Genomic DNA, 285,821 nt, shown 5'->3' with positions numbered 1-285,821 from the left:
ATAACACTTAGAGTATAAATCAAACAAGATTACATTTAAGCATCAAATCTTTGTTGGAGACATGTTTCATGTATGACGTCACCCACCATGATTTCACATGCAAATTTCCAGAATTTTTACCACTTTTAATTAACACAAATCGAACCTACTTAGGGCATGATTCGATTTGTTAATATGGTTGATGAATCTAGCACTCAAACACAATCTTAGGGAATGCATCCAAACACTAAATTCATATGCACATATCTGAAAATTATCTAAAAGTATGAGAAAGATGATTAGAACACAACAATAGAAATACAAACTCATTAATTATAGAAAACCATCAATTCGGCAAAGATCCAAAAATCCAATAAAACAATATGAAAATTTCGATTCTTAATACAAAACAATAATCCCACACAAACATCATACTACAATCTTTATAGACAAAGTATTGTAAAAAAAATCAAAAACGAACAAACCCGTGGAGATGAGTTGCGAGAATCACACGTTGTAGGAACCTTGGAGGTGTGTCTTCAATGGTGATTTCGGTGGAGATGGAATTTGTATATAGGGGAGAATGGCTTGTTGTTTTGGTGAAGGATGTTTGAGGTAGTATTTTGGTAGAGTTTTGGCTCTTGAATGCAAATGAGAAGTGATGATATTTGAGAGGTGAATCCATGTATATATAGAGGAAAGATGGAGGGTTTGAAATTGCTTCTTTCTTCATATAATAATGCCATGTTTTAATCCCTTAAATAATGGAAAGTTTTATTCCCTAAAACATGTCATGCTTTAATCCTTTAAACATGGAAAGTTTTATTCCCTAAAACATGCAATGCTTTAATCCCTAAAACATGCCATGTTTTATGCCTTTAATGACCATCTTCTATTTAATTGTTGCATGACTTGGCTCCATATTTTTTTCTTTAATTATCTCTTCAATGCAATCTGAAAATAAGAAAATAAAATCATAAGTAAGAGATAATTAGTTTCAAAACCTAACAAGGATTCCTAGTCAAACTAGGACTCTAAACCAATTATGCGTTTTAACTCATGTAAGCACAAAAATGCATCATATACCGCTCAAGACTCTTACTACGACTCAATAACTCAATTGAGTACAACAATAAGGGCTAAGAAAAGTAAAAATTGAGGTAAAAACATGTTAAGAACGTCGCAGAAAGTGCTCCTATCAACTACCCTACATTTGGCTTTTGCTAGTCCCTTAGCAAAACAAAACTAAATGAGACACTATTCCCCCTAAATGATTGTCTCAGAATCTCAAAACACATAGTTTTCAAGTTTAAGCATTTGAATGTAAGCACATAAATTCCAAGTTTCATAAACATGCTTCATAGTATGAATTAGTCAGATATGAGACAATAACCATTTAACATGTTTAGTCAATCCAATCCTTCTCACAAGGCATATTCTCTTCTTTTCACTCAAATTCATGGTTATCATTCACACATAAGTATATGTAAGAGAAAGGATATTAAGGCATCAAATAACTTGCATATTTCAACAAATGAAAGTACTTTGTGAATAACATAAGAAAACCTCATTTAACAACTAAGTGCACAAATGGACCAAAACCATATGCTCAACTCTTGTGATCATCTCCACAAACCAAGATTTGCTCATTTTAAGAATCATTAGGATCATTAGATAAGGTAAATGTTTAGGCATAGCTAAAGGCATGGAATATCAAGGAATCACAAAGGTAATCCTATAGACTTAGCAGAGTAAACATCATCCTTATGACACCACACACCATCAGGAGCCGAATATAACAAGTTGGGCACAGTCATCATTCTAACCACAAAGTGAACATGGACAAAGGTCAAGTAAAAATTTTTAGACCTTCAATTACAACTCAACTCCTAATCACAAATGAAAGACAACATAACATTTTTTTTTTGCCGAGTTCATCATTCTTTTTTTTTCTTTTTCTTGTTTTTTTTTCGGCAATGCTTGCTTAAAAGCTTGTTGATTTTTTTTTCAAATGTCTTCCACCCCACACTTATTTCATGTATCATCACAACATCATCTCAATAAGAATTCTGCCAAATCTATAGGACAAGGTAGAGGTAACTATACTAAGCATAGAGATAACATAGGTGATGAATAAAATGCTCAATGTAGGCTCAAATGTGGTTCAACTAAGGGGTCCCAAACAAGGCACATATATGGATACATGGTTGTTTGGCTAAAGTAGTCGTATTCCTAGAAATGATCCATAAATCATTTTCAAAATCAGAGCATTTTATGACTTAAATGTTTCAACAATCACAAAAGTGAGTTTTAGTAAATTCTAGAGTCCATTAAAAGCTATGACACATAGTTATTGAATATGCAAAGAATAGTGAGGTTCATGAATAATCACGAAATTTCAAATTACATCTCATGAAAAAAAGAGTACATATAGGCTCAAAAACTCACAGGTTGTTATGGACTTTAAACTGACCAAAACATGTATGTCATAATCAATCAATCCAAATCTCACATGTTCATACCAAATTCACATCATCAATGAAACTTACAATTCAATTCGTATGAAATGCAAAACCATCATCTATGTATTTTAGAGACATAATCATCCTAGACTTTAGGGGCATCCTAAGACTCAATAAAGCAATAATTTTTTTTTTGGATTTTTTTTATCATGACACAAATAATCAATGAACTTGCAACCCTACCCCACACTTAGAAAATTACATTGTCCTCAATGTAAGCTCAATAGTAAGAATTTAATTCACAAGCATAGAATAAGATCACATATCAACACATATACAAGTCAACCATAAGAGTGAAGGGATTAGAAAATTCAAACTCCCGTAGACGACTCCTCCACATATACGGTTGAAATGGGTTGCCTCCCATGCAGCGCTTGAGTTTTATAGTCTCTCAGCCTAGACTTTCTCATGTTCATTCTCCGTTAGGCGCATCTCTCACAATTGTCTCCTCATACGTGTGCTCCTCAAATGGATCATAGTAGGGCTTAAGTCGATGCCCATTCACCTTGAATGTCTTCCCTGTTGTATCACTTTTAATTTCAACTGCACCATGAGCAAACACGTTAGTAACAACAAATGGGCCAACCCAACGCGAACGAAGTTTCCCTGGAAACAACATAAGCCTCGAATGGAATAACAAAACTTTCTGGCCCACTTGGAACTTCCTTCCTCTAATCATTTTGGCATGGTAAGCACGAGTTTTCTCCTTGTAAATCCACGAAGCATCGTAAGCCTCATTCCTAATCTCCTCAAGCTCATTGAGCTGCAACTTTCGATGTAGACCTGCTTCATCCAAGCTCATGTTGAACTTCTTCACCGCCCACCATGCTCTGTGCTCTAACTCCACTGGAAGGTGACATGCCTTCCCATACACCAATCTGAATGGTGACATCCCAATAGGCGTCTTGTACGCGGTCCTGTAGGCCCATAATGCATCATCCAACCGATCACTCCAATCCTTCCTTGTTGGACCTACAATTTTCTCCAAAATTCCCTTGATTTCTCTGTTAGACACTTCTGCCATGCCACTTGTCTGAGGATGATATGGTGTCGAAACTTTGTGGGTTACTCCATACTTCTTGAGCAATACCTCAATTGTCCGGTTGCAGAAATGAGAACCTCCATCACTTATCAAAACACGTACTCCAAACCTGCAAAATATGTTAGTTCTCAAGAAACCTGCAACCACTTTTGAATCATTAGTCTTGGTGGCCTTTGCCTCCACCCACTTTGACACATAATCAACAGCCAATAAGATATACAAGAATCCTCTAGATGAAAGAAATGGACCCATGAAATCTATACCCCACACATCAAAAATTTCGACAGTAATAATAGGAGTAAGGGGCATTTGATCTCTTGGACCAATCTTACCTGTCCGTTGACACCTATCACAAGAAACACAAAACATGTATGCATCTTTGAAAATAGTAGGCCAATAAAATCCACATTCAAACACCTTCAAAGCTGTTCTACGAGGCCCAAAATGACCTCCACATGCCTCATTATGACAAAAGTTAAGAATTGATCTATGCTCATTTTCTGGGACACATCTCCTAATGACTTGATCACTACATTGTTTCCATAAATACGGTTCATCCCACATATAATGTCTAGCCATTTTCTTTAATTTAGCCTTATTAGCATGCGAAGTGTACTAGGAAAAGTCTTAGTAACTAAATAATTGACAATGTCTGCATACCAAGGCACACTTACCTCCATCCCAAAGAGTTGCTCATCTGGGAAAGTCTCACGTAGTGGCTCTCTTTCCTCATCTCGCACGATCCTACTCAAATGATCAGCCACCACATTCTCACTTCCCTTCTTATCTCAAATCTCAAGGTCAAATTATTGAATCAACAGTATCCACCGGATCAACCTAGGCTTAGCATCTTTTTTAGTCATCAAATATCTTAAGGCTGCATGGTCAGAATACACAATAACTTTAGAATGCAAAAGATATGATCGAAATTTTTCTAAAGCAAAGATTACAGCCAAAAGCTCATTTTCAGTAGTTGAATAATTTATCTGGGCCTCATTAAGAGTCCTAGACGCATAGTAAATCACTGCAGGCTTCTTTTCTCTTCTTTGGCCCAACACTGCCCCAATTGCATAGTCCGAAGCATCGCACATCAATTCGAAGGGCAGGTTCCAATCCGGAGGACAAATGATGGGTGCACTAGTCAACAACTCTTTCAATTTCACAAACGCTTTCTCACATGCATCATCCCATATGAACGACACCTCCTTTTGCAATAGGGTACACATAGGTCTCGCCACCATGGAAAAATCCTTGATGAATCTCTTATAAAATCCTGCATGACCAAGGAAAGAACGAACCTCTCTCACAGTTGTGGGAGAGGGTAAGTGATGCACAATATCAACCTTAGCCTTGTCTACCTCAATACCCTTAGCAGATATAATATGTCCCAAAACTATCCCTTGATTCACCATGAAATGACATTTTTCCCAATTAAGAACAAGGTTAGTTTCTACATACCTTTTCAAGATTAACTCTAAGTTCTCTAAACATGCATCAAAGTCTTTTCCATAAACACTAAAATCATCCATAAAGACCTCAATGATATTTTCGATAAAGTCAGAGAAAATAGCAAGCATACATCGTTGAAATGTACCTGGTGCGTTGCACAAACCAAAAGGCATGCGTTGATAGGCAAAAGTGCCAAATGGACATGTAAATGTCGTCTTCTCTTGATCCTCCGGATGAATGCATATCTGGTTGTACCCATTGAACCCATCTAGAAAACAATAGAACTCGTGTCCAGCTAATCTCTCCAACATCTGGTCCATGAACGACAAAGGCATGTGATCCTTGCGTGTTGTAGCATTCAACTTCCTATAATCAATGCACATCCTATGACCGGTCACCAACCTCTGGGGTACCAACTCATTCGCCTCATTTTTCACAAAAGTCACCCCACTCTTCTTAGGCACAATTTGCACTGGTGAAATCCACCGACTGTCCGAGATAGGATAGATCACTCCACAATCAAGCAGCTTAATCACCTCATCTTTCACGATTTTCATCATTGGTGGGTGTAATCTCCTCTGAGCATCACGTGTAGGCTTGTCGCCATCCTCCAAAAGTATCCTATGAACACAAGTTGTAGGGATGATCCCCTTGATATCCGCCAAAGTCCATCCAATAGCGGTCTTGTTCCTCTTAAGCACATCAATCAATCTAGCTTCTTGCTGCTTAGTCAGTGTTGATGACACAATAACTGGTAGAGTATCATTCTTTCCAAGGTACACATACTTCAAATGATCTAGAAGCTCCTTCAAATCTAACTTTGGGGCTTGCACCACAGATGGTAACAATTTATTAGTGGAAATGGGAATTGACAAGAAATAGGGATACCTTTTGTATGGTTGAGCTTCAAGCTCATTCACCATTTCAAAAAATTTGGGCTCAAAGTCAGCCCACTCCTCTCTTGGGACACGGTCCCCATGCTTGTCAAATCTGGCCCCTTGCTCCATAGCTAATTGCTATACTTCCAATGTCTCTGACATAACCTGTGCAATAGAATCATCCACAGAAAAACACGAGTTAATGTCAGAAACTGGGTACTTCATTACCTTAAAAATGTTGAAGCTGATAACATTTCCATCAAACTCCATCGTCAAACACCCATTTGCAACATCGATGCATGTCCTTGCACAGTCTCCCTAAAAGTAGTGGAGTTGTCTCCAAGGGTGATACCTCCATGTCTAGCACATAGAAATCTGCAGGAAAAATAAAGTGACTGACCTGCACAAGGACATCCTCAACATACCCCTCAGGGTACTTGTTAGATCAATCTGCTAATTGAATAATCACATTATCATTCTTCAAGGGTCCAAATCCTAGTGATTGATAAACATTATATGGCATGACATTTATCGAAGCACCTAGATCAAGCATAACATTATCAAATAATGTGTTACCAATTTTACATGGGACAGAGAAACTTCCCGGATCCTTCATCTTAGGGGGTAGCTTCCTTTGTATGACAGCTGAAACTGTCTCATTCATCTTCACTACCTTTTCTTCCCTAATTTGTCTTCTTGAAGTGCAAAGCTCCTTAAGAAATTTTGCATATTTAGGGATCTGCTTGATACACTCAAACAATGGAAGGTTAACTTGCACCTTCCTAAAGACCTCTAACACCTCCTTATCAGATTTATCTTTCTTGCTCTTTTCAAACCTAGAAGGGAAAGGTACATACGAAATAGGATTAGTTTTAACTAATTCATTTGAGTTAGCATTTGTACCTTTGTGTGTTTCATGGATCGGCACACTCTCTTTCTTTGAGGTAGCTGGATCTTTCTCCAAGACATTCATCTTAGCCATCTCGTCACCCTCCTCAAGAACATGGGCTGTTTGGGCCTTCCTAGCAATACTAGGCCGCTCCTTTAGCTCGAGCCCACTCCTTGTCATGATAGCTTGGGCTTGCTCATTCTTTGGGTTAGGTATGACACCACTTGGAAACTTTTCTTGCTCAGAAAAACGGCCCATGAAGTCTACTACCTGGCCCATATGCGATTTTAGCTCCGCAATGTCCTTGCTATTCGCTTGTTGACCCGCCACCAAAGTTTGAGTCACGGTATTCAATTGACTTTGTCCAGCAACTAAAGATTTCAACATCTCATCATAATTAGGAGTACTAGCCACGTTGGGAGGTGGAACATTGAGTAGTGGAGCTTGTGGTCTAAACAAACCAGCCGGACGAGGCCCAAATTGCATAGCATTCTGATGTGGCCTTAGTACATTCTCATTATTGGACCACCGAAAGTTTGGATGATCACGTAGGCCAGGATTGTAGGTATTTGAAAATGGATTGTACCTCTGACCTCCTTGATAACCAAGGGCATTGACTTCCTCATACCCTCCACTAGAAGCAACTTGAGGACACTGATCAGTAGGGTGCCCATCCGTACATATTCCACAAACTTGAGCTCCACTAGTCTTCATGAAATGACTCATCATCTTGGACAACTTATCAACCTTGTCCTCTAGAGCAGAGCTTGAACTCGAGTTGGTCTCATGTACCTGCCGTGTAGAACTAGCAGATGTTCCAAATTGTTGGTTGTTCATAGCTCTCTTCTCCAAAAGATCCTTTGCTACTACATTGCTCTTGTTCAAAAACGATCCACCAGCAGCTGAATCAAAGAACTCTCTTTCCATTTGTAGCAATCCTTCATAGAAATACTGAAGCAACATACCTTCTCTAATGCCATGGGCTGGGCATGATGCTACAAGAGATTTGAACCTCTCATAGTAGTTGTAGAATGACTCATCTGGTCCTTGCTTGATTCATGTTATCTGCTTCCTGATGTGTGTCACCCTTGATGAGGGAAAATACTTCGACAAAAACTCATTGACCATTGTTGTCCATGAAGTAATCCTACCAGCAGGTACCTCAAACAACCACTTTTGAGCACGATCATCCAATGAGTAAGGAAACGCTCTCATCTTCACTATCTGAATGTCTGCTCCTCTAAGGCACATAGTCTCACAGTTGAACTGGAACAGAGTGAGATGTTGATTGGGGTCATCTCCTGAGAGTCCATGGAACTTAGGCAAATGATGCGAGAACCCACTCTTGAACTCAAAATCACTCGTCTTGCCCTCCTCTGGAATAGGGTACGCTATGTTAGAGGATGATGTCCCCCCAACTGCTCCTTCTACTTGGCCATTCTGCTCTCTGATCGATGCCATTTCTGGTTTTGGAACTAGGTTTTCCTTTGTTCGGCTTTGAACTGTGGGCACTGGATCAGGTAAATCGAAATTCGATTAGCCCAAAGGACACGGACTTGTCAACAATTCTAACTCTGGATCCTCAAAGAACAATGGATTGAGCCTACCACAACTTGATGAACCTAGAAATGACGAAATGAACCCAAAGTCTATTTCTTCTTGAAATGAATCTGACTCAATGGAAACGTTATCAAACTGATCTTGAGGCTGAATTCTTTTCAGGCGTGCACTAAACTCTTCGGACCAACTACTAATCTTGGACATTCATGAGCCTGAAAAGAACAATTTTTAGTAATTTTACAAAGTATGAAATACAAGTATAAGTAAATACAAATTTTTTTTTTACTTTTTTTTTTCACTTTCATTTTCTTTTCTTTGTTTGTTACGGATTGATTGTTTTTTTTTTAACGAAATCTACAATTATAAAGTATTACTAACTCTAATTGATTTTATTCACACACAATCCTAACATTTAAGGTACGTGGAGCAGAGGAGGTAACTGTGCAATGGACTGAAATAGTCCCATGTAAGGGTCTTGCTTTATCCGATATACCTTAAAAGTTACAATATCATTTTCTTTTGAAACAATATACATCTATTTATACAAAGTTATTTTCTAAGTTATAAAGTGAGGTGGACGTGCGGCCTAAGTACGTCGTCTAGACACAAACTCATTCCTTTGTTTCAGAAGGCTGGATAGCTAGAATCAGAGATAGTCACAAGGCAGGACTCATTTGTTGGACACCATGGGGGCCACATCCTCGAAAGGATGCTTTCCCAATCGACTCCATCACGGAGATGTATGTCAGTCTATGGGCCTTTGAGATCCAATTTTGTAAACCTTGAACCAGGGTAATGAAAATAGCATGCCCCTTACTCAGCTCGGACTAACTTTGTGTGTTAGATTGACCCCAAAGTATTAATAAAAGCCGCCCTCAACCCCAAGTGACCTTAGCAAGGTACAAATGGAGGGTTAAGGCTAATATTAACAAAATTGACTTTACCTATTCCGTTCACTTTATAACTTACAATAAACTAAGTATAAATAAACATTTAGTTTCCTTAAAAATTATCTAAGTGTAACAAGTATCCTATATACATACTACAACAAAATTAAAACATTTATCACAAAAAATATATTTAAAAAAAGTTTAATTTTTTACTGTGCGTATTTTACTGTTACCTATTATTGTTCACAAACATTTATTTTTTAATTTTTTTCGATTTACTATTTACTGTACACAAAATTTATTTTTACAAAGATAAATTTTTTTTTTAATTTTTATAATTATAATTTATAAGTATTTTTACATTTTTACACTTTACAAAAAAAAGTAAAAAAAATTTACAAAGATTTACTTTTTTTTTAGATGTAAAAAAAAACTTATAATTGTTTTTACTGAATGTTACTGTTCATCGTACTATTCACAAGAATTTATTTTTACAAATATACAATATAGTACAAAATTAACACTTCAAAGAATTGAGATTTTCTCAATTCCCCGGCAACGGCGCCAAAATGATAGAGCGTTTTATTAAAACGTCTATAATAAACCCTGTAAAATATTATCGTTAGTATAGAATAAGCAGGGATCGTTCTTTCCGGAGAATTGAATGGAACTTTAAACTTTTAGTGTTAACAAATAATTGGGGGTTTGAGATTGATTATTAACTACTAAAATAAAACCTAAATTATTATTTACATGATCGACTTCTCTTTAACAAACTTAAACCAAATTTACCATTACACCACATAATTACAAGTTTGAACCTATCATGCATTCTAATTCGACCAATTACATACTTTTTAGACACCAATACAATTAGAGCCTTAGGGGATCATCTAATTGTGCAAGATTTCAATTAACATTTAGATTGACTTAGGACCTAATCTAAATTTGCATGCAATCGAATTCAATAACACTTAGAGTAGAAATCAAACAAGATTACATTTAAGCATCAAATCTTTGTTGGAGACATGTTTCATGTATGGCGTCACCCACCATGATTTCACATGCAAATTTCCAGAATTTTTACCACTTTTAATCAACACAAATCGAACCTACTTAGGGCATGATTCAATTTGTGTCAATATGGTTGATGAATCTAGCACTCAAACACAATCTTAGGGAATGCATCCAAGCACTAAATTCATATGCACATATCTGAAAATTATCTAAAAGTATAAGAAAGATGATTAGAATACAACAATAGAAATACAAACTCATTAATTATAGAAAACCATCAATTCGGCAAAGATCCAAAAATGCAATAAAACAATATGAAAATTTCGATTGTTAATACAACACAATAATTCCACACAAACATCATACTACAATCTTTATAGATAAAGTATTGTAAAAAAAATCAAAAACGAACAAACCCGTGGAGATGAGTTGCGAGAATCACACGTTGTAGGAACCTTGGAGGTGTGTCTTCAATGGTGATTTCGGTGGAGATGAAATTTGTATATAGGGGAGAATGGCTTGTTGTTTTGGTGAAGGATGTTTGAGGTAGTATTTTAGTAGAGTTTTGGCTCTTGAATGCAAATGAGAAGTGATGATATTTGAGAGGTGAAGCCATGTATATATAGAGAAAAGATGGAGGGTTTGAAATTGCTTCTTTCTTTATATAATAATGCCATGTTTTAATCCCTTAAATCATGGAAAGTTCTATTCCCTAAAATATGTCATGCTTTAATCCCTAAAACATGGAAAGTTTTATTCCCTAAAACATGTCATGCTTTAATCCCTAAAACATGCCATGTTTTATGCCTTTAATGATCATCTTCTATTTAATTGTTGCATGACTTGACTCCATATTTTTTTCTTTAATTATCTCTTCAATGCAATCTGAAAATAAGAAAATAAAATCATAAGTAAGAGATAATTAGTTTCAAAACCTAACAAGGATTCCTAGTCAAACTAGGACTCTAAACCAATTATGCGTTTTAACTCATGTAAGCACAAAAATGCATCAAATACCGCTCAAGACTCTTACTACGACTCAATAACTTAATAGTACAACAATAAGGGCTAAGCAAAGTAAAAATTGAGGTAAAAACATGTTAAGAACGTCGCACAAAGTGCTCCTATTACACGTCCGAAGACAAGTCCACAGACCACAAAAACGTTTTAACATAACTAAGTTAAAACTACGTACAAACAATCATCAAATGTTATTGTACAAATCCAAGAGACATGGTCAATTAAGTAAATATCAACACTATAGTGAACTCATTCGCAAATGGAAATTATGACAGTATATATTATAGAAAACCATATATATGTACCTATTTTACTAATTATACACATCATAGTTCGTTCTTTTTAATTAAGCGTAATTATGAATCTCCGCAAAGTTAGATTCATCACTGTGAGATTTTACTCACCTTATAATCCGGAGCGTAATTTCCACAATTCCGCAAGTGAATCTTTTACTTGTTGTGTCGATCACCTAGAATAGATAAGAAGTGAATTTAGAAGCGTTACGTAAAACCTTAAGTGCCAAAACAGTAATAATGTTTTACTATTCAGCAATTTCTGGTTTTTACGAAATTAATGTTCGCGTATTACTTTTCATATATGTACGGTTTATGTATTACTTTTCATATACATATTGTTTACGTATTAATGTACAACAATGTACTATACATAGTAAATACTGTCAGTAAATACAAATAACTGATTTACCCTTCTGAAATTACTTTTACAATTACTGTACGTAAATTATATTTATATTTACTGTACGTAATTTAATTTTTATATTTACTGTACGTAAAATAACTTTACATTCACCGTACGTAAAATAACCCACGCGCCACCTCCGGCAGCCGCGCATAGCGCTCACGCGCCTCCCCACAGTGGCAGCTCGTGGAGCTCACGTGCCGCTCGAACCGCCTAAAGCCACCTCCTGCCCCCTTCACGCCCTGCACGCGCCGCCTATTGCGGCGGTACCCTCCATTTCTCCTCCTCCTCCGATTCATCTCAAATCTCCACAAATCTGCAAACAAAGCATCTCAACAATCAAATCAATCTAATCCTTACCTAATTTGAGCCTTGGAACCACCGGAGTGTCGTCGGAGGAGCTAGAACAAGGCGGCACGATTTGGCTCTGATCGCCTCGTAGGTGGCACCAGGGACGAGGAGAGGTGGAGACGTGCTAGCCTCGGGCATTGGCATCGCCGGAGGAGCAGCTCGGACGGTGGAAGAAGTTGCGGCCTCAGGTTGTCGCGCGAGAGCTCACGGCGGCGAGGGGAGGCGTGTTGAGCTCGGGGTCTGATGTGGAGGGCCTTGCGAAGCTTTTAGGCGAGGCGGTGAGGGCCACGTTGGTCTGGTCTGCGAGATCGCCGGCGAATTTTTCTGAGGGAAAGAGAGATCGGGGAGAGAGAGCAAGAGAGAGAGAGAGAGAGAGAGAGAGAAGAGCGAGAAGAGAGAGGCGGGTGAGAGAGGTTTCTGAACATGAAAACCCTAATCTCTAAAATTCTCTTTTTATACTCACTTCAAAAATCGGAAACTAACTTCCGTCGTTAATAACTTCTCACACGACGTCCGATTAGGACGGGTGACGTGCCCACAAACTCGTATCGACGAGACCTACAACTTTCGTGAATGAAGTTTTCTGAAACGAGTGACGGAGTAAAAGTCGACTCCCGCGTCACGGAAACGTAACGTTTTTCTGATTTAGATTTCCGAAGACGGTTTCGTTTTCGATTTTACAACATCGCGAAGCGAAACAAATGCGGTTTAATAATTTTACAAACTTATTAATTTCTACAAAAAATTCAAATAATTGGTTTCCGAAAAATCGGGTCATTACATAAGAATTCATGGCAGCGACTTTATTGACAATCCTTAACGTTATAGATTTGGGTGCAAAGTGTAGATTTGGGTGTGAAAGATAACTGAGTTCTCAAAGAAAATTCAGTAGAAGGAGAAGGAGGGAAGAAGAATTTTTATAGAAGAGAAGAAAAGTGAGACTGGCCCTTTTTGTTTTCCTTTCAGTAAGTGATAGAGATGGATAAGAAAATAACACGTGTATAACCCAAAATTGTGGCTAGATGCTTGTATCTACCAAGACATGCAGATAAGTTTTTAGCTTAAACAAAAATTTTCCTTCATAACTGCAGAATCTATTAAATAAAATGAAATTAGTGCAATAACAAAATTATGCTAATCCTAATCAAGCAATAAAACACGTAAATAAGCAAACAAATCAATGACACATCCTAATTAAAGTCATGCTCGTCACATACATATCCAGGTGAAAGACTCATGTATACTTCCTTAGTTAACTCTTCATGAAGAAATGTGTTCTTGCATCAAATTTCCAAAGTAGCTGTTTGAACTTACAGCCAATGAGAGCAGGACCTGAATAGTATTCATTTTAGCAATGGGAGCAAAGGTCTCATCATAGTCTATTCCATATATTTGAGTAAACCCCTTTGTTTCAAGTCGTGCTTTATACCGATTCACTGATCCATCTGCATTATGTTTTAGTGTAAACACCCAGTGACAACCTACATCCTTCTTTTTATCATGTGGAGGAACAAGTTCCCATGTATTGTTCTTCTGCAAAGCTTCCATCTCTTCCTCCATTGCTTTTCTCCAATTTGGGTCATCTAATGCATCATGCACTTTATTAGGTACTGATACAACATATATTTGATTCACAAATGATTCATATGATTTTGATAATCTTCTAGTGGACATATAATTGGCTACTGGATACTTAGATTTGGCGTGTAGGTAGGTTCATATCTTTTGGCTGACTGACCACGAGCAGACCTATTTGGTAACACATATTGACCATTACTAGACTCACTACTACTGGTATCCGTAGATGGACTAACCTTTGGAGTATGATCTTCAGTACCAGGGAGATGTGAGTCAGGGGTAAGAGCGATGACAAGAGTGGCCAGTTCTGGTACATGGATGTTTGGAGGCTCGCTATCTGAATGTTCTTCGGGAGTTAATATTTTGATAATTTCACTCTCATGAATGACTTCTTCTAATATCTCCACATCTCTATTATACAGCTCTTCGAAATATGAATGCTCCCCTTGAAGAGCTGTATCAGAAGAGGTAAAATAGTTCACGTCCTCAAAGAAAGTAACATCCATAGTGACATAGTACTTTCTAGTAGGAGGATGATAACACTTGTACCATTTTTTATGTCCTCCATATCCAACAAACACACACTTGAGTGCCCGAGCATCCAACTTAGATATTTGATTTTTAGGTACATGAACAAAAGAAACATAACCAAAGACACATGCAGAAATATTGTGAAATGAAGGTAAGGAAACATGGAATGCAAGTACCTCAAAGGGGATTTTTCCTAACTAGACACTAGATGGAAGACGATTGATGAGGTGTGAAGATACTAAGACAACATTGCCCCAAAGATATTTAGGCATATGAGCACTAAAGAGAAGATAGCGAGCTATATCAAGCAAATGACAGTTTTTCCTCTCTGACACTTCGTTTTGTTCAGGTGTTTGCGGACATGTAGTTTGATGAACTATCCCATGTGATTTTAAAAACTTTTGGAAGCCATGATTAACATATTCTTCCCCGTTGTCCGAATGAACAACTTTAATGACACTATTATACTGTGTTAGAACAAGAGTACGGAAAGCAACAAAAGCTGAAAAAACTGCATCTTTGGTTTTAAGAAAGACAACCCATGATAATCTCGTACAATCATCAATAAACAACACAAAATATCTCATATCTAATACAGTAGGTTCTCTGGAAGGTCCCCAAACGTCAGAATGAATAAGCTCAAAAGGAATGACACGTTTATTGGAATTACTAGGAGAGCAAATGGTACGATGGCTTTTGGCCAAAACGCATGTTTCACAACGTAAAACTGACTCATCCACACCAATAATCAAAGTAGACATGGATTTTTTCATAAGACTAAAAGATGGATGCCCTAAATGACGATGACATAACCAAACTTCACTTAGCTTATCAGATGTCAAGGTCATGGCGGCACGAGATTGTGCTCTTGGCTTATCCCCTGCGTATGTTTGATCCAGATGGAACAACCTGCCCCTCAAATACTCCCGACTAATTAACTCTCTGGTGAGAAGAACTTAAAAGACCACATACATGGGATAAAAAGTCACAGAGCATTTAGACTTAGTATTCAACTGTGGAACATATATCAAATGATGAGACAAGTCTGGCACATATAACACATTATAAAGCTCTATTGTGGGAGTGATACAGACTGACCATTTTCCTAAAACTGGAAAGACCTCACCATTGGCATTAGTAACATAGGATACTGGTGGAGGATATAATTTAGCAAAATAAGATCTATCATAAGTCATATGGTCCGAAGCACCAGAATCAATAATCTATGTATCAGAACCAACAAAGTTAGAAATATTTAAAGTCATACCAATCTTACCACGATCAGCTATAGAGGCTTTAGAAGTAGCTCCACCTACTGCATGTTGATCTTGACCGGTTACACCATAAAAATCTGGTTCTTGGACCAATGAACAACTGCTTTTGCCTTAGGACGATAACCATGCTTCTTCGGTTTGAGATGTGGGTGCAGCTTCCAACAAGTCTCTCGAAAATGGCCTGAATCATCACAGTAAGAGCAATGAGGAAAGGGACGATTCCAAAATCCAGGTGGTGGTCCTTGCTGATGAATTGGAACAAAATTTGATTGTTGAAGAAGTGGTGTTGGAGGTCTCTTGAACAGTAAGGTTATAAACTTCAACTTGTGCTTGGTTGAGACTTTCCTGTTGAGACTCATCCTTACAGATATATGTAAAAGTTGTAGTCAGGCTATGGGGTTTTGTCATTCTGAGCAGCTCTTATTTAGCATTGTTATGCGCATCAAGACCTCTCAGGAAATGGTGAACTCGCTCAAGCTCCTTTTTCTTCTGGTACCAAACAATATCCTCATGATTCTTGATGTTGCAAGGACGTTTCATATCAATCTCAGCCCAAGTATTCTTCAGTTTGGTGAAATACTGCGCCACTGGCTGCCCATTTTGTTCCATTGCTGAAGCTGTGCACATTAACTCATGAACTTGTATGAAATCAAACTCATTAGTGTATAGGTCTTCCAATGTCTTCCAGATTGCCCGTGGAGTATCACATTGCTCCACAAGGTCTACTATCTCCTCATTCAAGGCTTTGTACAAGACCGACATTACAAGACCATCATCATCTTCCCACTTAGTGTAGGCATCAACATCATCTTGACTAGGCATCAACATGCCCCATTTTGTGCATTCCTCAGAGATGAGCTGTCATGGTTCTCTTCCATTTATGAAAATTTGTTCCATTGAGTTTGGCTCCCCCAAAGGAACTACTTCATAATTCTTGACAGATACTTCAAACTTCTGGACTTCATTGGCTTTAGAGCTTTCAATTCCATCGCCCATTGTAAAATAATCAGTAAATGAGTAGTTATGCAGCGGAAATAATCAGTAGCAATAAGAATCAGTCTCAGGTGTATTTGCAATGTTAGTGGATCTTCTCTGCCTTGGGTGAATCTTCACTGCTGGTGAATTTGCACCGTCAACATAGAGAAAAAACTTCTGGTACAACTACACTGGCAGTCGACTGTAGGTTGATTAAAGACCTGAGCGGGTTGGGCTGAACACCGGGTCGGACAAAATACTGGGCCGACAGCTCGGCTTGTAAAGAAGACTTCGACTTCGATATGCAGCACAGAGGGAGGCAACGCTGGAAGGGAGATGCGATCTGGCCAAGATAGATGTGACGTTAGACTGAGGATGACTAGCCAACACGGGTCGGGTTGTTGAAAATGACGCCGGACTGGAGATGTACAGAAGATGTCGGAATGGGAACATCGGACTAGAGATGCACAACGAACTGGATATGCTTCCTTGATCGGAGAGCACCGCCAGCAATAGATTGCCCCTGACGACGACGTTGATGACTTTGAGAAAGAGAGAGGACCATCATTCTAGTTACAGAATACAACATCGTTGATGGACTCTCCAACATGACGGTGGAGAACCTTGACAATGGCGTTTCTCAAACTCCATAATCTCTGAGAAATTTAGAAAGATAGGTAAGAGATAAAGTCCTTTCGGATCTTTGCTTTAATACCAAGTTAAACTATGAGATCAAGAGAGAATGAAACAAGAATGGTGTATGATACTCTCAAGAACATGCATATTCACTTATGATTTTTTCTCCGAATTGAAGGAAATTTATAGTAGTACAATTAACCTATAGCTAAGTGTGAAAGAGAAAAACAATAGTAGGGCTATGTATGAAACTTAGACTTTGTAAGTCATAGAAACCAACTACATAAATGTAGTAGAGATCTTGTTAGGTAGAGTCCATATTTGTTGCGTCTAATACTGTGTTGAATAAAACAATGTTGCGAGCTAACAGTGCAAACAATTCAAATTGTCACAAAACTCTTAGAGAATAGCTCCTCTGTTTTTACTTAACTCAATTTATGACAAGAAAATCAAATTTTCTAAGTCATTCGATAAGTTTGATCTGGGAGTGAAAATTGAACTGAAAGTTGGAAATCATTAGCTTATTCTCTGAAAAGAAGAAAAAAGAAAATAATATATGTGGTCATAGTTATAGATAATGGTTGGAGTCTTTAAAATAGAGAATCGGTTGGAAGTGACTTGGAACAGAAATGACTTATGTTCAATGTTTTCAGATGTGACGCCGAGGCGTCGCTGGTGCGCGCCTTCGGGCGGAGCGAAGGAGAAAAGTCCCGCAAGTTCAAACCCAGGCGAGGCAATGGAAAGGCGACCACCGGAGCGGAGGAGAAGCGGAGCGACGCGAAGAAGACGATGCAAAAAAAAAATATGGGGGTCAAAACGACGTCGTTTTGGCATCCTCTGATTTAACCAAAACATCAACAAGAAATTTCTACAATTCCGACTGTAGAGTATCCAAATCAGTTTGACTATATCAGAAGGGCTGGAGTTTATTGACTTATTCATAGCTCCAGAGTAGCAAAGCACTTGATAGCTGCATCCGAAAAATTAGTGGAACTAGTCAATGGAGTACATAAGAACGCGATGGTGGTGAATGTGGGAGCTGATGGCAAGATAATTAAGAAGCTTTCAGGATCCTAACGGAAGTGTAATGTCGTTTGTGACATCGGCTGTAGAATTTGAGGATCATCTTTACTTGGGGAGCCTGCATATTCACTTCATTGGCAAGTTGCTACTGAATAATGTTACCTAACACTAGTTTACTAGGATCAGTAGCACGAATAATCAAACTGATTTACTTCTCAACTCTCATATATAGTGACAAATAAAAGTTATTCACTGTAAAATGTTTACATGAAAGCAAAGCCACTAACCTTGTGTGCCCTAGCTTGTGACTGTGAGTGAATATGACGATGAAGATTGAACAAGAAGATTGAACGCATTTAAGTGTAGCTCTTACATTTAATTTAGTATGACTCTATATATTAATTCTATAATTCGATTAGAACCTTATTTTGGATGAATAATATGCTTATAATGACATATTCGTATATTTTGAAGGATATTCGTATTATTTGAAAATGTATTGTATTAAATTAATGTTTGTTGGAAAGACGATCGCCTTAAATCGCCTTTGCACGCCAATGCTCTCGCCTTATGAGGCTTGACCATGTCGCATTCGCATTCGCATTCGCATTCGCATTCGCATTCGCATTCGCATTCGCATTCGCTTTCGCATCTAAAAACATTGCTTATGTTTATTGAAAACATAGAGAGGAATTGCTCAAACTATCCTCATTTTAGAGTTAGTGAGGAAAGAAAAATGTTTCTAAGTTTCCAAGAGTAGGTCACTCTGACAATTGTAAAGCAAATTTGGAGATCATCAAGACATCAAACAAAACGACATGCTCTTGACTGGTGCAGTGAACCATGTAGGGGATGAAGTTCGGAAGATGTCAAAACCTTGCACAGAATATTTTGGCCCAATGTGTACATGTCATATGCAGTCAAAATAATCTCTTTAGAAGTTTCAACGATAACTCTTATGTCTGTCTTGTGTTAAAAAGGTCTTCTGTTCGTCTATTACTCAATAAGCTTCAGCTTTCCAACAGGTCATTGCAGTCCACAACCTGTTTTTGTTCCTAGACAACAAACATAAGAACAAAGCATTGGCTCCAAATTAATCTGCAATCCAACCAAAATGAATCTTTCCAATCCTTCCTTGTTATAATCTCTCTTTTTGATCGATCAATTATCATTAGCACTCTGTGTACCTGCATTCCAAAAGCTACCGTACCCCTTCTAAGTTCCCATGGAAACTAAATCCCATCAGCAGCTTCACATTTTCTTCTTCCCATTTATGGCTCCAGGACACAGCATACCTGCCATAGAGATAGCCAAACAATTTGCTTCTTACTCAGTAAAATCCACCATGATAACCACTCCACTCAATGCACCACAATTTTCCAAAGTAACCCAAAACAGTAAACAGTTGGGGTTTGATCATGAAATTGAACTTCTATTCCTGCAATTCCCTTCTGTTGAAGCTGGGTTGCCACAGGATTGTGAGCAGTATAGTTCGGCTACAACACAAGAGATGGAGTTAAAATTCTTCAAAGCGGTCACCTTGCTTGAACCACAACTCGAGAAGGTACTTAGCAAACACCGTCCTCATTGTCTTGTAGTTGATGCCTTGTTTCCTTGGGCTACAAATGCAGCTGCAAAGTTTGGCATTCCAAGTCTTCTCTTTCATGGAACTGGTTTTTTCTCATTGTGTGCTTCAAAGAGTATGTTAATACATCAACCTCACTTGAAGTTATCATCTGATTCAGAGTCAGTGGTCATTCCTGATTTCCCGGTTGAGATTACAATGAAAGGAAGCGACATACCAGCTTATTTAAAGCTAAATCTTGAAAATGAATTTACCAAGTTGTTCAAATCATCCAAGGACGCCGAGGAAAGGAGCTATGGGGTTATTGTCAACAGCTTCTATGAACTTGAACCAGATTATGCAGATCACTTTGGGAAGATATTTGGGAAGAAGAAATGGCATATAGGCCCAGTCTCGCTGTACAACAAGGCAGCAGAAGAGAAAGCAGGGAGGAGATGCATAGAACGTTCCGTCGAGGAAGTGCACGAGTGTTTACATTGGCTTAAATCTAAGAAACCCAAGACAGTTGTTTATGTGTGTTTTGGAAGCCTGACCAATTTCAGTGATTCTCAGCTTCTGGAAATTGCAGAGGGGCTAGAGGCTAGTGGGCAAGAGTTCATTTGGGTTGTCAACAAAGAAAAGAAGGACAAAGAAGAGTGGTTGCCTGAAGGGTTTGAGCAGAGAGTGGAAGGCAAGGGGCTCATTATACGAGGTTGGGCTCCCCAAGTGCTGATTCTTGAGCATCAAGCAGTTGGAGGTTTTCTAACTCATTGTGGGTGGAACTCGATTCTTGAAGGAGTGTCTTCTGGTGTGCCAATGATCACATGGCCAGTCTCGGCTGAACAGATTTTTAATGAAAAGTTGGTGTGTGAGATACTTAAAACTGGTGTTGCTATTGGTGGTCAACAATGGGGAACATTTGGAGATATAAATGTGGAGATAGAGGCCAGTGTAAAGAGGGTGGCAATACAAAAGTCTGTGAGTCTAATCATGGTGGACGAAAAAGCAGAGGCAATGAGAGACCGAGCTAAAGAGCTGGGAAAGATGGCAAGGAGGGCAGTTGAAGAAGGCGGTTCATCATTCAAGGACTTAAGTGTTCTAATTGATGAGTTGAGGTCCCTTTGATCTTAAAATATTTTGAAGCTTTGGAAAGTTTCAAGAGGATGTTCTCCCTCTACTAATATAAACTGGGAGCAGCTATAGGCAGAAAACTGTTGTAATAATTACTCAGCCAAAAGAATTGCATTGCAATGATGAAAAAATTAGTGGACGAACCGAGTTTTCATTTTTCTAAAGGAAAAAGGTGTTAGAAACATAAACTAGCCTCTAATTCTCTTGTTTCATTAAAAACATTATAGGCAGGAGTTCAGATTGAAGTAAGAAAATACCTGAAGACCCAACTTGTACCAGATGAAATTCTGCAGTAATTATGTAGCAAATCAAAGGGTGAAGAGCTTTTCAGCAACAGTGGCTTACTCTGTAAAGCCTGACAACAAATGTCAATGATATTAAAATCAAAGCATGAACCACACAGTCACACACAGACACACATCTTTAATTTGGAAGTCTTAATTTCCAAGAGTATATATTCAGTCCAATTCTGGATTTAATTCTGTTCACTTCCAATTGTACACGGGGGAAGAGAGTTTGCTAACTGTTTACATACTGAGAGTAATGATACTGCTATTGAAAGTCTAACTTGTAACGACCTCAAAATTTTAGAGCTTAAAAACTCAAAATTCTAAAGTCGTTAAACACAAAATAATCTCAATGAAATCGAAATCATTTAAGTGCACAGCGGATCATCACTGAGTTCTCAATACAACTCAGAAAACCAATTATTACAACCCAAATTTATAATTTAACATTACATAAGATGGAATGTAATAATCCTCACAATCTCTCACAAAACTCACAAATAAAATCACAATAATTCTCACACACAAATCTTTGCTCGAAAATCTCACCACAAGCAGGTTACGAACGACTTCAAGCCTCCGGAGTCGTCACTCAATCTCCACTAATCAGCACCTGCGGAATTATCCCCTACACCATCGAATTGGTGCACCGGGATTGTAAACACAAACCCGGTAAGCTTATAGCTCGTATGAGTAAAATCAAAATATAATTCGCATATCAAAATATACGAAAAAATCACAATCAACAAATATAAATGCCCTCATAAGTCACTGGACAGCCCATCTGGTTGTCCCAAAGGAATATGAAATGAAACGCTCATGAGAAAATTAAGTAACCCTTCTGGTTACCCAAATGCATTTATAATACGGGTACCAAGAACGCTGGTACACATTTGTTACCCCTCTCGTAATACACCGCCGATATTGGATAGCCACCCGCTACCTCACATGCAGTACTAAGGCAGACAGACTAGAGCTCTAACTGTATCGTAACTTTCGCCCGGCCAAAGGCTAGGTTCCGACTTGCCGCACACGTACAATAATCTCACATCATATTGTACCAAAAATCAGGTCCGAAGACAATTCACATTTAAACAATCTCAATGTTAAAAATCACGTACAATAATCTCACATCATATTGTACAAATCAACGTCACAATAAAATCATAACAGTATATTATATAGCAAACTATATATATATACGTATTTAATTACCATTTGTACGATATATATATATATACATAATTCATTATATCTTATACATGTCATAATTTATAACACGTCCGAAGACAAAACGTTTAACAATCTCCACATAAAACTCACATGCTTGTCATCGAAATGACCTATTTTAAATGAATTCATAACAGTATATAATATAGCAAATCATATATATATGTACTTATTACCATTTTTACAATATATATATATATATATATAATCCACTATATTGTATACTTGTCGTATTTTAATATTTAAAACTCTTGCAAATATTTTAGAATCACCGCAAGGGTAGATTCATAAATATGTGAGATTTTACTCACCTTATTGACTTGAGCGTAATTCCACAATTCCCGAAGATGATTCCTTTCCTTGATTTAACGATCACCTTGAAAAGATAAGAAAATAATTTAGAATCGTTTCGTAAACCTTTAAATGCCGAAACAGTAATAATCGGTTACTGTTCAGCAATTTTCGGTTTTACGAAGTTACTGTTCAGTGTTACTGTTCACGGTTACTATTCACGGTTACTGTACAATATACAATTAATACGTTTTTCTGTACGTATAAATACTATATACGTATTTCTGTACGTATAAATACTGCATACGTATTTCTGTACGTATAAATACTATATACGTATTTATGTACGTATACGTACTGTTTAAATGTAAATACAATCTCAGTAAATAAAATTTACTAAATTACCCTTTTACAAATTACTTTTACATTTACTGAAAGTAATTTATATTTACATTTACCGTAGGTAAAATTTAATTACATTTACCGTACGTAAATAAAATTTACATTTACATTTACCGTACTTAAGTAAATTACCAAAATACCCTTCTGTCAAAACTGTTCACACCGCCGCACGTGGCGGCGCGTGTGGCACACGCGCCGACACCCCCAACGGCGCGTTTCACGCCACCGCCACCCCAAAACTCTCCCTCATCTCCTCCTCCTCCTTCCTACGGTCTCAGACCACCTCTCACGCCTACCACGCTCCCCCACGCGCCGCCTAAGGCGGCGGCATCTTCCCAAATCCATTCTCCTCCAATCTCCTCCAAATCGAACCCAAACAACCACAAAACAACAACAAGGCATCACAACAACCTAATTAAGCTAACCCTCACCTCAATCGTGCTTTAAAACCACCGGAGATGGCTTGGATACGGCGGAGGAAAATTTGCAGAAGTCAACGTCGTTGGTGGAGCTCCGGCGTGGCGCGAGAGAGAGAGAGTCGACCTCGGGGTCGCCTGTGCGGGGTGGTGCGACGCCTCCTAGACCGGCGGTGAGGGCCACGTCTCCCTAAGGATGGAGATCGGTGGTGAAGCCGAGTGGAAGAGGGAGAGAGCTCGGGGAGGAAGAGAAAAAAGAGAGAGAGAAAAAGAGGGGGCGGAGAGAAGAGAGAGAAAAGGGTTTCCTGAAATGGAAACCCTAAACACACAATTATCCTATTTATACTAGTTTCCAAATCGGAAACTAACTTCCGACGTTAATAAGTTTTACGTACTACGTCCGATTAGAACGCGTCACATATCCACGAACTCGTATCGACGATCTCTACAACTTTCATGAAGAAAGTTTTTGAAACCGAGCGACGGAATAAAAGTCGATATAATCGTTCGGAAACGTAACGTTTTCTTATTAAACGTTGTCGGAACGTTTCCGTTTCCGTTTCGTAAAGTTTGCAAACAAACAATTTCATTTTAATTGAATTTCATAATCTTTATAGAATTCAATTCAATTCAAATATTGTTTTAAAAATCTAGGGTTATTACAATCTACCCCCCCTTAAAGAAATTTCTCCCCGAAATTCAAGCTCACTCAACAAACAACTGTGGATATCTAGTTATCATGTCTGACTCTAGCTCCCAAGATGCATTACCCTCATCATGGTGACTCCACAGCACCTTGACTAGCTCAACTTCTCTCCTCCGAAGCTTCTTTGTGGATCTATCCAGGATACGAACCGGCTCGACAACAAATGTGGCATTTTCCTTCACTTTAATGGTGCTATGATCGATCACATGTGACTCATCTGGTACATACTTCTTCAGCATGGAAATGTGGAAGACGTTGTGAACGCCCGACATGCTAGTAGGCAAGGCTAGTCGATATGCTAGTTCGCCCACCTTCTCAAGTATCTCAAAGGGCCCAACGTACCTCGGTGCCAACTTTCCCTTCTTTCCGAATCTTACTACACCCCTCATAGGTGAAACTTTCAAGAACACATGATCACCGACCACAAATTCCACATGTCTCCTCTTCAAGTCCGCATAACTCTTCTGTCTGCTCTGAGCGGTCCGGATTCTGTCCCGAATGATCGAGATCTTCTCCATGGTTTCCTGAACAACCTCTGGACCCATCAGTGCCTCATCACCAACCTCGGCCCAACAGATCGGTGAACGACATGGTCTACCATAAAGAGCCTCATAAGGTGTCATACCAATGCTAGAATGGTAGCTGTTGTTGTAAGCAAACTCAATCAATCTCAAATGGTCTTCCCAGCTACCCTTGAAATCCAACACACATGCTCTCAACATGTCTTCCATCACCTGATTCACCCTCTCTGTCTGTCCATCCGTCTGAGGGTGAAAAGCTGTACTCATATCCAAGGTAGTACCCATCGCCTTCTGCAAACCACCCCAGAACTTCGAAGTGAAACGTGCATCTCTATCGGAAACAATAGAAACTGGGGCACCATGAAGTCTCACTACCTCATCCACATATAGTTTCCCAAGCACGTCCACTGAGTACTTCATCGACACTGGGAGAAAATGAGCCGACTTCGTCAACCGATCGACAATCACCCATATGGCATCGTGACCCTTCTTCGATCTAGGCAATCCGGTCACAAAATCCATAGATATCTGCTCCCACTTCCAAAGAGGAATAGTCAGTGGTTTCAACATGCCAGCTGGTCGTTGATGTTCTGCTTTCACTTGCTGACATGTAAGGCACTTCGATACAAACTCTGCTACATCCTTCTTCATACCGTTCCACCAGAATTGCCTGCAAAGGTCCTTGTACATCTTGTTATTCCCTGGATGAACGGTATAACGTGAACGATGTGCCATACGAAGGACCTCCTCCCGGAGATCATCACAATCTGGGACACACAATCTTGCCCCAAACCTCAACCCTCCATCGGGTCCAACTCTCCACTCAGAAGGGCACTCATCAAGCGTATCAACTACAAGATCTGCCAACTTAGCTTGAGAGAGCCTATCCCGGGCCTGACCCTGTATGATCCTCGTGATCAATGTGGGTTGCACCGTGACACTACCAAGGAAGACCCTTGGTTCTCCTCCCGATGGTACTAAATCAAACTCCGATGCAGTTTCAAGCATGAACCATTCTTGGACCATAAGTGAGGCCACCACGCCTCTCGGTTTCCTGCTCAAGGCATCGGCCACCACATTTGCCTTCCCCGGGTGGTACTCTAATGTGAAGTCATAGTCCTTGAGGAGTTCCATCCATCTCCTCTGCCTCATATTCAGCTCCTTCTGAGAAAACAAGTACTTCAAACTCTTATGATCTGAAAAGAGTTGAAACTTCTCTCCATACAAGTAATGCCTCCAAATCTTCAAGGCAAACACAACCGCCGCAAGCTCTAGGTCGTGTGTCGGATAATTTTTCTCATGAATCTTTAACTGTCTCGAGCCATAAGCAACAACTCCTCCATGCTGCATCAACACACAACCCAAACCTTGGAGCGAAGCATCACTGTAAATGACATAGCCACCACCACTAGAAGGAATCGTCAAAACTGGAGCTGTGGTCAGTCTAGTCTTTAGTTTGCTGAATGCTTCCTCACATGCATCCGTCCACACGAACGGAGTATCTTTCTTTGTCAACTTGGTCAATGAAGATGCAATACTAGAAAACCCCTCGATAAACCTCCTGTAGTAACCTGCCAAACCGAGGAAACTACGTATCTCTGTAGGGTTCTTTGGACGACTCCAATTCTTTACTGCCTCTACCTTTGACGGGTCTACTAGTACTCCATCTTTTGAGACAACATGACCAAGGAATTTGACCTCTTCTTTCCAGAACTCACACTTCTCTAGCTTGGCATACAATCTCGCCTCCTTCAAGGTCTGCAACACTGTTCTCAGGTGCACCACATGTTCTTCTTGTGTCTTGGAGTATATCAGAATGTCATCCACAAACACCACCACAAACTCATCCAAGTACGGACTAAATACTTGGTTCATCAAACTCATGAAGACTGCTGGTGCATTCGTTAGACCAAATGACATGACAACAAACTCATAATGTCTATACCGGGTCCTGAAGGCTGTCTTCGATATATCTTCTTCTTTTACTCTGAGCTGATGATAACCGGATCTCAAATCAATCTTAGAGAACACCGTAGCACCTTTGAGCTGATCGAACAAGTCATCAATCCTAGGTAAGGGGTACCTATTCTTGATGGTCACCTTGTTCAGTTCTCTGTAGTCTACACATAACCGCAGAGAACCATCTTTCTTCTTCACGAACAAAACCGGTGCTCCCCAAGGTGAAACACTAGGTCTAATGAACCCTTGGTCTAATAGCTCATCGATCTGCACCTTCAACTCCTTAAGTTCATTCTGCCCCATTCTATAGGGCGCCTTTGATACAGGTGCCGTACCAGGTACCACATCAATGCAGAAATCTACCACCCTTCGAGGAGGTAGCCCTGGTATCTCTTGGAACACTTCACCAAACTCAGATACTACCACAATGTCTGCGATAGTTACTTTCTGATCCACTGACTCCACATGTGCCAAAACTCCTGATCTCATGGCGTTATCAGACTTGAGGCAACGATAACGAAACACTGGCTCTCCGGGTCTATGAAAGGACACCACCATGTCAAAACAATCAATCACAACATGATGTGGTCTCAACCAATCAATTCCCAAGATCACATCATAAGTGTGGTCCGGAATCACAATCAACGAAGCAGAGAACTCTCTACTTCCAATCAAAATAGGACAAGCGTTGCAGATTGTCTCTAACTCAAGTGACACTCCAAGGGGTGAAGTGACACATAAGGCGTCCCCAAGAGGTGTAGGAATCAATCCCAGCATCTCTACTACCGAACTAGCAATGAATGAATGCGATGCTCCCGTATCAAACAATACTCTAGCAAGATAGTCAAACAGTGATAATGTACCTTCCACTCCTGTGTCTCGCTGACCCACTGCGAACACTCTAGCTTGGCCCGCTGGTAGCTGTCTCTGCGGCCGTTCCTGCCTACCCTGCAGTGGTCGGGTACAATCTCGAGCTATGTGTCCCACTTGCCCGTACCGGTGGCAGCCTGCTCTCTTCGGTTTCGGGCATGCTGAGGCGTAATGTCCCATCTTGTTGCAGCCATAACACCTCACCGCTGCCAATGGTCTGAATGGTGCAACCCTGTTAGCTAGGGGTGCCGCCCTTGCCGGAACCTGATAGTGGGGTATTGGCCTCTTCCATGACCTACCCGTCGGTCCAGAGTGCTCGCTACCTGTACAGATCGCCTTGCCTTTTCCCTTTATGTCTCTGCTTCCCACATCTCCTGCTTGAGTCTTATTTGCTTGTTCCAAGTTCATGGCACTCTCAAATATCAACTCCCTAGTAGTCAGGCAAAGGACTGATATCATGGTTTTGTACTCCTGTTTCAGCCCTCGTAGATACTTCTGAGCTAAAGCAGTCGTACCCATAGGCCTGACATACCGATACAGCTGCGAGAATCGAGCATCATACTCTCTAATGGTCATGTCTCCCTGTACCAGTGCCAGAAACTCCAACTCTAAGTCCTCCTGTACTGAGGCTGGAAAATACTTCTCTCGAAATATGGTGGTGAAACCTCCCCATGTGAACGTAGACACGTCCACAGTCTGTCTCATGCTCTTCCACCAGTCTAGAGCATCACCCTTGAGAAAGAATGTAGCTATCTTTCTCTTCTCAATCTCTGTGCACTCTATCATCTCAAAATAACTCTCCATGCCTTCGATCCAATGGTCAGCTACCATATGATCCAGTCCTCCATGAAAGGTCGGTGCTGACAGTGCACTAATATCCTTGATCAGCTTCAACACTCGACCGTCATCTCTAACCGCAGGAGCTGGCTCACCCTGCTCCTCCTGTGGAGCAGCCTCCTCATACAGGTTCTCCACGTTGCGGACTCGGCCTGCGGCCCTACCCCGACCTCGGCCCTTATCAGCGTTCATCACCTTCAAACAATGAAACACTTAGTCAATACTTGTGAAGTCTCGAATTCAACTAAAACAGATACAATAGACATCAACATGAAATTCAGAATATGATGAATCATTGAAGTATCTTCACGATACTCCCTAGAGGACCAAACCGTATGGTATGGCTCCTAAAACACTCTCGCGTACCCGACAACATATCAATACCGAGGAGCATGTGATGGGTGCCCGCCTGCAGTCGGATCATCGCTCCTGGATGGTATAGATAATCGCCAAATACGCACTTAGGCTCTGATACCAACTGTAACGACCCCAAAATTTTAGAGATTAAAAACTCAAAATTCAAAAGTCGTTAAACACAAAATAATCTCAATGAAATCGAAATCATTTAAGTGCACAGCGGATCATCACTGAGTTCTCAATACAACTCAGAAAACCAATTATTACAACCCAAATTTATAATTTAACATTACATAAGATGGAATGTAATAATCCTCACAATCTCTCACAAAACTCACAAATAAAATCACGATAATTCTCACACACAAATCCTTGCTCGAAAATCTCACCACAAGCAGGTTACGAACGACTTCAAGCCTCCGGAGTCGTCACTCAATCTCCACTAATCAGCACCTGCGGAATTATCCCCTACACCATCGAATTGGTGCACCGGGATTGTAAACACAAACCCGGTAAGCTTATAGCTCGTATGAGTAAAATCAAAATATAATTCGCATATCAAAATATACGAAAAATCACAATCAACAAATATAAATACCCTCATGAGTCACTGGACAGCCCATCTGGTTGTCCCAAAGGAATATGAAATGAAACGCTCATGAGAAAATTAAGTAACCCTTCTGGTTACCCAAATGCATTTATAATACGGGTACCAAGAATGCTGGTACACATTTGTTACCCCTCTCGTAATACACCGCCGATATTGGATAGCCACCCGCTACTCAACATCCAAAATAATCTGAGTACCCATGAGCAGATAACCACCCGTTACCTCACATGCAGTACTAAGGCAGACAGACTAGAGCTCTAACTGTATCGTAACTTTCGCCCGGCTAAAGGCTAGGTTCCGACTTGCCGCACACGTACAATAATCTCACATCATATTGTACCAAAAATCAGGTCCGAAGACAATTCACATTTTAACAATCTCAATGTTAAAAATCACGTACAATAATCTCACATCATATTGTACAAATCAACGTCACAATAAAATCATAACAGTATATTATATAGCAAACTATATATATATATATATACGTATTTAATTACCATTTGTACGATATATATATATATATATATATACATAATTCATTATATCTTATACATGTCATAATTTATAAACACGTCCGAAGACAAAACGTTTAACAATCTCCACATAAAACTCACATGCTTGTCATCGAAATGACCTATTTTAAATGAATTCATAATAGTATATAATATAGCAAATCATATATATATGTACTTATTACCATTTTTACAATATATATATAATCCACTATATTGTATACTTGTCGTATTTCAATATTTAAAACTCTTGCAAATATCTTAGAATCACCGCAAGGGTAGATTCATAAATATGTGAGATTTTACTCACCTTATTGACTTGAGCGTAATTCCACAATTCCCGAAGATGATTCCTTTCCTTGATTTAACGATCACCTTGAAAAGATAAGAAAAGAATTTAGAATCGTTTCGTAAACCTTTAAATGCCGAAACAGTAATAATCGATTACTGTTCAGCAATTTTCGGTTTTACGAAGTTACTGTTCAGTGTTACTGTTCAGTATTACTATTCACGGTTACTGTACAATATACAATTAATACGTTTTTATGTACGTATAAATACTATATACGTATCTCTGTACGTATAAATACTACATACGTATTTCTGTACGTATAAATACTACATACGTATTTCTGTACATATAAATACTGCATACGTATTTCTGTACGTATAAATACTATATATGTATTTATGTACGTATACGTACTGTTTAAATGTAAATACAATCTCAGTATATAAAATTTACTAAATTACCCTTTTACAAATTACTTTTACATTTACTGAAAGTAATTTATATTTACATTTACCGTAGGTAAAATTTAATTACATTTACCGTACGTAAATAAAATTTACATTTACATTTACCGTACTTAAGTAAATTACCAAAATACCCTTCTGTCAAAACTGTTCACACCGCCGCACGTGGCGGCGCGTGTGGCACACGCGCCACCTCCGGCAGACCGCGCGTGGGGCCCACGCGCCGACACCCCCAACGGCGCGTTTCATTCCACCGCCACCCCAAAACCCTCCCTCATCTCCTCCTCCTCCTTCCTACGGTCTCAGACCACCTCTCACGCCTACGACGCTCCCCCACGCGCCGCCTAAGGCGGCGGCATCTTCCCAAATCCATTCTCCTCCAATCTCCTCCAAATCGAACCCAAACAACCACAAAACAACAACAAGGCATCACAACAACCTAATTAAGCTAACCCTCACCTCAATCGTGCTTTAAAACCACCGGAGATGGCTTGGATACGGCAGAGGAAAATTTGCAGAAGTCAACGTCGTTGGTGGAGCTTCGGCGTGGCGCGAGAGAGAGAGTCGACCTCGGGGTCGCCTGTGCGGGGTGGTGCGATGCCTCCTAGACCGGCGGTGAGGGCCACGTCTCCCTAAGGATGGAGATCGGTGGTGAAGCCGAGTGGAAGAGGGAGAGAGCTCGGGGAGGAAGAGAGAAAAGAGAGAGAGAAAAAGAGGGGGCGGAGAGAAGAGAGAGAAAAGGGTTTCCTGAAATGGAAACCCTAAACACACAATTATCCTATTTATACTAGTTTCCAAATCGGAAACTAATTTCCGTCATTAATAACTTTTACGTACTACGTCCGATTAGAACGCGTCACATATCCACGAACTCGTATCGACGAGCTCTACAACTTTCGTGAAGAAAGTTTTTGAAACCGAGCGACGGAATAAAAGTCGATATAATCGTTCGGAAACGTAACGTTTTCTTATTAAACGTTCTCGGAACGTTTCCGTTTCCGTTTCGTAAAGTTTGCAAACAAACAATTTCATTTTAATTGAATTTCATAATCTTTATAGAATTCAATTCAATTCAAATATTGTTTTAAAAATTTAGGGTTATTACATAACTTCTTACTGAAGGCTAGTTTGGGTTCTTTCATTTGTTTTTTGAATGACAAAGAGGTTTCCATCCCCTAGACTTAAAATCAAGTTCGACCATTGCCAACAGGCGAAGTAGTGATTGCTGTAATTTGCCAATTTCCTACCATAACAAGGCAATATAAGGACCGTTGGTTGTCGTTGAAAGTAAAAATCTAATGGTTGAAATTAATAGCAATATGGCCGAGTATCAAAACTCTGAGCATAAAAGAACTTTTACCATAACAATGTGCATCTTGCCAATTAATATCATGGACACAAAAAAAACAACAGAACTATGACAGTACGACTATAAACTATTCTAGTTTTCAACAATCTTCATTCAAAATAAACTTAACACAGACAAAGAGTTATGCAATCAAAGATAGAACCTGCCGATCATCATACCTTAAGATGCGATTATGCTGATCAATTACTCAACAATCTTCTTTTTGAAATACTTTATTGCAGTCCAACCTTGTTTCAGTTCGTACCAAACAACAAGTCTTGCCACCCAAGACTTTGTCTTGCAATTCTTTGTTTAAGCCAGCGAGGTCCTTACCTGATATTATTAATACCCAAACTTTCCATGTGTTATCTGTCATTCAACTTCTACTTGTTTACCTTCATCATTAGTGTGTTTTCGGTGTGCAGATCAGCTATTCTGTTGAAGTATCCATGGAATCTAAGACTGATCAGCAGCTTCACATTTTCTTCCTTCCATATATGGCTCCAGGGCACACTTTACCCCTCATGGACATAGCCAAACTATTTGCTTCACGTGGTCTGAAAGCCACATTAGTAACCACCACTGTCAATGCAAAAGTTCTCTCAAAAGCAATCCAAACAAGCAAAAACTTAGGTTTTGAAATTGAACTTCTTGTCTTCAAATTCCCATCTGTTGAAGCAGGATTACCAGACGGAATTGAAACCTCTAACTCAGCAACAACCCAAGAGATGAAGGAAAAGTTTTTGAAAGCAATGAGTCTGATCGAACCAAAGGTAGAACAGATGTTAGACCAACATCGCCCTCACTTCCTTGTTGCAGACTCTATGTTTCATTGGGCTACTGATATTGCCGCCAAGTTCGGGATTCCAAGGCTCATTTTTAATGGAACTGGTTTCTTCTCCATGTGTGCTTCAATGAGTGTCATGGAGTACCAGCCTCAGCTGAAGGTTTCATCAGATTCAGAACCTTTTGTCATTCCTAATCTCCCAGATGAGATCAAAACAACCAGAAATGAAGTGCCATCATTTCTTAAAACAGATGGCAAAACAGAGTTCATGAAGCTGGTCAAAGCATCCAGAGAGGCTGAAAACAAGAGCTATGGGGTTATTGTTAACAGCTTCTATGAACTCGAATCAAATTATGCAGATCACTACAGTAATGTGATTGGAAGGAAGGCATGGCATATTGGACCAGTATCCTTGTGCAACAAGGCAGAGAAAGAAAAAGCAGAGAGGGGAAGCGGAGGCTCTGTTGATGCAGTACACGAATGCTTAAATTGGCTTAATTCTAAGACACCAAAATCAGTTGTTTATATATGTTTTGGAAGCCTGACCAATTTCAGTGACTGTCAGCTACTAGAAATTGCCTTGGCTCTTGAGGCTTCTCACCAGCAATTCATTTGGGTTGTGAAGAAGAGAGATAAAGAACCCTGGTTGCCTGAAGACTTTGAGAAAAGAATGGAAGGTAAAGGATTGATTGTAAGAGGTTGGGCTCCCCAATTACTCATTCTTGAGCATGAAGCAGTTGGGGCGTTTTTGACTCATTGTGGGTGGAATTCTATCCTTGAAGGTGTCTGTGCTGGAGTGCCACTGATCACGTGGCCAGTGTCTGGAGAGCAGTTTTACAATGAGAAGCTGGTGAATCAGTTACTTGGGATTGGTGTTGCTGTTGGTGCTGAAAAGTGGGCTACAGTTGAGGATGACAATGTGAAGGGCGAAGCCAGTGTGAAAAGGGAGGCCATAGAGAAGGCTGTGACAGAAATCATGATGGGTGCAGAAGCAGAAAGAATGAGAAGCAAGTCTAAAGTGCTCCGAGAGATGGCCAAGAAGGCAGTCGTAGAAGGCGGTTCATCGTTCTCAGATTTAACAGCTCTAGTTGAAGAATTGAGCTCTTTTGGGTCTTGATTCACTTGATGCTTACCCAATATGCTGTATTTCCTGCAAAAGAATAGATGCAACAACTACATAAGCTGTTGGTAACTTGTACTCCCCTATATGTAATTTCTTAAAAGTTCATATCAATGGAAAATAAGAAAGCATTAAGCTACAACATGATATAACTATCATGATAGATACTGGATAGAAATTCCTGTCAGCATGATATCATCATTACATAAACGGATGCATGCAAGTGCCCAATAAACATCCATCAATAAAATCCACAAATATAATGAAAAAAGTACTATCTCCCACAACTCAAGTTTAAACTGATTAGTGATTACCTTACACAAACAAAAAATTTCACTACTTCAAAGTTTATGTACCAACTTTACTGATTAAACTATTGTTGTAATAACCCGAATTTTTAGAAACTAAATGTCGAGTATTTTCAAAGTGTTAAACTTGTGAAATTAATTCAAGACGACAATTGGAGGTTTGCGACATTTCGGAACGAAAACGGAAACGTTCTCGGATCGTTTAATTAGAAAACGTAACGTTACCGCAACGTATAGATCGACTTTTATTCCGTCGCTCGGTTGTGAAAACTTCCTTCACGAAAGTCGTAGAGCTCATCGATACGAATTCGTGGACATGTCATGCGTTCGAATCGGACGTCGGACGCGAAAGTTATTAACGTCGGAAGTTCGTTTCCGATTTTGGAAATAGTATAAAAGGAATGAGAGGAGATTAAAAATCAGAAAATCAGATTTTTTTTCTAAAAATCAGATCGGGGTACTGTTCACCCGACCCAAAAACCTTCTCCGGCCGATTTCTCCACCATCCGACGTCGCCTCGTGTCGTGCCACCCATCAAACTGACGGGCTCGACGAGCTCCATCTTTTGGGCTACGCCTTGCACTCCGGCGACAACCACACACGGTGTAGCAACCGCCGGAAGTTACTGCTGTGGCGGCGCCGCCTCCTCCGGCCACCATGGCTCAAGATTATTGGGAGGTACTGCTTGTCTCAGTCCCGGCAACATTCCCACAAAAGGAATCGAGCCAAATCGAAATGTATGTACCCGAATCAAAATTTCAATTTTCTAGGGTTTGTGAATAGTGCCGATTTCATGTTCTTCGTTGTTTAGACTATTTAGACTCGGATTTAGACCTTGGTGTCAACTAGGAAGTTGTTGGAAATGTTGTTTAGGTTGTGGTGGTGAAATTTGGTGATGATTGGTGACGGTCGGTGAACAGTAACGCTGAATGAACAGTAACTGTGAATAGTAACTCCGCATGAATAGTGATCTGTAACAATAACTGTGAATAGTAATCTGTACCAGTAAATGTGAACAGTGTCATGGTAAAACAGTAACTTTGAACAGTGTTTTGGTAAAACAGTAACTGTGAACAGTGTTTTAGTAAAAAACAGTGATTAGTTAACATGAACAGTGTTCCGTGAACAATGTTTTATGAACAACATTTAGCTGTGCTGAACTCGTCACATGATATTTTAAGTATCATTTTCTAAGCATTTATCGTGCTATTAGGTGACTGACGAAACGAGTGAGGAAATTACTTTCAGGGTCGTGGAAGTTGCACGCAGGAAAGAAGGTGAGTAAAATCTCACTTATTTACGAATCTACCCTTGCGGTGATTCCAAGAGTTTTGCAAGAGTTTTTAATATTGAATTACGACACGTATACAATATAGTGGATTACGTATATATCGTATAAATGGTAATAAGTACATATATATATAGTTTGCTATATTATATACTGTTATGAATTCATTGGAATTGGTCATTTCGAATGACGAGAATTAAATGTTGAGCATGTGATGTGATTTTTGTACAATATGAGGTGTGATTATTGTACGTGGTTTTAACATGAGTTTGTTAAAATGTTTTGTCTTCGGACGAGTTTTGTCTTCAGACGAGTTTTTGTCTTCGGACGTGTTTATGAAATATGACATGTATATGATATAATGGATTATATATATATTGTATAAATGGTAAATATGTACATATATATATAGTTTGCTATATAATATACTGTTATGATTTTATCGTGTTTTATGTCATTTTGATGACGAGATTTATATATCGAGCATGTGATTTTGATTTGTACAATATGATGTGAGATTATTGTACGTGATTTTAACATGGAGATTGTTAAAATGTTGATTTGTCTTCGGACTTGATTTTTGGTACAATATGATGTGAGATTATTGTACGTGATTTTAACATGGAGATTGTTAAAATGTTGATTTGTCTTCGGACTTGATTTTTGGTACAATATGATGTGAGATTATTGTACGTGATTTTAACATGGAGATTGTTAAAATGTTGATTTGTCTTCGGACGTGATTTGGTACAATATGATGTGAGATTATTGTACGTGTTTGGCAAGTCGGAACCTAGCCTTTGGCCGGGCGAAAGTTACGATACAGTTAGAGCTCTAGTCTGTCTGCCTTAGTACTGCATGTGAGGTAACGGGTGGTTATCTGCTCATGGGTACTCAGATTGTTTTGGATGTTGGGTAGCGGGTGGCTATCCAACGTCGGCGGTGTATTACGAGAGGGGTAACAGATGTGTACCAGCGTTCTTGGTACCCGTAATATAATTGCATTTGGGTAACCAGAAGGGTTACTTAATTTCTCATGAGCGTTTTATTTCATATTTCTTTGGGACAACCAGATGGGCCGTCCACTGACTCATGAGTGCATTTATATTTGTTTGATTTGTGAATTTTCGTATATATTGATATGCGAGTTATATATTTTCATTTTACTCATACGAGCTGTAAAGCTTACCGGGTTTGTGTTTACAATCCCGGTGCACCAATTCGATTGTGTAGTGGATAACTCCGCAGGTGTGGATTAGCGGGAATTGACGGACCACTCAGAGGACTTGAAGTTATTTATCTCCAGCTTATGTGAGGATTTTGTGTGACTATCTTGTGAGGTTGTTGTGAGGATTATATATTTCCATTTGTTATAATGTTGAATTATAATTTGGTTGTAATAATCGGTTTGACTGAGTTGTATTTTGAACTCAGAGATGATCCGCTGTGGCATTTTAAATGATTTCGATTTCATCGAGATTGTTTGGTGTTTAACGACTTTGAAATTTTGAGTTTTTATACTCGAAAATTTGGGGTCGTTACAATTGTATCCCATAGAAAGCAGCAAAGCCAACACATTATGCGGAGTCCTAATCGCCATACCTATCAATTTAAAAGCATACTTGTATATAATTGGATGTCCGTCAAGCCTCACCAGTTGAGAACGTTCCTTCTACAGCAATACAGCATCACTAGTCTTTGACAAAACAGTAAAGGTTTGACCTGGCCGCTTCTGGTGCTGAACCAAAGAGGGGAGGGCCACGCCAAGTAAAACCTAGCCGAAGGCAAAGAAACTAGTCAAACTACAATTCAAGGTAAAAACGTACTAATCCAAAGGAAAGAGAGAAAAAAAACATGAACAAGAATCAAAGCAAGAAGTTTCACTTTCAGCAATCGATCTATTAGTACTAGTAGATTTAAACTTACTGGACATGAGCCTGCATCTAATCATGGTTATAATATTTTTGAGAACCACAGATGGCACATGCTATAAAGATGTGATTATTCCTCTGTTTCCATGTGAAGTAAACGCCTCTTTACACAAACCATGATTTCAATGAGATTGAACGAAGGGGCAAAGGTTGAACATCAAATTGTTTGGGAGAAATAGATTAACATAACTCAGCATTTTCTCCATCTTTTCATGGACAACAAAACATGCAGGGGTTACAAGCACCAGGACGCCCAATAGACCTGAACCAGATGAATGTGACGGCAAAAATGAAGAGTTTCGGAACTTTATCACATCCCTGGCTCACACTTGAATTGCACAGATTATTGCTTGAATGATTCATTTACATATTACACTTCATTATATAGGCTAATTCTAGCACTATTTTACCTACTAATTTCCACTAATTCCCACCAACTATTCCACTAATTTCCACTAACTCCAACACTCCCCCTCAAGTTGGTGCATACATATCAACCATGCCCAACTTGCTAAGTGAATCATAAAAGGCCTTTTTAGACACTCCTTTTGTGAGCATATCGGCAAGTTGCTCTTATGTAGAAACAAAAGGAAAACTGATGATCTTTGCGTCTAGCTTCTCCTTTATAAAATGATGATCAACCTCCACATGTTTCGTACGATCATGTTGCACCGGATTATGGGAGATATCAATGGCTGCCTTGTTGTCACAGTACAACTGCATAGCACATTCAGGCTTAATACCCAAATCTTGTAGCAAACTTCTAAGCCATAACAATTCGCACACTCCCTGAGCCATATCTCTGTATTCTGCTTCAGCACTAGATCGAGCTACCACCTTTTGTTTCTTACTCTTTCATGTAACAAGATTACCCCCAACAAAGGTAAAGTACCCTGATGTGGATCTCCGATCTGTAATATTTCCAGCCCAATCTGCATCTGTGAAACCACAAACCTCAAAGATATTTTTGTGTTTAGAAAACATTACTCCTCTTCCTGGGGCTAACTTCAAGTACCTCAAAATCCTTACAACAACATCCATGTGGTCCACGCTGGGATTATGCATGAACTGACTCACTACACTTACTGCATATGTAACATCTGGTCTGGTATGTGATAAATAAATCAGGCGTCCAACTAGCCTCTGATAACGAGTTTTGTCAGTGGGCACTTGATCTGGGTACTCTGCTAACCGATGGTTTTGCTCAATAGGAGTATCAATTGGAGTACAATCTAACATACCTGTCTCTGTTAGTAGATCAAGGATGTACTTCCTCTGACACAGATATATACCATCACTTCCCCGGGCTACCTCAATTCCTAAGAAGTACTTGAGTGTACCTAGGTCCTTCATTTCAAACTCTGTGGCAAGCTGTCTTTGTAATCTGTCCACCTCAATAGTATCATTACCAGTAACTACCATATCGTCAACATATATGATTAAAGCTGTTACCTTCTCTTGTTGGTGTTTGAGAAACAATGTGTGGTCTGAATTACTCTGCATGTAGTCAATTTTCCTCATGAATTGTGAGAATCTTCTAAACCAAGCACGAGGTGACTGTTTAAGACCATACAAAGACTTTCTTAATTTGCATACGGAGTTACTTGGAGAAGTGGCCACATATCCAGGTGGAAGATCCATGTATACTTCTTCTGTTAGTTCTCCATGAAGGAATGCATTCTTAACATCAAACTGCCTAAGTGGCCAGTTCAAGTTAGCAGCGATAGAGAGCAATACCCGGATAGTGTTTATCTTTGCAACAGGTGCAAAAAAGTCTCATCATAGTCTATGCCATATGTCTGGGTGAACCCCTTTGCTACTAGGCGTGCTTTATACCGGCTTACTGACCCATCTGGATTGTGCTTCACTGTAAACACTCATCGACATCCTACAGTCTTCTTGCCATATGGTGGAGGTACAAGCTCCCAAGTATTGTTCTTTTGTAATGCTTCCATCTCTTCCTCCATTGCTTTCCTCCATTTTGGATCTCCCAATGCATCCTGCACTTTGTTAGGTACTGATACAGTAGATATTTGATTCACGAATGACTCATATGACTTAGATAATCTTTTGGTAGATATAAAATTGGCCACCGGATACTTGGCTTTAGTCTGAAGGGTAGGTTCATATTTTTTTGTGGGTTGACCTCGAGTAGACCTATTTGGCAAAACATATTGTCTACTATTAGCCTCAATAGAATGACTAACCTCAGATGAGTGATCTTCTGTACCAGGAGAGCTTTGGTCAGGGGTATAAACAGTAGTACGGGATAAATGTGGGGCAGTTGTGTTGTCAGCTTCTGGTGCCTGAATCTCTTGAGTGACGACCTCTGGTGGTGCCTGTGTGGCTGACACCTTGGTAATCTCAACGGAACTTGTTACCATATCGACTGGCTCATTTGTCTCCCCCTCTCCATGATACAACTCTTCAAAATAGGAATTCCCCCCTGAAGAGCAGTATCAGAAGAGGAAAAGTAACTCATGTCCTCAAAAAATGTAACATCCATAGTGACATAGTACTTCCGAGTAGGAGGATGATAGCACCGGTATCCTTTCTGATGGCCTCCGTACCCAACAAACACACATTTAACTACCCGGGCATCCAACTTAGAACGCTGATGTTGTGGAAGATGAACAAAAGCGACACAACCGAAAACACGGGCAGGAAGATTATGAAAAGAAGGTAATGAGACATGAGATGCAAGCACCTCATAGGGAACTTTCCCTTGAAGAACACGAGATGGAAGACGATTAATGAGGTGGGCGGAAGTAATGACAGCATCACCCCAAAGGTATTTAGGCATGTGGGCACTAAAAAGAATACATCGAGCCATATCAAGTAAATGACGATTTTTTCTTTCAGAAACCCCATTTTGCTCAGGTGTGTAAGGACACGTTGTTTGATGAACAATTCTGTGTGTGTTAAAGAACTCCTGAAAGACATGATTCACATATTCCCCCCCCCCATTATCAGAACGAAGAACTCGAATGGTGGCATTATATTGGGTTTGGACAGAGGCATGGAAGGTACGAAAAGCTGGAAAAACTTCATCTTTATTTTTAAGAAGAATAATCCATGAAAGACGTGTGCACTCATCAATGAATGACACAAAATAACGCATGCCTGAGACAGTAGATTCTTTAGAAGGTCCCCAAACATCAGAATGAATTAATTCAAAAGGAAGAAAACTTTTAGTTGAAATACTAGGGAAATAAGTTGATCGATGACTCTTGCCTAAAACACATGTCTCACAACATAAACACGACTCGTCCACATTAATAAACAAAGTGGGCATGGATTTTTTCATAACACTAAAAGATGGATGCGCTAAGCGACGATGCCATAACCAAATTTCACTTAGCTTGTCAGAAGTGGAGAGTAACGCGGTCCGAGACTGCCCCCCTGGTTTTTCCCCTGCGTACGTCAGATCCAGATGAAACAACCGGCCCCGCAAATACCCCCGACCAATTACTCGTCCGGTGAGAAGATCCTGAAATATCACATACATAGGAAAAAAGGTCACAGAGCACTGAGCGTCAGCGTTCAGTTGGGGAACAGATATCAAATGATGAGATAGAGCAGGTACATAGAGTACATTGTGAAGCTCTATGGTAGGAGTAATACGAACAGACCATGTCCCCACCACGGGAAATGGCTCACCATTAGCATTAGTAACATATGGTACGGGTGGAGGGGATAATATGGTAAAATAAGATTTGTCATAAGTCATATGATCAGATGCACCAGAATCAATAATCCATGTATCAGAACTACCAGAGTGAGAAATATTGAAAGCCATACCAATTTAAAAAAAATCTGTCTTTGGTGCACTTGCACTGACGGGGAGGATGCACAGATAAGGAAAAAGACGACTGATTCTTGCCAGACCGGGTCGGGTCGGGTGAACTGGGTCGGGTAAGATGAACCGGGTCGGGTCGGATGAACCGGGTCGGGTCGGGTCGGATCGACGAACCGGATCGGGTTACACGCAGTTTGGGCTGGGCTGTGCTGGGTTGGAACTGAGCTGGGCTGGGCCTGAGGTGGGCTACATGCAGAGTAATTCAGACCACATATTGTTTCTCAATGTTTGGAAGATTCTCACAATTCATGAGGAAAATTGGCTACATGCAGAGTAATTCAGACCACACATTGTTTCTCAAACACCAACAAGAGAAGGTAACAGCTTTAATCATATATGTTGACGATATGGTAGTTACTGGTAATGATACTATTGAGGTGGACAGATTACAAAGACAGCTTGCCACAGAGTTTGAAATGAAGGACCTAGGTACACAAGTACTTCTTAGGAATTGAGGTAGGCTGGGCCTGAGGTGGGCTGGGCCAGGTAGCACTAAGGTGGGCTGGGCCGGGTCGCAACGAACTGGGCTGGGCTAAAAGACGGGTCGGATACCCACATGCACGTCGGGGAAGAACAGAAGAATCCTCGGGGAGGATCGGCGAGCTGTGACGTCGGGCGTGGAGCGGCGACGTGCGGCGAGGAGCTGCGACGTCTGGCGTGGAGCGGCGACGTCTGTTGTGGAGCGGCGACGTCGGGCGGGGCAGCAGGAGCGAGACAGCAGCAGCGGCAGCACCTGGGGGGTAGCAGCGGTACCGGAGCAGCAGGCGGTCGGAGAGGGCCGGAGCAGCAGGCGGCGACGTCGGGAAGGCAGCGGCAATGTCAGAGAGGGCCGGAGGGCAGCGGTGAGGCAGTGACGCAGCGGAGGTGATAACCGGCCGGAAAAAAAGATAAAAACGGGAAGAAAAATCCCAGGAGAAAAACAGAGCACAAGAGGCTCTGATACCAACTTGAATTGAACAGATTATTGCTTGAATGATTCATTTACATATTACACTTCATTATATAGGCTAATTCTAGCACTATTTTACCTACTAATTTCCACTAATTCCCATCAACTATTCCACTAATTTCCACTAACTCCAACCACTAATTTCCACTAACTCCAACACTCACTCCCCATAGTTTGAGAATCTATTCATTTGAAATCGAAATATTCATTTGCAGATAGTGCATCACTCACACAAACCAATACAAAAACATACACATTTTTTTTAATTAATTTATTTATTTAACAAATGAGGGGGGGAAAAAAACCTGACCTCCTATAAATTCTAACAAAGAGTATAAATAAAAATATACACATCACTTTCAAGTTCTTAGTTTTTATGTGCTTTTGCTTTTGCTAATCTCCAAGAGGATCTTTGCAATCTTTACAATCTATTCAAATACAAAGAGCCTAAAGTTAGAAACTCCCCAGGCAAAAAACCTAACCTCCTATAAATTTCAACAAAAAGTATAAACAAAAACATACACATCACTTTCAAGTTCTTAGTTTTTATGTGCATTGCTTTTGCTAATCTCCAAGAGGATCTTTTTTGCAATCTTTACAATCTATTCAAATATAAGGAGCCTAAAGTTAGAAACTCCCCCAGTTTAACACATGCAACATGTGGATTGCAAATATCAAGTCAAAAACCAGTCAATGCTAAAATATTATATAGATCTATAAGGTGTGCATTTGCATGTGCAAGTCACTATTTAATCTTAGAAAAATCCTAAAAGATGCGATTTATGCTTATGAATCTCTCAATAATCTTCATCTTTGCCAAGAAACTATTGCAGCCAAATCTGAGTTAGTTCTAGCCAACAACAATCTACCAAACCAAAAGTTTCCAGTTTATAAAGCTCGCATTTTGTGTTACAACATCTTCACCATATTCTTTCTGTTTGCTGTGCAGAACAGCTACTATCTTACAATGGAAACCAAACCTTGCCGACAGCTTCACATTTTCTTCCTTCCATTTATGGTTTCAGGCCACACTTTACCCCTTATAGACCTAGCCAAACTATTTGCTTCACGCGGTGTAAAATGCACAATAGCAGCAACCCATGCCAATTCACCAATCATCTCCAAAGCAATCCAAACTAGCAAAGGTTTCGGTTTTGAAATTGATCTTGTTCTCATCAAATTCCCATCCAATGAAGTTGGTTTGCCTGAAGGAATTGATAGTACTAAATTTGTGAGAACCGAAGAGATGAGGGGAAAGTTCTTGAAAGCCATCACACTGCTTGAACAACAGGTAGAGCGGGTTTTACACCAACATCAACCTCATTGCCTTGTTGCAGACTTTTTATTTCACTGGGCTACAGATGTTGCTACAAAGTTTAAGATTCCCAGGCTTGTGTTTCATGGAACTGGTTTCTTCGCATTGTGTGCTATAAAGAGTACAATGATGTACCAACCTCACATGAAGGTATCATCAGATTCAGAATCTTTTGTGGTTCCTAGTCTCCCAGATGAGATCAAGATGACACAAAACCAGCTAGCACCTTTTCTTACTCTAAATGGTAAGACAGAACTGAATAAGTTGATTAAAAAATCTAGAGAGGCTGAGGAAAGGAGCTATGGTATTGTCGTAAACAGCTTCTATGAACTTGAACCAGAATATGCAGATCACTACAAGAACGTGTTGGGGAAGAAGTCATGGCATATTGGCCCAGTTTCTTTATGCAATATTGTAGAAGAAGATAAAGCAGAGAGGGGAAGGGAAGGCTCGGTTGATGAAGTGCAGGCGTGCTTGAACTGGCTAAATTCTAAGAGGCTCAATTCGGTTGTTTATATATGTTTTGGAAGCATGACCAAATTCAGTGATAGTCAGCTGGTAGAAATTGCCTACGGTCTTGAGGCTTCTCGGCAAAAATTTATTTGGGTTGTGAACAAAGAAAGGAATGACAAAGAAGAATGGTTTCCTGAAGGATTTGAGCAGAGAATTGAGGGGAAGGGACTAGTGATAAGAGGTTGGGCTCCCCAACTACCGATTCTTCAACATGAAGCTGTTGGGGCCTTTCTCACTCATTGTGGGTGGAACTCGATCCTTGAAGGTGTCTCTGCAGGGGTTCCAATGATCACCTGGCCGGTGTCTGCAGACCAGTTTTACAATGAGAAGTTGGTGACTCAGATACTTGGCATTGGGGTTGCCGTTGGTGCTCAAAAGTGGGAGGATGGTAGCTTGCTGAGCGAAGCCAGTGTCAAGAGGGAGGCCATAGAGAAGGCTGTGACTGGATTCATGGTGGGTGAAAAACAAGAAGACATGAGAACCAGAGTGCTTGCACTTGGAATGATGGCAAGGGGGGCGGTTGCTGAAGGTGGTTCATCGTTCTCCGATTTAACTGCTCTAATTGAAGAGTTGAGCTTCCTGGGGTGTTAATTCTCATGGAGCAGCTAAGAGGCCAACATATTCATTTTTGAAAAAGAATAGCTTACTCCACACAATCCATTTAACTTGCTACTGATTTAATTGTTCGCATACCTACATACAATTTGCAAAAGTTCTAATTAATGGCAAAAGGAAAACTATGGTGTCATAATATGCATGTTTTGATTTATAAGTCCACACAGTCCTAAACTAATGCTGATGAACATGAGACATCAATGCAATAGTTCTAAACTACCATACAAATGTCAAATGTATGCAAGTGCCAAATACACTTCCACCAAATGACCATGGCAATATGTTTCAGCTGCATAATGCCAACAATTGTACTAAAAACTCCCCCCTATAATCAAAGCTTTTATTTGAAAAGTTAACTGATGCCATCACCTTATTAAACAAAATCATGCCTGCTTCATAGTTATGAACATAGATTATTGACTAAACTAGTAGCCCACAGTAATCAGCTAGCACACACATTGTATATTTTACCAACCGTCAACTTTATCTTATCTGTTCAATTCCCTCACCACCATCATAAATTTTTCAGAACTCAGAAGCAATATGGAGAGCAAAACCAGATAGCTCATATTGTTTTCTTCCCACATATGATGCCAACTTATCGCTCCTGGAGATGTTACCTTCTCCAGAATAACTGAAAGAAGAAAACTTTCTGGCTCAAGTTGAAAATCCACATTCTCAATTTTAATATGTTCTTGATGAAACAATCTTAGCAAACAAAAACCAAGTCTACGTTCACAATTGACTGATTATAGTATTGTATCGATCCATAGAAAACAGCACGACATTGCTTCCTATACAAACTATCAACTAGTTTACTGGGTAAAGGCTTACCGTTCAGTTTCTGTTTGGGAAATCGAAGTTTATAGGCGGTCTGTTGCCGAAAAAAAAATAACTCAAGCAGTGTCTGCTGGAGTTCCGGTGGCCACGTGGCATTGGAGTTGGAGGAGTTGAGCTTGGAAGCTTGGACAACAACTATCAGAGGCGTTGGACGACGGTGCGGGCGGTGGTTTGAGTATTAATTATTTCTTTTGGTTTTGAGAAATCCCACATCACAGAATGCGTTAAAGTAATGGGGTTTATATATATGTTTGCTAATCAGGCAAATGGCCCTGCGGGGTACCCGGACTACCTGTGCGAAGGGATGAGCGGATGACTCATGCGCCTCCGATTGGACTATTGGGCATATGGCCTTGTGACCCGGACCATAATGGACTCGGATCCTCTCCTCATGCTAAAGTACCTCATAACTCATGCTTCAATCTTGGCTGTTTATTTCAATCTAGCGGTTTATATTCAATTCTCGTTTGTTTTTTTAAATTTGTTACTTGAGGAAATAGGGGTTTAGGCTAAGTAGCACGGACACATACTCATGGCACCGTATTACGTGTTCGACACGGACACGCGAACTGACTTTAGACATGGCCCGGACACGCGGACACGCACCAACTCATATTAAAAAGTGAAAGTGTTTATGGTGATAATCGAACCTTGGTCATCCAAGGTACTCAACAACTCCTCAACCATTCTAACAGATTCAGTTTTTGTTATATTTATGCACATTTTAATATATATAAGGAGAGAAACTCGTGATAAAAATAAAAGAGTTTTTTTCACCAACAGTCCCTCAACTCTGGTGTACCTACCAATGTGATACCTCAACTCTTAATCGTACCAATGTGATACCCAGACTCTAGTATTGCTATCATTGAAGTACTTCCGTTAGTTTTTTTTAACTTTTCCGTTATCTTGGTGACGTGGCAGGTACGTGAGGCCCACAAAGAGGGTTAAAAGACAAAATTAACCTCATCTGAGAGGAGCAATGTTTTTCCCGCCCTTTACCTTGAGAAAGACACCCAACAATTCCAATTTTGGCGCCAATTTTCCCTCTCTACTCCTTAATTTGTGTCTCTTATCTAAACTAAAGAACTACCGCCAACCAGTCGACCACAATCTGATAAAACCTAGATCAATCTCATTTTCTATTTTTACCCTAGCACTTGTTAAACTAACAAAATAAATATAGAAATTTATATGGAACATCTCATTTCCACAATCTCATAAGAATATAAAAACACATAACTTAACGAAATTCAAATACATGTTTAAGTACCATTAGTTGCCACCTTTTATGTTGATCTGTCATGATTTTTGCTTGTAAGAACTAATGGTACATGTAGTTGAATTTCGTTAAGTTATGTGTTTCTATATTCTTATGAGATTGTGGAAATGAGATGTTCCATATAAATTTCTATATTTATTCTGTTAGTTTAACAAGTGCTAGGGTAAAAATAGAAAATGAGATTGATCTAGGTTTTATCAGATTGTGGTCGACTGGTTGGCGGTAGTTCTTTAGTTTAGATAAGAGACACAAATTAAGGAGTATGGAGGGAAAATTGGCGCCAAAATTGGAATTGTTGGGTGTCTTTCTCAAGGTAAAGGGCGGGAAAAACATTGCTCCTCTCAGATAAGGTTAATTTTGTCTTTTAACCCTCTTTGTGGGCCTGACGTACCTGCCACGTCACTAAGATAACGGAAAAGTTAAAAAAAACTAACGGAAGTACTTCAATGATAGCAATACTAGAGTCTGGGTATCACATTGGTACGATTAAGAGTTGAGGTATCACATTGGTAGGTACACCAGAGTTGAGGGACTGTTGGTGAAAAAAACTCAAAATAAAAATGCTTGTAGTGGGATTCGAACTTTGGTTATCCAATGTACTTATCAAGTCTTTAGTCATTCTAACAAGTTATGTTTTCATCATTTTAATGCACACTTTGACATATATATACATCTAAAAATCTAAATACTTTCAAATTTATAAATAATTTTTTTAAATATATATATTAAAATAATATTTAATTAACGTGCCACGTGTCCGTATCCAAAAAAAATTATATATGCCGTGTCTACATATCGAATCGTGTCTGTATCCGTGCTACTTAGGGTTTAGATGTATTTTTCTCTTCGCAATTCTATCATCAACAAACTAGGATCTCAAGCTTCTTCCTCCCTCATCTCTTCACCGTGACGGAGAAGAGCGCATTGTCCTCAATAATCAATATAAATAGAAAATTGGTCAATGTTCTTTTAGAAAGAAATCGCCCAAACCCTCATCCCACAACTAACTACAACTCTACAGGTGCCCAATTGAAGGATATATTACTCGATCTCTCTTAAATTGGTGTCCACTGTCTAACTATACCAATGGAAGGATTATTCAATCTCTGATTAAATCTAGGGTTAAATCTAATAAACCCACTACCTTGATCAAATGCCACGTTTCTCTTTTTTGTTTTGTTTTTGGTGAACTTTCAATAAAAAATAAAAGAAGAATACAACTCAAAGTGAAGACCATGTTTCTCATATATGCAAAATTGCAATGGTTTCTGGGAATGTAGGGTTGAGTTCATACACATTCTCTCTTCTGAGTCGTGGAGGGAGACGCGAGATGCTTAGAGAACTGATCTCCTACATTTTCAAGTGACAAATTAATAACAGAGAAGTTAATCTCGCCCGCTAGATTGAAATAGACAGACATGATTGAAACATGAGGTAATATGAGATAGTTTCTCATGAGTAGAGGATCTGAGTCCGACCATAATGACCTAAAAGACACTTAACCGGATCCTCTACTCCCCTATGTCAATTAGCAGATTCCTATTCTACACTCCCCTATGTCAATTAGCAGATTGCACCCATTCGTTGGCAAGAACTCCCAAAGAGCATGAATTATATATGCTGGAATATAAAGAAACTGAAGGAAAAACTTCCAACTCTAAAATTTGACACTTTATAGTGCAGAAAATAACATCAATGAAGGTTGTCATTTCAATGTTCTCGTAAAGTGCATGTATCTGTCAACAGAGTGAAGTAATGATAGTTTAAAATCTGCAGTTTACAAAATACCAACAACAACAATCTACCACCATTATGCTCTGGACAAAATACGACTCCATATTTCCTCAAAACAAAATCTGCATAAAGCTTCCTGCAGATAAACCAAAAAAATGTAACCAAGAGATGGTTTAAAAAGCACAAGACTTATGGTTAGTGTAACGACCCCAAAATTTCGAGTTTAAAAATTCAAAATTCTAAAGTCGTTAAACACAAAATAATCTCAATAAAATCGAAATCATTTAAGTGCACAGCGGATCATCACTGAGTTATCAATACAACTCAGAAAACCAATTATTACAACCCAAATTTATAATTTACATTACGTAAGTTGGAATGTAATAATCCTCACAATCTCTCACAAAATAGTCACACAAAATCCTCACACAAGCTGGAGGTAAATCACTTCAAGTTCTCTGAGCGGTCCGTCAATTCCCGCTAATCTACACCTGCGGAGTCATCCACTACACCATCGAATTGGTGCACCGGGATTGTAAACACAAACCCGGTAAGCTTTACAGCTCGTATGAGTAAAATCAAAATATAATTCGCATATCAAAATATACGAAAGATCACAAAACAACAAATATAAATGCCCTCATGAGTCACTCGTCAGCCCATCTGGTTGACCCAAAGAAATATGAAATAAAACGTTCATGAGGAAATTAGGTAACCCTTCTGGTTACCCAATGCATTTATAATACGGGTACCAAGAACGCTGGTACACATCTGTTACCCCTCTCGTAATACACCGTTGATATTGGATAGCCACCCGCTACCCAACAACCAAAATACACCGAGTACCCATGAGCAGATAACCACCCGTTACCTCGCATGCAGTACTAAGGCAGACAGACTAGAGCTCTAATTGTATCGTAACTTTCGCCCGGCCAAAGGCTAGGTTCCGATTTGCCAAACACGTACAATAATCTCACATCATATTGTACCAAAAATCAGGTCCGAAGACAATTCACATTTTAACAATCTCAATGTTAAAAATCACGTACAATAATCACACATCATATTGTACCACACATCACGTCCGAAGACAAATCACAATTTTTTTAACATTCTCCGTGATAAAATCATGTACAATAATCACTCATCATATTGTACGTTTTAAAACTTTCACGATATCACCACAATAGAAATCATAACAGTATATTTTATAGAAAACTATATATATTCGTATTTATTACCATTTATACAATATATACATAGTCCACTATATCCTATACATGTCATATTTCATAAACCCCTGAAACATTACGTACAATATTCTCACGTCATATTGTACCATTTAAATCACATACTCATGCACAATTTTCCGTCACTGAAATGACTATTTTTAATGAATTAATAACAGTACGTAATTTAATGAACTATATATATAATATGTACTTATTACCATTATACTATATATATGTAGTCCACTAAATTATATACATGTTGTAATTCATTTGATACACACTTGCAAAAATGTTGAATCACCACGAGGGTAGATTCGTAATTCAGTGAGATTTTACTCACCTTAACGACTCGAGCGTAATTCCACAATTCCCGATGATAATTCCTTTCCTCGATTTAGCGATCACCTTGAAAAGATAAGACAAGCATTTAGAATCGTTTTGTAAACCTTTAAATGCCGAAACAGTAATAATCGGTTACTGTTCAGCAATTTTCGGTTTTACGAAATTACTGTTCACTGTTACTATTCACGGTTACTGTACAAATATACGATTTATACGTATTTCTGTACGTATAAATATTATATACGTATTTCTGTACGTATAAATACTATATTCGTATTTCTGTACGTATAAATATTATATACGTATTTCTGTACGTATAAATATTAATACGTATTTATGTACGTATAAATATTAATACGTATTTCTGTACGTGTACGTACGATTTAAATGTAAATACAACTCAGTAAATAAAATTTACTAAATTACCCTTTTACAAATTATTTTTTACATTTACTGAAAGTAATTTATAATTACATTTACCGAAGGTAAAAATTAATTACATTTACCGTAATAAATAAAATTTACATTTACATTTACCGTTACACAGTAAATTACCAAAATACCCTTTCAGTCAAAACTAATCGCGCCGCCGTGTGGCACACGCGCCACCTCCGGCCGGCCGCGCGTGGGGCCCACGCGCCGACGCCAACCACGGAGCGTGTGACGCCACCGCCGTGCCCAACCTCTCCCCCTCCTCCTCCTCTACCTTTCTACGGCCTCCGACCACCCCTAGGCCATTCGTAGCCTCCTCACGCGCCGCCTCTAGGCGGCGGTATCTCCTCCTTCTTCTCCTCCGCTCCCCCTCTCCGATCTACTTCAAAACTTCCCCAAAACATTCACAATTACATCAACAAGCAATCCAACAATCGAACTAACCTAAACCCTTACCTAAAACACGAATTGAAGTCGTTGAAGTTCCTTGGTTGGTTCGGACCGCCTGCGTTTGCATCCGAGAGTCACGGCGTCGCTGGTGACCGCGCCTTGCTCGTGGGGAGGTCGTGTCGTGGTGGTGAGGTCGGAGCTGCTGGCGGTGAGGAGCGACGCTCGGAGGAGAAGGGAGAGACTCGGAGGGAAGAGGGAACCGAGAGAGAGAGAGAGAGAGAGAGAGAGAGAGAGAGAGAGAGAGAGAGAAAGAGGGAGAGGGAGGCGGGGTGAGTGAGAGACGAAAGGGTTTCCAATTATGGGAACCCTAGCTAAAAAACTTCCTTTTATACCCCCTCCCAAAATCAGAAACTAACTTCCGTCGTTAATAACTTTTACGTACGTCGTCCGATTAGAACGCGTCACATGTCCACGCACTCGTATCGACGAGCTCTACAACTTTCGTGAAGGAAGTTTTCGTAACCGATCGACGGAATAAAAGTCGATATAAACGTTACGGAAATGTAACGTTTTTCAATTTAAACGTTCCGAGAACGTTTCCGTTTCTCGTTTACTAACGTCGCAACCAAATACGTTCATTCTAATAAAATTCGAAATTTTATAGAATTCCAAATCAAACTAACATTGTTTAAAATTTAGGGTTATTACAGTTAGTGACTGGTAAGTAGTGTATCAACTGATGTAAGCAAGTTCAACGTCAGATTCAATCAAAAGCCACCAGAAGAAGAATAAAGGACTAAACAGATTTCTCAGATTACAAAAACCTGCCGATTCATCTTGCCATAAGATACTTTTATTCTACCCAAATTACACTACATAATTTATTGCAGCCAAATGTTTTTCTCTTCGTACCCAACAACAATGTCTTGCCACCCAAGTCTCTATCTTGCAGCTACCTTACATTTTTATAACCCAATCTTTCTACCTTATAAGTTCTCATTTCCAGTTCTACTTCTTCACTTCTTCATTGCTTCATCATCATTATTGTGTTTCCTGTGATTGTAGCTACTCTTGCAAGCCCCCATGGAAATCAAAACCGATCAGCAGCTTCACATTTTCTTCCTTCCCTATATGGCTCAAGGTCACACTTTACCCCTCATAGACATAGCGAAACTGTTTGCTTCACGTGGTGTGAAGTCCACCTTAATAACCACCCCTGTCAATGCACCACTTTTCTCCAAAGCAATCCAAACCAGCAAAAGTTTAGGTTTCGATATTGAACTTCTTATCATCATATTCCCATCTACTGAAGTCGGGTTGCCTGAAGGTATTGAAAGAACTAACTTGCGTAGACACCAAGAGCAGACGGATAAGTACTTCAAAGCCATCAATCTCCTTAAGCAGCAAGTTGAGCCGATTTTAGAACAACATCGTCCGCACTGTCTTGTTGCAGATTCTTTGTTTCCTTGGGCTACAGAGGTTTCTGCCAAGTTTGGGATTCCAAGGATCATCTTTCATGGACCTGGTTTTTTCCCCTTGTGTGCCATAACTAGTGTGATGCGCCACCAACCTCAGAGGGAGGTTTCATCTGATTCTAAATCTTTTGTTGTTCCTGGTCTCCCAGATAAGATTAAGATGACAAAAAACAAGTTGGTTCCTTTTCTTGCTTTAGATGGTGAGTCAGAACTCATCAAAGTGGTGAAAGCATCCAGTGTGGCTGATGAAACAAGCTATGGGATTATAGTTAACAGCTTCTATGAACTTGAACCAAATTATGCAGATCACTATAGGAAGGTGCTTGGCAGGAAAGCATGGCATATTGGTCCAGCGTCTTTATGCGAGACAGAAAACGACAAACTAGAGAGGGGAAGAGAAGGCTCAGCAGTTGAAGTACATGAGTGCCTGAACTGGCTTGATTCCAAGGAGCCCAATTCAGTTGTTTATATATGTTTTGGAAGCCTGGCCAATTTCAGTGATTGTCAGCTCCTAGAGATTGCTTTGGCTCTCGAGGCATCTCGACAGCAATTCATTTGGGTTGTAAAGAAAGAAAAGAAAGATAAAGAAGAGTGGTTGCCTGAAGGATTTGAGCAAAAAATGGAGGGAAACGGACTGATTGTAAGAGGTTGGGCTCCCCAACTACTGATTCTTCAACACAAAGCAATTGGGGCCTTTCTCACTCACTGTGGATGGAACTCAACCCTTGAAGCAGTGTGTGCTGGGATGCCAATGATCACGTGGCCAATATCTGCAGATCAGTTTTACAATGAGAAGTTGGTCACTGAGATACTTGGGATTGGGGTTGCTGTTGGTGCCGAAAAATGGGAGGATGATAGTGTGAAAAGTGAAGCCAGTGTGAAGAAGGAGACCATAGAGAAGGCTGTGACTGAATTAATGGTTGGTCCTGAAAAAGAGGAAATGAGAAGCAAAGTTCTTGCACTCAAAGAGCTCGCAAGGAGAGCCGTTGCAGTAGGTGGTTCATCCTTCTCAGATTTAACTGCTCTAATTGAAGAGTTGAAGTCTCTCAGGCCTTGATAATCTTGAAATAGCGAAGATACCAACTTTTTCTCCTTTAAGTGGGAAAACTTCTATCTAGTAATTTGAATTGTTTGCACACCTATGCATAACTTGTAAAAATTCAAATTTATGATAATTATTGAGCTTCAAGACATGTGATAACTGATATGCCCGTAAAATCCATTTTTTGGACTTTCAGGTCAGTAAGGCACTAATATCTTAAGCAGAAACTGAACAGAAGTCATCAACCGAATGATGATATGTGCATCAAATATTTTAACTATATGCCAGATAAACCCTCCAAAAGACAACAAGTATAAGATACAGCAGCATACTGCCACTTAAGTAAGTATAAATCAGTTCTGCCAAAGTTATTTCTAAAAGTCGTTTTGTAATCCCCTCAGCAAACAAAAATTTCAGCTTCATTGAAGTATATGTTCATAATCAATGATCAATAATTTGTGCCCCGTAGAAAAGCAATTAACGAATTTTTATAAATCAGCTCTAGCTACTAGTCCTTTGAGCGGAGCCTTACCAATCAATTCCCTCTTCATCACCACAAGTCTTTCACAAGCAAATATATAAGTAGAGTTACTTCTCCATCATCACACTTTTTTCCAAAAAGGAATAAGAAACAACTTTGTTACAGATAGTGTGAAAGGATGTGGAATTGATCGATAGACTGGAAGAAAACAGGTAAACATAAACTGACCTCCTTCATGGAAACCTTGTATGCAGGTAAGACTGAGCTCATGTAATTACCTGAAGATACATTTGACCTGAACCATACCCAGATAACTGCAAAAGACGTGGCGAAGGGCTTCGGATGTTTATCTCCAGTGGTTTACTACACAAATCCTGAGGATAAATGTGGATTAAATCAAAATATGTAATAAATCTCCACATACAATAACTACAAGCTAGTTGATCACCTTCATACTCAAACTCTCTATAGAGAAATTTAAGTTTGCAATTTCATAAACATGCTCACATTGCTGTTGTTGAAACCTTTTTCATTTCCTGCTGAAACCTACGAATTTTTCCTGCTCTTTTCATTTACTATTCCAAACGACATGGAGGCATCACAACTATTGGACTTAATTTCATTTTCAATTACCAAAATTCCTTCAGCAACAAGTCAACAACATCATGGTTTGCCAATTTCCTGGACAAATGACATCCTAACAAAAATGCAGCTAAATAAACTCCACTTTATTTCTATTCCAGTTTATTCCAAGACTGAAATTTTATCATGTATCTACTGAAAAACAAACAAAATAGCCAATATAAAAGTGAAGCAACAGATAGAAATAGAATATATATATATATATATACTAAAAATAATAATTATATGCAGATAGCAGCATTCATGAGTTGTGCACTGGTATCAATAGAAAATTCAAATTATTTCAAAAAAAAAAATGTGCAAGGGAACTTCACAAGAGAAAAAAGATTTGAACATTAGCAAGGGGCTACTGTAACCAAACTGAGAGAGTTATTGCAGTGCAAACTTATACCAGTTGGTACCTAACAACAGTCTCTCATCCCAAGGCTAGATCTTGGAATTTTTTTCAGTTAGGAAAGTCAATACCTTACATAATTAATTCTCAATCTTTGCTTTTTCAAATTCTACACCATATCATTACCTTTTTTTTTAGAGGACAACATTTCTTTACTTTACTTTTGCAATAGCAGCAACACTCTTGCAAGTTCCCATGGACACCAAAACAGATCAGCAGCTCCAAATTTTCTTCCTTCCTTACATGGCTCATGGCCATACTTTACCCCTCATAGACACTGCCAAATTTTTCGCTTCACATGGTTCCAAATCCACCATCATAACCACCCCTTTCAATGCTCCACTCATCTCCAAATCAATCCAATCAAGCAAAAGTTTGGGTTTAGATATTGACCTTCTTGTCATCAATTTTCCATCTACTGAAGTTGGGTTGCCAGAAGGAATCGAAAATGCTAATTTGGCTACAAACCGAGAGATGAAGGAAAAGCTCTACAAAGCCAGCACTCTCTTTGCACCACAGGTAGAGCAGATCTTAGAACAATATCATCCTCACTGCCTTATTGCAGACAGTTTATATCATTGGTCAACAGATGCTGCAGCCAAGTTTGGGATTCCTAGGATCACCTTTCATGGAGTCGGTTATTTCCCCTTGTGTGCTTCATTGAGTGTGATACTCTACCAACCACACATAAAGGTTTCATCTGATACAGAACCTTTTGTTATTCCTAATCTCCCACATGAGATCAAGTCCACAAGAAACCAAGTACCAGCTTTCCTCAATCTAGATGGCAATACAGAACTAATCAAGTTGGTCAAAGCATCCGTAGAGGCTGAGACGAGGAGCTATGGAAACATCGTTAACAGCTTCTATGAACTTGAACCAGATTATGCACATCATTATAGGAATGTTTTGGGCAGAAAATCATGGCATATCGGCCCGGTTTCTCTATGCAACAAGGCAGAAGAAGATAAATCAGCAAGGGGAGGAAAAGAAGGCTCTGCTGATAGAGTACATGAGTGCATTGATTGGCTTAATAAAAAGGAAGTCAATTCAGTTGTTTATATATGTTTTGGAAGCCTCACCATTTTCAGTGATTGTCAGCTCATAGAGATTGCCTCGGCTCTTGAGGCTTCTCATCAGCAATTCATCTGGGTTGTGAGGAAGGAACACGATGATGAAGAAGAGTGGTTGCTTAAAGAGTTTGAACAGAGAATGGAAGGTGAAGGACTCATTATAAGTGGCTGGGCTCCCCAACTACTAATACTTGAGCATGAAGCAACTGGGGCCTTTGTCACGCATTGTGGGTGGAACTCAATACTTGAAGGAGTGTCTGCTGGGGTTCCAATGATCACATGGCCGGTGACCGGAGAGCAGTTCTACAATGAGAAGCTGGTGACCGAGTTACTTGGGATTGGAGTTGCTGTAGGGGCTGAAAAGTGGGCTACATTTGAGGAGGAAAGCGCGAGGAGCGAAGCCAATGTGAAGAGGGAGGCCATAGAGAAGGCTGTGACTGAAATCATGGTGGGTGATAAAGCAGAAGATATGAGAAGCAGAGCTAAAGCGCTTGGAGAAATGGCAAGCAGGGCTGTTGAAGAAGGTGGTTCTTCATTCTCCGATTTAACAGCTCTCATTGAAGAGTTGAAGTCCATAAGGTCCTGATTCTGTTGAACCAACTAAGATGCCAAGATTTATCTACTAATGGTTTAATCAGCTTTTATATGTGATCTGTAAAAGTCCAGATTAATGGTAAAAGATTAAGCATATATTGTTCTTCAACATGTGTTATATATATATATAACTTATAAGCCACAAAATTCTTACACATTGCTGAAGGGAGGAGCCGCCAATGTAATAAACTAATAACGACAAAATTCCATCACAAATTCACAATTACTAATTGAAATAGTAGCAAGTTCTTAATTTCTAGAAGCTTTTGGTTTTAGAAAATTCTATGAAGCAAGACGAGTAATCACCTCAGTAAACATGAAAAATATACCTTCTTCATAATTCACTGAAGCAATGCAGTTTGTAAGCCCTTTGCAAGTTTGATGATGCGCAGCTCATGGAAATTACTTGGGTCTTTAAGCTTCTAGGAAACAACTGATTTGGGTTGTTAAAACAGATGAACCGATCAAGAAAGTAAAGACAAATGATTGTCTGTAGAAATTGAGAAGAGTACAAGGCAAATGAATCGGTGTATGAATTTGGGTGGAACTCAAGGGTCGGTGTTACTTTTTGTGCAGAAAAATGGGCGACACTTTGGGGGAAAGAGTTGAGAAGACGCCCAGAAAATGAGGAAGCAGAGGCAACAAAGTCAAATAGCGTGGGAGGAAGGTGGATCGTTGGGCCATAAATATTATTAGGCCCAAACATAGACATAAACCCAGGCCCAAACCTCTCTTGGACGATACGCATGCAAGTACGGGCTGTACGGAGACGCACGTACGTACTCGAAGAGATCAGATACTGTATTTTTTGTCCCTGAGGATAATGCTAACCGAATCCCAGAATAAAGATCCTCCGGGAAGAAATGTATCCCGCCTTTACGTCCCTACGTACCTTAATTTATTTGTGTTCTTCGAGCATTTTCAAGATTCAAGAAGATATTATCAAGTCTCTACTTATTAATATTGAAAACGAATTAAGTTGATCGACCAATTATTATGAGAAGCTAGATTCAAAGACGAATGAAGCACGTAAGTAGAATTTAGCTAGCTAGCTTTCGAGGAGGAGTTAATCAGCTTATTGAATTCTGGATCTTATTCTTGAAGCTCTATATTCATGTATATATCCTTGTTCAGTTGATTGATTGGTACGTGCGCATGAGCCAGCAGTCAACCAGTAGCCTGGACATGCAGTTGGATGAGTTCACAGACTTTCGGATACGGGTTTCAATCACTTCAAGTTTCTTTTGTGCGACTTTCTATTAGGACACTTTGTGCTTGTCTATACTCTCATGCATGTTAATATCAATTGATTCAATTCAAACTTCTAGTCGTGTTCTATTCGGCTATGATTGCACCGGCCAGGGAAGCTTCAATTCCACTCTCTATTTGGAACATGTAACCTGTTGATTATCAAAAACCAAGCTAGATGCGTTTATGCTTGTCGATCAGTCAGTGATTCGTTTATCTACATATATCTTGTTCACTAATTTATTTTACCCAATTGTCTCAAGAACACAACAACGAAGTCTAGCCACCCGAGTCTTTATCTTGAAATTTGTCTTAGCTACGGCAGTTGCTGCAGCTTAGACTATAAATATTCAATCATTCTACGTTATAATGTCATATTTCCATTGTTGTGAACATAAGAGCTATATACTCGATCTCTTACAAATTGATTCATGGAGACCAAAACTCATGAGCAGCTTCACATTTTCTTCCTTCCATTCATGGGTCAAGGCCACACTTTACCCCTCATAGATATAGCAAAACTCTTTGCTTCACGTGGAGAAAAATCCACCATAATAACCACCCCAGCCAATGCACCAATCTTCACCAGAGCAATCCAAACAAGTAGAAGTTCGGGTTTAGATATTGAACTTCTTCTTATCAAATTCCCTTCTACTGAAGTTGGGTTGCCCGAAGGAATTGAAAGTTCTAACTGGAGTGAAACCGCAGAGATAGCGGAGAAGTTCTTCAAAGCTCTATCATTGCTTGAACAACAAATAGAAAAGCTTTTACACCAATATCATCCTCACTGCATTGTTTCAAGCTCTTTGTTTCATTGGACTACGGATCTTGCTGCCAAGTTCGGGATTCCGAGGCTCATCTTTCAAGGACCTGGTTTCTTCCCCTTGTGTGCTTCAATGAGTGTGACGCTCTACCAACCTCATATGAAGGTTGCATCTGATTCAGAAGCTTTTGTTCTCCCTAATCTCCCACACGAGATCATCATAACCAGAAACGAGTTACCATCTTATATTAAACAAGATGACGAGACAGAGATCTTGAAATTGCTCAAACAGTGTAGAGAGACTGAGAAAAGGAGTTTTGGGATTATCATTAACAGCTTTTATGAACTTGAACCAGATTATGCAGATCACTATAGGAAGGCGTTTGGTAGGAAATCATGGCATATTGGCCCGGTATCCTTATGCAACACGGCGGAAAATGATCAATCGGCAAGGGGAAGAGAAGGCTCAGATGATCAAGTACATGAGTGCTTGCATTGGCTTAATTCTAAGAAACCTAATTCGGTTGTTTATGTATGCTTTGGAAGTCTGAATAGTTTCAGTGATTGTGTGCTGACAGAAATTGCTTTAGGTCTTGAGGCTTCAGAACATCAATTCATCTGGGTTGCCAAGAAAGAAAAGGATGATAAAGAAGAGTGGTTACCTGAAGGATTTGAGCAGAGAATGGAGGGCAAGGGACTTATTATAAGAGGTTGGGCTCCCCAACTACTGATTCTCCAACATGAAGCAGTTGGGGCCTTTCTCACTCATTGTGGGTGGAACTCAATCCTAGAAGGAGTGACTGCTGGGGTGCCAATGATCACCTGGCCGTTGTTTGCAGACCAGTTTTACAATGAGAAGTTGGTGACTCAGATACTTGGGATTGGGGTTTCTGTGGGTTCTCGAAAGACGTCAGATGGTGCTGTGAAGAGCAAAGCCGGTGTGAAGTGGGAGGCTATTAAGAAGGCTGTGACTGAAATCATGGATGGTGATGAAGCTGAGAAAATAAGATGCAAAGCTGTTGCGTTAGGAGAGATCGCAAGGAGCGCGGTTGAAGAGGGTGGCTCATCGTACTCGGATCTAACTGCTCTCATTGAAGAGGTGAGGTCCTTCAAGTCTTGACTCTCTTGAAGCAGCCAATATGCCAACATTTTCTACTTTCTACTTTCAACAAGTGATATATCTGCTAGTAGTCTACATTGCTAGTACCAATATATGCGTCCGCACTTTTGATGATGCTATGCACCAACTTCATTTACCTCTCCAATATGCACCAAAATGAGTTTTCTTTACATCTTTCCAACTCAATGTCAATCTCCAAAAATTGTCACGTACATGTACGAAAGATCTCAAAACAAGAAGAATACAATATGCCATACGTTTCTTACATTTCGATTCATCAAATTTCTGTTAGCCAAAAATTTATGGCAACAATCCACGTTCCCAAAACTAGTTACATACAATGGACAAAAATCGATTAAACATGCACACCAAGTTCCCAAGAGGCCGGAGAATGTAAAGTTGAGACAAGAACATAGAACAAAAAATTTATAGAGAAGGATCTTACTAAGATTAAAAACTTTACAATATTGTACATTATGTAAAGGTCTCTACTTGAAGAGTTGAAGGTCGTTGAAAGGTGGATCATCCTTCTTGGATTTAACTGCTCTGATTGAAGAGTTGAAGTCTCTCAGGTCTTGATTATCTTGAAATAGTAAAGATACCAAACATTTTCTCCTTTTGAAAAGGAGAAGTTTCAATCAGTAATTTCAATTGTTGGCACACAACATATAATTTCGTAAAAGTTCAAATTAATGGACAACGAATAACTATTGTGCTTCAAGACGTGATAATTGATACGCCAAAACAATGCATTTTTCAGATTTTCAGAAACTAAACAGAAGTCATCAAGAGGATGATGATATCAATTATAGTTAACTATATATGCAAGTGCCAAATAAACCCGCCAAAGGACAACAACCATAAGATACAGAAGCACAAGTAAATATAAATCCACTAAGCTAAGGTTGTTCTTTCAAAAACCATTTTTTCCCTCATCAAACAAAAATGTCAGCATAAAAGTATATGTTCAGAATTGAATGATCAATATTATGTGTCCCACAAATCTTTCACAAGCAAACATAGAGAGAGTTATATGCAGTCCTCTCAGCCAGTGAGGTTTGGTTTATTTACTTCTCTATCATCACAATTCTCTCAGGAAGGAATAAAAAACAAATTTGGCACAGTGTGTGAAAGAATGAGGAATAGATAGATTGGAAGAAAACAGGTATTAAGCACAGAAATTACCTGCTTTTCTCTTAATCTTTTCATGGAAACATTGTATGCAGGTAAGATTGAGCTTTTGTAAATACCTGAAGATAAATTTGACCTGAACCACATGCAGATGACTGCATTCAAAGTTTGCAGACCCGTCCATGTGCTCTAGATCTTTATCACCAGTAGTTCACTACACAAATTAAATGTAATACCCCCAATTTTTGAGTTTAAGTTGGATAATTCTTGTAGATTATTAATCTTAGTCATTTAAGTAAAATTGTAATTTTACGCCTTCTCGTCGATATTTTGCGAAACGAAACTGATTTCGGAAATTTAAATTAAAAAAACGTTACGTTTTTTGTGGCTCAAGAGTCGACTTTTAATCTGTCACTCATCTCTGAACATTTCCTTTACGGAAGTTGTAGAGCTCGTCGATACGAGTTCGTGGACACAGGGCACACCTTAATCAGATATCGTATTTGAAAGTTATTATCAACGGAAGTTGGTTTCCGATTTTGGAAGGCTATAAAGTGACATTTTTGCAAACTTTCCAAAATCATAAAAATTTATCAGCTTTCTCTCTCTCCTCCCCCGACCCTCACTTCCTCCGCCAACTTCTCCACCGGCGATCTCCCACCTCCGGCCACTATGCACGACACCGCCGGTGTCGTTGGAATCACACGGTCGAGACACTTCGACCCATTGCAGCAGCGACCCACCCCGCGACATGTCACGTCGCCACCGAGGGAGCGTTGCTGCAGCACCGGCGAAATTGACGGCGCCAGCGACGCAGGGGCTCAAGGTTGTGACGGCGAGTCCTCCCTCCTCCTCCACGACACGATTCCACCGGCGGTGAAACTCTAATCGAGCCATTTCAGCTCCGATCTCCTCTCCCCGATCATGGATCTTGTGGCGGCGATTACGGCGGTTTCCGGACGACTTGGAGCGAATTGAAAGTATGATTACGATCTCCACTTTGTGATCTATGTTTTTGATGTTTGGGCGGGCATAAGCCCCACGCGCAGCTACTGTGAGCGGCGCGGTCGTCTGCGGCTGCGCGTGAACAGTGTTTCCTAAACAATAATTTATGAACAGTGTTTCTGCGGTAATGAATCGTCACCTGTGATTTTACGTATCGTTTTCTAAGCACTTTATCATGCTATTAGGTGACCGATAAAACGAGTGAGCGAATCGCTCTCGGTGTAGTGGAAGTTGCACGCAGGAAATAAGGTGAGTAAATCTCACAATGATAAGTCTACGCTTGGCGGTGACTCATATTCACAATTTCTTAAAAAGAGTGAAATGTCACATCTATATAATATAGTGGTTTGTGTATGTGTACAAAAATGGTAAATACGATACATTATATGGGTTACTATATTATATAATGTTACGATTTTTATTTCAAAATGAGATTATATTGTGGTGACTATATGTATATTGTTGTGCAAGAGTCACTTGGTTGTAGTACAATAACATGTGTGGATTGTTATATTGTACATGGTTTTAACATTGAGTCTTGTTAAAACATTTTCTAGTCCTTCGGACGTTGTTGGCAGTAATCGGAACCAAACCTTGGTCGGGTGTCGGTTACGATCAGTTAGAGCTCTAGTCTGTCTACCGGTGTACTGCATGAGGGGTAACATATGGGTTGCCTGGGTCTCATGAGTACCCATGTTTTGAGTGATATTAGGTAACAGATGGTTGCCCAGTGTCTGTCGGTATATTGCATGAGAGGTAACAGATAGGTACTTGGGTCTCATGAATACCCATGGTTTTAAATGATATTGGGTAATAGATAGGTTGCCCAATGTCTCATAAGTTGTCATAACCCCGAATTTCCAATGATAAAAATTCGAATTCGAAGCCATGAAAATTTTAAAACAATCTCAAATATATTAAAATCATCTTATCATAACAGTGTATCGAAACTGAGTCCACATCATGACTCAGTCGACTTGAATAATACACACACAATGGAAATGTATAATTCACTCAATCCCACCACAAACAGCAGAAAAGAAATCTCCGACAATCTTCAGCGAAACCCCTCTAATTCTGCTAATCCACACCTGCAGAACTATCCCCTACACCATCGAATAGGTGTATCGGGATTGTAAACACAAACATGGTAAGCTTTGTAGCTCGTATGAGTAACAACAATATAACTCACATATAAACACAAAAGAAAAATACTAAAAACATTTAATTATAAATGTACTCATGAGTCACAGGACGGCCCATCTGGTTATCCAATAATATCTGAAAATATAAGTGCTCATGAGAATCGGGCAACCCATCTGTTTACCCAAATACATTTATAATACGAGTACTCATGAGACTCAGGTACTCATCTGTTACTCTTCATGCTAGTACATCGCCAGACATTGGGCAACCATTTGTTACCAAATATCCAAAAATATGGGTACTCATAAGCCGGTAACTCATCTGTTACCTCTCATGCCGGTACACCGGCAGACAGACTTGAGCTCTAACTACATCGTAACTTTCGCCCGGCCAATGCTAGGTTCTGACATGCCAACACGTCCGAAGACTGGTTCGAAGACAGAAAAACACGTCCGAAGACATAACACACGTCCAAAGACAGAAAACGTTTTAATAAAATCAATGTTAAAACCACATACAATAACAATCCACTGTACTACAACAACCGACTCTTCCTCAAATAAAATAAATATAGTTGCCACAATATAATTTATTTGGAAATAAGAACGTAACCGTATATAATATAGCTACTCATATATTTGTATCGTATTTACCATTTTATACACATACACAACCCACTATATTATATACATGTCATAGTTCAATCTTTTTAAGAAAACATTAATATGAGTCACCACCAAGGGTAAGTTCGTCATAGTGAGATTTACTCACATTCATCATAGTCTATAATCACAAAAAAAAATTTAAAATAGCTTATTACAATAGCGTTTCACTTACCCATGAACCGTAGACGATCAAGTTCATGTAATTTAAACCAAAATATATTTTTAAAATAATTTGTATAAACTAGTGATGGAACGACTATGGTGATAACTCAAAGTAAATTCATAATTATAATACTACTTCAATCATGATGATCATTGTGAGGTTTACTCACCTTATTTCATGCGTGCAACTTCCACGACACTGAAAGTAATTTCCTCACTCGTTTCGTCAGTCACCTAATAGCATGATAAAATACTTAGAAAATGATACGTAAAATATCTAGGGCTGGGCGCGGGTTCAGCCCGGGCTATTTTTTTCAGGGCCCGGGCCCGGCCCGGTTGTAGTATGACGGGCCGGACTTTGTTCTTAAAAAATCAGGGCCCGGGTAAAACCCAGTCCGGGTCAGTTAATTGCAGGGCCCGGGTAAAACCCGGACCGGTATCACCCGGGCCGAGCCCGCCCGGTTTTTCGGGCCTAACTCTGTTTTTAGTTATGTTCCAGTGTCATTGTATCTATTCTATAAGTTTAGGATCACTTACCAAAGCCAATTACATAATCACACCTAATGTCCCGGGTTTCCGGGTTTTTTTTGTTTAAGGATTTGAAGGCCCGGGATCGGCCCGGACATAACAAAGCCCGACCCGTTTATCACATGACAACACATGAGCCCGGAAAAAAGCTCGTCCCGCCTACTTTTTGCCCAGCTCTAAAAATATCAGATGACGATTTTCAGTACAACTAAATGTTGTTCATAAAACATTGTTTTCATATAACACTGTTCACGCACTGTTTACTAAAACAATGTTCAAATGTACTGTTAAATGAACATTGTGCACGTACTGTTTACAGAACACTGTTCATATACAGAGTACTGTTTTATGACCGATGTTCGCAGTACTATTCATGAACACTGTTCATGCGGCGCCATTATTCACCAATGACCATCAAATTTCACCACCACAATCTAAATGACATTCCTAACAACTTTCTAGTTCACAATAAAGTCGAAATCAAAGCTTAAAACCTCCAATTTCGAAATTTCCGAAATATCTCAAATCAAGAACCCTAGAATTGAAATTTCTTGGTTCGAGTTCTTACCTTTCGATTTAGTTCAAAACCTTTGCAGGCATTGTTGACGACGTTGAGGCAAGGAGTTTGAGACCGGTGATGAAGCCTAAACTCGCCAGAGATCGCCGGAATATTGAAGAACACAACCGGGTCACCGACGGGTATGCGGGTCGACTTCTGGGCTTCGATGCATGGAAACAAGTGTACTTCTCCACGATCCACCACCACAGGGAGATGCACAAGGAGGAGACGAAACTATCTGGTTCGGCCCGGTCACCTGAAACCGCCGAAGTCGGCCGGAAAAGTCGGGTCAGAATAAAAGTTTCGCCTCTAAAGGCGCGGGTGTGGAGAAAGGGGGAGAAAATGGGGTTATGACATAAGTACACATATTTTTAAATAATATTGGACAACCAAATGGGTTGTGCAGTGTCTCATGAGTACACTTGTCTTTAAATGTTATCTGTTATATTTCATTTGTACACGATTTATTTTATAATGTTGATTTACTTATACGGGCTGAAAAGCGTACCAGGTTTGTATTTAGAATCCCGGTGCACTAATTCGATGGTGTATGAGATAATTCTGCAGGTGGGGATTAGCAGTTTCTGAGGGCTTACTCTGAAGATTTCTTTCTTCTGTTTGTGGTGAGGATTGAGTGAATTTTACATTTCCATTTGTTATAATACTTGAGGTATAAACTAATTATGTATTATCCAAGTCGACTGAGTCGTATTGTGAACTCAGTTTCGATACACTGTTGCTATAAGAAGATTTCAATATATTTGAGATTGTTTTACAGTTTTCATGACTTTGAATTTGAAGTTTTATCAATCGAAATTTCAGGGTTATGACATTAAATATGAATAAGAAAAAAAATGCAATAAACCTCTGGAAACAACAACAAGAAACTAGTTGATCACCTACAAATTCAAAGTTTTTACAGATAAAAGAATGTTTTCAGATTCGTCAACTTGCTGTCATTGCTGTTTTAACCTTTTAAAATTCCTGCTGAAACATATTATTTTCTCCTACTTCCAGCATAAAAAAGTTTTAATTAATTCAAAAGTTGTTAAATTAACAAGTCCATCCCATGCCATGACTTGATAAACTTTACAACTATTGACTTAATTCTTCTTTTGTTTTTCATTTCTTGAAATTCATTCTAAGAAAATATCTGGTTTTGCCAATTTCCTAGACAAATGATAACTACACAACAAAAATACAGCTAAACAAATGCCAAAACTACTTTGTAATCCAGCTATTCCGAGACTTTAGTTTTATAATGTTTCTGCTGAAAAACACTCTGAGTAGCCAACCAATGCAAAATTGAAATTGACAACGCATTAGAAAAATAATATTAAGCTACTGGTAAAACATCATAGCACCAGTTTACATGTCTAATCAACTGAAATAGTATAAACCTCTTGCAATCAATAGCAAACTGAAAGCACGAGATCTGAAAGCGTTAAGTTTTCGGCTATACTCATAACCATGCCCTTCTCGGTTAAGGTTGTACGTTAACAAAATAGAATCATATCCCTAAAACATCTACAGCAATGACAAAGCATGCCCAAAAAAACCCACCGTCAATCAAAGAAAGGAATCTGTAAGTGCTTTTCCATCAGCGTTCGTGCATGCTAGCTATCCCTAACCTATAATTACTAATGAGACATTGATATGAAAGAGCAACCAAAAAGTACTGCACCTATGACTTGAGAGAATATGGTCAGAAAGGAATGCAATTACACTAAAACTCACACGCGAAGTTGGTTTAAAGTTAAAGCCTCGGACATAATTTGGACCACAAGGTCACAGAATGAGTTCCAATTTTACATTTGTTATCAGATAATGAAGTATACATATTTTATAGAGGAAAATTCACCAACAGTTCCTGAACTCATGTGGTAAGGACAGTTTGATCCCTGACCTTTAAAAAGGATCAAAGAGATTCCTGAACTCTTATTCTGATATCAATAATGTACTTCTGTTAAAACTTTTAAAATATTCCGTTAAAATATTCTTTTATCTGTTAATTTTGTCATTTTGTTATTTGTTATTTGTTAGTTGGAAATTTCTTTCTTTGAGTTAGATCTAATCGAAGATTAAACCTTTCGAGTTGTTCTACAACTCTTTGTTATTGCCTTTTTCTCTATATAGATAATCTAAAAATTCAATCAGGCTAGGTCTTAACGGATCAATATCTGCTACTCCAATCTCTTTTTGGAGATGAATATGTTCGTCGTATAGGATATTTAATATTCTACAAACGTATTCTATGGAGTATTGGCTTTCTTGAATATGTTTTGAATGAAAGCACACTTGCCACTTATCAGTAACTTTTTCAGTACAAAAAGACTGGTAATTTTTAGGTTTGACTTCTTTTTTATTGGATAAAAGGAGTCAATTTTATGGCATAAGCCTGATCTTCACTTGTTTCTGAGCGAAACAAGCTCTGATACCAGCTAGGACGAATCTAACCGATGCTCAAAATGTGAAGAGGTTTCTGATCTTCTTCAAAAATTTCTTGAAGAACTTCGATATTTTCTTGGGATGCGTAGATTCTACGTTTTATTCTGTAGATAATATCCCAATAAATTTTTGTATTTCTTGGAAGGTTCTTTCTATTTCTTATTAGTTTTTTATATTTTTCTTTTTCTTGTTGCAGTTCTTTTAAAGACAGATTAACAAACGCTAAAAGCCTAAGTCTAGAAGCTATGATAATTGCTATGATGATAAAATAACTGTTTACCTTTGAGTATAGAGGGTAGATTTAAAGATTAGTAAACTACTTAGAAAAATAAATTTTAAGAATTAGGTCCACCATGCTCCGTCAAAATTTTAACAAAATGACAAAATTAACAGAAAAAAAATATTTTAACGGAATATTCCAAAAGTTTTAACAGAAGTACCTTATTGATATCAGAATAAGAGTTCAAGGATCTCTTTGATCCTTTTTAAAGGTCAGGGATCAAACTGTCCTTACCACATGAGTTCAGGAACTGTTGGTGAATTTTTCTCTATTTTATATGCAGGTTAGAAAAAGAATCGACACATTTAGAGGTCTTGGAGAAGGCCATCAGAAAAGACAATATTCTCAAAATTCTTACTGTTCTCAAACCAAAAAAGTTTAAACAATTTTCAAATTAGAAGCGTGCCTAAGCCATATTTTCTCTACGGATCGCATCTCCAAATCAAAAGGAATAAGGTCTATACTGCCTATACAGGAGAAAAATCAGAACCTTCAAATTCCTAGATAAGCCTTACCTTGTTTTCCACAGAACAAAGTGCAAATTTCCAACCATAACTTTCATAGAGATTTCCCAAGAGAGCATCAATCCACTCACTCTTGCCCGACTTGGGAACTCCTGTTACTATTGTCAACTTACCCGGGACAACCTTTAAATTACAAAAAACTTAGTTGAGATATAATTGTAACTATTGACAGACCACCATATATTCTTACCCATGAAGGAATAAGAATTAAGAAACAAATTTGGTACAGATAGTTTGAAAGAATGAGAAATACACAGATTGGAAGAATTAAAACAGGTCTTAAACACAAAATGACCTCCTGTTCTCTATAATTTTTTCATGGAAACATTGTATGCAGGTAAGATTGAGCTTTTGTAAATACCTGAAGATAAATTTGACCTGAACCACATGCAGATGACTGTATCATTCAAAGTTTGCAGACAAAGTCGAGGGCTCTGGATCATTATCACCAGTGGTACACTACACAAATCCTGAGGATAAATGTCAATGAGAAAAATAAAATATGCACTAAACCTCCGAAAATTACAACAACAAGGTACTTGATCACCAACAAATTCAATGTTTTTACAGACAAAAGGATTGCAGATTCATCAACATACCGCCATTGCTGTTTTAACCATTTTCAATTCCTGCTGAAACATATTAGTTTCTCCTGCTTCAAGCGTTAACAAAAAAAAAATTAATTCAATAGCTGTTAAGTTTTTTAAGTCCTTCCCATGTCATGACTTAATAAACTTTACAACTATTGACTTAATTTTTCTTTTCTTTTTTTTTTTTCAATTACAAAAATTCATTCAGTAACACCATCTGGTTTTGCCAATTTCCTAGACAAATGACAACTACACAACAAACTATATAGCTAAACAAATCCCAAAACTACTTTGTATTCCAGCTATTCCAAGACTGAAAGGTTTATAATGTTTCTGCCGAAAAACAATCTGAATAGCCAGTATAAAGGTGAAGCAACTGATCAAAACAGAAAAACGTACAGCGTAACCAAAAAAAAGAAATTTAATAAGGTACATATAGCAGCAGACATGAATTGTGTGCACTTGTAGTATCATTAGATAAATGCATAAAGGGAACTTCACAGGAAAAACAAAACTGAAGCAAGAGACTACTGTAACCAACTGATAGAGTTATCATAGTCCAAAAAAGTCCAAACTAATACAGTTGGTACCAAACTACAGTTTCACCCCAAGGGTAGATCTGAGATTAGTTTTTCAATTAGGAAAGTAATTACCTTACTGCAATGAGAAGGATCTTACTAAGATAAAAAAAAATTACAAAATTTTAACAGTAAAAGAATTCTGTACTTCCAGACTTCCTGGTCTTTTCTATTCATTCTCATGTTCATATAGTTGCCACTATTACGGGTCAGGTTCAGGTAGGTCAGCCAAGTTAAGAGTTGCTCATTGTTGGTGGTTAACTAATGGCAGGGAAAGTCTTTTTCAGGTTCCTTTTGCCATGTAAAATTTGAAGTATGAATCCATTGCGGATTCACCAAAAACTTTCCTGCACTAACTGCCCAATACGATTTCTGCGTTCGAGCATCTGCTGCAACTACATGTGTGACTGATGCATCGGCTTCTGTTGTACAAGTAGCACCCAATTGCTCCGCCATCTTCCACAAAGGATGAGTTTCAGCCTTGACTCCTAAGGGGATAACATGGCTGAATACAATTTTACAGCCCTTCAAGACTTCCTTCTTACGCGATTTCAACACAGACCTCACATCCCTATCAATAATATCACACCCCTGCAACTCAGCCTCATCAAAGAATCTGGTGTGGACATCCCTAAGAACTTGAAGCACATTTGCGAGATAAGAAGAATCGCGCGGTTCATCACTATTCAACTCAGCATACGACTTACCATCACCGAGGCCAAACTTCTGGCGACTAGCTCTAAAGAAATGGTACCTAGGCACTACTATAACATTCTCCTTGTCCTCACCAGTCCATACATTCTTCGTATCATCAAGGATAACAACAGCCGAATCGCGGGCGAGTAAGGCGTCTAGACTCTTCCTATCCGGCACCGTGCTCTCACTACGCGAAATGATCCTACCCCCGAAAAGAACATTGCCGGGGTCAAGCAGCTTAACCATTTCGAGAGCATACTCTCGAGCACCCATGGTGTATATGGACAGCTCAAACATCAGATCAGCTTGAACAAGGAAATTCCTAATGAAGGGCCTAATCTTGGTCACAATCTGCTGAGCGTCGACAATGTTAACATACTGCAAACCATGAGCAGACTGGGTTTGGGTCCTCAAATACTCCTCGTCGGGTGACAGATCATCAAAGGAAGCAGTATTGAGGAGGGTGTGATCTAGATCAAGAACAAGATGAAGTTTCTTACGATTCAATAGACGATTAGTGTTTTTATTACGTAATCGTTCGATTTCATCATCCTTAAGCGCTACTCCCTTGGGTACATACCCAAATCTAAAATCAGAAGGCATGGGTTTGACACCAAGATCGGTCTCTAAACCCTTAAACCTTTTAGGCCTCTGATCTAAAAACCCTAGGTCAAAGTAATCGAAATCAAACGCTCTAGCCCTCTTAAGATAAGACCCATGAAGATTATCAATATTATTCAAAATGGGAGAGACAACATCAACACTCATCATGACGATCAACAAATTGAGATTTTTCTTTTTATTTATATAGCAATTCTTCAGACTCAAATCAAGAACAATACAAGTAAACAAGAGAGAATTGAAGAGCGAAAATGGAATTAAATTACATACACAGTACAAAAAACAAGGAAAAGAGGAGGGCTCGCTTCTTCCTGGTTCGATTCTGGACCGGAGGAGATACGGCGAAATTTGGGGGATTTTAAGAATTGCAGAGCAAAGAGTAAGAATTGCAGAGAGAGCAAAGTTGGGGAAAGAGGAAAGAGAGTGGAGTTTATATAGATGCGACTGAGCAAGCAAGGGTGAGTAAATCCCAATCATACTGGGATATGGAAAACGCGTTAAACCCATTCGGAAAAGGAACAGGCGTTAAACTTCTTTTTTTTTTTTTAAACATAAGGGCTTGTAGTCTTGTACAGCTATCTTCAAGCCTTAATAAATGAAACTATCGAGTATAAGGGGGACGTAAAACATGTACCCATGATTATAAAAATATGAAATAATATCAGATATTCTTATAAATAAGTACTCAACAAGACACCAACTAGCAAAGAGTGCGCTGATAGCCACTCTATTTGCTTTAATGTAGCGGTGACATACCAAAAAGACAACTCGACTACTGCGAAGCATAATTATCAATTGAACAACTTTCCCACTATGTTGTCGCCGGAAAATAAATCTGACGACACTTAATTTCACACTGTCACTAGGCAACAACAACCATTTAACAAAGTAATGAACTCGCCGCCTACTTAGAGCAGACAAGGCACAATGAGTGCAAACATTGGCACGAAGCCCTACTAGTCCCACAAGAAACCTGCAAGGACTTATTACTTGCAAAATGTGATACAAAACAAAACAACATAAAATAAAACATAAGCCCAGGCTAGACCCAAAACCAGGGCCCAAACCCAAGCCGACACCCACGAGATGGGAGACACCACTGCTGCCGGCAAAGCCATGAACGTTGTCACGACCCCAAAATTTCGAGTATGAAACTCTAATTTCGAAGTCATGAAAAACTATAAAACAATCTCAATAAAATCGAAATCATTTTAATGTCACAGTGGATCATTTCTGAGTTTAAAATACAACTCAGACAAACCGATTATTACAAACCAAATTTATAATTCGACATTTTAACAAATGGAAATGTATAAATCCTCACAAAATTCTCACCACAAGATAGGATAAAAACAACTTCGAGTTTTTAGAGTTGTCATTCGATTTCCACTAATCGACACCTGCGGAATTATCTCTTACACCATCAAATAGGTGCACCGGGATTGTAAACACAAACCCGGTAAGCTTTACAGCTCGTATGAGTAAAAACAACAAATACAACTCGCATAAAAATATATACGAAAATCCACATAACATCAATTATAAATGCATTCATGACTCATTAGACGGCCCATCTGGTTGTCTAATAATGTGAAAATATATACGCTCATGAGAAGTTGGGCAATTCCTCTGTTTACCCAAATGCATTTATAATACGGGTACACATGAGCGCTGGTACACTTCTGTTACCCTTCATGAGGTACACCGCCGACATTGGACAACCATCTGTTACCCAATATCAAAAATATATGGGTACTCATAAGCTGATAACCCATCTGTTACCTCATATGCAGTACCCCGGCAGACAGACTAGAGCTCTAACTGTATCGTAACTTTCGCCCGGCCAAAAGCTAGGTTCTGACATGCCAACACGTCCGAAGACTGGTCTGAACACATAAACACGTCCGAAGACAAAAAAACACGTCCGAAGACAATAACAAGTCTGAAGACCTAAACATGTCTGAAGACAAAACACGTCCGAAGACAAAACACGTTTTAACAAAACTCAATGTTAAAACCACGTACAATAATCATCACGTTATATTGTACCAATCGAATCAACATGCTCAATACATAAACCTCATCACCACAATAACTTATTCGCAACGAAATCAGGACAGTATATTATATAGCAAACTATATATATGTAACTATTTACCATTTATACAAATACACATTCCACTATATCATATACTTGTCATATTTCATCCTTTAAAATTCAGCATAATCTCGAATCTCCGCAAGGGTAGATTCGTAAATGTGAGATTTTACTCATCTTATAATATCGAGTGTAATTCCACGATTTCGAAAGTAAATCTTTTACTTAAATTATCGATCACCTTGAAAAGATAAGAAAGAATTAGAATCGTTACGTAAATTTTAAATGCCGAAACAGTAATATTATTATACTGTTAAGCAAATTTTGGTTTTACAAAATTACTGTTCACGGAGTTACTATTCACGTATTTACTATTCAAGCATTATTGTACAAATACATATTATTACGTATTTTTGTATGAGTACATACTGTTTACGTATTTCTATACGTATGCATACTATTTAATCGTAAATACGGTCTCAGTAAATAATAATTACTCATTTACCCTTTCGAAATTACTTTTACATTTACATAACGTAATTTCATTTACATTTACCGTACGTAAAATAAATTTACATTTACAGTACATAAATCACTTTTTACATCCGCCGAACGTAAAAATAAATTTTTACAAAATTACTGTTTGAATTCACTATTCACGCGCCGCCGCACGTGGCGGCGCGTGTGGCGACCGCACGTAGCGCTCACGCGCCACTCACTGTGGCAGCGCGTGGGGCCCACGCGCCGATCCTAACACCGGCGCGTAGCACGCCACCGCCGCCCCTAATTTCTTTCTTTCTTCCTCCTCTTCCTCTTCACGGCCTCACGCCGTGCCTAGCCTCTTCCACGCTACCCCACGCGCCGCATAAGGTGGCGGTATCCTCCCTCCTCCATTCCTCCTCTGATCTCCACAAATTCAAACCCATTTCAACCAAAAATCGACAACCAAGCATCACAACTATCAAGATATGCAAACCCTCACCTCAATCGAACCTTTGGACCGTCGGATCGTAGCCGGAGAACTCGAGATGCCAACGGATTTGAAGTTGAGCAGCGGCTGTGCAGATCGCGATTTCGATCGTCAATCTCGTCACATGAGGCACCGAGGGCGAGGAGGGGTGGTGGTGGTGTGGTCTCCGCGCCCTGGTTTCGCCAGCGACGTGCTTGGACGGCGGAAGAAGTCGCGGTGCTTTGGGATGTCGCGTGGGAGCTCACGGCGGTGAGGCGAGGTGCGTCGTGCTCGAGGGTCGCTGGAGTGAGGCTTGCGAGGGTTGTGGGAGTGGCGGTGCAAGCCACGGAGGGCTGGACGGCGAGATCGCCGGTGGAGGGTTTTTCGGAGGGAGAGAGAGAAGGAGGGAGGCGCGGGGGTGAGGGAAGAAGTGGGTTTCCGAAAATGGAACCCCTACTTCAGAAAAGTTTCCTTTTATACCCACCTCCAAAATCGGAAACTAACTTCCGTCGTTAATAACTTTCACATACAAAGTCTGATTAGAACGCGTGATGTGTCCACGTACTCGTATCGACGAGCACTACAATTTCTGTGAATGAAGTTTTTACAAACGAGGGACGGAGCAAAAGTCGATTCTCACGTCGCAGAAACGTAACGTTTTTCTAAATAAAAGTTCCGATAACGTTTCCGTTTTTTCGATTTCCGACGTCGCAAAGCGAAACAAACACGTTTATTGAATTTCACAAACTTTATAAACTTAGAGTCAATCAAATAAATTGTTCCGAAAAGTCGAGTTATTACAAACGTTGTCACTCCACTTAGCCAGAAACACCTGACCGCTGCAACCCATGCAACGCCAACCACCTTGTATCGGATCGCGCCGTCACACCCTGCCTTAGGAGAAACTCCAAAACAACACCACCGACGCACAAGATCAAGTTTGTTCCAAGGCCAGATCGGATTAACCGAGCCCAGATCCACACCCATGAACGAATCAAACAGAGCATCCACCAGATTGGAGGAAACCCGGTTGTTGATCCACTTGTATCCATGTCGCGATGGTGTCGCCGCCGCACTTGAAAGCCGCAGTGATTTCTCCCACTTCGTACCTCACTCGCTGACGCCGCAATCAAACTTGATCAAGAGATCCGATGACATCACAGCCTTGCCCTTGGACAACAAGACCCGTCCGACGACAGCGAAAGGCTCGCCGTCGCACAGAGAGAGAAACTATTTTCTACCGCAGGCGCGTGACACGCGTTCTTACTAAACACTTCTTTTTTACTAAACGATATCATTTTGATCTACTTCTGATTTCTTTTGATGTTGTGTTTGGGGTGCAACTCATGTTTGTTTTTTAAACGTTCAAAGTATTAGCTTCCATTATCATTTTAACAAACTACTAATAACTGTCGGAGAATATTTTGGTTTACAAAAAACTCACTTCTTAATTGATTGAACAAATTAGGACCAAAAGTTACAAATAAGGACCACATAATGGCAAGCTGTCACATGTCATAATATTTTACTTTTTTACCCCTTTTAAGCAAATCACATTTAAGAGAATTTAAAATTCATTTTCACTACCACATATCACATCTACATGCGTATCTGCTACTATCAATTAAGAAGTAGCTAGTACTGTCAACTTTGAAAATAGCTGTTATTGTTGACTATGAAACTAACAGCTACCATCTAATTAAGTAACATGCTACTGTTGAGTATGAAACTAGATGTTATTGCTGACTTGAAAGGTGCTAGTATCGGCTAGGAATGTACTTACTAGTGTTGATTATGAATCTAATTGCTACTGTCAACTGGAAAACTAACTGCTAATGTGGTTTTTTGTAAGCAAAATTGGAAATTTCCAAGTTTCTCAAAAAAATATGTGATATGGTACTTAAATAAAAGCCTATGACGTAAGGAACAACTTTATATATTGGCTCACCTCCAAATTGCTAGTGGTTTGACAAAAAAAAATGAAATTGCCGGAAAAAAAACTAAAAAATAGGAGAGAGAAACTTGTTTGATAGCAGCTTGATAATTTTCACGAAAATAGTGGTAATTTGGACATTTCAGCATTATTTAATTAATTAAGTTTGAGTCCACTTATTTTTTTGCTTGGCCTTATGTCTTAATTTGTATAACAAATATGAAAAATGAGTTTTTAGTTAATTTAATGTTGTCTAGTACTACTAAATAATTTTCTATTATCATTTTCAATGTTCATGGATAATACATTTTCTATTCTCAAAAAAAAATTGGATAATACATTTTCTAGTTAGATTATGTTTCCTATTACCACCTGGTTTCTGTTTCCTAGCTGATTTGGTGGTGTTAATGAATAAATTACTCGTAAGATGCAAATCATAAAGACACATTCACTTAAGCTTGGTGTCCATTGGACCCAAAGTCAAGAGCACAATTGTATATACCAAGACTATTGACGGGTTCCTCCATTCAGGCCTTAACAGTTCAATGATAATATATGACCTCTGATTTGGATCTATCAGGTTTGTGTAATCATAGATGCTACCAAATCAAAACTAACTATTGAAAATTATTTGCAAATTTACTAAGGATGTGGTAGTTTAAAAGTTATAATCTAACATTGAAACCTAAAGAATCCAAATATGCTCTAAGCTATTGAAGTGATACATGTAAAGGATATGTTAGGGTTTCTGCGTGCAGTGTTGTTAGGTGGCCCTCTCTTCAACTTTCTCCATCTTCGATGGCGAAATTCAGCAATTTATGCCTCCATAGCGTCAGGCACCGGAGGCGTGGCGTTAGCCTTAGCTTCTTCTCCTTCGATTTATGCCTCCATATCGTCAATCGGCGCCCCTAGTCTGGCAACTGATGATGTTTTCCCTCCCTTCCCTCCCTTCCCTCCTATTCTTCTTTCTTAGATGTTGAGATCAGGGGTTTCGGGGAGGTTGGTAGGTATAAGAGGTCAACTACCCATTAGGGGAACATAGGATCTCTCTTGTCATCTACAGATCTAGGATCCTACATCTTGGGTTAAGGCGCGGCTCTCAAGGCATGGGTTTCAAAGGAGCGGATTGACTCAGGTTGTGATGCCAGTTCGAGGGCCACCATTGTTAGACCTTGGGGCTCGGATTCGACTATGGGATCCAGGTCCGTGTCGGGAGTTGTGGGCTACAATCTTGTTGCGTTGGCATGCCTTGTCCTTCCATCATAGATTGAGGTTTATTTGGATGGTGATGGGGTGTGGTGTTGTCGGCTGAGTGGGTGGAGGCGCCATCGTCAGTCGTCGTCGTGTTGTGTCTTGATGCGGTGGAGACCTCTAGTTCATGCGGTGGACCCGATTTTGTTTTTTTTCAGGCTCACGCACACGTGGACTCATATGGTATCCCGGTGGATGGTTCTCGGTGGATTTGGGTTTCAGGTTGGAAGTCAAAATCTACGGTTTTGGTTAGTGCTAACAGGGCATTATTTATGGTCACTTTGGCCGACTACAAAGATTCAACATTGAGATGTTAGTTTAGTTTTGCTAGTTGCTAGGAGTAAATCAACTCTTAATTATTGATACTTCTGATTAGGGAGTGGGAGTTTGTTTTGTTGTTCCGTATATTTTTTTTTTTTAATATATGACAGTCCGTCGTTCTTAAAATAAAAAAGGTGTGGTAGTTTGGAAGTATATTGTAGTTTTGGTTTATAATTTTTGTCAATGTTATGAAGTTGATTAGTTAACTGATCATAATATCTAACTACATGATCCTATTTATCAGAAAGCAAACAAATTTTCCCTAAGCGTTATGTAAATACCTCTTGAGCTCGCAATTTGTTGTTGGCAGTAGTTTCTGAATACCTATATGGAATTGAAGTTAGCATCTTACTTGATTTTAGTATAATCAAAAAAAATGCCAGTGGAAACTGAAATGGTTTATGATTGGAAATTTAATTAGCGAGGGAAGAAAAAGTCGCAAGACGTTGGAGAACAAGAAAAATTATTGTCAGATGGAGAAATTGAGAAAATATCTTATATTCCAGACAAGCTTTCCTGATAATATAAAGTTCATAGATGCAGATCACCTTAGCAGCAAATATTTAAACAGGCTCAAATTGACTGGTATTAAACAATCGTAACCTATAGAAGATAAAGAACAAACAGATTTATTTAAGCTATATGTACCTTGCACGCCAAGTCAAGACCACAGTTATATACCAAGACTCTCAACTTGTTCTTCCAGTCAAGCAGCAATAGCTTAACTCTGTCTCTAACCATCTCCTGCATAATCACATAGAAACATGGATACCAAAACCAGCCAGTCTCACATTTTCTTCTTCCCTTATATGAGTCACAGCCACATAATACCAGTCATAGACATGGCCAAACTATTTGCTTCCAAAGGTATCAAAACCACCATAGTCTCTACCCCTCATAACCTGTCCCTCTTCTCCAAAACAATCGAAAGAAGCAAACTTTCCGGTTTTGAAATCGGAGTCCTTTCTATCAAATTCCCTGCTGTGGAGGTTGGATTGCCAGAAGGGTGTGAGAGTGCTCACTTGGTCCAAGGGTATGAAGACCTCCAAAAGTTCTTGAAGGCCACAGCAATGCTAGAGCAACCACTTGAGAAGCTAATCAAAGAACACAGACCCAATTGTCTTGTCGCCGACATTTATTTCCCATGGACAACTGATCTTGCCGCAAGGTTTGGAATTCCAAGGCTTGTTTTCCATGGAACAAACTTCATCTCTCAGTCAGTTTCACACCATTTGATGAGAATGGACCTCAACGAAGTGTCTGATTCCGAACCACTAGTCATTCCCAATTTACCACACGAGTTCAAGATTCCAGGAAACCAAATACCTGACTTCATGAAACAAGAATCTGAGCTGAAACGTTTTGGCCAATCGGCTGCTGAATCGGAGACAAAAAGCTTTGGGGTTATTGTTAATAGCTTCTATGAGATTGAACCAGCCTATGCTGATCATTATAGAAACGTTCTGGGAATCAAGGCTTGGCATATAGGCCCAACATTTCTATGCCACAAGGAGATCGAAGACAAGGCACAAAGAGGACTAGAGAACTCCATAAATGGACATGAATGTCAGAAATGGCTAGATTTCAAGAAACCCAACTCTGTAATCTACGTGAGCTTTGGAAGCATTGTCAAGTTTGAAGATGCTCAGCTCATAGAAATCGCTTTGGGACTTGAAGCTTCGGGGCAGCACTTCATCTGGGTTGTCAAGAAAGATCAAAAGAGTGATCATGAAAGTAATGAGGGCTGGTTGCCTGAAGGATTTGAGAAGAGAATTGAAGGCAGAGGACTAGTTATAAGAGGTTGGGCACCTCAGTTGCAGATTCTGGAACATGTGGCGGTCGGGGGGTTCGTGACACACTGTGGGTGGAACTCGACGCTTGAAGCAGTGGCTGCTGGAGTTCCGATGGTTACGTGGCCAGCGTTTGCTGACCAGTTTTACAATGAGAAGCTGGTGACGCAAATACTTGGGATCGGAGTTGGTGTTGGGGTTTCAAGTTGGGGTAGATTTGGAGGGGAAAGAGTGAAGAATGGGGCTATAGAGAAGGTGGTGAAGCAGATAATGGTGGGTGAAGAAGCAGAGGGAATGAGAAGCAGAGCCAAGAAACTTGGGGAAGCGGCACGCAATAGTGTGAAGGAAGGTGGATCATCGTACAAGGATTTGAATCGCTTAATTGATGAATTGGGGATCCATACCAAAATTGCCACACTTGAGTGATCTTTGCCACACTTGATTTTAGTCTTGGGCCTTCCAGGTTGCCGTGTGTATGATTTTGGACCATCACTTCTGCCCCACATATCCATACTATTTGCAGGTTGAATGACATTGTTGCAGATCCTCATGTAAGTTTCCTTGAGATAGCATGGTGAGACATAGTCATCTGGTTCATATATGGCACAAATTGCATGTCAACCAAGTCCCATGTCTGAAACACTAACACACACAATTGCATTATATACTACCTATTATGAGCACTACCTATTAGGACCACCTCTTTTTCCTTGTAATAAAGCCATACCAATACAACAAACACAAATAAACTAGAAACTGCTTTTTAATCCAATTGCACTACGAGTCGACAACATTTACAAACTACAAAAACTCCGATTTTGAACCCTTAATTTGAAACCCACAATCAAAACTTTTATGAATGACGACTAGAAACCCAATGACAAGCATGAATATGAAAACTAAATAAACCCTCATACATTTTTAAACCCCAGTTCTCAAACTTGTTTATTGAAAACCGTAAAACTGGAAACCAATGACCATTGAAAATACGAGATGATCAAGTTCGAATAAGTGGATGTGATTTATCATAACCAAACGAAAACTCACCATGATTTTGGATGACGTTGGTGTTGCTGACTTTTTCTGAGGATCCATACATCTAGTTCGTCCCCAACCATGCCAACCACCAGTAGAGCTTTCTGAGATTAGAATTCGGGTTTTGATCGAGTTATATATATATATATATATTTAGGATGGAGGGAGTGAGTATTCAAGTTTGAGAGTATAAGTGTAATTCTATTCTGCTGCCCATGCACGTGTGTCAAAACCGTTAGCCACGTAAGCTAGATAATGGCCAAAAGTGACGGAATTGACAAAACTGTCATCGAAAGAAAGTTAAAGGACATTCCAATTAAATTTGAAAATCGAAAGATAAAACTATTTTTAAGGTAAAGTATTAAGTGTCATAAATATTTAATCCTTATTTTTTATTTATCTCACTTTCAGAAATAATACTTGTAACTTTTGCGCTAGATCATAGTACGTTGTATCAAGTTTGACTACAATCAACTAATAAATGAAGACAAAATCCAATTCCAATATATTCAAAAGAAATTTTCACATTAAATAAATTTGATGTGTCATAGAGGAGAATAAGGAGAAGACTAATCACAACAAGTTAAAACTTGATTTGTTGTGAATTTGGTGTTTGGGAGCAGAATTGTAATTTAGGTGACAAAATTGTAATTTTAGAATTTGGCATTTGGTGTATGTCATAATTAGGGTTTTAATTCCGACACGACTCAAATCCGCACAAAATAAAACAGGTCAGTGAAGGGTCAACCCACCATGACCCATTTAATAAACGGGTTAACGGCGGGTTAACCCGCTAACACGAAATAAACCCGCATAACACGTTTAATAAAAGAATCAAACTAAATTCTATATAAAATGCGTGAGTGCATGTATACAAGCTATTTAAAATGGTAACATTATATGTATATAAGGGTTTAGGAAGTCTTTTCTCATTTTGAACTAGAATTTTGGGTAATACATTGATTTTTTTGTTTGGTTCTTGCTTGAGTTGGTTATCTTATCTAAAACGACATGATATATTTATTAAATGGGTTAAACGGGTTGGAAACAGGTAACCCATTTAATAAATAGGTTGGGTTTGAGTTTAAATTTTTGACACGTTTATTAAATGGGTTAGCTTTGGATTTACATATTATGACACGCGAGACACTTTGATCTGATACGAACCCAACCTGATACGACCAATTGACATGTCTAGTCATAATGACTATTATAATACATTTTTGAGAAGAAAACAACGCCATGAGTTAAAATTTGACCACAATATATGTAATTTTTGGGCGTCTAGTTGAGAATTTTTTTCAATGCTATCATAGCACCACGTGATAATATCTAGTGGTCTACCATTCCGATCACATTTTGACACATAAGATTTAATCAGAAAAATTATATTTAAACTATTTTGTCAAATACTATTTTAGGCTTATTTTTTAAATCATATACCTTACACTCTAATACTCTAAACCTTACACCCTAAAACATATATCCTAAACTCTAAACCTTAAACACGAAATCATAGTTCAATATCATCAATACTCATAAAAGTCATTTCATAAATAATAAAAATATGTTAAATTATAATTTTAGTGTAATAAATCCACATGTCGAAATGTAACAGGTAATGAATATCACTAGGCATTGTCACGTGATACTATGGTAGCATATAAAAAATTCTCTCTAGTTTGTTTAGAGCCTCAAATCAACCGTTTTATGCATTTACAGCATTTTATATTTTTGAATTTATTTTAAATTTACGTTGTTATAATCTTTGTGTGTTTTAGGGCGGATGTTAGTTACCATATGTTTTATTGATATTTAAGCATCTTTATACATTTCAGACCATCTATCATATTACTATTCGATTAAATAATAATTTTTATTTTATTTTGTTGAGACGTATTTCATAGTTTATCCATAAGGTTCTTTACTTGAGTTCCCTTCACTTTATCACTTGTAAATCATTCATACTCCCGTCTGCGTCAAAAACTCAAAATATTAGTGATGTAAAATTTAGACATTGACAAATCTCCTCGAGGGAATTCAAATGCGGAGAAACTTCCACGAGGAAATATGCTAGTGAAGAGGCATTTCGGTTTTCATGTCTTGATCTCCTCGAAGTAGATTCAACTGAGGAGAAATCTCTTTGAGGAAATTCAGATGAGGAGATCCTCTCGAAGTAATTCAATTGAAGAAAAACTTCAATCGAAGGTGATTTACGTGGGATGAGCAATGTGTGCTCAAATCAATACTAGTGCAAGCCTACACGATAGACAAGTATATATAGACGTATAGAGATAAAATTCCGCAAAAATGTCACACCATGGATTGACTAGTTGGTACATGAGTGCAAGTGTTATAGACTTATAGTTGAACCCATATTTGTTGACTTTAGTATCTGATTTCTGACTTCAAGCTCCTCCAACTCTGCAGCTTCATCATACTCTCAAGACGAATTTTGAAACCACCACCATGGAAGCCCAAAACCACCAGCGTAACATTGCTTTCTTCCCCTTAATGGCTCAAGGCCATGTGATCCCAACCATTCACATGGCCAAGCTATTTGTTTCCAGAGGTCTCAAAGCCACCATCATCACAACCACTGTAGATGCACCTTTCATCCTCAAGAAGATCGAAACCTCAGGTACCCATATCAACATTTTCACGATCAAAGTGCCTGCTGTTGAGGTGGGTTTGCCAGAACACTGTGAGAACGTCCACTCTGTTACTTCACCGGAAATGCAAGAAAAGTTTTGCAAAGCCACAACCTTGCTTGGACCGCAGCTTGAGCTGTTCTTGAAGCAATGGAGACCCGATTGCCTTGTTGCTGACATGTTCTTCCCTTGGGCTACTGATGTGGCATCAAAGCAAGGGATTCCGACTCTCATTTTCCATGGAACTAGTTACTTTGCCTTGTGCGCTATGCTGTGTGTGTATCTGTATAAGCCTCACAATCAGGTTTCATCTGATTCAGAACCTTTTGTTATTCCTAACTTACCCCACAAGATTGAGCTGGATAGAAAGAAAATTCCTGATTTTTATAAGGATGGAGTTGAAAATGAATTTAAAAAGCTGTATGAAGAGTCTATGGAAGCACTGAAGAGGAGTTATGGGGTTCTTGTTAACAGCTTTTATGAGCTTGAACATAGTTATTCTGATCATTACATCAATGTTTTAGGGATAAAAGCTTGGCATATAGGCCCACTTTGGTTATGCAATGAAGACGAAGATCATAAACTCTCAACTGATGATCATGAATGCATGAAATGGCTCGACAAAAAGAAGTCTAATTCAGTTATTTATGTATGCTTTGGGAGTTTATCAAATTTTGGTGATGCTCAGCTGTTAGAGATCGCAATAGGTCTTGAGGCTTCAGGGCATCAGTTCATTTGGGTTGTCAATAAACAAAAGAACATTGAAGAAACCTGGCTGCCTAAAGGATTTGAAGAGAGGATTGAAGGGAAGGGAATGATCGTAAGAGGGTGGGCACCGCAGGTGATGATTCTTTCGCATGAAGCAGTGGGAGGGTTTGTGACTCATTGTGGGTGGAACTCGACACTTGAAGCAGTGTGCTGTGGTGTTCCCATGGTGACATGGCCTCTGCTTGCAGATCAGTTTTACAATGAGAAGCTGATAACGCAAGTGCTTGAGATCGGGATTGGCGTTGGTGCTCAAGAATGGACTAGTAGAGTGGATGGTGAGATAGTGAAGAGTGAGAACATAGAGAAGGCTGTGACAAAGGCAATGGGGGGTGAAGAAGCAGAGGAAATGAGAAGCAGAGCCGGGGGTTATGCAGAAATGGCGAGAAGGGCTATTGAAGAAGGGGGCTCCTCTTACTCTGATCTTGATAAATTGATTGAAGAATTAAGGTCACATGCCATTTCTAGAGGAACAAATTGAATTTAACATGTTTATGTGTAATGTGATTTCTTTAATCTTACTATATATTGATGCCAGCTAGATGAACTGATGCCTAGTTTTTTTTAGTGAGAAATGACTATTTCATTAATTAAGGGACAAACCAAATCAAATGCGAGGCCGAAAAAACAACAAAGAGCATGGGTCTCAAACTCGATCAATCTCGAAAGAGTGATAGAAGACCAATGACCCGCTAATCTATGAGCCAGAGGCTCTACAATCGAATACAACAGAGCAACAAATATAACTAAATCACCGCACCAACTACTCATGCTTGCAAGCAATGTCGTCACCGTTGCAGCAACAAGGTAATGAGAAGTACCAAGTCCGAACGAAGATGTCCAAAAAATGGATGCCAATTGTATCCCAATGCACAAATCATATAGAAACACATCACCGAGAGCAAAAACTCACTTGAATCAATATTGTACAATTCCTCAAAGAGCTGTATCTGACAAAGGAGAACCAAGAACCAGTACCAAAGAAAATTTGGGGGGTGTTAAACCCAAGCGTAAACACCCATAATCAAATAGGTGTGTGTCTAAAAATTGATAAACTGATTTGGTGTTGTGCGTCTAAAAATCTGGAAAAATATGAGTTTTGATGACACCATTGACACCCGTGTGAGGAACCAAGACCTCCCATTTTAGACAATGCCAGTATGATCCACATAGGGATAAAAGTACACCACAAGGGTGATATGTGCTCCAAAGGAAGCAACCCGCGGTAAATAAATACTGAAATCAACTTGAAGATAGATACCTCAAATGAGCCAATAAACCAAACCCAGGTCGTGACCCAGGACCAGGCCCAGGCCCAAATAGGCAAAAACACCGTGTCGGCTGTATCCCAAGTAGGCCCAAAAAGCCGAAGAAACAGTTCCCAAGCCGAAGAACTGATGCCTAGTTAGTTAATAAACTCACCACATTACCGAAACCCCAATATCGAACAAGAATAAAATACCCATTTGGCCATTTGCTTAAAACTCCGGATTCTTTCTCTGAAGAAGATTAGAAGATTGGAAGGTTTCCAACCCCAATATCCTTTCTTTTCAGGGCATTAGAAAGATTAGAAGATTCATCCGGAGGTTATTCCAACGAAGACCCACTACCCGACCCGACTCAGACACCACCGTCCGACTGCCAGCCATGCATCTCCGCCGTTGAAGTACTTCAAGTCTGTCGCTTTAACTTTGAGTTTCACCCTTTGCAAATCAACCATCTCTTCCATTTTTACTTGGTCATGGTTGGTGTACGTGCCAGAATCCGACACACAAAGTCCACTCTTTGGTTTCGGTGTTCAGAGACTTCTGTAACTCTCCATGTGACCATGTCCACCAGTAATCCAGCAGACCCTGACAAACCGCGAAACTCCAACACATTGTTGGAGCTCCTTGTAACTTTTCTGTTCTCAGAGAAACCCAACTTGTTAAATCAACATTCAAACGATCAAACAGATCAGACCAGCTAATCTGCTGAGGAGTTCAAGCTTCCCTGATCCAAGGTTGGTCAACAGATCACATGTTTATTTGTTCTTTTGTAATCTGCATGCAACATTCGATACATTTTTAGTAGCTATGTTGTTCTATGATTTTTTAGCTAAATTTGATCTAGGTTTCATTTTCACAGATGATCTGTATCATTTTTTTTTCTTTGTTGATGTATGTATCTACTGCTTGTGTTTTAGGATATATGCTAGATATATGCTAGATGGGGGAGATTGTTTTGGGAATTCTTGGTCCAGTAATGCAACTTGGTGAGTGGATATGGACTCCTGTAAAGTGTGGGATGAGTTACATGGTTCATTACAAGAGAAATTTACAGTCTCTTGAGGATCCAGCTCAGAAGCTTGAGACGATGCTGAGTAGTCATAGAGAATCTGTGGATATTGCTGAAATGAATGGAGACAGAATCAGGCCCGAGGTTCAAACATGGCTAATAGATGCTGCCAAGGCCATGACACATGTGGCAGAACTGAATGGTGAAGCTGAAAAAGGTGACAAGTGCTTCAAGGGATGGTGCCCGGATCTGAAATGGCGTTACAATTTGGGGAAGAAAGCATTGAAGCTGACAACAACCATTAACAAGCTGGTAAAAGAGGGAGAATTTCAAACTTTTACACTTGAGGTTCGGCGAGCTCCTTATATTCATTCCTCAATCTCCACTGAAGGATTTGAAGCATTTGAAGCAACTAGACAAGCCATGGATAGAGTCATGGATGCACTGAACAAAAATGAGGTCATAACCATCAGTGTATATGGCATGGGTGGCATTGGAAAAACCACTTTGGTGAAACAAGTTGGTGCACAAGTGTGTAGAGATGAGCTCTTTGATCGTATGATTATGGTTGTTTTCTCTCAGAATCCAGTGGTGATGCAAATTCAAGATCAACTTAAAGATATGCTGGCCTTGAATTTGCATGAAACAACAGAAATGGCAAGAGCAGCTAAACTGAGGGAGAGGATCATGAGAGAAAATAAGATCCTCATAATCTTGGATGATATTTGGGACTCAATTGATTTGTCTATCATAGGAATTCCTAGCCCTGACGAGCTTGGAAGATGTGGTTCCAAAGTCATTCTTACCACAAGAAGGTTTAATGTTTGCATTAACATGGGGAATCAAGTTATGATCCCTCTCAGCCGGTTATCAGAAGAAGATTCTTGGACCTTGTTTGCAAAGAATGTTAAAAGGTCTTTTGAGTCAGAAAATATTTGTGAAGTAGCAAAGCAAGTGACTAAAGAATGTGGTGGCCTCCCAGTTGCATTGATAGCAGTTGCACGGGCACTTGGTGATAAAGACCAGCTGGAAGAATGGCAACAAGCAGCGCAACAATTGGAGATTTCCCAACCTGCAACTCCTGATGATGACGGGCATGTGCTCAAATGTATAAGGTTAAGTTATGATTACTTAAAAAGTGAGGATGCAAAATCATGCTTCTTACTTTGTTGCCTTTTTCCAGAAGACTATGATATCCCAATAGAAGACTTAATCAAGTATGGACTTGGGAAAGGGTTGTTCCGGGATGCTGCCACATTGGAAGAGTCCAGAAGTAGAGCGTGCTCGGTGATCAATTATCTTAAATCCTCCAGCTTGCTTTTGGAAAGTAGATGGGATGAATTCGTAAGGATGCATGATGTCATTCGGGATGTGGCCATGTTAATTGCAGCATGTGAATATGGTGATAGATTTTTGGTCAAAGCTGGGACTGGAATAACAGTTTGGCCAAGTAATGCATATGATGGACACTCTGCAATCTCTTTAATGAAGAACGATCTTCGGAAGCTTCCTGAAGAGTTGGTATGTCCAAAACTCCAGATTTTATTACTGCAACATAATTACAATATAGAGGAGATCCCTGAAACAATTTTTGAAAGTTTTAGTGAGTTAAAGGTTTTAGATCTCAGTCACACTGGTATATCAATCTTACCACACTCTTTGATTCTACACACCAACATCCAGGCATTATATTTAGATGTGTGTCGATCAATAAGGAATGTATCTGTACTAGGACAACTAAAGAAACTTGAAATTCTTAGCATGAGGTGTTCCTACCTTGAGAAATTACCTGAAGAAATAGGAAATTTGGGTAAGTTAAGAATGCTGGATCTTACAGGGAGTTGGTACATTAAGAGAATTCCATCGAATTTGATATCAAGGTTGTCTAGGTTGGAAGAACTGTATATGCAAGGTAGCTTTAAGGAGTGGGGGAGTAAAATTGAGGCAGAAGGAGAAGAAACTAATGTTGGATTTGATGAGTTGATTGGTCTGTCATACTTGAACATATTGAACGTTGACATAATCGACAGAAAGTGCTTGCCTCACAATGCTAGCTTGGATCCCAATTGGAAAAAGTTTAAAATATATATCAGAGGAAATGAACGTGGGCGCCTGGATAGCTCTCTTTTGGAGGTTGGTTTAGAGAGTCAGAATAAGGTAAATTCAAGAGTATTGGTCCTTAACAGAACCATTAACAGTTTGCCCGGTTGGTTTAATAATGCTGTTACCCAGAGAGTCCAGAAACTTAAGTACACAGACTGCAAGGACTTGAATAACATATTAGTGGAAGTTTATAACTATATAAATCTACCCACACTTGAGTTTCTAGTTATCCGAAATTGCAATCAAGTTGTAACTTTGATTGACACTGGAAGAGGGTTTGCAATTGCAAACAAACCAGTGTTTGAGAATCTTGAACTCTTGTGTTTAGCTTGTTTGGATAATATGATAGAGTTGTGTTTGGGGGAATTACCACAAGGGTCTCTGGGAAAGCTGAAGCATTTGTCAGTGGGAAATTGTGGAAGCTTGTTGAATCCAGCTCCATCAAATTTGCTGCAAAGATTGCACAGTCTGGAAACATTTTATATGAGAGGTTTGACAAGTGCAAGATATGTGTTTCAATCAGAAGAACAAATTGAGTTGCAAAAATTTAGAGAGCTGAGATTGTTTGATCTGCCGCAAATGGAAAACATATGGATCGGTCCTGTTGGTTATGCAATTTTCCGTAATCTTCAATACATGGAAGTTGGTGGATGCAACAAATTGAAGTATGTCTTCACAACTGAGGTGTCACAAAGTCTCTTACAATTAAGGGTGCTTCTTGTACGTGACTGCAGTTGTTTGGAGATGATTATTGGAGCAGGCAAGAAAACTATAGTGGACAAAATAGTTTTGCCACACTTAAATCACTTGCATTTGATTAATCTTCCGCAGTTCACAAGCTTCTACACTGAAAACAATGAGATTGAATGTCCGTCATTGCAAGCCTTAAATGTGTATGATTGCCCGCAGTTTCGACATCTCAATTACAACTTCCATGGCAGGAATCCGGTCAAAATTGATACACGGTGAACAATCACATCTGAAATTGCTGTAAGGTGTGTCTCCCTGCTGCTTGTGTTATAAACTTCGTTTTTTTTTTGGCTTTCCTTTATACAACAGTTTCGCTTACCTTCTTATTTGCAGCCTGATAATAAGATAAGTAACATCTCCCATATTCTCCGCCATATACCACAAATTAGTTAATAAAAGTAGACTTTCCAAGAACAGAGACTGACTAACATGCTCCAAATAAGAAACAATCAAAGCTACTGCTGATAATATCACGCTATATAGAATGATAACAGTGTCTTTTGTTTGTATGTTTGTGCAAACAGTAAAGTCCCAAAGACATAATTGGTTATTTGTAAACTATAGTGCAATTTGATGAAACATAATTGGAACTTTGGAAGCATGAAGAAGTTATAATCCAATATTTAGCAACCCAACAGCTGTAAAATTTACCTCAAAACTAATGAAAGGTAGGTAGCGTAGAATCCTTATCAAACGAGTTGGTATATCAGAAAAATATCACATTCACCCACAATAGGATTACATTGCATGTATGGTGACTATATACTAGAAGAGCATGGATAAAGATCATAGAGTAGGAAATAGAAATTGATTCCTACATATCCTTGCAAACCTGATAGATATAGATATGAAACAGATCTCTTGGGACAGACAAGTAAGTAATCTACTATTTAATCACGGTAAGTTTTGTTCTTAACTTCTTATCAATACCAGCTGTTTACATCCAAATTGCTCCTAGAAAACAAAGAATCATAATGTTTCACTAGTAGAACAATAAAAAGTATAATGAAATGAATCTTAAGCAGATAAATATTCAGTTGGGTTCCCTGAGCCAAACATGAGCTGCAGTGATATATGTATCGTTATGGAGTTGAGTACTAAACCTCGTAACAAGTTTATTTCCTAATGAGATCAGCTTCTTCTGAAGAAGAAAAAAATGTTGAAACTAGCTGAACAAATCTTTTCACGTATACCTACAGGATCAGGGACAAAAGTACCAAAATTATTATAACACCCAACCAAATCCAAGTTGAAGGACCTTCCATAAGTTTGGTGTCACAATTCCACCGTTGTATGTTCATGAAGAGCCATGAGTTTAAATCATTCCAGACAACGTCCTATCCAGCATTGTTTGTCAAGGGTTTGAGAGCCTATTTGAAGTTTAGCCTCCTACTATTATTTTTCTGTGCCTGATTTACATGTAGTGCACATGTATTTTAATTAAGAGCCATTTAATGATTTAATTAGGTAGTTGAGCATAAACCGAAACTTGCATTGTGTTCTACTAGCTTATATACTTCAATTTCGAATTTAGGTGTGCAAATGAGGAAGGTGGCAACCCACGGTCCTGATGAAAATGGTATTCAATTGGCTTTTCACTCTTGGCAAGGCTCTCTTTTTTTGTTTGGTTTTCAATTCGTTTGTATTAGATTCATAAATATGATAAGTGCCCTTATGTTGATTTAATTTTGTGTGCATTATGATGTTCCTGTCCTGTTTATTCTCAAAAAGAAAAATTATCCTGTTCTGTTTGGTAAGGCCTGAACTTAAGTGGACTGATCTTTTGGATCTCATGTATAGATGATCTGTGAGATGTATACGTGATATTTGAGATGTATACAGAAGCCATATTCTATTAACTTTGTAAATCTGTTTTTTGTTTCCTTACATTTTGGCTTGTTTCTGCTTGTTGAATACCAAATCCAGCTCATATGTGTAGTTTTGTAAATTCATGTGTAGTTTTGACTCTGTAGAAGAAGTGTTGAACTTCGGATCCAGAAAACTGTACGAGCTCTGTCAGCCTTTTCTCCCAAATTGCTGAAATTAGAAACGCAAACAAAGTTCTAGAGTTGTATATTGAGATTAGAAGTGGTATATGAATAATGTATGATAGTAGTCATAGTACTTCAGTGTCATACTACTCGATGTTGATACCATATATCTGAGAATCATAAACCCCCTTTATAGCTGATCCTATACAAAAATAAACCATGGTTAATGGAGAACACATGAACAGTTGAACACAATCCAAATACTCTCCGATCGATCACGTACTATGCAATTTTTTACTTTACATTCCTTCAATATAGGCTGATCATAGGGTCATAGCTGAAAATTTCTGCATCATGATTCATGACTTAGTTTACTATCACTCAAATTTGTCTGAAGAAATCAAGAATGAACGATTCCTAGCCTACTCCAAGAATTCTTACTATTTTGAATTAAGCACATTTTACTTCTTTTCTTCCTTCTAGGCTTCTAGCTACACAGTACAAGACATCTCTCCTTACAAGTCAACTTTCGGCTATTTCCTCTATTATCCGATCGATCAGTTTTGGTTCTACACTTTCTAGGTAGCTATCATCCTCAAACCTTTTTTTAATCATTATTAAGTATCATCCTCATTCCTCAAGTTCGATCTTCAAACAACGTCCAAAAAAGTTGGTAACTCGCTCGATCATAAAAAATGTAGTTAGCAACTGATTTCCGTCAACTCATTATATGTTTTGAAGTTTTGTTAGATGAATTGATGGCTTGTTCTAATTGTTAACAACCGAACTCGATTGTCGACTCGGAACTTCCGACTAGCCAAAGTGAGATGTAAACTAAGTAAAATACAACTAGGCTATCTTCAGCCCCAAATTTGGAGAAAAGGCAAAGAAGAGAGAAATTTTGTGTCTCTGCCTTTGAGCTATCGTAAGTAGCTCTCTATGTTAGGTTTTAGCCATCACCTCTCAAAACTGGAAACAAAGCTCTCTATAATTTAAAACATTCATTTTAGCTTTTAAAGAAGCGCATAGGGAGTCGTAGCTCATATCATGTGCAATATAAGTGCAAAATCAGCTTTCATTCTACGAACGCGTAGACATCATTCTTCCATATATAATCAGTAGAAGGTTCCAACGTGGTGGAGAATCATTTATACGGTTGTATGTGTAACTACTAGAAATTAAGAAATTGAAATGAAGCAGTGAAACATTTACATCCCTCATCTATTATCTTGAAAGCTACATTGTGGTCCTTCCATCCAAGAAATGTTTGTGATGAATCTTATTATGGGTGTATACTTATCGTATTTAAGGGGTTAAAGTTCTCCTATGAATCTATGATACCTGAAATATGACTATATATACATGTTTAGAAGATATTTTTGACACTTAAAGGTTAAAGTTATGACTTGTTTTAGAAAATTTTATATGCACGGCGTGTATGATACACATCGCAATCTTATTTATTGAAAATAATTTATAATTAAGATCGACCGTGTATGTACACTATATAATTTCTTCTATTTCAGATCGTTCAAATGATACGTTAAAATGCACGCCATGCATCGAGAATATTTGACAGTTTGATACTTCCATTATTTTTTTCTGTTAAATATGAAGGTAAAACTTTGAGCCAACTTAAACTAAAGTTTAACCCCCTCCATCATTTCGTCGAAGAGAATGGCGCCACCTATTCATATGCGAGAGACCAATCAGACCATAACTTGAGCCCACGTCCGACTTCTAACCCACATAGGCATCTGTGCCCCACCTCAATCTCCTCCGTGATTCCTCTGTCTGTCTTGAACTTAATGAAGCTCACAGACACGAATTAAAGTCCCTTATCTCCCCAGCCTCTTCCCTCTCCCAATGAAGACCACCACCGCCACCACCACCACTACCACCTCCACCGCCACCGCCAACACCAAGCTCATCTTCCTCCACTCCTCATCCAACTTCCACAAACCCACCACCAATGCCGCCTCCTCCTCTTCCGTCTCCCACCGCCTTTGGCTCCTCTTCATCTTCACCTTATTCACTCTCGCTTTCGCCCTCGCCCTCTTCAACACCACCCTCCCCAACCCCACCTCCCTCTCCCCCACCTCCACCGTTCCCCTCCCTCCCTCCATCTCCGACGCCCTTCTCCACTACGCCATTTCCTCCAACTCCTCCTCCTTCTCCCCATCTTCACACATGTCCCTCTCCGAAATCACAGCCATCTCCACCGTCCTAAGCTCCTGCTCACACGCATGTAACGTCCTCGTCTTCGGCCTTACCCACGAGTCTCTCCTCTGGCACGCCCTCAACCTCAACGGCCGCACCGTCTTCCTCGACGACAACGAGTTCCTCATCTCCAAGTTCGAACAGTCCCACCCCTACCACGGCATCGAAGCCTACGACGTGTCGTTCGCCACCAGGGTCAAGGACTTCAAGTCCCTCCTCTCCGCCACCAAGTCTCAACTCCAACACGACTGTCGTCCGGTGCAGAACTTGCTGTTCTCCGACTGCAAGCTCGGGATCAACGACATGCCGAATCACATATACCAAGTCCCGTGGGATGTGATCCTTGTCGACGGGCCAAGTGGGTATTCCGCGGCGTCGCCGGGCCGGATGGCGCCGATTTTCACCGCCGGAGTATTGGCCCGGAGCAAGAAGGACGGCGGGGACAAGACCCATGTTTTTGTTCATGATTTTTTTAGAGATGTTGAGAGGATTACTAGCGACGAGTTTCTTTGCCGGGAAAACTTGGTGCAGGCTGTGGATTTGCTGGGGCATTTTGTTGTGGAGAAAATGGAAGCTCACAAATTTGAGTTTTGTAAAAACCCGACATCATCATCATCATCATTACAATCTTCTCCGTCTGAATCATCAGAGAATGAAGACGGTGATGATTATCAAGATGATTAATTCTAGATGGGTTTTTTTTTGTGTTTTGTAATTATATATACTTTGTAATGATTATTACATTTTAGTGATTTTACCCCTTATTCTTTCTTGTTCTTACTATTCTAAAGTTTAGGTGGGCAATTTGTACAAAGTAATGATACATAGACGATCAAGCTTCTGCTTTAGGTATCTGGAAAGTGGAGTAGGCTCTCCTTAGTGCTCGAGTTGATTTTGGTCGGGTTTGCTTATTTGGTGGGAATAGAGTAGCACTAATCTTTTCATTTTGTATTTTGAATCTTCAAAGTTCAAATGCTCCCAATTATTGATACTAATTTGCCATTAAACAATGAAGACGTTGTTAGCTGGGTTGACATGTCATTTTCCCCTCACTAATCAAACAATTTCATCCTATAATACTCACTAATCGAACTACCTAACATAAAATGTACAAGGAATCTTCTATTTAGTTTGTATTGGCTTGATTATCATATGTAACGTACCATCCTTAAACAACCAATGTGCATCTTTATACAAAGTGTTTGACTTTAACACGAGTTTGAGGTTCAAGCAACGATTGTGTGTGCAGAGAAAAGAGTAACAAACAAACATCCTAGCACGATAATTACTTCACTGTTGATAGTTGAATCAAGAGAGTAAAACGACCTAGAATAGGTAAAATTGGTGTCGGTGAGTACTACTTGATTTTATAGAAAAGAAATTGAAAACGAGAGAGTTATGAGACACGAGTGGTGGTTATAGCAGTTGACCCACACGTGTACTTCATTTGTTATTTTCTGTTGCGCGTATCTTAAATACCTATGGAATTGGCATCGTTCTTAAGCCACACGCGCCAAGAGCCCGCATGATGTGAAACGCGTGCAATGATTGGGTCAGCTGCAGCGATTGCAATCCGGAAGCTTCGAAGCAGTCTAAGACCGAGAGATCGACGTGGGGCCTACATCACGTGATCCATGCTTTTGTATTGTTAACATGTGACGGTGGCGGACGTAACGGCGGGAGAGAGAGAGTTTTAGCGGGAAATTGTCGGTGCTACCGTGTCTCAAGAAGAACAGAACACGTGTACACGGACGTGCCTAGCAGAATTTTTTTGGTTGGGCTACAATCGTGGGAAATTCTGTTGCACGCAGCTATATAAGATGCAGCTGTATAATCCACCATACACACTTCCACACATAACACGTGCATTTTCTGAAAACTCTTTATCGACAATTCAATTATGTATGTATAGCATACAACTGTACAACAACTAAACCCACAATCGCTGACCTAAAAAAAACAATGTTGGAGCCCACTCCGGATCTTCTTGCTCTAGATTCATAAAAAAAAATATCCTAATAAGCTTGGGCAACATGAATGGGGTCTTCAAAGATGATCTAACCGAAGTCATGACAAATGTTTTTTTTTTAGCAAGAGAGTTAGCTACGTACCCTGTTGCATTCCCTGAAGGTATGAGAGAGCTTAATTGATATATTGAAATTTAGACATCAAAGAGGAGCATCCAGGATTCCAGGAAGTAATGAGCCAAGGGTGCGTGCAAAGCAAAGTTAGCTTTCCGCATACGTTGAACAAGGACAGCTGAATCTGATTCAACTTCCACAGTAAAATGTTTTGGCAATTAACTTAAGACCAATAGAGAGCCCAAGCTTCAGCATTAATTCAGACTACACCAACTCCCAAATTCATTCGAGAACCCTTCAACCATAGTATGTAGCAGAAGATTTACGATTGAGTTACCGTTAGATTTATAGAATCAAAATGTATGAGCTAGCACAATTGAGTAAAATGAATATGTAACGAGGACTCATATATGATGGAGTGTAAGTTTTGGAGTAGGATTAATTCACGAAAATTAATTTAAGTAAATCTGATGAGAAAGTTAGCTACATGTTTAGGAAAGAGCTAATATAAAAGCTGACGCTCTAGCGAAAAAGAGCCTTAATTAGCCATGCCGCCCATGCCAAGGGCATTGTTACTTTTCGCAACCCTCCTGTTCATGGACACATGCTGCGCGCTCAGTCCTACATTTATGATCTTGCTGCTATTATTAGGGTTAAGAGAGTTTGTTTCTCTAGCTAGGTCTTCCGCATAATATTATCGTGGCGACACTTCGTTGGTGCCGTGGTGGAATACTAGTGAGATTGTTGAAAGGGAAAGAAAACGTGCGTAGACCACTAACGAACTAATTGAAACAAATAGAAATTGGCTACTCATGAATTGATGATGGATACGTTTGAGTGCAGACCACTTATATATATATATATATATATATATATATATATATATATATGATCTCATTCTTTTATGCTTTCATTTCTCACAGGAGAAATACGCGAAGAAAGGTGTTCGTTGTACGTTTTAAGCTGCAAAAGTACGTAGCAAACATATTTGCAGTTTTTTCCTTGTTACCAGCGAGGCTCACATAGCCTAAAGGCTCTAAACAATAAAACAAAGCAGAAAATCTTCATAGTCTCTGTTTCGGAGCTGCAGAATATGGAGCCGATTTCTTCTTTGATTTTGGTGAAGCCTTACAAGGAATTAGACTATATGTCTTGGGGTGCAGGCAGCTTTTAGGGTGCAAGAAGAATACGGCACATTCCTCCACTGATCTTTGATCCGCAAGATCATGAATACAATTGTTCCTTATGTCAAGGACACCCTTTTTTATCAGCTTTCTACACGCTATTCCGACTCCGGTGAAGTAGTTGTTGGACAGAGATAGATTGGCCAAGTTTCCTAGTTCGCAGAGCACCTCCGGCACATGTCCATAGAGGAGGTTGTCGGCAAAGTTAAGATGTTCTATCTTGCCCAAGCATCCCAATGAACACGGTAAAGGGCCAGTCAACAGGTTGTTTCCGGCATCAAATACCGTAGCATCTCTCAGAAACCCTAATTCATAAGGGATGCAACCGGTCAACAAATTATTCAGGAGCAACGCTTCAATTAAAGTTGATGAAGCACTTCCGATGCTTTTCGGGATGGGGCCGATGAATTTGTTGTTGGCTAAGGTGAGATAAAGCGCTGGCGTAGCACCAAGGTTATCAGGGAGACTTTGTATGAAATTGTTGTTGTTGAGGAAGAGAACGTCCAGGGTTTGCTTGAAAATTTGGGGTGGTATAGATCCAGTAAAAGAATTGTAGCGAATGTCCAAGAAGGAGAGGCTATTCATGGTGAGTAATACCGTGGGAAAAGGGCCAAAGAAGTTGTTGTTGCTTATGTCAAGCTCATACAAGTATTGTAGATTTGCAATTTTCGGTGAAATGGTACCTGAGTAACATATTAACATGCATGTCAATATATAAAATACCAACTGATCGAAAATTATAAGTTCTAAGAAACTCTGCACGTATTACTATTACAAATCCTGATTATCTACCTGAGAAGTTGTTGGAGTTGGCATGAAAGAGTGCAAGGTCAGGAAGTTGATCTACGAAGCCGTCAAGAGTTGGAGCACTGAGTTGGAAGCCGTTAAAATCTATGGAGGCGACTGTAGTGGCGCTGGCATTGTCCGGTGGATTGTCACAGTAGAAGCCCTGGTAGTTGCAAATATCAGGGCCAACCCAGGTTTTGGTGATGCCTAATGGATCTGAAGTGATAATGTTCTTGAAGGTTTGTATAATGGGGTAAACCACTGATAGCCTTTGGTCTATGAAGTTCAGGAGTTGGGGGACTAATGGAGGTAATGGAGGTAATATTGGTAATAGAGTATCATGGTTTCTGCAACTTACAGTATTGATGAAACATGGAAGGATGATGAAGAAGGCATGAAGTAGACACACAAAAGGCGAAGAGAATAAGCTTCCCATTTGAGAATCGAGAAGATGGGATCGATATCTAAACGAAAGACATGAGAGCTTTATAGTTGTGTTGATGCGGTTCTTTTGTAGAGTCTCTAACCGTAATTAATGCAGATGATACTTAACAAATTTTATAGTGGATTTAAACTTAATTAAGCTGCACAACTACTTTGAATGGATTCATACGAGATCATTTCAATTATATATTCACGCACGCGCGTATGAATTAAGCGTCAAAGCCAAAATCGATTGATGATAGAGAGATCTTGTGTGAGCCTATACATTTTGGAAGTGCATATGTTTGTTGTGGATGTGGTCGATGCATATATTGAGCCATTGAGGGTTGAGCTATCATCTATAAACAAAAGATGACGCTCATGAGTCATGAGTACTCAAGTCTTGGTTCCAATGTGTTTTAAAACTTGTATTAGTTACAGAGAAGACTTTTTTCGGATCATTCGAACTTATTTAGTGTGCAAAAGAGGAGTGCGCCGTCCAATAAGCAATTGCGGAAGTGTTGGTGGCTGTTAATGGAGGACGACTAAGTGGAAACTACTGAAGTACGTGATCACTGATATAAGCATTGAGTACAACTAAACTAACAAACCTGCAAATGAGGTCGACTCGTATAATGGTTTTTTACGTGTGCTGTATTGGCAAAAACATTGCGACGTTGTATCTTCTACCCGGCCAGTTAATTATCTAGGTACGTTCTTCTCATTCTGTCTAAATTGTTGGGTGATACAATTTAATAGGCACTAATTCTGTTTTCATAAATTAATAAAAAGATTTGAACCTATAAGACCATATATAACTGCCTAGGCGGCCGCTAACGTCTATTCCGCGCAAGTCCTCCAATTTCTTATTTATCTCCACGGTAACCTGCTTCCAAACACCTACGCGAGCAAGGTGGCCTCTTGTTAGAACAGTGTCGATCCGGACTCTAGGGCTCACTAATTTTCTTAAAGGTTTATTCTTGTATCCTTGTATATATTCTTTATGACGGTTTACATCTCTAATGACGATCTTATCTATCTATGTATCTAGAATTAATTTCAGTTTACCCCCATAAATTTTACAACTAAAATCAGTTCACCTCTTAAACTTTTATTTTAATCAGTTCACCCTCTATATTTTCAAAATGACATTAAAAAGGACAAAGTTCAGATTTTTATATGGATTATATCAATAATTATGCTACGAGACCTAATTTTAAAACTTTAGTGTTGTTGTAAAATTATTAGGAATTTTATTTTGGTCTTGCATATATGATTTAAAGCATTATTTGATAGTTTTTTATTGGATTTTAACTAAGAAAATCTGAATTTTATCATTCTTTGATGTTATTTGAAAATATATGTGGTGAACTGATTAAAATAAAAATTTAAGAAGTAAGCTGATTTCAAGTGTAAAATTTAGGTGTATACTGAAATTAATTCATGTATCTATGTTTTGTAGGCAGGCCCGGCCTTAAAGCAATGGTGCAGCTGTGCAAGCAATTGTTGATCACCCTTTTATCAAAAGAAAAAGAATTGTGCTCTTGTTGTGACTGAAGTCCATTCACTAGTTAAATGGAATCATGGACGACTTGTGACCATTGTGCAAGCTGTCACTGAAAATGACCACACGTAAAATCATAGAACTAATGGAACCTCATCATTATTATACAGATTTGCACCTTCATTGGTACTATAGATCAGGTTACAACGCTCCTTAAAAACTATGATTGATCGAAGTTATAAACATAAATAAGCGAAACATATATGCATATAAGAAATGGCCGATCAAGACCCACCATGCTTCTTTGATGAATCCCAAAAGAGCATGAAAATCAAGGATTATGTGGAGCAAGAGTACCATAACTTAATGGGGCAGAAGCACGTCGACCCCGATGTTCAAGCTTCTTCTCTCTTGAATAGTAAGTTTTACAAGGAATGTAAAGCATGGTCTTCGAATTCTCGTGGGGACAGTACCTAGGCTTAGAGAAGAACCAAGCACATTCATCCTTTGATCTTTGATCTTTAAGGTCCCAGATGCAATTGTTCTTGATAAAAAGAACCCCTTTCTTGATCAGTTTTCTGCACTCCGGTCCGACTTGGGTGAAATAGTTGTTTGTTAATGACAAGTTCGACAAGGTGGGAATCTTGCATAGCAACTCAGGCACTGCTCCATACAACAGGTTGTAGTCGAAGGCCAGAATATCCATCTTGGCCAAGCAAGCAAACGATTGAGGAATCGGGCCTGTTAAGAAGTTGTTGCTCGCATCGAACAAGGTTGCGTGGTCAAGTTTTCCAATTTCCATCGGCAAACACCCTGTTAAGCAAATTATTAGATACCGATCGACGTTAACAAAACAAATATGTATATACAGATAAGGTCGTACGTTGCTAAGTTGCTAACTACAAGTCATATCTGCAGTCTGCTACTACATATACTGTATAGTCTAGCAAGTATATGTTGAACATACATATCCATGCTATAAAATTTAGGATTGTAAGTAATGCGTTTAATATTTTGTTAAGAAGATGACATATATTAACATCAAGGAGAATACCCGAGAGTTGGTTGTTGAGGAAGAGGACCTCATAAAGCGTTTTTGAAGCTTGGCTAATGGTTTTTGGGATTGGACCCCAGAATTTGTTGTTCGCAAAAGTGAGATAATGTGCTGGTGTGTTTCCTATAGCATCAGGAATCCGCTCATTGAAATTGTTGTTGTTGAGGAAGAGCACATCAACTTGGAGAGAGAACACCCTCGGGTCAACTGAACCCTGGTAACCGTTGAATCGGAGATCCAAGAATGTCAAGTTTGTGGCACTAAGAACATCAGTTGGGAACTTCCCTTTAAGGTCGTTGTTGCTGAGATCGAGCTCGTAGAAGTATGGAAGTTGAGATGTGGTCGGGACTATCACAGACGTGAAGTTGTTGGAGTTGGCATGGAAAAACACCAAGTCCTCTAACTTGTCTAGGAAACCGTTAAGGGGTAGCTGCCTATCTTTGCCGCCGCACACTTTGCCAGCCAACCTTTTGCCGTTGAAGTCAACTCCGGCGACTGCCAGTTGTTTATAGACAGGGTGTTCTGCACAGGTGAAGCCCATGTAGGTGCATGGATTATCGCCTGTCCATGTTCCTGTGATGTTGTAAGGGTCACCGTCCTCCCCGATCAGTTTCTTGAACTTCTGTATTACTCGACGAGCAAGTTCAAGTCGGCTTAATATCGGAGCGGGTGATGGTGGAGGCGGAGGCGGAGGGGGTAGTGGTGGCGGTGGAGGTGGTGGTGAAGGAGATGGCGGTGGCGGTGGTGGAGGAGATGGAGGCGGCGGTGGTGGAGGAGATGGCGGCGGCGGTGGTGGAGGAGATGGCGGTGGTAGGCAAGGAGGAGGTGGAGGGGGAGGGCAAGGAGGAGGTGGAGGAGGAGGGCAGTCTTCGTATTCGGGGGCGGGAGCAGGAGCAGGAGGGCTGTAGCTGCCGCCACCGCCACCAATGATGATTTCCAAGGCTTCTCTTCCAGCTCCTTCAACTACATCATGTTGCAAACACAAATGTAGCACAAGTAGTGAAAGCAAAACTGAAGCAAAGGAAGAAGGTTTGGTTCCCATTTTTGCTTAGACACACATGGATTGCTAATAATGTCACATATATAAGAGAGACCAAGCGTAGACTTGAGAAGAAGAATGGTCGAGGTTCACGAAAGAACAGCAAGATTTGTCAAAACATGGGGTTGGTTGAGAGTTGAGAGTTGAGCTGAGCTCTCATTATCAGACGGAGAGATAATTTGTTAACACACCATTGTTTGTCTCTTTGACTCACCTGCCCTATATTTTTTGCATTAAGTAGTTTGGCCCCAGTCACCTTGATTAGACTCGATCGAGCTACTTGCGCCTAGGCGGCCTAGGTAATGATGTGCGTCGCCAAATAAAATAGCCGTAATATACCTTTCAATGAAATTAAACCTTTTAAGGTGTCATAAATTTTAACGGTCCAAACAGCATCCCACCAATTTAATAAGTCGATAAAATATAAATAAGAAACTTGATTTACATTTAGAAAAAAAAAAAACAAGACATTTTGTATAAAAAAACTTTCGAGTAACACAATAGACTTTAAAATAATTGAGGTGAAAATCATTTATTCTCGAAATACATTTATTCGTCTAAAATTTGGGACAATTGATAACTCAAATTAACAAATTCTAGAAAGAATTTTAATAAAATTAAACAACACTAACTTTACCGGAGTTCTGGAGATTACAAATAAGGAAATAGGATTTCTAATGAAAATCGAGAAATTGTTTAACAAAACTTGAATAACACCACCCTGCCATATCCTCCGCTATCTCGTACCAGTGCATAGTACATGCAGACACACTGATGTAGGGTGTCTCGATTAGTTTTGAAAACATTCATTGGCAGCCCAATGTAAAACCAATTGACGCAGTAGAAGTATGGAGGGTTTACCAACAATTAACCCGGAATGTAACAAAGGAATCTCAAGTGAAGAATTATAAAGATAAACTCTGGAGTCCACCATAAAATATGAGAAAACTCTTGTTTGATTGAATAATAATAATATGGATCATCTACACACGTTTAAGGATGCTTAAATATTGATAAAACAAACCATATGACAACTAACAACCAAACCTAAAAGCCCAAGGAATAAAACAAATCCAAAACAAACTAGAAAACATAAATTCTGAATATATATAAAAATGTTGTTTTGAGGCCCTAAACGAACTCGAAAACCCGAAAAAACTCACACATAGTGGCAAAGCGACGAGTTTAACTCCTTGCGTCGTTTCCTTCTCGGAAATGTATCACAATAGTCAATTGGACTCCAAATGCCAAATTTACAACTCACCAAACTGCAACTTTATTTATGGTTCTCCCGTTAATCGTCATATTTGCAACAAACTAAATTTTGCCTTGTTATAATCAATCAGCCCCTCAATCTTTTCTGTCATACTCTCTACATCACCAATTTAAAAGAATGAATGACAAACTTTAGTAAATATATTGATTCGAGAATTGGTGCATAGATTCTCAATAAGGCGCGTCAAAACCAAATAGTACCTGATAGCCGGTCTTATAGCCACTACACAACCTTACCTCAAATCCATATAAAACATGTGAGCGTAGTGGGAACGTCTACTACCAAGCTACACACACGTTTCGAATCCGTCATTAAGATCGAAAACTCGCACAACCTGTGTAACTAATCCTTCTAGAGGTTTGGGGGATCGAACCCAAAGACGTTAGTACCACCCCTTGCTCTCAAGTCATTATAATCTCTCACGGTTTGGCTAATACAAAAATGCATTTAAAATAAACAAACCACAACATGCACAATTTTATAAATGAAAATTGAAAGCTCTGATCGAGATAAATAAAGAATTCCTACTTGGATTCCAATGCTTTCCCTCGCCCTTTACGAGTCACGAACTTTTCATTTCCATTCCTCGAGTATCTAGAGTCCCTGGAGTTTGACATATAGTCGTTAACATACTATCTATATATTTATGCAATCACGACAATTAATAAATCGTCTAATTGACATTATTTACGTTGACCACATACTTGACCAACCATTACCATGTCACAACTAATCCAAATATCCATTAATCAATTATACGATTAGTTCCAATCATGGAATACTAATCAACAAGGCAATATCAACCAATATGCACATATACTTTCAATTTTTTGCTTACAATTTCCACCGCATAGTATTTTAGTAAATTAGTAAATTACTATGTACACCCATATATTTATTATGGGCATCCAACATCTACATCAATTTCATCTGATCAATACAGTGCATTCTTAACAAAGTCCCCTGACCAAGTTTCTGATCATGACCTCATACTACAATATTAACACTTCCAAAACCACATATACTTGTGCGGGTTCATAAGATAAATTTTTCTGTCAACTCTACTTATCAAGGAATCAACCTGAGCTCTTCCCTTCTCAACCAAACAGATTTAATTTATTCCAAGATCACTATACGTGGTAGCTTTACAACATAAAACCAATATCAATTCATTTTGTACTTAATCAACATCCAACTTGTAGAATTCTAGTAATTACCAGAATTTCCAAATAGCCAAGTAGTCTCTGCATCTTAATGAAACCATTTACAGTAGCATAGTTTCACTACACAACCATTATAATTCCATAATAAAGTCCAAAATCAATCTTTGCTACCAACTACTAGCTTGCTAGCAGTAAACATGATTTCATCAATTTCCAAAACTAAATTTACTGGAGGGCTCCCATTTCACAGTTCAATTACAAAGAACTGAAACCAACGTCACAATACAAAACTTCAACCACGTAGCACCATTTATACTTTGACATATCAAAACCATAATCCAAATACTGTGACTGGAATTGAAGAATTCCAACTCCAAATTACCTTAATCATATACAGAAGCCCATAATGCAGAAACTCCTCTATGTCGAACTTTGTAAAACTCTCTCCTAGCTTCGATTACTTCATTCGACTTGTAACTCAGTCCCTAAGCAGCTTCAAAACTCAGCTCGAATGCAAGGAAGGAGAGAGCAGGCCACGAGAAACCACGAACTTGGTCGACATCGACGAACACGGCGGAGACAAAATGAACCCAGAAATGTAAATCGATCAAAACTTAATCGAAGTGAAAAACCAATTATATAGACTTGTACAGCACGAAGAGTAAAAGAATATCGATACCAAGAGGAGATCAAACGGTGGTCGGAGACGCTGGAGGAGACTGCGAAGTCGTCGATGGAAACCCAGAACTATTAAGGCTTCAAGCCTTCGATTCTCTCTTCTCTGGCGGTGATTGAACAAGCTACCACCACCAGCACGTCTGCGATGGCGAGAAGAAAAAAACCATGCCGGTGCTCCGGCTGGGGCTGAGCTGACGGCGGAGATCGCCTCCGGTCGTCGACGAGTCGGGGAGGAGCAGAGGAACGAGTTATCGAGCCGAGGTCTGGGCTTCTTAGTCTCAATCTAATGTCATTCCATTATATATCCAGTCTCACAAGTTTAAATCCAAAGGCCGTAGTTGAATAGTGAGATCTCAACGGCTCAGATTACACAAAATAAATATTCAGATTTTCCCATAAATCCTTAATAATTCAACACTTTGGAAAAGTGTATAAAATAGCTTGTGAATCTAAGTAATTCACATCAAATTCTCACATACTCGTCGTGACATAACACTAAGCTCTTATACCAAGGACTTCACCTTGTACAAAGTTCTATAAAATATTTCCGAGAATTCACATAAATAATTATTGAGATTGTAAAATAATTCAAAGATCGTATGTAACTCGTCAATTTTTCCGGGGCTCAGATAAACGATCAAATACGAAATCCTAGTCAATTATAGGAATTAAATATGGAGATCAAGATCAAGATGAAGCAGAGAAAGACAGCAAGACTGGTTTAACTCTCGGGTTTGAAGTCACTGACGTTGATTGGAGTTATTATCAAATGTTTAGAAGGGAGAGTGTTCTAACAACATCCTCAGTACTAATCACTGGATTCAGAAACTTTATGCAGACAATGGATTAATGTGTGATCATAATTAAGAAAAAAAATTAGATAAAGAAGACTTGAAGTTTCAAGAGTGGGTGCTAAGACAGAGATTGATAGAAGAGGACGTTGGGCACTTTTGCACAAAATGACATCAATTATTTGGGTGTATTCACTCATTACACTGTTGTATAGGGGCAAACATGATCCGTAAATCACCAATGTACCGATACTATCTCAAGTTAACCACTTTTAAGGTATTGGGTTTTAATCTCAAAAGACGTCGGTACAATTGACTATTATACATCAACTTATAAGTTGTATATTATTTGTCACATTTCAGATGTGAGATTTCTCTTCTTCAACGCTCACATTCACGTGCAACCTAATCTTTAGGCTTGCATATGTAATTCGGTCGGTCCAATTTCCACATCGAAAATCGATATATGTGATTAGTGGTTTAATCCAATTCCCATTTTGGAAATCGGCACTACAGTTCAATGCCCACTGCATACACTTGGTATGGAATTCAATGAACCCAAATTTGGGTCAATATGCTTGGAGAATCCCCATATGGCTAGGAGAAGTAATTGAAGTGGAACCCGCTCTGATACCATATTGCACAGGGACAATCGTGTCCCGTGAATCACCAATGTACCAATACTCTTCCAACTTAACTATCTTTAAGGTGTTGGGTTTTAATCTCAAAATGTCTTGATACAATTGTGTATTATTCATCCACTTATAAGTTGTATATTATGTGTCACATTTCAGATGTTGGATCTCTCATCTTCAACATAAACACGACGAGAACTCTGGGCCTTGGCTTCCACATGAGTAAACAACAATTATCTTGACTTGCAAGTCTTTGCTACATATATAATGCTATTTGGTTTTTTCATAAGTGCATTGATCCATTTGATCTAGTGATGGTTTTGAGTTTTGGAAGCCAAAGATTGGACAATAGAGACGAGGTTTGATAGAAATAAAATCATTATAACTCAAACATAAAAATTATCACAAAACCAGAGGACTTCAGTTCTTCGAAACTTCGAAGTAAGTTATCAGGATGGAGCCCTATATCATACACTAACATAAAGATTTAATTTTTATTTCATGGGGCATTAGTTATGTAGCAACATAGTACTCAAATTCTCGATTTATGCATCTGAGTGCTACATTCCGAATATACATATTCAGAAAATTAAAAACACAATGACAAATTAGAAAAAAAAAACCTGGGTATCCAATATTATAGAGAAGTAAATTAACTTACACTACAAAAAACTTTAGCAAATTTTTTAAAGTGTTAATCTGATTAATTGTACTAGTGCAACTGTCACGACCCCAAAATTTCGAGCATGAAACTCAAATTTCAAATTCATGAAAACTCTAAAACAATCTCAATAAATCGAAATCATTTTAATGTTAAAGCGGATCATTGCTGAGTTCATAGAACAACTCAGTCAAAATGATTATTACAAGCCAAATTTATAATTCAACATTATAACAAATAGAATGTAAAAATCCTCACACAAATCCTCACATAAATCCACACAAATCCTCACCACAAGATAGGATAAAAGCGATTTCGAGTCCTCAGAGTGGTCCGTCGATTTATGCTAATCTCCACCTGCGAAATTATCCCCTACACCATCGAATAGGTGCACCGGGATTGTAAACACAAATTCGGTAAGCTTTGCAGCTCGTATGAGTAAAACGACAAATACATCTCGCATAAAAATATATACGAAAATCCACAAAACATCAATTACAAATGCACTCATGTCTCATTAGACAACCCATCTGGTTGTCTAATAATGTGAAAATATATATACTCATGAGAAGTTGAGTAACCCCTCTGTTTACCCAAATGCATTTATAATATGGGTACTCATGAGCGCTGGTACACCTCGGTTACCCCTCATATAGTACACCGCCGACATTGGACAACCACCTGTTATCCAATATCAAAAATATGGGTACTCATAAGCCGATAAGGCGATAACCAATCTGTTACCTCTTATGTAGTACCCCGGCAGACAGACTGGAGCTCTAACTGTATCGTAACTTTCGCCTGGCCAAATGCTAGGTTCTGACATGCCAACACGTCTGAAGACTGGTCCGAAGACAGAAAAACACGTCCGAAGACAAAAACACGTCCGAAGACAACAACATGTCCGAAAACATAAATACGTCCGAAGACAAAAACGATTTAACAAACTCCATGTTAAACCACATTCAATAAACATCACATCATATTGAACAAAGTCGAATCAACATGCTCAATATATAAATCTCAACATCAAAATAAACTTATTCACAACGAAAATTACGATAGTATATAATATAACAAACCATATATATGTACCTATTTACCATTTATACACATATACAATCCATTATATCAAATACATATCATAGTTCATTAGTTAAACTGTAGCATATTCTTGAATCACCGCAAAGGTAGATTCGTCATTGTGAGATTTTACTCACCTTAAAATCTTGAGCGAAATTTCCACGATTCTGAATGTAAATCTTTTATTTGAAGTATCGATCACCTTGAATAGATAATAAAATAAATTAGAATCGTTACGTAAAACCTTAAATTCCAAAACAGTAATAATATATTTACTGGTCAGCAATTTTTGTTTTTACGAAATTACTGTTCACGTATTACTATTCACGTATTAATGTACAAATACATATTAATTACGTATTTCTGTACATGTACATACTATTTACGTATTTTCTGTACGTATGCATACTATTCAATCGTAAATATTGTCTCAGTAAATAATAATTACGATTTACCCTTCCGAAACTTTTTATATTTACTGTACGTAATTTACATTTACAATTACCGTACACAAAAGAAATTTACATTTACTGTTTGTAAATTACTTTTTACAATCACCGTACGTAAAAATAAATGTTTACAAACTTTCTGTTTTTGAAATCATTGTTCACGCGCCGCCGCATGTGGCGGCGCGTGGGTACACGCGCCACCTCCGGCGACCGCGCGTGGTGCTCACACGCCACTCAAAGTGGCAGCGCGTTGGGCCCACACGCTGATTCTATGACCGGCGCGTTGCACGCCACCGCCGCCCCAAAACCCTTTCTCTCCTCCTCCTCTACCCTCCTACGATCTCAGACCGCCTCTAGGCTACCTCCATGCCCTTCACGCGCCGCCTAAGGCGGCGGTATCTCCCCCCCTCCTCTTCCGCTCCTCCTCCTCCGATCCACCCTCAAAACGCCACAAATCCACACACAAAGCACAACCACCAACAAATCAAGCAAATCCTTACCCTAATCGTGCCTTGGATGCACCGGAGATTCGCCGGGGATGCGCCTAGGACGGAGGCAGTTTCTTGTGGAGATCTGGCGTGGCGTGGGACGGCGTGTCGAGCTCGGCGTCGACTGCGGAGGGTCGCGCGGTGCTTTTGAGCGTGGCGGTGAGAGACACAGATGGCCGGTGAAGGAGATCGCTGGCGAGGACAGTGAGGGAGGGAGAGAGCTCGAGGAGGAAGAGAGAGAAGAGAAAAAAGGGGAAAGGGAGGCGCGGGGTGAGGGTTTCCAGAAATGGAAACCCTAGCTCCATTAATTACCTTTTTATACTCGTTTCCAAAATCGGAAACTACTTCCATTGTTAATATCTTTCACGTACGACGTCCGATTAGAACGCGTGACATGTCCACGAACTCGTGTTGACGAGCTCTACAACTTTCGTGAAGGAAGTTTTCACAAACGTGCGACGGAGTAAAAATCGATTCTCAAGTTGCGGAAACGTAACGTTTTTCTAAATAAAAGTTCCGATAACGTTTCCGTTTTCGATTTACAACGTCGCAAGCAACCAAATATTGTTTAATGAATTTCACAAACTTTATAAAATTTAAACAATCCAATAAATTATTCTGAAAAATCGGGTATTACAGCAACAATGATTCTCTAAAAACATTTTTTACAAAGTAGTACGTACTAATGAATTCCAAGTCACTGGCCTGGTAAATCTAGCTATTAACTTGGAAAATATTTTATGTGAGAATCTTATAGACAATATATATTGTCAAACGTACAAGTTAAGTACTATATCTCTCAGAAACCCTAGCCGCGCTAGTTTCTCCCTAAGAAGGAACCCATCCCCCTCTTTCTCTTTCTCGTCCAGTGGTAGCCATCGCTAGCATGGGTTCTGTCTTTGCTGATGATGGGTTGATGTCATACGGGATGCCCCTGCTCTTCCCTTTGTTTTGGTAGGTCAAGTCAAATCTCGGGTTTCAATTTGCCTAGTTTCCTTCTCGGCATTGTGGTTCCAATGCTTTGTGGTGATCGACTTTATGGCAGGTGGCGTTGTTGTGCTTGCATCTTGGAGCCTCCTGGCTATCTGTGCGTGGTTCATGTCAAAGACGTCAATTTGGGGTAGCATGATGGTGGTGGGATGGTGGTTGGTGGTGTTTACGCAGGGCGGCGGGTCGCTGTTTGGTGGGGCTGCTGATTTGGGTTGGGCCGGCTTTGGCTATGGGCTTTCTCTTGCATTTGGCCTTGTGGATTTTGTTGCTTTTTAGTTTTTTAGCTAGGTCTACTATTGGGTTTAGGGCATTTGTTTTAGCTTAGGGCATTAGCCTCTAATTAAGATTTTTAGTGTCCTTAGGGTAGCCCCCTCTACGTAGGGTCGTCCTAGTAGTGGCAAATAAAGTTGTTAAGGTTTTTCCTGCCATGTCTTGGTTATATGCATGGTTTGAGCAATTTTTGTGGCTTACAACTTAGAGATTTCCTTAGTTTAGGGTTTCCTTGGTTTATAGGGTTTTACATAGTTCACTTCTATCGTAGATCGTGAGGACGTTCTATATTCAAGTTGTATTCCTACTTGAGGTTATTAATATATATGACGCTATCTTATTTCTTTAAAAAAAAACTTGGAAATTTTTTATCTTGCACGTGTGTTTGGTGTATTTGGTAATGATAAACTTGAGAATATCTATCGCACGGCTACATCTATGTGGAACATAAATACATAAATCATAATCAATAGGTAGGCAGATATCCAACACACAAGTGCACTATCTCAAAAGTATGGAAACGAAATAATGTACATATAATAGAGAAGAAAACAAAACCAAAAAAATTATAAGTTAAAATTGGAAGTATTGCCAAAGGTTACATAATTGAGAACCACAACGAACAAATACGATTCCCCTCACTCCGATGAAGGCACAGATTGGAAGGATCCCGCCAAAGCATCTATCAAATCTGCGCCAATCTGATTTTTCATGAGTGAAATTTAGACCGTAATACTTGCTCATGAATTACCATATAGGTAGTGTGAAAAGTGTTGGCAAATTAAAATATCAATGTAGCTATATTAATAATCGTACGTACTTTGATGACAGTTGGACAAATGCAAATCGATCCAAGACTTAGAATATATAAAAACTGCAAAATAAATAAAATAAAGATCCAATGTACATATAATGTATTCATGATGATCGATCAAAAACCTACCAGTGTGTTTGTGTAGTGGCAGTCATCGTCACTTTAACAACCTCATTGTAGAGGTTTGAACTTTGAAGTTTTATGCACTATGAGAAGTTCATTTCTCAAACTCTCTTTTCACTAATTAATTTTGCAAAACTTTGGACAAGTTTAAAATTTCGAAATAGCGAATAATTATCAAATATAAACATAATAACGAAAAATGTGCTTCTAAATGTACTTAGAAAATTTCTAACTAAACCTAACAAACTTTTTGCACCCACTCAATTACTAACTACACCCAGCGGCTTTCTAATAACACCCATTTGTTAGTTTTAAATCATACCCGCCTCCCTCTTGTATCAAATGCAGAAAAAAAAAATACCCAACATTGATGATACATAAGCAATGTTTTGCTTTGATTTAAATGTAGTCGGGCAAAAATATCACATTGCACAAAAGTGTAAAATATCACCCAACGTAATTTCACTCTTATCATCTAATAGACTAGAGTATAATTATTTCGAGTTCGAGCTATTTAAGACAAAATATGTCTCTTAGTTACAATCACTTGTTACAATGGAACACTCTTTGATTCCACTTATAAAGAAACTGATATGAGTTTGTATGTTTTTGTAGCTACACCTGAATTATGATGGGTTGCTTATGTACCCTAGAGGGATCAAGTCATTCATAGTTTAAGATCCAATGAGTGAATGACTCAATGGATGACTTTGATTTTGAATTTGGAATAGCGTTTATATGCGGTTGCATCTAGATTATTTGACTTTAAATTGCCTACATAGTACATACCTTGTGGGATCAAACCATATGTAGTTCCGGGATTTTGGGATTCTAATGGGTGGGTGACCCATTTACTTGGAATTAGTGTTTGAGGCATTTGTGAGGGTTTAAAGCCCTCAAGCATTTCTGGAATGTTTTGATTTTTCTTGTGCTTGATGAATTTGACTAGCAGCGTCAGGGATTTGATTTGAGATATGTGATTGCATCTAATGGGTCGCTAGATTGCTAATGTATCCCTTTTGAGAGATCAAATCGACCGTAGTTCATAACAGAATTTTGTGTCGTTATATTTTGACACATTTATTTATTTATTTAGGTCTCGCTCCTTTTTGTTGCAAAATCTAACTTCGAGTAACCGATGTGAACACACATGTCTTTGAACTAAAATATAAGATGCGCTTCTTGACTTTGGTCCGCACTCGAATAAATCTGAATACGGCTTAGAATTTTGACGAATGGCCCATTTTATAAGCATGTGCTTGCCGTAAGTGATTTAACAGCTCAAACTGATGAAGGCCCAATAACATTTTTTTTTCTTCCTCCTCTCTTTTTTTTTGGTTAAAGCTGAAAATTCAAAGACAAGAAAAGGGGCAAACGCCCAAACAGAGGTTCAGCCATAAGCTGTAGCCCATTACAAATAACCAGTAAGCATTATTGTCCAATTCTCAGCTCAACAGATGAGAGAGGAAGCAGGACAAGCAACGCACAAAAAGAGGAGCATATGCTCCGACACAAAAAAAATCAGTGAGGACAGGGGAGTCCATCGTTTCTCAGTACCATTGTTAGAGACGGTGGGGGAGTCTCCGACCAGCAGCGAAGACCCACCGTCCGAAAACCAAGCTTGGCTGCCTCATGTGCAGCGTGATTAGCTTCTCGGGGAATCCATTCCCAATCAATCCGATCAAAAAACCGGCACCTCCAGGTAATTTCTTCCATGATGATTGATGTTTTCCAATTAATACAAGTGCGATTTGTCTGCAACTCAGATATAACATTCTGAGAATCAGAGCGGAATCTCACTGATTTATAGCCTCTTTGTAAGGCAAGATCCACACCAGTCAAGACAGCACGGGCTTCAGCAATCTCAGCGTTCTCTGCCTTCAAAACAACAGCTAAACCCCCCAAATGATGACCCAAATGATCAAATATCACAACCCCAACACCACCTTTCAATTCATCTACCCAACAAGCATCAGTACACACCACAACTGTACCAGGGAGGGTTGGAGATTCAGAGAAAGTAATCATAGATGCAGGGATATGAATTTTGGTACTCAGAAACTCAAAGGCAGCATATGAGCTAAGAGAAATCACAAGTTCAGGGGAACATGGAGTGGCCCTGTAGACAAAACGGCACCTAGCTTTCCATATAAACCAACAAATGAAGCTGATCATGGTAAGAGCCCAATCACGATCCTCCTTACTCTTATATGATTGATAGTTATGTAATAACCAACAATCAAATGTAGTAATGGCTTGCATATTGATCTTCATACCCAATGGGGAACCAAACCACACTAACTTGACCCACGGACATAATAAAAGAGCATGTTCAATTGATTCATCTTCACCACCACACACAGGGCACTTGGGGTTGGATTTCATTTTGATTGATAGGTTGAGAAAAGTAGGGGTAGCACAGTTGATAGCCCTCCAGAGAAAATGTCTAATCTTTGGGAGAGTGGGCATTTTCCAAATAGTCTTCCATGTTGCTTTGTTGATGATGTGAGAGGAATGACTCTTATTAGCATCATAAGTATTGGAAATAAGATGGAGATGATGATAGGCACTCTTAACAGTGAAGGCACCATTCTTAGTAAGTGGCCAAATGAATTTGTCTCTGCCAACCCCTCTCCCAATAGGAATATGAAGAATACGATTTTTCAGCTCCGGTTGTAGGTACTCAGTAATCTCATCCAACCTCCAAGATCGATTACCCCAATTAATCAAATCATTAACAAGTAAGGGAACTTCTGAAGGAATTGGTCCAATAGGTAGAACATGAGACACTCCCCCGGTGGAGGACATAAGAGGAATCCACCTATCTCTCCATATATTAACAGAAGAGCCATTAATAATCTGCCAATGACCATTATTAGCCACAAAATCTCTTGCCTCAATCAAACTCGACCATCCCCATGAAGCACGATATCCTTTCTTGGCCTATAAAAAAGAGCACTTCGGAAAATATCTAGCCTTCATAACTTGAGCCCATAGAGAGTCAGGTTCGGTGATGAGTCTCCAAGCCTGCTTAGCCACTAGAGCTAGGTTAAATTGATGAAGGTCTCTAAAACCCAACCCCCCTTTTTCCTTAGACATACACAAGTATTGCCAGCTCTTCCAATGAATACTCTTGTCACAGCCACTCTTCCCCCACCAGAATTTCCCAAAAATAGAGTTCATATCGTCACAAATACCTTTGGGAAATCTAAAACATGACATGGGATATGTAAGAACAGCCAGAGCCACTGATTTAATCAGTATTTCCTTCCCTGCATGAGATAGTATTTTTTGTTTCCACCCTTCAATCTTCCCCCTCAGTCGATCTTTAATATAAGCCAAAGCACCATTTTTGGATCTAGCCCATATAGTAGGTAATCCCAAATAAATTCCAGGAGAAGAAGTACCACTAATACCAAGAATAAGACACATTAATCTCCTCATTTGAACAGGGGTGTTGAGTGTAAAATAGATGCTAGACTTCTCCACACTAATCACTTGACCAGAAGCTCTACAGTACTCTACAAATAACTTTGAGAGCCTGGTACAATTCAGCAGAGTAACTTTCATGAAAAACAAGGAATCATCAGCAAAAAAGAGATGGGATAAAGGAGGACAAGTGGGGGTGAGTTTTACACCAATAATGAGTTTCTCCCTCACAGCTTTAGTAAGTCTGAGGGAAAGAACCTCACTAATCAACAAGAAAAGGTAGGGGGAGAGTGGATCTCCCTGCCTAAGCCCTCGGCTAGGAAAGAAAAACTTGCCAGGATATCCATTTAGCACAATAGAGAACGAGACTGTAGTAATACAAGCCATAATGAGAGCAATCCACTCACAAGAGAAACCAAAACGGACCAATACAGCTTCAAGAAAATCCCACTCCACCCTATCATACGCCTTATTCATGTCAAGCTTCAACCCCATCTCCTGTTTATCACCATCGCTTCTCATTCTCAAGTAATGAAACCCCTCATGTGCCAACAAAATATTGTCTTGTATCAATCTTTCAGGAACAAAAGCATTTTGGTGTGGGGAAATAATCTGAGATAAATATGGCTTTAATCTGTTGGACAAGAGCTTGGAGAGAATTTTGTAAGAGTTGTTACACAAATTGATAGGCCGGAAGTGAGTAGTCCTTTCCGGATTTTCAATCTTCGGGATGAGCACAATTTGAGTCTGGTTAATATCTTGGAGAGAAACACGACCAGCAGTAAAATCCCTAGAAGTACTACAAACAATTTCTTTAACTATCTCCCAATACTTGTGATAAAAAATACCTGGGAAGCCATCCGGTCCTGGAGCCTTGAGTGCTCCAAGCTGAAAAGCAGCCAGCTTCACCTCCTCAAGGGTAACAGATCGACAAAGATCAAGATTCATCTCTGGGGTAACAATCGGAGACACTCCAGATTGGGAATCCCCCCAATCCCTACTACCCCCACTAGTAAAAATCAACTGAAATTGCTGCTCAAACTCACCTCTGATCTGACCATCCCCAACTAGCCAATTATCAACATCATTCTGGATCTTAATAATACGATTTCGTTGCCGACGATGAAGAGTAGAAAGGTGAAAGAATCTAGTATTTGAGTCTCCAGTTTTCAGCCATTTAACTCTAGATCGTTGGTGCCAGTACTTCTCCTCTTTTGCCCATAAAGTACTCAGCTTTTCCGAAATAGCCCCTTGCTCACCAGTACTATCAAACGGATCAGTAGTCTGTAAATCATCCAACTGGGTCATACATCTCCGAATATCAGATTTGTTATAGTTGGGAAATAAGGTTTTGCTCCAAGCCCGTAGACCATAACTACACAATCTTAAATTAACAACCCATTGATAAATGCCAGGGTAGGTAGTAATAGGCTTCCAACACTTCTTTACAATATCCTTGGGCTCCTCTTCATCAGCCCAACTGGCTTCAAACTTGAATGACTGTTTTCTTCTAATAGAAAGTGCCTCCATAGACAAGAGGATGGGATTATGGTCTGACCCAATCCTGGCCAAATGAGTTAGAAAAGAGCTCGGCCAGTTCATCATCCACTCCTCATTAAGTAAAGCTCGATCAAGCCTTTCTTGCAAAACGACCACACCACCCTCTTGTTGTGTTTTTGGCTCGTTGATGCATGTTGGAGTTAGGATTCAGTAATCAAATCCAGGTTTAGAAAGGAAATAAGTTAGCACAGCTTTTCTATATGTTTTAGGAGAGTATATCTTCCATTATTCTATTAGGATTTGTGTTAGGTTTAGTAATCCTAGTCCATATTGTATTAAGCAGCCCCTATTGATATAAATAGGGCTGCAGGGAGGTTTTTAGACAGAGAGACAGAAATCCTAAAGGGAGAGCTAAGGGTGATAGAGAGATAGGAGCTAGACAGGGAGGGGTTAAGGTCTGCAATAAGTACTTGTACCTAAATTCTTCAGTACTAGTAAATCTCTCAAGAGAGATCACAGTGGAGGTAGGCTTCAGCTGAACCACTATAACTTTGGTGTGTTTCTGTTTACTCTTCTTTGCTTATATCGCAAATAACTATTAAGATCTAAAGGCGCTTATAACAACACCTCTTTCCTACTCCATGTATAACGGGAACCCTTGTAACCAATATCAAGCAAAGCATTACCATTCATAAATCTTCTAAGAAAGTTATGTCTACCATGAACCCATACATTTCCGCCCTCCCGCTCATAGGAGGCTGCAATTTTATTCAAGTCACCAATCACACACCAAGCAATGGATTCATCATGATCCATAATAGACCAGGTATCCCAGAAGACCTCTTTATCACCAGCATATGGTGGCCCATAAAACCAGGTCATCCTAACCTTTTTTGTACCACCAGGAAGAGTCACCATAGAGTCAATAAAAAACTTTGAGAAATCAACAATGTCAACCTTATAATTCGGTCTCCACCACAAACTTAAACCCCCAGCAGTACCCACCGGAGGAACAATAAAATACTCACTAAAACCCATCTTATTACGAGTAGAATGGACATATTCATCTTTGTTGTGTGTCTCCGAGAGAAAAATGATACCCGGGTCATGTGTACCAATCATGTCTCGGAGAGCTTGAATTGTCAAGTCTGGTCCGAGTCCTTGACAGTTCCAGGAGAGAAAACTCATCGAGTGGATGCGGCTGTAGATGGCCAGCCGCCACGACCATAAGGGGTGGTTACTTCCCTCGTATCTTCATCTCCAACAAAAGTAGAATTATCACAATCAGTAACAGACCTACCTCTACCATGGCCAGTGCTCTTCCTCCCCCTGCCTCTACCACCAGTACTTTTCGATAGTCGCAGACCCGGAGAAAGACTAATCTTTCTTTTCTTCTTTTCTTCTCCATCCTCCCCCAAGCGTTTCTTTGGTTTCCTCTTCCTAGTAGAAGATCTAGGAGATGCAGTCAAAAGATCAGGAATGATAGAAGGAGTATCATGCTACATCCGAAGTAATACAAGGGAGAGCAGCAGTAATCACTGGAGGCGCAACTTTTTCAAGCTGTGATAAACTAGAACCGTTGATGCCTAGCCCCAGCTCCTCCACTTCTAACTCAAAATCCAACTCAGTGGGCCTGGGATAAAAAGGATTTTTATGGAAGTATTCAGAGCGAGTATCAAATACCCACGGAGGAATAACTTCCGGGTCAACCCATTTACCATCTTGTAATTTAATTCCACCGAATGCTCTAGTCAGACTCCCATTTCGATACAATGACCCATGTGCATTAGGGTCATACCAACATGGGCCTACCCGTTGGGGAGGTATAGGTCGAGGAACCACTACCGTTGTGTATCTACTGGCCCCACTATTTTGAAAATGACCAGTATCATCTCCATCAGGAGTTGAAGAGTGTGCCCTCTCACACATGTTCCCAGGTACACTCTCGCACACGCGCCGATCACCAACTTTTTCCCTGTCATTCACCTTCCGACGAAAAACTCCGAAGTTTGGAGCATAGGGATACTCCAATGGAAAACTGGATTGAGTTGAAAATGGCTTGGTTGGAGGCTCAGCAACTAAAGATCCATTGTATACTACTCCCAACTTTAATATTAGTGGATGAACACTATATCTACACCCCAACTTTAGATGGCCCAATCTACCGCACTTAAAACAGAATTTCTTAAGCTTCTCATACCTGAGATAGATCTTCATTGGAGCTGCATACCTACGTGGGAAATTAATGAACGTAGCCAGTGGACGGGAAGCATCAAAGTCCACTCTGATTCTTAAGTAGCCCCTGTTTCCAACCACAACAGGATCCTCAATATCCAATACAGAACCCAGCATGTTTCCTAACTTCCTGCCATTAGTTTCTTTCATCAACTCAGGAGGAATACCATGAGCTTGTATCCAGAAAGTCGCCCTTGCGGTATTCACCTCCTCCAAAGGCAAAGATCGAGGCCATATGCGGACTGAGAAGCATAACCCCCGAACATCCCAGGGGCTGTCATCAATAAGCTTCGCAGCCAACTTCTCAGAACCCACAGTGATCGAATAAGTGTTCTTCTTGACTCTGATAATGCGAATCTGTCCAAGAGTCTTCCACTTACCAGTCAAAGTGGCCTTGGTACCTCCCAAGCTTGGTTCCTCATCAGCAATCAATGTTCCCAATAGGCAGATACCACTCTCCAAATCCAGGAAGTCAGCGCTCTCTTCGAAACTACAAGCCATAGCTTCGATGATATCATCATCTCCATAAGGGATCTCATCAACATCTCTTGAACTAGAAGCCATAATGGCTTTAAAATGAGACAAGCTCAATAAATACTCACAACAGAGTAGGTATGATCTAACCAACTGAGAAAGAATTAACCAGTAGATCAAGTACAGCTCAAAAGAACAAGCACCACCTCCAGTAAAAACACAGAAGAAGGAACAAGGGAAAAGGATTGTGAGAACTATGGATAGAAAAGGGAAATGGGTAGTCTTTGAGATCTATGGGGTTGTGGAACGGTAAAGGAAGGCTGGGATAATAGGGGAAGGAAGAGTTTCTAGTGAGAAGGCAGAGCTTCTCTCTCTAGCTAAAGTCATTATTTTACACTAATTGTTTCCTCCTCTCTTTTACGCCAGACTTCATTCCCACATTCTTCACTTCCTCTGTTTCCTTCTTCTAAATTGAACAAAAGCCACAACCAAGACGTGATGCCGAGGTGGTGCCATTTCAGAGCATGAAATTTGGAGCCCTAACATTCAAGAGAAGAGAAGTTGCAATCTTGAATTCTAGAGTAGAACAGTACCGTGACGCCCAACACCTGTTCGTTGAAATGCCAAGGAGAACTTTTGCAGCAATTTCCACAATGATTAATTGAACCAAGCTCCACATTCCTCTCATGGCTTGAGTTGAAGTTCACAATCAAAATAGATTTGAAGTTCGAAAGTCATCTCGGGTTGGGTTTTCATCAGAACATAACTCTTCACTCATTGAAGCCTATACGGCCTTGTTGCTTCCTTATGAAGGTAAATAGGTGAAGACAACTCCCACTTTGCATTTTGGCTTTGTGCACAGCAAAATTGAAGTCTTCAGTTTGGTTCTTCTCTGTTGGATGACTCTGGGGGTTCCAATATTGATCAATGCGAGCCTAGTGAGCTTTGTGCAAAGACAACACAAATAGCTTGGGGGCAAAATTGCAGAGGCACATAAAAATGGCGAGCTTCTCCATCTTTCTTTTGCTCGGGATGCATTCCTAAAAACACCAAACTGAGGTTGTTCGTCTTATCCTCTTCAAGTGAAAGAGAATGGTCTGAGTTGTTGCCTACTTGCCTTCAATTTGTAGAGATGCAAAATGATGCCCACCACCTGTTCGACAAAATGCCCCAGAGAAACCCCTGTAGTACTTCTTTGCTGAATTTTGGTATAGGTATACACTGAGCTCTTTGCTTTTCTTCTTTATTGATTGAATTAAATTAGAGAAAAATTCACCAATGGTTCTGAACTCTTATGACATATTCAGTTTTATCTCTAACCTTTAAAATTGATCAAAATAATCTCTCAACTCCTGTTTTACCGTCAACTAGATCCATCCAACCAAATTTCGTTATTGTTTTGTTAATTTCATGACATGGATCATGTGTGGGCTCCCACAAAAAGGGGTAAATTAGACATATTACTAAGAATGAAGACTTAAACTTGTTTCCATTTAATATCTCTCTCAACGGATTCTCATTTTCTCAATTCTAAACTCATTTTGTCAACTCTAAATTTGGCAATAAGTTGATTTCGATCGAGACTAAGGGTTACAAACATCATTTGCCCATTTTATAGGGGCTCATGCATGATCCACATCATGAAATTAACGAAAAAGTGACGGAATTTGGTTAGATGGATCTAGTTGATAACAAAGCAGGAGTTGAGAGATCAATTTTAAAGGTATCAAACTGACCATATCATAAGATTTCATGGACCATTAGTGAATTTTTCTCATTAAATTACATCAAGCTTTCACCCATTTATCTCATTCAATTTGATTGAAGTTTCCTGGAATATAATAGCACCGCCAAGGATAAGAATTTTAACTTTGGTAGCACCTCTTCACAGCCTTTTTGTTTTGTTGTCTCAAGCAATTCATAATCAAGATATTTTGTTTTATGCATGTGTAGCTCAAATAGCATTCATACATATGGTCTCCGTCACCATTCATGTTTATTGTAGTCTTTTAGTTTTGCTTTGTGCCATACTTCATATTGTCAACTCCACGGCCCCTCTTTTTTATTTTGTATAGGTGACATAATCTCACAGCAGCCACAGGGCTATGTTTTAATTGTCAGGGTCATTTTATTATTTTATATGAGACTTCTGGGAGTTGGGGCAGAGGCCGAGGCCTTTGGTTTGTTGTTTGGACAATATGTGACTTGGTATTTCAGGAGAACATATCGTCTGTCGTCTGAGACATGTGTTTGGCTGTGGTGACGAAAGAACATGGCTTTGATAGAGAATTTCATTATGATCATCCTGCCCGGAATTATAATTTTCTTGTGGCATCGCTGAGAAGCTTTTGAGTATAGCGGAGTAGGAGAGGGTCTCAACCTTTTCAGTGGGCATCAAGCTTTGGATGTTCTTCGACAGGGCTTCGACTATGTTTTCTCCTTGCTCTCCTTGTTCTTTCTTCTGCGTCTTCTTTTCCGTCCTCCTTTTTTCTTTGACAGTAGAGGAAGTCTTTATTTATAGAGGTCTTGTAGCCAAGTAGTTGAGGTTGAGTTGGTCTCGGCCCTCTATAATTGATTAGAATTCATCCTTTTGAGACCCGCCCCGAAGACTTCAATTTTATTTCAACTTCCTCAAAATTTGCTTTATCTTCCGCTCCGCACAAGGCTATTGGAAGCCTACGAGTATTTAGACTCCCCAATCTTCCAACCTCCAGAAGGAACATATATTTTCTTTTCATTGTGTGGTTTTATTTTACCAAAAAAAAAATCCGGTTTCAACACTGAATTGAAATTGCTTATGAGAGATTTGATCAATCTAAACTCTAAAAGATGCTTAGATATTTGATTAAATGCTTCGACTCGTTGGATGATTTGGTTATCTCTTAATCTAAAATCTGTTAGTACAAGTACATAGAAAAGGAAGCAATCACTCAACCATAATTCTTCCTCATGGATATGAAATAAGTGTCTTCTAATTAAAGAAAGCTTTGCGGTTTTAATTCATAAATATACAAAATGAATGCATAATTGCACTCCCAACAACATCGATATTAAACCTTGAAGCAATAGAGAGATATTAAAGCCTTGAAGCAATTGAATGAACAGGTTCTGGGTTATGCTCGAACAAACACTGCATTTGCAGATTTTATTGGTTTTTTTTGTTATTATCATGTTAAACAATGAAATGTCCTTTCATACGAGGATAAAATCAGTTTTTTAATTTGTTGAGTCTAGTTAGAAATTTACCGAGTACATTTGGAAACACCCTAACAAAAAATGGTTTCCAATTGACTCAGGATTCACAGACATTTTCTGTACGTGCGTCTACTGAGGGTGATTGAGTCTATAATTAATTTGATTGTGCTGACTGCATGGTAATGATGGTAAGGTTAATTTGATCTCAAAAGGGGATTTGGATCTAATTATCTCACCTCAAACTGTGTATAATAAGATCTTAAGGACTTAGACCAGAATTGTTTTTGATATTGATTAATAAAACCGTAATGTACCTTGCCCTACTTAACAACACGTACTAACGTACAAATATGTAACCTTACTGCTTAATTTATATATATATATATATATATATAGGACCGTTCTAAAGAGGACGTCTGTAACTCCCCTAAAGCGTGGACATATTTGTTATCTCATTCATCACAGTCCGACAACGGCACCTCTCTTGCCGAACGGTGTCCAGGCCTCTACATGAAGCTTCTTCTTGATAGTAGAGTCTCCAATTAATTACTAGTTTATGATTGGCTTTCCACCGATTTGAAGTTTCAATCAAAGTTGCTGCCTAGAACCCTCAAACCTCGATTGAATTGGCTTCCATCTTCGATGAGACATCTTCTGGGATGCCTATGGTCTCAATCCGACAAGAGGAGCGCAACCGAGAAGAATGACATCCGCACTTTTTCGGGTTTGCAGACGTTCGCACCATTATATATGTGTGTGTGTGTGTGTGCAGTTCCCTTTCAGAGCGGAGTCCCGCTTTGAAATTAAAGTACAGAGTTCCTTATTTGATTAATTTTTCGGTCATTTTTTCACATCTCTACCATTCAGTAGTTAGATATAAGTATTTCTAGATCATCCATACAAAATTTCAACAAATTTGGTGATCGTTAAGGTATCAAAACATTATTAAATTTATGAACCAACCGAGTTTGTCTAATTAGAACCATTCTTGTAAATCACAATTGTGAAAGCTTAAATGATCACCAAATTAAATGACATTTTGTATAGATGATCTACACATACATACCTAACTACTAAATGATATAGATGTGAAAAATGTCCGAAAATTAGTCAAATAAAGAACTCCACACTTTAATTTCAAAGCGAGACTCTTTTCTAGAAGTGGACTATATATATATATATATATATATATATATATCATTGATCATTGATATAATTTTTGAGAGATGCAACTAGTACGTATTTCCAACAATTCTATATCATGGCCTTCGATGCCTCAGAAAGACATAAACCTTCACGTACTCTTTTCTCCGGAAAACCTAATTATATGTTCCGAAGTTTGGGATTAGGGTACGGTTCACGTTCGAACTCTCTTAACATGCACTCAGACGGTCAGACCAGTTCAGGACTTGGGTGCGTTCTTCTATTTATTACTATTTTGGTTAATTTTAAATTGAGTTGGTTCGCTATCATAGAAGAGTAACTAGTTGATTAGGACTACAACCAGTCTCATTATTCACACAAACCATTTAGCTAGCTAGCTAGCTAGTACATTACACAAAAGAATCACACAAAACAAATGCATAATAGTAGAGAATATGATCCATCATGACTCGTCAAAAACAGCTAAAGTAGAAGCATTCTAAATGGCATGGTGACACAAAAGAGTGGGCATCGACTACGAACTGAGCTGCAACATTGAACTGTTCGTTTCTCCGAATCACTTGACCAGGTACGTGCAATTAATATAAGGAGGCCTCATCAGGACGCTTTATTTAGTTAGAAAATCCAATTGAAGCAAACGATGGAGCCCTAATTAAGACATGAAAATCATAGCCCATGCGGTTCAAGGGTACGATAAGATAGCGGGGCTGGAGCTTTTGTTTGAGGACCATCATCAGATTTATCCTCATCATTTACAGTACTTGAAGACCTTGCTTTACAAGGAATGAAAGTCAAGGACCTCGCATTGGGACATATTCTGGGTTTGGAGAAGAAATTAGCACAATCAGCCTTCGATCTCTGATTCGGAAGATCCGAAATGCAGTTCACCTTGATATCAAGAATTCCTTTCTTTATCAACTTCCTGCATTTTGGTCCGACCTGGGTGAAATAGTTTTTGGCCAATGTCAGCTTCGCTAAATTTGGCAACTGGCAAACCGACTCAGGCACTGCCCCATAGAACTTGTTGTTGGCCAAGTTCATAAGCTGCATTTTGGACATGCAACCAAATGATAGTGGTATCGGACCCGTTAACTGGTTGAAGCTGACATCAAACACGGTGGACTTCTTCAAGTTCCCTATTTCCATTGGTAAACATCCTACATGCAAAGTAAGATTATCAAATCTGAAAGCATAGGGGCCGGTAGTGTGTGTGACGTACAAATTAAAATGCAAATAGTACGTAGGTCCAAATCAACTATATACGACACAATCGTGTTTTGCAGAAAAACGCTCATATATATGTACACCGACACATACGTAAATTCAGCATTAGCCTCTAGGGAAAATAAAATTTGAAATAGTATTGCATAATTTCGAAACATGTAGCGAAAGAGAAGCATTAGAGAATTACATACTATTATTGTTATACCTGAAAGGCTGTTCTTCAGGAAGAGAACCTCATAAAGAGTGTTTGCTGCTTTGCCAATGCTTCTCGGGATTGAACCGGAAAATTTGTTGTTAGAAAAAGTAATATAATGGGCTGGAGTCGAGCCAAGAGAACTAGGGATCTTCTGAACAAGATTATTGTTGTTGAGGAAGAGTACGTCAACGTCTAGGTTAAACACCTTGGGAGGGATAGTGTTTCTAAAAGTGTTGAAACGGAGATCCAAGAAAGTCAATTTCGAGGCAGCAAGAACTTCATTTGGGAACACCCCAGAGAGCTTGTTGTTGCTCAGGTCGAGCTCATAAAAGAATCGATGCTGGGCTGTTCCATTCGGGACTGTCCCCGTGAAGTTATTAGAGTTTGCATAAAAGAAGACCAAGTCGACTAACTTGTCGATGAAGCCATCGAGGGGGAGGATGGAGCGTTTGCCGCCAAACAAGAAGCCATTGAAGTCGACTCCGATGACGCTTTTCTGCTTGAAGTCCGGAACAACTGCACAGAGAAAGCCCTTGTATTTGCATACATCATTGCCCACCCATGTTCCTGTGACGTTTTTGGGGTCACTCTGGATTTTGGACTTGAAGTTTTGAATCACATTGAAGGCATTTCGAATTCGAGGGCTTGCAAAGCCGCCCGGTTGAGCTTCAACTCTATCATGTTGCAAAAATACATGGAGGAAACAGATTGAAAGCAAAATCGAAGTAAAAATAGAAATGTTGGAACTCATCTTGTCTTGGTTTACAATTATAGACATCAATATGTAACACTATATATAGAGAAGGGAAACTAAGGTACGTAGACTTGTGGGGAGAGAGAGTGATCAAGAGTCGAGACTCACTATTTCGACTGGACCCTCATTCGTTGCATTATGAATTTGCTTTAGTTTTCTTTTTACGTCTTTTTTGCTTTGCTTTAGTTTTTTTTGGCGCGTTCAGGTTAGGATAAATAAACAGTTTTTTTTAGTGGAAACTGGAAAATATATATGTGCAGAGGAGATTCGATGCTTAAAGAGAACAGAAAAGAAAGGCATCGTACGTACAACACATGAAACATTAAAGATGATTGTAGGCCAGATGCACACTTAGCCTTTCGCCCCGACTTTGATTCCATAAAATGACATAACGATAATCCGGCAAATCACTCATTCGGCAACACAGCCAGGAGGAGATAATGATAATTAGCAGATGGAGCTAATGATCCTAATTATCTGCACTTTTTAGCATTTTCTTGTCGATACAATGATCAAATTAGTGATATTTTTTATTATTAGTATTTTTAACACTAATTATCTGCACGTTAATACACTTACAACTAAAAAAGTATAATTAATATTTGTGAGTCGAACTCGTGATCTCTCGTACTTACAAAACGAGTATATCATCCACGACATGACAACTGATATAAGATGTTCATTAGCTCATCACAATTGCATCTCCGTTGTCAACCCTACAACCACCACCAAGCGAAACTATGGCCATTGAGAGTTTGAGATCATTATTTATGAACAGAAAAGACAACGTACAAGTGATACCTTAACAAGCGTTGATACAATTGCAAATTCCACCGAGCTAGAAACTTAATTTAGGTCTTATGTAGGTACCCTGTATCAATGTATCATCATGTTATGATTGGTTAATGATTTCTCACCTTCACATTTCCGGGACTACAATACCTTGACTCACAAGGATCCAAGTCTTATCCACAGCAATAATGCAATTCTCTTTCCTGGAAAGAAGAAACCAAGAGCTTGACCATACCTGGGTAGTGATTATTAAAGCCAATGACCATGCTAAAAGGTATAAAAAGTTTTTCAAGTCTGTAGAAATCAATATAAATATTTTAGTCCTTTCTTAAATATGTTCATGTATGTGGCTTAAACTAATACAATCGACAGTTCCACATGTTACACGTCTCAAGCAGGGACCTAGCGCCAACTTTTCTCTTTCTCTTTAAGCACAGAGCATATATATATATATATATATATATGAATTATTTTATTGGTTCTTGAGGTAAACCTTCAACCCACTGGTATCGGTCGGGTCGGGCTAGGACTAGTACTACTCAAAATTTAGGATTTAAGGTAGGGCCGGATCGAGTTTTGACGAAGTCATAAAATTTAGGGCCGGATTAATACTTTAATATGCAAGTCTTCGGCCGCCCTAACAGCTCTTTTTTTAAGATTAAAAGGATCGGATAGGGCCAGGCCGGGCCTCTAAATAGGACTAAATAAGGTCAAAACCGGTTTGACCTCACATTATGTATATTGAAAAATATTCTATATAAAAATATTAAAGTTATTGTTTTCTCTCAAAATTTAGCTATATAATTATACACCTAATATAAGACTTTTATTTTTAATTTATAATCATATTTCACGTACATATATATAATATATTTAACTTAAGAAAAGTATAAATATAAGTCGAAGTGCTTATATTTACATATTCAATGAATTTTCACTCAAAATCAAGGATTATTTAACAAAATAAAAATAAAACTTACAAAATCAATAAACACAAAACAATAAGTTCTATTGTATATGTAATTATATAACATATTTGAAAAATTGAAAAAATATGTTAATATTAGGGCCTAAAATGGCAAGATTTTAGGGCCGGACCGAGTTTAGCCCTATAGGGTCGGGTGGGCTTTAGGGCGGGGCATTAGGGCCGTATGATGAGACCTACCACTGGGGGCTCATTTTTTAGAATGTAGTAAAAAATTTTGTGTTATTTTAACTAAAATATTAAATATTAGTCTAAATATTAACATATATGTCCAATATAAATTTAATATACATATTACATGTTAATATGCACTCAAATAATTAATTTCCTAGGTTCGCCACTGCCTTCACTCTGCAATAGGACCCAGTAACAGCAGTCCTGTTTCCAGTGATCCTCGTTCCTGATCGATCAAATTGATCAATGTGTTTTAGAGGGAATTTACTCTCTTAATTAACAGCTAGAGAATATGGCCCATTATCATTTGATAATGCATGCACGATCTATCATTTCGAGTAATCCATCATAAATTGAACATTTTGGGAAATTAACATTACTTCACAATTGTAAATTTGGTAATATTATTGGCCTCTTTAGTCCTCTGAGCCTCTGAGGTATATCTATTGGGGTTTGGGAGGTTACAGAAGACGAGCATGCTGAGTTCGCCATTGATGCATTCGAAGTTTCGAACAGGATTGAGCAGCTCACTGGTTTTTTTTTTTTTTGATAATAATACTTCAAAAAAGGAAAGCCAGAACAGCCAAATACAAACAGAGCCCAGAAATGCTGGAGCCCGAAACAACAATCAACATAAGCTTAACTGCTCAGTCTGCTCGCTGGGAGAGAGGAAGAGGAACAGACTAAGCACAAAAAAGAGGGAAGAGAAGTAAGAACTAGGTCCTCTCCAGATCACTATGCATGAGGACAGGGAAGTCCATCATTCCGGAGAACCAAAGTCAGAGACGGTGGGGGTACCTCCGACCGAATGCCGAGCTCCGTCGCCCATAAACCGATCTTAGCTGCAGCATGAGCAGCACAGTTAGCCTCTCTCGGTATATATCTACTGCCATCGGATTCGATTGAAGAAGCTACTCTTCCACTTGATATCATCAATGATAAGGGAGAGCCTCCAATTCTTGCATGTCCCATTTGAGTTCAGATCCGCAATCACCATCTTAGAATCTGACTAGAATACAACATCTGCAGGTTATGCATCTCGATCAGCCAATCGAACGCCGGCCAAAACCGCCATAGCCTCCGCCATCTCAACACTCTCAGCCGTCACTGACTCCGCAGAACCACCGATCAGTTGCCCCAATGTGGTATCTGATGATCACACCATTGTCACCCCTCCTTCTATCAATCCAACCAACGTCAACGCTAATAGCCACCGAACCAATTGGGGGAGGAAACCAATTGCAAGAGGCCAAATGGAGCAATCGAGGAGGAGGAGTAGCCTTGGCTGTAGCATTTACAAATTCAGTAGTAGCCAAACTACCCAACTTAATAATCAGCTCTGGCTAAAGAGGAGTGGATTGGTAAACAAATCGGCACCGTACTTTCCAAATAAGCCAACAGTAGAAGCTCACAACAGTAAGAGCTCATGATCTTTCCTCCTTGTTGTATCTATTGATGATGCTAGATAGTCATTGATCTAAAGTAGTGATTGCCTGTTTATTGATCTTAATACCAAGTGGGGAACCGAACCGAACCAACTCCACCCAAGGACACAGTAGAATAGTGTGTTCAATAGACTCTGCAAACTCACCACATATGGGGCATAAAGGATTAGTCTTTAGCCTTATAGAGAGAGATAGGAAAGTAGGGAGTGCCAAGTTCAGTGCTTTCCAGAAGAAGTGTCGAACTTTAGAAAGAGTAGGTAGTTTCCATACTGTTTTCCAACAAGAGCTACAGCTGATGGAGTGTGAGGAGTCATGTATAGGAATAATAGTAGAAGAGCTAGCATGGTGAATATGATAGTATGCACTACTCACAGAGAAGCTCTCATTCTTACTGAGGCCAAATGAATCGATCATCATCAATTCCCCTACCAATAGGAATATACCTAATCCGATCAATATCCCTCTGACTTAGGAGATGCTGTATACAGTCAATATCCCACTGTCTAGTTTGCCAATCGATCAAATCTCTCACAACCATTGGCCCAGGACAAGAATAGGACCATGACTAACAAGCTTGGCCGGACCCAATTCACCATCAGTAGGAGGAATCCAACAGTCTCTCCAGATCGACATCAACCTTTGCCCCCGAAACAATTTGCCAGTAACAATTGTTAGAAATAAAATCCCTTGCCTCTAACAAACTTGACCAACCCCAAGATGCAGCTCTCTGACTACTCTGGCAAAAGTGGAACAAGAGTTGCCAACCCTAGCCTAATAATGCATGCAGTATACGTATACATGGTTTACCATATTGATGATGCTTTGTATGAAGACGCTAAAATCCGATGCATGTGAGAAAAGATCAAGAAATTAATGAAACGTAGACTACATGTCATGTAGTTTGGCACTCTCTCTGCATATGCACATACGTGCTGCAGTTGTTTGTTTCTACAAAGATCCACAATTAGTTCGTACCGATTTCTATGAAAGACCTTTCATCACGTTCTCACTTAGTTTCGTTTAAGCAACCATGCATCGAAATTAGCTAGCGCTGCCAACCTTTGATCAAGCATTACCGCATTACTTCTCCCACAAGTATGAACAGGCAAGATATCGTGAATTTAGAAATATATGAATTAGATGTTAACATTCTAGTTCGGTTTTTACATTGGAAAAACATGAAATACTACAACAAACAAGTCTGTTATGAGTCGAACTCACGACCTTCTACTTAACATAAGAAACCTATGCCGCTAGACCAAATTAATGGTGACAATCAACAATTTTTATATACAAAAATGTGTGTTGTACCATTTGGCGGAACAAATAACTCGCCCGCCGTAGAAAAGACATGATACATTGAATACACATACTAAGACATAGCCGACCATTGGAACAAAAGAATGGTAGGAAAAAAACTATCAAACATCTAACCAACACTCCATGGAATTTAGCAAAAGAATTAGAGATAAATTTACCCTCCATATATAGGCTTAGTCCTTGAGGTAAGTTTCGTGTGGCTTCGAAAAATGTTTCGGTTTTGTTAATGAAGATAAAAGATGTGTTGAATTTGATGTTTCTTATTTATTATAATTACTCAAGAAGCAAATATATATGGCAATAATGTATAATTATGATTCATTAATGTGCAAAATACAGATAAGTAACTCGATTAAGCAAATCAAATTATCTATGTTCCATCGATTGATCAATTCCATGGTTCAGATTTAAACATAACAAGTAGAAAACAAAACAAAAATCTTCTGATGGTCAAAATTTAGAGGATACAGGAGACTCTGTTTTCCTATTTCAACGCAACAATCGTTATTCTAAACCAATCCCAACTGGTTGTCTCCTTCCCCCTTACCCAGCCTAGCTATCACAATCTCCCCTCAAAACCCCCATATATATATATATATCCCCACCAACTCTTCCAATCCCATAATTTTCCAACCCTTTTCAAACATGGGTCTCTTTTCTTTCTCCTCCCGATCTTCTGGGTCCGCCATGGCCGCCGCCGTTTTCTTCCTCCTCCTCCTCGGCCTCGCTTCCGCCGCGGATATGTCCATCATCGACTACGACAAGAAGCACCACATGGGCGGCGGTGTCGTACCGGGAAGGACCGAGGCCGAGGTTAAGGCCATGTACGAGTCGTGGTTGGTGCAACAGGGCAAGGCGTACAATGCGCTGGGTGAGAAGGAGAGGAGGTTCGAGATTTTTAAGGATAATCTGAGGTTTGTTGACGAACACAACAAGGTGGACCGGAGTTACAAGGTGGGGTTGAACCGGTTCGCGGATATGACTAACATGGAGTACAGGTCAAGGTTTCTGGGGATGAAGAAGGACCGGGCGGCCAGGCTTTCGGGTGAGAAGACGGGTCGGTATTTGTTTCGGGTCGGGGACAAGTTGCCCGAGTCTGTGGATTGGAGAGCCGAGGGTGCTGTTGCCGAGGTTAAGGATCAAGGCCAATGCGGTGAGTTTATACCATGATGTTTTGTGTTTCTGATATTAATGTCTCAAAGAAGCATGTTTTGTTTTGTCTTGTTTAACTGGGAAATTTGCTTTATAATTTTGTTTTGTTCTGATATGAAATTTATAACTGCTTGCAAAAAGGGTGAATTTTTATTTACTATTTCCTAGTAATAAACATATGATTTTTGATTATATAATGTGAATATATCATTGTTAATTTTGTTACTTCTAGCAAAGTTGCTTACTTTTACAGGTCAATAGTCTCTTGTATTCAATAGATTGTTGATTGTGTGATACGATTGGTTCATTTAGCTGTAATCTAAATCATTGCATCTATAATTTTTTATTAGCTTATCTATCTGTTAGAATTACTCGTATGATATTCAGAATATGCGAGTAATCCTTAGATTTATGGTTGTAACTAACATGATTGTGTTCTGAATTGAAGGGAGTTGCTGGGCTTTCTCGACGGTTGGTGCAGTGGAAGGTATAAACAAGATTGTGACCGGTGAGCTGATCTCATTGTCTGAGCAGGAACTTGTGGATTGTGATAAATCTTACAACCAAGGTTGCAATGGAGGTCTTATGGACTATGCCTTCCAATTCATCATGAACAATGGTGGCATTGATACCGAGGCTGATTATCCTTACCGGGGTACCGAGGGGACATGTGATATCAATAGGGTAAGCATCCAATAACTCTTGGATATCATTTCAACAGTGAATTGGTTTCATTACATCATCATGATCTTAATATATACTTGGCTTTTGTCCAGAAAAATGCTCGTGTTGTTTCCATCGATGGATATGAAGATGTTCCACAAAATGATGAGAGCTCTTTGAAGAAAGCGTTGGCACATCAACCTGTGAGTGTTGCCATTGAAGCTGGAGGTCGGGAATTCCAGCTCTACCAATCGGTAATGCCTCTGTTTTACATGTTGTCTTCTTTTTCCTGTAAAATTGATGGACTATTGATTTACCATAGAATGTTGACATGGAGTATCTGACAAGTTAGGTTATGTCTATTATAATGTTCAGGGTGTATTCACTGGACGCTGTGGTACCGATCTAGACCACGGTGTGCTTACCGTAGGGTATGGTACCGAAGATGGCAAGGACTACTGGATTGTGAAGAACTCATGGGGTCCTAACTGGGGAGAAGCTGGTTTCATCAAGTTGGAGCGCAATGTGGCCGCCAAGACTGGCAAATGTGGCATTGCCCTTGAGGCCTCGTACCCAACAAAGAAGGGTCAGAACCCGCCTAGACCTGGCCCAACCCCTCCATCTCCTGCACCCCCTGTGAATCCATCAACTGTTTGCGACGAGTACTACACTTGCCCGGCTGGAACCACATGCTGCTGCGCCTATTCGTATGGAAGCTTCTGCTTTGGTTGGGGATGCTGCCCTCTAGAGTCTGCAACCTGCTGCGATGACCGCTACAGTTGCTGCCCTAGTGACTACCCTGTCTGCGACCTTGAAGCTGGAACTTGCAAACTGGTATTACACAGAGCTTCATCTTTTTTCCCTGTTCTTCTTTCTATGCCGTGACCTTTTTCGCTTTTACTAATGTGCTTTTTGTGTGCTGAAACAGAGCAAGAACAGTCCAGTGAGTGTCAAGGCAATGAAGAGAACTTCAGCTACAAGTAGCATCCGCTGGTTTGGTGGCAGGGGTCCAAGAAATTGAGAACCAGATTTAGTGTCTACAAAGGAAAAGCTTGTCTGTGTTTTCATTGACATCCCCAGTTACAAACATACATTTAGATCCGTTTATAGTCGTGATTATTGTAGATAAATGAACTCATATGGGGATACTGGCCTTATATCAATAAATGTAAATACTTTTATTTGCTTGTTAACTTCCCTCCATTATGTGCATATGCTTCTTATTGGTTTCTAGTCTTGATCATGTCCTACGAGCATTTTAATCCTGTCAGGTTTCAACTAAGATCTTGCATCATTTTGGGGATCAATCTCAAGAAAGAGGCGGTAAACATTTTCAACCCATCAAACCTACCAACTATTCTGGCCTGCTTTCAAAACTAGCCATTGTGCCCCATCCTCAGCGTCCTCAGTGAATCAAGGTCATGATATGCATTCGATATAATGTGTTTATTCCTCAGGGTTACGATATGTATTCGACATAATCAATTAAGTGTTCATGGTGTCAAGAAAATGTTATATACCAAATATCGCTGTTGAAGGAGTCCGGAGATAACTGATTCAATGAGTAACTTGGAACTCATTGATGCTCTCTCAAGAAAGGCTCCGACACTGGAGCATTTAGTCTCTTTGTATGACCATTTCCTATCTAGCTTCTTAGTTCCAATCCTCCATCGATCATATTTAGGCACGTGCACTGTGGGATAAACTTTGTAGCGGACAAACTAGTTGTTTTCACCAATTTCCACGACGTTATGTTTGGTTTGATGTTTCCATCTTTTTTGTGATTCAAGCGTTCTATTTGAATCAGCTGAGATTTTGTGTTATTGTTTTTTTCCTTGATTTATGTCTAAAGAATAACATATAGCAAGGACTCTTTATCAATCAACCAGTATATGATCAGTGGAACTGAAACTCCTGCAGGAACCAAATAGGAACCAAATAATGCTTCGAAAGTTTATGATTCGGACAGTCCTATACTCACGAGTCATGACCCAAAAACAAAGGACAGTCCTAAACATCTAACCGTTCCGTTGCCGTGAGACGATCTTGTTCCTAACTTCCTACAGTATCCTGATGAGACCGACGGCGTCAAAACGTCGCCGTTAATTTCGTTGACCACATGAGATGTCTAGCACAAACACTCCTCAGTAACCCGCCCGATTACCAAGCCCCAATCTCTCTCTCTCTCTCTCTCTCTCTCTCTCTCTCTCGTATGGAATCTGAGCTCTTCTAAATTCTCGTGCTCTCTTCATCTCGGTAAGATTCGATCCAACTCTCTTTGGATTCGTCGCCAACCTCATAGTTTCCATTTCAATACTCAATTTCATTTCAATTTATACCATTGATTGATATATCTAGGGCTTAATTTGCACCTCTTTCACCTCTAATTCCAATCTAAATTAGTCAGGAAGATTTGATCCTTGTTTTCAATTCGCATAGTGATATGTTTAGGAATGTCGATTTCAATTGGCAACATAGGTTTTTAATTGGAATTTTGATGAGTTTTGGATCTGTTTCGATTCGGCGTATGAAGCAAAATAGTGTTAGGATCTTACTGTACTCAGAGTGCTTATATTTAGCAGATTAGGTTTATATGAGCAAATTTGATTATGATTTCGATTGTCGAGTTGTGGAGAGCAAAAGCTCTTGATAATGTAGCCACTAACTGTTTTAATAGACGCACCCGGGTCCCTGAGAAGCTCAGGAAGTAGTTTAATAAGACACTGAGTATTGGATTTAGCTTACATTTATTAATGGAGTGGTTTATATGTCCGTGATGATTGTCATGGCGGTACTTTAAAGCTGTTATACCGCTGTTCTTCAGAATCTCTGGCGTTTTAGGATGGATTCAGAAGCTCCCGTTCCGCCATCAACTTCACCTTCGGTTAAAGCTCCTGAGGTACAGCCTCCTGCTACGTCAGAGTCGGGGGCAGATAATAGCTCTCGGGAGGCGCCATCCAAGCTAAGTACTTCGGGTTTAACGTCATGGGCCAAAAATTTGAAAATTCCTCAGCCAATGGTGCCGGCGCAAGATAGCTCCCCGACTGGTACTGGACAGTCGTCTTTTGCACGCTTTACAAGTGGATTAGGACTGCGCTTGTCCCCAAAAGCTCCGGTGGAAGATGATGATCCCAGTGGGAGTTCAAAAGCTATGCAACCTGGTATATTTGATACAATTACCAAGGGGATAGTGGACTCTTCTAAGAGTGCGGTGAAAGCTGTTCAAGTTAAGGCCCGGCATGTTGTCTCTCAAAACAAACGCAGATACCAAGTGAGTTTCATGTGTTGATAGTTATCGCTCTGTGATTCTCTTTTTAGTGAAGTGGGGAACAGCAAACTACGTCACTTTTGCTTTTCCAGTGTGGTGGTCTGTTATCTCAAGCAAACTTTTGCCGGCAGGACGTATCAGTGGTTTTTTATATATGTATGACCTCATTGTTTCTGGCATGTGTTTAGGAGGGAGGATTTGATTTGGATATGACATATATCACAGAGAACATTATTGCTATGGGATTCCCAGCTGGTGATATGAGCTCTGGGTTTTTTGGATATGTTGAGGTTAGCACACAATTGGTACTTTATATCTGGTTTCACTTATCCTACTGCACTACATTACGTTTACCTGGATACTTATTGCAGGGGTTCTACAGAAACCACATGGAAGAAGTGATCAAGTTTTTTGAAACTCATCATAAGGTATACTGTAGTTATGTTTATTATCCACATATCATTTTATTATCGTACCTCATAACTATTATCAGTATTATGCCTCATTTAAGTATTCATCTTCAAATTAATGTTTTTGATAGTCATACGTTATGTACTTGAGCAAGACACTTATACTGGAATATTTATGTCCTAAGCATATAAGAAATACAGAGACAACTTATTATATGTGCAAGTCACAAAGTAGTTGAGCTTTATACTTTGTTTTGATGATCTTGCTGCATCTTAATCCACACACTTTATCCAACAATTCCTAAGCATAATGTTTCTCGGATGTGCAAGATAGATCTGCTTCTTATATTGGATACGTACCAAATATAAGTGTAGCAGAACAAGTGATTTCATCTTCATTTTCTTCTGGTCATGCTGTAACCTTTCGTCATGGGATAGTAGTTGCATGGTCTGGTTGCATCTTGGTCTAGATAATATTAAATTATGATCACTGACGCATGAGTTCTAACCCATGATGCACTGATAAGCCAGAACTTTTTGGGTGCAGTATCAGTGTGGTGTTTGATGTGCACTTAATATGGCTCCCATATCTTAAAAACGTGTCAGTTAGTGGGATACATATAGAAGCAAATTAGACACATGGGGATGGTGGTTTGGGCATTTTCATGCATCTTAAAATCTAAACAGAAACTCCTCTTATTTCATCCGCAAAGCAGCAACGTTTATAAAAATAATATAAAAGGGAGAAGCCAGGCTCCACTACTCTTCTCCTGCTTCAGAATGTTAAAATCTTTTATGTGCTGTTTATTTATTTATTTCCAATGAATTCAGATGTGCAATATCACCAACTATTTGTCAAGCATTATATATAACTTTTTATATAAATGTTCTATAGAAATAGCATTTTTTTTCCTGAATCGTAGCTTGTAACCATGTCAGTGATCATATCATCATAGGTACTAACACTCACAATTTTGTAAGCGATATATTTATCTAATTAATTTTTGCATGCTAAAGCATTGGACTTGGGCAAATACTACTTCATATACTGGGAATTGCCTGTGTCCCTATCATTATTATCTGAATTCAATTAAATGGCTAACATGCTTATATGCTTACTACCAAGTCATGCAGAGTTTCTATTGCTGTTATACATTTACATAGTCTCCATATGGAAGACCGCTTGCATCCTTCATTTTAGTCTGTTGGAAAATGACTTGTCATAAAGCTTCCTTCACTAATTGTTGAGATGTGGGCATGTGGCTTTGGTCACATTTTATTTCTTATTATGTCAAGTATTATACGTATTGGAATACTGTAATTTGAATGAAAAGAAATACAATAATAATATCTTGTCTTACAATATGTGCAGGGCAAGTACAAAGTGTACAACCTGTGTTCAGAAAGGCTATATGATGCATCATTATTTGAAGGAAAGGTTGGTGATCTTTTATTCTCTAAACAACTAAAATGATCAATCTGGACTACAGTAGGCATTTGTGTTATTGTGCCTGTTAGGTGATTGAAGTCATTGACTCCAACTCTATCTTGGGAGAAGGAAGGGGGGGGGGATCATTTGGTATTTTGCTTATAAAAATTAAAATTAGCAATTTGGGTCATAGCAGGCTGGGATTCATTGTCCACATTATCTGTGTGCTTGAGAAATCATTCCAATTAAATTGAACTCTGTCAAATACGGCTCTTATCCCATGTTGCAATTCCAAGACTGGTTTGGTGATCTCAGTTAGTATCTTTTCAAAGTATTGTGCAATTAAAATTACTGATAAGTTAGTGGAAAGCAAGGTCAGAAAACTCGCTATGCCTTCCTAGGGTGGTATGCAGCCTTGTAGGTTGATTCATATTTTCTCATATTACATTTTTCGTAACATTAAAGTATATTTAAGATCATAGACTAATAAAGAATATATGAAGACTATTATGATTTATAAGGAAATATTAGAAGGTACATTTATACAAAAAACAAACCTAATATATTTTCATATTCTAGGGCCTAGATGATTATTTAGGGATCATTTGATGTCATAAAAAATAAATGTAGACGTCCTTGGTTCAAAATAATCAAACAAATGAATTTATATGGGGTACATAGAAAAGAGTCTGACCAAATCGCTGTGCTCTCTTCTTGAGAGCACACGGAAAAAGAGTATAAAATTGTCTGCGTTTCTTTATCACTGTTCTCCCCTCTTCCTCTCTCTCTCTCTCTCTCTCTCTCATAACACTTCTTGCAGCAAAATGAAAGTGGATCAAATTGACTCTGAGTTCAATCCAATCTCACAAACCCATGTCTCAGAGTAGAGAAAAATATCATGATTCTGAATTATCTTCAATTTCTAAACTCGTTCTGCACAAATTCATGCCTGCCTAGACCTGCTCAGACCCACCTAAAACTATCTCCTAACTCCCCAAACACCTAGGCTCACCGATTAGAGTCTTAGAACATCGGTGTGGAGGTTAAAGAAAAAGGGTACTTCTGCCGAGAGTAATGAGATTTTACCGCATCTTAAATAGGTGATAGTACTGGAGCTATGCACATAGCTAATATTATATGTATTGCATTTAGGACATCAAACCTTCAAATATTGAAATATTGAAAAGGTAGTCAAGGGTAGTGAATTCCCCATAGTAATTCAAGTTATTTTAATGATTATTCTATGTGAAGTCAATCTCATTTACAAAAATAGAAAATAAACGAAGCTGTTAGTTGAGTTCAACATTCATGAAAACAGCACAAGACAATTTCCTTAATAATTTATATTCAAGCAGAATGCATAGCATATGCCTCACAAAGACTTCAATCTTTAACTTCCAGAGTACCTCCTTTTCTTGTAATAAACATAATAGGTGGTATTGTCACTCAACTTGAAGGTTACACTTTTTATATAGAAAAGTTGAAATTGCTCTGCACCCCAGTACTCCACTCTTTTTCAAGTAGATGGCATATTGAATAGCGATTTATTGAGTGAAATTCTTTGGTATAGCTATCAAAACAAAAGGTTTTGTGCTAGTTTCCTAGTTCTTTTATTTGATTTGTCATTTTGTTTTCAGGTGGCTAGTTTCCCATTCGACGACCATAATTGCCCACCAATTCATCTGATATCGTTATTTTGTCGAAGTGCTTATTCGTGGCTAAAAGAGGACATTGAGAATGTAGTAGTTGTGCACTGCAAGGCTGGAATGGCAAGGACTGGATTGATGATATCCAGTCTTCTCCTCTATTTGAAGGTATATTTATTTATTGTATTAAGATATGAAACTGAACCATGTTGATTAATTAATCAGTATCTTGTTTGGTTGTGCACTGTGCGTGGTTCTTGCTCTAAGCTCATTTGTTGCTATCTTCAGTTCTTTCCTACTGCAGAGGAGTCTATTGATTACTACAACCAAAAGAGATGTTTTGATGGAAAGGGGCTCGTTCTGCCAAGTCAGATTGTTAGTAATTTGTCACTTGTTTGTTTTTATTTTAAAAAACAACATGCTCCTGAGATCTTACTACTTGCGGTTCTTTTAGCTTTCCATAAGACTAATACTTATCTGTTTGTTTTACCAGAGGTACGTCAAATATTTTGAACGTATCTTAACATACTTCAACGGTGAAAACCCTCCTGGGCGCAGGTATACTTTTTCCTCTGGATTCAATTGTTAGTATGTATTTCTATGTTTCGCAACTAGACCAACGTATATTTGTATCATTTTCAGGTGCATGCTTAGGGGTTTTCGGCTTCACAGGTGCCCATACTGGGTCAGGCCCTCCATTACTGTCTCTGATCATAATGGTGTGTTGCAGCATCCTTGCTGTGTTTTGTTTCTAAACTCTCCTTATATGCTGTTTAGCGAGAGTCTGTTAGTTTTTATGTTCTATCTGCACTGCAAATTTCATGTTATTCTTTTCTCATTTTAAGTACCATTTAGTGTTCTTATGCTTTGTTTGCTTATTATGATGCTGATGGTTGGTTCTGATCTAATGCTTTCTCAGGCATTCTATTTTCCACAAAAGATCATCCAAGAACAAAGGGTCTTTCGGTATGTGATTTTAAATAACAATTTTAGAAACATTTTGCCATTGTTCTGTGAGTAATTTATTAGCTCTGCTATTCTTTTACTAATTTGGATTTAACATGTCAATCATATTGACAGCCTGAAGATTATTGGTTTAGTGCTCCAAAGAAGGGGGTAATGGTCTTTGCTCTGCCAGGGGAACTTGGTTTGACTGAGTTAGTTGGTGACTTCAAAATCCACTTTCATGATCGTCAAGGAGATTTTTACTGGTATGCAATCTTCTTCGTTTATGTTTGTTTGAGCTGGAACTGGTTTTATCTTATTAAAATTTTCTATTATTATAATTTCAGCTGGTTGAACACAACGATGACAGAAAATAGAAAAATGTTAACCACCAATGATCTGGATGGATTTGACAAGGTACATATCTATTGTTTATTGCAGTGTAGTTTTGAGATATATGATCCTCACTTGCAAAACATGAACTATGGAAATTCATTTTATAAAGGTGTGTACTCTACAAATGTCAGAAGTGTTAATATATTTGCTTTTGTAGTATGTCCTAGAACCTTCCTAAAATTACGGATGGTAGGGTGGGCATTGGATCTGACATAGATCAAAAGTGTGGAGATAAAACTATTATTAAGATTGAGCTATGTATCATATCATATAATTATATTAAATGAGATTGTTGAATTGAAACAATATTGAGCTATTTTACATTCTTGCATTGCCCCTGCACTTTTAATGGGTTATAAGTTATAACCTTTTGTAGCAGTGCTCTGGATGTGAAAGATGCTTTATGTTGTAATTCTATATTTTTTGTTGGCAAAGCAAAAATAATCGTATACTTGTGAGTATTTGTGCTGCACTGGTTGATTGATAAAAATGCTGGGTTTTCAGTGTACTGAGCATCCTCTGATGGGATTTTAGTTCTTGTAAGCCAAAATGAAAGTAGTGTACCTTTGCTCAGTAATTCTGGAGAGCTCTGTAATTGAGATAGTATTTTGAATAGATTTTGCTAATTATTTTTTGGAGACCCCTCCGCTCCGTTAGAACCTTTTCCATGCTCTTTTTATTTGTATAATAATAGTATTGATGTAGATGTGCACACGCTCCTTATATAAATAACTTGTAACATTTGTTTTCAAGCAAAGAAAAATGGTAATCTCATCTGATGGAACTTCTGCAGAGGAAACTGCCTTCCCCTGGATTTCAGCTTGAAGTGGTTTTAGTTGATTATAATGGCAATGTTCCTGCAACACCTACACCTAACGCTGAAACTACTGCCAAGAAACCAGATGAAAGCTCAGGTACCAAACCTCCAGCAGATGACACAGCTGCAGCTGCAGCTGATCCACCATCCCATAATGCAAACCCAGGAAGCCAAGATAAGGATGATGTGTTTTCAGACAATGAGGCGGACGAAACTGGCTCTTCAAAAGGTCAGCGAGCAGAAGGAACTTCTCCAGCTGGTGGAACTGTTGCTAGTACCACATCCAGTTCCTCATCTACTACAAAATCAGATCAAGTTGCAAGTTTAACGCAAGCAACTAAACAAGTTTCTATTGGAAGCACAGAGTCTAAACAGGTCTCTGCTGCTAGTGAACCTAAAAGTGCTGCAGCTGTTGGAAGTGTACCCGGCCTTGAGACTCAAAATTCAGAAAGTGAATTTAAGGCAATGGCGGCTGATGCATCGGTCTTTACATTTGGAGACGAAGAGGACTATGAAAGTGAGTGAAAGAGAGGGCCGAGTCCACTGCCTCGGAGTTGGACATTCTGTACATAACATGGTTTGCAAGCTTTTTAGTCCACCAGTTGCTCAAAGTTGGTGCGTTCAAATTTCAATCCATTAGATCCATTTGTAATTGAAGTCCAGGTTCTGGTTGGATTGATAGCAAGAAGGTACTTGGACGTGCGAATAACTAAAGTCAAATTGTGCTGGGAATTGTTGAAATTCGTTTCATTTGTTGTAAAAAGAGAATAAAAAGGAAAACTGTACTTTCTTATAGGAGGGTATGTGAACATCTTCAAGCTGTAGACATTTGTTTTTTGAGTTTATACTGGATTATAAGTGTATCTTTGGATTATGAACCTCAGTTCTGGGGCTTCGATTAAGTCTACTTCATTTTCTGATAGAACTCGGGTACTGAAAACTCGTCTGCATTAATCCGAATTTGATTGGATGAATTGTCTTCAACGAAACACGGATTGCGTTTTAGGTGGATTCTTGCTGACAATGTTAAAGTGGGGCATTATTTGTCATACAACAACTGCAGAATTGCTTCTTCCTTGCCTATATAATTATTGGCTCAACTAGTCTATAAAATGGACTTCTAAACCAAGACGATAAGGGCTTGTTCGGTATAGGTTTTGAAAACAGTTTTGAAAAAATATTTTTCTAAAACAAAAACAGAATCGCATTCTTTATTTTTTGGAACCGAGAATATGTTTGGTGGTCAAATTTGGAGAACTGTGTTCTCAAAAAGAAAAAAGAAAAATGTTCTCAAAAACAAATCCGAAACAAACCAATATGATCGATCAAGAAGTATGAGAAGTATATCCCAATATGTGCACGCTTATTGTAAAAAATGACAAATGCACTGCGAAGGACCCTAAATTAAGTGTTAGGCAACAAGATTCAATTAATTGTGCTCTGTTCTTGGGAATTGGAACGAACCAATTTGGAAGAGCAGACCAAATCTCCAAATCATGGATCATAAGGTAACCCAATCGAAACAAGAAGAGACGAAGAACAACAGAAACAACAACAAAGAGTGAAGCATGATGGAAGAAAGGCTCAAGGAACAAAGACTGAGATATGATTCTCAGATAAGATTGAATCAATGAATATATAGTCATTCGATCAGCAAAACGTTGAAACGTTGGCGTGCTCAATTTCCATGCTTCATTCTCCTGCTCTTCTCTTTCTCGCAATATCAGCATCTCCCGCTTCCTTTGCCGCAAAATGAGCACCCGTTTTATATGATCTTATGATTTTGTTTTCAGAAAATGGTGGATACATGGATATATCATTTTGGAAAATATAGTGTAAAATTGATTTAGTATTTAAGATAGAGTTTTTGGTGTATTAGGAATCTAGTGCAACGAATGCAATCTCCATGATTTTAGGATTTGAAATACAGAAAATTGTTTTCAAAATCTTCTAATGTACTTGCCATTTTGGTTTACTTCTCCAACGTATTGAAGACTTCAAAAGGGTAGCGGCAACAACTTGTTTACATGTCAATGTTTTCAACTCAATACGCCACGATGATATGTTGAACGACTCAGCTCTTGCGTGGTCAAGCTGGGAATGTTTCTTGCCCATGATCTGGATTATCTCAATTTAATATGAAACTCGACCTCAACCTCAAGTTGAGGTAGCGAAGTCGTGGCTAATAGAATTGGCTGATTGGATCAGATTCCTTTCTAATGCATTTTTTATACATGATTCATGATTGAGTTGGATTGGTTTGTTATTTTCCCTCGAATAGTTGTTCCGAATTTTCCATCTGATATGTTTTCAACAACTAAACTAAAATGAAAATCCCAAGTTTCAAGTCTCAAATGTATTTAAAATTGTGAGTTAAACAAACTATATGAAACATAACCTTGAACTAAATCATAAGTATGATGAACTAAAATCGTAAATTCTCAAAAATTTAAACTAAAAATCATGTTTAAACATCTTAGCCGACGCCAAACTATAAGAATCGGTTTGGCCGTTGACAGACTCATGAACTCATCACAAAAATCCAGTCAATGAGATCAAAATTGGTATTGTGCACCCAAAAAACATAAAATCCAAAACGATTTCGGGTTTTGTCGATGAATATGGAAATTCCGTGTACTACCCCCAGAAAAATAGCTGCACATGGCCTAAGCAAGCGTGTCAACGTCGGCAATGACATTTATACCCCTTCATAGTTTCTATCCCCACACGCGCCTTAACTGGGATTTTCGCTGTTACTTTCCTCGAATCACAGAATCTCACTTCCCGGAAATTTCACTTTCACCGTGCAGTAAAAAACACACCACGCGCAAATTGATTACTATATAAAAAAAAAAAAAAAACAGGGCCCGAGACTCTATTGTAATACAAGAGATCACAAACTTAATTCCATGTCATATCATCAATTTCCAAACCAGTCTTCATCTCCTTACTCATTGTTCCCCATGTCGATTTCTGGCATTCAAGGCCAGCTTCTTGAGGTCACTGGTGCGTTTTCTCATCTGGGTTCTTGTTTATTCTTTCTGGGTAATTTGCTTTGTTTATGTGTTTTCTGAATTGGGTTCTTGTTTTTTATGAAGTCGTTGGGTGTAATAAGTTGAAAGATACAGAATGGATTTCGAGGCAAGATCCCTACGTTTGTGTTGAATATGCTAACTCCAAGTTCCGAACAAGAACACATACTGGTATGGATTATGTTTTATTGAGATTTAATATGTTGTAGTTCGGTGTAGATTTGATAAAGCTTTGAATTTTACTTCTGGGTTCTGTTTTTTGAATTTGATTAATTTAATTGAATTTAGAGTCGAACTGGGCTGAAGCTCATGTTGATATGGATGGTGTAGATGGAGGTAAAAACCCCACATTCCAAGAGAAGTTCGTGATTCCTTTGATTGAAGGGCTTAGGGTGATCAATGTTTATGTCTGGAACAGCAACAGTATCACATATGATGACTTTATTGGCGAGGGAAAGTAAGTCAATGTTTTACCTTTCTTGCTTTGAAGTATCTGAGTATTGGAATAATTTTTAGATACCCTTTTCCTTTTCTGTGTCTTGGTTAAGCTTTTCTTTTTTATAATTCGGTTTTAAATGTGTTCAGGATTCAACTTCAGAAGGTTCTGGATCAGGGTTATGATGATGCTACTTGGCCGCTTCAGACTAAAACTGGCAGGTAAATACATGATCTTGCTATATTCTTGGTAGTTATAACTTTATCTTGTGAGTAGTTTCTAGATGATGAGTGAATGAAATTGATGTTTGGAAAATAGAGTTGCATGATCAACATTACCTTTCCCATGATACCTACTCAAAGTAACGCATGCCCGGCAACAATTATGGCAAAACCAATGTGTCGAATTTTCGTTGCAACTTTTTGTGTAATTGTGTATTCTAAATCTAGCCAACACGGCAATCCAATTATGTTCATGTTTTCGCAATTCTCTGTTGCACGTTCTACCATATTCTCCCTTCCGTATTGTTGTTGTCAAATATGTAGGCATGAACATATCATTGCTTTAACATTACATTGCTTTGTCGTCAAGTTTTTTTTTTTTTTAAATCTTTTGCATTGCATTAGATAGTCACGGACTGATTGGCATGGTGGTACTATTATCTCTCATAGTAGGATTGGAATTGACTTGTTTATCAGTTCTTGTAATAGGGTCGACTTATAGGATGCGTGATAACACCTGTATTTACACTGCAACTCTGTTAGCCTTGCATCGCAATGCCATGACAATTATTTGCAACCTTTGTCAGGTCACATGTACTAGACTATAGGAAGAAAAAAAAAGGTGGTTAAAGGAGATAAATTGAAACTTGTCTGTGGTACAGCTCAGCCTTTTAGGGACATAAGGGTAGGCTAGGATCTGGGATGAGAAGTGGGATGTATTATGTTTCTGAAGTAGAGCCGTGGCATTCATTTTGGTTATAGCCGAGAAAAAGACTGGTCTATACGATATAAGCTCTTCTCTTACGTTTCCTATTTCCTTATTCATTAATCTATCTATCCGTATTACTTGCATCTATTTTTATACATTTGTAAGAATAGTATCAATACTATGAATTTCTTCTTTGTAGAAAAATTTCTTGCTTCTGACATTGACTTTGTTTACAATGTAGATATGCAGGAGAAGTGCGTCTTATAATGCATTACACAAAGCCTAATGCAAGTGCAAAGCCTAATGTAATTTATTTCTTTTTCTTTCTTCTTTTTCTTTTCACAGTATAACTGGGTGAATGTCCTTGGACATATTTGTATTTGATTGCATAGCAACTGAATAACTTTGCTCGTGTCATTGCAGAAACCAGCAGCAGGCTATGCCCCATCTGCACCTCCATATGGAGCACCACCTCCAGCATCTGCATATGCACCACCTCAAATGTATGCACCACCTCCACCAGCAGCCTGCCCAGCTCCATCTCCGTACCCTTCATATTCATCTAATCCTTCATATCCGCCCAATCCAGCACCAGCGGGATATCCACCCAATCCAGCACCAGGGGGATATCCACCCAATCCAGCACCAGGGGGATATCCACCCAATCCAGCACCAGGTGGATATCCGCCATCCCCGTACAGTGCCCCTCCACCAGCTGCATATCCCCCTGCACCATACCCCCCATCTTCAACATATCCTCCCCCTCCATCATCAACATATCCACCACCTCCACAAGGCTCATCCTTTTACCCTCCACCTCAAGGTAATGAAGTTTTCATTCATAATATTTACTGCCAGCTATTATGATTAATAGAGTACTGAAGTTTTGTTTCATGCTTTTTAATTAGGTCCATATGGAATTTATCCTCCGCCACCGTACTGAAATACAGCTCCCAGAAAAAGAAGCAACTGTGAAGATGTAGTGATAACTAGCTAATCATGTATAGCCTCTGTTGAGTGGTGGTGGTTGTTTAGGCCATGGAATTCTACATTTCTTGCACATATGCACGCTTTCTTCTTCCAAGAGATTGTTTCATCTATAAACAGGTTTTAGATGGATGAATCTGTTTTAGTTTCTCTCTGCCTTTCTACTTCTAATGTGATTTTAAGTTTATAGTGTTGAGGCACTGGAAATTGCACCAGACGGATCTAGTCAAGGCTTGTAGGCTGCACATGTAAAACTTGTTTTCTAACAAGATTGTGCTTAAAGTTTTCTATGTATGTAATCAAAAGTTTGAATTATCAAAGCTGTGGATTTGTTTGTCTTCAAATCTGAATCCTACTAAGTGTGCAGATTCGGATGTGATCATTGCAGAGTAAATGTTCTCAGCCCCAGATTGTTTTTTTTGTTCGTGACCACCAGACAGTATGTAGACTTTCTGCGTCAAGCGACACATTCTCTCGAAATATTAAGTGCTAGGCTGGTTACATTCAAATAGGTAGATTTACGTCTTTTCACTTGGAATTTGTCAACTAATAATGTAATTGGTGATGATATTAACAACATTAAACTGATCTGTTTACCTTTGGTGCTAAAATAGAATGTTTGGCATGTGGTACTGAAATGATCGATCATCATTCTACCGCAGTCGACATTTCGGTGTTCAGAACAAAATCGATAAGAGTTGTAAAGTTCTCCATTATGAAGGTCATGATGAATATCTGGAAAACATGGGTCGTAAGGATTTTTACAACCTGTCGAGTACCAAGAAGTATCATTAGTATGTGTTTTCTCATGAAATCAAAATCGACCATTTGAAGTAATATAGTAAATGCTAGCTCCACTTCCACTAACCTTTCTCCCAGTCGTTCAAGGCCTTTTATTTAGGAAAAATGTATTTGTTGATTATTGGATGAGTCAAAGACTCGAAGCTTTGCACTTCACCTAGTTGTGATTTGTGAAGAGTTATTTGCTTTTGGTCGTCAAGACAATATCAGAATGATTTGGGTATTTGAAAAGCTTTCTCTTCAGTGGATGACATGATACACATTCTCAAGTAGTGCTTCATGTTTTGATGTGATGCACCACTGGTTGACCTCAACACTAGAGAATAGCAGACATTAATAATAAAGGTAGTCTATAAAAGTAATAAGGTAGTTATAATTCTGCCAATGCCTATTGTTGATTAACGATGAAGAAGACTTTCGATGAGTACGTTCCATGTTAAAGGACTAGCTTCTTTGTTATTGGGACAATTAGACTCTGCTTGTTTCTTTGTTTGTTGTAAGATACAAATTAACTTACAGGTCTTAGGTATCAAATCTCTTAGTCTAGCCTTTAATAATATTCTTTCATCTCCAACTAACATGTTAAGGAAAAGTACAAAGTCTTTTGGAGATCGAACACCTTTTAGTTGTACTAGCTCCTCCAACCCATATGCGGATAATGGAGTATCGAGAAATATATTGTCCGACCCTTGTATGTTAATGATGTGATTAGAATCACATAGACGAACCTTAAAATGTTTAGAAAATAATAATACTTGGGTATATCTCGACTGGCTAATTAAGGAGGCGTTCTGGTCGTGCCAGGAGGAGGTCGAGGGAGGTCGAGGGAGTGTTTAATGTGTTGGATACTTGGAGGTAGAGGCCTTCTTGGGTGAGGGAGGTGGTGGGGTGGAGCCGTGGAGGAGGAGGAGGAGCTTTCTTGTCTTCTTTTCTTGTTTTGTTTTCGAGCAAAATCTATTGCCAATAGACAAATTATAGCTAACTGGGCATGAACAAAGTAATAGGTAAGAAATCCTCTCTCTCTCTCTCTCTCTCTCTCTCTCTAAATGTCTCAAATGGCATGGAATAATTGTTCTGATCGATAGTTCAATACACATCACGACAGAAACTCGATTTTAATCGTAATCGTCAGTTCGTCACCATCACCTTACAATGAAAATTAGTATTTTCAAACAACTTATCACGTACTATTAATCTCGAGTTCCAGTAGTTGCATGAAACCCAAAGACCAGTGATGCAACATTATAAAAATCTCTCATGGGCATATGCACAACCAAACTTACCATTTTACCTACTCATGAATTATATTACTGGCCAATGATATATATATATATATATATATATATGTAGCCACAAAAAAAAAGACTGTCTTCTAGATCCATCTATATGACTATATATAGCTGCATGCCATGACTCCACTGCAAAATTCAGTGAAAAATGGTCCCCGATCAAGCTAGCTAGAGATAAGTGGAAGAAACTCATTTGTCATAATTCGATCAAAAGTCAATTTCGCTTTGTTTTGTTGTTCAAACTCTAGCAGGTAAGTTAAACATAAAATGTTAATACAGGTGGGGCTCTCCGATGACAATATATATGAACAGATTGTTAAAAGGATTAAACAGCTAAGATTTGATTATTCCGCTGTCTATTTTATATAGATTTGTGTTGTTTATTTTAATTCACAGATTTTTTGAAAAATTCAGACTCTTTAAAAAGTATACAAACTTTCATATAATTGTTACAATCACTGATTTCAACCACAGACTTTTAGCTTATTTTCAAAAACTTTTATTGATTCATGGAATCCATATAATTTATATTGATCAACTTCTATAGATTTCTCATTATTCATATTGTATGTGCATACCATGTCTCTCAACTATAAGCTCACGATTTTGTGGTAATTTGCTTCATTATAGGCTGCGTCTTAAGCATCTAGGTTGGCCTTATGAGTTCTCTAATGCCTCGTGGATGCTATTGGATTAGGATTTAATACATGCTAAAAAAATTTATACATAACAATTTTTTGTTCTAAGAAAATTTATTGGGTTTGTATAACTTGTATTTGTTACAAAAAAATAGAAAATCTCAATTATTTATAAGAAAATAAAATAAAACCCTTCAAATTTAATATATCGATCAACATGTACCAGAAAAATTGTTCAGAAAGTTTAAAGCTAAAGAAGTCGGTGTTCATGAAACATTGATATGATTATTATTCTCCTTTCTTCTTCCGTACTTCTTTCATCGTCATTGTTTTTATTCTTAGCATTGGGCATGTGTCTATATATGAGAATGAGATTTTAATAACTATAAAGATACAAGGTAAGAACATAAAATATAGAAGAAGAAAACAATCATGAGATCATAGGTTTAATAAACAGGTTGGGTTGTAAGAAAAAGAATTAGTAAAGAAAAGACAAAAAGAAACTAAAGAAACAGGTGGAGAAAACAAAATACAATGAGAAAGTCTATGGAAAAGTCCATGAAAATATTTAGTCTAGATGTTAGACAATTTTTTGATTGTGGTGTGTATAATTAACACTACAAAGTCCATGTGATTCTATAAGTTTATAATTTCATAAGTATAAATGATATTTTGAATACCCACATGTCACAGACTTCTATTCATTTTAAAAATTCATGATTAAATACTCTCTAATAATTTTTAAATCTTAATTAAATACACCTAAAATTGTATAGATAATTAAAAATTTGTATTGAATACACTTAGATTTTTCAATTTCATAGATTTATTTAAAACTGTCACTAAATTCATATACAATACACCTCTGAATTAGGTAAGGGTGTTTATTTGTGATTAAATGGTTTAAATGCCATTATAATTCAAGCTGATGATGATCTATATATTCACGATTCATCGCCACCAGAATTTACAGTAGGAAATTAAAACTGTGCTGTAGTCACTAGCTACCTATCTTGGCTAGGCTGGGACTGGGTATTGCCAATTTGCCATGCATGCATCATATAATTAACCTCTATGATTGTTTTCTTTCTATCTAGCTACCTGCTACCTGTCATTTTGTAGATGCATATATACAGACATACATATATACCCATACTGTACTGAATTGCATTCACGTACTGGGCAGAGCTTTGATTCTGCAATTAAAATTTCCATGCCATGCACGCAAAGAGAATTTCGTACTGCATATGTATATATGTTTAAGGCTCTCTAAATACGCATGACGATCGAGTAAAACTACATATATTTATTCACTACGTTTACGTATATTGTTGATGAAGTATTAAACTTTTCGATGATATACCTCAAAGCTCAGGTTTTCGCGAAACTGATCTGATTTGATTGATGTAATTGCCGCCTGGCCGGAATACTAGATATTTTACCATTAAGTAATATTGCTCTGACGTTTTTTGCTTCTGGAATCGAAACCTACGTACCCTTGAGTCCTTGACTACTAAGCACTAATTAATTCTAACACTAACGCTTGTATAGAACAAAATGGTAGTTTGGAACTGTGATTTGATAATTAACCTCACTGTTGAAGTGTTGATCGATGTTAGAGCCGTACGTTAATGGAAAGTGATTTGTAACTGATGAATGCTAACCAGCAGGACCATGAAACTAGTAAGCATGATTATGACACTAATAATCACAATCGCATAATAAAGCTAGTGCGTAGCAATCGATCCTAATTTGGCATTGACAGTAATTTCTGCTCTAACTAACCATGCTTAATTTCTTATTATAGTGAAAACAGAACCTATCTCTGTATATCTCGAATAGAATTTTTCTGCACTACACTTTTATCACCCGGACTCGTCCACTTCTCAGTTCTCACCAAGAACTATAGAAAGAAGTTCAAAGAACCCTTCAAATTTTCTGAAAAGAAAGTGCTCTCATACCTAGCTAGTAGCTAGCTAGCGGAGTAGCAATCTTCACTGTCTTTGCAAATAAAGTGACAAACACGAATTAGTAGTATTTTTGGACCTTGTATTTCTTCTGCAATCATGGGCATGTCCTCCATGCGTACGTAGTTTTAGAGTAATTTCTTCAATTTCCTCTTTTGCTTTCTTTCTTATTTCCATTATTATTATTATTATTTTGTTTGCTTCTTTTTACTTGAATGTGTAGCTTTTGAATCCATGCGACCTATGAAATCGAACATGTTTTTTCTTCTAACAAAAATTTTCAGCTTTCACACTTATCTCTTACCGTGACACTCGAACCCAGATACTAATATATAGCATACTTCCTACATTATGGTACGGTGTTCTCCTACATTATGGTACGGTGTTCTCCTACATTATGGTACAGTGTTCCTACTACTACTTAGCTAACTCATTTCGTTGCTAATAACATTTCACACATCATAAAATTAAACAACAATACTTACAAACACGTATACACACACTATACCAGTATACGCTGGATGTTCCAAGATTGTATCACAAGTCATTATCCCAAACATCACAAAACTTCTACAATTTCTCCGGTGCATCACTCGTTAGGGTAGGACTGTAGAAGTTCTTCGGCCACAGTTCCCAAAATATTTGAAAAAGAGAGAGACAGTGTTGTATAATAATAATAATAATAATGAGTGAAAAGTAAAAGTGTACCTTGCGGGAAAAGACGAGTGGTGGCAGAGTGGTGGTGGGAGGGGCACCATGCTACTACTACTTCTACGAGTCGATCGAGTCTTATTATATGGTTGTGGGAGCACGTCAAAGCTATAAAGCTTACCGACTATGGCTTCTGGCTTCTGGCTTCGAACAGACAGGAAGGCATTATTAATTTACGACTTTCTAATGAGACACCAGAACCCTAGAACAAGTCAGCTTCATCACCCTTCCAGGCTCCAGCCTTCGCCTCTCTCTCTTTCTCTGCGGTTGTTGGTTACGCGCCGAGCTGGTTTCTCTTTGCTTTTTTCTGGGAATGAATTGGAGAGGAGAGGCGGAGGGAGTCGCGTGGGATGATCGGAGTGCTGGTCCTCTTTCGTTATATCTAAGTTTTGTTCTTTCTCATTTGGAACTGGGTGCGCAGGGTTTGGTTTGTCAATGCCACATTGTCTATTGTTTTGCTCTACATTCCCTCTCGTGATTTTGCTTCATTTTCTTCTGTCTTTCTTTTGATCATGCACAAGTCCTTTACTTCATTGCAAGTTTGCAACCACGTTCAAGGAATTATGTTTTTTAACGGCGTGATATTTCTTTGGTTAAGAAATTTACGACGATTAAATTTTTAATCATAACCTAATATAGCAATATATCAATATCATGTATAGTCTCTGTTCTAAATAATCTAATATATCTTTAATATATACATGATATTAAGAAAACGATATGATATCATATATATCATTTTAATTTATCAGTCGCCGCTGGTCAAAATCCGATATATCGAGTCAACTCGATTTTGACCCGATATATCAGATCTTTTTTATTTTATTTCAAATAAAATGTCATTATTTTGTTTTTACGAGAAAGAAAAAATGACTAAATCTAAAATTGAGACGTGATGCGCCTCAAATCAGTGAAAATTTCATTTTCTTCGAACGCAAAAACTTTATATTCATATTAAAAGTGATTTTAAAACGTCGATATCTAAATCAGGGAAGTTGAAAACATCATCAGGCGAAACCTCAAACTTCATATATGAAGCCAAACCACTACCTATCTGTCTCAAATCCAACAAATCCTTATTTAGACAATTTTATTATTATTTGAAACCATTTGTGTATTTTTATTTGGTACTTGGTTGTAGTAAAATTCATAAATTTAATTAAAAATAATAAATATGATAAATCTGATATATTATTTTACTCCTTAATTGATACAATCCCGATAAAACGATATTTAGACTATTATGTATGGTGCATACTACCCTAATGGACTACAATCGCACGGACTTCTATCCGCACATTACTGATGTAGATTCACCAAGCTGCTTTAATACTAATTTGTTTTCCTCATATGAATTAAGTTACATGTTGCAACAAAAAGTTATAAACAAGACATAGTGGTTTGACTCGTTTCTGCTAGGGTTTCTTGAAGGTATATTGGCCTCCATGAGTTGATGGAGAACAAAGAAAGTGCTTTGGTGAAGTCTTGATCGGATTTGCAAAGGAAATAAAAGGCTTCCTAATCAAATTAGGAAAACTTTATGTCGTGAGGTCTCTTGCCATATAGGTTGTTATTCTCTCATTATTTCCATAAGTTGTTTTGGGGGAATGATAAGATTAAATAGGAGGGTTTGTTAATCTTTATTGGTGAGAGAAAATATATTTTTGAGTAGGTTTTTATTTGGTAAGGATGAGTTGGGAAAATATTCATGAGTTGGTATTTTCTATATTTAATTAAGATTTTTTGTTCAAATAAGATGTTTACCTTTTCTAATTGGAGAATTTTTAGAAAAGGTTATTATATGGGTGTAATTGTAGTAATTATCTAGATGGTAAGTGAGAGACGTCTCTTTACAATAAGATAGGCATGACATATATAAATAATGGGATGTGCTAGGGTTTTGGGTGAAGAGAGCACCAAACAGAGAGAGTAAAAAAAAAAAAGAGGGAAAAACTAGTTTTCAGTTTGGTGAGATCTAGATCAGTCCTTAGTGGCAAGAGACCTTCGTGGCTCCATTGAAGACCTCAGTGACTTTAAATCCTTCGTGGAATTTCAAGACTTCGTGACTTCAACGACCTCTGTGGCGTTTTTACGTCCTTCGTGGCAACAAATGCATTCGTGGTTTTATAATACACTTGACCGTGTTCTTTAAGTATGAAATAATTTTTGCTTTTGAGAATTATAATTATGATTAATCAGACGTTGTTATTGTAATATTTTATTCAATAATAAAATAAAGTTTATTCGATAAATTCCGCTACTTATCTCTTAACCGTTCCATCTAGTATTTTCATTTCTCTCTTCAAGTCTTCTCTTGTACGTGAGCAAACCTAACCAAATCTCTGAATTTCATCGTAAGTTTCCTCTTTTATATCTTAGATGTAGGTTCATCCTCATCCAATCTTATTGTCGAGGCTCTCCCCTCTCCTTCCAATGTTACATCCATTGATTTTGGGCGTCTAGGCGAGGCAGCTTTGCGTTATTTCCCATCACTACACGGTGGGACGTTTCTTCACTCGACAACCTTATAACATTATGCTTAGACCTATACATGGATCATATATGGACCAGATTGACCTAAATTCAAATTTTTTTTAATAAATTAATAATCTTGTTTAAGTAATAATTTTATCTGGTTTCGACTCGGGACCAATGTATATTACTAGGAATTTCGCTAAATGCATAAGATAATAATTGTTTTGAAATATCTTTAGGTCTCATCGAATGTATAAAGTAATAATTAATTTAATAAAATTTTAAAATTAGTTAAAATTAATAATTGATCAAATATTTAAAATAAATAGTGAATAACTTTCATAATACAAAATAAGGAAATTAATTATTTAAACTTACCATTTTAAAATTACTTTTAGGCATGAAATTATATCAATTTTGGAAGGTGAATAAATATACAATAACATCTAAAAATAGACATAGTAGTCAAACTAAATGATTATAATCAATTCAGCATGAATAATAACAAAACTCTATAAAAATAATGATTTATGAATTCATTTATCGATAATATAATAATTTCCCTAAAAACTAATGGGGAGTTCTATTTGCACCTCCGAAATTACCGTGTATACCTCTATCATTTTTCTATTTTAATTTGATTTTGTCAATTAATTTGAAAAGACGATTACAGACCAATAAGTAAAAACAAATTCACAAACATACTTCATCCATTTTTATCTCCATCTAAAATTGAAGAAATTGCAGCACAATGGCGGATATTTGATGTTCTTTTCGGATTACATGCACCTAGTCGTTTCTCCATTGTCAATGGGGGTTTGGGCACAGTAGGATTATACTCAAACAGTCAAACTGTGGAGCAAGATCGATTATTAATTATCATGCAATACAATTGTTTAAAAAAAGCCTAATCACTATTAGCATCATCTCCTTCACACTATTGTTCGATGTTTCCCCATATATGATTTTTCTCCCTTCTCCAAACCCCAATCAATCATCAAATCACCAAGCAAAACCAAAAAAAAAACCAAGAATCCATGGAGATAGGTGGAGGCCATTATGGTCAACAAAATAGAGGTATATCAAGTAACGGAGATACACTCAGTATTTTCTGAGGTGCAAATAAAATCTCCTAAAACTAATTTATTCTGATCATGACGTTATTTATTTATAGAGATTTTACTATAGATTTTTTAAATTCGTACTTGATTCATTTTCTAGTTAGATTATTAATAGCTACCTTCAAAATTTTATCCGGACAGATACCCACTCCGTTAGTCTAATCCATTTATAATTAACCAAAGTTCTAAACAATCCCGCTTAGGTAGTGTCACACCGCCCCGATTATGGCCGTGTTGGGAACTAACCTATTAGAATATTTAGAGGTCAACAATGGATGTCCGGCAATGATTTCGTTTCTCAAGGGATTAGTACTTTGATTCAGGGAATGTAGAAACCGAACTAGAATATGAGAAAATCCATGATATTTACATGTCGTAGAGGATGTAATGCACTATTTGGAAGGAGCATAAATCAAGAGTGATGGAATGTATTCGTCATGTCATCATGTAGTCATAGGCATGATTAGACACTAATTGTGTAGTCATCATGATTATTATGTGTACTCTTACATGTGAGATTTACTCATTTATTCCTCAAAATCCACTTAAGAGGTATATAAGTATGATTTATAGTATGTGCAAAATTACTGTCGAAATGTTGACATCATATCTACAAGCACATTACATCATAATCAAAGCCAGTACTTATATTCTGATTCACACCCTTTAACTTTTCCTTTGCAATTTGGGCAAAAAGAAAGGTATAAAGTAAGTTTGACATGTATATTTCAAAGTGTCAACACACCCTATTAGAAAATACTCAATAATGGGATTTGTTAAGAACAGTTTCAAAGAGGTCCAAAAACAGAGACTTGTAGATAGCTAAATTTCTCCTCCTGTATTTCTCACCATGACTCTGAAATTATTTTCTTGACTAATAAAACCTTCAAGTCTTCAACCAGAAAAGCTAAGAAGACATAAATGTCTGGAAGTATAAAAAAACCAAAAAGTATATATCCCCAAGAAATCAAAGAAAATGAAACATACACAGCTAGGGCTTCTGCTACACCAATAGGACAATAGTCTTTCTCACAGTGTGTCTTTATTGTGTAGACTTGTATTTGTATAAGAGGTTGTTTTCATGGGGGTCCGGCTTGGTCTGTGTGCCGTTACAATTTTCTTCTCCCCGCCAACGAAACCAAAACACACCGAAAGCACAAAGAGAAAAAAGAAAAGAAAAAAGAATGAAAAAACACAGAAAGAAAACCCCCCAAAACCCAATATATATAAATAAAGGACAAGCGTGAAACCCACTCTGCTCTAAAATCAATCCCCTACTCTCTCTCTCTCTCACTCTCTCTCTCTCTCTCTCTCTCCTTTTTCTGTTCTCTCTCTCTAGCCTCCTCTCTGCATTCCCCCCCAAAGAAGTTTAGAGAGATTAAAAATGGGTGTGAGGGTGGTTTGCTTTTCTTTTGTATAATGAGAAGGGGATTGAAACCTCTTCTTCTTAGAAGAAGATGGCAATGAACCAAAATGAGCCACTGAATGAGCAAAGCAATTCATTCTTGTTGGATGATGCTTTGTTCTGTGGAGAAGAAGAGAAATGGGAGGAGGAAGATGAAGTGAGTGAGGTGTACAATGGTGATGATGACGAAATAAACAACAGTAATGACTACAGTGTTAATGGAAAAACCCAAAACAACAACCCATCTCTGTTTCCTCTGCTTCTGTTGGAGCAAGATCTGTTCTGGGAGGATGAGGAGCTTCTTTCTCTCTTCGTCAAAGAACAGCAGCAGCCGAGAACCCATCTGAACGACGCCGCTCTGGTGGCGTGTCGCCGTGAGGCGGTGGGTTGGATGCTCAAAGTGAATGCCCATTATGGATTCACAGCTCTCACTGCAATCCTAGCCGTGAACTACTTCGACAGGTTCATCTGCAGCGTCCATTTCCAGAGAGACAAGCCATGGATGGTTCAGCTCGTCTCTGTTGCTTGCATCTCTGTGGCGGCCAAAGTGGAAGAGACCGAAGTGCCTCTTCTTCTAGACCTTCAAGTAAAGTTTTAATCTTTGACCTATTTGTTTATCAAGATTCAATTTTTGATGTCATTTTATGACTGAAGTTCCTAAATCTGAAATCTTGGCTTGTTCTTGGTCAGGTGGAGGATACCAAGTATGTCTTTGAGGCCAAAACGGTTCAAAGAATGGAGCTTTTGGTGCTCTCAACTCTTCAATGGAGGATGCACCCAGTGACTCCAATCTCTTTCCTTGACCACATCATAAGAAGGCTTGGATTGAAGACAACTCTTCATTGGGAGTTTCTGAAGCGCTGTGAGAGTGTGCTTCTGTCTTTGGTCTTGGGTAAGCATAACTCCACTTCGGTTACAAATTAAAGCTTATAATTTTCGATAAGAACAAAGACAATGAAAGAGTAGACTTTTGAGTTTTGGGTTGTTGAGTGAGTTTAAAGAACTTATTTTGTTGATGGATTTTGATCAGATTCAAGATGCATTGGTTATCTCCCTTCTGTTTTGGCTACTGCTACAATGATGAGGGTCATAGAACTTGTTGAGCCTTGTAAAGCTGTGGCATACCAAACCCAACTTCTGGGGGTCCTCAAAATAAGCAAGGTATGTTTCTGTTCTTGTTTTGGTTCCAAGTTTTGTGCTCAAAGAGACAACCTTTAATGCTAAAATCTTGATGAAGTACTTAAGTAGTGAGCTTGCATTGTAAAACAGGAGAAGGTGAATGACTGTTATACCCTCATCCTTGAGATGTCAAACTATGGCTGCAAGAACAACAACCCTCTTAAACGCAAGCATGAGCAAATCCCAGGGAGCCCAAATGGGGTGATTGATGCATACTTCAGTTCCGACAGCTCAAATGACTCCTGGGCCGCGGGTTCATCGGTTTCTTTGTCGCCGGAGCCGCAGTTTAAGAAGATCAGAGCAGAGGCTTCATCACTCAACAGGCTCATGGGCATTGTTGGTAGTCCCTAATAAAATGATCAACTTCCATTCCTCATATTCCTATTATCGCAATTTCACTATTGGTGCTACTGCAACAAATGCAAGAACTTTGCTTTAACTTCCGCCAATGCCCTCCAACACCAGATGAGAAGAAAGCCAAAGGGGATTGGATGGCATATTAGAGCAAGAGAGAAGGGACAAGATCGGGAAAGCAAGAAGAAGAAGAATCCTCAATGTATATTATTATCAAGCTCTTTCTCTTAATATTTTCCATATCTGTCTCTTCCTGGACCCATTTGGACATTATTTAAAATAAATAAATTTAAACACCAATTTTGTTTAGGGGCATTCATTTTATACCTAATTTTTAGGCAGTTTTTTTAGAATAAGTTCACTCATTAATTTGATTTAATTTTCACTAAATTATTAAATTACATGTTGTCACTATTAATTTCATTAGTTAACTATTAGATTTAATTTCTACCTTAATTTTTTTTGTAATTTTAATAGCTTTCTTCAACTCATCAATATTGCTACAATTAAAGAATTAGTTACTTTACATATCTATTGATATTAAAAGTTTTATAAATTTAATTTAAATAATGAAGTAAAACTTATTTTTGAATAATTTAAGATTTCTATCTTAAAAGTAGTTTTTTTAACTCATTATTTGTATGTTCTTATGTTCAACAATTTGCATTAACTTTTTGAAGAATGAATTTGTAACCTAAATCCAAGGTAGATATCAATGAAAAATATATGTAGAGTAAAGGTTTTATGTTCTTAACTTAAGTAATAGAGTTTACTTAATTTACAACATATATGTTAGAAACGTTGAGTTTATATGATATATCTATTTATTAGATAAAAATATATAAAAATACATGTAATATATAAGAAATGATAAAATAAATCAATCTCAATAATAACTTACTTTATTAGTAGATAACAAATGGAATGTAGACATGAATATGCATAAGTGATGGTGTGAAACACAAGTTCATAACAAACATATCGATTTAAATTTCTTCCTCTTTGCATTGGTGCAAAAGAAATGAATTGCTTATATCAACATTTGTACAATTTAGAATTTGGCTAAATATAAAAAAATTTCAATGCAAATTTGACATGAATGTTTGCCCAAATTAGGCTATAAATCACATACTTTCAAATTATCATGACTATACAACAAAATACTGTGTTGTCAAATGACAATTTAGGCATAAAAACACAAAATAAACATCAGCACTCTAAATAGAATGTTATCTATGTGGACTTGGTATAAATTAAAAGAAAAATATATGTGGATTTCTATTCAAACCTAATCTTAAAAATTGGGTTTTATTCTAATTTTCTCTTGTTTATCCTGTATTCTATTGTATTATCTGTTCACTCCCCATGAGCTCGATCTCCTTAACCAGAATTAATCCAGAAAAAATGTATGTCAGATGTGTCAGGTATCCCATCTCCATTTTTGTTATATGGCGATGGAAAATGGGGTTATATATACTTATATAATTGATTTATGATATCCCATAAATTAATTAAGAGCAAAATTAATCAAATGGGTAAGTTTAGGAGGTGAGTTTGCATGTGAAGAGAGGGAGAAACTGTCGGGAAGTGAAATTGATTTGAAGAGACTTTTTGGTTGGCGAGTTTGACCTCGTTGAACGAGCTTCTTCTTCTTCCTCCTCCTTTTAGAGTGTAATTTAATTTTGTTAATGTGAAATGTTGGTCTTTGTATTAGATTGAGGCGACCATAATCAATCTTAATTATAATTATTAGAAAAAATAAACAAAGGGGGAGAAGCAAGACCCCATAGATGGTGGTGTTAGATCTTCTATACACTTTTTGGCTACGAGTGTAGGTTGGTCATGCAATGCAGCTGGCCAATCTTCACGCTACTCAGAGGAGCGTGTGCCCGGTTTGCCAAATGTGACAGAAGATGCAATTGCTTTTGTACAAAGCTCTTTGGCTCATTAGTGTCTTTACAAGAACCATGAACTTTCATTAGCAATCCAAGTTACAGTATGAACTTGTCTTTCCTTTTTAACTTTCTACACATTCTTTGTGTGTATCGACTATTGAGTTACTCATCCCTAAACAACAGTTACGGTATGAACTTGACTAGCAATGATTGTTTAATTAAGAAAAATGACAAAAGTTTGTTTAGTCCATATACTTTTGGTCGGTCATTCATTTAGTCCATGAAGTTTCAATATCATTTATATAGTCCTCGAACTTGCAATTTTAATCTAGATAGTCTATTCCGTCAATTTATCTGTTAAAATGATGAGCTGACCGTTGAATATCCTCTCAAAAATATGTATTTACCAAAATATCATTATGTCAAGATTTTCCTTTTATTTTCTTTAGTATTTTTTATTGTTTTTAATATATTTTTAAGAGATATAAAATGCCTTTATTTGACAAAGTCATTTTTATTGTTTCTTTGTGTCTTCATATAAATTTAATTTAAGGTGAAAATCATAAATTTATTAGATAATTGAAGAGAATATTAGAAAAATACTCCTAGGGCAAACGTTTTCTAATATTTTCTTCAATTATCTAATAAATTTATGATTTTCATCTTATGTTTCTTTGTGTCTTCATATAAATTTAACTTAAGGTGAAAATCGTAAATTTATTAGATAATTGAAGAAATATTAGAAAATGTTTGCCCTATGAGTATTTATCTAATATTTTCTTCAATTATCTAATAAATTTATGATTCTCACCTTAAGTTAAAGTTATATGAAGACATAAAGAAACAATGGAAATGACTTTGTCAAGTAAAGACATTCATATCTCTTAAAAATATATTGAAAACAATAAAAAAGAAATACTAAAGAAAATAAAAAGAAAACATTGACATAAGGACATTTGGTAAATACACATTTTTGGGAGGATATTTAACGGCCACCTCATCATTTTAACAAATGAATTGAATGAGTGGACTATCTAGATTAAAAGTTGCAAGTTCGAGGACCATATAGATGATATTGAAACTTCAGAGACTAAATGAATGACCGACCAAAAGTACAGAGACTAAACAAACGTTTGCCTTAAGAAAAAATTGGACCCGTAACTTGCTACAATATAACTATAACGTGTTGCCAACTCATATAATGACGGTGGTTATTCATCGAACATGACTCTTAGACGAGCATATGACATACTGAGCAAAGATATATTGACAAATTATAGAGTTTGTTGTAAATATAAGTCTGAAACTCTCTTGTAGCACCGCCTTAAGGTTAGTGCAATCGAGCTAGTGGTCAATCAATGCTCGATAATTTTTTTTACCGTCAATGTCAACACCAATGTAAAAATACAGTATGTCAGCGATTGAAATATGTCATTTAGAGAAGCGTTAGCCCTCTAAAGCGTTCAACCCAGTCAAAGTGGGTTATGGAGGCAATCTAATTTCCCTCCACAACAACTTAGTTTTTTGTTTGTTAAAGTTAGTCTCAGTGAGAAAGACCATATTCACGATGCTGCTGAACAACTGACCAGATGATCAACACTCATTCACCCGATACTAGTGACGAGTTATTCGATTAACAATATCTTGATATTTCCATATCAATTCGAACATCATAACGAAAGGCGTGAAACTTCTTTGTTGTCAGCCAGTGATCCATCAGGAGCTAAGGGAGACCCTAATCTTAGACGGCTTTAGGAGAAGTTTCAACTTATATATATATATATATATATATATACGAGGCTTTTCAGGTAAGAATATCCTTATCTTAGCTTAAGGTACATATTTTCATTTTTGACCAAATTTTCGATCGAGTTTTCACATCTCCACCGTCCAATATCTAGGTTATACAATCCAGGTAACTTTGACTCCATTACTTACTGACAAACGGATCCAGGTAGCTTAGATCTAGCTAGGTTAGACGGTTCGGTCTTAGATGGTTTGCTTGGTCTAGTGTGTTAGGGATAGCTGAACAGAGCAGAACGACTTCTCGCTCTGTGTCTAGTAGAACCCGAAGATAGATCATCTCCACAAAATTTCAGCCGATTCCATCACCGTTAAGGTACTCATAACTTTGATTTTCTACTTGAAATATGAACGGTTAAGGTTCGGCAAATTCAATACGTCCATTGGTTTTGATTAGTTTGATACCTTAACGATCATGAAATCGGCTGACATTTTTTGGAGATGATCTATATGTTATAACCTAGATATTGGATGGTGGAGATGTGAAAACCCGATCGAAAAGTTGATAAAAAATGAAAATCCGTACCTTAGCTTAAGGTACGGACCTCCGCACCTGAAAAGCTCCGTGTATATATATACAGTCCCTATCCAGAGTGAAGCTTCACTTTGAAATTTTAGAGTGAAGTTCCAATTTTGGCACACTTTTCGGTCAAATTTTTTCACCATAATTGATTAAATATTTAGGTATGCTATTCAAGATCATCTCTACAAAATTTCACCTAATTCGGTCATCGTTAAGGTATTGAAATTAGATTAAATCAATGAATGAATTAAAACTGTTCAACGTGAACCGTTCGTGTAAATCTCAATTTTGAAAGCTCAAACCATTGTCAAATTGGATGAAACTTTATAGAGATGATCTTGAATAACATACCTAAATATTGAATCACTTATGGTGAAAAAATTTGACCGAAAAATGTGCCAAAATTAGAACTTCACTCTAAAATTTCAGAATGAAGCTTCACTCTGAATAGGTACTATATATATATATATATATATATATATATATATATATATATATATATATATATATATATATATATATATATATAGCAAACTCAACTATTTTAAGCATGATCTCTAAGACTTTTACTAGTTTTGAGGGTCAACTCAGTAAAACTTGGAAAATGCATTTACTGGTTGAAGTTTTTCTTTCTTTATTTTGTTTAAGTGCGATCATCACGAAGGTGATTTAGTTGGTGGATGGTTGAAAAATATAAGTGAAGGAAAACTTCTAAAGTCACATGAGTGTTGTACGATTGATATATTTTTTTTCTGATCTGACGTTTGATTACAGAGTACTTGTGCAGTAAATCGTAATCTAGCAAGTATGATTGATTGAAGAAATATATTTTGTAGGTCAAACCAAACCAAATCACTCAAGTCAGTCGTATAAATTATTCAAAATGATCACTCTGGCTACTACTGCAGTGAAAATGATGGATCTGCTTCTTGCTTAGGTGGGAGCATGTACCATTGCATAAAGATATTATGTCGACTAATGAAAATTTCCAAATATAAAAACTCTACTTGGAGTTTTGTAGATTTTAGTGAATATTACATTCTTCTTTTGCCTACTCTACTTCATTTTGCTTCCTTATTTAATCACTTAATGTCTCCGCCCCCTTGAGCTTAGAAAATTACCATCCACTAATGATCGTTCTTATCAAGATTGTACACACATGGTTGAATAATTTTCAGTCCTTGCCAGCTGTGTATGCACGAATTTGAGGATCTTAACATTATATAGCAAAGATAACCAACCGGTTGTTAGATATGTCACTTAGCACTTTAACAGACTTTCGCTATTATAAGTTATTAATTTTTTTAAAGAATATTATTTAATTTAAAGTTAAAACTAGAGTTTCAGCCTCTTTCTTACTTGTAATAATTTAAGTAAAAACATCTTTGACTATGCTCTAGTAGCCTTGATGTCCTATAATCTCTCTATCCCAGCTTTAGGCCTCTGGAGTTCATTTCCTAGCTAGTTCTTCTCTAATCCAATCTTTCCTTTGTGTATATATAGTACTTATCGGATTAGACTTACTTAAGACATATGTTGCAAGACATTATGCGATCTTTTTTAGGGTAAAGCAGTAATATGAAAGTTGAGTGCAGCACCGATTACCCATATAAAGTTACACATTCTCTAGGCCATGCCCATTTTAGTGGATCATAATAGTGCATGCCTGATGCCTCATTCACCCCTTTTCTTTGTTCCACCTCTCTTTTCTTTTTGCTTGATTTTTATTCTCCCTCCGGGTAACAATTAAAAGAAAATATCTTTTTTTTTCACGTGTTATATAGTTTTTGATTTTATGTATTAGATTTGGTTAGATATATGAATCAAAGTAGTGCATGCAAGCTCTTAGAAATGATATGATGCTCATTAGAAAAGCAATGCAATGTCTTAATTATTTCTAGATTGATTAAGTTGGCAGTGACTAATTTGAATCTGGTTTCTCATCATATTACTAGATTAGCACTCTAATTTGGTATGAAGAGGGAACATGGATGTAAAAAAATAATAAATCACATTGTCATAACTTGTACTTTGATTAATGCCTATCACTAATTTGAATAATGATAACATTATTCATAATCTATTCCATTAACCCTCCTATAAGCAATAGCAATGTGGAATAAATTTGCCAACGCACAGAGTGAGATTTTTTGTTCATGTTTTTTTTTTCTGGATAGTAAATTTGATGGAGCACTCACTCAAAACATCTATAAAAGGCAAAAAGACAAAAGGTGAGTTGATTTTGAATTTGGGAGACACAATCTTTGAATTTGTGGGAAGATTGTCTTTTGGTTTGTTCCTTTATTTATTTATTTTTTAAAATTTGAATAATTCATATTGTTCTCCCTCTCTGCTTTAAGGTTGGTAGAGTTTAGATGTTTGTATTTTTTTTTTGGTCCAAAGTTTAGATGTTTGTATATGCATGCTAGTAGTGATAATGATACGAGAGAAATAGAGAGAGATGGTTGTTCTTTTGGAAGGGAAACAGCTTGCTCCCAAGAAGTGGTGAAGATCATTGAGGTCATTTTGTCCCCACTCCAATAATTGTAGCATAATATGATGGCTTAAAAACTTTGCTCTGGTCTCTCTTATAAATCTTTGATTTATCTTGACCTCGTCTCTCTTCTATTTCTAACTTACTAACTATTGTCTCAATAAATAGAATCACATGAAATGGAAATGGAAACTAAATTCTGGAAAAACAAAACCCTTGGTTGAATCAATTCTTCTTCTTCTTCTTCTTCTTCTTAATTTCTTCTGCTTCAGAACTTCTTCTGTGATCTCTTTGCCCACAGCTGTAAAGTTGGAAAGGAAACAAAGGAAGATGACCATTCTGGGTTGTGGGGTCTGTGTTTCATACAAAGACGAATCATGCATAGATAGCCTCATGTAATCGGATCGGATTTATTCTTCTGTAGAACATGCAAACAACTACCATGCATATATAGAGATTATTTATTTAACCACTGCCATTTTTAGCTGCTTGATTTTTAGTGAAATCTTTTGACTGAAATGCTCTAGAAAAAGAAAAAACATATTATGATGATCATCTTAACTTTCCATTACTATTTCAATCGACCATCAAGTATATATGAACATTGGTGTTTCAAACCATACTTCAGTACGTCTGCATATAATGGTGTTTTTGGGTGTTAAAGTAAGAGTGTGGTTTATAAGCAAATGATGAGTCGGGTTAATTCCCAAAATACTGGTTCTTTCATTCTTTGAGTTATATTAAGGTTCCACAAGAGTACAAGACCTCAATGCATGGGAAATGCTGAAGTTTATAAACTAGACATGAATTCTTCAATCTGATTTAGTGATTTTGCAATAAAAACAATGAAACCTATATATAGAACTAGCCATTCACATTATTTCTACATCTGTAACTATATACATTAAGTAGAGTTTTTTCATGATCGAACAGAAAAAAGTAGATTCTTTTCACCAAAAATATTCACAGTGATTACATTATCTTTTATATATCTCCTTTTGCTGGATCAATGTGGTAAATTATATGACAAAGGGTTGACTACCTTACCTAGAGGGGGTCACACAATCACAGGATTACTAGTCATTTCAACCAAACATGCTAAAGATTGATGTTCAAAAACTCAAAGATAAGGATGTGCCCTACAGGGGGCTTAGATGATGAGATGCAGCTACCATATTGGCCCCAGAAAATCAGAAAGGGAGGCCCCAAAATTCTGCAGCAACCATAGCTCTCTCTCTTCTGCATTGACATAAGCTACTACACTTCCAATGCGTGACCCAAATTATTGCAAGTGCCAAACTGCCAAAGCCAACGCATGTTCTTCAATTCATATCTCTCTGTTGTGTTAATATTACTGCTGCACAGACCCATCGATCGGGCATCCTATGAGTGATGGTCACTGTCTCTTATATATTGCCAAACCCAGGATCAACAATTTCACCCCTACATATTCTGATATTCATCTACAAGTGAAAAAGTAGGGTTGGTTCTACACCTAACACAATGTTGGCCAATCTAGGATTCATTGAAAGGCTTCTCAAGGCAATTTATGACCAATCTAAGCTCAACCAGACAATAATTCTAATTGAACTGAGCTCCACCCTGTTCATGGCCACTTGGTTTCTTACAATTAAATATGCACTGGATTTCCATTTAATAGTGGAAGCTGGGCAAACCTAATTCGAAGACCAAAATCTTATACACTCCTATGACACTAGGACGATTTTGCTGTAAAATTTTCTTCAATGAGCCCCAAACATAGGTTCCACACATGTGTCACATACTCACTCACATTTGTATATAGAGGGGTCCAAGGAGAAGAAAATCATCAAAGAGATCTTTTATGTAATAGATTTTATGTTAAAATCACTCTTAATGTTCAGCCAGTCCTTAATGTGATAGATAGAGTTAGGTGGTCCAAACTCAATAGATTGAATTTATCTTGGTAATAAATCTGAGTGATTTTTCTCTTGGATTTAACTAAGAAAAATAACTATGCAAGTAGTGTCTTCGAAATAATTGATATTGTAGTAGCCATGGCAACAAACTTCACTTGAGTTCTTGATAGAGTAGTCATCCTTGATGGAGATTACAGAGTATTTTCAACCCTTGAGTTCTGTTATTTATGGATATTATAGGTATTTTGCTTAGATTAGAGCTGTTATGTTAGGGTCGTTTACAATACCTTGAGGTATAACATACCCTCAATTACAACTTTTTGAATCAAAATTACAATTTTATTGAACTAAATTTACAATATTGAGAATAAAGTTACAACATGTGTTTTTTATATTTTCAAATAACTAAACAAATTTACCACATTGACAACTATTTGTTCATAATATTGTAAAATGTTATAGGTGAAGTAATTACAACTAATAGAACTATATTTACCCAAAACATCACCATATTTACTACAATGATAACAAATTTGTTGTTAAATCAGTAAATGGGGGTATTAAATACCTCAAGATACCTAAGAAAATTCCCTATTATTTACAGAACAATGGAAAACTGAACTTGGAGCTATTTAACATCCTATTCCATGATTCTTCTGTTGCTGTTTCTAATTTTTTGCACTCATCATCTTGCTTCTTCTTTCTAAACCTATATCTCTTCTTTCACATCCTTCCTTACATCACTTCTCAATATCTGCCGTAAATTTCTAATTTCTCAATGCTAGACTGTCACTGCACTATTTTCAGACATGAATAATAGTATATATATATACGCAAACATTGTATGTTTCCCTCAAAGGAAATGAGTTGGGACCAAAGTGAAAACGATTTCAAACCACACACATTCTCTATTAACCATGAAGTTGTAACTAGAAATTTACCTGCAATCACATACTGCATGTTTTATTACAAAGCCAAAAAGGGTTCTACATAAAAGAGGGGTAAATGGTCCCTAGAGACTAGTCTTTCTTTATGTTTAGGGCGAAATTTATTACAGTGCCTAATAGGGCACCCTTTCTGGGCTCTAGAGTTTCTTTTATGCAAATCAGAAGATAAGGACAAGAGAAGTTTTAGAGTGTTGTGAACGGGGTCACCCTTGGTATGTCCTATATCTGCGAAACTTGGCTGCTCCATTCTGCGACTATGTGAGTTCTCAGACAAAGATTTGGGTATCTTTTGACAGTGCTTGCTAGGTTACCTCTCTTATCAACCAATGTTTTATTCAAAGGGTTTATTTAGAGTTTAGAATTTTCAAATCTTGGTCGATGTCTCTCCTCTAAATCTCTATACTAAATGTGTTCGGTGAAAAATTTAAATGCCTTATCCAATATACGGGCTCCCACTGGTTAATAGAATGACATTTTCTCTAGGTCCACAAGGAATAAATTGACAACAATATTTTCTGAAAACCTCCATTAGTTGTCGAACACATCCAGGCAGGAAGGAGTTCTCTCTTTTGGTCTGGACTCAAAGATATCCAAGCAAAACAAACTTCACCCCAGAAATATTATGTCAAGATTTGGGAACTTTTAAGATTTCACCAAGTGAAATGAACTTCATATATGAATAACTTTGATCGGACCACCATTGAACATCCAATTGTTCACAGGGGCGGAGCTACTTGAGGGCAAATGGGTGCCATGACACCCCTCCATGTTTGAGTTGTCTATGTATTTAATCCTTATAGCATGGTTTAATTGAATCAAACTTGGGTTGATTGTATGTAGTGGCACCCCTTAATTTTTGTCTTTGGCTCCAGTCTCATGCATTGCGTATTATATTTCTTTCCGTAGGTTTAGTTTACATAAGAGGTGGCATCACCTCTTATGTTTTGATTATTGTGGTCGTGTTGGCAAATGGAGTAAATTCATTACCTTTAACAAAAATGATAGTCACAATTCATAACATTGAAATGTTTAGATCACTGTCATGACTTAAGACCACATCACATATTGGTATCAATGCCAAATCACCTAAACTCGATCTCCGATTAGAATCGAAGAACTTGTAAGAACTAAACAAGCACTATGGTTCTCGTGATGTATTGATTAGAGGGTATCCCTACAACAAAGTGGAATTGCACATATAACCAATCAATTAGAGGGTATCCCTACACAACATAGAATTACATTTCAAAGTCTCTACAAAGGACCACAAAAAGAACACGTGTCCGCCACTACCTCAACAACCCGTGTGTTTTAAATCAAATGGCTGTTGCCTGAAGAATTGAAGCACCATATCGGTCTCATTTAGATATCAAGATATGGTGTAATAATGTGACATTGACAACACAATACTCATGTTTTGTAATGTGACAGACATTATATATTTAGAACTATATATGAATTCAATGTAATCACTATGGTTTAGACTTTGCTAGAGTTTATCACTGTCTTGGTGGAACAAGAGGTCCTGGCTTTTATATTTCTAGCCTGATACCTCATCACCCTGTAACCCCCTAAAATGGTATTAATAATTTTGGTCCACATTTTTTCCCTGCAGAAAACCAGAGCCCGTGACCATTGTCATAGTACACCGATGAGAGTTGGTATGCCATCAACTCTGTGCCAAAAACACAGATGAATAGATAACATTGAAAGAGAAGAAGCTTCGATCATTCATCACAAAGATTTGAGAAATGAAAACAATGTGGGTGCCTCGACCACTTGACTTCCTGGAATTTTGAGTATGGAACATAAACGACTTCTTCTACCATGCAGTAGAAAACGTCATATTTGTCAAGTTTCTCAGAAGTCAGAACTTCTTCCAAGGTTTTCGGTAAAGGCGGGTCTAGTGTTTTTGGTAATTATAAGTTATTTTTTGACAGTTTCTCCAAAACATGACCAAAGAAAGACTAATATTATCTCCAAATTTTAGATAATGTTGGAGTGGAGTTGCTCTAGCCTCTGTGTGGTCTCATAAACGTTTATGTTGAGTGTTGTTGTTACGACAAATTCATTCTCGTGTATGTATAATTCCAAAAGGGTGCGTCTCTCTCTGGCGTTTTTGGTTAGAGCTAGCATGTAATAATGGTAGATTTATCACGAGCTATGTTCCCGTCGATATTTCAGGGTCTATTTTGGCTTGTTCCGGTGTCCAGCTTCGGCCTTATCAGTGTCGTCTCTTTGTGAAGAGCTTTATCGAACGTTTGTGCATCTCGCCGGTACAACTAGTTTAACTATCGGTGTACATTAATACGAAGCAGCACGATACATGTATCAGTCACTCGACTTCATCTAACATTTTATTTGGCAGAACATTCTTAGAAGCCTGAATGAAATATTTTGTGGCGAAGGCAACCAACGCATTTTGTAATTTGTGAAGAGCTTCTCCAAAACAAATTGAACACCAAATCATGGTGAGAAAATTGTTTCCAAAACCCTGTACGTGGGGAATACTTTATCGCACGGCCATTTTTGATACTACTACCGTAGCACAAGGTGCTCAAGAGAGAGGACTGAAGAAACAGAAATTGATCATCTGACAGATATCCGAGGACATGGTTAGGGGGATAAAAGTTTAGCATCCAATCTAAATGAAGTTACTACAGGCAGTTATGAACATTTCCGTCAAACAAAACAGTAGTCAGTTGAATCCATGGACATAACAGAATATCAATTTTTGAGCTTTGTTGCCAATTAGATCATCCTCCTCGCATATGTGCACCTAACTCACCAAATTGATCATCGGCTTCAGCAGTATCCTCAGAAAGGCGCACAGCATCAAGTTTCTGTTTCAGGATTTCTATGGCATTCAGTAGCAGTTGAGAAGCTTTAATTGCACCAGTAGATTCCACTGTGAATATAAAACTGTCTTCTTTGGCAGTGATGTCCACTAGGCCAGGCTTCCCCATAGCTTCTGCTTTTTTGATTACTTCATCATCATAGGTGTATGCTTCAGGATCAACAACCAAAACCTTTGATGTGAAAAAAAGAAAATGAAAATCAGCAGAGGCCAAAGTTAGTACATTATCATTAACGAGGCAACAATAAACTGATTAGGGAAATATGAGGATAAAAATGATTGACCTTCCGTTTTAGATTTTACTGGATATCCATAATTTAACTTGTCTAAGTGGGTTGCTATGACATAAGCCTAAGATTCATACAGACTAGCTAACAAATCACATATCTAAACCTACTGAATATCATACTTCTACTATATTAACTTGGCCATTCAGATATATGTTGAATAGAGAGTCATATTTTAAATGCACCCCAGAAACTCAATCAGTCAGTTGTAAACACTTCCTTAATTGATGCCCCCAAAATAACGAATAAATAGTATTGACATTTCAATGGTAGCTATAACTTCACATGATGAAATCACCAGTCATTTGACATATGGAAGATGACTCAAGACATTTTTTAGCTGTCAAAGTTGAATAAGGTACTCTAATAAATAGCACCATACAAGCATAACAACTTCACATAACGCCACATCCAACAATTGAGACAGCATCAGATGATCGGAATGATAAAAGCTGAGCTGAATCTCTAAAGAAACTTTCAAAAGAGGGTTATTCACTATCTCTGACCTCAAACACCAAATCACAACTGTTCTTAGTTACTGTCCTGAGTTATACACTATCCACCACGACCTGTTCCTTCCTAGGCAAACAGCCTATTACAGTATCACGTTCTGCAGCCTAATAACATTTATGCTACGTGCACAATAGAAGCAGTACACATCTATCACATAGTGTTGATGACACGATAAAACTGCCTCTGAACTCCTTTGAAAAGTGGATAAGTATTTGCAGGATTTACATGTTGCAGGATAATATAGATGTTTGCTTATAAAAAGCTTTCATAAATGGATTTTGTTTCATACAAATGACAATGCCAAACAAAACTATACACCAACTTTCCACCCCACCGCAAAGAAGGGTATATAAGAATCTATATAAAGCAAAGATACTACGAGTCATGACTCATGACACTTTAAATAATTACTCTAAAACATGTGTAGGTCACAAAAAAAAAAAATTACTAAACTACAACGAATTGCTTATATGTTCCTACACATTCAATACATTTGTTGATACTCCATGATATTTTCTATACCTCAATACTACTTCTGAAATGACTGATCCTACAGTTTTTGGTTAACTCAACTCAACTGTTTGACCTTTTTTTGCACATGCACTCTTGTCTTGAAATTTAAAAAAGGGCAATCAAGCTCAGTTTCTTATATCATTAGAGCGTTAAGAACATGACACCGATTTTAGAGCTGAAAAACCCAAGTCCAGTATACTTTGAAGGGAAATCATATCCGTGATGCAGACATCTGCCTACAACACTACCCCAATATGGCATACACATTAATCAGTTTAATGCCGGCACCCCTGAGAACCGCCAAAGGTACAATAATACTTCATTACACTTGTATTTATACTTGGTAAAACTTAGAAAACACTAAGCTTCTATAAACTTGAACCACTAATGCAAAACTCAGATATCAACGCACCAACAGTTAGAAAGCAATATAACAATTGTTTCCAAAAGCAAATTAACTGTTGACACAATGTAACTATCAAATCCTTTAAAAATAAAGCACAAATGCAAATAAGTACCAACCTTGCCGGTAGTAGGATCAAGCTCAAAGACTTTGGTAGGACTGCTCTCAACCCATGCTGCCTTCTCCTCGAGTGACAGAGTCTCCATCATCTCCTCATTGATGCGAATGTCAGGCTCATACATGAAAGTCACAGTAGCCGCAGGCGACCACTTTGCATGATCTTTCCCAATCCCTTTCCTAGCAATAGCTCTCAGCCTCAGCTCTTGCCCCCTTCGCAGTTTCACAATGATAATCCCTCTACACCACACATCAAATGGACTCGAAATGTCAACACACATCAAATGGACTCAAAATTCAACACAAAAGCTCACACTCGCAACCGAAATCAAACCATATAGAACTATATAGAAGCAAGGCAATGCCGATTCGAACCCCTACGAAACCCCAACCCCAAATGAGCTTAAATTATCCTAATTTCAACATACATTAATCAAAATTCAACATTTTAACTGAAATGGAAGCACATTAAAACCCTAATTAGCCCTACGAACTCGGAAACCCTAAAAATTTGAGCTTTAACAGAGAGGGAGAAGGGGGATGGCTACCTCTGCTCGGAAGCTTCGTAGCCGGAGGCGTCGGAGAAGTCGACGGGGACGACGGTGTGGTCGGAGCTGAGGAGCTCCTTGCTGGTGACGTCGAGGGTCTGGTCGGTGTGGCAGCGGGCGCGGAGGTGGAACTCGACGGAGCAGTACTCGCACTGGCCGTCGCCGTCGCAGGCGTCGCAGTCACGTGAGAAACGCATGCTCATGGCGCGGTCGCTGGTCAAGGGGATGAGGCCGAGGCGGTGGGCGATGAACTCGTCGTTGAGGACGGAGGAGTTGATTTCGATCTCGACGAGGTCGATGGCGACGGTGGGGACCTCGGCGATCATGACGCGGCGGAGCGCGTTGGCGACACTCGCGTCGGTGTCGCGGAGCTCGAACTTGAGATAGTCGTGCCTCATTTCACGGATTTTGACCCGTGGGAATCTCTGGTATGACTTCCCCTCCATCTCTTCTCTCTCAGGCTCTGCTGTGTCTCCCAGAGAAGGGTTTTGGTGAAAGAGAGTGAAATACAGGAAAAGGGTTTTTGGCGTTTGGGCTTATATATGTTTTTTCTTCTTCTTCATTTTTTAATCAATTTTTCATGACAATACCAATTTATGATTTTTATCTTATGACGCTCAAGAACAACCATTTCCGACGGCCTTTAATTATGACACTACATTATTTCCGACGAATGTGTTTGATTACTTGGTCAGCTGTTGAGCACCGGATGACGCTCAACAACCGTTCGATTTGACTGTTTGACCACTGTTTAACTAGATTGAAAGACTGTTGAGTACAAACAGTTGACCATGTGATCAACACTTTATGTCATCATGACCGAGTTTGAGAATTAGAAACTTGAGTTCCTGGAATGATGTCCTCATTTCAAAATTAAAAATATATTACTATGTAATTGTGTCGCCATTTCTTAATTTGAATGATTTGAAAACTATGATAAATAGGTATAATACGTCCTCTGTATTTGTGAAGTTGTCTAGTATAGATATCAACTCTACTCCCTGCTCAGTCTTTAAAATCCTTCTACTACAAGACTCATATGATTGTTCAATCTTCAAACTCTGTTTTACACATATGGAAGCACGCTCATTTGGTTCTCCATTTGCCCTACTCTGTTTTCTTTTCCCAATTAGTTATGGAACCGCTCATTCGCAATTAGCACTCATCTTAATTGCTATCGCGACAGCAAAAAAAAAAGAAAGAAAGAGAAATTGAATTGGTTTTAGCACATATGCCTTGCCATTTTTCTATATGTGGTTAGAAGAAACCTAGACTCCTCTTGCCCGTGGTTAGTTAGAAACCTTAATTTCACCATCTTGTCAAGCTTTCCAATGGTCCTATATATATATGACGACTTCTAGCTATCATAGATTAGAAACTTAACTCCACCACCATGTCAAGCTTGAAGCTTCCCAGTGGTACGGTTCTATGACTTCTACCACAAGTTATATCAGGCATAACAGAGTACTGGATACGTATTCATCACCAACCCACATTAAAATGAGGGCAAAAGAATTAAAAGGAAAGAAAGAAAAAGAAACGAGTTTTTTTTTAATACGAAAAAAAAAAAGACGAGTTAGCCTAAACTGAGGTACACTCTAAAATACTAAATACTGGGATAGGTGTCGCCACCTTATTGGGAGAGAGAGAGAGAGAAAGGGAAACTATACCGTTATTGAGTTGAAATATATATATATATATATATCTCCCCCATCAAGTTTGAACTTGAATTCAAAGTGAATTTCAAGTTTGGGTTCTACCGGCTCCGTGAGAGAGAGAGAGAGAGAACCCATCTTCGATCGCTTCGTCCCACAGCCACAGGGTTAAGTTGTTCTCCCTATTCTTCAATTTCCTTTGATTCAGATTTAGTCAATTCATTCCAATCGATTCATTTCTAGGGTTTGATACAGTTTTTGTTGTTATCAATTCAATTTCAGATATTTCCGTCGTGGTGTGTTTGCGACTTGTCCTTTGATTATCAATATGTGTGAGGATTATACCCTTTCGATTTTGCCCCTCTTAAATTTTAATGGGTATGATGAAAATCCCAGTTTCAAGTATGAAATCTCAATTCAATCACTAGTGCTCCCTCTTTTCTTGGGGTTGAGGAACCGTTTTTGAATGTGGTTTCATGCTGTCCCGGCCGGAATTTGATTGATGGGTTTCACTCCCACGATTTCACGTGAGAACTCGTTGTTACAAAGCTGTGAGCTTTGAAAAGACTGGTCCCATTTGGTCCCTTGGATAGTTTGCCCCTGAGATTCTAAAGCATATTTTGCTAACTAGTTGGTCTCAAGTGATTTTTCTGCCCAACTTGAGATTCCAACAAGCAAGTCATTGACTGCTTAATTTGTTGCCTTGTCGGATTATGTTAACTAGATCGATGCCCTGACGGATTTAAATGAGATTGTTGCCTTGTTGGATTTCATGAGATTGTTGTCTTGTCGGATTTTCATGAGATTGTTACCTTGACGGATTTAAAATAGATTGTTGCCTCGTCGGAATTCATGAGATTGTTGCCTTGTCGAATTTAAATGAGATTGTTGCCTTGTCGAATTTTAATGAGATTGTTGTTTTGCCAGATTATGTTAACTAGATTGTTGCCTTGACGGATTCTAATGAGATTGTTGTTTTATCGGATTTAATTGAGATTGTTGTTTTGCCGGATTATGTTAACTAGATTGTTTCTAATGAGATTGTTGCTTTTATGGATTCTAATGAGATTGTTGCTTTGTCGGATTTTAATGAGATTGTTGCCTTGTCAGATTGGATTAAATTGTTGCCACTAGAGTGATTTTGCTAATAGCAAGCTCATTGAGCCAGTATCACAATCCTCTGGGATATGTGACTCTGGAACTGATAAAGATCTCAATGAAATTTTATTCAATTGGTGCAAGGAAAAAATCTAGATGCTGTAGAACATATCTGTTACTCAGCTTGACTAAGTCATTTTTTTTGACTTTGTGAAATGTTGGCCTGCCGAGGGTTTTAGGCTAGCATCAAGAGAAACGCCAAATAAATTGATTTTGCTTATAAAGCATCGCATCATGTATTTCATCTGCTGGTGGTGAACTTAAGCTTTCCAATGTCGGACAATGTTGAAGGATAGTTTGTCTTGTTCCTGGTCAGTCATACTGAACTGTTCATTTATTTATGAGCAAATAGATTTTGTCTTTTCAGTAGATAAATTGAAACAGGGTTGAGTTATGTAGAAATACTAGCCTCATCTCGCATTTTTGCAGTCACCAGAACTTTGGATCAGATGTAGATGTTAAAAATTGTTAATGACATGGGAATTATTAGATGAGTTTTGTTTACATTTCATTGAATTGGTGTGAAGAAGTCTATATGCTGGAGAATATATCAGTCAGTTTGTTAGCTTGGCTACAAATTACAAAAGTCTCCGTGAAAGGAGCCATAATCATATCATTCCTTGGATTAGCTGGCAGGCCAAGGCTTTTATGCTAGTAACCAGCATGAACCAGTAATATATTGAAGAAAAGATCACACAGGTGATTCGTGTCAGTGACTGGAGGTTGCATTTTCATGGACCAAAAGTTTTCCATTTCACAAGAATGTCATCTGACCGTTGTCCTCTACTGATTACTCTCCACTCAGGTACCTAATTTGAGAACTAATGGCTTTTCGAATTTATGCTATCTCGATGCACCATGATATTTGAAAAGATATTTGAAAAGAATTTGTTTGTCCTGGCAAAAAAAATCTACATTTCGTTGTATGCTATAATTGAGTTACTGGCGTCTAAAAGAAGGCTATTAACCATGAAGCATGAACTAATGTCTGCTGGGCTGGTGCAAATGTCTTTTTTTTTCCTATTAAAGTAGAGATGTTCTCGTTCTACTCATCCACATTTCAAGTGTAGGATATTGCAGTCCTGCTATTGTATGACACGAACATTGTCATATAAAATTCTTTTAAACTTCCAGTTTCAATATGGCAGAGGTTGATGGGAATATCTTGATATATGGTCGATTTGGCAGTTTTTTAAGCTGACTATATTATTTAGTTCTCTCAGGATTGGTTTTATACTTTTCAAAATGAACATATCAGGTTGAAAGGCCTTAAAAAATTCTCATAAAAAATATTTAGTTCAGATTGAAAATATTGCGGTATGGTTTAATTGTTTAGCAGATATTTGTTTGAACAATTGAAAGATCGAGAGAAAGGGATAAATTTCTAGCTTTCAATGGATTTATATTTCCACAAGGAAGAGGGGGGGGGGATTATTTATTTGTTAGTCTCCAGATTCCTAAATGTCGCTTCAGGGCCTATGTTGACAAAGACAAAGACGGTTTTGCTGTTGATATATGTAAAGGCTAGGCTTCTCTATTGAGTCTTGGAGTGGTTTTGGTTGTTGATATAGTATTACATAGTGAGGATATACTAGCCAGCTCTCTTGATGATAGTGAGGAAAGAAGCACACTGTCCAGTTTCCAGGCATTATTTGATCTTTTGCGATCACTGACAAATAAAGATGGCTATGAGAGGTTTATCATTTTAAGGACTAAACCAACATGCTCTGGACAACAAGGGGATACATAAAATATGTTATGCTCACAGGAGAGACGATTTGTCAATATTTTGTTTGTTGTACTTGGCCTGGTTAAATGCCGACATTGTGCAAGTTCTGAATTATCAACTCTTCACATTCCGCAGATTATGGAACAAGCACATGCTGTGCTACTGGCAGGTAAAACATGAAACCCACAGAAGAAACAAAGTTCCTTGGTTACCACCGAACCAGATGCATTCTTTTCATGTAGCCACATTGTTCCTCCAGATAACATTTTGCCTGTTACAGTTGCTCGTAGCTCTTCTAATCAGATTTTTTATTTTAGGTGCTGCTCCAGAAGTTCATCAGTCATGGCACTTACATTTCAATCTCTTTTTTTGATGTTGTCTAGTTGAAGTCATTTTAAATAGCTCCATATATATCCTTGTTTTGTCAACATATGCTGCTTGGTTGCAGTGGAAAGATTTGTCAAATAAAAATTGTAATGAAACCTATTTTCCCCCCTGCTTAGTAGTCAACTAATTATTTTGGATTTTGTAATAGATGACGCCTAACTATTAAACTAATGGGATTAAAAATGCAGGTACAGGAGGTATGGTGTTTGATTTGCAATTTGGGTAATGGTTCGGGAAGGGGTTGTTGTCTTCTTCTCTTCATTTGATCATGAAGAAGAGGTCTACAATGGATGGCTTCAGGCATCCTCGATAGAATTACGAAGAAGAAACATCTATTTAGAGAGCCTAGGAAGAATACATATGTCGAATTTGTTCTAAATGTGTACATGGAAACAATTGATACTTGTCTTCTGGAGAAAGGAAAGAAAATCCTTCTCAGAGTGGGGCCATACTTCTTGCTGTCATTGGCGGTAAGATATCACTCAACTTAAGTGATGGGATGGGTCAGTATGTAGTCATGGTTGGAATACCTTACGCGAGCCCTTCTGATGTTGAGCTGACACAGAGGGTGAAGCACATTGAAGGATTGGGACATTCAAATTCGCTTAAGATGACCAACTCTTTACGTGGTGATGAAGTTTACAGTGGTGAGGCACATGAAGGATTTAATATTGACAGAAGTTGCAGACACAGAGGGAAACAATGTTACAATAATCTTTGCATGAAGGTTGTAACTTGTAAGCCAGTCCATTGGTGTGTTCACTGACAACCATAATTTCGTTCAACAATATTGTTTAGAGCTAGCTTGCCACTTCATGTTCTGTATAGTACGTAGACACACTTAAAATTAGTTTATGATCCACGTATTTAATATATATTTCCAGTCAATTGAAGTGCTTACTGACATACTTTCTATTCCTGCAACAGTTGAAGCTAGCCATCCTGACACATTGATCGTGGATATGTTGGATGTTTTCCTTGAGGAAATCTGGTCTTACGGTATGTTTATTTTCCAACTATGTGCACTTATACACACACACATATATATAAGCCGTTTCAGGTGCGGACGTCCGCATGGTGTGATTCGGCGATTCCGGCTACCGGCGACGCTGTCATTATATAAGCCGTTTCAGGTGCGGACGTCCGCACGGTGCGGTTCGGCGATTCCGGCTACCGGCGACGCGCAATGACAGCGCAGATAGTGCCCGCCGCACTCCCCCCTCCCAGCGCTCCTGTCTATACCGGCCGGAGTTGCAGCGCCGGCCCACGGTGGCCGGAATTTTAAAATTATTGGAAATTTCAAGTTTCTGGGCAGATTCTGGAGATTTGCAGCACAGACAGGAGCTCCAGGAGGGGGGGGGGACATGGCCGGCACCATCCGGGCCGTCGTTGCAAGTCGCCGGTCGCCAGAATGGGCGAATCCGCACGGTGCGAACATCCGCAGTTGATAACCGTCCTATATATATATGTGTGTGTGTGTATGTGTGTGCTTATTTGGGTTCTTATATTGTGTCATATCTTTTAAATGTTTTACTATACAAAATGCTTAGGAATGTTAATAGCAAATCAGATGAACTTGAAAGGAAATTTGATAATGGAGTACAAAACTTACATGTTAATCTTTTGAAATTTTGTAAGTTCTTGAGTTGGTCTTATTTTACCTCCCTAATTTTCTTCGCATATTGTTCTTTGGACCTTTAGGTAATTAGAGTGTACTCAATTTAGAGTTAAGAGTACTAAGCTCTGAGACTAGTATTACATATTCAATGCTTTTCACTGTCAAGCATTGTGGGAGGATAGCTCATAATTTCCCTGGAGTTGCAGCTACTGAAATTGAATGAACTAGAAGGGTGAAAGAATTCTTATTAAGAAGGTAGCATGGTAAATTGTCTCTTGTTTGAATATATACATATACAGTCAATTAGGCATCGGTCATCATTAGTAGAGTATCTGGTTGATTAGTTGGCCATGATTGAGGGACAAGAATCATTCCCAGAGAAATCATTCGGGTTTTTCTCTCCTGCTAAAAAAATGTCAATGATAATAAAGATATACTGATAATAAAGAAGCATGTTATATTATGTGTAAAAAAAGAGGTTATATTCATTGTAAGTGTATAACACAAAGAAGCCATACCCATTTGGGCAATTAAGTTGCAAATTATACCCATTTGACAGGAACGCTAGGTACAGCTTTGGGTGTAAAAAATATACCCTTTCTACATTGCACTCAATTGCACGAATCTAAAATTAAGTTCTCTTTGGTCTAAGGACAACTCCCGGCTGAAAGTTGAGGGATTTGTTTTTTAGATTCCACAATTTCTAAGTGATACAAAGTAACAACTGTGGCAAGGCCACCGGTTAATCCCTTATAATTAAGGTTGTTGAGAGAATTTTTTATTAAAGCAGTGAGCCTGAGAAGAGTAGTGGCAATTGGTCTCTCAAAGAGGATGCATTTAATATTTAAAGCCTATTAAGCAGTAAAGTTGGTCTCAAGTGATTTTTCCCAACTTCATTTTCCAACGAACCAGTCATTGACTGCTCAAAGCCTTTTCGGATTATAGTAATAAGATTGTTGCAACTCAAGTGAATTTTCCCAGCTTGAGCTGTCAACAAAGAGCTCGGGGTGAGCTGGTTTTTCCATCCTTTAGGATAGGTGACCTCATGATTGTTAAAGATGTCAATCACATTTGATTTGGATCAACAAAATTATGAGTTTGATTGCATTTCAATGAATTGGTCCAAGGAAGTCTAGTTGCTGGAGATTATATTAGTCAGTTGGTTGATTAGCTTGGCTTCAAAATCAAATAAATATCTGCGGACGTAAGTCATCATCTTATTATGTAGGATATTCTATATCTCATATTATAGATGTCAGCTGGACGTTGTCTATGAGATATTGTTCATGTTGGATACTATTTGGAGGGGTATTAAGAGCAATTATCTATCATTGTACTTGGAAGAAAAGGAAAGCCAGTTGGTAAGTATTGCACATTCGATAACAGTAACATTACTGTTATTGTAGTTACACTTTATCATCGCAACCTTATTCATTGTGGTCTGTACTACCCCGCTATAGTGATTCAAGAAGTGATACCATTCCAGTTTTACTTTGCTCCCCTTGGTTTCTAGATGGAAACCGTTATTATATCTTTGGTATTAGCAGGTATGATAAGGCTTTTAAAAGACCAAATTTATTGCTTTCACCGATAAAGAAACTTGTTTCATGGACTAATAGTATTGAATAAATTATCAACATGTGATACACTGTCAGTGTTTGTAGGTTGCTTTATCCTGAGGCAAAAATTTTTCATCCCACAAAGATATCACCTGACCATTGTCCTCTGCTGATTGCTCTCTTTCACTCAGGTACCTCATATAAGAACTACTACCTCATTGAATTTATGCTATCTGGATGCACCATGATACTTAGCAAAGAATTTGTTTGTGAGACCTGGCCAAATATTCATGTTGTTGCCATTTTAAAAGTTAAAACTATAAGGGTTGGCTGTTGCTTTTCGTTGGTGGAACAATTTTAAACTAAAAGAATTTGTATGCTAGAAATTGTGTTACTAGAGCTAAAAAGATGGCTATTGAACGACCATGAACTTATCTCTGTTGGTGTAGATATCATTTGCTTTTTTCCTTTTAAGTAGAGATATTCTAGTTCTACTCATTCACATTACAAGTGCAGTATTTTGCAGTTCTGCAACTGTATGACACGAACGTTGTCATATAAAAATGTTTTGAACTTCTACATTCAGTGTTGCAGAGGTTGATGGAAATATTTTGATATGGTTGGTTTGACAGTTTTCAAGCTGGCTATTATTTAGTTCTCTCAGAGTTGGTTATATACTTTTCAAAATAAACATGTCAGGTTAAAAAGGGATTAACAAGTTCCCATTGAAAATCTTTACTGCTGATTTCAAACAGATTTCGGTATGGTTTTTCAGCCGGTGTTTGTTGGAATTATTGAGAGGTCTAGAGGGAAGGGTAATTTTTCTGGTTTTGGATGGGTTTCTAAATTCACAAGGAAATGGGGTCTTATTTATTTGATAGTCTCCGGCCTCTTAAAAGTTGTTTCAGGCCCTCGGTCAGTGTTCTAAATATCGGATATATCGGCCGATAAATCGCCGATATATCGGTGATATTTAGAAAACGGTACGATATCGCCCATATCGGTTGAATATATCGGTCAACAGTCAAATATCGGTCAAATTTTGATTTTGTTTTTAAATTTTTAAATTTTTTTTCAAATTTTTAATATTTCTTTCCTCTCTTTTTTTGAAAAACTTATATATATATATATATATATTTTTTTTTTTCATTTTTTCATTTTTTAATATATATGATTAATTTCAAGCCAAAATAATCCTTCTTAAATAATTTTTATTATTAGGTGTCGTTCGTGTATTTTAATTGTCACAAAATCAAGTATTTATTTTGTTTAGTTTACTTATTACCGTTTTTTAGTTTATTTGGTACATATTGAAGTATAATTATATAAATTTTATTAAAAATAAGCAAATTCGATGACACCGATATATATCAATATATCTCCGATATATCGTTTTACTCTTCGACCGATACGATACCGATAAGCGATATTTAGACCATTGCCCTCGGTTGACAAAGACGGATTTCGGTTTTTGGTATATGCGAAGGGTAGGCTTCTTCACTGAAGTTGCCCCCTTGGTCTGATCGGAATGGTTTTGGGTGGTGAGGAGCTTGGAAATGAAACATACAAATCTGTATGTAGTCAAAGTATTTGAAGACTGCGCATGGAGTAATTGTAAACTCCTAACAAACATCTACATAAACTGTTAAGCGTTTCCTGCCTTTAGGTAAGTTTGATCATGACCCTTTCATGACCAAACTATATAAACTGAGCAGTTTGATGTACCATGGTTAAAGTTGGTATATCATGTACGAAGTGTTTCTGGTGTTATGTATATCCAGTAATCCAGTATAAATGTGTCACTTTAGTCCTGCTCATTCTTCATATCCTTCTACAATTCTACGACTTACACATCTAGTTTGTTCAGATTTCAAGCTCTGATTTACAGATATGACAGCACTTAGGAAATGATAACTTCCTCTTACTCTATTTTCCTTCACCAATCAGTGCTGAAAACCCTTATTACGTACCAGATTCCATCATCCGATGGCAACGAAAATCAGCTCAGAAAATCTTGGGATATTGAGATGATTTGGGATATATGGCTTGTTGTACTCGTGTCCAGAATTAACTCACTTTTCCAACCGCCTCCGGTTATCCTTGTTCCAGTTCAACAAAGAATTTGTCTAAATAAACACCATTTTTATAGGTACTCTATAATCTCTATGTATAATTAAATATGCAACAACGAATTATTAAAAGCAATTTGGTAAGAAGCGGAACAAAAACTGTAATTTCGATATGAATGCTGTAGTACATTTCTTCTATGCTCATGCAAACGAGAAACATCTTCTGGTCCAAAATTGGTTGAAATTCTGTGTCATTTCCCTGCAACATTTTCCGATGCAAGCTTGTGTCCAAGCCTTTGTACAATTTGATGGCCGCTTTCTATGCCTCCAACGTGAAACTCAAAATCAGTTTGGTCGAGATAGCCAACGCCAATTGACGTAGCAGCCGCTCTCCTAGGATTTCCATCTCCAAGGCTTCTTTCGAGCGATCCTCCATTCCTCGCCTTTTCTATCGACCTCTATTTGATTTTGGCATGATGGGATCTTGGATCTTTTTTTTTCTCTAGAAGAAAGAGTCATCCAAGTAGGGCTGGGACCGGTACGGTTTGGTTCGGGATTCGGCCGATACCGATACCGATAATTTATTCGGTTTCGGTTTCAGTTCGGGATCGTAAATTTGAAACTTAATACCGAACCGAACCCGTACATATCGATTCGGGATGGATTCGGTTTGGTAAAATTGTACACTTTTGCATGTATTTCTATCTATTTATAACTATTAGCTAATGTAAATTAACATTCTAAGTCTTTAAAAGTACAATGTAAACCTAAAAAACAAAAAACAATATTGAAAATGCATATATTTAATAATATTTTATATATTCTGCACAACAATTGGCAGGTTCAGTTTTCTCTTCTCTTTCAAGCAATTATACCAGATCGACCCTAAACCCAATAGTTCATAGAATAAAGATGACGGAAGTGAAAGATGCATTTTGTCTTTTTGTTTCGGTTATGTGGGTGATAGAAGTTGAGAAGCATTAGTTTTGTATTTGAGAACATGCAAACATTGTCACAATCTTAAAATTTCGAATGATAAAAATTTAAATTCGAAGCCATGAAAACTCTAAAACAATTTCAAATATATTGAAATCATCTTATAATAACAGTGTATCAAAACTGAGTCCACAGCATGACTCAGTCAACTTGAATAATACATAACCAGTTTATACCTCAGTATTATAACCAATAGAAATGTAAAATTCACTAAATCCTCACTACAAACAGAAAAAAGAAATCTTCTGTGTAAGCCTCCGAATCTGCTAATCCCCACTTGCAGAACTATCCCTTACACCATCGAATTTGTGCACGTGATTGTAAACACAAACCCGGTAAGTTTTTCAGCCAGTATGAGTAAACCAACAGTAAACATATATCGCATACCAAGGAAATATGTTAAATAACATTTAAAGACAAACGTACTCATGTGACACTGGCAACCCATCTGTTACCCAATATCATTTAAAAATATGTGTAATCATACGACATTGGACAATCCATATGTTACTCAAAAATCATTTAAAAACATGGGTACTCATGAGACCCAGGTACCCATCTGTTACCCGTCATGAACTACACTGACAGACACTGGGCAATCCATTTGTTACCAATATCACAGCAAGACTCAATGTTAAAACCACGTACAATAACAATCCACACATGTTATTGTACTACAACCAAGCGACTCTTGCACAACAATATGAATATAGTACAACATTATAATCTCACATTTGAAATAAAACCGAAACATTATATAATATAGCAACTCATATATATATATATATATATGTATATCGTATTTACCATTTTCATACACATACACAACCCACTATATTATATAAATGTCACAGTTCACTCTTTTTAATAATTCAAACATATAAGTCACCGTCAATGGTAGATTTGTCATAGTGAGATTTACTCACATTCACCATAGTCCATAATCACTAAAACCTTTTTAAAAATCATTTATTAAAATAACGTGTCACTTACCCATGAACCGTAGACGATCAAGCTCACGTAGTTTAAACTAAAACATATTTTTAGAATAATTTTTATAAGCTAGTGATGCAACGACTATGTTAACAACACAAACTAAATTCAATAATTATAACACTACTTCAAACATGATGATCATTTTGAGGTTTACTCACCTTATTTCATACGTGCAACTTCCACGACACTGAAAGCGATTCTCTCACTCGTTTCGTCGGTTACCTAATAGCATGATAAAATGCTTAGAAAACGATACGTAAAATATCAGGTGACGATTTCATTACAGCTAAATGTTGTTCATAAAACACTGTTCACAGAATACTGTTCGTGATTTACTGTTCACAGAACACTGTTCGTAATTACTGTTTATGCACTGCCACCATTTTCCGACCACTACTAATGACCACCAAATTTCATCACCACAATCTAAATGACATTCTTAACAACTTTCTAGTTCACCACAAAGTTCAATTCCGAGCCTAAACACTTCAATTTAACAAAGACCGAAAAGACCTAATTTAAAACCTATGATTTGTTTTCTTCGATTCTCCTAGTATAAAACGATTTGTGTTAAATCTTTTAGAGGGTTTGTAGTATGGAAAGAGACCTTCAAAATGTGACAAGAATCTCACCGATTGGTAGCCCGAGGAGGGAGATCCGGCGAGTTGAAGTTCGGCGAAATGTGCACTTTCGGGGGGATTTCCGGGCTCCACTGCTCCCAAATGGCGGTGCGATGGCGGGTTGCGCTACCACCAATCGACATGGGACGCATCAACCTTTCAAACGTGACTGGTGCGCCGCTCTATAGGGGTCGGACGGCGGAGATCCGGCGGCCCAAGGTCGGCCACTCGAGGAGGGAAAAATCTGGGATTTTCTGGGTGAACAGTACCGATCCGAATGTCTGATTTTTCTCCCCATTTTTCTCTTTAATTTCCCTATTTATACTATTTTCCAAAAATGTCTAAATACTTTTTAATTTGTAACTTCTTCATACGAACTCCGATTTAGGCATGCCGCATATCCACAAATTCGTATTGACGACCTCTACGACTTCCATGAATGAAGTTTTCTGAGATTCCTAACGGATAAAAAGTCAACTCTTGACCCGTCACGGTAACGTTTATGTGTATAAATCGATCAAACACTTTCGTTTTCTCCCTCGTACTATATAATCGGATCACCACTAATTTAAATATCTCCGAACAATAATTAGAAAATAATTATAAATTTCCGGGATATTACAGACATATATTACAAGATACATTGTGTGCATCGATCATATGGCAAAATGATGAATGACAAGTGAAAACGGGAGAAAGGGTAGATGAATTATAGATCTGCAGAATGATTTACACCATATACAGAAATCCATGCCTATCAATCTTCTCACAATCATCTGCCATTCACTCAATTTGCAACATTTCATCCAACACTTTTTAGTTCTCTGAAAGCATCTTCTCACAGGTTTAACTGCAGATATATAACATAGCTTAGTTGAGTTAGTTCGTCCTCAAAAAACAAAAACATAGCTTAGTTAGGTCAATTACCAGCAATGGGCATAAACCGGCTAATGTGACAAGCTGAAAAAAGACTTAATTGTTGCAGATAACATAGCTTAATTGTTGTTTCTTTATTCCGCTCAATGCCTAAATTATTAGGCCATCTCGATCAAGCTCCTGCAAGTTAAGCGGTGAGGAGACTTAATTAGTACGATGTTAATTTTTATTCGAGATGTTACTGCCCGGCTTGCAGAGATGTTTTTCTCTACAGTTGAAGTATATATGATGGAAGCAGTTCAACAGTTACTAATGATGCATGTAAGATGGTGACAAACCATGCAATCATTTGGTTGAAGTTACAAAGCTAGCTGTTTGGTTCGGTGGTTGCAAGTATGTATGTTTTTGGTTCACATGCATATAAGCGTGGCACCTTTGTTGCTGCATTTAGTTCATCGTGCTGTTAATTTCGGATGGCAGGGTAAGCATCGATCGGAGCTTCATTGTTGTTGTGATTGATATTATAATCAAGATATTCAATGATGTGAGACGATTATTGTTGAGAGTCCAAATTAAGATTGAAGGTGTTCCAACAGAAATACCTTGCATGCTTTTAAGGCTGATTGGTTCAAGTATCACCTTATCCACCAATAATCAATATGCATTCCCATCAGATGAAACTTTCATTAATCTTGCATAAATGTCGAGAATTAATTTGATTGTAAATGGTAACAGAGTTTTAGTAGTAACGTACATTCTGTTCCTCTCTACTTGAGTTATTTATTCTTGGAATCCTTAATTTGAAGAATCAAAGGTCTTTGCAAGGTAAAGATTTCATGCATAAACATCTGTCCCCTAAACCGAAAAATCCTAAACTGCATGCTCCTTTGGGAGCAGGGTAACCCATTTTCTTGCACTCTTCTATACAATATGCAAATCCAGTGACCCATTGTTTCACACATAAAGTTTTTGGACCTTCTTTGTGTCCCTTATAACATATGTGCGTGTTTGGGTCAACATCTGCGATATTCATCAGAAACTATAGTTACATCTTTATGACTGCAAATTTGAAAATGATTTAAGATGAAGCATATATAGAAGAACTTACACTTGTAGGAAGTTGAAGTCGAGAAGATCAAGAAAAATATGAACATGAACATGAAGCCAGATAACCTTATAGCCATGCCTAGCCAATCAACTGTTGTATTCTGCTTGATTTTCTTCAATTAGCTTTTTCTTCTCAATGTGTTATTATTAACAACAAGAACTATTTATATGATTTTCATGCATCAGGAATATGGAGGGTAAAAAAAAAAAGGAACGTCTTAACTAGTAGATACAAGCTCAATGAATTAATGACATATATTTTCAGTTAGCACTAAGTGTGAGATAACGTACCATAATTTATTTTTGGACAGAAACGTACCTCTGATGTACAACTTCAACTTGGAACAGCTTCAAATTCTTTCTTAATTACCCAGCTAACAAATCCTTAGCGTAATTAAGTAACTGTTCATTGTTGTATTCCTATGAGGTTTTTCCTCTTGTTTTCGTGGTTCTCAATATAGCGGTTGCAGTGAATAATCCATTCGGAAAAACCTGCCAAATCGAAATATGACACGATTACCACCGACATCAATGTTACTTGAGGCAAGTTCTCCAAATTTCAAATCACAAAAGAGAACTGAAAAACTAAGTCCTCCTTTTCTTGGTGAAAAATCAGTGTTTTCATGATTCAAGGATCCTTTTAGATGAACATCGCAGCAAACGATTGATGTCCTACCATTTTCTTTTCTTTGATATTATCATCTAGCAATTGGATTTAAGCTTTTCGGCAGGGTTGTATTATTCTGTTCATTGCTTGTCTTTAAGGTTAATTGGTTCTGATCGATCACCAGCAAGTGCTTTCATAAAACAATATGTTCTTGATCTCATCCACATGTGAAATTAAAATTATAGTGTAATGGTAACAAAAAATAACATTGATCTACAAAGGGGCAGGCTATGAGCTTACGCTACTAACACCTCCATATATAAATTTGATAACCTCGGAAATCACTTCAGTGAACAACCAACTTCAACATATAGAACCTGTGAATTAGTTTGAAACCTCCAAACTCTCTAACAGTAAGTGCACTACTGATGACATATAAGAATAAACAATAGATACACGTACTACTCTGCTATGAAACTAAGGATATAAATACTTGGTTATTACATTCAGGAATATTCTCATGTATCTTCATTGGTAATTCTTCAAACTAGGTCTTTAGCATCTTATTCAATGAAACATTCCTGGAGCTATCCGTTGTTACCTGTAACCAATATAAGGAGTTTGAAAAAGTTCAAAAGTAGTTGATAATGTACAAAAGTGATCATGTTGATGCATTGCCACGTCAAACACAAGTGTCATTGTGGCAAAGAAAAATTATGTCGTATAAAAGATGGTTCCGGAATTTCAGAACTTACAAGCATATAAATGAAACGCATCATTTGATAAGAATGCATCTGATAGGTGACCCTTCTGCACCTGGCAGTCTCAAAGGTAAGCAATGGACATAATATATTCCTGGTTGGATGTCATCAAGTTTTAGACCTTCTACAAGAATGATCTCCTGAAACATTCAACAAGTTTAGTTTTGAGAAATGATACCAGCATTTATACTCCACAATAGACAACCGCATTTGAGAATTCAATATTCATTTATGAGAAGCGAATTCTCAGCACAAGATTCACACATTTCTCTGACTAATAAACATTATGCTATACCTAGGTAATTTCATTGACTGAAATTTCATTTCAGAAGAGGCCGAGATGGAATCTCACAAACATTCAACTTCCATTGAATACTTCAGTATGGGAACTAGTGTGGTTTTTGAATTACTTTTGCATCTTCTATTTATGATAATTTTATCACTGTTGATTGATTAAATGAAAACAATCAACTGTAATTAATGTAATCTAAACAAGTCAGGATGAAAAGATAACTAATTCATGATTTATCAAAAAATAATTTCTTACCCTGCCTTCTAGCAAAACAAGGTGGGATGGAATCAAATCATCATATGCGGCAACTGATAAGTAATCAATTCCTACATTTCATAAAGCACAATTTGATCAGCTTTCAATGAAAGAGCATAAGCGATTAGATACCTAAACAAGCTGAGAAAATTTAAAACAGAAACAATATTATCTATTGATGCACGCTAAACAATGTGGTCACAATTGCAAATCCACCTTACAAATCATAATTCGGCAGAATAGTTCTCACTGATAAGAAGTATACTAAACATAGATGCATTTTGCATCATCCATATATATATATATATATATTAAACAGTAATATAACTGCAGAGCCAACTGAGAGTTGTCAGTGATCATTGCATGGTACACTGAGATGTCATATAAGTCTATCAGAACAGAAAAGTTCATCTGTAAACTTACTAAACTACATTGTAGAGAATTGCTGATACCCAACATAGATCCAACCCATGCACAGAAAAATAAAATTAAGGTGATTTAAGTGAGAGGTAGATTTGGCTGTTTGTACACCTCAAATGGACATCTCCTTGCCCTCTATATGAGGCTTGCGAGAGATAAATTTTGATTCCTTATCTAGAGGTGGCAATAGTATTATCCAAAAGGAAAAGAAATGTATATCTCACCAATAAGTTTGATGTCAGTGTTCTCCACCAACCACCTAGCTCCATCCTTCATAAATCCCACATAGCTGCTGTCAAACTCCTTTTGGAACATAAGCCGTCTAGAATTGCAATAAGTTGGTTAATATAAACTTGCTTTTGGCAACATTTACAAAATGTATATCAACATGATCTAGTAGAAGAACAGCAATGCATTCTGATACAACCATCATTTTTTCAGTACATATTGGAAAGAAGAATGGCCGTGGTGATAGATTCCCCTGACACATTATATCTTTGATTTCCAATAAGTTGAAATAACATTGTTAAATATATAAGCAACTAAACAAGACATTCTTGTTCGCATGAATAATCATGACTACCAGAAACTAACATCAATGCTTACAAGACTTAGAAAACTTGAGAGAAGTGGGTCTTTGTAACAACACGCATTAACTGGTAGAGTTAGAGGTTGTTGATTAGACATATTCGCATTTTCTTTCTAAAAAGAATGATCCCAACATTTCTAGACTCAATTTCTCAGGACCAAAATTGAAGGATAACAATTTTCTAAACCCAGCTATTGCTACTGAAGATGTAAAACAAGGTGTGGAGAAGAAGCACTACAACAATACAACATAACTCGTAGTCTCACTTGTGTGCATATAATCCCATATTGTGCATACACACATTTACAAGAAAACATCAACAGAAACTCGTAAATGACATTGATGATTGAAATACCAAACAGTGGCCGTTACAAAGATGATTCACATAAACTCACCTATCTGTGTTCAAAGTCCTGAAAAGTACACGACGTACCCCCTTGGGAATATGTAAGCCCTCCATGACTTCCGCTGAATTTATCATAAAATCAGTGTCAAACTCAGTACTCACAAAATAGAATCTATTACATCTTCTGTACCACTTTATATTCGTTTATCAACCAAAAAAGACCGCGTTTTTAACCCCTAAATGCTTCAAAAAAGACTATGTTTTTCAAACACAGAGAGCATACTTGTTCAGAAATACATACCAGTAATGTTCTTATCCCTCGGAACATCAACTAACAGAGCAACACCTATTGATACAATAAAGAACAAACCTTTCACGATCAGTGTTCATATAACAACCAAAAGTTACCGTTTTTATTTACTGGGCGAGTACAAAACATGACAGAAGACAAAACCCAGTTGGTACTTGGTAAAGTCAAACACTTCACGAACTCAAAGTGAGTAATTACCATTGAGGACATCCAAATCGAGGGTATCAACATCGAAGCCGGCGTCGAAGTAGTGATCGAAGACGTGGCCGGGGGCGTCGACGTGGGTCCCAGTGTGGGTGGGGAGCTTCATCTCTGAGTTGTTAGCAATGGACCCGTTCTTCATGCTTTTGGGGAGCCACAGGAACTGGCCGACACCGTCGGCGGATTCAAACGCCGGCATGTCGGGGCTGAAGCGGTGGCTGATGTCGAAGATTCGGCCGTCACCGTAGACTTCACGGCGAGGGGGGATGAGAGGGGCGCCGGAGGAGACGCCGACGGGGGTGGTGCCAGGAATGGAAGGGTAGGCTGTGGCGGCGTGGGAGAGGGAGGCCGAAGCGGAGCAGAGGAGGAGAAGAAGGAGAAGTGGAGTCATGTTGAAAGACTGATGAGAGTGGTAGCAAAGATTGAATACGAGCCGTCAGTATTTATACAGAGACGAATTTGTATAAAATACACTTATATAAAGTATTGAAACACTACAATGAGTCTTATCTAGTTCATATTTTTATTTGTTTATACAAACAACTGAAATGTACAATATTTGATTCTGAAGTCTACTTAGTTATCTTTAAGTAGATGAGTTCGAATCAAATATAAGCTTGCCAAATACAGAGATGGATTACTTTGAGATGAGTCAAAACTAATTTTCTTAACTCTGTAACAAAGATCAACAGTTTTGATTATTGGTACATTTTCATGCGCAGGTTTTTCTTCGATCATATATATGCAAAACACTGTACTTGGTTATGAATACGATGGTAATAATTCAAGCTCCAATATTCAGTACTGTGATTGGTCACATACGATACATATCTTGTTTCATAGAGTGCATACAGGCTGTGAGCACAACTATGGTATTCGTGCATAACTGCATATGGTATTTGTTTCCTCTTTATGTCTATTCAAATTTGATTCTTCGCACGAACTTGGATCATGTCCGGTTAGATGCAATGCAACTTTTCCTGGGACTGTTGCTGTCTCCTGCATAAGTTCAAGGTTGCGTAACAGTCAAAAGCAATAATCTGTTCAATTCAACTTGGTATCAGAGCCTTCGAGCTCTGTTTTTTTCTGGGATTTTTTCCCGTTTTTTTCCGGCCGGGTTCTGCCTTCAACCCACCCGCTGCCTCACCGGTTTTCCAGCTTCCTTCCCTGTGCCCTCCGACGCTCTTCCCGTCCGGCTCCCTCACGAGTCGCCCTGCTCCTCCGACGCCGGGCAAACCCGACAATCTCCGGTGATCTTCTGTACCGACGACCTCCGGTTCGCACTCGACCCGAAGTAGTCTCTTCGCTCCTCGCCGCTCCTCGCCGGACGTCCTCAGTCGCCGCTCCTCGCCGAAGCGTTTCCCAGATCGGTCTCTCTGCACCGACCCGGTTACAGCTCGCCCCGGCCCGGCCCAAAAACCGCCCCGGCCCAAACTGCAACCCAGCACAGCCCAGCCCAGACTGCGTGTAACCCGACCCGGTCCACACGACCCGACCCGGTTCACCCGACCCGACCCGGTTCACCCGACCCGACCCGGTTCATCCGACCCGACCCGGTTCACCCGATCCGACCCGGTCCGGCAAGAACCAGTCGTTTTTTTTCCTTGTCTGTGCATCCTCACCGTCAGTGCAAGTGCACCAAAGACAGATTCTTTTTTTAATTGGTATGGCTTTCAATATTTCTCACTCTGGTAGTTCTGATACATGGATTACTGATTCTGGTGCATCTGATCATATGACTTATGACAAATCTTATTTTACCATATTATCCCCTCCACCCGTACCCTATGTTACTAATGCTAATGGTGAGCCATTCCCCGTGGTAGGGACAGGGTCTGTTCGTATTACTCCTACCATAGAGCTTCACAATGTACTCTATGTACCTGTTTTATCTCATCATTTGATATCTGTTCCCCAACTGAACGCTGACGCTTAGTGCTCTGTGACCTTTTTTCCTATGTATGTGATATTTCAGAATCTTCTCACCGAACGAGTAATTGGTCGGGGGTATTTGCGGGGCCGGTTGTTACATCTGGATCTGACATACGCAGGGGAAAAACCAGGGGGGGCAGTCTCGGACCGCGTTACTCTCCACTTCTGACAAGCTAAGTGAAATTTGGTTATGGCATCGTCGCTTAGGGCATCCATCCTTTAGTGTTATGAAAAAATCCATGCCCACTTTGTTTATTAATGTGGACGAGTCTTGTTTATGTTGTGAGACATGTGTTTTAGGCAAGAGTCATCGATCAACTTATTCTCCTAGTATTTCAACTAAAAGTTTTCTTCCTTTTGAATTAATTCATTCTGATGTTTGGGGACCCTCTAAAGAATCTACTGTCTCAGGCATGCGTTATTTTGTGTCATTCATTGATGATTGCACACGTCTTTCATGGATTATTCTTCTTAAAAATAAAGATGAAGTTTTTCCAGCTTTTCTTACCTTCCATGCCTCTGTCCAAACCCAATATAAGGCCACCATTCGAGTTCTTCGTTCTGATAATGGGGGGGGGGAATATGTGAATCATGTCTTTCAGGAGTTCTTTAACACACACGGAATTGTTCATCAAACAACGTGTCCTTACACACCTGAGCAAAATGGGGTTTCTGAAAGAAAAAATCGTCATTTACTTGATATGACTCGATGTATTCTTTTTAGTGCCCACATGCCTAAATACCTTTGGGGTGATGCTGTCATTACTTCCGCCCACCTCATTAATCGTCTTCCATCTCGTGTTCTTCAAGGGAAAGTTCCCTATGAGGTGCTTGCATCTCATGTCTCATTACCTTCTTTTTATAATCTTCCTGCCCGTGTTTTCGGTTGTGTCGCTTTTGTTCATCTTCCACAACATCAGTGTTCTAAGTTAGATGTCCGGGCAGTTAAATGTGTATTTGTTGGGTACGGAGGCCATCAGAAAGGGTACCGGTGCTATCATCCTCCTACTCGGAAGTACTATGTCACTATGGATGTTACCTTTTTTGAGGACATGAGTTACTTTTCCTCTTCTGATACTGCTCTTCAGGGAGAGAATTCCTATTTTGAAGAGTTGTATCATGGAGAGGGGGAGACAAATGAGCCAGTCGATATGGTAACAAGTTCCGTTGAGATTACCAAGGTGTTAGCCACACAGGCACCACCGGAGGTCGTCACTCAAGAGATTCAGGCACCAGAAACTGACAACACAACTGCCCCTCATGTATCCCGTACTACTGTTTATACCTCTGACCAAAGCTCTCCTGGTACAGAAGATCACTCATCTGAGGTTAGTCATTCTATTGAGGCTAATAGTAGACAATATGTTTTGCCAAATAGGTCTACTCGAGGTCAACCCACAAAAAAATATGAACCTACCATTCAGACTAAAGCCAAGTATCCGGTGGCCAATTTTATATCTACCAAAAGATTATCTAAGTCATATGAGTCATTCGTGAATCAAATATCTACTGTATTAGTACCTAACAAAGTGCAGGATGCATTGGGAGATCCAAAATGGAGGAAAGCAATGGAGGAAAGCAATGGAGGAAGAGATGGAAGCATTACAAAAGAACAATACTTGGGAGCTTGTATCTCCACCATATGGCAAGAAGACTGTAGGATGTCGATGGGTGTTTACAGTGAAGCACAATCCAGATGGGTCAGTAAGCCGGTATAAAGCACGCCTAGTAGCAAAAGGGTTCACCCAGACATATGGCATAGACTATGATGAGATATTTGCACCTGTTGCAAAGATAAACACTATCCGGGTATTGCTCTCTATTGCTGCTAACTTGAACTGGCCACTTAGGCAATTTGATGTTAAGAATGCATTCCTTCATGGAGAACTAACAGAGGAAGTATACATGGATCTTCCGTCTGGATATGTGGCCACTTCTCCAAGTAACTCCGTATGCAGATTAAGAAAGTCTTTGTATGGTCTTAAACAGTCACCTCGTGCTTGGTTTGGAAGATTCTCACAATTCATGAGGAAAATTGGCTACATGCAGAGTAATTCAGACCACACATTGTTTCTCAAACACCAACAAGAGAAGGTAACAGCTCTAATCATATATGTTGACGATATGGTAGTTACTGGTAATGATACTATTGAGGTGGACAGATTACAAAAACAGCTTGCCACAGAGTTTGAAATGAAGGACCTAGGTACACTCAAGTACTTCTTAGGAATTGAGGTAGCCCGGGAAAGTGATGGTATTTATCTGTGTCAGAGGAAGTACATCCTTGATCTACTAACGGAGACAGGTATGTTAGATTGCACTCCAATTGATACTCCTATTGAGCAAAACCATCGGTTAGCAGAGTACCCAGATCAAGTGCCCACTCACAAAACTCGTTATCAGAGACTAGTTGGACGCCTGATTTATTTGTCACATACCAGACCAGATGTTGCGTATGTAGTAAGTATAGTGAGTCAATTTATGCATAATCCGAGTGTGGATCACATGGATGTTGTTGTGAGGATTTTGAGGTACTTGAAGTCAGCTCCAGGGAGAGGAGTAATGTTTTCTAATCACAACAATATCCTGGAGATTTGTGGCTTCACAGATGCAGACTGGGCTGGAAATATTACAGATCGAAGATCCACATCAGGGTACTTTACCTTTGTTTGAGGTAATCTTGTTACATGGAAGAGCAAGAAACAAAATGTGGTAGCACGATCTAGTGCTGAAGCAGAATACAAAGGTATGGCTCAGGGAGTGTGTGAATTGTTATGGCTTAGAAGTTTGCTATACGATTTGGGTATTAAGCCTGAATGTGCTATGCAGATGTACTGTGACAACAAGGCATCCATTGATATCTCCCATAATCCGGTGCAACATGATCGTACAAAACATGTGGAGGTTGATCGTCATTTTATAAAGGAGAAGCTAGACGCGAAGATCATCAGCTTTCCTTTTGTTTCTACATAAGAGCAACTTGCCGATATGCTCACAAAAGGAGTGTCTAAAAAGGCCTTTTATGATTCACTTAGCAAGTTTGACATGGTTGATATGTATGCACCAACTTGAGGGGGAGTGTCGGAGTTAGTGGAAATTAGTGGAATAGTTGGTGGAAATTAGTGGAAATTAGTAGGTAGAATAGTGCTAGAATTAGCCTATATAATGAAGTGTAATCTGTAAATGAATCACCAAGCAATAATCTGTTCAATTCAACTGCAACACCCAAGAACTCTATAGAATTTCAAATCCTTTGATAAACAACTTACAAGGATGTAAAATGAGTCTGCATCATTTGATAAGAATGCATCTGATTGGTGATCCTTCTGCCCCTTGCAACCTCAAAGGTAAGCAGTGGACTGAATATATCCCCGGTTGGACGTCATCAAGTTTTAGAGCTTCCACGAGGATGATTTCCTGCAACATTGAAACCAATCTCAGTGCTCATCGAATCTTGATATGGTTTGCGCCTAATTTGATAAGTATGCTAGAAAAATCAGGTTCCTAATGTATATTGATAAGCATGTTCTGCAGAGGAATCAAGAGTATTTGGGGCTGGCAAAAATGAGTTCGACCTAGTAAATATGATTTCATCAGTAAAACAGATCAATATCCTTTTCTTTTCTTTCTTCAGCATTAGCACTGTCGAACTATGATATCACCAAGTGAACCTAATCCCAATTACAGCAGTGCAGGTCATCAGAAAAATATCACTCATGAACCATATAAGAAACATTTCCTTACCCTGCTTTCTAGAAAAACAAGGTGGGATGAAACCAAATTATCGAATGCAGCAACAGATAGATAATCAATTCCTGCATTTAACAAAAGACAAAAAAAAAATCAGTTCCGATGAAGGATGATAATTGTTGAGCATAGTACCTAAAAGACTTTTAAATTTTCCACTGAGGAAGAGCATAACACACAATAAATTTTCCTATATATCATGCACATTGAACAACAGTAACAGTTTTAAATGAATAGTAAGAGCTAAAATTAATCCCGAGTTAAGAAACCATATAAAGGTCACTGCATGCATTTTGCATTAGCCATAAATTATCTTTTTCTCAACTGCAAAATCCAGTTGAGATATGTGACTGAACCTTGGATGAAGTAACGACTATAAAAGTGAAAGCAGTGATACTATTCTATAGACTTCATAGACAGTCAGAGAAACAAGTACTGGTTTTTAAACATAGAATAAAGATGCTTGCACAAGGAAACACCCCTGAGACAGTAGACTTCTGGCATTCTGGCAGCAGGTTAGAGCACAGTGGTTTAGGTGTAATAATATGGACTCATAAGTTACTAATACCAACTAATATCTCACCAACAAGTTTGATGTCAGTGTTCTCCACCAACCACTTAGCTCCATCCTCCATAAATCCAACATAGCTTGTGTCGAATTGACTCTTGAACATAAGCCGCCTGTAAATTGCAGTAAGCATTGCAAAAATAACTTAATATAAAGCTTCTTTTCACTCGAATATTGTTACTGTTCACTGATTACTATACAGACTAGTGAATCTGACTGAACTAGTACATAGGTGATAGGACTAACATCAGTAGACCAGTTACTGATAGAAGCAAGAATTCAATCCTTTCATAAACAACAAGGAGATTGGATAAATAATAGAAACAAGAAACTGTGTTTATTGGAATCATCATAGTTAACTATAAACTGAAGAGTTGTTGATCAAACTACAGTGCCTAAATAGCATTCACAATCTGCCAAAGGAAGAAGAACAAAAAATTGCATCCAAAATTCCCAAATTAAAAAAAAAATTGCGTTTCTGTGTCTTACAATATAATGCATCATGTATAGTTCTGAGATTCACCCACCTTACGGAGAAACTCTTGAATGGACATACCTATATGACCTTGAACAGCAGTAGCCAGTAGGACTGATGTGGGATTTAGAAAGGGGAAATTTGAGATACGGAAGAAAGTTTAAAAGAGAAAGGATTCTGGATTTCTTAGAAAGATTGAGAATAATAAGAACACGTAAGGATCTCACAATGCAACCAAGCTTTTGAAATGAACTCTTATATGACATATATTGTGACTTAGCAAATGATACCAATAATACCATCAACAAAAACTTGCAGATCAACTGATTGTAAATGTCCAAAAGTTAGCAATGTTATACAAAAATGAACCATTTTAAAGTAGTTCAAAAGTATAATACCTGTCAGTATTTAATGTTCTGAAGAGCACACGACGTACTCCCTTTGGAATATTTAGGGACTTCATCACTTCAGCTGCGATAAATATATACAATAAACGAACTAGAACACATGAGATGCTCACCTCACTAATAGATTTTGTTTAGAAACTGAGAGTCTACTTGCTTAGTTGTGGACATTGTTTATGTAATTATGAGTAATGTGACGGAAGCCTAAGGTTATATCAAGTGAAGCAGCATGTTGTTTCAAGATATGTACATTAAATTCAATTCTGTCAAAGGATGAAACAGAAATGATACATCATACAGGTCAACATTCTGAACTTGAGAGAAATTAAGAAACAGGTTCTAATAATGTTCATTTGAACTAGCAATATGATGTTAGAGACAAAGATACGTACCAGTTATGTTCTTATCCCTTGGAACATCAACTAACAATGCTGGACCTATAGGCAAAAACGTGTATAAACATCACAAAAGTTTTAGTCATGGAAAGTTTGCAAAAATATTAGTACAACCAAATGTACGGAGCTGATTAGCATAAAGTATCTACAGCAAGAACATTGAATTTTCTAACATAGGATGGCACAGGGAATCAGCAAACGTACGAAAAGCCAATTTCATCTACAGATTAACTCAAGCAAAAGAAAGGGAAGAGTTGCATGCATGAGACAGAGATTTTACAGTAAAATTCTCAATCTTCTACTTTCCTCCCCATAAAAAATATACATACAGAAGTTTGAGTTTGTAGATCACATCCAATGTGATTTACTCAAAACTATTCAATATAAAAATTACCATTAAGCACATCCAAGTCAAGTGTATCAATATCAAACCCTGCATCGTAGTACTGATCAAAGACATGGCTAGGGGCATCAACATGGGTGCCGGAGTGAGCTAGCAGTTTCATCACAGACATATTAACAACCGAACCATTTTTCATGTCCTCAAGGAGCCAGAGGAACTGCCCCACCCCATCCACAGAATGATAGGAAGGCATATCCGGCGTGTATAGGTGAGTAATGTCAATGATTCGACCATTTCCGGACACTTCACGGCGAGGTGGAATCAGACTGTTAGAGGAGAGGGAGCATTCAACAACAGTAGTTGAAGGACAGGCTGTGGTGGCTTGGGAAAGGGCGGTGCTTGTAAGAAAAATGGAGCAAAGTAGGAAGACAAGTACTACTCGTTTCATGGTCTGTGGCATCAAAGCTTTGGGATTTCACACATTCAGTTAGCTATCTATATACTAGTTTCCAGACTCGACTTCCAATCCACTAATCGATAGTCCAGACCAACTTTTAACTTGTAGTCTAATGGAATCCAATTCGGCATAAACAAGAAAGGTTACACAATTAGGCCGGTTTTTTGTCCATTTTTAGTAAAACTACACGGATTTGTAGTCTCTGATCGATACTCCTTCTAAGGCCAAAATGCAATCTCTATATATAAGTAATATAACTCTTTTGAAGCACCTGAAGAAGCATCTACTGACTCACTATCAAACAATCACTAATTTTTTAGTAGCTGATCAATGGTGCAGGACCATGCATGCAACGTAACAATTAGAATAAGCATCGATCTAGCATAGATAACCCTTCCAGGCTTCAACTAAGCCAAGACTTTGAAAAGTAACATGAAATTAACAAACAACGAACAAATAACAACGGAATGGGAAGAAGTGGATGATGCATTACCACAGGGCCGGCCTTGGGGGAAAATAGGCTCAAAGCGGGAAAACAATTTACAAGGTCCCTAAACATAAACTTAAATAGAAAAAGTCAAAATATTATAGAAAAAATTTCATTGTATCACTTAAATATGACTCGTCTTGTATTTTTAGATACAAAAGTTCTAATTAAATATGAATAATCAAGTTGTTCAACAATATCCATTTTGATGGATATCATAGCTAAACCATGAACAACTCAAAGCCAATCACCAATCCAAAATTTTCAACAGATAAATCATAAATCTTAGATAGTATCATATACAAAGTCTCAGACAAGTAACCTTATGAAACAAAAAATAAAACTGAAACATGGAAAATCTTAAATGGAAAAAGCTTGTGTACAACCTAGTTTGTATGTATGCGTCCGAACTCTCTTATTTTCACATTCGGGAATACAAATACATGATTTTAACTGTTCAAAATTTTAATTTACCAATAAAAATCAATTATGTAAAAAATCAATATAAACAAAAATCGTTTACTTGGTCAATTGCATCAAACATGTGAACAATCATAGTGAAAGTAAGTAGTCTCACGATTAATCGTCAATTTGTTTGATACAATCGACTATAAAATTGAATTTTGTTTATATCAATTTTTTGTAAAGATGATCTTTATTGTTTATTGAACTTTTGAATGGTTTAAATTTTTTATTTACATTGCGAAAAATGTACAAATGAGAGAGAGTTTGGACGCATATGAGATTGTACACAAGTTTTTTTCATCTTAAACAGTTAAACCCTAAAACCAAACGTGGAAACAAATTCAGAAAAAAAGCTTGAATAATAGATAAGACTAAAAGATCATATAATTCATATCTCTTATGATTACGTTGAGAATAATTGCATGTCTTGAAATTTGGATTTTTTTCATTAAAGTGAAGAACTGAAGAAATGAGAGAGAGAGAGAGAGAGAGAGAGAGAGAGAGAGAGAGATCTCGAGAGAGAAAAGAAAATAAATGAAACGAGAGTTTATTAGGAAGAATAACAAGAGACGTGCTAATCTCCCTTTTAATAGGTCTGAATGTTTTTTTGAGGCCCTTAAATTTTTAGGCCTAGACTTGGGTCTATTGGCTCTTGGCCCAGGGCTGGCACTACATTACCATTAAGCACCTCCAAGTCATGAGAATCGATATCAAAGCCGACATCAAGGTAGTGATCGAAGAAGTGTCGGGGAGAATCGACATGTGTGCCGGTGTGAGCAGCATGTTGAAAATCGACATTTTACCAAGGGAGCCATTCTTCATACTGTGTGCTAGCCACAGGAACTGGTCCAACACGCCATCCAAGGAGTTGTATGACGGCATGGCCGCGGTGATAAGGTGAGTGATGTCGAATATAAGGCCATTTGAGTACACTTCACAACGAGGTTGAATCAGATGGCGGGTGTCGCCGTTAGAGAAAGAACAGTCTGAAGAAGCGGTGATGTGAACTGAAGGGTAGGCGGCGCTGGAGCGGGAGAGAGGGGGGAGTGCAAGGGAAAGGAAGCAAAGTAGGAGGAGGAAGACTAGGGTCTTCATTTTTGTGAGGAGGTGGATTGATCAATTAAGGATTAGGATGGATATATTTGCTGACTTGTATTGGTCTGTGTACCTAGAACAGAACATTATGTGGCACTGTCATATGGTGTATTCAACAAATTATATTATTTTATGGTGTGATAAACATGCACGCAGTGAAAAGAAAAAATATATATTTAAATATAAGTAACCAATTAAAAATAAACACAATAAAAAATAAAAAAATAATATTAAATGAGTACGTCACGTAAACTATATATTGAGTATATATAATATTTCATTGAGCTTGTATAATTTGTTGAGTTGTGCTCTACGTGACCAGACAAGTGTCTTGGTTTTACGCTCTTTTGCGTTTGATTACATTTTTAGCAAACCTCGAATCAATCTTATCGATCCTAACCTCTTGGTTCTTTTCTTGGTCATTGTTTTCCTCTCTGGCCTGTTTCAATTCTCTTATATCTCGTATTTTCCCGATGGAGATTGAGATGCCCTAGCTGGTGTGTGTGCTTGGTTATTCTCAGTTTATTTGTAAACTAGGACAACCTCATTACCAAATTCAAGCTGGACTTTGATCGAGAATCCCAATCCGGAAATGGCTGATTTGATGGAGGCCATAGACATTGAATTTAAAATTTTGATTGATAATCATGAAGAATGCTAATTGTAGAGGTTGACAATGAAGGCGGCTGCTAAGGAAAAGAGTCACTGTATGTACTTGTCAATTTGATAAGGGATTTAGGAAGTTTGAGGTTGAAAAGATTCTAGATCACTCGTCATGTATCATGTCTATACAAAATGTATCATCTGCATTAGCTATGCATATAATATATACTAGACACCTCCCACGTTTCAGTTTGAGAAAGTACGTAATTATTTACGTGAAAAGTTAATAATTAAAATATGAGAGAAAATAAATATTTTTTAATGAATTTATTTTAGTTTTGACTATAACATCACTAATAGTTTGTTTGTAGTTAAAGTAATTAATTGGTATATTTGAAAATTTAGTAAAAAATTTAAATGCTGCCTTTATCTATACTATAATAAATATAACATAGTTTGTCAACCAAAAGAAAAGAAAAGTATTTTGACCCTGTAATATTAAAAAACATTTACACTGAGAAAAATAGATAGAGTTAAAATAGTTAAACTACAAAACAACATATAATAGAAAAATAAAAGAAAAATAATAATCACTCATTTATTCATAACTGCCCACTTATATCTACATAAACCACCCACATATCAGAAATTCTATATCCACTATTTGCAATAAGGTCCTTGCAGTAAAACTCTATTTATTTTAAAAATTTACAAATATTACACCACACTCATCCGATGTGTGTAATACTCCTGGTAGTTTGTTTATCAGTTAAAGTAATTAATAAATATATTCAGAAATTCATAATTTAGTTACTTTTAGGTGCCGACTTTATAGTAGTAGAGATGATTAAGCATTTAATATGTCATGATGTCAACAATGGTAAAGCTAGTCTAACTGAAACACCTGCCAAAATCTTCGGTCTAAGAAACCACCAGATCTCGCAAACCCAGTACACATACAAGTGAATGAAGTGATACAGGACCATCAAACAAATTTTCCAATCCAATATGCGTTGGTAATTACTACTTTCAAGTTCCAACCAATTTACTCAATCAAAAACTCCCCTTATGAAAATTAACAAGTAAACTAACCATGAACCATCGATTCTATCTAGGAGATCGATATCTTAATGCACATTGAATCAGACGAAAACAAGATTAACAGAGAACAATAACATATAAAAATGCAATTTGAGCTTACATTTGATCCTACCCAAGTCCTCACCAACCCTTAAAAAATGAAAACTAGTAGCAGACAACTAGACATGTGTGTGATGTAAGGAATCCCTTCAGACAGCATTTTCACCAAATCATGAGTATAACTAAACAAAATATCTAGGTGAATCTTAGTGCTCTCCAACCAGCCAGATAGCTAGCTAAGCTCAGCAAACCAAAACAAAACCCCATTGGAAATATACCCAAAACAAAGCACACCATATTCCCCACTTCACATTCATATTACATCACAAATTCACAATCTTACCTCCAACCCCATTCTTCTTCAGACTCGTCAGACATGTCCGACCTTAATTTCCACCTCTACCTCTTCTTCTTCCTCCTCCAATTTGCTCTCTTCTCCACCAGCCATGTCCAAGCTCTCACTTCACCTTCAGACATCTCAGCTCTCAAAGCCTTCAAAGCCTCAATCAAACCTTCCTCCATTCCCTCCTGGTCCTGCCTAGCTTCATGGGACTTCACCACCGACCCATGCACTCTCCCCCACCGACTTCACTTCACTTGCGGTATCACCTGCTCACCGGACTCCACCCGGGTCACCCAGATCACACTCGACCCGGCCGGCTACTCCGGCACCCTCACCCCTCAAATTTCTCAGCTCACCCATCTCTCCACTCTCGACCTCTCCGAGAACTCCTTCTTCGGCTCAATCCCATCCTCCATTTCCTCCCTCTCTTCCCTCCAAATCTTAACTCTCCGATCCAACTCCTTCTCCGGCTCACTCACTCCCTCCATCACCAAGCTCAAGTCTTTAGAATCCCTCGACATTTCCCACAACTCCTTATCAGGGTTCCTTCCAAATTCAATGGCTTCTTTATCCACCTTGAGAAGACTCGATCTCAGCTTCAACAAGATCACCGGATCACTCCCAAAGCTTCCACCGAAGCTTCTAGAACTTGCCCTGAAGAGCAACTCGCTATCTGGGCCCTTATCGAATTCGTCCTTCGACGGGTTGACTCAGCTGGAAGTCGTCGAGCTCAGCCAGAACTCGTTCTCCGGCACCCTACAGTCGTGGTTCTTCCTTATCCCTTCTCTGCAACAAATCGACCTCGCCAATAACAGCCTGACAGCAGTCGACATCACCCGGCCAACTTCGGGCGGAGGCGGCGGGGAACTCGTGGCCGTCGACTTGAGCTTCAACAGAATCGAAGGCTACGCGCCCGCGAATTTCGCGGCATTTCCGAGGCTGTCGTCGCTGTCGGTTCGATACAACAGGCTACGTGGCAAGATCCCAGTAGAGTACGGGAAAAACAAGTCGTTGAAGCGGTTGTACTTAGACGGTAACTTTCTGAACGGACAACCGCCGCCGGCGTTGTTAACGGGAAGTTCGGGAATCTCCGGCAGCTTGGGGGATAATTGTCTACAGGGGTGTCCATCATCAGCTAAGCTGTGTCTTCCGTCGCAGAAATCAAACGCGATATGCAAGCAAGTCTATGGTGGAGGAAGAGGAAGACCGAGGTCTTGAAGTGTCGGATTTGCCGGTCAAATTGTTATTATTATTTTTTTCTGAAGTTATTTGTTAACTAAAATATAGTGTTCTAGCTAATAAAACAAATGTATGATGCTCGTTGTTTAGCAAATTTGTAATATAGAGATTTATACATTAGAGAACTTTGGATTGTTGGGTGATCAAACAATCATAATGTAGTGATGATAAGAACCTAGAAGTGGTTACACCTCTCAATTATTGGAGATTGGGCATGATCATAACAAGTTGGTCCTGATGTTTATGGGGGATGGGTTGCTATGTCACGTTGGCCATTTGTCAAATTTAACAGACTATCTCATTCTCATGCAACAGAGTTTCTAATTCTCTATTAAATTATATTCAAAATGCATCAAGTAATCTCTAACTCTCCAACAAAAAGTAAAAACATAGTTAAATGGAATTTTATTTTATACTAATCAGGAATTCATTTATAATTTCACTATCTTATGTCAAGCCACGTACGTAATACACTAATCTAGAGTGGTTAATAATAAATATGAAAAACATACGAAATTGGTGTAACTAGATGACAACGTACATTATGTTGTTACTACATTGTAAAACAATCAGATATCTATTGTAGTAGGCACGGCTGGAGCCATAAAAACTGTGATGAGAAGCGCCAATACATGTAGAGATGATCATGTCTATTATCTCATTTCAATCAAACAATCAAACAATTTATCCAACTCCAAGCATTTCTTTCACAGACTGGGATCATTTAGGGATGACAATATTACCCATCGGATAGTGTATTCACAGGGATTCGACCCTAATAGGGCTATGTAATGAGTAAAACGGGAAACGGGTATGAAGATCTCCTATATTCGAAATATGAAATCGGGTAACGGGCGGGGATGATATTTTGATCCTCATCCCCACCCCCACTCAATAAGAATAAATATATATTATATATGTTTCAATATTATTTAATTAATTAATATTTATGTAAAATAAATTTTTTTTATAGTTATTATCTTATTTTGAACTAGACTTGTATTGGTTTAAGTTGGACTAATGTAAAAAAAAACTAATTTCATTATAAAATTTAGTTTTCATTTTAGTTTTTTATGTTTTTCTATACTTTATATGAATTTTTATATAATATAACAAAATATCATTAACGGATATTTGAGCGGGTATGAGAAAAAGATCCATAGCGGGTATGAGGACGGGGAATACCCATTACTTTCTAACGAGAATTGAGGTAGGTATGAGGACGTTATTGAAATTAGGTATGAGTATAATATTTTGATCTCATGACCCTACCCTATCCATTATTTTCTAACGAAAACTGAGACAGGTTCGAAGACATAATTGAAATTGAATATGAGTATGATATTTTGATCTCATGATCCTATCCTACCCATTGCCATCTCTAGGATCATTTTCTAATACAATGTCTCATAATATTGCCTAATAAACAAATCGTAGCCATTAATTACTAACCAAGAGAGCCCAATTGTTAAAAACAAAAAATGTGTACCTCTCTCTCTCTCCAACTCCTCGACCCTTTGTTTCCTTTCAGTAAAAATGAGATGCCGATCTCTCCTCTGTTTTCCATCCCAAAAGCTCCCCGCCACCTATAAGCCCCCGTTTATTATCCCCTGCCACCTATAAACCCCCGTCCTCTTACTATAATTTCGGAGATGCTCTCAAAAACCTTCCCCATTAACTACACTTCCACCTCCAAGAACCAAGATAGTCCCAGATCTGCACGACTGCACCTCCACCTTTCTTTGACTCCCAAACTTCAGTTTTTCTTGCACTACGTAAATGTACCGATCATATTAAAAACTCCTAATCCTCATCAAATCAAACGAACTTAAATAACAAATAACCAATGAACAAACCCATTCGCGAGGCCTCAGGTTCAATCGAAATTAAACCCCTGAAGCTTGGAGATTACCCAGATTAGTGCCCAATCTTTCAACACCCAAGAGATTTGCCTTCCGATCAAGAAAGCATATGTTTCCGACATAAAAAATTACTGAGGAAGACGAGAGGGAACAAATTTTGAGAAGGAAGAATATTTCCACCAAAAGTAAAGTAAGAGGCATCGTGCCGTTCAATAAAATTGGATGGTCATGATTAGCTTATGATGCAATATTAAGAGAGGATCTCAGTCCCTCTTTCACGAGCTCTAAGCGGTGAGTTTCAAATAAAAATTATCCAAATTCTTTTTAGAAAATCCACGGGTTGTTATCTAACACATGGATATCAAAAAAGGAAGAGAGAGAGAGAGAGAGCTGCCTACCGGTTTTTAATTAGGGCATTTAGGGATGGATCAACAGAAAATTAAAAAAGAAAGTGGAGCTGATCCACTGTCAGCGACTCAGAGATGACTAGCTATATTTATTTTGCTGGGGAAGAGAATAATAATCCCATCCTACGTAAAGCCCTCACAATAATAAAAGGTCTGGTCAGAACTCGATCTATATATATATATATGCTATTCTTTTCCCTTCGCTTTCTTCTGTTTTCATCATCGACAAAGAAAAAAGAGTCGTCTTTCAGTCTCTGATGGTTTCTGGTTTTTGAGTTCAATCTGGAGGGATCGATCGATGGCCGGCGGCGCTTGCTGCCGTAGTAGTTAAACTTTAACATACTCGGTTTTTCACCGACGTCGATGAATGATGATTCAAAGGTTCACACTTCACAGGCAACCAGGCCCCAGATATAATTGCATACACGTACAGCTAAATTGTTCACATACACACTCGCTTTCTAAGTGTCCCAATTACTACTTGTTTTGGAATAGTAACTTTGGGGTCCATATATAGTGTTCACCTTACTCGGACGTTTTACATGTTCTTTTCCCCCACAGATCCAAATGGAAGTAATGCATATATGCCAGTACCAATAGCTAATCTCTTTCGCTTAGAGATTATGCAGATGATAAATATTGTTAACTAAGCTCAGTCGTCTAAATTCAAAGTACGTAAGTCTTACTTTCAAATAACTTTGATCAAAATTACAATCCATTTTTTCATGTCTACGTGAACTAATTTGAGTATTTCTAGCATAATTATCGAATCGAAGAATTTGCTCCCGAATTGGGCACAAATTTGTTCGACCAAGTAATGTAGATAAATCCAAGTAGTATAGGTTGATCAAGAATTTCTAACAAAACGAAAAGGAGCCTGAACTTATTGCATCAAATAAGCAGAAAAGGCAAGGACCAAGATAAGATCCGGCACATGTTTTGTACCTGGCTACTAATAATTCTTCGATGGTGGTAAAGTGGACGCTACATGAAAATTTTTAAGGAAATTATTATTATGAGGGGATATAAAGTGAAGAGGAATATATGCCTGTCAAAGTTGTCAATCTATAATGTTGGAGGACGTACTGCAACGCTGTCGATCATATATTGCACAAATAACCACATATATATGCTTCCGTATGATCGAATTGCCTATAGCTTGGATCGATCAGCTACTCTAATTGTCCCCCAATGTTATGTGTTTGTGTGGAAGTTTGGTACCTAGGGCTGCATTACAAATGTAAGGTGGGTTGCCTTATATATGGGTTGTCTCAAGTTGTAACAATTGCAGTGTGAGTTGTCCTTTTTTTTTTTTAAGATGGGATCAATTAAGCTCCCCAACGCTCACCCAAAGGGCTGATAAAGAGAAAAATTATTTGAATTTTTGTGACATGGTCAGTTTGATCTATGACCTTTAAAATTGATCAAAATGATCCCACAACTCTTGCTTTGTTATCAACTAGATCCATCCAACTAAATTCCGTCATTGTTTTGTTAATTTCATGACGTGGATCATGTGTAGGCCCCTATAAAATGGGAAATGATGTTTGTAACCCTCAGTCTCGATCAAAATCAACTTCCTGCCAAATTTAAAGTTGACATAACGAGTTTAAGATTCAGAAAATGAGGACTAAATTATGAGAGATATTGAGTGGAAATAAGTTTAGGCATTCATTTTCAGTAATATGTCTCATTTGCCCATTTTTGTGGGACCCACACATGATTCACGTCATGAAATTAATGAAATAGTGACGAAATTTAGTTGGATGGATCTAGTTGATAGCAAAACAGGAGTTGAGGGATCATTTTGATCAATTTTAAAGGTTAGAGATCAAACTGACTATATCACAAGAGTTCAGAGATCATTGGTGAATTTTTCTCGTTGATAAACAATAAAACTAACTGGTATGATGGACACACCTAAACACACACAAGTAACAAGGGAAAATTAATATTCTCCTATCCTCTAGTAGAGTCAGTATCAGAAAAATAATCCCTAAAAAACAATAAAATTTAAATACACATGCCCATATAGAGATTAAGCCAACTACTTAAACCCTAGTTATTGCCATTCAGATTGAGCTGCAATCAATGCATCATCGTCGAGCCGCCAAAAGCAAAACACCTAGAATCTCCATCGAGACAAACTGTCCCAAAACAATCCCAAACCACAGAACAAGATAGACCCACCAACCAAGAGGATGAAATCCCTCACAGCAACATCAGTTTTTTCACCAACAGGACCAAAAAGAAAACATGGTAGCTGATGAGGATCCGAGATCCTGAGTAACGAACAAGAACAAGAACAAGAACAATAACCGTAACCAAAGAGAATGGGGGTAGATTACCCAAGCACAAGGAGCACCCATAATCCAAGAGGTAAGTGGCATGCACTTTGTAGTCGTTGCCATAGAAGCCTCCTTGGTGGCTGATGATAGAAAGAGAAGACATGTTGTGTGATTGAATGGAAACATGTGGGATTAATCAACAAGTAGAACAATAGAAAAAGCAGAACGAGGAATAAAGCCCTCCCATGCTGGACATAAGCAAGAAATCACCACACAAAAAAAGATCGCCACAAAGGTGAGAATTAACCACAAAATTGGGTAAAAGAGATCACCACAAGGATGAAAATAATCTACCTAAAAGGCAAGAAGAGAGTGAGAAGTAGCAAAGATTGAGGGAAGCAAGAGGCTTGAAAGTCCTCCCCCAACTCTTCTTTCGGCGATCTAGATCCGGATGGATCCAAGATCTGGATGAGAGAGTTAGGGAGGAGGAGGCATAATTTTGTTACTTTCTCTCTCTAGCTTTTAGAGAGAGAAAGAGGCTCTGCTAAACTGTTCATTCACGCTTTGGAACTTGGAACCTTTATAACATTAGATTCAAAACATGTGTATGTTGTCCTTGATAGGTATAGATAAATGCAAAAATATGGATGAACATAAGGATGATGATCAAGTAACATATGAATGAAATGGCAAACGACTCAGATTGAGAATCAAAGAAACGTAGTTGAGCCACTTGAGCCATATAATCGATTGATTGATGAATCATCTGGAAAATCATGTGATCGAGCCGTGCGTATATACCATTACCAAACGATCAAACTATGATTTAGAGAACAAAAGACATTCGATTAATGAAACCAAAACTAGTATGCCCATGTTCATACATGTTAGTCATGGATTCTCCAAAAGTTGAAAACAAATTTAAACCTAGATGCAAACGTTAGTATAAATAAACTGAAACTAGGGAATAGGGATGCATCAAAGGCGACACATAGCTTTTGAAATCTCAAACATTATCAACTAAACATAAGCTCTCTTGAAACAATAGTATAGCTCGATATTGAAGTATCAAAGACTAAGTGATTTATACAGAGTGTCTGCAGAGCTGCAGGGCATGCTGCAAGGGTCTGCCGGGCAAGTTGTGCAGGGCTTCATGCCCCTCTGCAATGTTGTTGTTGTTCTACCTGTCTGACGTCGTTCTCAGTTATTCAAGAGGTGGTCGTTTGCCTTTCTTTGTGTTGTCTGAGCTCCAATTAGTGCATTTAATGCACATCGTGGGGTTATTGACTTTCTCTCCTCCTTTACACGCCTTTTATCTGTCTTTCCCGATGTTTCTAGTTTTGTACATGCTTTGATTAGATAGCTAGATGTTGTGATTAGTCATAGTCCTAGTCATGTAAAGCAAAATAGGTTGTAGTTGTTGTTTTAGCTTTATCTTCTCCTCTCTGCTATATATGCAGTTACTGCTGCTTTGTATTATATAAGTGAGAAATATACATTCATATTTTCATTGAGTTCACATCTCATATCCCTCTAAAATTCAACATGGTATCAGAGCAGTGATCCATTCTTGGACTTGCTTCTACCTATAAATCCATTAATTTCTTTCTTCTCCATTAATCATGACCGGTGGAAACAACACTACTACATCATCTTCTCGTGCAAAATCATCAAATGTCACTGATCCAAACACAAGTCTGTGGCTCACCTCCTCTCTACTGAATTCATTCAAAACATATCATGGGAAAATGCCATGACTCTTGCTATTGGAGGCAGATCCAAGCAGAGCTTCCTTAGTGAGAAGAACAAAAAGCATGTGGCTTCCTCTCCATATTATGAGCCATGGCTTGCTCAAGATCAGCTTGTGAGAGTATGGATCATAAACTCAATGGAGCCTCAGATTCAGAAGATCTTTCAATTTTCAACATCTGCAACTGCCATGTGGACTGCAATCAAGGAGATGTATAGTGATCTCAACAACTCTGCAAGAGTATTCTAGCTGAAAAGAGAAATTGCAAAACTTCAATAGTAAAATCTCCCATTCATCGAGCATCTTGGTAATCTCACATCAAAGTGGAATGAGCTTGACCATTACAGACCTTTCACCATATATCATGCTACCATTCTAAAGAGACAAGAAGAAAATCAGATTTTTGAGCTTCTCTCTAGCCTTGGACCTGAGTATTGATAGGCGTTAATTAAAACGTTTATAATAAACCCTATAAAACATCATCGTTAGTATATAATAAGCATGAATCGTTTTTTCGGGGAATTGAAGGAAACTCTAAACTTTTAGTGTTAACAAATAATGGGGGGTTTGAGATTGAATATTAACTACTAAAATAAAACCTAAATTACTATTTACGTGATCGACTTCTCTTCAACAAACTTACCAAATTTACCATTACACATATAATTACAAGTTCGAACCTATCATGCATTTTAATTCAACCAATTACATACTTTTTAGACTTATGGCCTAATTTAAATTTACATGCAATCAAATTCAATAACACTTAGAGTAGAAATCAAATAAGATTACATTTAAGCACCAAATCTTTGTTGGAGACATGTTTCATGTGTGACGTCACCCACCATGGTTTCACATGCAAATTTCCAGAATTGTTACAACTTTTAATCAACACAAACCGAACCTACTTAAGGCATGATTCGATTTGTGTCAATATGGTTGATGAATCTAGCACTCAAACACAATCTTAGGGACTGCATCCAAGCACTAAATTCATATGCACATATCTGAAAATTATCTAAAAGTATGAGAAAGATGATTAGAACACAACAATAGAAATACAAACTCAATAATTATAGGAAACTATCAATTCGGCAAAGAACCAAAAATCCAATAAAACAATCTGAAAATTTTGATTCTTAATACAAAACAATAATCCCACACAAACATCATACTACAAATCTTCATAGACAAAGTATTGTAGAAAATCAAAAACTAACATGGCCATGGAGATGAGTTGCGAGAATCACACGTTGTATGAATCTTGGAGGTGTGTCTTCAACGGTGATTTCAGTGGAGATGAAATTTGTATAGCGGAGAGAACGACTTGCTGTTTTTGGTGTAGAATGTTTGAGGTAGTATTTTGGTAGAGGTTTAGCTCTTGAATGCAAATGAGAAGTGATATTATTTGAGAGGTGAAGCCATGTATATATAGAGGAAAGAGGGAGGGTTTGAACTTGCCTCTTTCTTCATATAATAATGTCATGTTTTATCTCCCTAAATCATGTCATGCTTTATTCCCTAAATCATGTCATGTTTTATTTTCTAAATCATGTCATGTTTTATTCATTTAATGATCATCTTCTATTTAATTGTTGCATAACTTGGCTCTATCACTTTTTCTTTAATTATCTCTTCTATTTAATTATTGCATGACTTGTTGATGATAGGACTCCATGTGCATAGCTTCTCCTTGTTTTTCTCTAGTATTCACTACACCCTCAGTACTCATTCATAGCAGCAAAAAAACGCTATCATAGCATCTTATAACGGAAATACAAACGCTATGACAGCCCCCGCTATGGTAGGTCTGTTGCTTTAGATAGCGGTTCAGCAAACGCTATCTATTATGTGGTAAACATAGCGTTTAGTAAATGCTATCAGTAATATTTTCATAGCGTTTGAGAAATGCTATGATAATACTTTTTGTAGCATATGAGAAAGGGTATCTGTAGGTTAGTAAGCATAGCGTTCGATAAATGCTATGAACAATATTTTTGTAGCGCATGCAAAATGCAATGAAAATACTGACCACAACATTTTTGAAATGCCATTGTCCAAATTGACTACCGTAGCGTTTAATGAGGCCATCATTCTCATTTTCTTCTGTTTATATATAGTATACATGATCCAATGATTTCAAACATTCAAATCAAACTGAAACAATTTCGAAAAGATAATTCATTAAATGGTTCAAAATGATTAACATGTAGCATACAAGTAGGTAATTTCATAATCTAGTCCAAGCAGAATGTTATCTCTGTGTCTAGATACAACATGGAGTACTTACTGAAAGTAACAAACTCAAAAAGAAAAATAAATATTTCACTGGATTGGTAGATTTCTATGAAGTTCATTGAGCTTTTCATCTTCAATGAGGAACTACTGTAATACAGAAAGCAAATCATGATTAGATGAGTTCTACAACTTACACAAACAACCCCAAGATAGTATCATGATCATTGCATAAATTAAACTTACCTTTTCAAAGCATAACAACTTTGTCAGATGGCCAAGCTATTGTAGTACCAATAGCATCTTCAATGCATTGTAACTCAGATGTTGGCCTCCAAAGAGATGCAGTAGGGTCTCTTGGGATATCAACCCAAACTCTCATAGCATTAGGACCTAATCGAACAAAATGAACAAGCTGGTTCGGATCACTTGACGACCAATGTCCTTCATCAACTATTTTTCCTGAGCCACAAAAAACCAACAAGTTGCACTTTTTCTTTAGATTATTGTTCACACTCTAGCAACAATAGTAGCATACTAATGATATCAGATTATGAAAGAAACAAATACACTAACATCTTGAATTAGTAGTAGAAGTAATAAGAATAAAACTTTACCGAATGAGATGACAAGTTTCCAACTTCCCCATTGGTTGGAATATTTTCCAAAACAACTTTGTTAGCTGGCCATGCTACTTTACTGCCAATAGCATCTTCAATACATGTCATGTTGGGCGTATGTCTCCATAAAAATGCTTTAGGACTTGTTGGGATATCAATCGAAACTATCATGGCATTAGGTCCAAGAGGAATATCATTAACAAGCATTTTTGGATCATTAGAGAACCAACCACCTTTAGCAACTACTATTTCCTACTTTCCACTCCAACTCAACAACTTGCACTTAATAGGATTCTTGTTTTTACATTAACAATCAGTGAAAACATAATTTAATGACTAAGTATGCAATACAATTAATATGGATGAAAGTTAATAAAAGAGTTGTAACAAGAAAAGTATTTTACCGAATTTACAGATATGTTATCTTTATTATCAGATTGCCGACTAATTTGCAGAACCACCTTATCAGTTGGCCACGCTATTGCCTTACCCTGAGCTTGTCTCATACAACTCATATTAGGTATATGCCTTCAAAGAAAAGCATTTGGTTTGTTTGGATTGTCAACAATCACTTTTGTTGCATAAGGTCCAAGAGAAGTATGATTGACCAGCTCATTCGGATCATCAGAACACAAGCGTCCTTCGGCTACAATCTCATCAGTTCCACACCAATCTAAAAGCTTGCACTTGTCTAGCGATTTGGTGCTCATGCTCTACAATGTATCGAAATATATAAACATATTGAAGATTCATTTATAACATTTGATAACTAGTGGTAGATGAAATATTTAACAACAAAAATTGGATTAAATGTGTTACCACTGGAGAAGTCTTATCAACTTGAGATCCATTTTCCTCATCATCATCATCATTCTGCATTGTCTAACATTACAAGATAAAAAGTCAGCTGTACTGAAGCTATTTATTGTTTGATACAGTTTTGCTTTTAAAATATACATATATATGATCTCACCTGAGGAGTTCCAACTAGTTGTTTGACCAAACCCTTCAAATAAGTAATTCTACTGTTCATATCAGTTTGTTGCTCTTCTAGTTGGAGCACATGCTTATCCCTAGCCTGTATGAAGGATAATTTGCTTATGGTAACTCCTCTTTCCATTCCTCTTAATCGTCCAGGTTTATCTTTTCCTAATACTTTGGATAGAGCATCTTCTCTAACATTAGTGATTGAGGATGAGGGTGAATCATTTTCAACTTCTCTAATTTTCTCCTGAAAGAAGAGACACATACATCACTTTAAAAAAAAAAGACATCAATATGAAAGAATTTTACTTACAATAGTTTCTCCAACTATTGTATTCACTGGTGTGCCATTTTTTTTTGTGTGAGCTTTTATCCAAACTTTAACCCTTGACACAGACGATGGGTCATCACTATTTCTTTTCTGCAAACACATAAAAAAAGAAAAACTGAAGAAGTGTATGGTAGAATGTTTCAAAAGGCATTAATGAATAATATCTATTACCCATCTCTGCTGCTAATCGAGCCATTCCTTTGCAACTGCAAGTGTGTGGTATTTGTTTACTCCTCAATGCCTTGTACTTCTCACTTATGGCCTAAAGGCATATCCTCTTTGTCAAATCACATCTCTAAAATATAAGCTTGTATATAATTAGGTCAAGAAGAAGCGTACCTTGAATGCTGGACTTGTTTTAGTCTTAACAAACTTCTTCCAAATTGCTAAAGTTGGTATGTTAGCTAGTTTGAGCTGTAGTTTTGCTTTAACGCTCCTTGTCCTATGTATTTTACCAACTAGTCTTGATTTTGAGGCCCTCCACAGACATTCCATCCATTTAAATAAGGCATCTTTTTGTCATTCATCATCCAATATGTATCTTACCTGCAAGTTATATAACATACTAAAGCACTAGAACCTAGATAATTCATGAAGATTAACATCTGCTTGAAAGCTTGATTAAAATTACATTAATTCATACCTGAACTTCTTCCCACAACACTATTTTTAGCTTATCATCAAGATTCCTCCAATCATCAAGTGTTACAGGTACATGCTCTCGTACAAGAGGGCCGAGAAAAGAAGACAAGCCCATTGAAGCCCGTCCAATTGGTTCACCCAAATTATTAAACTCAAGTTCAATCCGTTTCTCAGCTTCATCAGCAACTTTCTTCATTTTTGTTGGACCTCTTTTCTTCTTAGGTCTTCTTGGATCTTCACTTCTATCTTGTACATGTCCACCTTCTAGGATCACATCTTGTTCAAGATTATCATTGCTTGTAAATGGTTCGTCTTCAGTTGCTTTTTGACTGACTTGTGTATGATCTGTAATGATATTCACATCCCCTACATCAAATTCATGTGTTACCCCACCAACCTTTGTAGTGTTCTTCCTCTTACGACCACATATCTTTGTACTACAAACAACCATTGTTGTTTATCTGTTGCAAAAAAAAATTGTCAACATGTACATCTCTAATTATGTACTAACCTGCAGGTCTCATATATAAATCTAACAACGCATACATCAAAGTGACATATAAGTTCACATTCCACATAAAAATATTTGCATCTAAGACACTCAACATTTATAACATACTATAAGCATTACCAACACTAATATTTGCTACCATAGGAGAAGAAAACTCAAACACCTTGAACCATGACCAAGAAGCATTACCAACACTAATATTAGATTCATGATGAGCCACTTCACCATTTACCATTTGATCTCCATGCTTATTCCACCTTGATCTTCTCTTGTACTTTTCATCCATCCCCCTTATGACCAAATGTTCCAATACATTACTGCTAGTTTGATGGCTTAGATTACGACAATCTTTGCAAGGGCAAAACATCATTGCAGGATATCCTAAATTCCTTTCAGCAATCTCCACAAACTGTGATGCTCTTTTCTCATACTCGGGACTAGATGTATGGTTAAAGAGAAAAACAACAGAAAACCCAGGAAAAAGAAAAAACTAATTTAATTAAGTTTCTATGTTACTTTCAACTATTGGTGACCAAAAAATTAAGCTTGGTTTATTACCTGGGAAACCACACCCAGTCTTTCTCAATCATCTTTAAATTCAAGCAATATTTATGCAAGCAATGTCTAAAAATGAAACACACAAAACTAAGAGTAATTATAACTTATCGTAAGAAAAAATAAGTCAGAAACTTCATATGAATCTAGAAAGAAAATCAAGGTACCACAATGCATGTATTAGCAAATTGACTGCAAATAAACTCAATAACAATGACAATGACAAAAACAAATCAAGTTAAATTAAAATACAGAAAGGCTAGTGTATTTTATTGAGAGCATACCTGATTTGATTTTAACACTATCTATATAGACAGCTTTGTTGATCAATTGAGAATCTTCACCCCTGTAGATATGAAACAATTAAACAAATAATTGATGACGGTCCAAATCTTCCCAAAAACGAAACTAAAAAGATTTAAAAAAAAATAATAGGAACCCAACATTTAAACTATTAGCTATATAAATTCACTCAGATCAAATCAGTGCCTTGATGAGTCATTAAAACTTGATGCTGAAAATGAGGAAGTATGTAGGCAATAATTAGGGGGTTGGGGAATTAGGTAGTGAGAAGATGATTTATGATTCTCTCTCTCTCTCTCTCTCTCTCTCTCTCTCTCTCTCTCTCTCTCTCTCTCTCTCTCTCTCTCTCTCTCTCTCTCTCTCTCTCTCTCTCACTCACTCACTTCATATTGTTACCTTTGTGTTACCAAACACAAGATATCTTTGTGAGAAAGAGCATGTGGAAGGTGACATGATATTTCAGCTATTGGAAGACTTGACAGAGATGTCTACTATGAGAAACTGTAAAGACGTTTTTGGTTATATAGAGAGTAATATTAGGGAAGGTTTGTGCTTTGACATTTATCAGAAGATGTTCTTCCCAGTTTTCTTTTTCCTTAATTTTTATGGATTCACTTTTAGAATATAAGACTTTTGATTCTCTTTAATTTTATATGCAACAAGACTTTTAATTTTATAAGACTTTGGATTCACTATATGCAGCAAGAGCTTTTTGCCGGAGGAAAACTTGTGATGTTGAGAACATGCAATCAACTTCTTCAGCTACTGATCATGTCTATAAAATCACCACTTATTCCTAATACTTTGGACAACTCACGACCACACCATTACCAAATCCATAATCATATAAACACAATGCAATAGGAACCGACAATTGTAGGTAACTTAATTCATAATCTGAGGGTCTTCAACCTCACCACAAACAAAAATTCTAAAATTGTACCAAGAAAAACAATAGTGGAATCAATAGAGGTGAAAATTCATAACAATCATTAACTTTAAAGAGAAACCCAATCCTTTGCAAAGCTTTCCACAATCTGAAAACCCAGAAAACAGAAAACATAAACCAATATCCATATTATTCCAAAATTAAACCAGCCTTTTGTTTAGATTGAAGAGATCTTTAAGCTCAGTGATGACAAGCTAAGAAGAGATAAGTTTCCAAGAATTTAAAAGAGCAGATGAAGAAACGAAGAAGATAGAAGAGGAAGTTACCCGGAGATATGAGTGCGAGATAGAGCGCAACACCGAGAAAGAAATTTTTCATTTCTTTTTTCTTGTGTCTACCGAGGAAACAAGAGCCACACTTTTGATACCCGCTTTATTTTTCAATACCCGCGCGAAATCCCGCTCACTCTTTTGATAACATTTATAATTTTCCAAACGCCATGAAAGAGTAAAGACAAACTATTCATAGCACTTAGTTAATAAACGCTATTATCCACTGCTATGAAAAAATAACTTTGTTGTAGTGATTATCTCTTAAATCCAATCTAAAAATAAGAAAATAAAATCATAAGTAAGAGATAATTAGTTTTGAAACCTAACAAGGATTCCTAGTGCAAGAAAGACTCCCAAAATATAGCCAATGCGACCAAAACGTAGAAAGATGAAGACTCCTAATCAAACTAGGTTTCCTAGTCCTACAAGGATTCCTACTCAAACTATGACTCTAGACCAATTATGCGTTTTTAACTCATATAAGCACAAAAATGCATCCAATACCACCCAAGACTCTTACTACGACTCAATGACTCAATAGTACAACAATAAGGGCTAAGCAAAGTACAAATTGAGATAAAAACATGTTAAGAACTTCGCACAAAGTGCTCCTATCAAGTATGAGGATCTTAGAAGTCATATTTTGATGTCGTCCTGACTTTCATCACTTACAGCAGTTTCCAGTACCATACAAAGATAAGAAACTAGAAAGAAAGTGATGTGTGTTGAAGCTAATACGGGAAGCACTGTACCAAGCACCAAGTCTAGAGCATTTGCAAGCATAAGGCTTTACAGATGAAGGAGGCCAGATTTGAAGTGTTCTCACAATGAGAGCATTGAAAGGTCCGACATTGGTCATCAGAAGGAAATGTGTTGGATCCTACACCCTGAGTTGAGGCCAAAGAATTTTGGTGATGGAAAAGGATAAGCAAAGCAGACCTACACACCTAGAGCAAACTGCACAAACAGTGATGCCTCTGAAGAGATGTTGAAGTTAACTGCAAATCCCATTTCTCTTACAAATGCATTTGCAAAATTATTGACTTAGAGGCAAGGTGGCACTGAAGGAGGAGATAACACTGCTATGCTCGACAAGTTTGTAGGCTTCTTGGCTAAAACAAACATGACACATCTTGAAAACATTTTAGGTATCATTTGTGTGTTTCATCTGCCTTAGAGCTTAGAAAAATCATGATTTCTGGATAGTTGATTTCAGTGCTACTGATCACATTAGGAATAATTCATCTATTCTCAGTGATTTTCAGTCTTTCAATAAGCCATATCATGTCTCTGTTGCAAATGGTAGTAAAGTTCCTATTCTAGGAAAGGGAAATCTTTCACTGTTTTCAAATTATAAATAGTCTCTGATCCTATATGTTCTAACTTTTCTCTTCAAACTCTTATATGTTTGAAAGATAATTCATTTACTTGATTGCCTTGTCATATTCTCAACTCATAGTGTGATTTTTCAGGATTGAGTCACTTGGATGAAGATTGGTGAGCTTCTTCTTTAATGGCCTTTATTACATCTCATCGTCTTCAAGTTTTTCAAAGAGTCTTCTAACTGAATCAAACTCTTCAACCCTACACCAGTTATGGCATATGAGCCTTACTCATCCATCTTTCCATATTTTGTCTTTTTTTTTGTTTCCAAATGGTTATAAACAAACTTATGACTGTGAAGTTTCTCACAAGTCTAAGTCAAGTAGATTTCCATTTCCTATTTCAAATTTGTATTCTGAGGTTTTACAATGGGATTGAGTATACCTCAAAGATTATGCAATCTTATCTCAGTACTCATGACATTTTGCATCAAACAAGTTGTGTTGGAACTCCACACCAAAATGGAGTTTCTGAGAGGAAGAATAGAGACCTTCTAGAGAAACCAGGGCATTGTTGATTCAGTCTAATGTGCCAAGAAAATTTTGGTCCCACACCATACAAATTGCATCATATATCATAAATTAGGTACCTAGCAGGGTTCTTGATTTCAAGTCTCCCTTTGAGTGTTAAAAAACAAGAAATTTAGTATTGAGCACTTGAAGGTATTTGGCTATGTGAGTTATGTGCACATTCAAAAACAACACAGAGATAAGCTAGGGCCGAGGACAATGAAATGTGGTTTTTTGGGGTACCTTTCATCTAAAAAAAGGTTACAAATGTTATAGTCCTAACGATAGAAAAAGGTTTATGTATCTAGTGATGTTTGCTTTGATGACTCTTAATTCTTCTTCCAGCCAAGTACAAAAGAGTTTCAGGGGGAGTTATTTGAAGTTGTCACTCACAAACCTGTTATAATACATGATTCGTCTTATCTCACCATGAATCGTGAGCAAGATGATGAACATGATCATAATGATGTTGAACACATCAGTGATGATGACAATGATGAACCAGATCATAACCAACCTGACCAAGAAGCCACTGTCTGAGATACATGTACATCTGTTGCAGAAAATGTTCCGAGGGGTTTCCTAGTCGAACTAGGGGAACTTCAACTAAGCTTGATGGTTGTGTGCACTATGTTCTCAAGCATCCTCTTGGTAATACTGTCCATTCCAACATGATGTCTCATCCTCATTATCTATTTCTAACCAAGATTGCACACTATTGCTGAACCAAGAACCTAAAGAAGCTAATTCTTCTCTAATTTGGAGAAAAGCAATGCAGGAGGAGCTACAAGCCTTGAATGAGAGTCACACTTGGAGTATTGTGTCTCTTCCCAAGAATCAGAAAGTTGTTAGTGCTAGATGGGTATACACGATCAAGTTTTATTCTGACGGTATAGTGGAGAGATGCATGGCAAGGTTAGTGTCTCGTGGATTCACTCAAACATCTGGTGTTGATTATGAGGAGACCTTTGCTCCTGTTGCTAAAATGAATACGGTTAGAGTACTACTCTATGTTGCTATAAACAGTGGCTTGTGCTTGTATCAAATGGATGTTAATAATGCATTCTTACATGGAGATCTTGAAGAAGATGTGTATATGAGATTGACTCCAGGTCATGAACGTGCAAGTGAACCAAGAATCGTATGCAAATTGCACTATGGCTTAAAACAGTTACCTAGAGCTTGGCATTCTAAGTTAAGTTCAGTTCTTCTCTATTCATTCGAAATGGAAACAGTGGGAGGCTTGTTATTTTGGTCTATGTGGATGATCTGATCATTACTGGAGACAATGTAGAAGAAATTAAGGCTTTGAATTCATCTCTTCATGCACCTTATCTATCAAAGATCTTGGAAAACTAAGATATTTTCTTGGTATTGAAATGGACCAAGCAACTTCTGGTTTGTTCTTAAATCAACGAAATTATAGTGTTGGTCTTCTTGATGAAGTTAGTATGCAGGATAGCAAACCAGCCAAGTCTCCCCTTCCCAACAATTTCAAAATTGAAGATGAATCTCCAATTCTCACTGATGTCTCTTCTTATCAACATTTGGTTGGCAAGCTCATCTACTTAACCATTACTCGACCAGACATCACTTATGTTGTGAGTCTGGTGAGTTAAAATTTGTGCATGCACCTTGTTTTCATCATCTCCATCTTATCAAATAAATCATTCGTTATCTTAAAGGCACTGTGACATGAGGTACTGTCATAAGAAAGAATGACCACTTGCGATTGGAAGGTTTTTGTGATTCTGATTGGGCCAGAAACAAATGTGATCACAAATCCATGACATGCTATTGTAGCTTTGTTGGTGGAGATTTGGTCACTTGGAAAAGCACGAAACAGACAGTAGTTGCTCGTTCAAATGCAGAAGCTGAATATCACGCCATGGCAGCCACTGCATGTGAAATCATATGGGTCAAGTCACTGCTCCATGATCTTGGCATTGCTTGTCCTTATCCTATCACCCTTCATTGTGACAACCAAACATCCATTCATATAGTAGAAAATCCGGTCTTTCATAAACAGACTAAACATATTGAGGTTGATTGTTATTTTCTTAGAGATCAAGTTCAATCAAAGGTTCTGCAGACTACCTATGTTCGCTCTTGTAATCAGCTTGCAGACATCTTCACCAAAGGCTTTCCTTCTGCTCACTTTGATAAGATGTTATCCAAGCTTGGATCACAAATCTCTCTCGATCCAAGCTTGAGGAGGAGTATTGAAGTATCAAAGACTGAGTGATTTATGCAGAGTGTCTGCAGAGCTACAAGGAATGATGCAGGAGTCTGCAAGGCAAGTTGTGCAGGCCTACAAGCCCCTTTGCAGTGCTATTGTCATTTTACTTGTCTAACGTCGTTCTCAATTATTCAAGAAGTGGTCGTTTACCTTTCTTTGTGTTGTTTGAGCGCCAATCAATGCATTTAATGCACATCGTAAGGCTGTTGACTTTCTCTCCTCCTTTGCACGCCTCTAATTTCCCACTGTTTCTAGTTTTGTACATGCTTTGATTAGATAGCTAGTTGTTGTGATTAGGCATAGTCCTAGTCTTGTAAAGAAAAGTAGGTTGTAGTCGTTGTTTTAGCTTTATCCTCTCATCTCTGCTATATATACAACTGTTGTTGCTTTGTATCATACAAGTGAGAAATATACATTCATATTTTCACTGAGTTCATGTCTCATAACCCTCTAAAATTCAACAATCGAACATGAAGAAGCCAAAGGTACCTGCACCACTTACTTTTATTGGCATCACACCATGCTAAACAATTTTTCATTTTGTTGCAGATGTTGACGGAATTATCTTAATAGTTTCATAAGGTGCAATCCAATGCAAAGAGTCCCTCAAGTCAAAATCCAGGAGCTCTGTCATATAATCAAACATGAAGACTTTAAGAGCATCTCTAGCAAGTTATTTCTGACAACTCAGCCCAACGGCTTCTATTTGACAGTGATGAACCCACTCCAATGGATTAGCTATTCTCATGTGGATCCACCTGTAATTGGCATACGAGAGGCCCATGTCCAAATTGACATAGCAAAAGCAAACTGTCAACATTTTTTTTATTAGTTGTTCATCGTCTCTCTCTCTCTCTCTCTCTCTCTCTTTGTCGTCTCTCTCTCTTCAACATCAAACAACCAGAACAAAGAATGGAACTCCCACCTAGAATAACCGACTCAGACCCAATCCACCGGTGCCGCCGTCGAGCAGTCAAGTCCAACGGACCACCTCGATTTAGCACTCCCTCTTCTCCCCGGCCTCCCCATACCTTCTGATTTCAATAGGCATCAATTCTGGTGATAGATCTGCCTTGTTCCGCACATGTCTTATAAGAAGTAGTTCCTCTCCCTCAGTCTTTCTGCTTGTGTTTTCCTTCTCTCTTTTTTTTTTCTAGGTTTAATATTGCTCTTTTTCTTTTCTATCTACCTTGTCAATTTCTAGATTTGTTTGTTCCCTTTTATCTCCTCTATGGCTTTATGTTTTATTTTTACTCAATCTTCTGATTAGTTGTACCATGAATTAGTTTTCTAGGAATGTTCGTGGGTTTTTTTTTCTGGGAATTAGTTCGAATAATTTGTTGTGGCTTATTCAACTGATAGTGTGTGTGCTTGAGCTTGTGATTTAAGATGTTGTTGGATACATTTTATTATAATTCATTATAATTGTTTGAATATGTGATATTGTTGATCGTCTTGATATGATAAAAGATACTGGCTTTTGAAAAGTTTCTTGAGAAAAACCTAATTTGCCTAGACAAAGTGGTTTTGCTGCAAATTGTTTTGTCATGTATTGTTAGATTATCATGGAGTTATAACTTGCTTACTAGGGCATTGACAGATCCAAAGCTTTCGAGTCAAGTTCATGAAATTGTTGGACAAATTAATGATAGATTTGGAACTTCAAACTCTGTCCCTATATGCCAACCGGTATGCTCATGCATTATAGGACTAGAAGCTTACATAACTAGCTCAACTAAATATAGTTCTTGATGTGGAGACAAGATTGCAAGTCTACTAGGTATTACTTTCTTGATAAGTATAATGATATGGTGATGGGAATGCTGTATGGGAAGGACAATGTGGTTTTTGAGCATGTCGTACTACTGCTTCTATATAAGGAGGGAAAGAATGTTGATGCTTCAGCCCAAATTTTCTTCTATGAAAATCAGCAGTAGCCTTGACAAGCAAACAAGATCGAGCAATAACTTGTGATTGCTAGAGCAGTGACAGGCTGATAGAGGAACTTGTTATCTCCAAGAATTACATGTATGACTAAGTAGATAGAGTTGGTGCTAATTTTATTAGCTTTGTTGGATATGAGTAACAATGTTGTTTTATTAGTTTTGTTGGAGATGAGTTACTATGTTGTTTTTACTTGTTGATAAGTTTAAATGATTGTTTAAAATTTTAAATACCAAGTAAATATTCAAATTTGACATCTCCATTGGAGAAGAGATTAACCAAATTAGCAAAAGTTATATTTCCCATGTCACATGTCAAATTTTGAATTTGACAAAAAGATTTGATTAATCCATTGGAAATGCTCTAAGACGCTTGAGATTTGACTAGGCACTGGTGGAGAGCAGCTATTTCTAAAATCTTCAGGAAAGATGAAGGCCTAGCCATCACAGCAAAAACAAACAAAAAACAAAAATCAATCACCAATTACAAGTACTATATTATTTACTAATAACCAAATGGCAAGGCAAAACTGATAACCCTAACAAATAGAGGATATATATAAGAACCTACCTCACAATCATTTACGTATAGGATTAATTCAGCTCCATGACTCCATTCGAGCAAGTACCACAATGTTTACTAATAAGGAAATTTCTGAGAGTAGAGAAGTGTTTCCATGACCAAATTAAGGTGCGATTCCCCTTCCCTAGAGCTACTCCAGCTTCTGGAGCCTCTTCCATGAAATCAGTAGAGTTAATCGATCATATCATCACTAAACCATAAGCACGTACAACCGAGTCAGGTAACTCGGGTTATCACGGATTATAGAAAACTGGAAGTTCCTCAAGTTCGTGTATGCGAACAAGGTCAATGATTGGTCGAACCATTTATAAAAAATTGCAAAGCATTCCAGATTTTCAACTTCAACTCAATACCGGGGCAATGCGTAACTTCCATCGATTTGAGACTTGAACTTGAAACATGAAAGTTGAAGAACACCACTTCATGCAGAGATCTTAATGCTTCATGCAGGTTTAATTTAAAATATAATATTGATTGATGCCCTATATTATGTTGCGCTCTAAGTCAAAACAAACCCTTCTTGAGTTAACAGTGCACAAATTCTTACCATTTACGTTATAAACCAACCAAACGCACAAAAAGTTCATGGAAATGTTCATTTTATTAGCACCAACGGTTTCCTTTGGTCTCACACTTTATGGGTGGGAATCGATAACAATTTCACAATAGCGTATATAAAATTTGAGCCTGTTTTTTTTTTTTTCAGCAGAACTTGTGCCTAAGATAACAAAAATAACCCAAAATAGCAAAGCAAGAAATGAGGAAGCAAAAAGGAAAAGCTGACACACATATATGTAGAATGTAGCCAGTGTATTGGTATATGTTGATGAGTTGATCACTGTGCCTCTGTGCAGAAGAGTAACCAATTAACATAGAGATAGGAAAAGCCTCCATCATCTGCCAGATTGTATTTATATTACAGCCTTTACTTGGATCAACTCCTAAAGATAGAGAGTACTTACTGCCAGTACTTGCCTGCATAGTGCAGACAACTGCTTCCTACATAGTGATATGAACAGCTAGCTAACTCCATTCCAGTATAGTCTACAGTCTTCAGATTTGTACTGGTATATGTGCCTGGTTTGTGTACTCATCAGAAGTAGAAGCCATAGACAAGTACCACTACTCTCTTGGTGAATCAAGTTTCATTGGTATTTTAAAAGAATAAAAAAGAAGAATTGAAGAAGACTATTATTATCAGCAGATGCTAATTGCTCACTTTGTTCACATAGTTCAAAAAAATATATACCAGAGGGTTTTGCTCGACTCCCATACATAAACAGAAAATAGAGATACCAATTTGTGTTTCAGTGCATAAAAAGCAACAACCCGACTTTAAAAACAGATATCGCATTTCATTTTCTTTAAAGAGAGTTCTGGCTAGCCTTAGGGCTTTCACTCCCTTTCAGTTTCAGCTAGTTCATCCCAAAATCACATATATAGCTATAGCTAGCACATAGTTTTCATATCAAACAGCTAGCTAGATCAGAGCTACAATATTATCATAAACTTCTAGGTAATTAAGAATCAAAGGGAAAATAAAAAATCTAGCTAACTGCTGTTGCATCTGGCCTCATTAGTTTGGCCACAAAAAGATATATCTGGGTATCTTCCATATGCATTAACTAAATTAGACACCATCTCTTTTTTTTGCCTCAACATCTAGAAGGACAATTTGAGTGACAAATCAACAGGACTATAGCCACTGCTAATCATCATCATCATGTCAGCCCCCTCATTACAAGCAGCAGTAAGGTGTTGATCAGAAGCTTCTGATGATCTACCAACTGAAGAAGAATTAGTTGATGAAGCCACTAATTCATGCTCCATGGGATATGTGCCTGAAGAAGAGTTGTTGTTGTTATGATCAGGAAAGAACTCATACTCCATCATGATATCACCACCTGCTTGTCTCCCTTTCCTGTGAACTGCCCTAACCTCCACACTCTACACATCCCCAAAAACAACAAATCAAATTCCATCTCCAATTCTACATAACATACTACAAGAGGACTCCATATTCTTCTCAATACAAATAAAAAGGTAAGAACTTTGTAATGAATTTTTATGCTGGTTTAGTCTAATTACCTCATCAACAACACTGGAGAGGCGGGTAAAGTAAGTACCACCACTAAAACCACCGCTGGTTTCCTCAGCTGGCCAGACATTTGGGGTGTTTTGTGGGTCGAATCCGGGTAGACCAGAACTGTTGACCATCGGAAACACAGCCGGTGACTCCCTTAAACCCATGTTGCTGCTTCCACAATTGAATCTCTTCTTCTACATTAACCAAGTAACAAGATATGAGCAACATTTCAATTAAGTACACTGTGCATTAATGGAATATGAAATGAATCAAACAAGTAAAACGATTTCCACTACTGTTAGTTTTATATTCTTCATGTTTTTCTCTTGGACACCAAGCAAATATATCACTGTTCTTTTCAAAAATGAAATGTAAACCTGCTTGCAACAGCAGAAATACTCCGATGAAGAAGAAGACGAGGGTTGCTGCTGCTTCATCTTTGGTAATGAAGAGAGCTCGTTCGAGATCTCATGCGCAGCCGCACGACGATTCTGAACTACTCCAGCCCCAACGACACCATACTGGTTCGGTTCCATAACCAACCCACCAACATCATTATGAAGACGAACATTGTACCCATAAGCAAACCCAGCAGAGCCACCCTTCCCATTAACGGTCTGAACCAACAAACCGGTCCGGTCAAAACCCACCAAACCAGAGCCACCACTCATGGCTCCATCGTAGTTAGACGCACCGTAGAGTACCGGAACACTGAGAAGCGGGTCAGGGCGGGTTTCTTGGTTTTGGTAGTACTGAAACGGGCGCTGCTGGTGATGATGATCAGGAAGACTAACATTCTGGACAAGCTGGGTTTGGGGTTGAGGTTGGTGTAGAATTTGGTTAAGGGGCATTTGGGTCAGTCTGGTCACACCTGCACCTCCTCTCTGTTGTTGGATGAGGCTCTCCAGCTTCGCCACACCTACACCTCTCTGGGGGTTAGGCCTTTTAGGTTTAGCTGACTTCCTTGACCTTCCTTTGCTGCCGGTACCAGTTCTGGTGGCGGGTTCGGGCTTTTTGGCATCCTCGAACCCAAAACCGGGAGATCCTTGAGTTGTGCTCTGGTGATCTGAGGTCATAAGCATCACCGGTCTGTACATTTCAGCCTAAAGATCAAGTCTTGGGTTTGGTTTGAGATTTCTAAGGTATGGAGAGAGAGAGAGAGAGAGAGAGAGAGAGAGAGAGAGCTCTGGATTTGGCTAATGTGTTTGTCTTGAGAAAAAGAGAGTTGGGGTGTTTGGGTTTTGGAGATTTAGGAAGAAGAAGTATGAAGAAGCTGAGAGAGAAAATGAGAGAGCTAAGCACAAGGGTGATCAGAACAAGTACTAGTACTGGGTTTTGTAAAGCTTGGGAAGATTTGTTGCGTACTGACGATTTGGCCTTTTGCTATTTCCACTCCCATTCTCTGCTACTTCCCCACCACACAATCTCCTTCTGTCTTTTCCAAATGCTCAGAGAAAACGAAACATGGAAATGGCAAAGAAGTGAACACGGTGAAACACAGGACGCGCGTGTTTCTCACGCTCCATCGGAGTTCAGAATACCCCAAGGCTTCCATTACCACAACATAGGACCAATGGACACGTGTCTAGTTGAGAAGGGGTTGAATGAATAGTACATTGCAGGCATTGGTCGGAAAACGAAGACAAAATCTTCTGATAGAATTCATAGAACCAAGGTTTGGGCGCATTGTAGCGGGGCTGGCCATGATGAGATTTTCTGGGTCTAAAATATTATAGTTGTGCAGCACTGGAGCTAGGTCTAATGGGAAGAAAATGGTGAGGTGTGGCTCAGAGGTGTAACAGAGGGTTTAATGGTGCAGATCAGATAAAAAAACATGTAGCATTTTTTCAGGCTTATCCAACCTAGTTCATATATACCTACTGCGAGACCCTCATAGCTTAGACTAAGATATTTGACCATGAAAGGTGAGCCTTGCAATGATGCCTTGCGATCCTGATGAGCTGATCCTATGAGTCCTAGGGTAGCTTGTTCATACATGTTAACATCAAAAGGCTGCTGATACTTGCATGAATGGCAGAGCTAGCTATTGTTTCTTGGGGGAAAAGAAACGCATATATATCTTGATTACAAGGTGCACAAAATTAAAGGTTTTCTTAATTACAAGAAAGTTCATTTCAGATTATTAGTAAATTATTCTATACAAGATGATGGATTATGTTTGACACTTGAAATTCAGTTCTTATATTGGTGGCTTGAATAGAATCATCCCACACTTTGTTTTCGTTTAGAACATTAAATTGAATCCCTCACAAGCTCACATGATCAATAGTGCTTACAAATGAATGCATATACCCAAACTGCTACATATTCTGTTTTGCATTACCCAACATGCATTTTCTCTTCTTTTCTATTACCACAATGTCCTTGCTTTGTCCACAATACCATTATTAACCAAAAAAACTCAAACCAAATTTGTTGAAAATCAGAGAGTGGTTTCTAGCTACAATCAATCCTGGTAGAATCCATGTCTACGTCAAGATTGAATCTTGATTAATCACTACCCAATTGCAAACTGAAGATACGTCTAATCACATACATTCATGACAAGACCTCTTAAGACTTAAAATTGAATCCCAAAAACCTCTTAAGATTATGACCATCCAACCAAAATTACAAGCAGAAATTAAAGAAAAATGAGCATCAAGACCCAAAACGCGCGTCGTTTTTGATGTGAGGGATATGCCTGATCGTCTGAGCGATGGTCCATAGTCTGTGGCATAGAGTTGACCAGAATAGCGCCGTCCTAGGAACCCAAAGGGCTAGCTCCGGCTGGTACCTTCTCCTCGTGAAAATCACCACCAATGATGAGCCTCCACGTCGGCTTTCCATTTTGGGAAGTGCTTTCCTTTGGATGCAGACCGTAAATGGAGACATAATCGTTTTACGAGGGTCCCCCCCCCCCCACCCACAGGCACGGTGACCGGAGGGCACTTGCGAGGAGGCTGGGAATGGCCAGACACGGTGGATGACCGGTGTGTTCTGCTGAGCACACTTTGCTCTTCATGGAATGTCTTGGGACCATTTTGCACGTGTTTGCCGAGTTGACACTAATTTTGTATTTCTCTTGGCATGGATAATATTTCTATGATTTATGTATAAATTTGTAATCTATGATTTTAAGGTGCGACATAAAACGACTTATGAGACGCAATTTATACGTTTGGACAAATCATAAACTTGATGACAAATAAATCGTTCAAATTTGAACTTTTGGACATTGTTTTCGATGATAAATAAACGGTTCATAATTGAAATTATGGGCATTGTTCTTGTTAACCCTAGTTCTTTACTTTTCGGTTGATGCTAAGATGAGTTATAGATAATGTAAATGAATTTCATTAGAGTTAGAGAAAATTAGACATAAATCCATTTTTAGAGCACCATTTAAAGTTAACCCCACACCATTTAAAGTTATTTCAACATTTCTTTTAGGTTTTATTTCTATAAATTCATTTTTTTTTCATTTTGGCTGGCTTCACTATTTTACCTTTCTAGTTGAAAAAGAAAAAAGAAAACATCTCTCAGAGAAATAGTTACGACTAATTAATTTTTATTTCTTATATAATTATTATTTTATGTTACTGACATAAACACACATTCTATATATATGCCCATTTTATTTATAACACAAATCGATTTGTAGTTCTTATCTTTCTTATATGTAGGTAGTCTCTTTTTGAAAAAATTTCCTATATGTTTTTCTCAATAAAACTAAATATTACCGCATGATATTGAGAATGAGATATGCAAGACGAGGGCAATCATGCATGATACTTCTCGCCTACTCTCCTAGTCATAGTTGAAGAAAGAATATTGAAAGAGAAGAAAAACTTGGGAGATATGAGATCAATAAATATAAAATGATTTGGTAAGTACTTTTACATTATGCTAAAAGTTCATGACAGTAAGGTACTCATCTTTTTCTTAGATAATGTTGTATTTCTTATAGGTATATTTTCTTATTTTAAACAAGATAATATTGTCTTCCTCGTAGGTATATTTTCTTATATTAAAAGTTTCACATCGTAAGATACTCAGTTTTTTCCTAGATAATGTTGTCTTTCTTATAGGAGAAATTTTAAATACACACCACAAGTCTCTAAATACACACCTATACTCAATACACGACCAATTTAAATTCTCATTCCAATAATTTTACTAAATACACCACATAAAAGTGCCTAAAATACCCTTAAATTAAGAAAATCATCAAATACCCTCCTTATAATGCTATATAAGGCTACTATTTAGTGTGATTAATATATTGATTAATTTATATTGACACATCTTGTAAATGTTCATGTCGATTCATTCTAAAAAATCATAGGTAATTTATGTTGGTAATTGTTAGTTCTTGGGAATAATTATAGATCTGCAAATGTTATTCTCATATTTTTCATACATGAAAATGATAAACAAAATAAAATATAACACAGACACACACACACACACATATATATATTGTCGATCATCAATGTATTTCGATTAAGAAAAACAATGAAGAAGATGAACTTTTTGTTTTTGGGATGTAAGAAGATTAAATTTAATGAAATGAAAATTCATAATTTTTGTACATGAAATATCTTGTTCGGAATTCTATAATAGAATTTTCTGTTTTTGAGGTGAAAATTAAGGAAAGAATTGATTATTTGGATTAATTTTCAGTCAAAATAGATTCTAAATTAAATTTTCCAGAAAATTTTCTTATTTTATTTTTTTTCAAAAGTAAATATTCCGTCTTTGATTATTTAATTTATTTTTGATTTTCTTAAGTTTTGCAGATGCCTACTTTTGTCATTTAAAATTCATGCAAAATGTTATTAGAAATATAGATTGATAGGGGTGTGTATTAAGTGTTTAAGGGTGTGTATTTAAAACTTCTCTTCTTATAGGTATATATATTTTTATTTTAAACAAGACAATGTTGCTTTCCTTGTAGGCTAGGTATATTTTCTTATGCTAAAAAATCTTCATCGTAAGGTACTCATCTTTTTCCTAAACAATATTATCTTCTTTGTAGGTATCTAAAACAATACACCTCTTATTGAGGTATTAAAAAAACTCATACACATAATTCAAGTGTTTTACGTAAATCTTTTATGTTATGGATTTTACCTAACTGCTGGAGGTTAATTATATCTTCAAATGACTCCTATTAGTCCGGTATATTATAATAAGTATGAAAGAGTTAAAAAATATTTATGTAATAGTAATTTACCTATAATTTACCTATTTATGAAAGAGTTTTAATCATGGAATAATCTCAACCAATTTTGGTTAGGATGTGGTAAATGAGCATGGAATCAGGATTGTGGTTTTTGTTTTGAGCTCATGACATGTTTAGTATATATTTGTAAAATTAGGTTATGTTATTCACGTTTAAAAATATATATTTTAAATTAATAATCAACCTAATAAATAGGGTTGGGTGTAAATTTAAGAGGTGTGTTTAATGTAAAACAGGTTCACCTGTTTGGGTGTATATTTAAATGCCCCTTTCCAAACATCACAAAAAAATTAGTGTCTCCTTTCATTAGTTTTCTAAAAATTATAATAATTGGTTTGATACATTTGCATCATAAGTTATCTAGTTTCCATCCTCATCTGAGTCATCTCCAAAGGCGATGATTGCTGCTCTTCGCCTCCGATTAGGGCGGTACTGCCTCAATGTAGTGATCATATATACCTACAATCACTTGTCAACATCCTCATCAACTAAATCTCGATGATATAACACACTTGTATTGATAGCTCACATTGAACAACCATCAGTTCATAGCTTTTATGAAGATGAGATTTTGATGAGATCTTGTCAAGGACTCAATTGCCATTGTAGAAAAATATCAGGAACCAATCTTGTGGTACTAGTTGTTTCCTAGTGGTTGCTATAAGGAACCCACAGCATATAGCAACTGTAAGTTCTGGCTTTATGCAACTTGTGAAGCACCAAACCATTTTTGAACAAAGTAGCAAATGACTCCCCACCCTTACATACTAAGACAAGTCCCTTAAATTGAAAGGAAAAGGACCACAGGAAATGTGAAAATTATTTAGATATGAGATATCTCAAGTGAGATTCTCTCTTTCTCTGAGTGTTCATTTGCTCACTTACTTTCACCATATTGATCTCAACCACCATCCCCAAATAGGGAACTGAGAATTGTCCCCAGCCCCTGTTATGGGGCACTAGTCCTATAACAACATACAGATTTAGGACATGTCTTACACTGGGATCTGAGGGAGGGACCAGATGAATCAGGACCGTTCATGGAGGACAAATCTGTGCTATAGATATTCGATTTTTCCATGGCATTTTACAGTGTACAGTTTTGGTATATTTCTGCATGCAGCAAAGAAGTCACTTTCATCTGTTATTTGTGTTGCCATTGCAAGATTTATGTACAAAACAAAGGTCTGAGTCCTAAAAGAAAGATATGTCTGATATCTGTCTTTGTGTGCGCGTATCATACCAACAAAACAAGGACTCAATATTTTGGATTTGATTTTCAAAAAATACTTTGCATTAATTTGTTCGTTCCCTTAATTTGTTCTTATATTCTCCAAACACACCACCTTAATGGTCATGGAGAGGCATTATTTCACATCTCAATGTTCTAACCCCGAACAAATTATTATTTTTTCCTTTCAAGATCACTCGAGTTTATCAGTCTATCACATATAGTGAAGAACTGAAGATGAAATACAAACTTAGGCTAAAGTACATCCAAACTTACATCTTTTGTTTAGTCAATCATCTAGGTAACTGCAGCTAATCTTCCTGTACATGCAAGACGTACTACTTCCAAATGAGGATGCATATATATTTCTTTCTATGAATACCAGAACTACTCCAGAAGACCAGAAGTACGGTAATCTATAAAGAATTCTGGGGCTGAAAGGCTAGAGTAAACATTTAAACATCAAGAAGATGCACAGAGAGCCAAACCAACAGCTTATTGAGCTAAAAATCCTTCTACAAGCTAGCTCTTAGATTCCTTCTTTTGAGTCTTTAAGCTAGTACATTCTATTATACTTGGCAAAATAAAATTCTAACCAACTAAGCTAGCTATGTCATCATCTCGATCATCAATAAATATCGTCAAAAACTGTCTGGTTTCTAGCTGAAGTATATTATGTATATAATAGTGCATTGAAACTACACCAGCTATATATGCGTGATGGTAAGTGTGAAATTAAACTAGTAACATTTTATCAAGATCACACTGGACACATCGCTAGAGAGCACAACGCAAACAGTGGAACTTAGTTATCTCACACATGTCATTAGCTATAAAGCTAAAGCATATTAATAACTCCAAATTTTTCCAACTAAACAAGCATATGTTGGAGTGCCTTCACTCGGAATCACTTAATAATTTTCCAGATGATTTACATACCGGAAACATATAATTCTCATATGGAACTTTTCCACCAAAGCAGACTGTAATTTTGGGGTAAAAATAAACTCAAAATAACGGAAAAAAAAGGATAAATTTTAGCAGGTTGGTTTCCAGCACTACATGAAACTTTGAGGTAAGAAAAATAATGGGGATCATGGTATCGAACACGGGCATCAAACAAACACTCAACAGATGCCAGAAATAAAGAGCGGTAAACTCACATGGCAGTGCAAAGTCATACCACAAATAAATTAGTTTTATTCATAAAACATACACTCCCTTACAACAATTATAATACCCATATTTATAGGGTTTACAATACTTAGAGAATAAGTAGGTTTAAACTAATATGGAAAGATACTTAATTGTAAATCTTAGCCTAAAAGTAAAATAATATCCTAATAATATATAATTAATGAAATAACAAAGATTACGAATCTATAATTAAATGACAGAATATTACATTTAAATTGCCCTGTATTTATCGGTAGGATTCTCTGTTTATTAGGGAAGTTGGTTCCAGCAGTTCTGGATATTCTAAACCATGCCATTAGGAATTCAATTATACCCTTGTATATATGCCTGCGTAACTAACGAGAAGAAACTGAAAGCACATGTTCTCTCTTCCTTATATTAGTTCCTGCCTGAGTTTGCAGTCACAAGAACCAGCTCCTACCATAACATTGGCTTGGAATGTAAGTTCTCAAATGCATTGATTCTAACATTAATTTCCTTTTCACAGTATGAATGAAGAGTATAAAGTAAATAATTGGTCACATTTTGGTCAGATTGAAGGAAGTAGAGCAGTTGGGAAGACAAGTTAACCGCGCCGCTTTCTAGAATCCTGTAGCAGCTATTTATGAGCACTTAAACCTGTGATAGCTGAGGAACCGAAAAAGAAAGAACAAACATAGAAGTGAAAGGAAAAACAAGAAATAAGGCTTTAGCTACTGGTTTTCATGTATCGGCCATAAACAGTTTATCATAACTTGTCCAGCTTGATGACTGTTCTATCATTTCAATGCTTACATTTGTAGTAGTACAATTTTGTTGGCCTCACTGGAACTTGTTACAGGATTCTTGGTCTCCTTATTTGACTAATTTGAGATGTGTAGGAATGAAGAGGAAACACGAGCTTTTCTTGACATACTTGTTGCTAATTTTTAGGAACCAGTAGAAAATACATGCAACCTGGAGACCAAAGTTTGAGGTTAAACATTACATATCCTGCAATATGAAAATTTTAATTCCAATTTGTTTCTGAGGTATCAGGAAGAATGATCCTAATCTCTTCTAAAGTGCTGAAGTGCACCATCATGCAGCTATTTTCCTGAGAATGATCAATGCCTGGGTGCCAAATATCCGGAATGTAATCAATAACAACAAGGGAAGCTGCTCGAAAAGTATACGTAACAGTATCATATCTGCATCTCTTACACTAAGTTTAGTATTACGGGCTGGCTAGGATTATGTACATCCTCTGGGATAGGATATCAAAGACCAACCTCTTCACATTCATTACATTGCCAACCAAATTTGGTTCTACTGAACAGTATGTATGAAATCAAAATATGACTAGTTTGAGTGTTATAGAAGGTCCCTTGCATCATTTCTTGGTAACACTAGTGTTATTAGATAGCCAATCAAGACCTTCATAGAGTCCTTGGCCAGAGGTTGCAGAGATACTTTGGATGTACCTGTACAAGTATAAGAAATTTTTTAATTAACTATGTTGGGGGTTTTTAAATGTTCTGATTGCAATTCATTTTATCTCAATCCTTTTTCTTGCCATTTTCGGTTTTAGTCATAACTCAACAGTAGATTTTCATGGCTCAACAGTTGGTTGTGCTGCATGCTTATTATGACAAATATTCATTCTTCTTTCTTGCTACCATGTACATTAGACATTAGGAAAAGTGAAAACGATATGCATACCAGGAACGTTGACCAAGTAAGTGGAGTGCAAGCTTATCAGCAACCTCAGTAGCACACATAGCATTTGGAAGGTCTAGCTTATTAGCAAGGACCAGGACTACTGCATTGCTTAGTTCACTCTGTGGAAATAAAGTACAAAAAGGTAAGTTGTTTTGCATCTTTACCTTTTCATATGCAGTTTTAAACACAGACAGGTGCAAGTTCAAGGAGAATAGATGTAGTCGAGGGCTTACTAACCTCGCCTAGAATACGATGAAGCTCATTGCGAGCTTCTGGGATTCGTTCTTTGTCATTGCTGTCCACAGTAAATATAAGTCCTTGAGTATTTTTAAAGTAGTGCCTCCACAAAGGCCTTATCTGGTTATAAGCAAGCAGAAGATGAACACATTAGGGTGTTCTTACATTTTCTGAAACCAGAGATCCATGAAAATGGGTGTATCCTTGCACATATGAAAATGAAATTTCAGCTTTTTACCTTATCTTGACCTCCAACATCCCACACAGTGAAGGTAATGTTCTTGTACTCTATTGTCTCCACGTTGAAACCTGGTTTATAAAAAAGTGAAGCAATATCATCAACTGTGTCATGGTCAGTAGCAAACATCATCTGAAATTCTGAATCTTTAAACTAAAACACTAAAGAGTTTCTGCGATAAACACCAATGGTGGGTATGGTTGAAACAATCTCTCCTAGTTTTAGCTTGTAGAGGATGGTAGTCTTCCCAGAAGCATTAAGACCCACCATTAGTATCCTCACTGCATTCTTTGGAAAGAACCTCTTTCCAAATCTAGAAATGACTCCACCCATTCCAAGAAACCAAAGATCAAGAAAAGAGTAATTTTAAGTAAAACAATTTCAAGTTTGGGAAGTGAGAATAAAAACCTATCAGTTTATATATAAGAAAGCAGAGGGAAGAGATCTCTTGAGATCAAAGCAAAGACCAGAAGGGACAAATGGTAGCTGTAGTTTATGCAAAAGTTGAATGGAATAGAATAAGATTCTATTTTAGAACAGCATGAAGTACGAGTTTACAAGTCTTTAGTTTTGCAAAGGGAGTCGTATATATTTTTTTGGGTATTTAATTTATAATGGGAATTCTTGCTATCATATAACTCCTTGTTTTATTCGGCAAAACTTCTGTTTGCTTGTTTCTGGAAGGTTCAAAGAATACATTTGCACTTGTGAAAAGCTATGCACTAATATGTGTTTGCATCTAATGAGTATATAAAAACATCCTTCTCAGTTCTCATCAAGCACCTCAAATGATGCGGCTTCCAGTGGAAAAATCTCTCCCAGATCAGCTTATTGAATAGATCCCACATATTATATATTTTAAACTCTATCTGATCTCTTTACCTTCTTATTCATGACCAGAAAGTCGGTCACAAAGCATAAAATTTTCTTTGGGTCCATGACATCATTCAAATGAATTTCAACCTTCATTAAAATGTGATAGCACAGTTTCAACCTTAATGTTGCCACAGTTGTTGGCACTCTGACAAAATTACTGTAATGAACAAATGTTCAGTATAAAGTACATGTCAGAATTGCAAACTATACAAAGACAAGATACAATCTCAATTGTGATTAGTTTTCTGAGCCTGACTGGAAAATGAAAACTGCTGTTAGAACTCCGACCAATGCAGTAACGGCCAATGCAGCGGTAGGTAGGGGTTCAGTGAGCCCGAAGTTCTGCACAACCAAAGTGAAGCTGTATTATACAGTCTAGTTGCTAAGTATGATGCTTTTATCAGATAAGGCATTCATTTACAACTGTGGTGTTACTTTATGGACAAAGAAAAGATCTAGAAATGATGTTTTCATCAGAAAAGCAAAACCATTTTCCTGTTCCAATTTCTTAGGGGATTAATATCTCCCCACAAATGCAAAGAGTTAAGAATCTGTTCCTTGGTGGGATCTGATTGTAGGTGAGGAGAAGCAGGTGTAGACTGTTGGTACTGTATAGATCCAAGTTTAAAGCATCTACGGAAACTATGTAGATTCCAGTTTAAAGCATCCAAGGAAAGCTGAACTATTGTGTTTCTAAAAGGTAAGATGTTTGTCATTGACAGGGACTCCCAAAAAATTTTGGATTGATGCATGACCACCACACATCCAGTTAAGGCTCCCCACCCTTGCAGTGGAGATCTCTTAATCTCATGATAAATGTGTGGGAACCTGAAACTATATTTTGTCTATCACCACCAACTAATAGGGAGTGCTTAAGCAGCAACAATTGAGTCTTCATCATCAAGAGAATAGGTTGATCAATGAGCAGGTGCCAAACAACACATAGTCATTTTCATTTAGAGAGGCTTTCTGGCTTCAATATTTCCTAAACTGAAGAAGAGGTGGATATCTGATATAATTGGCTCAAAACCCAGGAAACTTCTGAGAATAAAGACAAGCTTAGCTCAAAACCTGAAGATCTAAAGTCAATGCCTATCCACAACCAAAAGAGTTTAATTCAGGAGCAACTTTGAGATAAGAAGGTTTTATCCCCTAAAGAAACAAATATCATAAAACCTCAATGACAAGTGAAACTCACTCTATCAAGACTCAAGATACAATTCCTTGGATAGATTGTAAAATTGCAAGTTGACATGTTACTGTATGAAGAATCAAGTGTGACAACATCTTGTATGGCCAAGTTCGATTCAAAGTTTCAAGTTTATGAAAGGTTATTTGACAATTACAACTTAGCAAGCCATAATTTTTGAAAGCTAAGTATTATGTCATTATTAGATTGGTAGTACAAAGTCCTCGACAAGCGCCATACCTCTAGAAGTCCCTTTCCTGTTGCTATCTCGACACCGACAGCTGAAGTAAAGCCAACCATCCCAAGCCGGCCGAGCCACACATCCAAACCGCCCTCCTTGGTGCTCTGTTCGCTCCTTATGGAAAGTGCCATTGGTCTGCCAGCCACCTTCCTTTGATGACATGTCCTAATGACTGAAACACAAACTCAAACATTAGTTCTAAGTTCTAACCCCCCTTAATACAGCAATCGACCTAGACTTATCTATCTGGGATGTCCTGACCAGCTCAATAGTTTTAAGCCTCAATTTCACTCTTATGCATTCTTAACAACTATCTGTTCTCTCCACTTTCAGATACCCATCTGGGCTAACATTATTCATACTCACACATTAGCCAAATTCTTGTCTAATAAAAAATACCCAATTTTTTTTCTTGGTTTTTGAAATCAAGGCATGCAATTAGTAGAGAAGATAAAAGCTACAAGAATTGAGATGCTTACCGAGAGGAGAGCCAGTAGTAAAGGCCGTCCCAGTTCTACCCAAATTCAAAACAGGAACCTGAACAGGACTTGCTGAGCTAATTGCACTCGCATCTGTCACAAACACAAAAGAGCTCCCAAATTTACAAACATAACAAGTTTCTACATTCAATAACTCAACCAATTAACTACAGAGAAAAAGAGAAACAGGGTTTCACCTCTGATGGAGACTGAGAGAGAAGCAGAGACCTGAGCCACAGCCATATCTTTACAAGCGAGTTGGAGAGTTTGAAACCAAACTGGAAAAAGTAATGGGGAGTTGAACTTGAAGGTGGCACCATACAATTTGTTTAAGAGGGTAAGCCGACACGTGTCACTATCTTAACCCCCCAAAATAGTTGGATAGAGTTTTCAGCAATGTCAAACTGTAACAAAGTGAAATGTAAAGGTGAGACAGAGATATGATCCAGAGTGGAGAAACCCAACTAACGAAACACTAATTCCACTCCCACTTCTACCCCTTCCACCCCCATTTCTCTATTTCCATGCAACTAGTCAGAAACAGAATCCAAAACCCAACCCGACAACACTCTCTTCTTGTTCTTCTTCAGCTTCAAAGTTCAAACCTTTGCTGAGCTCAAATGGCTTCCCTCTCAATTGGGACCCGTTTGCCTCAATCCCACCACCAATTCAACAACCTCTCACGGCGGTCTGTCTCTCAGACACAAAGCTTGGCTCCCTTTGGTTCGTCTTTGCGTGGATTCCGAGGCCCAAGATTGCTTGGGAATGGAATGTTGGTCAGAGCTGAAGAGAAAGCCAGAGGTTCGGGTTCGGGTCAGCAGCCCAAAGCTCAGTCCAAGTCTGAGGAGGAGTTGCAGGTTGTTCTTTTGACTAAAGCTTTGATTTTTAGCTTTACCCAGTTGCTAGTTTTTACCAGTTTGAGTAAAAGCTTCGATTTTTAACACTACCCAGATGCTAGTTACTACAGTTTAACTGGTTTACAATTCAGTTAATTGATATTGGCAAAGTGACATAGTGTTTATCTGAAAATGGATAATGCGCTGAAACTAGAAATAGCTGAAATTTTTTGTGAAAGTTTGAGATCTTTTTTCTATATCAAAATTAGTTTAGTATTTAAGATGTATGAGATGCCCTCGCATATAATGTTGGTGATTAGTTCAAGGAGTAGAATGGCCTACTGGAACGAGTTTGGTGAGAATGTTGTTGATTACATGAAAAAAATGAAAAATTTCAGTTAGAGTGGCATATAGCGATTGTGTGTTGCTGGTATTCATATTTTATGTATCACCTGTTAGCATATTATCAGGAGTTGACAACAAGTTCTGGAACATGTGATCCTTTATGTTCGGTTGATGAAACGAGCTCGAGTGATTTTGAGGCCAGTTACAAGCCAAAGACTGATTTACTGAAAGCATTAGCAGTATTTGCGGCAGCTGCAACAGGGACAGTTGCAATTAACCAGTCCTGGGTTGCTGCTAATCAGGTTTATCTTTGTTTGAGGCCTGACCGTTATATCATGTCTTTTCCCATGATTCCTTAAGTGCTTCTCGAGAAGAATTCCGTAACACATAATGGAATATGGCCTATTTATGGTACAGGATGTTGCCATGGCACTGCTATTTGGAATAGGATATGCAGGCATCATTTTTGAAGAATCTCTGGCCTTCAACAAGAGTGGAGTAGGTTTGATAATGGCTGTCTGCTTGTGGATTGTGAGAAGCATTGGTGTAAGATTTATAATGAAACCTTCAAATTACCAATTAAATTTTACATTTTTCTTACTCAGATCCTTTTCCTGTAATTAATTTGATTTGTGGCAGGCTCCTTCAACTGATATAGCTGTTGCAGAGTTACAACATGCATCTGCTGAAGTCAGTGAAATAGTGTTTTTCTTGCTCGGTGCAATGACGATTGTAGAGATAGTTGATTCTCATCAAGGATTTAAGCTGGTCACTGACAATATAACTACTCGAAAGCCAAGAACACTCCTCTGGGTGGTGAGCTTCTGACTTTACTCTACTGTTGTATTTCTACTGGACATTTGCTTATTATATTATTTAAATGTGTTGTTATTCTATCTGACTTATACATAAATTTTCAATCGACTTTTCAAAGCTACCCATGTTAGTTCTCGACTTCTCGTCTTCTTTGAAATATGTTGGTCGCACCCCAAGATATATAGAATATTGTATAAAAGCACGGTCAATCCCCAAATTACGCTTACTATTCTTCACTGCTTTTTCTTATAAAGGATTTTCTCTATCAGTGTGTGTCATATAAAATGTGATTTTGAACTTTCAGGTTGGTTTTGTAACGTTCTTCCTTAGTTCAATTTTAGACAACCTGACATCAACCATTGTCATGGTGTCTTTATTGCGAAAACTGGTGCCTCCCTCAGACTTCCGCAAGTATGTGTTACCATCTATCTCTTATATTTAAGGATCTTTTTGCACCTTCTTTGATACCGATGTCAGTGTTATAGTCTAGTAACTAATTTATGTATGTATTGGTCCCTTCTAGTGTTATATATATTTACATAACTGTTACCCGCTTCAGCAATATAAATTAAATATAGAGTACTTTGTCCTTTTAAAGTGTTCAACATATGAATGCTGTAAATGGTGCATGCACATTAAGTGATCATTTCAGTATGCATTCCTGGAAATTCTTGCAAGGATTGGGTTCCAAATCCTTCTATAAAGTGATATCTTTTTGCCATTTGCATGTCTTTACCCGAGTGGGAATTCCTATATACAGTAGCTGTTCCCTGCTATCTCCTATGCAAGAATGGAGCCCAAATGGATGTATGATGTACTGCTTCATTTACGGAGTTATGTATATAATTGACAGGCTTTTAGGAGGAGTTGTCGTCATAGCTGCAAATGCTGGTGGTGCGTGGACCCCTATTGGTGATGTTACCACCACTATGTTATGGATACATGGTCAGATATCAACAGTGGAGACAATGAAGGTCTTTGTCTATTCTCTAACAGACCTGTTTTATATAGCAAATTCACCTTTACCTTTTCCAACCTTATATTGTCCTAGGATTATTGCCTAACGATTTATGTTTGATGCACCTTAACTTGATGTAATGTCTAGTATATTGGGTGGAATTCAGAATTATGGTATCTGTCCTTTTCTTCCTTTTTGTTTTTTCCTGCTCAGAATCATGGTATCGTGAGGAACACTGTTTATGCTGCATACTGTTTCTTTTCTGAACTTGGAAAGTTAAGCAGTTAGAAACTAGCAGTCTGCTAAAAATGGATCATAGCCTTTTTGCGTTTTGGATTTGGCTTCCCCTTGTGTTCAGTGTAAAAATAAAATTTGATTTTTAATAACCTCGTTGCTTTAGCAGGTGATGTATATATTAGACTGTACATACGCAAAACCTTTTTATTATCTGGTGAATATGTAGGATACTAGTGTTGTAAAGTTGTAATTAACGTGCTAGTTTGTTGTGGTCATCCATGGAGGCTGGAGCAATTAAATATAAGAACTCTCAGAGTAGATAGTTTTATGGGATTTTTTGCTGTACTTTAAACTAGGATAAAGTACAGTCAAAATGGTAATACTTAATAAGCAATAAAGAATTGGACAATTACATTTTGCTAATGAGAAAAGTGTATAGTTGATATTGTCTGTACTATAAAACTCTCTAGTTTCACCAAATGGGAATCAGATTGGTGGTTTTCTAATGCCATCAAGAGCTTCTGGTTGTCTGTCAAGTTTAATGTTCTGATATCTTGAAGTTTTTCTACATACAAAGCTGTTGATTGACTTATTATAAAATGCTTGAATAATTGAACTTTTTTTTTTGCAGGGATTATTTATACCATCTTTAGTCTCCCTTGCTGTTCCGCTGGCACTTTTGTCCTTGACAAGGTACTTCAAATGCGTTATAATGGGAAAGAATAGGACTTAAGTGATTAAGGGTAGGTTCTAATTAATGGACATAGATAATAATGTGAGCTTTTCTTCCATTCAGTGAAGCAAGTGGTAGTGGACCAGATACATCCAATGTTATGGCATCTGAACAGATGGCTCCCAGGGGACAGCTTGTTTTTTCTGTAGGCATTGGAGCTTTGATTTTTGTTCCGATTTTCAAGTCCCTTACTGGTTTGCCACCTTACATGGGTATGCTCCTTGGACTTGGAGTCCTTTGGGTTCTGACTGATGCGATCCACTTTGGTGAATCAGAAAGACAAAGGTTAAAAGTACCACAGGCTTTATCGCGGATTGACACTCAAGGGGCACTTTTCTTCCTTGGAATTCTATTATCTGTTAGCAGGTAACTGAGTAAACACTTAAGTTATTTCCTTTGTTTCTTCTAATAGCAATAATCATCACCGTACCTTACTCAGAAAGTAATTATTATAAAATTAAGAAGCCAGAAAACTTTAAAAGTCAAATGCATCATATTGCTAGAAAGCTGTTTGTGATATATTACCCTGCACTTCCATAACATGGCATTGCATCCTATTCCTGTGGATTTTTATGCACATCTTGAAAAACTTGTCCGCTGCATCTTCGGAAATATAACATGCACTGTCCATATGTTCTGAAGCCTGGAGGCGGCAGGAATTCTTCGGGAATTAGCTAATTACCTGGACGCTCATATTCCCAGTATTGAACTGATAGCAAGTTCAATAGGAATTGTCTCAGCAATTATAGACAACGTTCCACTGGTTGCAGCAACTATGGGGATGTACGATGTGACCTCTTTTCCCCAGGATTCTGAGTTTTGGCAGCTGATCGCATATTGTGCTGGTACTGGTGGATCCATGCTAGTTATTGGTTCGGCAGCCGGAGTTGCTTTTATGGGGATGGAAAAGGTGGACTTCTTCTGGTACTTCCGCAAGGTATAAACTTCTGTTCAGTATTCTTCATATCTAAGAGCATCTAGTTTCAGTTTGGTGTTGGTAAGAAAAAGGTTCATTGTGATTACTGCAGGTGAGCGGGTTTGCTTTTGCCGGTTATGCTGCTGGTATTGCTGCCTATTTAGCAGTTCAAAACCTCCACATATCGCTACCAACAACAGTAGCTCAGGTTCCTTTCCTATCTGGCTCCTGAATTACGACATAGTGGCCAGCCTGGATCCTTTCACTTCCATTGATGCCGTCTATATACTTCGACATGAGTTTCATTACCATCATAGTACTGAATATTGTGAGTGGGAAATGTAGAATGATGTTCCCTTAAGAAATTATACAAAGTTTGGTGAATAAACTACAAGTAAATAAGAATCATGTCACTATGGGTCAAAGAGCAACGGAGAATTTTGGAGTAAATTTTGTTCCAATAGTCCCAGAAGTAGTTTATCAATGGATACATACTTTTTCTTTTTTCTAGTTTAATGGGACCAAAGGATGTATTTGACATCCAACTTGTAATGCATTCTATTTAAATTTTCAGTCGCACCTAAACTTGAAATTAAAGCGCATTCGGAGCTGAACAAAATCCTTCTCTTTTAATGAAATGTCAATGTGGAATCCTCTTCTTTCCCATGTTACGTAGAATTTTGACGGATCAGTCAGAAATGCATCTCATGTGGCTGCTAGAATCAAGGTTTTCGGATGTTTTTGTTGCTGAGGCCCTTGCCTTCCGAGAAGGTCTCTACCACCTTACCGGGTTCACCTCGGAGATCCTCATTGAGGGTTAGCTTCTGATCGATGTGTTGCCGCTCAAGACTGGTTACGTCTGGCGATTTAAAGTTGTAGAAGACATCAGGCATTCAGTTCTCCCGTCTCCTTCGGAAGGAGGCTGATTTTTACATGATGCTCTTGCTAAGTTAGGCCATCGTTTCTGATGTTGGAAGGTGGTCTTCTCAGCTTTCTCCCGCTGCTCACCCAGCATTACACTTTGATCTTGTTGTGGTATGTTTTTCCTCATCGTAAAGAAGTATCAGAATGATCCCATGGTGATTTATCCTAAGATTCTGAACACAACATGGTAAGGAAACAAGAAATGTGAACTCAAAAACGTACATTCTTTTCATTAAGAGTTTATTATTCTTGATTCCTGAATCTAAATCTACCACAACATAAGAGAAGACATAATGAAACAAGGACTACAAAATTGGGGAGCAAAATAAGAGAGACATAATGAAACAAGGTGCAGAATATAACGTCACACTACAACTTGAGGAAAACAAACTCTTCAATGGCTGGAACATCCCCGATCCTTTTCAAAGATTGCTTGCTGGGTTGGTCATCCACACCAATTGCCATCACAGCCTGCTTTCTTGGGGCAATTCTTCCGACACTCATGAAACTAACATTCACGTTCTCCTCTCCTAAAATGCTCCCAACCAATCCTATCATACCCGGCTGATCAACCTGTCTGCAGAGTATAATGCTACCTTCCAAGCTCACATCAACTTCAAATGATCCAACCCTTGTCAAGTGGGGAACCCCATCCTTAACACGACCCTCCACCTTTATCTCCCCACTGTCTGATATGGCGCTGGCAAATTTGGATTCCACATTGGCAATCTGAACTTGGATAGTGTCCAGAGGATTCTCAGGTGAACCATCTAGAATGGTCCGCTCTTCTGTTATCCTCAGTCCTCTCTGTTTAGCAGTGAAATCAGCATTGACCAGATTCACAAAAACACTGGATATTGGCTCAATGAGACCCTTGGTAATCATGGCCCGAAGAAGTCTGGTATCAAGGTCATCAGGAGCTCTAGCTGAGGCATATGAAACCTTTACGTTCTTCACACCACTGCCTCCTGCCACTAACTGGACAGCCAGTCTCCCCAGTTTCTCGGCAAGTTCGACATAAGGCTTCAGTTCCATCAACACCTACAATCAGAAAGGGAAAACATGAAGTTGTAAATCCATGCAACAGCCTAAAAATTTAGTCTTCAGATTAGTCTTGGAATTCAATACAAGAAAATATTAGCTTAAGACTTAGATGTTGCTTACAACTATGCTTCAACGAGCAATTTTAGTCTTGAATATCAAGAATCGCATTTGCACTTGTCAAACTCAACAATTACTAATCCAAAGTCCGTGCGAATGACTAATTTAATCAGGTTTCATGAAAGGATTCAATTTTCGGAAAATGAGAGTCTACCTCAGCCGGAACCATTGGTGCATTGACTGCAGTGGCAGCAAGCTCCCCTTTCAAGGCTCCAACGACAGCTTCGGCAATTTCAATGGCCACTCCTTCCTGCACATCAATTTAATTAAGTTTTAGTTTATATGATAACCAGTAGAAAAGAAGACAAACATTGTGATATATGCAATGCTGCAAAAATCTACCTGTGCTTCCATGGTACTAGCACCAAGATGAGGGGTGGCAGTAACTCTCTCGTGCAACACCAACTTGTTACCCTGTGGCGGCGGCTCCACAGTGAACACATCAAGCGCAGCCTACACAACAACAAAAACAAAACCACATTACTAACTGTCCTGCATTAAGCCAAAACCACAAACAGCAGAGTTCGCAATTCGAACCTGCGCAACAATTCCAGAATCAAGAGCCTTGACCAGCGCATCCTCATCGATAACTCCACCGCGAGCCACATTCACAATCCTCACTCCCTTCTTCATCTTCGCAAACGTCTCGTCGTTGAGCACCTTGTTAGTAGCAGCAGTGAGAGGCATGTGCAGGGAGATGAAGTCGGCAGTGGCCAGCGCCTCGTCGAAGCTGACAAGCTCCACACCAATGGCACGAGCACGATCGGCCGGAGCATAAGGGTCGTGTGCAATCACATGCATCCCAAGCCCCTTAGCTCGACGCGCCACTTCAGATCCAACCTTACCAAATCCCATCACAGCCAGTGTCTTCCCAACCAGCGAAACTCCGACGTACTTGTTCCGCTGCCATTTACCTGAAAAAAACACACCACCACATCAAAATTGAACACAAACTGTTCGACGAAATGCCTCAATGAAAATTACTATGTTTACTAAAACTGTTCGACGAAATGCCTCAGTGAAATTACTACTAAGTTTACTAAAGCTGTTCGATGAAATGCCTCAGTGAAATTACTACTATGTTTACTACTAACCAGCTTTGACGGAGGCGTCGGCCTGAGCAACGTTTCGAGCCATGGCGGTGAGGAGAGCGATGCCGTGCTCGGCGGCGGCGACGGTGTTGGCAGTCGGTGCATTCACAACTAAACAACCAAACTCAGTGGCGGCGCTCAGATCCACATTATCGATCCCAACCCCGGCTCTTCCGACGACCTTCAGCCTCCCGCCGGAGGACTCGAACACCTCGCGGTTGACCTTGGTCCCGCTCCGGACGATCAACGCGTCGCAGAGTGAGATCTTAGTGCAGAGCTCCTCGGGGCTGAGGTTATAGGAGCAGTCGACGTTGGCGAACTCCTTTAACAGGTCGAGCCCGGCCTCGCCGAGCTTCTCGGCGACGAGGACGGTGGGCTTGGCGTCGAGACTCGCGGCGGAGAGGACGACGACTAGTCTCGGCGGTGCGAGGCGGCGGCGGGAGGGGAGGGAGAAGGCGAGGGGGTTCTTGGAGGAGAGAGAGAGAGAGGAGGTAGGGTTGCGGAGAAATGAGGTGCGGAGGGTTTGGGGTGCTGACGTGGCCATGGTGGTGGAGGAGGAAGGCGGTGGTTGACGGTGGTGGAGATATGGGGTTTGGGTTTTTGTATTTATAGGTGAGACTGAGAGAGAGAGAGATATCTGAGTGAGATGGGGGGGTGAGGTCAGCCCTGGGAGAATTAGAGGGGGTTAAAAGAGGTTGTGGGAGGCACGCGCTGGGGACTGGGCGGGAAAATTGGGTAAGGGTGAGAGCGCGTAAGGGTACGGAAGGGGGGAAGAGAGTGTGAGTGGAGTCTGTAGTGGAGTTTGGGGGTTGGTGAGAGATAGGGCCAATGAATCCGCAGCCATTTGTCAGTGCGGCGTAAATGGTAAGTCTTTTTGGTAAATATTATAATAATGAGGTTTTTTTTTTGGAAAGTGAAAACGATGAGTTGTTAGGACATCTTCAACAAGTGGGTCATCACAACTCGGTGCGTTCTGGAATAGGCCCGACCTCTGAGAGCCCAAGTGTTTTTAGTAAACGGCGTCAATGTGTCAGTTAGCAACAGTAACTGGGGTGAAACCTCATCAGTTACTTTGTCGAAACTGAAAAAACAATCACGCACTGCGCACGTTTTTTTCCCGCACGTGGGATCGTCGAAGGGAACCCTAACCCGATGTATCCCATTTAGATAGAGATAGAAGTGGAACTCGAACCCAGATCTAGATTGCAAAGCAATGTGGCGAAATAATTGCGATTCAGATGTTTCGATTCCAGATACGGAAGGAAAGAGACCGCGCTGTGAAAGCTCTTATGAAAGGCAGTGTCGAGGCGGAAGTGGGTGGTAAGTCGGAATCTGCAATTCCCAATTTGTGTGAGTAAAGTGTCGATTTTGGGTATTATAATTGATTTTGCGCGTGAAAACTATTGCAGGTCTGTGGGTTCAGATCAACGCAGGTATGAGGAGGTACATTCTCCATCAGAAGAAGAGGTATATGAAAGTGGATTTTGAGAACTGTTAAATGGGAACAAAATGTTTTAGCCGGATTGTGAAATCAGTTGAATTTTTTTATGTGTTTATGCAGATATGGTTGTCTGAAGATGTGTCGAATGAAGTATTGTTGGGCGGGAAGGGGACCGAAGGGCATCCATGTGAGTCCGACATTCCAATAATCTCAGGTTGTGATCTACAAGAGTTTGAACGCGTAGTTGCCCGCATACCGAACTACAGGATTGTTGAAATCGAAGAGATGGGTTTCGGACCGGTTCACATAGTGAGAGGTATTAAGCTGAACGTTGAACTATGCAAAATGTTATTGTCAAATTTTGACGTTAAGAATTCGACGGTTAAGATACATGGGCGCAACCTTTCCATCAATGCCAAGGACGTGAAACGCATGATGGGACTGCGGTGTAGGGGCACCGAAGTGGATATGAACTGCTCAAGTGATGATGAGGTTTTATCTGATTTGAAGAGAAGGATGTGCGGCGATGATACTGATATATCTTTGAAGAAATTGAGGGGTATGGTTTTGTCCACTTATGACGACGAAGAGTTGTGGAAGGTTTGTTTTGCGCTTTATGCCCTTGCCACTGTGTTCTGTCCCTCAAGACCAGGTTATGTAGATCGTAGATTGATGGTGCCATTGAAGAATCCAGGTCTGATTAGGACCCATAACTGGGCAGGATTTGTATTTTCAAAGTTGGTTGAGGGAGTGAGTGCGTATCAGAGTGGTGAACCAATTCACGTAGGTGGTTGTTTGATTTTCCTGCAGCTTTTCTACCTCAGTGTACTTGGTGAGAGAACGTTGGTTATTCCCACAATTTGTCTACCTGTTTTGTCCTGGGGCCAAAATGAGTGTGAGAGAATGTACTAGAGGATAGAAGAAGCTGGTGGATTTTATGTGACTGAGGGTGTTTGGGTGAGCCGCAGACACTGTGGAGGCAGATCGTGTGAGTATTCCGGTTCTGTGGATTACAGTACTGGTTTGAAAACTAATGTTGTTGATGACATGGGCGAATTGAAGTCCGAGATGGGGAATGTGCAAACTGCAGTTGGAAGTTTGGAAACAATTTTGTACGATGTACTTCCAGAAATTGTTAAAATGGCCGACTTCTTGAAATCCATGAGGAGCACTGTTTGTAATTTGAGGACAGAGGAAGGGATGAGTGATCTAGTAAGGAAAGTGAAGAATGTCGTTGTCGAGAAGCAAAATGGTGCCAGTACTGGGCGATTTAAAAGTCCAGTTGATGAGTCTGCCGACATAGGCGCTGTAAGTTAAATTTGTTTTTTCATTTAAACTAATTATAAAGGAAGATGTATAACATGCAGTGGTGACCTGAGTTATCCGTTGTCTGCTCAATGTTTTGGCAGAGCATAGTGATGAAAAATGTAATTTCTTGTAGGCTGACGGGCACCGAGGTCGGGAGAAAGTGCGTCAACAGAAGAGGTGTAGAGAAGAATTTTCGAGGTCTGGTTATGGGAAAGTGACGGCGGAGCACATTAAACTCCCGGGAATCAGATTGATTAGCGGTATAAACGATCTTTCACCCAAAACCAGGGAGCTGCTGGCGTACCTATTCGGCAGAAAAGGGCGTGGAGCTGAGGCTTCAGCCAGGTATGTCTATTAATTGTGAGAGTGTCTAGCTGTGTGGTTGATTTGATGAAATTAACTTGTAACTATGCATGCAATAGTGTATTAAGTAAATTTGTTATACCTCAAATTTGTTACTTAAACTCATGCATGTTTGTGTTTTACCTCAAATTTGTATGCATCGTTCGACGGATTTTTTACTTAAACTCATGCATGTTTGTGTTTTACCTCAAATTTGTATTTATGAAATAATAATCCATAATCACATTTAAAACGTAGAGATCGGATCAACTAAAAAAAAAAAAGGAGGGAGCAACCATACCATTATTGTGGGAATGAGCAAATTACACAAATACATAATATAACATACTAAGAGGATGGGAAGACCGAATTCATACTAGTTCTATTACATCATAGAGTCTGCCTCTAACCACAACATAATTGAAAACTTAAAAATAAAAGGCTAGGCACTGCTCCATAGGGAAAAGACATCGTTGCAAAAAAACATAACCCTTTATAAAAAATCGTCCATGCAGTGAGCTCATAGATAGTAATCAACCAAGGTTCAGTGAGGGACAATCCCACTAACTCCATTCAGGTCTAACGGTATCTGATTCCCCAACTTGCGAGTTAATATCAAGGAGGACTCCATTACCACATTCCCTCCCAACATCAAACTGCAACACAGTTGGTGAGGCAAACATGGAACGATAAGGCATACGCGATGGTAGGAGATTGCTAGAACTCATATTTACCTCTTCAGTATTGGATTCACAACGTTGTCCACTTTGACTTTGCACGCGCTGCTCCGATACACTCACTAATTTGGAATAGACTGTACTTGCTCCGCCTTTACATCCATCAACCTTCTGCAGGTCGGGACAACGACGCCTATTATGGCCGGGATTATGACAATGACCACATCTGGGCCCTTTTCCGAGTGGTTGTGCTATTTGCCCGTTACATTCGGTTATGTGGACATGACTGCCTTTGGTTCTTGCTATAACAGGGTCCTGCACCACATTTTCACAGTCATCCAAGTTCAACCTTGCTTTCTTCCCCACTCTAACGCCCGGGTATTTGCCTAGGAGTATGTTCAGATCTTCCATCCCACTTTCAAAACCTTGTTCTGTAAATGACATATTGTAACACAATCTTTTTGCTAAACCAATTAACCCGGCATACCTGCAAGCTTGAGATTCCCCAATTCCATTATTGTTGACCTGTTGGCCGACGAGGGACTTCTTCCTAGCATCTTTGGTCCACCTCTTGCAAATAAGAGATTTGGGAAAGGTCTTAACACCCTCAGTTTTAAAAACAGTAAATATATGGCAGCATGGAATCCCATCAGATTCAAATAGCCCACACGAGCAGGTATAACAATCCCCCTCTGATTTTGTCTCACCAGCAACATACGTAACTAGCCAGCACCTATCTTCTACACCATATTGTGTCACATAATTAGTAAGGTTCTTTGAATCATCATAATCAATACGACTGGAGACAACAAAACTATTTTCAAATACCATCTGCCCCCTGATGACGAGATAGATATCGTCAGTGAAGATATTGAAAATTTGTTCCTCAATCCCCTTCATGGGGAGTTCAAATTTTCTGAGGTGATTTTGAGACTTGAAGTCATCCAACAAATAACGGTCTCTAAGACGACTGACACTGTCATATAGTCTAGGTACAAACTCCACAAGCTTGGTGAAACTCCCAACTTTGGTCTTCACCTTATTATTCATACCCTCACAACGTTGTGTGCTGCACATTCCCGCACAATGATGTCCCCTGCAACAATACCAAAAAAGGAAGAAATACATCATTACTTTAATGTAATCAATTTTAGGTGTTATCGAGTTTAGGTGTTACTACGGCACCTTATACGCACTTATGGATTGTACATTCCGTTTTTAAGTTTATTTTTACAACAACTACCAACAACACAATGCACTAGCCTTCATTCATATAACCGTATTTCAATATAGATAGATAATTAAACAATTAAAGTAAATTGTACAATCCATAAGGAAGAACAAATTTACCAAGGAGTTATCAAACTATGTCTACTACAACTAACCTGAAGAATGCCTCCGCCCATCTCTCACGTTTATCATAAAATGACTTCATCCATTCATTTTCCATCAAATCATGTTCGGCTATCATGTTGTCCCAAATTAACTGCCACTCTTCAACACTGTATGATGCATATAACAGCTTCCCCAACACTTTTTGCACTTCTTTCTTTTTCACTTTTTGACCAATGTTCCGCCCTATGTGCCATGCACACAACCTCTGCCTCGCGGCTTTTAGGTGTGTTCCAAGTGCTTTGTGCAACCTTTCATCGCCATCTGTTATAACAGTTTTAGGGACCTGATTTTTCATAGAAGCAACAAATGTCTCCATCAGCCAATCAAACGTACTCTCCTTCTCATCGGCAAGCAATGCACATGCGAAAACAACGCTTGCTCTGTGGTTGTTGGCACCTACAAACAAAACTAAGGGCATCCCATATATGTTTGTTTTGTACGTGCTGTCTATGATTAAAACATCACCAAATGCCTCATAGTCTAGGAAAGAAGCACTGTCTCGCCAAAAAAGGGTCGCCAATTTTCCCTCCTTGTCTCTTGTGTACCTGCAGTAAAAGTTCGGTTCTTCCCTTCCTTTAATGCGGAACCAGTTCAATGTCGCTTCTGCATCACCGAGCTCTGTACCAAGTCTCCTACAAGCATCGAGTTTGTTGTAAAGGTCCTTCAACATGAAACCAACAAAAGGGGCACCACCAGATTGCCTTGCTAAAAAATCAAACGCCCCACTAATACTCACCCCGGCAGCCACAAGCGCTTCCACTTCTAAAACATCCTCAGCCGTCACTTCCCTAAATGAACGGAGGAAGTGGCGTTCAGAAACATCTGCAAGACCGTGGTTATGAACTGTTTCAAACCTAAATACATAGTACTCTCCACTGTCTTCGTCATACTTCACTGTGAAATTGGCTTTACAACCGGTCCTTGAGTACTTGGTTCCCCTTGGCACAACCTTCCTCTTCCTCTTCTTTCCAAACACATTGGGACTATCACTTTTTTCATAAGGTTCGGTAAATTCATCTTCCCGAATTATTTCAGGAGCCTTTTCATTTAGCTTCACACAATTCTTGCTGTTGCACTGCCCCTCTTTAGAACATGCCCAGGTCCTCCTCCAGGTAATTGTACGTTGTTCGGCTTCTAAACAGCGCTTCTCTCTTCTAAATCTCTTCACACTAAAACCAATCATGAAGGCATAATAGTAGTAAAATTTCTCAGCCTCCTCCTCACTCGGAAAAGTTAAGTTATCAAAGTCGGCTATCGTAAGCGTCTTCACATCCTTGCCCTTCAACCTTGAACACCATTGGCTGTCAGGTGTTAGAGGACACACATCTTCAAAAGCAAGCTCTGTCTTCGACATCCCTTTTGCCATATTACGGCCCAACACTTCCAACTCTTCTGAAGTCTGATTATAGACGTATCTTCCAAACCCAACGTCATCACTCCCTGCATTTCCAGTGTCATCAAAAGAATCCTGTAATTCACTCCATGTACTTGCTTCACTGCCCTCCTCTCTAAAACAGTTTGCATCTTCATTCCCTCTATTACCCTCATCTCGACTTTTAACACATTTCCGAACTTTCAAATCCTCCAACACATTTCTGGCATCATTGTCCTCTTCCTCCGGAAAGGGAGGACTGTAGTAGTCTTTCTCATTAAACCGCAAACTTCCATCACAAACGTCCTCCATCACCTCACGCATTACTAATTAACATTACAGACAAAAATATAATATTAGATCAGATCCATAACCTAATCATTGAATCAACACTATATCTACCTATTCAAATCAACAACGCCAAACAATTTCAGATTTTGGTCTAAATCTTTGTTTCCAAACAATATAGCAGAAACAAAGAAAATGGAAAAGTTCAATACTAACCTCTCTCATCCATCGCAGATCTGACATTCGCAAACACCCAATACACTGATAAAACTGTTGGAAACAATACCCGGCCACCCTCTCTCTGAAATCAGGGTCGCAGATACCACTGCTCTAATGCTCCCACAATTCGGTGAAGTGTTCCAATTTTAAAACTGCGCCTCCCTCTAAACCTATTTCACCTATTTCAATCTCCACTTCAATGACTTCCTACGTGTGGTCAACGAAAATAGGTCTAAGTCTGACTTATCCTTCCAAAACTTACCTTGCTCACGTGCATTTCGCATGTTCGCATGCACATTTTCTAACATACGTCTGTTAATGTGGCCCCTGCTGTGTAGTCCAATCCCGAATCACCACGTCAGCAAAACCCCTTTTGGGCTCTCAGAGGTTCGTTGCATTCTAGACTGCTCCTCATAACTCATAACCCAAATCTAAACACAAAACACTTTAGGCGGTATGCAAGTGGACAACCGCTCCTAGTGTCTAAACGGTTAGTCGGCTTTTTAGACAATTTTGAATTATTAAATATTTTTATATTTTTATATATGTATTTAAATTATTTTTATGATTAAAAATATATAATGATGTTCAATATTAATTTTAAAAATAGTCTAAATTCACAATAATTTAAATAAAAAGTTCATACAAAACTATTAGAACAAAATACAAATTATAAAAATAAATGTATACATGAATCTCAAGTTCTTCTTTCTCCAAATCATTCCCTAATTTCTTTGGTATCATACTCAAACTTAATGTCTATATATCCTTCCTTATCTTCTGTGTCCACATTCGAAATAAAATTTTCATCATGCTCTTTTCTTATTTCCACACTCATAGTCCTAGGCCGGGTAGGTACATTATCCACTCCCAAAGTCTCACCCTCCACACTAGTAATATCTGACTCTTCTTCTTCATCATCATCATCACCACTATCAACAATCCACCATTGAGCCTTACTAGCGTCCTCACCAAGTAATACATCTACTCCTTAGGACCATTTTTAGGTTTTTTAGTCAACTTTATTATTGACCGCCTAGCACTGTCTAATTCACAGAACGTCGAAGATGGCCGCCGAGACAAAAATCGTGGCGGCAACTGACCTCCTAGTGCCTAGGTGCCGCCTATGCCGTTTTTTATAACACTGAACCAAACCTAAACCCATACCATACCCATTTTATATTTTTATCATTTTATACAATGATTTAACTCTAATATAATTTTTTTGGCAAGATAACTAGGCGGCCAGATAACTACCATATAATAACTTTACATATCATATATAACTAGTCTTCCTGCAGATACGATGTGCGCGTTCACTTAGTTTTATGACGAAACATTAACCGATGCATGGCTTCCCTCTTTAAACCATGAGCTAAAATATTACCATTCAGGCAAGTCTTTACTTAAACATTAGTTGTTCCACTATTCAAAGTCATATCTATCAATGTCAAATATTTGGACAAAGTGATGCAGTTTAAATAATGAAAACGATCACTATCATATTAAATACCACATCATAATAAGAGATGTTCTACTCCAAGAGGAACAGAAGTACAAAACCAATAACGATATAAAAAAAGCATAAACCAAGAGATATGGAGGGAGCAGCAAAAGAAAAATAAATAAATAAAGATAGTAAAGCTTATGTTGATAACAAATAGAACCATAAGACGGTGTGCTGAGGGCCCATAATTGGATAAAAACAGCTATTAACAAGACTCTGCATTGGAAAAAAATATATATATATATATATAATAAATAAGATTCGAGCAAGATAACGTAGAGTGAAATGAACCCTATTTTATTTAAGGTGTTTGCATTTTAACTAAGATTAATTTATAGGACAGTAAAGATTAATCACAAAGGTATCTTCCTAGCCGTTGGATTTTTATTTCATAGATTTAGGCCCAGCCTTTTTCTTTCCATGAAGCGCATCTGGCGCATATTATAAGAAGAAGCTGTCATTTTTGTCCCTTTGCGCAATTGACCAAAGGAATGCGCGTCTTCTTTTGGTAGCAATTTGAGTCTCTGGCCCCCGCGCGGTTCCCTGCTGCAGAAATGAGTTTCCTCCCTAACAATTGACTCATTTTAGGCCGTGTAATGGGTAGATGAGCCAAAACCCAAAATGGAGAAGGGTGTCCTCTAGTTGTTACGATATTAAGCAGGTTCATGAATATCAGAATATGTGTCACGGGGTAAATTCAAGTTTTCTATGTCCTTTCAAATTGTGTTCTTGAATTTATGAGGTAGTGTTGGCATAAAGAAATCTCGATGATTGTCACGGTAAATCTAATCTGACTTATTCACTAATCACATTTTTAGTAACTTCAAAGTACGAATTCATAGTCTTATACGTGGGAGTTAACTTCAACAGTTCTTTTCGTGTTGTTGCTACCGAACGCATTTATCATATATAAAGTTATTCAAGTGTCTATAATGTTTATGGTAATGACGTCAAAAAGGTAATAAAAATAGGATGAATCCCCCTATGATGTGTGAGACTGAAAGGAATCATTGTTCCTTCTACCAGCCGTTACTAATGGAAAGTTGGAAACTACCTCATTCTCAATGTGTTTACCTAACGCAGAAAATGATTGAAGAAAACCTAATGAAATACGAACTCTCAATCTCTATGTACATATAAACCTGCACAAGGCAAAAGGACATGTAACTTGGTTTGTTTTCTCTTTCTCACCGAAAAAGGAAAACTTGATCTTAGAAATTGACCTTTCAATCTCGTAGTGGGGCGTGTGAAGCAACATTTTCCGACGGAAGAAACTTGCATACAACTTAGTATGTACGTGCGCGTTCGAACTATTTCTCGTTTATCTATTTTTCGCAATGTAAATTAAAATTTTAAACCGTTTAAAAGTTAATTAAACTAATAAATATCATGTCCGTAAAAAATTGATGTAAATAACAATTATCATCTTAGTCGATACATCAAACAAATTTGCTGAGGGGTTGGTGAAGACGAAGACGAAATGAAATCTGAGGGGATATGCTGTGGGAGATCTCATGGAGTATCTGCTTGTAGTATCAAGTTGTGACGACCACGCACATGGCAAAACTTATTTGTTTAATTAAGCCTTTTCCGTTTGGACACTTTGGTGTTGGTGGGTGTTGGTGGGTGTTGGATTAACAATTGGTTCTTGCTTTGGACTAAAAGGAAATCGAGCATCACTTGTTCCTTTGTATCTTCTTTCGTGTAGTATTTATAAAGGAAGAGGAAGGGAACTAGGAGTTGGATTACGTAAGGTTGTTTAGTCTCGATTCTACTTTGCTACTCTAATGTTCGTTTTGTCATTCTATAGGAATGTAGTCACGGTCGTGTGAAGATAGTGTCAACTTGCACCAAAGAAAACCTTATTACAATTATGCAAATTAATAGATTTTTCTGGTAGATCGAGAAACATTTCATGCCTCATTGTAAATTTGTAATACAGACTACCATATATGCTCAATAAATCTGGGGTTGAGTGGGTTACAACAACATTTAACTAGTTGTAATCTTAGGAGACTCAATTTATCGTGCCAAGAATTGATTCAAAGTTAGAAGTTTTTTACTGTATAGATTATCTCAGTTGCTCAACGAGGTAGATATAATTTTCAAATTATGCATAACAGTATCTGTCATGACACTATTTCTCACTTCATACTATTTTCTATTTGAATATGAAAGCTTTCACCCATTATTTAAGTTTCCTTCAATATCTGAAGCTTCAAAATTTGGTTATCACAACCTAGCACAAATTCGAAGAAGTCAAGATTCAAGAGACACAACACCATTTCATTATAAATTAATAATCTGAATAAAAATTACATGCATGATCAATAAAGAGGGAATAAATGAAAGTGACATGAGTACTAGTCATGGAAATTGAATCCGAAGGATCTGCCTCTCGCAAAATCAAGATAAATGGAAGGATCGGTCCACGTTAGTCCAGGGCTTAGCAAACCGTACTTGAACATACAATACAATGCACACAAGATTAAATTAACACTAGTGTATCTATTACAATTATTATGAATTTAGCAAAATGCAAACGAATTGAGAGCCAACTGAAAAGAAACAGTCTTTGCAATAATGAAAAGCCAATCGAACATCATTTTCCTTCGGTACCTTTGGATGCCAGTCATGACACCTTCTCTATTTTCTGCACATCTAAAATCAAATTGAAGTCTATGAGCTAGTAGAACAGAATGTATATGTGTTGGTTTATGCTCTATCAATGATTGCTCCAAAGTTATTTTCGACCTTCTTCTTCTTAGGTGATATTTGAATTGCGGGGAACCTCTAGTTTCGCAATTTGGTTCTCAAAAAGAGAGAACAGTAATAGTTGATGGGAAAAGAATATAGACTGGAAATTATTCGAGTACATTACAGGTAAATTCCAACTCACTTGTGCAACTCATTTCCAAGGAGCCAGACTCTAGCCTCTTCTGGAGATATATGATCCACTCCAGGTGAAAACTCATTCTAAAGAGGACATGAGGTATCAGGTATGACTGTTATAAACTTCATCTGCACTTTCACAGTTCACTCAGCTTTGTCAACTTTTGGGCTGCGACTTGTGAGTACATGCCGAGATGATATGAATGTGCATGACACAACTTCATTTCACGTTTTATTTGGCAACTGTATAGTAGTCCTAAACGAGGATGGAGCTTTGGCTTCTAAAGCCTGTGGCATTGTTTCAGTAGTTGCAGGAGATATGAAGACCATGGTGTTTCCAACAAGGAGAAGGTCACTTATTCTAAACTCTAAATCAAAGTCACAATAGTTAATCGGAGTGATTAGAGAGGCCAGGGAACTTAAGTTTTATATTAAAAATTGAGGACATAAATCATTTCCGATAATGAGGAAACTTATAGATGAATGATCGAGTTCAATTCCATAATGACTAATACAATCCTGATTTCTAGTTTTTGTTCTTTAAAGTCAATTTTGTCAGTGTGAGTCATATAATGTAATTTAGGGATGTACATCATCTAATTAGTACTTACATATTCTGTATATGGTAGTACATAGTACGTACGGTTGTAGTATAATGTAAACTCTATATATAACCTCCAATGTGAGATGAATATATCAGAAAATTTCATTCTCCAAATTGTGTCATAGTTAACACGGTATCAGAGCAAAGGTCCGAAAAGACTTTGTCTCTTTATTTTCCGCTGCAATTTGTTTGTGGAATTGAACCCCATTGTTAGGGTTTTATTTCTTCTCAAATTTCGTCAACATCTTCTTCCAGTTTGCTTTGGGCACCCGTTTTCTTTGGGCACCTAATCGAATTGTCATCCTCCAGTTCTCCGGTTCTAGAGCACCGACGATTGTCATCCTTCAGGTTGAGTTCGTTGCCGCATCTCTTCACGTTAGACCGGCGTCCCTCCGCCGTGATCGCATCACCTGTGTCTGGCGTCCCTCCGCTGCCATCACATCTCCTGTGAACATATCAGTTCGGCATCGTCCATCATCAATTCGGCCTAGATTTTCAATCATCATCCATGCATATCATCACCAGTTGCAATCCACCGGCGTCAGTTTCAGTCGGTATTTGACTGGCGCATTAAAAGAAGAAAAATTGTCTCGTGTGTACTAAATTTTTGGCACGATCCCCCGGGAATTAAGACAGCTAAATTTCACTAAAACGTTGGCAATTTGAGTTCTTGAGTTCCGTAACTTCGGAATGATCAGCATAATATGGGTTGCAAGGAGACCATCGGATTATGCTTTCATTGATTTTGTCCACATAAGAGATGTTGAGAATGCTATTCGAGAGTTGAGTTCTCACACGACTCTAGACATGATTTGGGACAATATTGCACAAATGGTAACATTTTTGTGACTACAAAGCCTCGAAACAGGTGGTCAGATTGGTATGGCTTTAAAGGTTTCAAACGTTGTTGGTTCTGATACTTGGATTATTGATTTTGGTGCCTCCGATCATATGACTTATGATAAATCTTACTTTATTACAGAGTTGTCTACTCCACCAGTGTCCTATGTCACAAATGCTAATGGTGAGGCTTTTCCTGTGCTAGAGAGAGGGTCAATTCGTATCACTCCTATTTTAGAACTCCATAATGTTCTATATGTACTTGACTTATCACATCCCTTATTATTTGTTTCATAGTTGAATATTGAGTCTCGATGTTCTGTGACCTTTTTTCCCATGTATGTGATTTTCAGGATCTTCTCACCAGGGAGATACTCGGTCAGGGGGATTTGAGGGGTAGATTGTTTCACTTAGATCAGACATATGCAGGAGCTAAGCCAAGAGCACAACCATGCATTGCCTTGACTACAAGTTCTAATCAGATAAGTGAAATTTGGTTGTGGCATCGCCGATGGGGACATTCAACTTTCCATGTTATGAAAAGAAAACATGTCTTCCCTGTTTATTGGTGTGGATGAGTCTTCTTTACATTGTGAAACATGTGTCATGCTAAAAGTCATCGTTCTACCTATTTTCCGAGCCTTTCTAAAATTCATACCCCTTTTAAATTAATTCATTCTGATATTTGGGGACCTTCCAAAGAGCCTACAGTCATGTGTAGCAGTATTATGTGTCTTTTATTGATGGTTGCACTAGATCGTCATGGGTTGTTCTACTTCAAACCAGAGATGAGGTTTTTCATACATTTCAAGCTTTTCACACTCATGTACAAACACATTATAATAGTACCATTAGAATTCTTCGTTCTGATAATGGAGGAGAGTAGGTCAGTCATGTTTTTCAACAATTTTTTAAAGATCATGGGATTATTCACCAAACCACATGTCCACGAACACCAGAGCAAAATGGCGTGTCCGAAAGGAAAACCGTCATCTCCTTGATATGACTCTTCCATTCTTTTTAGTGCTTATAAGCCTGAGTATCTGTGGGGTAATGTTGTAGCAGCTTCAGCTCATCTTATCAATCGTCTTTCATCTAGTGTCATTTAGGGAAAAGTTCCTCTTCAGGTTCTTGCATCTCATGTATCCATTCCATCTTTTCACAATATACATGCCCGTGTTTTTTGTTGTGTGACTTTTGTTCATGTCCCTAAAAGTCAGAGAAAGTCAAAATTAGATCCCCGGGCAATCAACTGTGTGTTTGTTAGATATGGAAGCAATCAGAAAGGATACTGGTGTTATCATCCACCCACCAGAAAGTATTATGTCACTATGGATGTTACTTTTTTTAGGACATGAGTTATTTTACCTCTTCTGATCCAACCCTTCAGGGAGAGAATTCAATTTTTGAAGAGTTGTATCATGGCGAGGGGGAGGAATCAGAAAGAGTCATTGTTGGAGATACTTTCACTCTAGTAGCAGAAACTCATTTTGAGGTGGTAACTTCAAATAATCAGGTACCAGCAATAGCAAGAGCTTTTTTTGAGGTAGAAACTTTAGATAATCAGGTATCAGCAGTAGTAGAAGCTCCACCAGAGGTAGAAGCATCATACACCTAGATTCTAGAAGAAGAACCAATAGTTGAGAGAACAAATGCCCCTCCGGCCATCACTCATACCCATGACTGACAACTTCCTAATACAAAAGATCACTCATCTGAGGTATGTCCATCAACTTATACTAGTTGTGATTCTGATAGTGATCAATATGTGTTACCAAACATGCCTACTAGAGGTCAACCCCCAAAAGATATGAACCTAGTTTACATGCCAAATCAAATTACCCAGTAGCCACCTATATGTCCACTAGAAGATTATCAAAGTCATATGAATCTTTTATGAATTAAATATCTTCTGTATCAGTACCTAACAAAGTGCATGGTGCATTAGGAGATCCAAAATGGAGGAAAGCAATGAAGAAAGAGATGGAGGCATTGTAGAAAAATGATACTTAGGAACTTGTGCCTCCAACACATGGCAAGAAAGTTGTAGGGTGTTGTTAGGTATTCACTGTGAAGCATAATGTGGATGTATCAATAAGCAGGTATAAAACACGACTTGTTGCGAAGGGGTTTGCTCAGACATATGGTATCGATTATGATGAGACTTTTGCTCATGTTACAAAGATGAACACTATCCGAGTTCTCTTTTAAATTAGTCACTTCGACAATTTAATGTCAAAAATGCATTTCTTCGTGGAGAGTTAGCTGAAGATGTGTATATAAGTCTCCCTCCAGGGTACATAACTACTTCTTCTTGTGATTTTGTGTGCAACTTGAGAAAGTCTCTATATGGTCTCAAACAGTCACCTCATGCCTGGTTTGGGAGGTTCTCACAGTTTATGCGGAAGATTGGTTACAAACAGAGTAATTCAGATCATACCATATTTCTTAACTACCAGCAATGGAAGGTAGTAGCTTTGATTATATATGTTGATGATATGGTGATTACTGGAAATGTTAATGTAGAGATGATCGGCTGCATGGACAATTGTCTTCTAAGTTTGAGATGAAGTTCTTGGGGGATCTCAAATATTTCTTAGAGATTGAGGTAGGAATAGGGAAAGACACGATCTACTTGTGCCAAGGGAAGTACATACTTAGATTTCACTCCTATCAACACCCCTATTGAGCAAAACCATAATCTAACAGAGTATCCAGACCAAACACCGACTAATCGAGCTCACTATCAGAGGTTAATTGGCCGCTTGATTTATTTGACCCATACTAGACCAGATATTGCTTATGCAGTAAGCTAATTTATGCATAATCCAAGTGAGAGTCACATGGATATTATTGTGAGAATTTTGAGATACTTGAAGTCAACTCCAGGGAGAGGAGTGATGTTCTCTAAACACAACAACATTCTTAAGGTTAGTGGCTTTACAATTGCAAACTAGGCTGGAAATATTGCATACAACATGTCAACATCATATTACTTTACCTTTGTGGGAGGTAATTTGGTCACATGGAAGAGTAAGAAGCAGGAAGTTGTGGCCAGATTGAGTGTTGAGGCTGAGTATAGAGGTATGGCTCATGAAGTGTGTGAATTATTGTGGCTGAGAAATCTACTACGTGATTTGGGTGTTAAGTTAAAAAGTGTTATACAATTGTATTATGACAACAAAGTAGCAATTGATATATTAAAAAATCAAGTACAACATGATCGTACTAAACACGTGGAGGTTGATTGTCACTTCATAAAAAAGAAGCTAAATGCAAAGATTATTAGCTTCCCTTTTGTCCCTACTGAAGAGTAGCTTGCAGATATATTCACTGAAAGAGTTTCTAAGAAAGCGTTTTATGACTCACTAAGCAAGTTGGGCATGATTAATATGTATGCGCCAACTTGAGAGGTAGTGTTAGCGTGAGTCATAAAATATAATTTAGGGATGTACATCATGAAATTAGTACTTACCTATTATGTATATGGTAGTATATAGTACGTCGGTTGTAGTACAATGTAAACTCTATATATAACCTCTAATATGAGATGAATAGATATCAGAAAATTTCATTCTCCAAATTGTGTCATATTTAACAAATTTTTGAAAATCAAAACTTCAAAACGATACCAAACAATCGATTACCAATTTAACGATATTGATCTATTTTGTGTTCATGCCTTTTGATACATGATCCATATTGTTTTGTACAAAATCATGTATATGAGAGATGTAAAACCTATGACCTAAGAAAGTAGTCGAAGTGGAGCAGTTGTGTCGAGAGACGAAGGATAAATATCGAAGTTGGGGGGTGCTGGCGGCTCTCTTGACAATAGCAAACTTGATAAGTGAGTACAGTGGCCATATGGTTTGCATCAATCATATTTGGTTATGCCTTATGCGGATTGGTGTTGGTGAGACTTGGATTAACAATTGGTTTTCGCTTTGGACTAAAAGAAATAATCACTTGTTCTTAATCTCGGAGACTTTGTTTTGTATCTTCTTACTTGGTACTTAAGGACGAGGAAGGGAATGTAGGGAGTTGGGTTACGTAAGCTTGATTCCTCTGGTTTTTGCTTGATATGCGAATAATACCATTCCCGAAAGTTTAGGGGATGTTTTTCTATTCTGTTGTTTTTATCGTTGTATTTCTAGGCTTGTTAGTCCCTAATATATCCATCATACGAATAATCATAATCACAATTGAAACCCATAATTGAGGAAACCACCCCAACTGTGAAATACACAAATGAATAGAACGCACCTCCACACGCTTGGTCCGAGTTTGGTGATTTGGTTCCCCTGTCCGGCGGCGGTGATTGGGGGTTGGCGTGTTTCTCACTGGTTTGGGCGATGACGGGGGATGGTGCTGCTTGATTTGAGACAACTAGTGGCGCCAGTGATCGTGGCGGCATGTGGTAGTTATGACTACCCAGATCGGATCTGGATTGGGTCTTTACAATCTGATCTAGGGAAGGGAAGGTGGGAGCAGAGCTTTGCCAATGGCGGGATGGCGGCAGTCTGGTGAGAACGGGAGGCTGACATCGACGGAGATCCGGCGACAATAGCGGTGGGCGCGAGCCGGACTCTTTTGGTCTCTTTTTTCCTCCATGGTCCTTGGCATGAGGTGTTGACTAGGGTTGGTTATATTCTATTGGGCCTGGCCTTGGGTAATAAAAGAAGTAGCCCAATTAGGGCATTTAAGCATCTTATGGTTTGCTATTTCATTTTAGTAGTTTTTAGGTTGTTATTGCTTTCAATAAGAAGTTGGTTATGTCCTAGTTGTTGCACTCTATGTGCCATGTTTTCTCTATTGAGGCGGCGAATTTCTTGTTTTGTCAAATGGTCGTAGCCTCTTAGTAACATGATGAAACTTAGTGTCACTGGTATTTCCAGTGGCAACATAGTAGGAAAACTAATAGACATAGTAATTTATGGCTCTGCATAAGTATTGTCTTTTTGTTATGTCGCCAAATTTGTAAAGTAAATGGTTGTGCTAATGGTGCACACCTTGCTAAAAGATGGTAACTAGAATGCATAGATTATGTAGTGATGTCTGATATTATTTCGGGATGTTTTTACAGTATGGGGTTTAGGCTTAATATCTTCCCCCTTATATTTTGTGGTTTCATTAATGGATAGCCCATTTAAAAAAAACCCTATAATTGAGTTCTAGTCCTACTCAAGCAAGGAATTTGGAAATAATAATAATAATAATAATAATAATAATAATAATAATTCATAATGTTGTTAGGGATGCATTCCTTTTCCTAGTTGAAAATTGTTTCATCAGCGGCTCGGTGCTCCATCTTTCCCTATGTATATGGGTCGGACATCATTTTTGAAAGCCTGCATTTGCACATAGCTGTGCTTACGTGCAACTGATAATGGCAATACAAATTAAGTTGCATTTGGTGCAGCTTATTAGCTACTTTTCTCATAAGTTAAGGTAAAATAAGGGTTTGGTAAACACCACGTGAGCTCTTTTTCTTATAAGTGAAAGGTATTTTGAAGCGATAAATAAAAGTTAGTTTTTCCCTCCTTTTGAAAATAAGCAGAAGTCAACAAAACACAGAGGTTTATGCGAATAAATGATATTTTCAAAATGACAATGAGTACCCTTTCAAACACTAGAAAATTACAAGGAAACCTATTGGAGACCGATGACCCCTTCATCGCGCATCCATTCTTCTCAGAGATCGAGCTCGTTCTCGTTCTCGTTCTCTTCTCACTCTGTTCGACCTCAATTTTAGCTTGTCCCAATATTAGTCAATCCGCCAAAGCTCGTTAGATCTTCAACACGGTAAGTTCTTCCTCTTTGTATGATTGCATATATAATTTTTCAGGATTAGATTTTTTAATCTACTCTTTGATTTTGATGAACATTGAAGATCAGTTGTGTTGTGGCTATTAGGGATTTAACTGATAGAAACCATGATTTGTAGAATAATTGGGTCTTGTGATCCTGTGTGTCTATTGGCGTGATGGGTATGGGAATTCATGTACAATGTTGTTCTGTTGTCAAGAGTGAAAGACTTAGCAACTGATTTAATTATCAAACTTAGTTGTGAAGATTGTGATCATGGACTTACATCCCCTTACATCTCCATTATTCATTGTGACCTTAAGGTCTTTAAATACCATCATTCTTCCCAAATTCGTGTAATCTCCTTCACCACACTAAAACTCCATCAAAACTTCATCTTTTCCATAGTTTTAACATAGTTTTCTTAGGCCTAAGTCATATATATCAAGTTGTGCAAAGAGAAGTGTAAAGTGTCTTGGGTTTTCACCAAAAACTAAAGATCATTTACATCTTTGATCAATCACAAACTTATTTCATAGATTTGGGTTGGAGTACAGAGTTGTGATAGTGTGGGGGGTTTTACCAAAGTCATACGCACTTCACTCTCTTCATCCTCTACTCATACTCATCCTCAATCCTTGTTCTTTGTTCCTAGATTGTGTGGATAAAGTATGGTGTTCATGGAGTTCTTCCTTTGTTAGAACTCATTAATACCATACTTAGAAACACTTTATTTCTTATTACATCTTTGTCATTTTCAAGGGTTTGTTGTATTTAATGGGTTGTGAGTAATTGGATTTGAGGCTAGGCTAGCCCTAGCCAAACTCATGTGTTAATGAATTCATTTTACTTTTAATTGATGTTGATGCATGTTGAATCTATGGGCTTCTACACTTAAAATGATTACTAAATGTGTTGCTAGTTTTGTCACCTAGAAACATGTTTAGGTAATTAATGAATCAGAACTTGAACTTGACAACTTCTTGAATCCGTGAGCATGATTAGTTTTTAAGTGGTGGCTTAGTGTTTCTTACGAGAAATATTAAGTTGCTTGAATTTCTTACTTTGAACTTAATGCTTGTGTCATGAGTGTAATTACTCTAAGGGGGTGTTATGCTTGTGGTACATAGCCCACTTGTATTATAAGGTAATATAATTGGGACTAAGGTTGTGTGATTTAATTTGGCTCTAAAAGACTTTGTTAAATTGCATGATTAGTTGGTTTCTTGGTAGCTTCACCAAAGCATTAGGGGGAAGTTTATCAAATATGTTTATTCATTAATCTTGAGTTACATTTGTGCATGAGTAAGGCAAGGTGCAATGCCTAAGTCTCTATTCCTCTTTTGATTATATCCTTACATTCACCTTTCTTTGTTGTTTTTGTGCAAGAATTAATTTGCTTAGCTTAATTCTAAATTCAACTAAGTCGATTCACTACCACTTGTTAATATCATCTCCATGACTCTTAGTTTCCAAAGGACTAAGGTTGTGAACTTGTAAAAAGTTAGAATGCATGTTTTTCTAGTTTTTCTTGCGGAAATCTAGTTAGAGTTGAGCTTCCCCCAATCCCTTTGGTATGATACTCTACACTTTCCATTACTAAAACTTGACCTCTTATACTTGGGAGTAGGTAGTTTCACACATAAATACGCATAATCATACTTAAGTGATTCAACCAACAATCAACATGAAGCATGAGTGTCTCATCATGAATTGATAATCTTCCACTTGATTTATAATCAAGAGCAAAAGAACCTCTATTTCATTCCTCATATTACATCACATCTAATTTATATGTCACATATTGTATCTTCTCTTATTTATGTTTTCTATCTAACAACCTTCTTTTCCTTGCTATTTCGTCAGTTGTCGGCATTGGAGATTGGAAATACAATATCAGGGTTAATGCTATCGAACGTGGTTTGCATTTTGAAGATGAAATTCCCATATTTGTGGGAATAGAGAGGGCAAAGAATTTGGCTAAGGAAGCAGTTTTGATGGAGAGATGGCTTGATGTTATTAAGGATGTTGTTTCAACTATCATATATTTGGTCAATGATGGTCCTTATATGTGTTCTTATAAGGGCAAAATCTCTAGTGAGGCCTCATATGCGTTCTTATATGTGATTCGTGTGCCCATTATATCCTCATAGCCACTATTAGCTCATTAGCTTTGTCTGTTTACCAATTAGCTTTGTCTATAGGTAAACTTAGTGGCCATTATTGTGTTATTTATTAATCAGAAAGTCATAATTCAATTGATTTTTTAGAGACAATGAGACTGAAACTAAGAGCTAATTTTAGCTGAGGTGCAAAATTAAATGTTGGTGATTAAGATGCAAATGCTTTGAGAGTTATATTTGATGCAGCTTTGGTTTTTACTCGCTTCATTGTGAGTGTTCATCCTCGTTCAATGACTGCTCAGCACACGAAAATGTTGATGGTAGCTAGCAAGAAATGAGGAGCACAAAGTAATTGACGGTTTTTTATTAAGACTTTAAGGGTGCAAAAAAAACTACCCATAAAAAATTTGTATTTGTTTGCTAAAAGACATAAAATTATTTGATGTCTAAATTAGTTTTTTTTACAAATAAAAACTTAAATTAATTTGAGTTTATCAAACATCTGACACAATTTTAGGGTTTAACCCTAAACCCTAAACCCTAAACCCAACTTCTGTAAGTAAAAGTCACTTATAAAAAATTAATTTATCAAACACTTAATTACTTTATTTATCAGTGAATTATTCTAAAAAATAAGTATAAATTAGTGACTTGTTCATGCGTTAGTGTTTGGCAACACGATCAGGTTAAGATCTTAGGCAATGATTAAGGTAACCGAACGTATGTTGCTTTCACAGAAACCGCGCGGTCGATCGGTAAAGATGCCAAGAATCAAGTCACCATCAATCCAGTCAACACTGTTTTTGATGTGAAGCGATTGAACGGTAGGAAATTCAGTGACCCATGTGTTAAGGATGATATAAAATTATGGCCTTTCACAGTTCATGGTGTCGGTGACAAGCCTATGGTTGTGATAAACTACAAAAATGAAAAGAAGCAATTTGCCCCCGAACAGATATCTGCAATGGTTCTCATAAAGATGCGAGAAATTGCTGAGGCGCACCTTGGGATGACAGTCAATCATGTTGTGTTGTAACAGTCCATCATACTCCAATAACTTCCAGAGACAAGCTACAAAAGATTCTAGTGTGATAGCAGGCTCTAGTGTGATAGCATGCATGAATGTGATGCGTATTCTTAACGAGCCAACAGCTGCAGCTATTGCATATGGTCTAGAAAAAAAATCCATGACTATTGGTGGTAACAATGTTCTCATCTTCCATCTTGGTGGTGGTATTTTTGATGTTTCCTTGCTTAAGATTGAAGACCAGATTTTTGAGGTAAAAGCTACTGCGGGAGATACGCATCTTGGAGGTGAATATTTTGACAATAGATTGGTGAGTCATTTTGTGCAAGAGTTTGAGAAGAAACACAAGAAGAACATCCATCACGACTCGAAAGGGATGAGGAGCAGGTGCGGATCCAAGGCAAGAGGTGGATGGGCTCAAGTCCAACCGAGAATTTTGGACAAAAAAAAAGGTAACACACTAAATCACTAATATTCTCACTTTTTCTATCATTCCCGATATAAATCTTAATTCTCTCAGTCTCTCACTCTATCAACTGCTCATTGCTGCGCATTCTCCAAATCTTTTTCATTCTATGAAAGATTCAAAGTCTCACATCCCTCTCAGTCTCAGACTCTCAGCCTCTCCATCACTACTGTGCATTCAATTATACACCTGACTCTCGCAAACTCTATCAACATATTGTAAGCTTATATAAAATTATTTTCAATTGGGTTTTCTTATTTGACTTGATTCTGTTTTAAATTTGTTCCTAATCTTATTGGGTACTTGGGTTTTTGCCGAGAGTGAGGGAGGTTGGACAGAGGCAAGCATGGAGTGACAAATCAAACAATGGTGTATTGGTTTCAAATAGGGGTGAGTACGGGACGGGATGAGACGGGATGGGGTTCATCCCAGTCTCATCCCACTCTTTTGAATCGGGACGAAGGTTTTTAAGAATGCATCCCACTCGGGATTAATCCCGGTTGGGACGGGACGGGACAAATCCCACCTTCCTATGAAGTTAAATAAAAACCTATATTTTTACTTTTTCATTAACAAATTAACATTTAATAATGAAATTTTAACAAAAAAAATGCATATTATGTTCAAAATATTATAATTACCATTATTATTTGAGTTGATATAATTTTGGAGTTATTAAGAACATAAATTAGTTTCATTTTGATACAAATATATATGAATTTTTAAGTTTTCATTAAAGGTGGGACGAGACGGGACGAAGCGGGATATAAATTATTCGTCCCATGTCTCATCCCACTATTATGAAACGGGACGGGATCGGGACGGGACGAACGTTTTTAGACCTCTGTTCCGTCACGTCCCTATAAATTTTCGGGACGGGATTGAGATTTCCGTTTTTTATGCCCACCCTTAGTTTCAAATACTAAATTGAGAATTTGATTATGCTTTTTTCTGGTATGAACTCTAAGCTTTGTCAAATGATTATTGCTAAAAAATTTACTTCTTATTGATTTACAGTACTTTAATTTTAGTTTTACGTTCTATGACTTCTATTACAAATTCACAATTAATATGGATTTTTGTATTTGCTTTGCTGCTGTGATTGGATGTTCGCTACATTTTGTCTAATATAAGCATTGTTTCTTAATCTATAGGTAGTCTCTAATAAATTGTCTGATTCAATGCCGAAGTCAAAGTAATTTAAAAACTTACTAGATGGTATCCAATAACTAATGTCTCATCTTCAAGTTCAAATCTGATGTCTACTCCTTCTGTAGCTTCTCCAAACTTTGATGATGCTTCATTGCCTTTAGAGTCTCTAGTCAGTCAAGTGGATGATTCTAAGGAGTATGCTGATTTTGTTGACAATGAGATGGTGATCCATGACTTTGAAAATTTATCGAACCGTATGATTAGATTTACTTAGTTTATTCTTATATTGTATTTGATTAGTAAGGATCCTCCAAGTGTATTTTTTTTCCACTTAATATAAATCTCTCGTACCGTCGAGATTTTACTTTTTTTTTTCGTCGTCTTTAAAAAATGTATGAAGATTGTGGAGAACTCTGTGAAGGATGGCAAAATGGATAAGAATACTATTCACGATATTGTTCTTGTCGGTGGATCTAGTAGGATTCCAAAGATACAACAATTACTGCAAGATTTTTTGGTGGTAAGGAGCTTTGCAAGAGCATCAATCCTGATAAAGCAGTTGCTTATGGTGCTGCAGTACAAGCCACAATATTGCAAAGTGGCATTGAGAAAGTGCAGGAGTTGCTCTTATTAGATGTAATTCCACAATCTTTTGGTATAGAGCTTGATAATAAGGAATTCGACGTTTACATTCCAAAACACAGTACTATTCCCACCATGAAAACTAAGTTTTACACAACTCGCTATACAAACCAAAGTATTCTCACACTTCCTGTGTATGAGGGCGAAGAAAAAATAGCCCAACGAAACCGATTGTTGAGTAATTTTGAGCTCGGAGGAATCCCCCTTGGTCGGAAAGGGAAACCTCGCTTCAGTGTGTGTTTCGAGATTGATGCAAATGGAATTTTAATCGCATCTGTGGAGGAAAAACACTTCGTCTTAAAAACAGGATCATAATTTCTGATTATAGAGGGTTATCTAAGGTAGAAATTGAGAAGATGATCGAGGAGTGCAAGTTAGAGTACGAGAAATGGAACAAGAACATGGGGACCAAACTTGCATTGGAAGACTAAGCATAACATAAACCTTCACACCTTCTGCTCTTGGCCCAACGGTAGAATCCAGCTTAAAGCTCCATAGTAATCCATAGAAATATTGTTTTTTTTTTGTCAACACCATTGAAATATAAAACCAACCATTTGTTGTTTGTGATGCTCGTTTATTTTATAATCCATCTATATATAACTTATATTGATAGGTTGAGTTTCCTAAAACAGTAATAATTGTTTGAATTTACTTTTCATGACGAAAAACTAACCCAATAGCGTTGAACCTATAACCTTACAATTTAAAAGATTTTGCTCTCACCCGAACTTTGTAATGCCAAGAAACTAAAGCAAATGTGATTACATTCGTTGCTGCTGAACAACACTAGGAACAAAGTTCAAAGCAAGTTTAAGGCTTTAATAGAGGGTGTAGATTCAAAGTAGACATAGCAATGCAGAAATATGTACATGACCCTATTATCAACTACTGTCGGTTCCCTGAGTTGTATACCCTTTCTTCCAGAATCCCATGATTACTTATGGAACACCACCTGAAGCTTTAGCTGGTGGCAAAAGCGATTTGGCTCAAGTCAGCAAAAGCCACACAACCTCTCCAAGAACTCAAAGACACACCCTGAAGCTTGTTATTTGTGCAAGCTCACGGACACAGTTTATTGTTTTAAGAATGCTCACCAACATTAAGCAACAATTGAGAGGATTTGGATGTGATTACTCACTTGTTCAACTGGAATTGACCGAAAAAAGACCAAACAATGTTGGTGGTTAAGTAGAAAGTCACTGGAGAATGCTCGAATTTGCTGTGAACAACAACCAGCCAGTCCATCAGAATTGCTCTCATGTTTTCATTGATCTCACGCTGTGAATCCATATAGTGATGAGGGTGATTCTCAAGCTGCATTACACGTGTGTTATTAGTTAGAGACTAACTGATACTAAAAACGATGCTATAAACAAGGGGACAGTCTAATCAATACCTTTGGTTTATTAATCAAACCACAAGCAGCCTGGAATCACCAACAAGATACCTAAGAACAAACAGACTATACCATGAACTAAAAATGGCCTCCACAAATCATGTAATCAACAAAGAATGGAAGCAGGTTTGCTTCTAGGCTTCTAGCAATAAGGACTGAGGAGAGAGTTGGTGCTGCTTTCTTCTTCTTCTCAGGCTTAGCCTTTCCAATCCAGCTTTCCACTGTGTCCGGGCAGATATTGATAACTCCCTTGGGATTTGGCTTAACAATAACAGCTTTCGCCAAGAACAGCAGGAGCTCCGTTTAGGGATTTCAAGCCCTGTAGTTCTCATTTGCTGCTGCAGTCTGTTCATTAGTGACCAACTGAGCCTGGAAATCTATCTGCAGATAAACTCAAAGTAACAAAAACAATTCGAAAGGGAAAAAATAGGAACTACTCAAAAGTCAAAATTATATTCATAATCTTGAATTCTTGATTGCTACAATGACCTTGTAAAGGGGCACTGTTTGGCATAGGGATTTTGGCAATAGGTAATGTGCTCCCCTTGACAAGGTTTCCCTCCTTAAATGAACTCATACATGGATCATGAATTCATGATTGATAAATGAACCCAGATGGTTGATAAGTGGACTCATACATGGCTCATGATTCAAAAAACCTCAAGTCCTCTACACCAGCACATTGATTCTAAGCCAAAGCACCAATTGACAATGATCTCATACTCGCAATCCTACTAGTAACCAACATAAAGCAGAAAGCTTCAAAACATTGACATAGCAAACAAATTGCAAAGTTTACTCTAAAGGGCAGGATGACAATCAGATTCTGCTGATCCAAAATGCTTGAGGTAAGCATCAGCAAGCTTCTGACCCAACTGAATTTGAGCCTTGGTGGTCAAGTGAAGATGATCCTCTTTCAGCTCCGATCCCTTAGCATCCACACACACAACATTCTCAACCTTCATTCCCAATTGAACCTCCCTAATTTTCTCCAAGTACTTCCCATCTCCAGAGCAAATAGCCACCTTATAAATACGAATAAAGTCATCACATTTTCGAAACTGAGTTAGAATTAAGCTAAAGTTCGAACTACAACAACTAATAACCGAAAATGGTAAACTGGGCGATGAACATTAGTGATCAAATATTCGAAATTGAGTTAGAATCAAGCTTAGATCATGAACCTGGACTATTGGAAGTGAAGGCAAAGCAAGATCATGTCGCACATTCTCAATAAGCCTAACCATGTTCCCGTGGTACACATCAACATCATGCTGAGACGACGTGTCGCTCTCCCCCTGATACCACAGCAACCCTTTGATCTCTCCCCCGTTCTTCACGCTCTCACGCGCCCTCTTCACCATGTTCTCATAGAGATGCTCCCCACGCGCCCACTCCTTGATCGCCGTACCGCCGACCGCGCACGGCACCAGCCCGATCCTCCCCTCCCCCACGCGCCCCCGCACCGCGTTGGCGAACGACATTCCCGGACCGACGCCGCACACCTTCCTGGCGTCGATGTCAGCGTGGAGAGGCTCACGCGCCGCCTCCCAGTGGAGGTGAGCGTTGAGGCGGAGGATGGAAGGGTCGGGCTGCGACTCGGGAGGAACGACGCCGTCCCAATGCTGGTAGTGGTGGCGGGTGTGGTCGCGGAGCACGCCGCCCCGACCCGCCATGTTGCTCTGGCCCGAGAGAATGAAGATCTGCTCCGGCGATTCCATTTCCGGGGTTTTCGGATTGAGGTGGGAAAACGACGTGTCGGGTTTTGTTTCTGGAATGAGCGAGGGCTCGGGTTTAAATGGACTTGGTGAGTGGGGCCCGATGGAGGGTTTGCTCACAACGGTGTCGTTTCGCTTTTCCGTGTTATTCTTTGGCTAGAAATAGGAGTGGAAGTGTGGAACAATGAACAAGAGCATAAGTTCATCGTCAGAAGAATCAGAATCAGTATCAGTATCAGAATTGTAACCCAAACCCATGACTGTTTATTAGAGGGTGTAGAGAGGTTTCAATAGTTTGAAGAAAAGAGGATGAATATCAATATATCATTTAGGCAATTAGCAATATACACATACCGGATATATAGGAATAACGTAGAAAATTAAGGGAGGTGGAGACTGGAGAACTAATTTTGGTCGAAGAATTTAACACTAGAAGCAATCTCAGTTTATCCATGGAGGGAAAAGTGAAAATTTTCCCGCGTAAATGCTATTGTTCCCAAACTTCCCGCGAAAAATGAAAGTGAAAACTTTGAGCTCACAATTACCTTGTTTTTGGGAATCCTCCTCCTCCTCCTCTTCATCATCATTGTCATCGTCGTCGTTATCGTCGTCGTCTTTGTTGATGAGATAGCTAGCCATGAGAATGCACAACATGCGATTTAACCGAGCCCGCCTTTCGATAGCGGCCTTCGTTTCATCAAGACAAAGTTTCCAAAGCCTTGAAGCACGAAAGCGAGAAGAAGATGGATTGCGAGTTGGGTCATCTTGGCCTTGGGAGTTCATGGTTGTGGAGACTGGAGAGGATGTGGCCAGAGAAGTTGAAAGGAGAAATGGGAGGGAAATGAAAACGGTGAAGAAGGTGATGTGTTGTGTGGCCATTTGTAGCGAGATATTGAAGATTCAAGGTCTGAGTAAAGGGCAAGTGTGCAGGTCTGCAAAGGCCCTGCAGTTATGATGTCGTTTTTCTTGTTTGACGTCATACACAGTTCTCCTAGTGGTGGTCGTTTACCGTAGCTTGTGTTGTCTAATGTCAATCTAGTGCATTTAATGCTCATCGTGGGGTTGTTGATTTTCCCTCTCCATTTGCACATCACTAGTCTCCCCTTCTCTCACTTTTCTGGTGATGAACATACTGTGATTAGATAGCTAGATGTTGTGATTAGTTTAGTTCAAATCTTGTACAGTAGAGTAAGTGTTGTTTGGTTGTTTTATGTTTTGAGTCTTATGCTATATATATTAGCTTCTTCGTGTATGTTGTGACTCATGAAATTCAGTCCCTCTAAGTTCATAGCTCTCTAAATTTCAACATTGTATCATAGCAGTGATCCATTCTTGGACCTTCTTCTGCTCATTCATCCATTATGTTTCTTCTTTTTCATTAATCAAGACTAGTGGAAACAATACAAATCAATCTTCTTCTGGTGTGAAATCATCAGATGTCACTTATCCAAACACTAGCATGCGTCTAACCTCCTCTCTGTTGAATTCATTCAACTACATATCATGGGCAAATGTCATGACTCTAGCTATTTGAGGTAGATCCAAGTAGAGTTTTCTTAGTGATAAGGCAAAAAAGCCTGCAGCTTCTTCTCCATACTATGAGGCTTGGCTTGCACAAGATCATATTGTGAGAACATGGATCATAAACTCTATAGAGCCTCAGATTCAGAAGATCTTTCAATTCTCACCATTTGCAGCTGCTATGTGGAATGCTATCAAGAAGATGTATGGTGATCTCAACAACTCTGCAAGGGTTTTTCAACTAAAAAGAGAAATTGTAGAACTTCAACAGAGAAATCTTCCTTTCATTGAGCATTTTGGTAATCTCACAACTAAATGGAATGAGCTTGACTAGTACCGACCACTCACTACTGATCATGATACCCTTCTGAAAAGGCAAGAAGAAGATCAAATGTTTGAGCTCCTCTCTAGCCTTGGACATGAGTATGAGGATCTCATAAGCCATGTTTTGATGTCATCCTCTCTTTCATCACTTTCAGTTGTTTCCAGTATCATACAATGAGAAGAAACTAGAAAAAAGGTCATGTGTGCTGAAGTTGTTGTGAGAAGTGCAGAACCTAGCTCATTTGAATCTAGAGCCTTTGCTGCTTCAAGGCCTTATAGAGGCAGAAGACCTGATCTGAAGTGTACTCAATGTGAGAGCATTGGAAGATCAGTCATTGGTCATCAACATGGAACATGCTGGATTTTACATCTGAGCTTAAGCCAAAGAATTTCAGTGATAAGGGGAAGATGAAGCAGACCTACACTCCAAAAGCCAATTGTTCTAGCAGTGATGGTTCTACTGGGTTGAAAAGTTTCACTGCTAATCCTATTTCTCTCATTAATGAATTTGCAAACTTCATATCTCATAAACAAGGCAACAATGGAAAAAGGAGACAACACTGATATGCTATGCAAGTTTGCAGGTTTTCTTGCTGAGTCTGATCTGGCCAAATATGAGAATATTCTAGGTATCATTTGTGTTATCCCATTTGCTTTGGAACTGAGCAAGAATCATGATTTTTGGATTATTGACTCATGTGTCACTAGGCATATGTCAAATAATTATGATGATTTGGGGATTTTGTGTCATTTAGTAAACCTTCTCGTGTCTCAGTTGCAAATGGCAAGCAAGTTCCTATCATGGGAAAAGGAAATCTTTCCTTGTTTTCTGATCATAAAAAATCATCAAGTTTATATGTGCCTTCATTTCCATTCAAATTGCTATCAGTTGGAAAAATTATTCAATTTCTTGACTGTTTAGTCACCTTTTCAACTCATAAGGTGATTTTTCAAGATCGAGTTACTCTGATGAAGATTGGTGAAGGCTTCTACTTAAATGACATTTACTACATTTCCACATCTCCCCGATTTTCAAAGAGTCTTTTTGTTGCTTCTATGTTCTCCAGTCAACAGCAGTTGTGGCATATGCGCCTTGCTCATCCATCTTCACATGTTTTATTGTTTTTGTTTCCAAACTCTTGTAAACCTAGTCAAGAATGTGAAGTTTGTCACAAATTTAAGTCAACTAAGTTACCATTTTCTATTTCCAGTTCTAGAGCAACTCAACCTTTTGAGATTGTTCATTCTGATGTATATGGACCTGCAAAGGTGCAATCTTTTGATGGCTATAAATTATATGTCACTTTTATTGATGATTATTCCTGAACTACATTTGTATATCTTTTTAAGGCTAAATTTGAAGTGGCCAAATGTTCTGAAGATTTTCATAATTTAATCTCAAATCATTTTTCTTCAAAATCAGCATTTTAAGATTAGACAATGGTACTTAATACACATCCAAAATTATGCAAGATTATCTCAGTGCTCATGGAATATTGCATCAAACAAGTTGTGTTGGCACTCCACAACAAAATGGAGTTTTTGAAAGAAAAAATATAGACCTTCTTGAGAAAACAAGGGCTCTACTAATTCAATCAAATGTTCCTAAGAAGTACTGGTCACATACAATTCAAACTGCTGCATATCTCATAAATCGTTTGCCGAGTAGGGTTCTCAATTTTAAGTCTCCATTCGAAGTTTTGAATGACAAGAAAATTAGCATTGATCATTTGGTTATGTCTGCTATGTGCATATTCAAAAGAACCATAGAGACAAACTTGGACCTAGAGCTGCAAGATGTGTGTTCTTAGGATATTATTCTTCCTAAAAGGGGTACAAGTGTTATTGCCTTGAAACAAGAGATGTTAGATTTGATGAATCTAATTTATTTTTCCAATCTAACAATGATGACTTTCAGGGAGAGCTTTTTGAGACTATAACTCTAAATTATGCAATTCTACATAATTATGCATATCAAGGTGAAATGAAGAAAATGAGAGTCTAGTTCAAAGTGATGATGATGATGATGAAATTGATACTGGCCATGATGAAACATATCAAAATGTCACTTCTCCAAGACAAGATGTTGATGCTCATCTTGAGCCCACTGTAGCTCAGAGAAGGTTTCCTAGTCGGACTAGAAAAACTTCAACTCGTTTAGATGGTTTTGTTCATTATGAACCTAAGCACCCTCTTGGTAACACTGTAGTTTCTAGCAAAATGTTTGCGTCTCATTTTTCTTTTCTATCTAAGATGAGTTAGATCAAAGAGATAAAATCATTTGAAGAAGCTTCTTCCTCACCTATTTGGAATAAGGCAATGAATGAGGAGCTTACAGCTTTGAATGACAATAAAACATGGAGCATTGTGCAGCTGCTTAAAGGTCAAAAAGTCGTTGGAGCTAGATGGATATACAAGATCAAATTTCACTCTGATGAAACTATTGAAAGATGCAAAGCCATGTTAGTTGCTCGTGGCTTTACTCAAACATATGGTGTGGATTACAAGGGGACATTTGCTCCAGTAACTAAGATGAACACAATTAGAGTCTTGTTGTTTGTTGTTATTAATAGTGGCTGGAATTTATTCCAAATAGATGCCAAAAATGCTTTTTTACATGGTGACATTGAGGAAGATGTTTATATGAGATTGCCTCCTGGACATGAGCTTGAAAAAGAACCATGTCTTGTTTGCAAACTGCATAAAGCTATCTATGGTCTGAAACAGTATCCTAGAGCATGGTATTCCAAGCTTAGCTCAGTTTTGTATTCATCTGGTTTTAAGAGGTGTCATGGTGATTCTTCAATGTTCATCAGGAATGGAACTCATGGCCATCTTGTTATTTTGGTATATGTTGATGACTTGATCATTACAGGTGATAATGATGATAAAATCAGAGCTCTTAAATCATCTCTTCATTCATCCTTTTCCATTAAAGATCTTGGAAAGCTTAGATACTTTCTTGGTATTGATTTGGATCATGTTCCATCTGGTTTGTTTATAAACCAACGAAAGTATATTCTAGATCTATTAGATGAAGCTGATATGAAGGATAGCAAGCCTGCCAAGTCTCCCCTTCCCAGTCAATTCAAAATTGATGAAGAATCTCATGTTTTTCCAAATGTTTCTTATTATCAGTGATTGGTTGGCAGGTTAATTTACTTAACCATTACTCGACCTGATATTGCACATGTTGTGAGCATTGTGAGTCAGTTTATGCATGCTCCTTGTGTTCATCATTTTCATTTGGTTAAAAGAATTATTCATTACTTAAAAGGCTCTGCAACTAGAGGATTGGTTATGACAAAGCATGATCATTTCAAATTGGAAGGCTACAATGACTCTGATTGGGCAAGTAACAAATGTGATATAAAGTCCACTACTGGCTACTGCATCTTTATTAGGGGTAACTTAGTGACTTGGAAGAGCAAGAAACAGTATGTTATGGCTCGTTCCAGCACGGAGGCATAGTATAGAGCAATGGATGCAACTGCCTTCGAACTAATTTGGTTAAAATCGATTCTTTGTGACGTGGGAATTACATGTCATTATCCAATCACTCTCTATTGTGATAACCAGGCAGCAATCCATATAGCTGCTAATCCTATTTTTCATGAAAAGACAAAGCACATTGAGGTGAATTGCCATTTTGTTCGTGATCAAGTACAATCCAAGGTTTTGCAGACTACATATATCAGGTCCAGTGATCAGCTTGCTGATCTGTTTACAAACGATATTTCTTATGCTCAATTTGATTGGCTATTGTCCAAGGTCTAAGTGAGGGGAAGTATTGAAGATTCAAGGTCTAAGTGATTATGCAAGGTGCTGCAGAGGTCTGCAAGGCAAGTGTGCAGGTCTGCAAAGGCCCTGCAGTTATGATGTCGTTTTTCTTGTTTGACGTCATACACATTTCTCCTAGTGGTTGTCGTTTACCGCAACTTGTGTCGTCTAATGTCAATCTAGTGCATTTAATGCTCATCGTGGGGTTGTTGATTTTCCCTCTCCATTTGCACATCACTAATCTCCCATTTCTCACTTTTCTGGTGATGAACATATTGTGATTAGATAGCTAGTTGTTGTGATTAGTTAGAGTAAGTGGTGTTTTGTTGTTTTATGTTTTGAGTCTTCTGCTATATATAGCAGCTTCTTCTTGTATGTTATTACTCATGAAATATACATTCAGTCCCTCTAAGTTCATAGCTCTCTAAATTTCAACACGGTAACAATAACAAGCAGTGAAAGGATTAAAATTGGATGATTGATATCACTTTGTCTGGTGCCTTTGTCCATTGATATCACTATGATACTGCTAGTGCACTAAATGTGAGTCGATGTGACAGATCCTGCTTAATTACAACTAAGACTAAGCTTGGCTAATTCATTCCTGACCTAATTGGGTAACGTCTGCTTAAACTTAACACATCATGGATGGTATGGACTAATCTTACAAGGGAGTTGAACACACATGAAATTTACATCACAAGATCGACCATTATAACTGATTGGCAAAATACCTGATGCGTAGACAATATGTATTTGAAGTTTTAAAACCACATATCATTTTACTTAGCAGTGGAATCTAGCTATTGGATTCATATGTGCATTGTGTCATGTTTGTGTTTATGCACCAACAATTGGTGTTTTCTTTTGCTAGGGAAGTATTTTACCCCAAAACCATCTCACACCATTGCAATGTTACCATCTTACACCATTGTAATTTACCGTTTCTACAAAAATAGAAGCACTGTTTAATTTGTTGATCAATTTTGATTGACCAGGGCACCAGGCAAACATAAATACAATCGCTTTTTCTCACATAGCTTATTAAACTACATGAACAACATTAATCTTAATATCTTATGCTTTTTCCATCAAACATTGTAGCTAGCTAGTCAACAAAGCAAATCCTTTTACATAACACCACTTTTACTTTTGAGACACCTCGAAATACATTATTATTGGCACGAAGAAATACTTTTCTCTAGCACCTGGAGGACTTCTTTCATGGTTGGTCTTTTTTGCGGGACAAAACTAGCACAACTAAACCCAAGCTTCAAGCAAGCCTGCAATACATCTTCCCTACCCTCCACTTCAGCCCTAATCGCCATGTCGACCATCACCAAAACCCGGTTTTTCTCCCCCATCAGCGAACCGGCGGTCCACTGGTCCGCCAACTCCCTTTCCGAAAATACCCTACCCGTGAGAAGCTCTAGTAAAACTATACCAAAAGAATACACATCCCACTTGGGGTTCGGCCTCAAGTTCTTCAATGACTCCGGGGCTTGATAGAGCGACAATGCACCTCCGGCAGAGGATGTCGCAATGGGGCTGCCGGCAACAGGGAGTAGCATATCATTCATACCTTCGCGACCCCCTGCGGACTTTAGGCTTCCGAAATACCCTCGGGCAGAACCGCTACCTTTGTGACTGATCATTCCACCCAACATCAGCCTGTCAAGGCCAAAATCGCTGATTACAGGGTCGAAATCCGAGTTTAGAAGAATGTTGCTTGGTTTTATATTTCCATGCACATTTTTCTTCTCGTGGATGTAGCCTAGCCCCCGGGCAATACCTCTCGCTATCTTCAACCGAACTTCTAGAGGCAGATGGTATGGAGATGAACCTGCTTTTCCTGCAAATTAATAAGAGAATGTTCATATGATGAAGAAGCCCTGTTCATAAATTTTCATACCAAACTGATGGTCTACAAAAAGAAACATTGACACAAGCCATTTATATTTAGCAAGATCAGCTCGATAGTGCGTACCCTACATCCCATACAACAAGTGAAGGCTGCAAAAGTATGCATGTGAATAGCTTTGTTTGTGACATTGGGTAGGTAGTAATAATTCTGAAGTGAAAACAAGTAAAGGTCCATATGTGACAAGGTAAAAAAAAAACTTTAGAGTCGGAAAATACACCATCCCAGAGTCAAAGTTAGGCTGTAGATTTGGTGAAACAAAGATGTACCATAGATTCTCTGGGCTTCCTAGTTCTGCAATTTGCCGTAAAAAGATTGTCGTGTATTTTCTTCTTTCATGGTTCACGTGCTTCTCTATGTGAATAATGGATCTCACAGTCACAGGGTCTAGTGATTAGGAAACTAATTAACATTAGTACCTAATGCTAATCTTCTCTATTATAATGTGGGATTAGGACATTGGCCTCTGGGGTTTCATAAAAAGACTACAAACCAAATTGTTAAGTGGAGGTAAAGGTGAGTACAAAACAAGCCTCCAGAGATCCCAGGCACCCAAGAAATAAACAAACAAAGAAACACAACAATGCCCTTGCTAAATCTTGAAGACAACTCAACTGGTTTTGATGAGTACAAAAACAAAGTTATATGAAATATCATTTCCACCTTTTCCAAATTTTCAAGTTTAAGTTTGGACCCAAATGAAGATTGGTGCCAGTCTTTTAACATTTAGTCTTTGTTTTCTGAGCACATTTGAAAATATAGTAATTCCCAAAAAAATGTAATGTTGTGAAAGAAATCATATGGCATAGAAAACAGAATGTACTTGTGTGAACTTAAGTCAATATTCGTGTCTAGCACTCTAGTAGTACTTCAATCACTAAAGATGTTAATCATGTTATTTACTAATGATATGTAGTACATCGTTCATCGTAATGGTAAAACCGACTATATACTTGGGAAAAATGAAAAATTTAGAACCCATAATAGCCTTCATTGTGAAGGTAAAATGTTTTTTTGTTGCGAAATTATAGTTTTTATACTTGGGTAAAGTTGAAGTATGAATTACTCTAGTGCTAATGTAAATTATGTAATTGCCAAAAAGAATTAGCAATGGCATTGAAAATACGAAAAAGCGTATTTTAGCACAAAAACAAATAATTACACTAACATACGCGGCAAATGAAAAAGAAAGGGAGAAACAGAGCCCGGAGCAGAGGGACTTACTGTTAATGGTTCCGGCGAGGCTGCCATTGGAGACATAGTCATATATCACAAGCTTCTCATCTTCTCCCCAATAAAACCCACGAACTCTCACCAAATTCGGGTGCCTCATCTTCGCAATGGCCCTCACTTGGTTCTCGAAATCCCTCATCTTCTCCACCACACTCTCCCCAATCCTCCTCACCGCAAGCGCCGTCTTGTCTTCCAGCACTGCCTTGTACACAATGCTCGGACCACTCGCACCCAAAACATACGCCGAGGCCTTCAGCAATGTCTCTAGATCAAGCTCCGGCTCTCCGTCCACGGTTATAAGCACACCACGCTTTGAGTTTTCGCCGCTTAGATTTGTTTGCTCAATTGATTGCTCGTCGTGGTCGCTGTCTGAGCTGGTTGCTTCCGACGTCTCTTCTCCTTTGATTGTAAGACACGACCATGCAGATGGTTTTGTTGCAGCTGCGTCGAATTTAGTGACCATGTCTGGCTTCTTCTCCAGGTCGGATGGTGAATTGGAAGTTGAGTTGGGGTTGTTCTTTGACTTCTTCCTGACTTGGTAGACGTAGAGAATGACCAGTCCAATGATGGTTATACCGGCTAAGTCCCCCACTATTATTCCGGTGATCATAACTGGTTTTAACCCGGTTTGGCTTTTGGTCTGTATACTACTTGGCGTTCCGGAAGTGTTGGTTTCTGGGTTTGAGTCGAGTGTTTTGGGAATGGCTGCAATGGCCGGAGAAGATGAGGTCACATTTGGAGGAGTGGACAGTGTAGAAGGAATTGCACAGAGTTTCTTCAACGGTTTGCCGCAAAGGTCATTATTTCCGGCAAACTGCTCTGTTTTCTGGCTCAGCAAAGCTTCCGAATCCGGGATTGGTCCGGTTAAGTTGTTGAAGGAGAGATCAATGGTTGAGTTTACTGAGATATGCTCTGCAAATTCTGACGGTATCTTTCCTCCAATCTTGTTGTAAGAGAGGTTTAAATAGCGGAAATTGTTTCCACCGAAGTCGAGAGGCAGAGAACCATTGAGAAGATTTGAAGAGAGATCTAAAACCTCAACGGAGTTAAACCCGGTTGGAACATTACCAGCGAAGTAGTTGCTTCTCAGAGAAACTACAGTGAGGTTCTGCAGAGAAGTGAGATTTTGAGGGACTTTTCCGGCCAGAGCATTGTCAGAGATGTTGAGAAGCTGAAGGCTTTTGAGATCACCAATGGACTCAGGAAGCTCACCGGAGATGACATTGTTCGAGAGAGAAAGCACCTGAAGTTCAGAGGCATTGAGAACAGTTTTAGGCAGAGACCCATTAAAGAAATTGTTGGAAAGATCAAGATGGGCAAGGTGCTCAAGCAATCCCAACTCTTCAGCTATGGAACCCAGAAGCTGACTATTTGGGAGGACCAAGCTTGTGACTCTGAACATGTCACTGGTTCCTGGGTTCCCAAGCTGGGTGCATGTGACTCCACTCCATGAACAAGGTGTCTCATCCTCATAGTTCCAGCTCTCCAAGACTGAAAGTGGATCACTGAGGATGGCGTACTTGAAAGCAAGCAAGAACACTCCATCTGAGTTGAGAGACAATGAGGGCACTGCAAGAATCAAAAGGGAAACAAGCCTCCACCAGAAACAAAGCTTTTGTGTTTTGGAGCTCATCATGGTTTCTTGAACTGGCATAGCATGCTGGGTTCTACAAGCTCATGGAGTACAAAAAGGGCTGTGCTTGCTGTGAATGTGAGAAAGACAGGGGATAAACAGAACAGAGATGGTGACCAACTACAAGATGTTGCTTTGGGTCACCAAATCTGAGGATGAAAGGGAAGCTAGCTTTGGTTTAAGCTGCTTGAACTATGATGAATAATGAAGGTTGGTAGCAATAGAAGATGGTGTGAAATTCTGAGCAGTTGATAATGATGAAGGGGGGGAGTTAAAACTTTAACCAAAGAGGGAAATGACAACAAAGAGAGACTGGTTGTGGGTCACTGGCAAATTCTGAGTAAAACTTTTGGTAAACTATCTTCTTGGATAAAGAGACTAGAGAGGAGGAAGGGGAATCTTGTTTCTGCTATTGGACAAGGGACAACCAAGTGAGTTGGAGCCCATAACAGGTTGTAGAGGAACTTAAGGCCATCTCCGACCCAGGGCTATTCCGCTATTGTGCCACAATTCACATTCGGATGCATCCTAACTAATATGTTGAAATCTACTCACGACCGTCTTAAATCTAAAAGATTTAGGTTTCTCGAATTCACGAGAAGTTCTGTAATCAATTAGAATAATTAAGAAAACTCAAAAGTTTATTGATATAAAAATTGTCCAAATATAAAAAAAGATGATGC

The 285,821-nt window shown here is 38.2% G+C and overlaps 30 protein-coding genes, 1 long non-coding RNA gene and 2 pseudogenes across 36 annotated transcripts; 19 read left to right on the top strand and 14 right to left on the bottom strand.

Annotated features, from left to right (window-relative positions):
• The first annotated feature begins 19,048 nt into the window (after nucleotides 1-19,048).
• Nucleotides 19,049-21,241, top strand: LOC126785351 (UDP-glucose flavonoid 3-O-glucosyltransferase 7-like). The gene has a single exon (XM_050511015.1). The coding sequence runs from the start codon at nucleotides 19,539-19,541 to the stop codon at nucleotides 21,000-21,002; it is 1,464 nt and encodes a 487-aa protein (XP_050366972.1). The 5' UTR covers nucleotides 19,049-19,538; the 3' UTR covers nucleotides 21,003-21,241.
• Nucleotides 21,242-32,306: 11,065 nt separating this feature from the next.
• LOC126785355 (UDP-glucose flavonoid 3-O-glucosyltransferase 7-like) lies at nucleotides 32,307-34,074 on the top strand. Its single transcript, XM_050511019.1, has one exon. It carries the CDS (start codon nucleotides 32,563-32,565, stop codon nucleotides 34,015-34,017), a length of 1,455 nt encoding a protein of 484 aa, XP_050366976.1. The 5' UTR covers nucleotides 32,307-32,562; the 3' UTR covers nucleotides 34,018-34,074.
• A 9,248-nt stretch (nucleotides 34,075-43,322) lies between these two features.
• On the top strand, nucleotides 43,323-44,940 carry LOC126783632 (UDP-glucose flavonoid 3-O-glucosyltransferase 7-like). Its single transcript, XM_050509135.1, has one exon. The coding sequence runs from the start codon at nucleotides 43,323-43,325 to the stop codon at nucleotides 44,772-44,774; it is 1,452 nt and encodes a 483-aa protein (XP_050365092.1). The 3' UTR covers nucleotides 44,775-44,940.
• A 6,917-nt stretch (nucleotides 44,941-51,857) lies between these two features.
• Nucleotides 51,858-53,899, top strand: LOC126782302 (UDP-glucose flavonoid 3-O-glucosyltransferase 7-like). Its single transcript, XM_050507520.1, has one exon. The coding sequence runs from the start codon at nucleotides 52,134-52,136 to the stop codon at nucleotides 53,580-53,582; it is 1,449 nt and encodes a 482-aa protein (XP_050363477.1). The 5' UTR covers nucleotides 51,858-52,133; the 3' UTR covers nucleotides 53,583-53,899.
• A 1,318-nt stretch (nucleotides 53,900-55,217) lies between these two features.
• Nucleotides 55,218-56,860, top strand: LOC126782301 (UDP-glucose flavonoid 3-O-glucosyltransferase 7-like). The gene has a single exon (XM_050507519.1). It carries the CDS (start codon nucleotides 55,280-55,282, stop codon nucleotides 56,741-56,743), a length of 1,464 nt encoding a protein of 487 aa, XP_050363476.1. The 5' UTR covers nucleotides 55,218-55,279; the 3' UTR covers nucleotides 56,744-56,860.
• A 1,497-nt stretch (nucleotides 56,861-58,357) lies between these two features.
• LOC126783412 (UDP-glucose flavonoid 3-O-glucosyltransferase 7-like) lies at nucleotides 58,358-60,043 on the top strand. The gene has a single exon (XM_050508877.1). It carries the CDS (start codon nucleotides 58,431-58,433, stop codon nucleotides 59,880-59,882), a length of 1,452 nt encoding a protein of 483 aa, XP_050364834.1. The 5' UTR covers nucleotides 58,358-58,430; the 3' UTR covers nucleotides 59,883-60,043.
• A 9,630-nt stretch (nucleotides 60,044-69,673) lies between these two features.
• Nucleotides 69,674-71,202, bottom strand: LOC126784651 (RNA polymerase II C-terminal domain phosphatase-like 4). The gene has a single exon (XM_050510127.1). The coding sequence runs from the start codon at nucleotides 70,963-70,965 to the stop codon at nucleotides 69,760-69,762; it is 1,206 nt and encodes a 401-aa protein (XP_050366084.1). The 5' UTR covers nucleotides 70,966-71,202; the 3' UTR covers nucleotides 69,674-69,759.
• A 6,891-nt stretch (nucleotides 71,203-78,093) lies between these two features.
• LOC126783304 (scopoletin glucosyltransferase-like) lies at nucleotides 78,094-79,705 on the top strand. Its single transcript, XM_050508750.1, has one exon. The coding sequence runs from the start codon at nucleotides 78,132-78,134 to the stop codon at nucleotides 79,581-79,583; it is 1,452 nt and encodes a 483-aa protein (XP_050364707.1). The 5' UTR covers nucleotides 78,094-78,131; the 3' UTR covers nucleotides 79,584-79,705.
• Nucleotides 79,706-82,661: 2,956 nt separating this feature from the next.
• LOC126783305 (scopoletin glucosyltransferase-like) lies at nucleotides 82,662-84,153 on the top strand. The gene has a single exon (XM_050508751.1). The coding sequence runs from the start codon at nucleotides 82,662-82,664 to the stop codon at nucleotides 84,087-84,089; it is 1,428 nt and encodes a 475-aa protein (XP_050364708.1). The 3' UTR covers nucleotides 84,090-84,153.
• Nucleotides 84,154-85,195: 1,042 nt separating this feature from the next.
• LOC126782887 (probable disease resistance protein At4g27220) lies at nucleotides 85,196-90,564 on the top strand. 4 transcript variants are annotated; one of them, XM_050508232.1, is made up of 3 exons: nucleotides 85,196-85,610; nucleotides 85,794-88,978; nucleotides 90,273-90,564. In XM_050508232.1, exon 2 carries the CDS (start codon nucleotides 85,817-85,819, stop codon nucleotides 88,955-88,957), a length of 3,141 nt encoding a protein of 1,046 aa, XP_050364189.1. In that variant the 5' UTR covers nucleotides 85,196-85,610; nucleotides 85,794-85,816; the 3' UTR covers nucleotides 88,958-88,978; nucleotides 90,273-90,564. The 4 variants fall into 4 exon arrangements, with proteins under 4 accessions (XP_050364189.1, XP_050364188.1, XP_050364186.1 ...); XM_050508231.1 differs by having other exon boundaries at nucleotides 89,938-90,564; XM_050508229.1 differs by having other exon boundaries at nucleotides 85,794-88,983.
• Nucleotides 90,565-92,595: 2,031 nt separating this feature from the next.
• On the top strand, nucleotides 92,596-93,753 carry LOC126783776 (protein IRX15-LIKE-like). The gene has a single exon (XM_050509308.1). It carries the CDS (start codon nucleotides 92,596-92,598, stop codon nucleotides 93,631-93,633), a length of 1,038 nt encoding a protein of 345 aa, XP_050365265.1. The 3' UTR covers nucleotides 93,634-93,753.
• Nucleotides 93,754-95,913: 2,160 nt separating this feature from the next.
• On the bottom strand, nucleotides 95,914-97,496 carry LOC126783557 (uncharacterized protein At4g06744-like). The gene is made up of 2 exons (XM_050509041.1): nucleotides 97,007-97,496; nucleotides 95,914-96,897 (listed from the first exon to the last, which is right to left on the bottom strand). Exons 1-2 carry the CDS (start codon nucleotides 97,434-97,436, stop codon nucleotides 96,095-96,097), a joined length of 1,233 nt encoding a protein of 410 aa, XP_050364998.1. The 5' UTR covers nucleotides 97,437-97,496; the 3' UTR covers nucleotides 95,914-96,094.
• A 1,550-nt stretch (nucleotides 97,497-99,046) lies between these two features.
• On the bottom strand, nucleotides 99,047-101,089 carry LOC126782039 (uncharacterized protein At4g06744-like). Its single transcript, XM_050507194.1, has 2 exons — nucleotides 99,982-101,089; nucleotides 99,047-99,740 (listed from the first exon to the last, which is right to left on the bottom strand). Exons 1-2 carry the CDS (start codon nucleotides 101,021-101,023, stop codon nucleotides 99,259-99,261), a joined length of 1,524 nt encoding a protein of 507 aa, XP_050363151.1. The 5' UTR covers nucleotides 101,024-101,089; the 3' UTR covers nucleotides 99,047-99,258.
• A 1,006-nt stretch (nucleotides 101,090-102,095) lies between these two features.
• Nucleotides 102,096-104,412, bottom strand: LOC126782040 (uncharacterized). Its single transcript, XR_007670731.1, has 4 exons — nucleotides 103,842-104,412; nucleotides 102,825-102,899; nucleotides 102,497-102,726; nucleotides 102,096-102,392 (listed from the first exon to the last, which is right to left on the bottom strand). It is a non-coding gene; the product is annotated as an uncharacterized LOC126782040 (long non-coding RNA).
• Nucleotides 104,413-122,814: 18,402 nt separating this feature from the next.
• Nucleotides 122,815-124,609, bottom strand: LOC126783373 (uncharacterized protein At4g06744-like). The gene is made up of 2 exons (XM_050508829.1): nucleotides 123,868-124,609; nucleotides 122,815-123,595 (listed from the first exon to the last, which is right to left on the bottom strand). The coding sequence occupies exons 1-2, from the start codon at nucleotides 124,607-124,609 to the stop codon at nucleotides 123,105-123,107; spliced, it is 1,233 nt and encodes a 410-aa protein (XP_050364786.1). The 3' UTR covers nucleotides 122,815-123,104.
• A 5,351-nt stretch (nucleotides 124,610-129,960) lies between these two features.
• Nucleotides 129,961-132,330, top strand: LOC126782156 (cysteine proteinase RD21A-like). The gene is made up of 5 exons (XM_050507339.1): nucleotides 129,961-130,481; nucleotides 130,929-131,164; nucleotides 131,257-131,397; nucleotides 131,519-131,977; nucleotides 132,072-132,330. The coding sequence occupies exons 1-5, from the start codon at nucleotides 129,974-129,976 to the stop codon at nucleotides 132,162-132,164; spliced, it is 1,437 nt and encodes a 478-aa protein (XP_050363296.1). The 5' UTR covers nucleotides 129,961-129,973; the 3' UTR covers nucleotides 132,165-132,330.
• A 970-nt stretch (nucleotides 132,331-133,300) lies between these two features.
• LOC126785427 (phosphatidylinositol 3,4,5-trisphosphate 3-phosphatase and protein-tyrosine-phosphatase PTEN2A) lies at nucleotides 133,301-140,996 on the top strand. Its single transcript, XM_050511119.1, has 13 exons — nucleotides 133,301-133,399; nucleotides 133,968-134,414; nucleotides 134,600-134,701; nucleotides 134,783-134,839; nucleotides 136,194-136,259; nucleotides 137,888-138,064; nucleotides 138,185-138,271; nucleotides 138,390-138,454; nucleotides 138,539-138,615; nucleotides 138,816-138,862; nucleotides 138,977-139,107; nucleotides 139,189-139,258; nucleotides 140,031-140,996. Exons 2-13 carry the CDS (start codon nucleotides 133,986-133,988, stop codon nucleotides 140,577-140,579), a joined length of 1,857 nt encoding a protein of 618 aa, XP_050367076.1. The 5' UTR covers nucleotides 133,301-133,399; nucleotides 133,968-133,985; the 3' UTR covers nucleotides 140,580-140,996.
• A 1,950-nt stretch (nucleotides 140,997-142,946) lies between these two features.
• Nucleotides 142,947-145,794, top strand: LOC126784475 (extensin). 3 transcript variants are annotated; one of them, XM_050509939.1, is made up of 7 exons: nucleotides 142,947-143,060; nucleotides 143,153-143,257; nucleotides 143,417-143,543; nucleotides 143,672-143,743; nucleotides 144,694-144,757; nucleotides 144,876-145,275; nucleotides 145,361-145,794. In XM_050509939.1, exons 1-7 carry the CDS (start codon nucleotides 142,964-142,966, stop codon nucleotides 145,393-145,395), a joined length of 900 nt encoding a protein of 299 aa, XP_050365896.1. In that variant the 5' UTR covers nucleotides 142,947-142,963; the 3' UTR covers nucleotides 145,396-145,794. The 3 variants fall into 3 exon arrangements, with proteins under 3 accessions (XP_050365896.1, XP_050365895.1, XP_050365894.1); XM_050509938.1 differs by having other exon boundaries at nucleotides 143,393-143,543; XM_050509937.1 differs by having other exon boundaries at nucleotides 143,375-143,543.
• Nucleotides 145,795-155,773: 9,979 nt separating this feature from the next.
• LOC126784473 (cyclin-D3-1) lies at nucleotides 155,774-157,688 on the top strand. Its single transcript, XM_050509935.1, has 4 exons — nucleotides 155,774-156,432; nucleotides 156,537-156,738; nucleotides 156,877-157,007; nucleotides 157,116-157,688. Exons 1-4 carry the CDS (start codon nucleotides 155,899-155,901, stop codon nucleotides 157,374-157,376), a joined length of 1,128 nt encoding a protein of 375 aa, XP_050365892.1. The 5' UTR covers nucleotides 155,774-155,898; the 3' UTR covers nucleotides 157,377-157,688.
• An 11,828-nt stretch (nucleotides 157,689-169,516) lies between these two features.
• Nucleotides 169,517-172,684, bottom strand: LOC126784474 (DNA-directed RNA polymerases II, IV and V subunit 3-like). Its single transcript, XM_050509936.1, has 3 exons — nucleotides 172,178-172,684; nucleotides 171,632-171,869; nucleotides 169,517-169,968 (listed from the first exon to the last, which is right to left on the bottom strand). The coding sequence occupies exons 1-3, from the start codon at nucleotides 172,621-172,623 to the stop codon at nucleotides 169,696-169,698; spliced, it is 957 nt and encodes a 318-aa protein (XP_050365893.1). The 5' UTR covers nucleotides 172,624-172,684; the 3' UTR covers nucleotides 169,517-169,695.
• Nucleotides 172,685-175,959: 3,275 nt separating this feature from the next.
• On the top strand, nucleotides 175,960-181,211 carry LOC126782528 (uncharacterized). Its single transcript, XM_050507783.1, is given in 14 exon segments — nucleotides 175,960-175,989; nucleotides 176,519-176,726; nucleotides 176,729-176,770; nucleotides 176,847-177,064; nucleotides 177,295-177,326; nucleotides 177,328-177,398; nucleotides 177,401-177,506; nucleotides 177,539-177,843; nucleotides 178,034-178,105; nucleotides 179,953-180,085; nucleotides 180,131-180,271; nucleotides 180,389-180,608; nucleotides 180,733-180,819; nucleotides 181,059-181,211. Coding segments are annotated over 14 exon segments (1,818 nt in total).
• Nucleotides 181,212-187,826: 6,615 nt separating this feature from the next.
• LOC126784476 (cyclase-like protein 2) lies at nucleotides 187,827-191,146 on the bottom strand. The gene is made up of 7 exons (XM_050509940.1): nucleotides 190,726-191,146; nucleotides 190,519-190,563; nucleotides 190,267-190,339; nucleotides 189,507-189,604; nucleotides 188,863-188,933; nucleotides 188,310-188,455; nucleotides 187,827-188,155 (listed from the first exon to the last, which is right to left on the bottom strand). The coding sequence occupies exons 1-6, from the start codon at nucleotides 191,117-191,119 to the stop codon at nucleotides 188,330-188,332; spliced, it is 807 nt and encodes a 268-aa protein (XP_050365897.1). The 5' UTR covers nucleotides 191,120-191,146; the 3' UTR covers nucleotides 187,827-188,155; nucleotides 188,310-188,329.
• Nucleotides 191,147-195,951: 4,805 nt separating this feature from the next.
• On the bottom strand, nucleotides 195,952-199,040 carry LOC126784477 (cyclase-like protein 2). Its single transcript, XM_050509943.1, has 6 exons — nucleotides 198,644-199,040; nucleotides 198,247-198,291; nucleotides 197,849-197,921; nucleotides 196,991-197,088; nucleotides 196,405-196,475; nucleotides 195,952-196,077 (listed from the first exon to the last, which is right to left on the bottom strand). Exons 1-6 carry the CDS (start codon nucleotides 199,038-199,040, stop codon nucleotides 195,952-195,954), a joined length of 810 nt encoding a protein of 269 aa, XP_050365900.1.
• Nucleotides 199,041-200,617: 1,577 nt separating this feature from the next.
• On the bottom strand, nucleotides 200,618-201,096 carry LOC126782522 (cyclase-like protein 2; annotated as a pseudogene).
• Nucleotides 201,097-202,947: 1,851 nt separating this feature from the next.
• Nucleotides 202,948-204,682, top strand: LOC126784472 (leucine-rich repeat receptor-like serine/threonine-protein kinase BAM1). The gene has a single exon (XM_050509934.1). It carries the CDS (start codon nucleotides 203,216-203,218, stop codon nucleotides 204,398-204,400), a length of 1,185 nt encoding a protein of 394 aa, XP_050365891.1. The 5' UTR covers nucleotides 202,948-203,215; the 3' UTR covers nucleotides 204,401-204,682.
• Nucleotides 204,683-235,819: 31,137 nt separating this feature from the next.
• On the bottom strand, nucleotides 235,820-237,066 carry LOC126784478 (ADP-ribosylation factor 1-like). The gene is made up of 5 exons (XM_050509944.1): nucleotides 236,890-237,066; nucleotides 236,705-236,775; nucleotides 236,467-236,586; nucleotides 236,230-236,348; nucleotides 235,820-235,991 (listed from the first exon to the last, which is right to left on the bottom strand). Exons 1-5 carry the CDS (start codon nucleotides 237,035-237,037, stop codon nucleotides 235,901-235,903), a joined length of 549 nt encoding a protein of 182 aa, XP_050365901.1. The 5' UTR covers nucleotides 237,038-237,066; the 3' UTR covers nucleotides 235,820-235,900.
• Nucleotides 237,067-237,647: 581 nt separating this feature from the next.
• LOC126784479 (stress enhanced protein 1, chloroplastic) lies at nucleotides 237,648-239,798 on the bottom strand. Its single transcript, XM_050509945.1, has 4 exons — nucleotides 239,687-239,798; nucleotides 239,490-239,582; nucleotides 239,010-239,182; nucleotides 237,648-237,922 (listed from the first exon to the last, which is right to left on the bottom strand). The coding sequence occupies exons 1-4, from the start codon at nucleotides 239,730-239,732 to the stop codon at nucleotides 237,818-237,820; spliced, it is 417 nt and encodes a 138-aa protein (XP_050365902.1). The 5' UTR covers nucleotides 239,733-239,798; the 3' UTR covers nucleotides 237,648-237,817.
• A 147-nt stretch (nucleotides 239,799-239,945) lies between these two features.
• LOC126784471 (sodium/proton antiporter 1) lies at nucleotides 239,946-244,994 on the top strand. Its single transcript, XM_050509933.1, has 10 exons — nucleotides 239,946-240,346; nucleotides 240,796-240,972; nucleotides 241,088-241,216; nucleotides 241,310-241,486; nucleotides 241,791-241,897; nucleotides 242,340-242,460; nucleotides 243,313-243,374; nucleotides 243,478-243,780; nucleotides 244,057-244,351; nucleotides 244,443-244,994. Exons 1-10 carry the CDS (start codon nucleotides 240,110-240,112, stop codon nucleotides 244,560-244,562), a joined length of 1,728 nt encoding a protein of 575 aa, XP_050365890.1. The 5' UTR covers nucleotides 239,946-240,109; the 3' UTR covers nucleotides 244,563-244,994.
• A 544-nt stretch (nucleotides 244,995-245,538) lies between these two features.
• Nucleotides 245,539-248,102, bottom strand: LOC126784470 (D-3-phosphoglycerate dehydrogenase 1, chloroplastic). The gene is made up of 5 exons (XM_050509931.1): nucleotides 247,510-248,102; nucleotides 246,953-247,329; nucleotides 246,758-246,868; nucleotides 246,570-246,665; nucleotides 245,539-246,295 (listed from the first exon to the last, which is right to left on the bottom strand). The coding sequence occupies exons 1-5, from the start codon at nucleotides 248,048-248,050 to the stop codon at nucleotides 245,624-245,626; spliced, it is 1,797 nt and encodes a 598-aa protein (XP_050365888.1). The 5' UTR covers nucleotides 248,051-248,102; the 3' UTR covers nucleotides 245,539-245,623.
• Nucleotides 248,103-248,667: 565 nt separating this feature from the next.
• Nucleotides 248,668-250,651, top strand: LOC126783503 (uncharacterized). The gene is made up of 4 exons (XM_050508981.1): nucleotides 248,668-248,826; nucleotides 248,916-248,973; nucleotides 249,068-250,255; nucleotides 250,389-250,651. The coding sequence occupies exons 1-3, from the start codon at nucleotides 248,720-248,722 to the stop codon at nucleotides 249,857-249,859; spliced, it is 957 nt and encodes a 318-aa protein (XP_050364938.1). The 5' UTR covers nucleotides 248,668-248,719; the 3' UTR covers nucleotides 249,860-250,255; nucleotides 250,389-250,651.
• Nucleotides 250,652-261,745: 11,094 nt separating this feature from the next.
• Nucleotides 261,746-272,040, top strand: LOC126782514 (heat shock 70 kDa protein 18-like; annotated as a pseudogene).
• Nucleotides 272,041-273,448: 1,408 nt separating this feature from the next.
• Nucleotides 273,449-275,509, bottom strand: LOC126782513 (probable carbohydrate esterase At4g34215). The gene is made up of 4 exons (XM_050507771.1): nucleotides 275,272-275,509; nucleotides 275,081-275,130; nucleotides 274,193-274,882; nucleotides 273,449-274,033 (listed from the first exon to the last, which is right to left on the bottom strand). Exons 1-4 carry the CDS (start codon nucleotides 275,507-275,509, stop codon nucleotides 273,809-273,811), a joined length of 1,203 nt encoding a protein of 400 aa, XP_050363728.1. The 3' UTR covers nucleotides 273,449-273,808.
• A 5,804-nt stretch (nucleotides 275,510-281,313) lies between these two features.
• Nucleotides 281,314-285,430, bottom strand: LOC126782990 (receptor protein kinase-like protein At4g34220). Its single transcript, XM_050508364.1, has 2 exons — nucleotides 283,497-285,430; nucleotides 281,314-282,203 (listed from the first exon to the last, which is right to left on the bottom strand). The coding sequence occupies exons 1-2, from the start codon at nucleotides 285,157-285,159 to the stop codon at nucleotides 281,527-281,529; spliced, it is 2,340 nt and encodes a 779-aa protein (XP_050364321.1). The 5' UTR covers nucleotides 285,160-285,430; the 3' UTR covers nucleotides 281,314-281,526.
• Nucleotides 285,431-285,821: the final 391 nt, after the last annotated feature.

Source organism: Argentina anserina, chromosome 2 (genome assembly GCF_933775445.1).
Source record: "Argentina anserina chromosome 2, drPotAnse1.1, whole genome shotgun sequence".
NCBI classification, from domain to species: Eukaryota; Viridiplantae; Streptophyta; class Magnoliopsida; order Rosales; family Rosaceae; genus Argentina; species Argentina anserina.
This window is presented reverse-complemented; position numbering and strand designations above follow the sequence as displayed.

What these genes read in the sequence shown, in the direction of transcription:
- LOC126785351 (XM_050511015.1), top strand. Translation starts at nt 19,539, where the DNA reads ATGGAAACTAAATCCCATCAGCAGCTTCACATTTTCTTCTTCCCATTT.
- LOC126785355 (XM_050511019.1), top strand. Translation starts at nt 32,563, where the DNA reads ATGGAATCTAAGACTGATCAGCAGCTTCACATTTTCTTCCTTCCATAT.
- LOC126783632 (XM_050509135.1), top strand. Translation starts at nt 43,323, where the DNA reads ATGGAAACCAAACCTTGCCGACAGCTTCACATTTTCTTCCTTCCATTT.
- LOC126782302 (XM_050507520.1), top strand. Translation starts at nt 52,134, where the DNA reads ATGGAAATCAAAACCGATCAGCAGCTTCACATTTTCTTCCTTCCCTAT.
- LOC126782301 (XM_050507519.1), top strand. Translation starts at nt 55,280, where the DNA reads ATGGACACCAAAACAGATCAGCAGCTCCAAATTTTCTTCCTTCCTTAC.
- LOC126783412 (XM_050508877.1), top strand. Translation starts at nt 58,431, where the DNA reads ATGGAGACCAAAACTCATGAGCAGCTTCACATTTTCTTCCTTCCATTC.
- LOC126784651 (XM_050510127.1), bottom strand. Translation starts at nt 70,965, where the DNA reads ATGATGAGTGTTGATGTTGTCTCTCCCATTTTGAATAATATTGATAAT.
- LOC126783304 (XM_050508750.1), top strand. Translation starts at nt 78,132, where the DNA reads ATGGATACCAAAACCAGCCAGTCTCACATTTTCTTCTTCCCTTATATG.
- LOC126783305 (XM_050508751.1), top strand. Translation starts at nt 82,662, where the DNA reads ATGGAAGCCCAAAACCACCAGCGTAACATTGCTTTCTTCCCCTTAATG.
- LOC126782887 (XM_050508232.1), top strand. Translation starts at nt 85,817, where the DNA reads ATGGGGGAGATTGTTTTGGGAATTCTTGGTCCAGTAATGCAACTTGGT.
- LOC126783776 (XM_050509308.1), top strand. Translation starts at nt 92,596, where the DNA reads ATGAAGACCACCACCGCCACCACCACCACTACCACCTCCACCGCCACC.
- LOC126783557 (XM_050509041.1), bottom strand. Translation starts at nt 97,436, where the DNA reads ATGGGAAGCTTATTCTCTTCGCCTTTTGTGTGTCTACTTCATGCCTTC. An exon ending in CAACTCCAACAACTTCTCAG is followed by an intron (nt 96,898 to 97,006) that starts GTAGATAATCAG and finishes TATGTTACTCAG; the next exon opens with GTACCATTTCACCGAAAATT.
- LOC126782039 (XM_050507194.1), bottom strand. Translation starts at nt 101,023, where the DNA reads ATGGGAACCAAACCTTCTTCCTTTGCTTCAGTTTTGCTTTCACTACTT. An exon ending in CCTCAACAACCAACTCTCGG is followed by an intron (nt 99,741 to 99,981) that starts GTATTCTCCTTG and finishes TTTGCTTAACAG; the next exon opens with GGTGTTTGCCGATGGAAATT.
- LOC126783373 (XM_050508829.1), bottom strand. Translation starts at nt 124,609, where the DNA reads ATGAGTTCCAACATTTCTATTTTTACTTCGATTTTGCTTTCAATCTGT. An exon ending in CCTGAAGAACAGCCTTTCAG is followed by an intron (nt 123,596 to 123,867) that starts GTATAACAATAA and finishes CTTTGCATGTAG; the next exon opens with GATGTTTACCAATGGAAATA.
- LOC126782156 (XM_050507339.1), top strand. Translation starts at nt 129,974, where the DNA reads ATGGGTCTCTTTTCTTTCTCCTCCCGATCTTCTGGGTCCGCCATGGCC. An exon ending in TAAGGATCAAGGCCAATGCG is followed by an intron (nt 130,482 to 130,928) that starts GTGAGTTTATAC and finishes TCTGAATTGAAG; the next exon opens with GGAGTTGCTGGGCTTTCTCG. An exon ending in AAGCTGGAACTTGCAAACTG is followed by an intron (nt 131,978 to 132,071) that starts GTATTACACAGA and finishes GTGCTGAAACAG; the next exon opens with AGCAAGAACAGTCCAGTGAG.
- LOC126785427 (XM_050511119.1), top strand. Translation starts at nt 133,986, where the DNA reads ATGGATTCAGAAGCTCCCGTTCCGCCATCAACTTCACCTTCGGTTAAA. An exon ending in AAAACAAACGCAGATACCAA is followed by an intron (nt 134,415 to 134,599) that starts GTGAGTTTCATG and finishes GCATGTGTTTAG; the next exon opens with GAGGGAGGATTTGATTTGGA. An exon ending in TACTGTCTCTGATCATAATG is followed by an intron (nt 138,616 to 138,815) that starts GTGTGTTGCAGC and finishes ATGCTTTCTCAG; the next exon opens with GCATTCTATTTTCCACAAAA.
- LOC126784475 (XM_050509937.1), top strand. Translation starts at nt 142,964, where the DNA reads ATGTCATATCATCAATTTCCAAACCAGTCTTCATCTCCTTACTCATTG. An exon ending in CTTCAGACTAAAACTGGCAG is followed by an intron (nt 143,744 to 144,693) that starts GTAAATACATGA and finishes TTTACAATGTAG; the next exon opens with ATATGCAGGAGAAGTGCGTC. An exon ending in CTTTTACCCTCCACCTCAAG is followed by an intron (nt 145,276 to 145,360) that starts GTAATGAAGTTT and finishes CTTTTTAATTAG; the next exon opens with GTCCATATGGAATTTATCCT.
- LOC126784473 (XM_050509935.1), top strand. Translation starts at nt 155,899, where the DNA reads ATGGCAATGAACCAAAATGAGCCACTGAATGAGCAAAGCAATTCATTC. An exon ending in CTCTTCTTCTAGACCTTCAA is followed by an intron (nt 156,433 to 156,536) that starts GTAAAGTTTTAA and finishes GTTCTTGGTCAG; the next exon opens with GTGGAGGATACCAAGTATGT. An exon ending in GCTTCTGTCTTTGGTCTTGG is followed by an intron (nt 156,739 to 156,876) that starts GTAAGCATAACT and finishes GATTTTGATCAG; the next exon opens with ATTCAAGATGCATTGGTTAT.
- LOC126784474 (XM_050509936.1), bottom strand. Translation starts at nt 172,623, where the DNA reads ATGGAGGGGAAGTCATACCAGAGATTCCCACGGGTCAAAATCCGTGAA. An exon ending in TACGAAGCTTCCGAGCAGAG is followed by an intron (nt 171,870 to 172,177) that starts GTAGCCATCCCC and finishes TGTGTGGTGTAG; the next exon opens with AGGGATTATCATTGTGAAAC. An exon ending in TTGATCCTACTACCGGCAAG is followed by an intron (nt 169,969 to 171,631) that starts GTTGGTACTTAT and finishes TTCACATCAAAG; the next exon opens with GTTTTGGTTGTTGATCCTGA.
- LOC126784476 (XM_050509940.1), bottom strand. Translation starts at nt 191,119, where the DNA reads ATGACTCCACTTCTCCTTCTTCTCCTCCTCTGCTCCGCTTCGGCCTCC. An exon ending in CGATTTGGATGTCCTCAATG is followed by an intron (nt 190,564 to 190,725) that starts GTAATTACTCAC and finishes TTGTATCAATAG; the next exon opens with GTGTTGCTCTGTTAGTTGAT. An exon ending in AGGACTTTGAACACAGATAG is followed by an intron (nt 189,605 to 190,266) that starts GTGAGTTTATGT and finishes TTGCAATTCTAG; the next exon opens with ACGGCTTATGTTCCAAAAGG.
- LOC126784477 (XM_050509943.1), bottom strand. Translation starts at nt 199,040, where the DNA reads ATGAAACGAGTAGTACTTGTCTTCCTACTTTGCTCCATTTTTCTTACA. An exon ending in CACTGACATCAAACTTGTTG is followed by an intron (nt 196,476 to 196,990) that starts GTGAGATATTAG and finishes TGTTAAATGCAG; the next exon opens with GAATTGATTATCTATCTGTT. An exon ending in TTGTTTTTCTAGAAAGCAGG is followed by an intron (nt 196,078 to 196,404) that starts GTAAGGAAATGT and finishes TCAATGTTGCAG; the next exon opens with GAAATCATCCTCGTGGAAGC.
- LOC126784472 (XM_050509934.1), top strand. Translation starts at nt 203,216, where the DNA reads ATGTCCGACCTTAATTTCCACCTCTACCTCTTCTTCTTCCTCCTCCAA.
- LOC126784478 (XM_050509944.1), bottom strand. Translation starts at nt 237,037, where the DNA reads ATGGGTGGAGTCATTTCTAGATTTGGAAAGAGGTTCTTTCCAAAGAAT. An exon ending in TTCAACCATACCCACCATTG is followed by an intron (nt 236,776 to 236,889) that starts GTGTTTATCGCA and finishes TTTATAAACCAG; the next exon opens with GTTTCAACGTGGAGACAATA. An exon ending in TTCATCGTATTCTAGGCGAG is followed by an intron (nt 236,349 to 236,466) that starts GTTAGTAAGCCC and finishes TTATTTCCACAG; the next exon opens with AGTGAACTAAGCAATGCAGT.
- LOC126784479 (XM_050509945.1), bottom strand. Translation starts at nt 239,732, where the DNA reads ATGGCTGTGGCTCAGGTCTCTGCTTCTCTCTCAGTCTCCATCAGAG. An exon ending in TCTCTCAGTCTCCATCAGAG is followed by an intron (nt 239,583 to 239,686) that starts GTGAAACCCTGT and finishes TGTTTGTGACAG; the next exon opens with ATGCGAGTGCAATTAGCTCA. An exon ending in CAGGAAAGGGACTTCTAGAG is followed by an intron (nt 237,923 to 239,009) that starts GTATGGCGCTTG and finishes TTGGTTGTGCAG; the next exon opens with AACTTCGGGCTCACTGAACC.
- LOC126784471 (XM_050509933.1), top strand. Translation starts at nt 240,110, where the DNA reads ATGGCTTCCCTCTCAATTGGGACCCGTTTGCCTCAATCCCACCACCAA. An exon ending in GGATTGTGAGAAGCATTGGT is followed by an intron (nt 241,217 to 241,309) that starts GTAAGATTTATA and finishes GATTTGTGGCAG; the next exon opens with GCTCCTTCAACTGATATAGC. An exon ending in TCTTCTGGTACTTCCGCAAG is followed by an intron (nt 244,352 to 244,442) that starts GTATAAACTTCT and finishes TGATTACTGCAG; the next exon opens with GTGAGCGGGTTTGCTTTTGC.
- LOC126784470 (XM_050509931.1), bottom strand. Translation starts at nt 248,050, where the DNA reads ATGGCCACGTCAGCACCCCAAACCCTCCGCACCTCATTTCTCCGCAAC. An exon ending in CGACGCCTCCGTCAAAGCTG is followed by an intron (nt 247,330 to 247,509) that starts GTTAGTAGTAAA and finishes TGTTTTTTTCAG; the next exon opens with GTAAATGGCAGCGGAACAAG. An exon ending in ATTCTGGAATTGTTGCGCAG is followed by an intron (nt 246,869 to 246,952) that starts GTTCGAATTGCG and finishes GTTGTTGTGTAG; the next exon opens with GCTGCGCTTGATGTGTTCAC.
- LOC126783503 (XM_050508981.1), top strand. Translation starts at nt 248,720, where the DNA reads ATGTGGCGAAATAATTGCGATTCAGATGTTTCGATTCCAGATACGGAA. An exon ending in TGTCGAGGCGGAAGTGGGTG is followed by an intron (nt 248,827 to 248,915) that starts GTAAGTCGGAAT and finishes AAACTATTGCAG; the next exon opens with GTCTGTGGGTTCAGATCAAC. An exon ending in ATTCTCCATCAGAAGAAGAG is followed by an intron (nt 248,974 to 249,067) that starts GTATATGAAAGT and finishes GTGTTTATGCAG; the next exon opens with ATATGGTTGTCTGAAGATGT.
- LOC126782513 (XM_050507771.1), bottom strand. Translation starts at nt 275,509, where the DNA reads ATGAACTCCCAAGGCCAAGATGACCCAACTCGCAATCCATCTTCTTCT. An exon ending in GGAGGATTCCCAAAAACAAG is followed by an intron (nt 275,131 to 275,271) that starts GTAATTGTGAGC and finishes GACCAAAATTAG; the next exon opens with TTCTCCAGTCTCCACCTCCC. An exon ending in ACGTTATTCCTATATATCCG is followed by an intron (nt 274,883 to 275,080) that starts GTATGTGTATAT and finishes TCCTATTTCTAG; the next exon opens with CCAAAGAATAACACGGAAAA.
- LOC126782990 (XM_050508364.1), bottom strand. Translation starts at nt 285,159, where the DNA reads ATGCCAGTTCAAGAAACCATGATGAGCTCCAAAACACAAAAGCTTTGT. An exon ending in CCTCGCCGGAACCATTAACA is followed by an intron (nt 282,204 to 283,496) that starts GTAAGTCCCTCT and finishes ATTAATTTGCAG; the next exon opens with GAAAAGCAGGTTCATCTCCA.